The sequence below is a fragment of the Camelus bactrianus genome, chromosome 7 (genome assembly GCF_048773025.1).
Source record: "Camelus bactrianus isolate YW-2024 breed Bactrian camel chromosome 7, ASM4877302v1, whole genome shotgun sequence".
NCBI lineage: Eukaryota > Metazoa > Chordata > Mammalia > Artiodactyla > Camelidae > Camelus > Camelus bactrianus.
The window spans coordinates 20,322,447-20,603,266 of record NC_133545.1 but is presented as its reverse complement, the minus strand read 5'-3'; the positions used below and the strand labels follow the sequence as shown (position 1 = coordinate 20,603,266).

The following is a 280,820-nucleotide window of genomic DNA, read 5'->3' as shown; positions in this document are numbered from 1 at the left end:
AGACTTAGTGGGTTGAGGAGGGTCAAAAGAAAGGCTTTCTGGAGGAGGAGGTGATGACTAGATAAGAGTTTTTAAGGAAGAGGAAAAGTTAGCCAAAAGAAGAACAGCATTTACTCCAGTGAGAAAAAATAGCATATGCAAACACACCAAAACAAGACGGTACCTTGAGAACTGCAAGGAGTAACTAATCTCTGGGAGTTCCTATTTCCTTATCAGTAATATTGGATTAGTGAAAACAACCTGTTGGACAGATGTGATATATCTTGAAAGTGTCTAGTACAATGCCTGGAACAAAATGGCAGTTCAACAATCCCCTGATCAGTCCCACTCATTCCCCTTCTGCTGCTTGTTTGGGGCTTCTTTTATGATCCCAGAATGGCTACATCTTTACTGTAAGCTGCTTTTTAGGTAAATTGCAGAATGGACAGACCACACAGCCTTGTTTGCCCCAGGTAACACTGAGCCCTTAGGAAGGATCTTAGAATGAAAGAAAGGACTGGGGAGCAGGTGGGGGCTTACTCTCCAGTCAAGATGTACTTCCTAGCTCACTCCATGAGGAAGGTGCCCTGCTCCAGCAGAGAAAAGCAGATGGCCTGGAGCAGCCCGACAAGGCACCGGCACTTTCAGTGAAGTAAAAATGCCCCACCCCACCCCACCCCTCAACCCCCAATCTTCCAGTCACTCCGAGTTGAGAAATCTCAGCTTCCAGGGAGGGAGAGTCCCTCCTTTGCTGCAGTGTCCCTGGCCACCGGCCATGCCATCCCTCCCTTTTGACTGAAGCGGGATTTGGGACATATTCAGAGCCGGGATTTGGGGGCAGAGGTCTGTGGCCATGGGGAAACGGTGACTGCAGAGGAGCAAGAGGTGGAGACTAGAGCTCCCAGAAAAGGTCGCTATTTGGGAGGGGGTGAGTGCTGAGGGACACCAAGGGAGAAGCAGAAACCAGCCAGAGCTTAAGGCCCAGAATTTGGCAAGTGGAGCCGGGAGCCGACCCAGGAGTGTCAGGCTACCAGCAACACCGCAGAACTGGGGTAAAAAAAGGGGGCCAACCCCCCCCCCCAAAAAAACCTTGAATGAGCCCCCACCTCCTCCAAGTCCCGCTCGGAGAGGTCGAACAGCCAATCGCACTGCGGGGCGGGGCATGCTGAGAGTGGCCGCATCCAATAGCTGTGGAGGGGCCGGGGCTGGCTCGCGGCGCGCGGTGGCTGCGGGGTCGCCTCGGGCAGAGAGCCCTGAGCGACTGAGGGGAGCCGCTACCAAGAGCAAGAACCGCATGGAGGACCCCGCGGCGCCCGGGGCCGGGAGCCCGCCCTCCAATGGCAATGGCAACGGCAACGGCAATGGCAACGGCAAAGGGAAGGCGGCGGCGCCCAAGGGCCGGGAAGCGTTCAGAAGCCAGCGGCGGGAGTCGGAGGTGAGGAGCCGGGAGAGCTTCAGTTGGGGCCGGGACCCGACGCCTGGGGAGGGCAGCGGTGGCTGAGGTGCTGCGGCCCCGTCCCCCTCCCGCGCCCGGAGCCCCCGGCGCGCCCCGAGCCGCCCCTTGGGGCGGGCGCCTGCGGGGTCCGCCGCAGCCTGGACTCTGCTCTGCAGCTCCTGACCCCTCTCCGCCCGTCTCCTGCGGCGGGCCGAGGGCTTTCTAGTCCCCGGGCCTCTGGGGGCGCAGAGATGTCGCGCGATATCGAGCGTCCCAGATACTTTCAAATATGTATCTCACTAATCGCTGCAGCCCCAGAAGTGGGAATTGGCGTCGCCGAGTTCAGAGGAGGGAACGGGCGCGGAGAGGTTGAGTGACTGGCCTGAGGGGTGGGAGGCCGGAACTCCGCGGCGGTAACAAGGGGCCCGCGTGCGGGCCGCCGCCCTCCCACCCAAGGCTCCCGAGCCGATCGGAGGAGCCGCATGGCTTCGGCCCGTCCCCTTCCCCCCCACCCCCCGTGTTGGCAGGCCCTTGAGGGCGTGCTTTCCACGGACATCAGGACCCTTCTCTCCGTAAGGGTTAATGAGACAGGAGTCAGACGGGGCAGTACCGGAGCGAGTGAATGCATCGGTCCCAGGATGCAGACCCGCAGATGGGAGTATGAATATTCCCTCTTCTGAAAAGAAATCGTAACTAGGAGGATGAAATGAGTGAGTTAACATCACACACACACACACCCTCAGCCAGCCAGTTTCCATCAACTAGCCAAGAGTAGAATTGGATCTGAGCGAGGGATCAGGAGAAGAGAGCACAGCGTGTCAGATGTGGAAGGGTCTGTAGAGATCACCTGGTTTTAGCCCTTGCTTTTACAGAAGTGAGAGACAGAAGTAACTTGCCCAATATCATACAATGGCATAGTGGCTCGAGACCAGGCTTTGGGGGTCAGTCAGGTTTTGAGGCTTTGAATCCCAGCCCTACAATTTACTCTCTGTGTGACTTTTGGCAAGTTGCCCAACCTCTCTGAGCTCCAGTTTCTTCATCTGTGAAATGAGGTTAACACTACCTATCTCAGAAGAATTGTGATAAAGTCAAAATGAGATAGCCTAATGTGAAATGTTTAATTCAGTGCAGGCACAGTGCATGTAATTGGTTAGTATATCGTGGCTCTTAATACTGTATTATCAGCATCATCAAGGGCTGGTATTAGAAGCCATGTCTTAGGCATCCCAGTCCATGGTTTACCATTTGAATAGTAGTTTGAATTTCAGTTTCCAGTGGGATTTCACGTATGCATTACATTTTGATACAGACAAGTAGAACTCCATCCCCATTTTTTAAAAGAGAGAAGTGGAGGCAGCAAAAAGACTGGCCCAAAGTCACACCACCTTTTAGAAGCAGAGCTCAGCCCTCCTACCATGTGGATCAGGGTTCTATACACCAAATCATCTCCCTTCTTGCCTCAGTGTTAATCTGGCCTTTTAGGGTGTCCTGTGCCTCCTTTCCCCCATAGAGACATTGCTCCTGCTCAAATGGGTTTTTTTGAGCTCAGATGAGATGAGTCTTATTAATTATTTAGTCCTTTCTGTATGCCCAGCACTGTTTTAGGAACTAGGGATACAGCAGTAAACAAGATGAGGTCTTTGCTCCGTGGAGCTAACATTCTAGTGGTGATGGAGAGACAGACAATGTGGGAGTGAATAAAATAATTTCAGAATGGTATCTGTGGGGGAATTAAAACTCCTCTTGAACCAGGGCGTTCTTTTCCCTACCTATGAAGTCTTCCTCCAGGAAAAGGCTCTGATAGTACTTTACTCTTGCCAGTGAGTTCAGTATCCAGAGACTCAGGGCTTTCCACCTGCACTGCATTTAACCTCCTGATTGTCTGCAGCTGCACTTCCCATGCTTGAAAATGAACAACTGCAGTGATGTTCTCCATCTGAGCTCATTGCCTGGCCAAAGGCTGGCTGGAAACATTAGTTCTCCTCCACCTTCCACTGCAGCCAGAGAGCTGCTCTTACCTGTCAGTATATCCTCTATCACCACAACACCCAGGTGCCAGGCTCTCTGCTTAACTCTCATAGATGAGTATCTGCTTTTCCTCCCCTCCTTTCACATTCCTATGGAAGACTGTCCTTGGGGAGATGATTTTCTTTCCTCTCTAGGGCTTCTAAAAAGAATTACTGGAAGAGAATTACTGTTGGCACCAGTCATGAGAGCCTTCTTGTACATCACTGTTTATAGGGGCACTATTAACCTACCTTCTCCCAATGTGTATGGACATCCTAACATTAAAAGGAAGATAGAGAACAATTGTTTGCTTAATAAAAAGATTCTTAACCTAACCAAGGATTCACCTCAGGCCTCTTACAGCCAGATCCCCTGGTTTAATTGGGTCCCAAAGACCTTGACAAAGTTTAACTGGTTTGTGGCAAAATGAGGAAAATTCAGGGTGTTGAAGTGAGTTTTTCATAAAATGTAGTTCAATACATTAACTTTTATGTAATTTAAAACAATTATTTTCAAACTCCAGAGGGTGGCCAGTGAGTTCAGACCAACATTTTTTAAGAAACAGATTAATAGGAAATACTTATAATGGTAAATTTTATTTTGTTAAACTTTTGTTTCAGTTTTGTGGATGTGTGTTGGGATATGATACAAAATTTACTTATACTTTGACTTACAGTCAAAAAATTTTTAAAAAGCTGCTTTTAATGTCTCTTTTATTCTGATGTTTTGTCCTTTCTATTTTGGGGGTATTAAACTGTTTTTTAAAAAAATGTTTAAATATATTTTAAAATATATTTTTAATATATTTTAATTTATTTTTAATATATTTTAATATTCTTAAAGTCTCTGCTTAGCAGAATAAAACATCAACAACCTTATGTCATTCCCCACCCTCCATCTTTGTTTTCTTACTGGTCTCTGTAATCCAGAAGTTTGAAAATCTTTGCTTGGATTTAAACATGATTCACCTTGTTGGCAATGTAAATTGATAAAGTGGTTTTGGAAAACAGCTTGTCATGTACAAGGAGCTATACAAATATTCATAAGGTCTGTTGCATCGATTCCCTTTATAAGAATCTGTCCTTAGGAAAGATCCTAAATATCAAAAAATGTATGAGGGTATCACAGCATCATGTATATAGTAAAGGAAAACTAAAAACAAATGTTCAGCAATAGAGAATTGGTTAAGTAAACCAAGTAGATATCTATCCATTTAGCTGTTTAGAGTGACAGTTACAGTGATATTTTCCTCATATTAATATATGAGGAAACTGTCTTTATAATATAATATTAAAATTATAAGTAGAGTAAGTAAAATTCTAAGTAGAGTAACCACCTACATAGTTTTACAAAGTGCTGGGTGGTGTTAACTGATTTTCCTATATTAACGCATTTAGTCCTTACAATGATCCTATGAATTATCTTCATTTTACAGATGAGAAAACTGAGTTTGTCATTTTCCAACAGTACCCTGATATCAATTCAGTTCTGACACTACCTGTAGTTAGCACAGACCCCACAAATTAAAGGCTCAGTCCTCCAAGACTGCCCCCACTTCAGATGCCAGCCACAGTGGGGTCTGCAGACTACCTGCACTTCTGCCTGTCCAACTACAAATTCAGGGGTTACCATGACTGCCCCTCTCAGGTTCGATAATTTCCTAGAGCAACTTACAAAACTCAGAAAAGTGCTATACTTACAATTACAATTATATTATAAACGGTACAATTCAGAAACAACCAAACCAAGAGAGGCATAGGACAAGGTATAGAGGTGGGGTGGTGCAGAATTCCCACGCCCTCTCTGGGGCATTACCCTCCTAACACATTGGTGTGCGCAACCCACATTGTTTCAGGGTTTTTATATGGAGTTTTATTACTTAGTCATGGTTGGTTAAACCACTGGCCACTTGATTGAGCTTAGTCTCCAACCTCATCCCCTCCCTGGAGCCCTTCCTTTGAAATTCTTACTGTGAATCACCTTATTAGCATAAACTCAAGTATGGTTGACAGGGGCTCCTTATGAATAACAGACACTCCTATGGCTCAGGAAATTCCAAAGGTTTTGGAAGCTCTGTGCCAGGAAGAAGGGGAAGAGGGCAAAGACCAAATATATTTTTTATACCACGCTAAGGCATAAAGAGGTTAAGTAACATGTTCAAGATTACATAATATGTGACAGAGTGTGTGACAAGAGCTGAGATTTATAAATTTTTTAATTCATATATATTAATATATCCCAGTAGGAAATACCCCAAAAATGCTTAAAGAGGTTAGGTGGTAGGATTATATTAAAAATACTTTTAAAATAGGATTATAAATTTATACATAAAACATCATAGGAAATCTAGCCTCTAATACAATTTAAAGTAGAAATGCTATCTTATTTGACAATCCTAAAATTGTGGAATATTAGAGCTGAAGGACCTCTTTTTATGGATGAGGAATTGTGATCCACAGAATAGATCATACAAAATCATACAGTGAGTTAATAACAGAGCTTAGGTCACAATCTAGTTTGCCTCTTTTGTTTTTGTCCATCTTGTTTTTCTAGAAATCAGCTAGATGTTCTTCTAATCCATGTTTATGTAGATCTGATATGGGCACAGATTGCAGCTTTCATATCTGTTTATGATCCTGGCCCTTTACCCAGAGTTTCTGAGTCCGTGTAGGAATCTTCAGCCTGGTCCTGCACTGAGCCTCTAATTTTGGCTTGGAGGAGGGTACTTCTTGAATGAAAAGCCCAGGTGAGACTCTCCTAGTTGCCTCCTTGATCTAACCGTGGCTTCCAGGAGAGGAAGAGGATGAAATGAGAGTGTAATCTCCACCCTTTTCCCAAGTTACCACAAAGATTTCTCCATTACAGGGCTCTGTGGACTGCCCCACCCTGGAATTTGAGTATGGAGATGCAGATGGGCACGCGGCCGAGTTGTCAGGTATGCGATAGATGGGTCTGTGGAGAGCTGAAGGAGGGCCAAGAAGGGAGGGAAGGTGCCTGTGATCTCACCTGGCAGCCTCTGTTCTCAGCAAGTGGCTATAGAACAAAGACGGTTCTCCACATTCCCTCTTCTCTCCATCCTCCGGTGGTAAATATCTCTTTGTTTGCTTTCACATTTCTTTCTGTGAGTTCTCCCTTGGCTGTGGTACTCTCCACTCTTCCATTCTGTCGCTCTTTTTTGCTCACCCTTCTTTATTCCCTTTTTTTGTGTGTGCACTCTCAAATCTGTTTTCTCTCCACTTCTCCCCATTCCCCCTTTGTTTCTCTTCCCGTATTTACCCATATCTTTGTGTGCCCCCTTCTTTCTGCCACCCTTTCCATCTCTTTTGCATTCCATCTCTCCTTTTCTCTTCTACATCTATCTTGCCCCTTTCCCCTAATACTGGCTCCTTATTAAAATATCAGCAATGTCTGAAGAAAAACTCTTTAGACAACTGGCCAGCTGAGCAAGGCTGGACGTGTCACCTGTATCCATCGTAGTGGAGCTCTGCTTAGATATTTCTGAGCTAGTTAAGCAATCCCATTCTTTCAGTGCTGGGCTGCTTCTGTCTGGATTTTTAGCATAGGCTAAACGTGATCTCACATTAAAGGCCTCCATGTTACACGTGCTATGAATACCAGTTATTAATAAACAAGCTTTGGGTGGAAATAGTGTGAAAGTTAAATATTCTGTCACATGGAAGTGACACTTCAGACATGCTTTTTCAGAGAAAAGAGAAACACTTTTAAAGAAGTTCTTGTGAATAGCTTAGGGAATAAATTTTGTGATGAGTGACAGAAATAGAGAGCTAAGTTTAATAACCAACAAAGGATTAGAACCCAGAATAGGAACACAGAGAGAGAGAGAGAGAGGGATGAACAACCCAACAGAGACAATAGAGAAATGGTCAAAGAATATGAATTAAGAAGTCAGAAAACCATATGGTTAATAAATATATGAAAAGATACTCAATAATGTTAGTAAATGGGGAAAAATAAATTAAAATGATAAGACATTATTTAACAGTTACCGGATGTAAAATTTAAAAGCCTGAGGTTGATGAGGATATAGAAAAATGAGTACTTTTTATACATTGCTTGGCATAAGGGAACAGAGTATAAAATTGAAAAGCTGTTTGGTCATATCTAGCAAAGTTGAAGATGTACACATATTATGGCACAGTGACTCTAGCTGTCCACTTAAAGAAACTCTTGGGCACAAGAAAAACACATACAAAGATGTTTATTGCTGCCATTGTGAACAATTGGAAACAACTTAGTTGGGGAATGGATAAACTACAGTATATCAATATATTAGCCTACTGTATAGTCGTTAAAATAATTGATCTATATCAATATGCTTCAATTTCAATAAATATTAAAAACATAATGTTGTGGGGGGAAAGAAGCAGTGACAAAATAATTTATACATGCATCAAAAAAACCGCCTAAACACGAGTCTATAGGATGTTTCTAGGATGTCTAGTCGCACCCTTGATTGAGAACAGTGTCAGTTAAGTGAATGAATGTGTCCATCACACTATTTTTCATGAAAAAACTATTGAAAGACAAATGTTTGTAAGAAAAAGTAATTTATACAGTATGATATTGCTTGGATAAAAAATTTTAAAACAGAATGATATCATATGTTGTTTACTGTCACCTACATAAGTACTAAAAGTATAAAAATAGGCACGTGAAGCATACACACCAACTTCATCATGTAGTTACCTCTAGAGAGGGGAAGAAGATAGACTGGGGAGGAAGAAGGGACTTTAGATGTGTGAAGCAAATATGACAAGTGTCAACATTTGTTTAATCTGGATAGAAGATAAATGTGATGTCTTTATGTATTCTTTATTTACCTGTAGTGTATGAAAGTTCATGATCTAAAATTTGAAAATAAAAGAAAGACAAAAACAAAGTTCACTGCCTTAGAAACTTGCTCCCTTTTTTGACTGGATTTGTGCTCTACTTAAATATATATATATATATATCTCCACACAACCCACTAATGACAAGAAATTAAGACTCAGAGCTAGAATTTGCTTCTGGTAACTCCAGAATTCTTGAACTCAGGACTCAAAAGTCCTGACTTCCAGACAAGTTGTTTCTCAACCATTAGACAGCTGGCTGGAACATAAGTGAATTTCTCTTGCTTTGTGAATTGTCTGTGACCTAGTTAAGTTTCCAGCGAGAATCTTAGGGAACAGAGTTTTGAGGAAGTTTTTCTATCACGCATTGACTTAATGACATCACTTCTTTATCCTCTGAAAGCTGAGGGTACTGGTGTAGTGTTATAGAGTGTGTGTGTGTGTGTGTTTACAGGAAAGGGCATTTTTATTTCTCATAAGCTCTCTGCATTTTGTATGGAGAGGCTACTGTCAGGGAAGTTAGATTTTCCTAGGTACTGGCAGCCCTTTGGCAATTAAAGCTGTGTCTACGTAGTTTGATTCTGCCTGTGTCTGGGTGGCTGTGGGCAGGAACCTAAACTTCTGTACCCTTTGAGGAAATTCAGCAGGGAGAGAATGAACTGGCTCTAACCCCAAAGAGCCATCTAAAACATACTCTCCAGCCCTCACCCTGGCTCCTTGAATAGCACAAGGATCTTGCCTCTAAATTTCAGGAGTTGTGTTGCCCCCTTTTTCCCTAGAGACAGGATAGTCCCAGTCTGGGTTGGCAAGCAGAAAGGATTGCTACTCTAAGAAACAGGAGTGATGACTCTAAGCCCTCTCTGTTCCAGCCCTCCTCCTGGCCCTCATCAAATGTTGAAGGCTGCCTTCTCTGCTGTAGCAGCCAGCTGGCAAGAGGAGGACAGGTTTGATGGTTTAATCACCCAGAGACACAAGTGGCTATTTTTAACTGCTCTGAAAGGGAGGAAGCTGGCTCTGGATTGAGTTGGACACAGGAATGTGTTGGAAGCTTTAGCTCTTTCATGCCACGCTCTGTACCCCAGGCCCCTTCTATAAGGATCTGCTGAATGTTTGTGATTCTGTCCTATCTTTCCTGTCACAGAATTGTATAGCTACACTGAAAACCTGGAATTCACCACTAACAGACGATGCTTTGAAGAAGATTTCAAGACCCAAGGTGATCCAAGATCCTTATTCATAGAGATCTGCTTTCTCCCTCTGTAATATATTCAGCCTGATCTAGAAAGAGCCTAAAACAAAGTGTAATCCTTCTTCATCCTCTCTATAACCGTGTAACTTCTCTATCCCTTATTGTATATGGGACACAGAGTTTCTTATATCTCAAGTGGAGAGGTCATGCAGTGGAAGAGAAGCCTGAGCTGGGTCCCTTTCCCTGATGAAAAGGGTCAAGAAAGCAGAGAAATGGGGAGGTTGGGCTGGACTGGTGCCCTGCTGCCTGGTAACCCTGTGCCCAGCTTAGTCCTTGACCTTGCTGTTCAACCCCTGTCTCCAGCTCTACCTCACTCCTAATAGCATCTGGTAATGACTTTATGTGCCCGCACTGTGATCCACTCAGATCATTGCCACTGACCAAGTAAATCCACTTCCATTTCCTTATTTGGTCAGTGGCAATTCAATTTTCAGCTCAACAAATATGTGGTGAGTACTTGTTTTGTGTCAGAGATGCAGGAAGCAGAGGTGAAGGTGAATTTATAGTATCTTCAAAGAGATTATAGTCAGAAAGCAGAGGGGAGACATGTGCTTCACAAAACTAGCTGAGGCAAGAGAAAAACGGGAAGTGTCATGAGAGAAGTAAAAAGTATCTCAAGGGACAGAGCTTCTGGCTGGAGCATTATGGGGAAGGGGTGATTTTGTAATGAACCTGTAATGATGAATAGGAATTAGATATGTAGGGAAACAGGGAACTCCTTGAGGAAAGACGGAGAGAGAGGACAGTATATGCTGCATGTGGGGAATGGAGGGGCTATGGAGGAAGACGAGGCTACAGAGAGGGTTCAGGCCAGAATGTTTGGGTTTTTTACTTTTCCCATCCCTTATTTTTTGTCAGCTAAAAAAGGAAAGCTTTTGAAGAGAAGAATTTATTGGGGGCTGAGATCAGAGGTGGAAATGCTATCAGGAGCCTTTCCAGGAAGGGGAGGCAGTAGCTGACTCTAGATCTGTTGACCTTCTCTCCCCAGTGGAGGGTAAGGAGTGGCTGGAGTTGGAGGAGGATGCCCAGAAGGCCTATGTGATGGGACTCCTGGACCGGCTGGAGGTGGTCAGTAGGGAGCGTCGACTGAAGGTGGCCCGGGCTGTTCTCTACCTGGCCCAAGGTGAGTGGCCACCTTTGCCAACTTGAGAAGGGCGGAGACTAGGGAGAGAAATGGTGTTATCCAAACTAGGATGAGGCAAGCCAGTGTGGGAAAGCAAGTTCCCTGCCTCTCAAGGACAGATCTTGTCATGTGCTAGGAGTAACCTTGTGCTTAGGAGGAAGATGAGGAGATAGCGGTAGGTACTGTTCTGGATCCCTTGGAATCAGCCTTTATTTTTCCAGACATGCCAGGATTTCCTCTAGGGTTCTTTTCTTGCCTTTACCTGGGCTCTCAGTGTGACCAGAGCTGACAATGTCCCACCAGCTGAGCATGGAGGCTTCTTGCATCATCTGTGGCCTGACCCTAACACTCAGGTGAGGCAGGGAGTTGCTGTAGATTTACACATGGACCCTTGGCATTGTTTCTCACTGGCATTTGGAAGATTCAAGCCAACCTAGCAGCAGGAATGGATGCTGTGAGTAATTTGGAGATGATCAGAACTCAATGAGATTAATTGGGGGAAAGCTTCCCAGAAGAGACCTATTAGCCAGGTGTTGGAAAGAGAAATGAGATAACCTAGCTGGAGTAGTGAAAATAAGGACTATTGGCAGAACGAGCTAGTTGGGAGCTAAAAACCTATAAAAGAAAATCATAAATGGAGAGGGAAGAGTGGACATCTGGTGAAGGGAAGACCATAGCAAACAAGGAAGTGCCTGACCATATCTCTCGGGACTAGTGGTCTGGCCAGCTTCCACCTGCCAGTACCTTTTTGCCTGAGGACTTTCTGTGCAGCCCACATAGGGAAGCCAGGAAGTGCTAGGGAATTAATGTGCTCCCCTAGTCCATCCACACTCATCAGTGACTGCCAGGAGTTAGTGGATGAAGAGCCCGACTACCTCACCCCTCTTGGGTGGGATGATTCTGAGTTGTGTGTTTTGTATTGTTTTCCAGAGCTTCTCTCCACTGGGACTGAGCCCTTGGCTGCCTTCTCTTCCTTATGTCACTTCCCCACTTTTTACTAATGGTTGCTGGGATCAACTCCCAAATAAACTACTTGCACTTGAATCTTTATCTCTGGATGTGCTTCTCAGGGAACTCAAACTTAAGACAGGCCAGTGATGAGCACATTGGACCTAACTCTGGGGACTGCTTTTCCTCTCCCCTGCCTCATTCCAGGAAGTTCTTGGGGGGGCCCTCACCCTACCTTTGTCAGCCTAATTGTTGGGCATGGTGTTGGAAGATAGTCTTAAGATCATGGGGCAGGGTGGAAAGAACTGGGATAACCACCTCCCCCTCAACCCCTATGGCGCTGTCTTGTCCTTTAGGCACTTTTGCGGAATGTGATTCAGAGGTCGATGTGCTACACTGGTCCAGGTACAACTGCTTCCTGCTCTATCAGATGGGGACCTTCTCGGCCTTCCTGGAGCTACTCCACATGGAAATCGAGTGAGAAGCCTTAAGGGAGGGCTGCCAACCCCCTTCTTTGAAGAATGCTTCATGTCCTATGCTGGTTGCCTCACTAGAGAGACCTTTGTGGAAGAAGCTAGGTCTAGTCACACCTCAGTCCAAAGCTCGCTGACGGTTCCCCTCCATCCAGCTGTGCTCTCTGACATTCTATCCTCCTCCCTGAGGTTGGGCTCATCTGCAGCTTCTGCCCCACTTACAGTTTCAATCCCGGGTTTCAGGGGCCTATCCTGGGTGGATTGCTTTTTTATCCAAACACCTTCTCAGCTCAGCCTAACTCTGGAATCTGTGAAGGATGCTGTTCTGCCTGAGAACGTGACCCAAGAGGGATGGGACCAATTCCTGTTGCTGTGTCTGATTCTTTCCCTCGTGGGTTATAGCTCTAGAGGTGGCCTTGTCTGCTGCTACCACTATAGTGATCCTTTGTTTTATCTCATGCCTATCAGCCAGGAGTTTCAGATGGAGTGAATTCTGTTTATTATTCACCAAGTGTTGCTTAGCATCTTTTCTGCATTCAGCACACTACTAGACACGTGGGGATTACAAGAGGAGTGCATATCCCAGACCCTGCCCTTGCCTGTCTTCACCACAGATGCGGGTTTGCTGAGGTGGCAGAAGAATTCTGTGGGCTCCCTTCCCTTACACCAATTTCTTTATAGCCACATAGCCAGGGAGTGGCCGGTACTCATGTTTATGTGTATGATAAGTGGAGACGCAGGGAATAAAGGGGCCTATGAGTTCCCATTTTGTCTATTGTCCCCATGGCAGCAACAGCCAGGCCTGTAGCAGTGCTCTTCGGAAACCAGCCATCTCCATTGCTGATAGCACAGAGCTCCGGTGAGTGGGGCCGGCCATGGGATTGGAACAAGGGGTGATTAGCAATGGGCTACCTTTGCCCAAATTTCAGATGTACCCAGACCACTAGAAGTTGCTAATTCCACTGGGTTCGGCTCCCATTGAGACCATCTCTGAGGTCTCAGACTATAGGCTGGGAACTGCCTTGGGAACTTCTTGTGATCCTTCTATAACCCCAGGGTGCTGCTGAGTGTCCTGTACCTAATGGTGGAAAATATTCGCCTGGAGCGAGAGACCGACTCCTGCGGGTGGAGGACAGCCCGGGAGACCTTCCGCACCGAATTGAGTAAGGAGCGGCAGCTGAGGTGCCTACGGCAGCGGGGAAGCACAGCGTCTGCCTAGTTTGTTTTCTTCTTTTTCTTTTCTTTTTAGAATTAACATACCTTATTTTAGGACAGAGACACTTTGTGGCAGGCATGAGGGCCTGGCTTGATTGCCCCTGTGTCTATGAGCTAGGACCAGTCATATGTCTTCTCTATGCCTTGGTCTTCTTCGTTTTAAATGAGAATAGTCATCTGTCTCCCATTCTATCACAAATCCCACATGCAAAAATGAGTTGACTTACCTTGAAAATGTAAGTTGATGTTGTCATCAGCCAAGGATAAGATATAAAGGCCTGTGGGATGTTTGAAAATACATTCATTGATGTGGAAAAGTGAGTTGTGATCTACAAAGTGCATTGAGTCCTTCAGCCAGAAAGCAACATCTTTATTAGCATTACTTCTAGTTTGGCATCCACCTCTAAAGCTTCAGGAACTGTGCCATTATACCTCCATGATCTCCCTTCCTGGCCTTGAGGGGCTTCACCCTGGGGGCACTCTAAGCCTCCTTCTAAGGACCAACTACTCAAATTCTTTGGGAGAGGTGAGTGCCTTCCTCACTGTGTCCAGACAGGGTTACCGGGACCGAGTTTCGGCTACCTCATCCTCCCTTTCTCACTTGCCTCTCTCCACACCCCCAGGCTTCTCCACGCATAATGAGGAGCCTTTTGCCCTTCTGCTTTTCTCTATGGTTACCAAGTTCTGCAGTGGCCTGGCTCCCCACTTCCCCATAAAGAAGGTCCTGCTTCTGCTCTGGAAGGTAGTCATGGTGAGTGGCTGATTCTCCCCTCTCCCATCTCATCAGATCCGCAGTGCCCTCTGCCACCTCAGTTTCTTCTAGTCTGATTCCAGGAGGCTGGAGATAGGCAGAAGAACAGGGCAGCTGTCAGCCAGCGGAGGGCCAGTAAGGCTGTTCTAGAGGAATCAGTGTTCTGTGTCAGAGCAGGTTACCTCTTTCTATTGGACTGACGGGAGATGCCACTCTGGGTCGGAGTGTCATTGCACCTTCCCCTGATACAGCTGATGTTTTGTGGAAAGAAGACTGGCTGAGAGTTGGGAGATCTGGTCTCTGCTGATACTGAGGAACCTTGGGCAAGTCTCTGTGCCTCGGTTTCTCTAGCTGTAAAATGTGGAGATTAGTGCCTATTCTCCATCCAGATAAACAGATGATTTGCTTTTTAAAAAATGAAGTGTTCGTAAGTATATGGTTGCAGTTTTGTTACTAATTATTCAGCAGGATCCTTCATCTCTGGCTCCCACCCCACAAGACTAGTTGAACAACATACCCTCCAGGGCAGGCCTCAGGGGGCACTGCCTGTTGACTACAGAGGGAAATGAGTGACTCTGGGGGTTTATAACATCTGGATGTGCTCCTTAAAAGGGGGTACAGTTTCCTGCTTTTTCAGTGGAGGCCCCCAGTAGTCCCTTTCCTAATTTCTGGTGATATTTCTAGCCCTGGGTCAGTAAATAATGCTTTATCCTGACCCCTGAACTCTGAGGGATAGTAACCACCTCGGAGACTGGGAATAGTAACCACATTTTTTGCCTCTTCCTGTTTTATTACTTCCTAATTAAGGAGGGGGTTCTGAGGGGAGTGGAGGCTGTGGCTTTTCCTCTGCATCCATGTTTCCCTGACCTCGCTCTCTCTGACTTCCCTCCCTTCCTCTCTTCTCTGCCCCTTTCCTGTTTACCCCTCAGTTTACCCTCGGTGGCTTTGAGCATCTTCAGGCTCTCAAAGTACAGAAGCGGGCAGAATTGGGCCTGCCTCCACTGGCTGAGGACAGTATCCAAGTGGTGAAGAGCATGCGTGCTGCCTCCCCGCCCTCCTACACTCTCGACCTAGGGGAATCTCAACTGGCACCCCCACCTTCTAAACTGCGAGGTCGCCGTGGTTCTCGAAGGGTATGGGCTAAAGCAGACAGTAGTGTTGTGACGCTAGCTAGCCAAAAGTCAAGATTCTAAGCAGCTCTGGATGTGGTAGGAGAGAACAGTAAACGACCCAGCTGTCCTGACCCTGATTGGCCCTGTGACCAACCTGAAACCTTGAAGGCTATACTTTGGCCTCTATGTCCCAGCCTTGACTGGCTCCTGGGCTGACAAGATGTAACATTGTGATACCACATTATAGATCCATGTCTTGCTACAAGATCGTTGGCTTAGACCTCAGTGCCTCCCTAGCATCCAGAACAACAGTTAGACTAGAATCCTGGGCATAGGTACCTGGGTGAGGTACTTTATCATTTTCTTGTCAGCAAGATTTACCCTGAGCCAGCCATGCTCTTGTCTGGCCTTGGTACCAGAGGCTGACTGCTTAGGGTCCTAGATAATAGTCTGCATCCCTGGAAAGTTCAGGATGGCAGGTTGCCCTGAGACCTGATCCTGCTCCCGAGAACTCACCTGCCTGCTCTACCCGAGTTCACGAACTGCAGGTGACAGGGACAGACAGTCGCACTCAGTAGTCTAGTCTACATTATCTGCAATGTGATTTTTTTTAACCTTTATTTTTTGTTTTATGAAGTAATGCTTACTCACTGTAGAAAATTTAGAACAAATATAAAAATGTGAAGAAGGGAGGAAAAAAAAAGTCACCCACAGTCTTAACAAACAGAGGCAGTCACTGTTAACTTTTTGGCCTATTTCTGTCCGATCTTTTTTTCTTTCTGTGACAAGATTTAAAATTCCAAACTCATTTCCCTCTGCCTAGCAGCAAGCTTCTGTCCTCTTCTTCCTCAGTCAGCCAGCTGGTGTATGCTCACAGAAGGCAAACTAATTGAATGTTCACCTAAGTAGAGCATAATTAGGAAGGAAAGTGCTGGCAAAAAAAAAAAGGCATCAGTACTTTCTGAAAGCTAAGTAACTATGACTTGGGGATTATCTATGCTCTGTTTCCCAGCCACTGGGGTGGTTACGTGAGAGCTGCTTGTCCTGGAATTGGGCCTGGTGGGACAGTAATGTTCTCACTAAAGGGTGGTTCTTGCTCCATGTTCCCTGAGTCTAGCAGCCTGTGGGTAGAGGGTGGTCTCAGACAAGGATGCCTAGGGTGAGCTCTCTGCACACCTTCCCTGTCTCCTCCTATCCTCACCCCCCACCCCAGCAACTCCTTACTAAGCAGGACAGCTTGGACATCTACAATGAAAGAGATCTTTTTAAGACTGAGGAACCAGCCACAGAGGAAGAAGAGGAGTCTGCTGGTGATGGAGAACGAACCTTGGATGGAGAGTTAGACTTGCTAGAGCAGGACCCTCTGGTACCACCTCCACCCTCACAGGCATCCCTCTCTGCTGAGCGGGTGGCCTTTCCCAAGGGCCTACCCTGGGCCCCGAAGGTCAGGTAGGTTTGGTAACACTAGGGATCCTGAGCTTTGGGGTTTCAGTCACTGGAGGCCCAGGGTGGAGTGGTCCGTGCATTCAAGGCTCAATAAGCTGGGCTCGGAGTCAGAACTCCTGGGTTTCAAGTTCCCTCTGTTGGCTGCTGCCTTCTCCTGCCATTTCAGTTCTCCAAGCAGAGGGGTGGGAGCCCAGTAAGGTTCTCTCTCTTAAGGTTTGCTTTTCTTCCCTTCTCTGGGATTTGTTTCTCCACCGTCCTCAGACAGAAGGACATTGAGCACTTCTTGGAGATGAGCAGGAACAAGTTCATCGGATTCACTCTGGGGCAGTAAGTGGATGGTCAGAACTGGCTATAGAGAGATTCTTAGGGGGTCAGAGGAGTGGGTGGCTTGGAATGAGATGTTGCCTGGTCATGATGATACAACCCAGAGCCTGGGCAACTTCCAGTGACTGCTTTGCCATGGAATTTTTTCCTTTCAGTTTCCTAGAACTTCCGTGTTCTCAGCCAGGTGTAGGACCTTGAACAAGTCATTTCCCCCCTGAGCATTAGTTTTCTCATCAGAGTGTTACAACACGGTACCTACAAGCCTTTCTCTAATTGGCCAGAATTCTGTGAAGAATCGATGTGGTCAGAACAGATCCAGTCCTTCCCTGTTTCCCCACTCTTGTGACTCCTTCTCACTGACCATTATAAAACCTGAGAAGCCATTGTTACTGCTGTTTTACTGTCAAAAATGTTGCTGGGCGACATGCCCTTTTGAGTAGGGATCTACTTCCAGACAAAGTGAGTCCCCGTAAGATGATGCAGAAATCCTAATTTTCAGGAACACTTCTCTACTTCTCTTTTTGTGCCCTGAAGTAATGATGGGGAACCCAGAGGCTTGTGGAGAAGGAGCCAGGGTACCAGATGTTGACTGTATGGTCCCTGTGACTCCAGGGGGTTTTGGTAGTTCTGTATACTTTTGACCCTTATGATTTCGTGTGTCTTGCATTTCACAGGGACACAGATACCTTGGTTGGATTACCCAGGCCCATCCATGAGAGTGTGAAGACCCTCAAGCAGGTGACCAGGGTGGGCTCTCAGTCTTCAGGGATAGGGAGTCATCAAGGCAAGTTGGATTACTAGGGTCCTGGGTCCTGGGTGGAGCCCTTCCACCAGGCACATTCTGAGCGTGTTATTCTGTATTTCCCCTGCAGGCATTTTGGCCAAAAAGATTAAAAATCAGGTTTCTCCCTACTTATTCAGTGCCCTACATTCAGATGGATGAAAAGTTCTCCTTCCTTCCTCTCATTCCTTTTCCCTCCTCCCACTCTTCTCTCTCCCCACTTCTTGCTTTCTTTCCTCTCACTGCTCTCTTTTTAGAGGCTCACTAACTTCCCCAGGCCCAGGATTGAGTAGCGTCGGTTCAATATCCATGTGTGAGCACGAATAAGAGTAGTCATTCCTTGCACAGACCTTGAACCCTAGCCCACCTCATCTCATCACTCTGTACACACATGCATACACATACATACACATGTGGTGAAACTCTCAGGGCAGCAGTCCAGGGTCAAGGTCCTCTTCTTGCCTTCCCCTTGCACTTTGGTTGAAGGTAAATTCTAGGCTATTTGCTGCCCTTCAACAAATATGGAAACATGGAATAAACAAATACTATATATGAAGCACTTTGCTGGTATTCATGATTCAAAGATAAATAAGACTCCTGCCTTCAGAGAGTAATTGATCTATTTGGGATAAAAGACACATAAACAGGACGTTTCCTTATCACTGTGTAAGTTAAGAAATAGGCTGGTACACATGTGATTGAGGCCCTCAGCCTCTTGTTGGTGTCTTACCTTCCCCAGCACAAGTACATCTCCATCGCAGATGTTCAGATCAAGAATGAGGAGGAGCTGGAGAAGTGCCCCATGTCTTTGGTGAGTCAAGGGAATCCTGCACAGGAGGAGATTTATCTGCAGTGCTGTCATGGAATGTGTGTGCATGCTGTTGGACTCCTGCTGTATACTAGGCAAAGCAAGGCCTCTACTTTCATGATACATTGAAGTTGGAGAAAAACAGTAATAAATAATTAAGGAAACAAGACTTTCAGAGAATGGTGGATATGGTTAAGGAAATTTAAACAGGATGACACATCATGTAGTAGACTACTTTAGATTGTGCAGATAGGGTGTGTAGACCACCAAGAAGGTGACAGTTAACCCTCAGATGGAGTCAAAAGTGGTCTGGGGCCACTTTATGCAGGATATGTAAGCAAAGATAGGGAGCTTGAAGTTGATTCAGTGCAAAGGAAAGCCTTTGGAGATTTTTAAACAGAGGTGTGACATGATCTGATTTACCTGTTTAAAAACCACTGGCTGCTTTGTAAAGGGTAGATCAGGAAAAGAGTAGAAGCAGGAAGGTTAAGAACCTCTTAAAATAGTCAAGGTGAGAGATGATGGTATCCTGGACTGGGGTAGTGATTGCAGAGAAAGGGAAAAGTGGATGAATTTGGGTTATATTTTGGAGGTGTAGCTGACAAGAGTTGCAGTTCAATTGGATGTGGATAGAGAGACAAAAGGGCAATGAAGAATAAATACCATTTGTCAAGGTAGAGAGGTCTGTTTTATTAAGGGTTCTATTTTGGTCATATTTAGACACCATTTAGACACCACATCCATTAGACATCCATCAGAATAGTCAAGCCATTAGATATATGGGTCCAGAGTTCTAGAGAGAGGACTGGCTTAGAGAATTAAATTTGGGAGCTGTTGGCTCATTGACAATGTTAAAAGCCACAGAACTGGCTGAGATAACCTGAGGAGGGAGTAAAGTTAGAAAAGAGGATCAAACCCAGGTCAAAGCCCTGGGGCACACCAGTATGTTGAGGGTGTGAAGAGTCAGGAAAGGAGCCAGAAAAGAAGAATAAGAAAAATACTCAGTGAGGTGAGAGGAAATCCAGGAGGTTGTGATACTGTAAAAGCTAAGAAAAAGTCTTTCAAGAAGAAAAGGATGATCAGCTGTGTCACATGTTGCCGATAAATGGAGCATGATAAGACCATGGCTCTGGCAACATGGTGATAAGTGGGGACCTTGTTAAGAGTAACCTCAAGTGAAATGATGGGGGTGAAGCCTAGTTGGAGTGTATGGAAAAAGGAATGTAAAGAAAGTAGGGAGACTTAATCAACATAGACAAACCATGTAGAAGTTTTATTGTAAAGAGGAAGGTAGAAAAGGGATGGTAGCTAAAGGGGGATGTGGGGTCAAGGGAAAGTCTTATAGCTAGGGGATACTGGAGTGTGTTTATGTCCTAAAAGGGATGATCCAGAAAAAAAGGAGAAAATTACAGAACTGATACATTCAACGAAGTAAAAGGGTGTGAGATCTCGAGCACCAGTGGAGGGCTGGCCTTTAATAGGAGCACGGGCAGTTTACCCTTCATGTCCAGAAGGAAGGGAAAGGCTCTCCGGTAGATTTAGTGTTGAGATGAAGCTGTGCCTGTCTGATTGCTTCTGTTTTGTCCATGAAGTGAGAGTCAGGGTCAGCAACTGTTGAGGGGCCGTGGGCCAGGGGTTTAAAGAGGGGAGAAGGTATGAAATAGGCCTTCTAGAGAGCAAGAAGGCAAATATGCAGGATTGCCCGGGTTGTTAAGACTTGTGCCCATTTAAGCAGCAGCTCAGTTGTGTGGGATAGAAATGGCCTAGTTACTCCTTCCTGCCTCAGGGTCTCATGACAGTGACCCTTGCCCTATAATGGAGGAACCTGGGGGGAGGAAGGACTGCACTGGCCAAAGATGACAATGGCCTGAGTGGCCTCTTGAGCAGTGGAGACGCATGTCTCCCTACTGTCATAGAAGGCTTAGATGAGATCATCAAAAGGACAAAGAGTTGTGTGTGAGGGGGCTGGTCAGAAAAGAGGAAGGGATGTTGTAGAGGGTAACGGAGAAGGAAAGAAAATAGTTTCTACCTAAAATCTTCCCTGCTAATACTCCTTCCTGCCTTTCCAGGCCATAGGCTACACAGCTCCTTTATTAACCCCCTCTACTGAGTCATCTACCTCTCATTTCTGGCTTCAGAGCATCCCATAGCTCTCGGATGGCTTCAGATTGACACCATAGGAAGTGCTTCTGTGTGGGGTATCTGCTCTAGTCCCAGGCATACCTGTGACCTGAGTTAAGCCCATATATATCCAGCAAAACAGCGGTCTGAGCCAACTTCTCAGTGAGATTTCTGACTCCTGACCTTGCAAGTGACATAGAAAGAGTTCTGGATTGATTCCAGATAACGGGAAAACCAAAATCATAGATTCTCAGGGCTAGAAGAGCCCTTAAAGGTGATCCAGTCCAGCTCACTTATCCTATGAAGAGGAAACTAGGTCTCAGAGAGGGAAAGTAACTTATCCAAGGTCATACAATGACTCATTAACACAGCTAAGGTAGAAACCTATATCTGACTCCCAGCTCAGTGCTCTTCTCATGCCACCCTCCAGGTCTTGGTCAACTGGAAAATGGCCTGGGCAAACTGTGTGTTTCTTGCCATAGGGGGAAGAGGTGGTACCAGAGACACCGTGTGAAATCCTCTACCAGGGCATGCTGTATAGCCTCCCCCAGTACATGGTAAGGAGATGGCTGGGCCAGAGATGCCCTTCTGGCTACGCAGAACAGATAGCTGAGAGCCATTTTAAGCTGAACCACCTGTCTTTTGACCTTGTTTCCTGAGCCTTCACCCCTCAGGCAAGGCATTCTCCAACACATTAGAATGCCGAGCTTTCTTCAAGGTTCCTCCCCCAGGAAGGAGGACTTGGCTGTACTCCCAAGTCCTTCCTTGGGAGGAAGGGACAGGGAGGTGGGATCCGTGCAGGATGCACTGGGGGCCCTCCGCCTAAGTCGGTGCCTTCTTCTGAGGTCTGCTGTGGTCTCATGTCCTAGGTAGCCTCCGGCTGCTACGGTGAGGATGCTGATGCTCTGAAGTAAAGGAAGGAAAAGGGTCGGGGAGCAAGACCTTGCTTAAACTTCCCACCTCATTTCCAGGCATTACCCCTCTCACTCTGCTCCTTCCATCCTCTTTGGAAAGAGCAGTCTTGAAGCCAAACAGCCCATAAGCTCCCTTCTGGCTCCTAAGCCTCATGGGTGGGCCTGTCAGGACTGGGCACCTGTTTGCCTTTCTGGAGGCTGAGGAGATTTGGTCACTGAGGAAAGAACTTACAGGAAAGCTTTAAAACACTTCTCCTAGGGCTGCTGAGTTGTGGAAAAATAACCTTGCTGAATGGGATGGACAGGGATGGATTTCCTCATTTTCTACTTCCCAGATTGCGCTGCTTAAGATTCTGCTGGCTGCAGCCCCCACCTCCAAGGCTAAGACAGACTCTATCAATATCCTGGCAGATGTCCTGCCTGAGGAGATGCCGTGAGTGCTTCAATGGGGGCAGCTGCTAAACATTAGCTATCTTGTCTGCGGGGTCCTCTAGTCTCCACCCCACCTTATTAACACTTACAGGGGTGGTCTCCAAGAGATCTCCTCTCTGCCACCAACAGCCCCTTTCCACTGCAGTGCTCTCTGCTGTGCTCTTTTTAGCTCAGAAATGAGAGTCTGGAGGGTAACATCAGTGCCAGTGACTGGCTGCACAGGTATGTGGGTGGACATTGCCAAGGGACGAGCTTGCCAAAGGAGAGAGAGAAACAGAGATTAGAGGAGCTTTTCTCCAGACAAGCTTGTAAGTGGAACTCTGGAGGTTTCCCTAGCACAGTTCAGGTTTCTCACGTTCTGGCTCTGTTGTGTATATTGTGTCTGACCCAAATTCCCGGGTCCTTGTAGGCCTCTCTCTAAGGCCACCCTGTGCACTGACTCTTCCTCTCCCCATTGTAGCATCACTGTTCTCCAGAGCATGAAGTTGGGCATTGATGTGAACAGGCACAAGGAGATCATTGTGAAGTGTATCTCTGCCCTGCTCCTGCTACTCCTCAAACACTTCAAACTGAACCATATCTACCAGGTGAGCGGCTAGGAGGCTTCTCCACAGGCCTCAGGTGTCCTCCAGGTCCTGTCTCCCAAGGGAGGAACACAAGGGCCTTTGTAGTCCAGCTGAGCATCTTCCAGCCTTTCCTTTGCACAGGCTTTGGTGGGATGTGGGGAATTGTCCTAGGAAGCTGCAGTTGTCTGTGTTTTTTGAACATTATCCAAGGGTAGGAATCACTAGCTTCTTGGTAATATGCCCAGCCAGCTTTGAAGCAATGGAAGACAGGATTCAAGCATGTCACCTAAAAAAAGAGGAGTGGGTATGTTGAGCATGCTTTTCTGTATGTGAGGCAGTTTTCTAACATTTGAGATGTAATTCTGTATAAGAGTTCTGGCTCTTAAGGGCTTTGAAGTTTTGTAAAGGATACAGATATATAAATAGCCAGTTATGAGTGATAAGTACTGTGATACAGGTAAGCACTGGCTGCTATGGAGACAATTAATCCAACCTGAGGTGGAGAAGAGGTGACTTCCAACCTGAGTCTGAAAGAAACAGATGTTATCCAGGATATAGGAGTTGTCAGGAAGGACAGGAAGCATTTCAAGCAGAAAAGCTAATTTGTGAAAATCCGGAGGAGAGAGAGCAAAGTACCTTTGGAAACCGATTAAATGTAGCCCTAGTTCTGCCTGGGGTGGAGGGAGGTGGGGAGGTCTGGTGATACTTGAAGCTGGAGAGGCCAACAGGGAGCAGCAGATCATAATACATCTGATAGCACACAGTTACTGAGTACTTACAATGTGCCCGGCTCTCTGTTAAGCTCATGAAGGATCTCATTTAATTCTCTCAACTCTATGAAGTGAGCCTTCTTTTATCCACTGAGGCTAAGAAAGGATAAGAACCTGCTTCTCCATGAAGGCCTGTTTGCCATGCTAAGAGTATGGACTTGGCTACAGGTATTGCAAAGATACAGGAGAACATGGGGCAGTGAATGGATGTTCTCTGTGGTGAGACATGAAGAGGGGAGGGAGTCTTCTCATTCCTGCACAGAGGCTCTGCCCCATTTTCCTCCTAAGAAGTGAGAACCAAGCTTGTTGGTAGAAGAGCAGGTCCTCAGCAGGGAAGCCCCTGCAGGGTCTGTGTCCGTGGCAGGTTCGACAGTAAAACCAGGATATTTCTCCACTTGAGTACATTCAGACACATCTTAGGGTGTGTTAGGGTACTCTGAATGCTCACCCTTCTTCTGCCAATGTTTGCTGAGCAGCAGCAGGGCTGGGAAGAGTAAGGATGGGTGAGTGAGAGAGAGTGTGCCTAGTAGAAAGAACAGAGAACTGTGGATGTGTGTTCCTGTCTGCTTCTCTTAGTGGGCAGTATGTGGATCAACAGCCAGACAGGTGGGTGGCTTAATGGGCCTTGCCAGAATGTGTCAGTGAATCCTGACAAGGCTACAGACATGTCTCAAACTGAAAAATGTTTTCCATCACTTGATAGTAGGTATGTATTGGCTCCTTCATCTGAAGCCTTGGAAAATATCCAGGGTCAGCTGCCATGGAAAAAATACTTGAGCAGAAGAGAAAAATGGGCAACACAAGCTGACTCCTTACGTCCAACCACACACCTGGGGCCGAGGGCAGCTGACCTTGCTGCCAGGGCCACTTCTTGGTGATCAGGAAAGGCTAAGGGATTTAAAACACTACACTTCTCTGCTTTTTCAACCCAGTTTCTGCACTGTCCCAGCAGTCTAGGTTTTGGATCTGGAAACAAACTGTCAGATGCTCCTTAGTGTATATCATAGGCAAAATTCAGGTGACACAACTCCATGACACTGCCCCAATAGGTCTTCCTGGATGTAAACCCCAACCCAATTCAAGAGAGCAAAATGGAGTTCTGTGTTCTGGTGTTTAGCCCATCAAAGAGATCTTGAACTTACTCTCAGTGCAGTGTACGTTGACTGAAGGACTCTTGTTGATTCATTCATTAAAATGCTGATATTGTAAGTATGGAGGCTAATACAGTGAACCAGACTCACACTGGAGCCCACATTCCAGTGGTTCATTTGGTTACTGTGTGCCGTATCCATCCTGACTGAGTGATGCCAGCACTTGCTGGGACCAGGCTGCACCTGTTCCTGCTATATCAATCGCAGTTGAAATACTGTGAACCAGAGCTTTGGTATGGAAGACAAACCCCTCAGGGAGCCTTCCTTTCCTGTAGAGCTTAGGAACAAATCTCACAGCAATTCTTTCTATTTATCTGGAGTGGATTTTCTTTCTGACTTGTTTATGTTTTGTGCTTTTGGTCAGGTGCTTGCAGTGAACATACACTGCAGATTGTCCCTTTCTATGTAGGATGAGCTAGCTGAAGATGGCTCTCCCCACTTCCCAGACAGGAAGCCTGATAACACAAGTAGACAGTGGGTATTCTTAGGAATGGATATTAGACTTGTACTTGCTTCCCCCCTCCTTTTTTTTCATACAGACCTTCTATTCTCCCTCAAATAAGCTCCCTTTCTGCTTATCTTTTTAATTCAGTTTGAATATGTATCACAACACTTGGTATTTGCCAACTGTATTCCATTGATCCTGAAGTTCTTCAATCAAAATATCTTGTCCTACATCACTGCCAAAAACAGGTAGGGGCTGTGGACAGGTTTATTTCAAAGGGCTATTTTGGGCTGGTGAGAAATTGCATTGTCTGTGAGCTGCCTTTCAGTTCTCCTGGTGTCCCAGGTCCCTTATATCTTAGAACTGTCACTGTCAAATTTAATTCCCTTAAAGTGTTAGCTGATGGGGTGTATGATTTGACCTCTTCACAAGGATATTTGTGTTTTAATAGTTTAATAGTTTTGAAAACTGAAAATGCCATGACTCAAAGAAATGAAACTGCAACGATGAAATTTCAGCCCTGTGGCAGAAGGATCCAGAAAATGTTTTTTATGAAGCAGCCTACTTGTCTGGCCAGCCCTGATTTTAGTATGTCATAAGTTGGATCAGTTACACTACTTTGTAAACTGTAGTGTTACACAGAATCTGTAACTGAAGGTAAATAATAGACCTTTACTTAGATCAATTTGTAGTTTAAAAAAATACAGTATTTTCATGTCCATTATTTCATTTACTCTCCTCAACAGTGCTAAGAGATAAACACATCAAGTTCTTTTCCCATTTCACCAATTCAGAAACAAATTCAGAGAGGTTAACTGACTTGCTTAAGGATAACATACTAGCGAGACCCCCTTAAGTAAGCAGCAGAGGCAGGATCAAAACACAGATTGCTTTCTGATCACAGTTGCTGTGGATTGTTCCAGCCAAGTGGGGACTTGGGAGGTTAACAGAGAGGAGTAGGGAGGATCCTTGCTCCTCAGTTTGCTTCTTTCACAAAAACTAGAAGCATTTTAATCAGTGGAGTTTACCAGAAGTGCTTTACCAGAGGCAAAGCCTAAAGTAGAATAAGGCTGACCTGACACTTGAAGTGACTGGAGAGGAACAAGGAGATGTCTGTCAGTACTGCCTGAAACTCCACCCTGGAGAGACAGCCTACTTATATGTGGTTTAAGCCACACACTCAGGGACCCTGAAGTCACAAGGTGTGAATTCCTGACCTGGATCTGCCATGTGCTGGCTGTGTAATCTCAAGTGTAAGATACTTTGTTTCTCTGAGCCATAGTATTTTCATCTTTAAAATGAGACTGATACCTATTCTGACTATATCAGAGAGCTTTTGTAAGCATTAGTTAAGGTAAACTTATATGAGAGTGCTTTACCTTTCCTGTTTGGAAGAAGCATTGGAGAATTTTTTTTTTTCCTAATTACAGAGAAACTTGTGTACCAGCCCCCTTAAAAATGCCACTTAAGACATGCTAGTTGGGTTACCAGGGAAAATGAAAGTGAAAGCTGGGCTGGGTAAGGGCCACAGCTTCATGAAGGTACCTGTGTGTATCAGTCAACCCTCTTCGTATAAGTAACCAAAACCAGCTGGACCTGGCTCACACAGAATGTGAATTTACTAGGAGAAAATGGGCGGTATGTCGTCTTGAGGAACTTATGACAGAGATGTAGCTCTGGGCCTCAGGTGTGGTCTGTAGTGTAGCAAGCCCAGGAAGCCCTCCACTGAGCCACTTGGTGAAATACGCCCACGTGAGCTAAACACATTCCAGTGCCACTTCGGAGACTGAATTGGCTCTCAGTCCTTGTCCCACATTCCCAGGATTAGATGTCCACCCTTGGATCAATCAACTGTGGCTGGGGGGGATCAGGGTTTAGGACCTAAATGACCCCCTGCACCATGGGCCTAGAAGCAGGGCACAGACAACCCAGTAGGTGTACATCATGTTCAACTTGGAACTGGGAGCAGTGCCAGACTATACCACTAGCTGAGGTTGACCTGGGTACAGAGGTCCCCTTGTGCATCGCCCATAAGCTTTACTGTTGCATGATCCCAAGAACTCGAGGACCCACAGCTCATTTTTGCCCAGTTTCCTCACAGCTCTTACAATCTAGTCAGGCTAGAAACTTGTAACTTTATTTTATCTAGCCCCTCAGGCTAGAATTTCATACACTGAGATTGGAACAAATCCATCTTTAATTTCTCGCCCTCATTTCCTGGTTGCCACTACCTACTTTGCCATGGGCCTTTGTCAGTGGGAGGTGGGTAGATAAGTGGATAAGGCAGCCAAGGAGGTTTATCCTAATGGAACAGTACGCATCTGGCAACCCTGGGAGAGCCCAGTAGTGTGAAGCAGGATGATGAGCAACACTGTAGGTAGATCCACAGCCCTCTCCTCTCTTACCCTGGTCCACTTAGGTTATCTATGTGGATTCCTTGGACAAAAGTCAGCGTTTCTAGCCCAATAAATTGTTGCCTTTTGCTTGGATAGAAGGTTTGACTTTTGAAGTGTAGAGATAGGTCCAAGGAATCCTATACCTCTTTACAGCCTCTACTTTGCCAACAGCCTTTGTCCATTTCCAGCTGCTCTACATCAGATGGATTGGTGTTTAAACCCTCATGGAATGTTGGAACCAGAAGGAGCATTAAAAATTAGCGAGTCTAAAATTCTGCATTGTACCAATGAAGAAGGGAGAAGAGGAAAAAAAGAGAGCTGTTATTTTGAGTGACTGTGTCCCTGTCATCACGCAGTGCCTTATTTCCCCTACTGACTCGTGCCTGCTTCCCTGGGCTCACCACAGAGACTCCAGCTCCCTGGCAGTTCCCCACTGTCGGTTTTGGGAGCAAATGCTATTACCATTTTTGAGCTACTAGATTGGCCCTGCTGCAGGAAGCTGTCTCCTGTCTCAAGCTTCCTCTAGCAGTGGCTTCTGTGATCATTCCCCAGAGTTTCTGGCTTTCAGGACATCTGGTAAGAGACACAAGAGAGGTCTTCTTTTCATCCTCACATCCACATGTGGTTATTAAGTGGGATAAGTTTGAGCAGTATCTCTGGGAGCACAGTTTTATTAGTGCATAAACACTTAAATTCAAACACAAATACACACAAGCTTATGTATTCCTTTAAAAAAAAAAAAAAGGAGGAGAAAGGTGGCTATATAGGGGCTCTCTTTCTGCTTTCTCTTGCCTCTGCCAGGTGGGGGCCAGGGTGAAAGAACTCTGTTGGTTCCTCTCAAGGCTATAAGGAAAGGAAACTGGATGTGGAGTTGCCTCGCACCAGAACCCTCAGTTTCAGCTGAAGTCACTAAGCAATTTGGGACAAGAATGAGGCCTGCTGAAGAGAGAGAATGCCTGCCCTTTCAGATGTAGCTGTTTTCCTGCCATTGCCATTTACCTAAAGCCTGTCCTTATCTCTGCATCTTGCAGCATCTCGGTCCTGGATTACCCTTGCTGTACCATCCAGGATTTGCCGGAGCTTACTACGGAGAGTCTGGTAAGCAGATGGGGATTTGGTAGCCTTTGAAATTGCCAAGTGGCAGAGGTTGGTATTTGCTCTTCCTTTTCTTCTCCAGCCCGTTAATGCCCTGGTTTGGGAGTCTCAGGTCAATAAAGGCATATTGGCAAGAGCACAGGGGCAGTAGAGGTTCAGAGCTGCTGACCCAGTTGAGAAAGATTTGGAAAAGCTGAGCATAGCATTTGTAGAGAAAAGGGTCAGTGAAAAACACTAAGGAGGAGAGGAAATTTAGAAAGATAATGGGACTGAAATTGAACGTGAACATCTGTGCTCAATGGCAGGAGAATCTCTTCTGGTCTAGCCTAAAGCAGTCATCTGTCTTCTGTCTGCCATGCTACAGGCTGTTCTCATTTTCATACCGGTTATAAAACCCAAGAGTATGTGCTTCAGAAAATACCTTGCGTAGGTCTCTCTGAGGCGAAAGTTGGTATGACCACAGAAAGATGACCCAGAAAGTTCCTCGTGCTGGAAACAGCTCTAGGCAAATCAGAAAAAATCCCTCAGAGTTATTCTGAATCCTGTGAAACTGAGTGATCAACAGCATGTTGCAGATCGAGTGTTTACCTCATCATGTGTGGCTGCAGCTCCTTAGATATGCCTCAGCCCATACCCTTACCCTGCTGCACTGTAATTTTCATCTATATCTGTTTCTCCACTTGACTGAAAACTCCTTAAAGGAAGAGACAGTATCATCTTCATTTTTATATCCCCAGAGTCTAGCACCATGTTCAGTACATGGAAGAAGCTCAATAAATGATCTGATGATGGCACCCATGTGTGCCCCCACCCCTTGTCCCCCAACTTTAATACCTGCAAAATGTCACATCAGAAAAGTATATTGTGTGAAAGTAGAATGTTACCTTCTGTGCCAAAAGTTTCATAGAACCACAGGATTCTTGGCTGGAGGGGACCTAAAAGCCATTTGGCTCAACCACTTACTTCAAAGATAAGAAACCTGAGGGCCTATTGGATAAAGTGGCTTGTCAGGTCTACTTCTCATTAGATGACAGACCCTGAATTAGGGAAAGACTCTCGTCCTGAGACACCAAGTCTAGCACCTTGGAGGTAGAGAGTCCGTGTTTTATTTAGATGTGGTCTCATTAGTGAAGGAAGCTGGGAGCCTCTTACCCCTGCAGGGAGAGGTAATAAGTTGTCTAACCCTGTTTATGATGTTATTCAATCTTTAAAACAACTGTATGAGGTTGGCATTAGTGTTTTATAGATGCAGAAGTTAATTAACTACCAAAACCTCACAGTTGAAAGCAGCAGAGCCAGGGTGGAGACTTGCATCCCTGCCTTTCAGAGTTGGAATGAGGAATGCACTTTCTCACGGAAACGGTGCTACACAGATAGCATTAAAACTCTACCATTAGTAGGTTATTTCAAAACATAAAGTCAGCTTTTATGACCTCTTTTCTCAATCCCATAAGTAGGAATCGATAGGCACTACACTTTCATCTCTCTTCCAATTGACATTTTTGGATATGAGCATAAAATTATCGAAATACTTGTTATGCCTCTGAGAAGTCTTTATTATTATCTAAGAGTGGAAGCATGTGTCCATTCTTAATGAAAAACAGATTCATGCTAGGTATTTTTGTCCTTCTGTGAAGCAACAGTGGCACCTGGTGGTTTTATTTGGTAACCACAGATTTTTTTTTTTTTTTTTACTTGATCTTAGAAGTTCTTCCCTGAGCCCAATCATGGATTTAAGTAGCAAGTTAACTCCACATAGATCCTCAATATAGTGGTTTGCTTATCTAAACTGATGGCTTCTGCACTCAGAAAGGACTAGTGTTTATATGAGTAAAACTTATCTCTTTTTCAGGCTCAGTGAATTAATTGTAAACACAAAAAATATATAGCACTCTAAGTGTATAGGATTTTCTTAAACATTTTAAGTATTTTCCTGATTTTAAAATTGACATATACTATTGCAGAAAATTGGAGAAATACAGAAAATTATGAGGAAAAAATAAAAATACCCTAGTTATATTACCCAAATATAACCACTGTTAATATTTTGTGGCAGTTAACCATATATATATGTATATATTCACTTATATATGTATACACACATATTATTTAAGAAAATAAGGACTTTACATGTTTCAATTCATACAATAAAATTTAAATGTTCATAATATGATTTTATTAAGCATTCTTGAGAACATAATTTTTAATAGCTACACATAATATTCCACTACTTAATTTTTTTAAATGATCGATTTCTACTATTGCTGGGTATTTATTTCAGTGTTCTTCGTATAACTTCAAAATGAACATCCTTGCACATGAATCTTGGACCTCATCTCTCATTATTTCCTTAAGATAAATTCCAGAAGTGGAATTACTTGGCTAAGGTAGTCTTGATTTGTTTTCTGTTTTCTGGATTTGAACTGAGTTCGACTTCATTTGGAACTCCAACTACACATAAGATGGGCATGAAATAAAGGCAACGTTAATGGCACATTAATTTCTAAAGTCTTCTCATTTTGTCAAAATATTTAGCTCAGCAGTAGGCCATTTTTACCCATGTACTGAACAGTTTCCTCACCCACCTGGTGTAGGAAGGCTTACAATTTCTGGATCTCCAAAAGTCTATATTCAAATTCAATCCACTAAACTAGGAAAAAACCAAATTAAATTCCAAACATAAGAGACAGATGGGGAATGTATGATTGTGTGGAAGTTAGGTATGGTCCTTAGAAGGAGGTTCCCAAAGAAGGCAGTGGGTATGGCCTCAACAAATACTGTAGGAAGCTCAGCATCCGGGGGGAGGGGGGGTGGTTAGAGCAGTGGTAGGAAGAGTAGGATGTGCAACATGATGCTTTAGGGGTGGGCTATGTCAGATCTTTTAAATGTATTAATATCCTTTTTACTTTCTATATTTATGTGTACTTTATAACATACATCATGTTATTATAACAGTGCATTTATAATTTATAAATAAACATACATTCTATTTGGGAGTTATTGAGTATCAGAGCTAGAAGTTTCTAAGAATCTTCCCAATCCCACCCTCTACTGATAGGGAAACAGGTGGAGTAGTGAAGTGTTGTCTAAAGCAGTGGGTCACTAGCCATTTGCAAAGAAATGTTTGGCATTCCTCAAATTTGGGTTTGATTGATATTCAGAAAGACCTATGAAAATATATTCACGTAACTTAAATTTATATACCTGATCCTTTAATCTATCCTCATCAAATTTAGTTTTCCTGACTTCCTAATCTAGATATTTATAGATATCCCAGAAGACTTTTGTTGTTATTATTTTGATTTTTGTTTTCTTTCTGTTCAAGTGTTCAGTTCTCTAGCATTCCTAGCAGGCACTATTTAGCCAGTGATTTGTGACCTCTGTAAATACAAAGCTGAATGACCTCTGACATTCACCATCACTATTTAAAACCAATAATGCCATTAGCACTATTGTTTCTTCATCCTAGATAAAATGTGAACACATCATAAGGTATATGTCCATTTTCCATGAGGTATTTATACAGAGGAAGGACCATGGACAAATGGATTTTTAGCATTTTATCAATTTCCCTGTTGGTCAGCATTTCTGTAGTGGGTGTGAAAGGAGATTAGAATCTCTGGGGTGATTTTCAAATTCACATACCCCGGTGCCTCCCCAGGGCACAATCAGTTTGCTAAAACTCCCCAAATGACTTTGAAATTTTCTTTTCTCCTTCCTCTTTACCCCCTCACACTACTTTTGAGAATTGTTAACTCTCTTACGATACCTAGATCTAGGTCCTTAATCTAGCAGTAACTTAATTTTCAGAAATCCATATGATAAGGAAATTATTCTAAGACACTGTAGGAAAAGAAAATCTAAGCTAAAAATGACTTCACTTTCAGCTATGTGAACCATAATAAAGAAATTAAAAGAACCATTTACCAAGAAATGGCTATTATTGTGAGTTTTCAATCTCTAAGTATTATAACCTAGCAAATGTTTTTGCAAGTAGGTTTAAATAAATGCCAGGCTGACATGGCATGAAAAATCTGAAGCCCAAAGGAAAGAAATAGACTAGTTTGTAGTATAGACAAGACAGACAGACCTGGCTTTGCCACTACAGCTCGAAGTGATCTTGAGCAAGTTTCCTGCAAGCTGTAGGTGTTTCATGTATAAAAGGAGAGATTGGACCACTATATGAGCATCAACTTTCCTTGGACTCTAAAATTCTAGATTCATTGAAAAAGACTAAGTTAATATTAATAATTTCAATTTCTCGTTGAGCTGGTTTTCGATCTGAAAGTAGTAATCATCACTTCAAGACGTCAATAAGCTGTTGAGACGATTTGAAATGTACTAGATTTAACACTTAGCAGCACCTCTTTAATGGCTCAGTCGCTCCCCTTAAAAGCAGGAAACCTCACTATTTTGTTGTTGCTGCTCTTGTTTGTTTGAAGTAAGAATTATAATGGGACATAAGAAAGAACTTCTCTACTATTAAGTCTGCAAGAAGCTGAGAAATTAGAGAATCAAACCAAATTTTCTCTTAGGAATTTGTGTCTAGGACTCCAGAAGTGCAACCAGAAGATGAACAGTAAATAAAGACAAAGTTTTAGAATTCGGTGAGTACTGGAGATCTAGGTTCAAGCCCTGGTTGGGGCACTTACCATATGACCTTGGCCAAACCGCCTTCCTCTTTCTGGGCCTCAGGTTTTGCTTCTATGGATAACAGAATTGGACTAAAACAGCTAACTCCTTTATAGTGTTCAGCTCCTAACCAATCTGATTTCCTCTGTACAAAAGGAAGAAACATTCTGTTTTTTCTTTCCACAACCATCTGAGTTAAATAACCACTTAATTTGCTTAAGCCTGGGTTTTTATTTGGCTTAGTCACTAGGCTGAGCTATGGATGGATCTTTGAGAACAAACCCTTGTATTGCCTTAGAGATTCTCTGGAAGAGTAGAATGTGGTCCCTGAACTGAATCTTCAGACCCAAAGTGCATGCAAACAAATATTTATTTGTGAGAGTGGAACTAAGGGCAAACGTTTTCTTTTTAATTTTAGCTGACCAAACGTAAGTAAAGGTCTTGCTTTGGATAGTGCTAAGTACCAGGAACAAGAGAACATGGCCAAGTGCTGCTGTTAACAAAATATATCCCCCACAGAAGTTTGTATCTTACTTTATATGCAGAGTCCTGAAAAAAAAGAAAAAGAAAAGAAGAAGGTGACTTGCCTTAAATGAACTTTAAAGGAAAAAACCCTCAAGTATGGCAAATCTGGAAAGGGTCCCATGGAGCTAAAAGGACTTCCAGGAAAAAAGATTATTTGCTGGATTGGAAAAAGGAAGAAGTCTTGAGCAGGGTCCATGTAGAGCCTGCTGCTGCAGGCAAAGGAGACAACACGCCTGGGCTCAGCTATCCAGAGAGAGCACTGACCAGCATGTGTGCTTTCAGTGCCCGCTCCAGACAGCATCTGGTGGTGCAAGAAGTGGGGCTAGTTGTAGTCACCAAGGAGGCATTATTAGAAAGAAAGGAGAGCAAGGCCCTGGGCAGGTGAGACTAGCTTCAGGAGGGGACTGGAGCGGCTCCTGGGACTCTTGAGACTGAGCTCTGAAGAAAAGGCAGTCACAGTCAGCTTACTCTCACTCAAAACTTAAACTTTTAAGCCAACTGGAGAAAGTAAATCATAGAATTATTGAATGGTCGGAGCTAAAAGGACCTTAAAAGTTATCTTAGTTCAGCCTCTCACAGGAAACAGGGAAATTACTTGCCTAAGATGATACAGCTAGAGCTGAAGCCATAACCCAGGTGTCTGGTGCCTACTCCGTTGCTTCTTTTGCAAGGCCATGCCCCCACCCCTATTCTTTGAGGTGCTAAGGAATGCAGTGCTTTTAATGATGCTGCCATATTAGAAGTCAGAATAAAGGAAGCCCACAGAGGAAATAGACTTACCTCTCGCATATGTTTTTTATTGTCCTTGCTCCTTTTTAAAAAATAAACATTTATAAGTTTGTCTCTGTCAGCCACACAAGATATAACATCTATAAAATCTGATCTGTTTGGGGCAAGCCAGATTAGCTAATGCACTAGAGTGGAAACTCCCATGGAAGTTTCTCTTAGAATGAAACAGATGGTTCTCCTGGGACTAGTTCTAAATACAATATTGAACGTTTACTACAGGAAGGAGAACGTTATTTCTAAATAATATTTCTTAAAAGTCTCCCTGCAACTTTTTGATCCTCAGTCTTACTTATTTCTTAGGAGAAACTAATAGTCTCAAAAATCTTGGCTGTTCATTCTACAACTGATGTGTGTCTGCTTTGCTTGCTTCAAGCTAATTTGGAAGAGAAGGGTGTAATCTTCCATTCACCAGACAGCAGCTCACTTCTACACATCTCCCACTCCTACATTTCCTCTTACCTTGTAGGTGTGAGGAATTCCCAAGATGTTAGTTTGACCACCATGTGTGCTCATTGATTTATATAGCTTCTGACACCAAAATATATTTATAGGCCCCCAAATCCAAAAGGGCTCTTATTTTTGTTCCTGAGAGATGTTTCTATGAGTAGATACCTGTTTCTGATCTGACATCCATCTGTTATCTCTGGTTGAGTGCTCACAAGCTATCAAGAAACATTCAAGAGAAACACCTGGTTAGAATTAACCATCTGCCGTTTTTCCTTCCATGCTAGAGAATTAAGCAATTTACTGCAATATGGTTTGATAAAGGAGGGTGGGGGTTGATTTTAAAAAATTCAACTATAATGAATATCAGATCCATCTAACATAGTTTGAAATCTACCAGAATAACTCCTAACAGTTACAAACATAGCTTACTTAAGTGCAAAGTATATGGGGTAAAATTCTATCATCTCTTTTCTGATCCTCAAGCAGAAAGCTTGCTTCAGTGAAGTTCCTGTGTTCAGATATCATCTTTCTCACCAGTACTTGCTCTAGGTACAGTGTCTTCCAGGATTGGCAGCTGTGTGTTTTCAGGTGAAGAAAATTGCTTGCTTTGAGCTTCAGTATGTGAAGAGAAGGATGGAAAGGAGGTAGCATTTTCTGTGGAAGGCCTCACCTAAACTGACCAACAGTGACTTCCAGACTTTTGTGGGAAGAAAAGCCTTGGAGGTGTTGAGATAATGATGGGCATCTCTTATTACAGGAAGCTGGAGACAACAACCAGTTCTGCTGGAGGAACCTCTTTTCCTGCATTAACCTTCTGAGGCTGCTCAATAAACTGACCAAATGGAAGCATTCCAGGACCATGGTGAGTTGGGCTTCAGATCATGGTGTCCAGCTAACTGATTTTTTTTTTTTTAATCTTTGGTAAATATGGACTTTATGCATTGCGAGCTCAATAGATAGACACTAAATGCTCCATAAGATTTGGCACTTCCTAATTCTGGGCATTTATTCTATATGAAATAATTATTTACCGGTCCATTTCTTTTCAGGGAACTGAATATGTACCCTCCCTGAGGGCAGCTCTGGTAGGGAGGTTAGCATTGTTTTTTTATTACAGTCACACATCCCAAATGATACACGCCTCAAATTATTCATTGCAGCATTATTTGTAATCATGAATGATTGGAAACAGGCTAAATGCTCATTTATATGGGAGCAACTGGTTAAATAATTTATGGTATATCCTTACAATAGAGTATTAACACAACCATTAAAATGAATGAGGCAATATGAAAATGAATATATGTATGTTCATGTATGACTGAAGCATTATGCTGTACACCAGAAATTGACACATTGTAAACTGACTATGCTTCAATAAATAAATAAATAAATAAATAAATAAATAAATAAATAAATATATATATATATATATATATATATATATATATGAATGAGGCAGTTATATATTGCTGTGGAATAATTTTCAAGATATATTGTTAAATAAAAGTCAAGGTATGGAACAATGTGGAAGGATATGTAGTTGCTATCATCTTTGTTAATAAAAGTAATATATGCATATATAGAGTTATCTCCAAAAGATACACAGGAAACTGTTAATAGTGGAAATGGGATGTATGGCTGGCAAGATATTTTTGCACTTTGAATATTAGAAATTTTGAATTGTGAAATATAAATGGAGTGGTTCCTCTCTGCTCTTAAAGACTAAGTCTAAGTGGAGCCTGGGCCATAGATTTCCCAAAGCTCCCAGGGTAGTCTGAGGTTAGCCAGGTTTGTCTTAATTTGTGAGCTGGAAATTCTAAGAAACTTTCGATCCTTATCTGTCTTTCTTCACTCCCACCCCTCTTTAAATGGGCAGATGCTGGTAGTGTTTAAATCTGCTCCAATCTTAAAGCGGGCCCTCAAGGTCAAACAGGCCATGCTGCAACTTTATGTCCTAAAGCTGCTAAAAATACAGACCAAGTACCTGGGGCGCCAGTGGAGGAAAAGCAACATGAAAACGATGTCAGCCATTTACCAGAAAGTACGCCACCGCATGAATGATGACTGGGCTTATGGGAATGGTGAGTTTTCTCAGAGCTTTTGACCTTTAGAAGTTGCCCAGTGTTTAAACAAAACTAAATAAACATCTCTACTCTTTTGGTATGAACTGTTACATATTTTAGATGAGAAAATATGTGATTATAGTCAGGTGCTGATGAAACAAACCTTAAGGCACTGCCCCAAATTCCAGCATGTACTCTGTCCTATGTAAACTACGAAAATCCATTTTATAAAACAAGTAAATTGAGCGATAATTGCCCCTTTCCAAAACATTCCTTTAAGTGACATGTTTCTCTGAGAAATGTTTAAAATTAAGATAACCTTTTATTATTACAAAGCAGTTAGAAAATACAAGTAAGCAAACATTTTACTATATTACCATATATATTACCATAATTATGCCATATTTGTACCACCTCAAAATTGCCACTAAAATCTTGTGTATATTCTTCCAGATTTTTTCTTTACATATACATGTACATTTTATTTAAATGAAAATAAATTGTGTATGCTATTTTATAGTCTTCTCTTTTTGGTTAACATTATCTCCACCTTTCCATATCAGTACATTTTCATTTTACCTAATAAACAAGTCCATGTTCAGAATTCCCCAGTTGCCCCAAAATGTTCTTTAAAGCTATTTTTTCCAAGTCATGATCCAACCCAGGACTGCAAATTCCATTGGTTGTTATAACCTTTTATTTCGAATCTGCAGGGTTTTGTGTTTTTTGGTTTTGGGGTTTTTTGGGTTTTTTTTTTCCATAACACTGACTTAATTGAAGAACTGAGACAGTTGTTCTGCAGAATATCTACCTTCTGGATTTGTCTGCTTGCTTCTTTGTGGTTTAATTTACCTTATTTCTCTATTTCTGGTATTACCTGTAAACTAAGATAGATCTAAAGTTTTGATGAATTCAATAAAACAATTTTGGCTGTAGTACATTCTAGTAACGCACTATAACGAACTGCTTATTGCTTCACATCAGGAGACATTATACATCTGGTTGACCTACCAAGATATTGTAGGCTGACTGGAGTTGGAAGACTTTATTTTGGAGAGCTTGTTTCATTGTATTGACATTTGCTGTAGTGGGATTTGACCATTATTTGCATAATTGTGTTTGAGAGTTCATGGTTAGTTGACTAATGACTTGTCTTTGCTGGGGTTTGTCACCTCCCTGAACTGCTGTAAAGAGCTCAGAGAACTAAGGGAAGCATATGATTGGCAGATAACAAGCCAGGATGCAACTTCTACTATAAGACATAAAGCACAATTAACTATCTAAATTCTTGTCGATTTTAAAACGTGGAAATGTTTTATCCTGCAAATGGCACTTCTGTTGCTGCTGCCATCATGAGCCCAAACCCAAACTGTACTTGTTGAGTATGGGCCATAAAAGGTCTGGGAAATATGTATCTCTGGCCCTGAAATAAGAGTCTAAGAGGGATAAATAGAAGCAAAGCAGCTTGTTTTCTGCTTTCACTTCCTTGGAAGCCTTCACCTCATACTCTTAACATAAGCTGCCAAATAAAATAGATTTATCATGTGCTGAGGGAGGTCCCAGGGAATCAGGAGAGTCTTCAGTAATTGCTCCATTCTGATTCTCCTTCTTGTGCCCCTTCCTGCCTCTTACGATTCCTTGAAAACTGGTGATTTCATTCAAATGAGAAACACCCATCCCCAAGGAGACATCAATAAAGAGAACTGAGTTGCTGTTTTGGAAAATATAATATATATATCTTCTAAGAAAGTGAAATAATAAAAAGAAAATACAATAAAAAGAAGTCTTCCTCCTTCGGGGCCCTCATTTCTTTCTCAGTGGTAATCACTGTTAACCAGTTTCCAGACTCTTCCAAAGACAGTCTCTGCATATATAAGCATTTTTTAAACCTGAGTGGCAGCATGTTATATACTTACTTTGTACATTGCTCTTTACAAAAAAGGAAATTCTGAGCAGTTCCATTGTTGGTATCCCATAGACCATGCTCTCTGCTAAGAGGAGCGGTGTCCTGAGTTGTATACATCTTTTTCTTCCTGTCTTCCCAACACAGACATCGATGCCAGGCCGTGGGACTTCCAAGCAGAAGAATGCACCTTGAGGGCCAACATTGAGGCTTTTAACAGCCGCCGGTATGACAGACCCCAGGACTCTGAGTTTTCACCTGTAGATAACTGCTTGCAGAGTGTGCTGGGGCAGAGGTTGGATCTGCCTGAGGATTTCCACTATTCATATGAGCTCTGGCTGGAGAGAGAGGTATTTTCACAGCCCATCTGTTGGGAGGAGCTGCTCCAGAATCACTGAGCTCTTGTCAACAAGCATCTGATAGATAGGGGTTGGCTCCAATAAATGGTGCTCTGCCTACCCTGCCCATTCAGCCTTTGTTTCTAGCTCTAGGAGTGCTTGTCCAGGGGAGAGCTGGCCCAGCTCAAGGGCATCCAGTGTTGTTCAAGACTATTCTGGGGGCTATTAGGCCTGAAGATAGTACCCGGCTGGGCTCCTGAGTCATAAAAAATTGATCAACTTGCCCTGGGGTCAGCTGGGTGCCCAATTGCCCTTGAAAACTCCTGCTGGATCAGTCCTGGACAGGCTCTTTTGTGGGACCGCTCCCTGCATTAGCCTTTGCCAGCCCCAAGAGTGAGGATAAGTTTACTGTGGCATTTGACCTATGGCATTCATTATAGGTAATGGGAGGTGCAGGTCATAAAATAGGGAGAACATTTTCTTCTTGCTCACCTTGGATTACCAGAGGTTTGGCAAACCCAACTTTGAAATTAAGTGTGTATTTTAAATTTAAAATTTTGACACTCACCTCTTTCTAAAATCATTAGCTCTAAGGTGGTTTTTACAGCACCTGCACCTCCTTTGTAAAGGATGATGATCTACTGTTACCTAAATACTGCATGCTCTAGAAAGGTATATTGTGTAAAGTGTTTTTTCTTTATTCCTTAAGAGGTCTGAGTTCAATGTGAAAATTATTCCCCTGTGTACAGGGCATGGAGTGCTCTGCCACAACCAATATGAGGAGTCAGGCCTCCTCTAAGGATGTTTCATGTTTTCCTGAAACTACTTCAGCCTTAAAATGACTGAGTACATTGCAGAAAATTATCCTTTTCGGCCAATTCACTTTTTAAATGACAAGTGAACTACAGGAGGTTTTATTTGTTGAGGTGGCATGTCCATTTGTGCTCATGATCGATTTATTTTTTAATTGAATAGAACAGTGAGAGCATCACAGCTTACCATTTTTCTTTTTCTCCTCTGTTGATTAATGATTTTTTTCCCTTTTTATTGCTAGCGGTTTCAAAGTGTCATGTGGAGATTAAGCAATACTGCTTCTACCTAGAAGTATTACACGTTTCTTTGAAAAATAAGGGTTGATGTACCAACTTCTTTAAACCTCTCTCTTTTACATCACAGTCACATACTTCCCAACTGAAACAAGATTTTTAGAAAAGTTTCTGATTCAGTCAGGATTATTTTATTTCTCTTCTCTCTTGACAATTATATCATCTGTATTTTCAAGCTCTTATGTTTTAAGTGCTCCCACCCTACCACACTACTGAATCTTTTTTATGATAGGACCAGACCACTTTAATTGTGCCAGGGGTCTAGTCAAAATCAGCCTATTTACTCTGTCCTTTGTCAAACACAGCCTCTCTTGGAAGTCATGACAGAGTTACCAATGATTTCCAAAGGAACTATACCAAAACTCTGATTATAGCTTAGATTTCATCTCTTTGTGCTTTAGGGTAGCAGGATTTCTGTTTTTATGGAGTGGTCATGAAGAACGTAAGTATGTAATGGATGGAATTTAAAATAACCTGTAAATTCTGCCTGAGTAGGACAGCAGTCCCCATTGCAATTAAAATAATTTACTGAGTATATCATTATTGAACTCTATATTAATCTATGATTTTACTGTGACTTAAGTGAAAAGACAATTTCAAAGAAAGAACAATTGCCTTTATTTTGAATATTAGTATGTAGTATTTAATTTGTGTCAAGAACAGATAACCTACCCTTTTAAAAATATGCACAGGAATGCTTTCTGAGGCATAGAAGTATGCTAAGCTTTAACATTTCATACTTTTTAATAAATCTCTGCTAAGGGAAGATTAATTTTCAGTGCAGGTGGGAAAAAGTGAGGCACCAAGAATAAGTGATTTGTTTCGAATCACATCATTTTCCTACTGAGTTGCTGGGACTAGCATTCAGGTACTGACAGCCAGTCCCATATGTTAATAGTAACTGGTTTGAATCTCCCAATTTGAAAATATATGTGTGTGGTTAGGAATAAGTACAGAGTAACCAACTTCCAATGGTGATTACTGTTATGACATAGGATATTATTTGAGTGATTTATAAAGTAGAAGACTTTTATTTGTGAATATTTCAGTAAAGTTTGTGTTGATTGTTGATAACACTGTTTATCTACTGAAGCACTTTAATAAAAAGAAAATTGAACTGAAATTAAAAATTTAGTCCTTAACTTCTTTAACACAAGAGAATCTTAAAGACATATTAGATCTAGAAAGGAAAGATATAATTACAGGGGATGAATATATAAAATCTTGTATTAGTATTCCCTGGGGGTAGACAACTGCAAAATCTCAGTGACTTATGACAAACCTTTTTTTCTTGTTCTTGGGTCTGGGGATCATGCAGCACTGCCTGACTCAGGTTGACTTGCTAGATTAGCTCTGTTCCATATGTTGTCTTATTCTGGCATTAGGCTGATGGAATAGCCTCTATCTGGGACATACTGTTCCATAGTGAAAGGGTAGGAGCAAAAGACCAAACCATTACCATACAAACACACTTAAAGCTCCTGTTTGGATGTGGCACAAGTCAAATTGCTCATATTCTACTGGCAAAAAGCAATTCACATGAAGGAGACTAACAGTGGGCCAGAGAAGCATATACTTCTAGAGAGGCAGTTGCAACCAGACATATGGGTAGACAGTGAGTCACAGCAGCTTCCCAGTGAGCTCTTGAGATTGGTAGTGAGACTTAGAGATTCTTGAGAATGTCAACAGCTCTCCAGTGAACATTTGAAACAGTGCTTTACACTGATATTCTGTGTGACTTTTTTGTTTGTTTCTTTGTTTGTTTGTTTGTTTTTTGGTGGGGGAGGTAATTAGGTTTATTTCTTTATTTTTAGAGGAGGTACTGGGGATTGAACCCAGGACCTCATGCATGCTAAGCATGCGCTCTACCACTTGAGCTAAGCCCTCCCCCAAGTGTGGCTTTCTTGACCTTCCTTGTCCATAGATCCCTGGCTCTTCCACCTAACAATAATCAATGTTACATAAAGACAATCCTATTGACAAATGTTTAGATGGTTTCCATTTCTCCCTCAAGTAGTGGTGTGAGTTGGAATTATTTCCTCTAGTCCCTTTTTGAGATGACCCATATTTACATAAAACTAGCTCAGGTGAAGAATACACCAAAAATGGCACTGGTTCATACAACAATCAAACTCACAACTTTGGTTTCATTGGATGCTATAACTGATGAGCTAACTAACCACCTTAACATCCAGGCTAGGTCAAGTATGAACTCTGGGGAGCGAGGTGCTGAGTGTGTTTAGGGTAATTTGCAGAAGTTAAGAAAGTGCTGCCATTATCTCAGAAATACTGGGCACAGCCAATTAACATCTGCTCTGCTTATAATACAATTCCAGGTTAGACTTTTCTATAAGAGTGTAATAAGAGAATGTCCTCTTTAATAAAACAATGTTTTACAAAATATTATAAAATTTAGCTATAAATAACATTTGTGAAAAACCCAGTAGGTTCCACACCAGCTAGTACTATTCTTATGTGTTTAACACTAATACATATTCTATTACATACTTTATATCATGCTTTTCAACCTGAGGGACATCAAAAATACATTTTCAATATGGCTACAGCATGACTTTATTATCTATACATTAAATATAACCTTGATCTGCCTCTGGGTCTCTTCCTGCTTTCTCATTTTCTCTCAACCAAAAAAAGAATATAGTGATAATGAAGAGAATGACTTACCTCCCTTGTAATCTCACCACTCAACACTGAGCTATTTATATATAGTGGCAGTTTAACAATTTGAGGAAATGTGTAATCTCTAAAATGGGCTGAGAACATTGATAGAATATTGGCAAAGCATTGTAACAACATGCAAATCTTTCGGAAATGTTGGCACGGATAAGTCCTAAATGGTGATTTTTGGAAAATACGTGAGTTACTTATTTCACTTATTTTTCCACTAGTGAATTTTCAGTAGCCTCTGGTATTCCTTCAGAATTCCTGGTCTGGAAAGTATAGAAGGTAAGTCCTGAGGACTTTATACCTTCAAACACCTTTTCCAGGTGAATGAATTTCTAAGTGTTTGACTATTTTAAATATTATTAAAATGTTAAACTTCAATATTTGGAAGCAAATTGTTTTATGGAATTATATCCTTGAGTTGAAAGGGATCTAAGTTCCTCTAGGCTAATCTCCATCCAGTGCAAGAATTCCTCTAATAGCAACCCCCAGGTGCTTACCTAGCCTCTCGTATTTTCATTGACAAGAATATCACTACTTCATAGTTTCAATAGTAACTGAAATGTCTACAAGAGAAGTAAGAAAGTATAATCAATTTATGGTATTATTTGGTCCAGAAGAGCCATGAATACATTTATGGAATCCAAAAACCTACCATTAGCTATTTAGTTGCACCTTCTGTCCCACTGTATATGCGTTCCCTGCAGTAGAAAGTTACCAGAAACCAGGTGGCTTAAAACAAGAGAAATTTATTCTCTCACAGTTCTGGAGAATTCTGAAATAGTGTGTCAGCAGGACTGCAGCCCCTCCAAAGGCTCTCAGGGAGAACCAGTTCCTTGCCTTCTCTAGCTTCTGGGGGCTCTAGGCATTCCTTGGTTATTCTGCATCTGTGGTCACATTGCTTCCTCCTCTCTCAAAACTCTGCCTCTCTCTTATAAGGGTGCATCTGATTGAATTTAGGGCCCGTCGGGGTAATCCAGGATAAGCTCCTCAAGATCCTTAATTACATCTTTTGCTATATTCACAGGTTTTGAGGATGAGGACGTAGGCATACCTTTTGAGGGGGCCACCATCCAACCCACTAACACACATCAAACACCTAACAGATAGCAATATTGGTTTAATTATTCTATCATTATTAGAGAAGTAAGGCAAGACCTAGGGGAAGTTATTTTTTATTTAGGCAGTACTTGCAGCTATTGATATAGTCAAAGGAGATTCAACTAAAGAAAAAGTTTTAGGCTTGGATAAAGGATATGACATGAGGGAACATGTGTAAAACTGAAGAATACATTTATGTATTAGTATTTTTGTTAAGATATATGTAGAAAATTCAAATAATTTTCAGAGTACACAGTGAAAAATGTAATCTCCCAACCCAGATCCCTATCTCGTTCCCCGGAAATAATCACTATCAACATTTTTTTCTATTTTTTTATTCTTTCAGAAAATTCTCATGATAATACCCATGTCCTCCACACCGACTTTTTTTTACACAAATGGGAGCGCCATGTACTGCTGTATACCTGCTTTTATCATTTATCCCAGAGATCTATTTTTCTATATCAATATTCTCTTATATGACTATAAATTTGATTATCCAACAATTAAATCAAATAATTCTTCCCTAACACTGCTTTCAAACATTTTTCAGCTAGGAAGAAATGTTAGAAGAAAGGGTAAATATTGGAAGAATGTGGTGTGCGTGCATGTGCTTGTGTGTAGTTGTAGTAGGGATGAAGGTAAGGGAGATTCACTCAGTTATAGCAATAGGCCAAAGCAATCTGAAATACAATTTCCTACCAGCAGTTCTGGCCATTCAGACTCCCAGATCCTGTAGATAGAATGAGATTTTGCCTGAGTGGGCTTTGGGGAGATGCTCAGCCTGTTTGCTCCTTTAGTAATTAACTAGATTTAAGTTTCAAAAAGCAAGGATTTTAAATTTTTTACTTTTATTTGATAGAAAAAACAAAGTCTTTCTAAGGAACTACAAGAGTACAAAAGTGATCCCACCTCTGCTCAAACACCTCTGGTGACAGTGAGTTTAATAAGACAGCACCATCTGTCCCCTTGCCTCCAATGGAAACATTACTTTGAACATTCTGTAACTTTTTGTTCCAATGCTTAATGGAGCTGGCAGGACAAAGATCCTCCATGTGGATGCTTGTCTTTGTCGCAAGATGTGAGATTTTACCCAGAAAGGCCATACAGCATAATGGCTCAGACTGAAGGAGCCGGACCCAAGTTGGTGAGTTATTACATCCAGGCTCTGCCTCTGTTAGCTGTGTGATAAGTGACAAGTTATTTCAACTCTCTGTGCCTCAGATTTTCCATCTGCAAATGGATATGAATACTACCTACCTTCTAGAGTTGTAAGGATTAAATGTGTCAATATCATAGTGCTTAGAATAATGCTTTCTAAACATGAGGGTTCAATAATTGCTGGTTATTCCCACTTCAGTCCCCTCCCTATTAAAGAATCCCCCAGCAAGAACAATAAATAGCATTTAAATTCTCTAGCTCAGGGATCAGCTAACCATAGCGCATGGGCCAAATCTGGCTCACCAACGTTTTATACAGCCTGTGAGCTAAGAATGGTTTTTACATTCTTAAATGGTCGGGGGGTGGGGGGGGGGGGGTGGAAATCCATACAAGAAAAATACTTTATGACACATGAAAATTCTATGAAATTCAAATTTTAGTTTCCATGATAGTTTTATTGGAACATAGCCACACTCATTCATTTACATGTTGTCTATGAATGCTTTCATTCCACGTCAGCAGAGCTGAGTAGTTGCAAAAAGAAGACATAAAGCCTGCAAGCCTAAAATATGTGCTATCTGAGTTTGCTGACCCCTGCTCTAGATGATTTTCTTTCCTGAGTCTTCCCCACCTGGTATTACTGTGCCCCAAGGTTCTCACTGCTGGGACCCTAATTGCTGACCAGAGATTATCTACAAAGAACATTTAATTTTTTCTGTAACTTCCTCTTCAATATTAGGGCTATAGTGGGAGAAATGAATGCAGTGCTGTACTGTTGAACTTCATGAGATAAAAAGAAAAAGAGAAGAAAGGAAGGGAGGGAAGGAGAGGGGGAGGGAAGGAGAGACCACCAGAGTAGGAGGGAATAGGAATTTTTAAATGTAACTTCTAAGAAAGATAGTAACAGAACATTCTAATTTTGGATACTCTAAGAATGCGTGCTTCAATTCTGGTAATGTTATATTTTTTTAAAGAACAGCACAGTTAATGTCACTATTTATAAAAAAGACATAAGGCTGTGTATTCACAAATAGATAAAATTAACTAGTGCTATTCCCATGTGAGTTTGAATAGTTATCTAAATTGAACATCATCTTCCAGTTTATGCAGGAAGATTTTTTTGGTTCTTGTAGAATAAACAGATTTTAAATCCTAAATATTAAGTGATTCTTCAGTGGACTGGTATATGAGAAAAATGCTTATTTGTCAATGACATTATCCCTTGATTCTAACAGTAACCTTCGTTCTTTGTTGTAAGTCTGCCTTTCGGCCCCACACTTCAGCAGCCCTCCTCATCGAAGTTACACCAAATGTCCCTAAACCATTCATTTTACGTCCCACCTGCCCACTGACAAATCATGCTTTCTTGTGCTTTATATCTTTTTTTTTTCACCTTTATTGAGGTATGACTTTATTGAGGTATAACAAATAAAATTGTAATATATTTAAAGTATACCACGTGATAATTGATACATATATACATCCTGAAAGAATTCCCACAATTGAGTTAATTAACACATCCATCACCTCACATATTTACCTTCTTGTGTGTGAGAGAACACTTATGTTCCATTCTCTTATCATACTTCAACCATACATTATAGTGTTACCAAGTACAGTCACCATGTTCTACGTTAGAGCCTCAGGCCTTATTCAGCTTATTACTGAAAATTTGTACCCTTTTATCCATCTCTCCCCATTCTATTGCCCCTATCCCCAAACTTTATATCTTTTAAAGCCAGGCTTACTGGAAACACTTTGATTCACAAAGCACTTTCCCATGCATTCTATCTTATCACCTTCACAGCAAGCCAAGCGAAGAAAGTGAAGCTCAGAGAATTGCCCCCAAATTACATAACTAATAAGTATTGAGGCCAAGACCTGAACTCACATCTTCTGCCCTCAAGTCCAGGTACCTTCTTGAAGATTTTAGTGTTAACATGCCAAGCTGGACAGACAGAGCTGGCTTTGACTCTGCTTGTGTGAACTTGGGCAAGATATTTTCTCTGACCTCACATGCAAATCGGAATATAACAGAAATGCTGTGAGGTGTGCAGAATGCTCTGCAGGGTGCCTGAAGCCAGCACTCCTTCCGTGTTAACTATTATTTGCAGCACACAGTGATGAAGCTCTAGTCTGAAATGATGAGGGTGTCAAGGGAGAGATCGACACAAGAGAATTTCCAAAGGATGCCCAGGCCTTGGTGATGGACTTATTCAAAACGGAGAGAGACAAGTCAGAGATGACACAGAGCAGGAGACGGGGAAAGCAGTGTGGCACTGACAGTGGAAACTAAGAGAGGCCGACATGGAGGTGAGAGGCCCTAAGTCCAGGCAATAATGAGGCCTTAGGACTGGAGCTCGGATGGAGGCCCCAAGAAAGATTGTGTCATCCCGAGAGGGGCAGTCACTGACATTAGCTGAGACATCACATGAGGGGGAGACCTCATCAGAGGGAGAACCTCACAGCGCTGAGGACTGGACTTTAAGATCAGCCAACACTTGAGTGCAGCGGAAGGCAGACAGGCACGAGATGGCTGACTGGGGTCAGGATGAGCAAGGAGCATAATGCACAGCTCAGAAAAAAGTCAGGAGACTTAACGGGAAGGAGGGGAGGGGAGCAAATTAACTTAGGCTCAGAGGTCAATGAGAATGAAGAATTCCCTGAGCTTGGCAGAATGAAGAGGATAATATTGCTCACTAAATCACAAAAATTACTCCATGAATATCTGTGCCTACTGCTGTGGCATACAGAGATGAGTCTCAGAGGCTGCTCGCTGTGGAGCAGACAAGTCAACATATAACTACAGTTCAGATAAGTGCAATGCCAGAGGTTTTGGCTGGCTTTAATTGGCATAAGGTGTTGTGATTAATGAGCTCACAGAGATGGTACAATTTGTGCCAGGCCTTTAAGGTGGAATAAGCTTTTGATAGGTGAGGGGGAGAAGGCGTTCCAGGTAAAGGGGACCATATTAGCAAAGGCTGGGAGATGTGAGTGAGACAAATCCCAGAGACTAAGGAATGTGGCAAAAATGAGGTATATAGGGCCACTGAGAATAAAGATAGAAGAGCAGATTGAGGCAAAATTTTCAAAGGCCATAAGTACCATACTAAGGAGTTCTTAACTGTAGGAAGTAGTCATTGAAAGTTCTTGGAAATGGATGAAACATGATTAAATCTATGCTTTAGAAAGAATATTGGATGGAGTGCAAGAGGCCCGCGAGACAGGAGGGCCAGGATACACCTTAACACAGGTGGTGGTCTGGGGAGCAGGGGAGAAAGGGGGGAATGGGCAGTCCCCCAGAGAGATAGGGCTGGACAAGAAGTGACGGAGGGCACACTGAGGTTTGAGCCTGGGCGATTGAGCACAGGTGGCACCATCCATACACAGGAAGGTCAGGAGGCAGCTCAGGTAGGTGTATGTGAGAGTTCTGGATACAAGGAAGGAGGTATCAAAGGTGATGAGTTTACAGTAGTGCCTAAAGGGCTGCTAATGTCTTAGCCAAACAAAAAGAAATGCACATTTGCTATGATAAGTGTTTTATTTTAGATAGGGTAAGGCTGAGGTTCCTAAAAGCTGAAGTTTTAAAACCGATTTTATCCAGGTATAATTTACTTGTAATAAACTGCCCTCATTTGAAGTGTATAATAAATTCTGACAAATGTCTATACCTGCACAGGGCCAGCTTCATGGGCATGCGACCAGTGGTCACAAAGGGTGCTACTCTCAGAAGGGCTCTGTGCTTGGGATTTAATGCTCTGAGTTCAGTCTTGAAATTCTTAATTTATCTTTGAATTTGTTTTGTAAACAAAGCTTGAGACAAGGAACTGTGGTGGGGGAAGTTACTTGGAGCCTGAGCTCTGCCAAGTCTCTCCTGTCACCTTCACTTCCCGTAACCCTCTCACCCATTCCACCCCCACCCCACCTCAGGTCAGGATGGCACCCAGATGTCTCAGGGCAGGGTATGGCTGCACCCCAGTACATTCAGAGAGTAGCATGTGAGCATCTCACCCATCAGGGTCCAGGTACCAAGCACATCCCAGCACAGAGGCTGCTGCATTTCCTCGGAGGTCACCCTGTGAGGTGGCAGCCTGGGGAAGGGAAGATACCTGGGAAAGGTTGTGTCCCTGTTCCCCTGGGGGAACACAACATTCAATAGCAAACAAAAACAGCAGGATAGGTTGATAGAAAAAAGATTTCACAAGAAAAAAAAAAAGGAAAAAGTTTCATAATTTAGTACCTTTAGTGGCTTTTCCCCCTGCTTCCCTATATTTTCATTTTGCACTGAACCACGTAAATTATGTAGCCAGCCCCGCACTGGTGTTACTACCACCACATCAGGGTGCAGTATATTTCCATCACTTCCAAATTTTCCTCTTAACCCTTTGCAGAGTCAATGTTCCCCCTCTAAACACACTTCATGTCACCACACCCACACCCCAACCACAGGTCTACTTTTAAGACAGCTGAATTTTAAAACACGGCAGCAAGGCTCTGGACCTTCAATCTGGAACTCAGGAAAAGCAGGGCTGGAACAGATTTGGGAGTCAGCTTGATAGGGGTTAACCTGAGAGAATTATGGTGATTCAAAGACTGGAAGCAGAGACTGTGAGCCCCCTCCATCCAGAGATTAAGGGGGGGGGGCAGCAGAGGAGGAAGCAAGCGTAGGCAGAGAGGACAATTTGCCATGTCAAGGGCATATGGACTCAAAAACACTACCAGACAAATTAAAAGCAGTTGGAACTTGTGTTTGCTTTGTTTGATGAAGGATTAAAGAAAGTATATATATGAGAACCTGGTATACAAATACTCCTCTTTGGAATCCACCTCATCAATCAAAACAAGGCAAACAAAAACACACCTTACCCTTGGTTGCAGAGCCTTTCAGGACCCCACCCCTGCTTCTGGGTCCAGTCTCCTCCTGTCCTGGGCCTGCAATGTCCTTTTCCCTGACCTTGGCATAGCTGACTTCTCCTTATCATCCAAAACTCAGTTAAACCTCCTGAGAGAGACCTTCCCCACTCACCAATTTAATTTTTTTAACTTTATTTATTTATGTATTTATTTTTCAATATCATATTTTTAAATTGAAGTATAGTTGATGTACAATATTATATGTTACAGGCATACGATAGTGATTCACAATTTTTAAGTTATACTGCATTTATAGTTACTATAAAATGCTGGCTACATCCTCCATGTTGTACAATATATATCCTTGTAGCTTATTTTATACCTGATAGTTTGTACCTCTTAATCCTCCATCTCCATTTTGCCCCTCCCCCTTCCCTCTTCCCACTGGTAACTGGCTCCTTCTCTACATCTGTGAGTCTTTCTTCTGCTTTGTTCACTAGTTAGTTGTATTTTTTTAGATTCCACATGTAAGTGATATCTTACAGTATTTGTCTTTCTCTGTCTGACTTATTTCACTTAGCATAATGGCTTCAAAGTCCATCCCACTCACCAATATTAGCAGCCAGCCGTCACATCAATTTAATAACACTCAATGTAAAACATCCTGTTGCACCTACCATTTTTAATGTCTGCCATGTTCCCCATTTCATGCCCTCCCCCTCTAAAAAAGGGAAGAACTTTGTTGCATTCATGGCTGAATTCCCAGGCCCTAGAACTGAGTGTCAGGCACATGACAGATGCCTAATAACTTGAATAAAAAGGAATGAGTCATAAAAATGAGGGTCCTAACTCCCAAACTGTATTCTTCTGCAGGGAGGATGATGTCAGGATGAACTCAAGGTTGGGAGGCGAAACTGCAGCTACTGTATCCTTTCTTGCCTAATCCCACGTCGGGTGTAAGAACTTTTTTCAGGCCTTTTTACAAACATTTTATAATGTTTGTATTATTACAGGCTCTTTTACAAACTTTTCCCCGTGTTATTTTCACTTCAACACTCAAAGGCTTTATCTCATTTTCCGAAAAAGGTCATGGGGTCTTGGATAACTTCACCAAGGTCAGCCAGTGAGTGGCCGAGCTCGCACGCACAGCAGAGTCCGCCCACTCCAAGGTCAGTACCACACACGCGGCCCACCGCCCGCTGCCCGCCGCTCGCCCCAAGGGGTCTGGCCCGGAGCTCGCCTGCGCCCACCCCGTCGCCCGAAGCCAGTCGCCCCCCGCCGAGCCCGGGTTCCAGGCGCTCGCAGGTTTGGTCGCCGTCGCGCGATGTGAAATGACCCAGCCAGCGCGGCGCGGCCAGCGGGGACCGCGGCGGTCTCAGGAAGGCGGGCGCGGGCTCGGGCTCGGTGCGCGGGTTGGGCGGGCGGGACTCGGCTCAACGGCCGGGCGCCAGGCCCCGGTGTCCTGGCAACAGATAAACACTGCGCGGCCCCGCCCCCGCGGCGCGCGCCGCCGGGCATTTGTGCGCGCGGCCCTGCGGCGCCCGCGAGCCCGGTGCCCCAGCCCCCGAGGCGTGCAGCCCGCACTCTCGGTGCGGCGGGTGCTCCAGCCCAGGTCGGTGGTCGGCGGCCCCCCCTCACCGCGGCGGGCTCCCCGGAGTGCCTCGGCCTCCTCGCGCAGCGCCGCGGGAGCGGGCTCCTGAGAAGCGTGGCGAGGTCCCGGGCCTGCGGCGGTTCACTGGCGAGTGTGGAGGTGGCAGCCGGGTGAGCCGCAGGAATGGGCGCGGGGGCGTCGCCCCCAGGCGATGCGGAGAACTGGGGTCTCTCTCTTTATTTCAGGATTTGAAACATATGCCACACTCACCTGCTCAACTGAGAAAGCATTGCTATGGTAATACACGTCTTACTTTAGTATAAGAGGTTACGATGCTTTTGTTAAATTAATTAATACCGTTTGCCTCCTAGAGGCAAGCTTTACTAAGATTTATTGCCCGCGTCACGAGATTTCCGTTGTGGGTAGTGTCCAACCCAGTGATCTGTACACTTGGGGTAAAGATGAAAGGGGAGCGGGGTTTCCTAGGTGGGCTGTGCCGCCGAACGGGACAGCAACCGCAGAATCAGGCTAAGCCCTTATTTGCGAGTTGGTTGAAGTCCCTTGGTTCTGTTGAACAACTTTCACACCCAGAAAATGCCGTGGGCGCCAGTGCACACCAACAGAGACTGGCCATGCACTTAGCTTCTGCTGTCGCCGCCCAGGGGCCCATGTGGGATTCTTCTCTGTGGGTTAAGGAAATACAAAATGAGCCCTGGTGCAACTTGGAGTGCCCGCTCTAGAGAGTGATTCTACCTTCCAACCCCATTTTGAGGAAGGGCTTTGGTGGAGAACTTTTGTGCGGGGAGTTCTTGCATTTTATGCCTGGGAAAACTTGCAACATCCTTACTTACACCTAAATTCCAAGTCGTTGGCTTACAGAGCTCCAATGTAAACGAAACCTCGCTGAATCGCCAAACTGCCATTTCCAACTTCCCGCTGGGTCTCTCCACTAGAGAGCCTTTTCATACTGTGTTCAAAATCCAGCTCTTTTAACTACTACCATCTCAGCTCTTCCCAACGGCACATTCATTCTCGTGGCCTCAGACTTGCAAGCATTCCTGTTCCTAGCCCTCATCTAGTCTCTTGGGGCCTGCCTCCCACCTTCACTGCCGCTGTTAGGCCCTCCTTACTACCAGCTCCTGGATTCTGGCAGTAGCTGGCTATCACTGTCCACCGGCTGTCCATCTCCTTTGATCTCCTTCCCTGCCAGTCTGATCATCCCTGAAGGGCTGTGACATTGTAGCCCCCACCCCAGGTCCTCTGGGACTTGTACTGTCCGCTGAACTAGCCACTGCTCTGCTTGAGCTTGGTGCTCAGAGCCCTTGGTAAAGGGGCCTCAACCTCTTGAGCTTTAGCTACCATATTATCTTCTCTGCTTTAAAAACAAAAACAAAACCCCATTCCACCTAGACCCACATTCTTCTGGAAGCCTTCTGCACCTGCCCCATCTTGAACTATCGATCTACTTAAAGACCGACCATCTCTGAACTACCTCCTGCTCCCCCATTGCTCCCTAAGTGCCCATAGCTCTCTGCACCGCACTTATGGTGCCTTGCCTATTTGGCCTTGGAGAGCCTTACTGCTCACCTCCCATTAGACTGTAGTATAGAAATGTGTTTGTTAAACCTGTGTTGCTTCCAGTTCGTTGTGTGTAAAAGCACTAAATAAATATCTCTTGATTTTAAATTTAAGTCATTCCCCGGTTACTTCCTGTGGTCAACACTGCCATTTTCTTTCAGAGACCAGGGAACTGAAGCAGAATGGTTTAATAAGTAAAGCCATTTAAGCTGATGGCTTCTCACTGCTCCTTGGATAAAGGTCAAATATCTTAGCTTACAAGGCCCGCAGGCCAGAGCTGCAGCCTGCCTACCTTTCCAGCCTCAGCTCCTTTCACTGCCTCTGTGGTTGTTGCCTATGAGCTGACCACTTTGACATTTTTTTTTTTTTTTTGGTCCATTTAACTTGACAGGCTGTTTGCTATGCTTGGGAATTCCCTAGCCCTCAGCCCAAAGGCCATTCCTCAGGAACCCTTCTTCCTTATCTCAGACTAGGTCACTCCCCCACCCACCCAATGTCATCATAATGCCATGTACCCTGGGCTCTCCTTCACAGCAGAGTTGGTAAGTAAATATGTTTGTGATTTCCCCCGTCACTGGACTGTAAGTCTCTTGAGGGCGGAGGCCCAGATCTGCTTTGCTCTCCATCTAATATGGGGCCTCATGCACAGGAAATATTTGTTAAGTATTCGTTGAATGAAGGAGGCATCTTAAAATCCAGAAAAGGAGAAATACACATTTGCTTTCTAAATCATTTGTCTGCATTGCACCCGAGTTGCATTTTATTCACTAGGCATATTTTATTCATCCCGACAATGTGCCAGACATAGACAAAAGCTCTGGTTAGGAAAACATACAGTAAACACATAAACAAAAAAATACAATTAAATAGTGAAGAATGCTTAGGGTAAGGAGAGGAAGGTACTGCTGGGAGGGTTGTTGGGAGACCATCTGTACCTCCTCCCCCTTTGCCCCAAGACAGTCCCAGTTGATGTTTGTTAATGTTTGTTGACTTGTCTTGGTTTGACAGTAAGTTATATGGTCACCCTAGTTATAGATAGAATATAGGTGTGATGTCTGGGAGGTTTTTCTGAAGAGGTATTTGAGCAGAGGCCAGCACAAAGATAAGAGACAAATTATGCCCCCTATGAAGATCTGCAGGAAAAGGAGGGAGCAGGCAGGAGCTTAGCGAGTTTGGGAACTAGAAGGCAGGCCAGTGTGTCTCGAGCCAAATTGGTCTTCATTAAGGAGTTTGGAGACTTTTAAGTCGGGAGCTCTGTGTTCTGAGACCAGAACAGCCAAGACCCATGGGGTTGTATTCAGCCAACCCAACTAGCTCAGAAACTGAAAAATGTCATTCCCTTATAATAATTTCTTAACAGATTTATTGATGTATAATTGATATACAATAGATTGCACATATTTAAAATGTATAGTTTGTTAAGTTTGGCATATACACCCATTAAGCCATCACCATATTCAAGGATTATTTGCAAATATTTTCTCCCAATCTGTGGCTTTGCTTTTCATTTTCCTAATGTTATCTTTTGAAGAGCACACGTTTTAATTTTGGTGGTGAATTTAACAATTTTTTTTCTTTTACAGACATCAATTTGGATGTCATACCCACGAAATCTTTGCCTAACCCAAGGACACAAAGGTTTTTTCCTCTATTTGCATCTATAAGTTTTATAGTTTGGATTTTTCTAATTAGGTCTGTGAGCCATTTTGACTTAATTTTTGCATACGGTGCCAGTATGAATCAAAGTTCATTTTTTTTGAAATGGATATTCATTTTTCCAGCACCATGTATTGAAGAGATCATCCTTGCTCCACTGAATTGCTTTGGCACTTTTGTTGAAGATCAGTTGCATCAGTTGTTTGTGTATGTGTGGATCTATTTCTGGATTCTTTATTCTATTCATCTATCTACCTTAACACCAATATCATATTGTCTGGATCCTGTAGCTTTCTAGTAATTCTTGAAATAAGGTAGCATTATTCCTTCAGCTTTGTTCTTCTTTTTCCAAGTCCTTTGCATTTCCATATGAATTTTAGAATCTTCTACCAAAAGATGAGAACTTTCAATAAAAAAACTCAAACTTTTGTGAGAATCTTTGTTCTCAAACCATTTTAAAGATTGACAAGCACTTTTTAAAAAAAATTATTGAAATGTAGTTAATTTACAATATTTCAGGTGTACAGCAGAGTGATTCAGTTATACATATACATGCATATGTATTTTTTCTTTTCAGATTCTTTTCTGTTATATATTACTACAAGAAATTGAATATAGTTCCCTGTGCCATACAGTAGGTCCTTGTTTATTTATTTTAGATATAGTAATGTGAAGACATGCACTTTTTGCAATTATTCCAGGTAAGTGTGTTTGACACACAAAAAATGTATAAAATCAGAAAGGAAGCCAAGACTTAAAATCTTTAAGAGCTTTTGGCAGTGTCCATCCTGTAACCTAAGGGATGCTTTATCAGCGGGTGCAGTTATCATATGGGGCTCCGTGTTGTTTCTCTTCATTTGGGTTTCCTCTCAGAAGCTGGGCCACTATGTCAACAAGATACATCTCGTCTTCATTCCTGGGCTTGGTATCTAGGAGCGTCCTCCATTTCACTTAATAAAAATATACTTTTGGGTTTTTAATACACTGACTATGTTTCTCTTTGTTTAGCTTGGGACATTTTTAAAGTGAGATGCTATGAACAGGACATCTATTTCACACAAACATTTAGCCTTTGCAGGCATCCTTCATGGCTTACTACACTCCTCCTTTCCCTTGCCTAGAAGAGACACTTTCTAAATAACAAACTTCCACCTGTTGTCTTCTGTATGTGTGGGCCATAGGACATAGAGAAATCCACTCAGCTTTGTGCAGCTCCAGCAAAACTTCGGAGATAGTTTATTCCCCGCTGAGGGTAGTATCCATTCCTTTGCCCAGAGGGCGTTCACCCAGCAGCCTGGTGGCAGGGCTAGCACAGGCACTGAGCCTGGTGGGTGCCGGTTTGCACAGTGACTTCGCTGAGTCTCTTCTTTTCCATTTTTAAGACAGAAATAATACCTACCTCCCTTGAAACACAGCTCTGAGGATTAATGGTGATAAAGGTGATAGCAGCATGTACATGTACCGAGTGCGTACTTCATGGCAGCCCCCGGCTAAGTGCTGTATATTCCTGTCCCACTTAATCCCTGTGACTGCTTAATGAGGTAGAGTCACACAAGTGCCAAAACGTATATTTGATCCTGATTATCTAATATGTTTTCATTTGATTTTTATTAGGAAAATTTCCAAACAGGCACAAAAATAGACTAATGAAATGAATCCCCCATATCTCAGATTCAGAAATTATAAGCATTTTGCCACCTTTGCTTTGTCTGTCCCTCATTTGGGAGCTGGAGGAAGGAGAAGAAAGGTGTAGTATTTCAAAGCAAATCTCAGGCTTGCTTCCATCTCATCCTGCAGATTGTAGTGTGCCTCTCTGAAACGTGTGAACGTTTTCTTCCATGACTCAATGCCTTGTCAGACTTAGTAGAATGAGTAATTCCTTGATATTGTCAAATCCTCAATTGCCCCAAAAAAGTCTTTTTCACAGCTTGTTTGTCCTAATCAGAATGAAAACAAGGTCCAGACATTGGTTGCGTTAGGTTGGGCCTCTGTTAATCTGGGGGGCCTGCTAGGCATTAGGTTGTGTGTGACTTCTCCTCCCACTCCAGGCAAAAGGTTCTGTTGTGGTCGCAGTTTTTTCCTTTTAGGAATTCTTTTCCCCGTCAGTTTGGTGGGAAATGTGGAAAATTATGTCAAGGTTATAAAAACTAATTTTTGCCCCGTATACGTCCTTGTCTTTGAAAGCCAGGTAAAGGGAAAAGAAAAGGCCGGGGCAAGTCCCGCGAGAAGAAGCAGAAGAAACCAGAAGTGGACATATTCAGCCCCGCCGCAATGCTCAACCTCTACTATATCGCCCACAACGTGGCCGACTGCCTGCACCTGCGCGGCTTCCGCTGGCCAGGCGCTGCCAAGTCCAAGAAGGGGAAAAACAAGACCTAAGCCAGAGCGTCTCCCAGCTCCTCTCTATTGCAGAGAACAGCACTTGGGGAAGAGAAGGCAGAATAATACCAGTGTTGCAAGCAAAATAGACTCTCCTGAAGACAATTTGAGATGCAAGCTAAATGCGCTTTTCTGTGGTAGTTGATGATAAAGAAATGCATTTTACTTCCTTAGCTAAACCCAGGTCAGGTGAGCCACTCCCGTTCTTCAGAAGCTAAGGAGGGAAGAAAAGAAGTCTGAGTAATTTCCAAATAGCGTGGTTGCTTTGACAGAACTTTCAAAAGTTACTATAATTCTGGGTCAGAATTAAACCTTGCTCTCCAAAGGCAGTTCTAGCTTGCATGAGTTGTTTTCTTTTGCCAGTGGGGGCATGTTATTTAGAAAAGCACAGGATTTGCTTATGAACCTCCCTCTTTTGGGTAGTTTCCTTTCTTTGTCTTTTTTAGGAAAAATAATAAATATTTTGTTTCTATAATTTTCTTCTCAACAGCCTAACTCTTGTCTGATTTGAATTAGCCACTGGTGGAGACCACGGTTGTCATTCCTGCTCTGACCCTGCTAGGGTGTAGGGACAGTGGCTCACACAAGCCCACAGCATCAATGATTGGGGCGCAGGGAAAAGAGGGCAGGTCAGCCCTCGCCCTCCTCTTCTTTTTCTTACACTCGACTCCTCTCCCTCTTTTTCTCCACACTCACATCTTCTTCCCACCTGCAGCCTTTCTCTTAAACTTGGCTGACCCTGACTTACAGAGTTGCCTTGGATCTCCCCAGCCTGTACAGAGACACTTAAGAGAGAAAACCACAGTTCGTTCTCCTCGGCCCCAAAGGCCTAAAAGCCTCAAATGCGAAACTTGGAAGGAAAGGTATTTTTAAGTAAAAGCACCATCTCTGCATCACTTAGCATCCCACCCCTGCCTTCTGCTCTGTCTCCTGGCACATCTCACTACCTCCCCCGGCGCTGACACCTGCACTGTTGTCTCCATTCACAGTTCTGAGCTCGAAGCTAATTCCTCCAGGCAGCACCTGTCCAGAGACAGGTGTCTAGTTTGTTGGAATTACTTTTCACGATGTCACAGGCTGCCTTGTGGGATCTCAAAAGTTCACAAAGCTTGCTAAGGAAGGCTGCAACCCAGGACACAGGACTTCATAAATATCAGAGAAAAAAGGCAATCATGTGAATCTTTGTAGCAGAGAAGTGGGGTGCTTGGAACCCACGTGAGTTTGTTGGGGGTGACGTATGTCTGGCTGTATCGTTTGTGTAGACTCAGTGTGAGCCCTTAGCTGTTGCCAAAGGAGCCCTCAGTAGGGTGAGGTTGGTGCTCCCTGTATCCTGAAGGGGCCCTTTCTGTTCTGTTTCCAGGCCTGGCAAACAGGGCCACCTTCCCACTCAGCTGGAGACCACTGGGCTGGATCCGAGCGGTTTCTGTTTGTAGACACACCAACTCTAGTCCAGTCCTTCTGCAACTAAGCTCGCACCATGATCACCTGAGGACTTGTCAAAGCACAGAATGCTGGGCCCTACCCAGTAGGAAGGATGGGATGCGAGAATTTGCTTTTCCACTATTCTCCCAGGTTGTGCTGCTGCTGGACCAGACCCTTGGAGAAGCACTGCTCAAGTTAACTCTGCCTCACCAGATGCTAAAAGGCTTGTTGAGCCAATGAACTTGTAGGATGTCTAAGACCCTCCTCTGCCTCACTTGAATTCAAGAGCTTGTGTCTAAGCAGCTATGTTTATTGGCACATTGGGGAGGTGGCATCTGCAGCTCTGCCTTCTGATCTTGTCACAGCACAGACGACATGTTGAGGGGAGAGCAGAGATGTGCCAGTCAGCAGACTTTTACGGGCTTAGGAGATCATCTGGAAGTGGAAATGCTTTCTTCTTCTGAGGTGGTTAAATGATGAGCAGGAAGGATTTTCAGCATCGGAATAGAGGAAGTGCTGATCTGACTGGATGGGGCACGTCGGTGCTGCAGATTTCTCCCCAGGTTTTAGTAGAGTAGCTAAAGTCTAGTTTAGTCTTATGCTCATTGGAGCACAGGCGTTCTGAGACGCTGTTAGGAGCTTTAAATTATATAGCTACGATGGTGGTATCGTACATGAGAACTCTCACATGTGAGCCATAGAAAAGTTGTGGCACATTTTACTTTGAAATTCAGATTTTTTTGTGAAACACTCCATTTAAAATTTAAACAAAATTATCTCATTTTAATAATTTATTGATCATCTCCTATTCTTGGCACCAGGAAGATGCTACCCTGCAGGGGCCCCCAGCCTGGGGAGGGAGGCCGATGCCCGGGTTCCATCATGACAGAGAGCAGCTCTGTTTCTATTTCAGTTTCAATAAAGCGCATTCATCGTACAGTTTGTGAAGGTGATTAAGAGGAGGATAGGGCTGCATTTATAGGACATCTGGAGGAACTCTGATAAAAAAACAGATCCTCGAGCCTGGTTATTTTTTATTTCCCCTAAACCCAAATCAGCCAGGATCCTGATCCTTCCTGCGGGTGAGGATTCAAAGGGGAGCGTATGAAAGGAGCCGTGATGGGAAAGTCCACACACAGGCCACATGTGATCTGTGGGAGGCAGGATGCCTCACTATGAGGCTACTGCAGCTTTTGGTGATGAAGGCTCTATTTAGGAGTGAGGGTAGGGGCTGGACCCCATGGAACAGCAACCACAGGAACAAGCAAAATGTCCATGGACAGGGAAGGAAGATTTGGTACTTCATTTAGATAGAGAATATTTTTTAGAATGGACGTGCCCCTTGCAAAATTGGTGATGTAATTAAAAAGAGATAGTAACAAGTGTTGGCGAAGATGTGGAGAAAACATGACCCTTGTTTGTTGCTGGTGGAAATGTAAAATGGTGCAGCTGCTATAGAAAACTGTTTGGCCGTTCCTTAAAACGTTGTAAGTAGAGTTACTGTAAACCATATACCCAGCAATTCCACTCCTAGTTATATGACCAAGAGAATTGAAAATATACACACAAAAACTCCCATCTGAACATTCGTAGCAGCAATATTCATCATAGCCCCAAGTGAAAACAACCCAAATATCCCCCAACAATGGCTAGACAAAATGTCGTCTATCCATTCAGTGGAATATTACTTGGCCATAAAAAGAAATGACATTCTGATACCTGCTTCAACATGGATGAACCTTGAAATCATTGTGCTAAGTGAAATAAGCCAGACTCAGAAGGCCACATCTTACATAATTCCATCTATATGAACTGTCCTGAATAGGCAAATCCAGAGAGTCAAAAAGTAAATGAGTGGTTGTTGGGGGACAGGGAACTGGGAAGTGACTACTAATAGGTAGGGCTTCCTCTTTGGGGTGATGAAGTGTTCTGGAGTTGGTAGTGGTGACAGTCGCACAACCTTGTGAATATACTAAAAACCACTGAATTGTACACTTTAAAATGGTGAATCCTATGGTATGTGAGTTCTGTATCATTTTCACAAGCTGATGACAGCTAGCAAAGATCTAAAAAGCCTGGGAGATACAGGAAGTGAGGGCGAGTACCTGATGCCAGGGCCAGTGCCCTGGACTGTGGCCTTTTCTCCATCCTCTTATGCTTTGTTTCATCCTTCGACAACATGTTTTCAGCAGCCACATCTGGCAGGCACTGGGCTCGGGGCTGAAAGGGAGACCACAGTTCTAGTCCCAGCTGCTTACCTGGCTTCATCCTTCACGGGGAACCGGAGGCTCTCAGGCTAAATAGATCCCTTCAACCTTCTGCCCCCATCCACCCTCACCAAGTCTTCAGGGAAGACTGCATGTTTAGACTGACCTCCTGCCACTTGACTTCTGAATCCCTTCCTTCCATTTTTGGGCATAGAGCTTACTTAACTATCCCCTTAATAATGTACACAGAGAACACTGGAAAAACAAACGTCACGGAGAAGGTAATTAGAATCACCCCAATGAACACATCTGGAGATAAGCTCTGCCAACATTTGGGTATATTTGGTGTATTATTGGACTCTTTCCTACGTGGTGATAGGAATATATTTCCATGTGTGGGAGAGTGTATTTTTGTTTTTGGACAAGTCTTTATCCTGTACTTTCAAGCTCTCCCTCTGCCAGCTCCTTCCCCTCAGCCTAGAAAAGGAAGGGCTCCCCCACCTTTGAAAAGCAAAGGTTGGGGCTCACTGAAGTCTGGGGGCGGGTTTTGAAAGGAGATGCCTGTAACGTTGAGAACTGGCCAGGTCATTAGTCATTTAATGAATGTTTATGGAGGGGCTGCTGTATGCCAGGCTCTGGGGTGACAGTGATCAGGCCAACAGACGTGCAGTCTTTTATGGAGCTCAGTCTTCAGGTGGCTGGAGTGGGTAGTCAGTAGTCAGTGCTATGACAGGGGGTACAGCCCTGTCACTGAATTTTCTGTGACCATGGGAAGTTCTATATTCCTGCTAACACTGTAGCCACACCCACATGTGGCTGTCGAGCATGGGAAATGCGGCCAGTGCAGACTGAAGAACTGGATGTTTATTTGACTTACTTGTAATTAATTTCAATTTAGATAGCCTCATGTACCCACGTGGCATCCCTGGTCTCTACCAGATGCTGGTAACACCCCTTCAACTGAGACAACCGAACGTGCCTCTGGATATCACCAAATCTGGGAGGCAAAGTCATCCTCAGTTGAGAATCACTGACCTAGATTCAGGAACTAACATTTTGTCACATTTGCACATGTATGTGTGTACACACACACACACCTCTCTCCATATCTAATAAGTATATATATTATATACATAGAGAATATAAATCATATATATATATACATATACATATATGTGCACATATATTTCTTATATACAGATAATCTGAGCAAATGTGACAAAATGTTAAGTTGTGGATATCTATATACTACAGATGCATATTACACATATTTATAATATATATGCATCAATGTGTATTTTACATACATAACAAATGTGGAAAAATATTAAAATATGTGTGTATATATATATGTGTGTGTGTGTATATATATATATATATATATATATATATATATATATATATATACACTTTTCTTTCCTGAACCATTTTAAAGTAAGTTGTATACATCATTATCCTTCACCCCTAAATACTTTAGCTCCTGAGAACAATGACATTCTAGTTCATAACTACAATAGGATTTTCATGGTCAAGAAATTGACATCAATACAATATTATTTTATGGCCCATATTCATTTTTTCCTAATTATCCCAGTAGGCTGGATTATTTTTTGATCAATGATCTAATCAAGGATCACCTATTGTGTTCATGTCTCTGTAGTCTCCATTCACCTAAAACTGATTCCGCCTTTTTTTTTTTTTTTTGGTCTTTTATGACATTGACATTTTTGAAGTCTAGACCTAGTTATTTTGTGGAATGTCCTCTTTTCAACTCATTACACTCAGACTTCTGCCTCCACTGCTCCAGTGAAAGTTCTTGATTACCGTCATTGTTCCGTTAATTCCAAAATTCCACAGATTGCAAACCATACCATCATTTTATGTACCACTAAGAATGGTGGGATGGGGGGACGCACCACCAATGAACAATGAAGTGCCATGGGTTGTACAACACATTGTGTTCAAATGTGAAAAAAACGTGTCTTTGAATGGATGGAATTTGGTAATTGCCAAGCCAGTGTCCTGTTTGTGTGCACTCTCTTCTTCTCAAGGCTCTTTTCTCTGGGCTTCCTTGATTGACACCGTCCCTCCTGGCTCTCTTCTAGCTCTGCCTGTGCTTCTACAGCTGTTTTACTTCTCCTCTTCCTGTGGTCTCCCTTTACATGTTGCTTCCCCCCTTGCGCCCCACCTGGGCTTTGTGCTCTACCACTTCCCTCCTCCTCCTCACCCCAGCCTGCCCACCCTCCCCACCCTCTGTGATTGCACCAGGTTTGGGCACCTGGCTGTAAAACACAAGCTAGGCGAATCAGACCTTCTCCCTGGGGAACATGAGGTGGCCGTGGAAAATTCAGGGAGATGCCGTACAGTTGGGGATCAGGGCTCAGAAGAGAGCTGTAGGCCAGGCATGTAGGTTTATACGTATTCAACTTCAATGAAAGCTCTGGTCAGCATAGTGCGGAGATAAGGTGCTGAGTTAGGAACCTTGAGAACAACCTCCTTTAATTTATGGGCAGAAGGAAGAAGTGGAACTGTCAACAGAGAGGAGGGTAGCGAAAAGGGAAAGGAAATCTGAAAAAAAGGGGGTCTGTGGGGCTGCACGTGGCAGAGATGTCAGGGCGGATTCGGAATGGGAACAGGGACCGTGTTCTTCCGGACAAGGGTCCTCCTTGGTCTCAGGCTCCTCTATAAAATAGAAGATGAGAGTAAATGTAAAAGGGAAGAACGGAGGCTTCTTCCGCAGCGCACAAACCAAAACCTGGGGGTGTCGGGATCCGGGTCTGCGCCCGACGCGTCCTCATCGCCCCCTGCCGGCGGGAGGATGCAGCGTGTGTCCCTGAGCCTTGAGAGCCCGAGAGGCCGCCTGCTTGAAGCGGGGTCGCGGCCACGGCCAGCGGCGCATGGAGGCTGGGCCCAGGCCGGCAGAGCCACCGCTGCTGGGTTTGGGGTCTGCCTCGTCTTTTGTCTTACGGTGAGGACCTTCGTGGGATTGATTTTCCTCCCGACCTGACATTTCTTACCACATACAAATCTTGTGTTGGCCGCTGCTCTTTAAAAATAGTTGAAATCGCATTACTCTTCTACTTCCAACGTTCCCTTGGCGACCCCATCGCTCTTAGGATAAGACCAAACTTCCCAGCAAGGTCCAAGCGCTGCGTGGCCAAGCCCCTGCCTCCTCCCCGCGTCCGAGCCCGTCTCCGCCCGGTTCTCTGTATTCCTGCTGCTCGAGCTCCCTTCTGCCTTCAGGGACTTCCCTCCCGTTGTTCCCTCTGCAGGGAACACTCTTCTCCCTTTCACACGGGCTAACTTCTGATCCCAGCCTTACATCTTCCCTGACCCCGGGCCAAATTAGGTCATTTGCTGTGTAAGCTCTTCAGGGCCCTGTGCTTGTCAACACTTCTACAATGCAATGGTTAACTGTGTTATCTTCCTTGCTGGAAGTTAGCTCTCTTATAGGAAACTGGACTTCTTATTCATGGCTTTCTTGTTCCCAGCTATACTGACAGCACCTTGGCACATAAATTTTTGTTGAAGGATTTTTCTAACAAGCTAATATGCTACGGTGGCAAATAAACTCCAGATCTCGCTGGCTTCAAACAGCAAAGGTTTATTTCTTAAGACCGCAGTTCATGGAGGGCTGTCCCAAATGTGCCTTTCTTCTTCAGGCTCGGTGTCCATTGACGGTGGGCTGGGGGCCAATTTGTGTCATCCTCACTCAACGACCCAGGCTTAGGCCACAGCCACCACCCAGGATGTCACAGGTCACTCCACAGTGTGAAGGAAAGAAAGAAGCGTAAATTGCACACGGGGCCCTTAAAGTTCCCACCTGGAAGTGACTCACGTCGCTTCTCTCATTTTATTGGCCAAAGCCAGTCACATGGCCACACCTACTTTAAGGGAGTGGGGAAGCAATGCCCAGCATGCCGGAGGGGAGAAGCAGAAACATTTGCTGCACAGCACTAGTAACTATTACTAGTGATAATAAAAAGGACTCAGAAAACAATTAGAAAGGAAACGAGGCTGAGAAACAAGCCGTAGTGGGAGTCCAATTAAAGAAGAAATGCGTCCTCAAGAGGCTGCAGCTATGCGCTCAGGTGTTGTTCATGGAGCCACCCGGAGAGGCGTCCAAAGCCGTAAAGATACCTGAGTAAGCAGTTTTCAGCCTCAGAACTCTTTTTATCTCTGATCCCATTTTCTTCTGCACCTCCAGCTTCTAGATAAATCTTTCAGGTAAGAGGACTCTTCTTAAATCGTTTATTTTGATTAATGTTTAAATTTATCGAAGTGAAATTCATAATCCAGCCATTATACGACTATTTGTGTTGAGACTGTGTGCTCCTTGATTTCCTGTGTAAAAAGGAAAGAGATTTTTTTCACCTGCAAAAAACCCTCCAAGCTCCGCCTTCCCATTTGTTCAAAAGCAGAACAACAATAAAAGAATCCCAGAAAGTGTGAGCTACTGCTCTGGGCTGTCTTCTCCCTGGCTTCCCAGGGTCCTGGAGCCCCCCTACAATCTCTGCCACCGCCCAGGGTGGGGGCACTGCTGCCACAGCGGGCTCCAGCCCCCAGAGCAGTGTTCGGCCAAAGCTGGTCTCTGGGCAGGTTTCACCCAGCTTCCCTTCTACCTCCATGGCTGCAGAAAGGTCTGTCCACTCTGCCACGGAACAGTCTCTCACAGCCCTGGAGACAGGTCTTTGTGGAGAGGAAACACCTGATCTTCACCAGGCCAAACACCCAGTCCCTTCACCACTTTTACTTGACATGACCCCTTTCGGTCACTCTCTTCTGGATGCCACCAGTTCTCCATTGCCCCTGTCATTTAGGGAGCACTCCACCCTCCTGAAATATGGATGTTAGACCTTCTTTCCAGGCCAAGTTGACATGAGGCTTTTGGAATAGATTCATTTTTCACTTAAATAGCTCAAGGCATGGTGCAGTCACTGTGGAAAACAGTTTGGCAGTTCCTCAAAAAGTTAAACATAGAATTACCATGTGATCCAGCAATTCCACTTCTAGGTGTGTATCCAAAAGAATTGAAAGCAGGAAGCCGGACAGATACTTGTACACCTCTGTTCATTGCAGCATTATTCAACGTAACCAAAAGATGGAAGCAACCCAAGTGTCCATCAACAGAGGAATGATCAACAAAATGGAATCTACACATACAGTGGAATAGTAGCCTGAAAAAGGAATGAAGTTCTGACACATGCTACAATGTGGATGAACCTTGAAGACATTATACTAAGTGAAATAAGCCAGACCAAAAGGACACATATTGTGTGATTCACTTACATGAGTTATCTAGAAAACGTAAACCCACAGAGATAGATGTAGAATAGTGGTGACCAGGGGCAGAGGGGAGGGCAGAATGGGATGCTATTGTTTAACGGATAGGGGGTTTCTGTTTGGGATGATGAAAAAGTTCTAAATGGGTAGTCGAGGTGGTTGCACACTAAACTAAACACTTAGAAATGGTTAAAATGATAAATGTTACATATGTTTTACCACAAAAAAATCAATCAAGGCTTTTGCCTCTTTGTTCTAGACCTCTGGTAGAGGTGGGAGGAGAGGGCATATGCAGGGCAGACCTCCCACAAAAGGCGTTCTCTTTTCAGCGGGGCTTGGTGCGGGTGGATGAGATCCGCTCCAGGACTGCCCTTCACCCGGCTCCCTCCCTCTGTGCGCAGCCTCATTTCTCATCTTTTCCCTGTGATGTGGAGAAAACAGCGCTCTCTCTGTCCTCTGGCACAACCCACCCTCCAGGCCCTGAACCACACCACTTACCACCAGACCCTCTCCCCTTTATCCTGCACCCTCTTCCTCAGAAAACACTCCCCCACTGGCCTTCCCTGGTTTGCAGTCTGCACTTCCTACCTGCTCATTTGCACTTTGGATCTGTTACGCCTTGAACAGCCTTCCTAGTTATTTCAGCTTGGTGTTTTCTCTCCCTCCTTAGGCCGTAAACACAATACTGGTAAGTCAGGCAGAGAAGCTGTGAATGAGAGGTCAGGCCCGTGGCAGTCTCAGGGCAAGGAGAGTGCAGACTGAGGGCCACTGCCCCCATAAGGCAGGGGAGGGGGGGCAGGGGGTCCCTCAGAGTCTTCTTGGGCCTCTTGGTCCCTGGCTTCTGGGGCATCAGTCACCATCGTACTGACCATAGTCATACTTGCCACAAATAGTTCACCAGGAGAGCTGTAAACGACACTGTCCTCCCATCTGGGACCACCTGTTGGCTGTGGGAGTTGAGCTGCCCAGAGCCACTTGGCCTCTCCTCTGTCTCCCAGTGCCCTTCACCTTGACCTCTTCAGCAGTCTGTGGGCTTCTGTTCTGTAAGATTGCTGAACTCCACCCACACTGCTGAAGTCAGCTTCCAAGGACCCACCAAGGCGATGATGGCAGCCTTTTGCTGCAGTTCAGCCAGACCGTGTGTGTGTGTGTGTGTGTGTGTGTGTGTGTGTGTGTGTGTGTGTACACCGTCACCACACAGGCACAGATGGAAACCACTGTCCAATCAGGACAGACATGGAGTTAGAAGGTGTGGCCACTTGTTGACCTTGAGAGACAATGAAAGGAGGGGAAGGAGTTGCTATGGGAGCAGCAGTGGGGTGAAGAATCTCTTTGCCCAGCTTCACTTTGTTTAATGGCTCAGCTTAAGTTCCCCTTCTGGTTTCAGCCCCTGGTCAAAATGAAGTGGCTTATTGACTAGTCCTTCCTTAGATGCCTATTTTGGCTTACCACAGTGCCCAGTCAGAGCCACTGGGTGGGGTAGAAGTCTGCCTGTTCCTCCCACTGCCCCAGGTCTATGCCTCTTACCCAGATCCTTCCATTCACTGGGCCTGCGGGGAGTTCCCACTGTCGCCCTAGAGCCCATAAGTTGACCCCAACCCTTTGTGGGTTCCAGGGATGAACAGGGAATGTCAAAATGCCTATCCAGCCCCTCCACAGGACTTACCACCATCACTGCTGGGGTCAACCCAGCCCAGAATGGTCTCCAGTTGCTATCAGATACAGAAGGCTTTTGGGGGCAAGAACTGGCGGTTCTGGACTAGATGTTTGTGTTCCCCCCAGTTCATATGTTGAAGCCCTAACTCCCAATGTGATGGTATTTGGACATGAAATAGGATTAAGTGAGGTCCTGAAGGTGAGGTTCTGGTCCAATAAGATTGGTGTCATATAAGAGACACCAGAAAACAGTATGGAGATTCCTCAAAAAATTAAGAATAGAACTACCATATGATCCAGCAATCCTACTTCTAAGTATTTATCCAAAGAATAAAAATAAACTAATTTGAAAAGATATAAGCACCCTTGTGTTCATTGCAGCATTATTTACAATAGCAAAGATATGAAAGTTACAACCTTAGTGCTCATCAACAGATAAATGGATACAGAAGATGCTGTATACACACACACACACACACACACACACACACAATGGAATACTACTCAGCCATTAAAAATAGGAAAGCTAACCATTTGCAATAACATGAATGGGCTTTGAGGGTTTTGTGCTTAGTGAAATGTCAGACCAAGAAAGACAAATGCCAGATGATTTCACTCTTATGTGGAATATACAAAACAAATAAAATAAATGAACAAACCAAACCAAACACATAGACACAGAGAACAGAGTTGTTACCAGTGGGGAAGGGGATCAACTGTACAGTGATGGATGGAAACTAAATTTTTGGTGGTGAGCAAGCTATAGTGTATACAGAATTAGAAATATAATGTTGTACACATGAAACATATATTACAAATCAATGTTACCTCAATAAAAAAAATTAATGAAGAGACATCGTAGGACTCACTCTCTGCATACTAACAAAGAAGAGGTCAGAATGAAATGTACCTTGCTGGCACCTACGTCTTGGACCTTTCAGCTTCCAAAACTGGGAGAAATAAACTTTTGTTGTTTAAGCCATCCATTTTGTTATGGCCACCCAAGCAGACTAACACACTGCTCAACCCCCAAATCCAGAAGACACTTAAGAACCCCTGTCTTTTAAAAATTATATTAACATTCTTATAACAGCATTAAATTAATTATTAAGGAAGAAAAATTAATAACCTAGATTCTCCCATATTGATAAAGCAAATTTTTTTCATATTTTAGAATTTATCCAAAAATACTGATTGACTACCTCATACGTGTTAGTGACTGGCTAGACATTGGGGATACCAAGATGAATCAGGCTGGACCCCTATTATTATTTTTTTTTTTTTACTTTTTTTTATTAGGACCCCTATTATTTTTGCATATTTTTTCCTGTCTTTCCAGGCCGTTTGCAAATTTAATCAATTTGTTATTTATACATTTATTATTATAATAGCACAAACATATTTTATATTCTGCTTTTACTTACCATAAACATTTAAAAAAAACATTGTCATAATCTTAGGGTAATTTTCAGAAGCTGAACTGAATATGTTTGTAGAATTCTAAACATTTTAACTGGTGGATTCATCATCTTCATAGCTGTCTGTTAACGGCAAGTGGTATTCCATTTAGTTGATGTACTATAATTTACCGAAAGATCCATTATAGAGGGACATTTATATTGCTTCTAGTTTTTGACATGATGCATAATGCTGAATGAATGCCTTTTTTGTATATTGATTTGTTTTGAATAATTTTCTTAGAATAAATTCCCAGGAGTGGGAGTACTGGGTCAAAAATTGAAATCCTTTTACAGAGCCTCTTGTTTGTTTAGGGGCCACCTTGTATCCCAGAGGACCAGGAATTGTTTCACAGGACAATGACTGTCACACTCATAATTGAGCCTCATTTGCTTCTGCCAGAGAAGGAGAGGCAAAGCGGTAACACAGAAAGACGAACTCAGGGAATGATCAGTGTCAATGGGGTCCCCATGCTGCCTTCTGCTGCTGTGTTTGCACAGATCAGATGTACAAAACCCATCCAACTGGCCTTGGCTTAAGGATGTCTTTGTAGTGTGTAGGTTTACTTGGCTTGATGGCCAAGTGCATGGGTTGTGAAGCAAGACACTCATAATCAAATCCCAGCTCCACTGGATAGTTAGTTTATGGCTTGGGTCAAGTTGTCTAATATCTGTGGCTGTGCTTTCTCATTCATAAGAATGATTAAGAGGGGAGGGTATAGCTCAGTGGTAGAGTGCTTGCTAAACATGCACGAGGTCTTGGGTTCAATCCCCAGTACTTCTACTGAAAAATAAAGTAAGAAAAACCTAATTACCACCTCTGCCTGAAAAAAGAAGAAAAAAAAAAAGAAATTACCAAAACTCTTAAAAAAATAAACAAAACAGAATTATCAATGTGCACTTAGGATGCTTCCACATCTTGGCAATTATAAATAATGTTACTGTTAATAGCAGAGTGTATATATCTTTTTGAACTAATGTTTTTGTTTTTCTCAGGTATATGCCCAGGAGTGGAATTGCTGGGCCATATGGTGGTTCTATTTTTAGGTTTTTGAGAAACCTCCATATTGCTTTCCATAGTGACTGCACCAATTTACATTCCCACCAACAGTGTTTAAGGGTTCCCTTCTCTCCACATCCTTGCCAACATTTGTTATTTGCGTTCTTTTTGATGATGGCCATTCTGACAAGTGTGGGGTGATATCTCACTGTGATTTTGATTTGCATTTCCCTGATACTTGTGATGTTGAGCAACTTTTCATGTTCCTGTTGGCCATCTGCATTTCCTCTTTTGGAAAAATATCTGTTCAGTTCTTCTGCCCATATTTTAAATGGGTGGGTTGGTTGGTTGCTTGCTTTTTAATTGAAGTACAGTTGATTTAAAATGTTGTATTCGTTTCTGGTGTCCAGCATGGATGGACTTAGAGGGCATTATGCTAAGTGAAATAAGTCAGACAGAGAAAGACAAATACTGTAAGATATCACTTCCATGTGGAATCTAAAAAAATACAACAAACTAGTGCATACAACAGAAAAGAAACAGACTCACAGATGTAGGGAAGGAATTACTGGTTACCAGTGGGGAGAGGGGAAGGGGAGGGGCAAGATGGAGGTGGAGGATTAAGAAGTACAAATTATCAGGTATAAAATAAGCTACAAAGATGTGTATTGTACAGCATGGGGAATACAGCCAATGTTTTATAATAACTATAAGTGGAGTATAACCTTTAAAAATTGTGACTCACTATATTGTATACCTGTAACATATAATATTGTACATCAACTATACTTCAATTTAAAATATATGATATGGTAAAATAAATACATAAAAAAACCCAGAATGATTAAAATAATGAAAGATTAAAAACAGAACTTACCATAGGGTATCGTGAGGATTAAATGAGATAAGAACATGTCATGTGTGTAGCCATGTGCTTAGCATGGGGTAAGCACACGATCCATGTCAGCTCTATCAATAAGACTAGTTAAAGAATGTGTCACTGACACAGCCTGCTGTTCAGACTGTGAGGTTGGTTTCTTCCTACCTTCGAGTTTGTTCCCACACACAAATTCTCGGAAATTACTTAAAATTCTCAGCTGAAACTTAATTCTGTACATCAGAATGGAAAGCTTAAAGTCAAATCAATTAACAAATAGGACTATGCAGAAAGCCCTGAAGATTCATGTGTTATGTCCTTGAACTCACAGGGCTTACATTTTCCAAACATTCAGCTATGAGAGGAAGACAAAATGCACAAACCTTGGGTCTGAAATAGCAGGGAACGCCTAGTCAGTTAGTACTACCTGGTAGCTGGTTCGTCGTTGGGTTGGGCTGGGGGAGTAGATCAAATCATGGCTCAGGGAATGGTTACATCTGTGTGGTGGGAGTGACAAATTTGTCTTCAAGGCTGAGTGTGGCATAGGCATTTAAAACTAACCTACTCATTTAAGAATGATAATTAACAGGGCAACTGAATCTTAAAAAAAAAAACCCAAAAACAAAGTGGGGAGGGTATAGCTCAGTGGTAGAGCACATGCTTAACATGGATATTTAAAAAAAAATCTAATTACCACCCTCCCCCCCAAAAAAAACCCTTTTCTTCAAAATAAAATTCAGAAAACAGATAAAATGAACCTCTAGTGGTTTCTAGGTTCCACTGACAGAAGACTGCATCGTTCCATTGGTGAACTATCTAAGCTCTACTGAGGCTGTCCCTGTGGACGTAGGTTTTGTTTTTCACAAGACACACAGATAAGCACCACAAGATTTGCTCTGTTTGAAACCACTCCTGTTCTCATGGTAACTGACGGTCCATCAGCACCAGAGTATATAAAAGACACCAAGGGCAGCACGAAGATGTTACTACGACAACTGGAATTTAGAGTATACATTTTTAAAGGAGTGTGGGAGGGTATAATTTCACTTCACTTTCTTCCAGAAGGCCTGGGTAGGATGAGTCAGGCATTTCAGAAAGCAGGGATGCCCTGGGGTCTGAAGTCCAAGCTTACTCCTCCGCAGTAGCGCCTCCCCACCCCACCCCAGCCCCACTACCTGAACTGTCTCCTGGGCACAGCCCTTCTCCTGATCTGGCTTGTCTCTCTACCACGTACTGAGTGTTGCCCAGGCACTGGCCCCAAGGAAGTCTGGGTGGAGCCAGGAAATCTGCATTTTGTAGCTGGAGGGGTCTCTGAGGCAGGAGTCGCGTAACACTCAGAACAAGAAGCCGAAGTAGAGAAGCTTCTGTAAGTGGATTCTCTCAGGCTCAGAGGGGTGAAGTAACTTAACCATGGTCACACAGCAGTAACTGACAACGACAAGGTGAAATTCAAGCCAGGTCTGTGTGACCCCAAAGCTCTTGTTCACCCTGTACTGCATCCTGTAGAAAAGGGGAGAGTGCAAGTTTCCCCGACCTGCGGCCTGCGGGCTGAGTGGGGTGGTTAACAGAACCTGGGCGCATCCTACTTTCCGTCCCTAATCTGGCTCTTGTGCCCTACCTCACTGGGCAGGGAACTGGCAAGTTCACAGCCCTGCAAAGACTCACAGATGCTCTGGCACATTCTGACATTCTGCTTTTTCACATTCTGCATTTTATGATGTTTTGACATCTTGGGGCCCTGTAGGCCTTGGGCAGGGACTGCCACTCCCAAGGTTAGCTACTTTCTAGAAATAGCAAACAGCTTCCCCAGGAGCACATCTTTGATATGGAAACCACCCAGTCCCCACATTCCCCTCCCTTGATCAGGTTCCTGCAGTCAGGGACACTGCCCCTACCCAAGTCACCCCAGGGCCAGGGACCAGACATCTAGGGGCCACCCCTAGAGCTGGAGCCCACCAAAGTTATCCCAACCATCCCATTCTAAGCCTGCCCACTGGCCCACCCTGCCTTGCCTGTTTCTTCCCACAAAAACCACAATAAAAACTCTCTGGCCCAGGCTTGCCCCTCACTTTCCATTCCTGACGGCCCTGGTACCTCCCGGCGAGACCCTGCGTGGCGTGAGGTGCCCCTCCTCTTGGGAACTGTGGGGATCTGTTGGCCTCCTCATACCCGGATAAAAACAACCTCTTGGGTTTATTTTAAAACACAGGAAAGAGGAAAGAGGAAAGAGGAGGGGCCTGGGTGGGCACTGTCATCAAAGGCCTCCCTCTTCCACTCGCAGAAGTTCGTCCTCCTGGGCTGGGCCTCTCGCTCCCTGCTTTCCTCTGGCATTAGAGCTCCTCTTCTCCTTTCTGATTCTGGCCTCTCCTGCCTCCTCCCCTAAAGCCCAAAGGTCAGCTCTGGGTTCAGGGAGAGGCCAGGCCCAGGACCTGATCAGGGCACGACTTGGACCTCGTTTCCTCTATTTCCTTTTCTCTCACGTCAGCTCCTGCCCAATCTACCAAAGCTCTGGGTAGAACACATTTGCCTCTAGAATGTTTTCCAGCCACAGGGTGTGAAAACTCTTTTGTGCAAAGTTGCATCTCCTGCATCTTGTGTATTTGGCAGGCTTGGGGGCTGAGGAGATGGGTGCCTTGGCAGGGGAACTTGACCAGGAACGTGGGGGCTCCACTGCTCCCATTACCCACCAACATCCAAGCTCTCTGGGCCTTGGTGGGATGAGAAGGCAGCCTTTCCATCCAGGGACACTCAGGCACCAGCAGGTCCCCATCTTCCCTCTTTCTGTCTGCTGTACAATTAATTTATGAAGCTTGAATCATCAGCCCAGTTTTCAGCATTTCATTTATTTATTTTATTTTCCTTGGTTGACCATTTATAGTTTGGAATGTTAGTAAGAGAAGCGACATCAGGACACAGGGCAATGGCAACACTAACCAGATTGACAGAGCCTGTGACACAGGCTGGTTTTTCAATCACAGAGTCACCGCACAGACGAATTTGGCTGGAGCAGAAGAGGCTGTGGGGAGGGAAACACTGGATGGAAGAGGAGACTGGATAAGAGGCCAAAACCCAGTGAGTGCTTGTAGAGCTAGGCTGGGGGCCTCAGTCTGGATCCTGCAGGCTGAGGCTCCCTCTCAACCGTCTGAAAAGAGTATGGTCCAGGTGTGTGTGTGAGGAACTGCATGGTGGATGCCATGTGCACTAGGATGGGAGGAAAGGGAGGAGGGGCTGCCAGAGCCCAGGTGGAGCTGGGTACCTGAACTGGACCAGGGGAGTGGGAAGGAGGTGGGTCTTTGTCATATAAGGGGGTTGCTTTGCAGATTTACTGGAATCCCTGGTCTTAGGGGCATTGCCCCCTGGGCTGAGGGAGCTACAGGCTGTCTGTCTCACGTACTAAATGCTGTGTCCTGCTGGGGATTTGCAGCACCTTCTCGGGGACTACTGACAGCACCCCTACGTGGTGGTTGGTGATCCCATTTTGAATGACTGGAGGTCACAGACTTCAGAGTTGCTCCATTAACTATGTAATCTGTGAGTCACCAAAGGCTCCCTGCACCATCAGAGTTTAGGGATGGTTTGAGATGCAGACAGGAAGGTGGTGTCAATAATATGATTGTTGATTTTGAGCCCAGGTAACTAGGAGGGTGGAGACTTGACCTTGAGGACTCTGAAGACAATCCATGTGGTATTTAGATGAACTGTGTTGACAAGAAGGCTCTGGGCACAACAGCCTCTCTGCCCTTCTGTGCCAGGCTGATGGGCCATGTCCTCCCCTACATCGCGCTCTACATGAAGGAACATGGTGGAGTTGGCAAAATACCCATCAAATGAAATTAGAGTTACTTTCTGGGATGAAAATTAAGAATCAGAATGTGACAGAAGACATTGACCAATTAGAGTAAGCAAATAACATGAGGTATTTGTAGCAAGAATGACTGAAAAGTTGGGACCACCCACAGCTGAGGTGGCTGGACCAGAACCTCAGGGAGGTGTGGGAGGAGCCCTGCCCCAGAAGAGGAGAAATGTGAGTTTCTTCCCTTTTCTGGGCAGGTGCATCTGCTCCGTGTGTGCCTAGGACAGAGTCCAATCCTCCTGCAGAGGGGCCTGGGAGAGTGAGTGTCTGAACTTGCAGCTTCTGTATGGGAGGCAGGCTCTGAGGCCCATAGGACGAGGAATGCCCCCAAGCCAGAGGGAGGGTGTTCAGGAGCCAGGCAGCTGAGAGGAATGACAGATGCCCACCAGAGCCCACATCTCTGGCTGCTTGGCAGCAACATAAATAATTCTCCCCATTATACTTCAAAAGTGAAAAAGCTGTCACAGACATGGTGACACTATCCTTTGTATAATCAAGAGTGTGTGCAATGCCCTGCCCCCCCCCATCAGTGCCCACTTCCACTTCTGGGCTAGGATTTCCAGGTGGTGCCCTCCATCCTCTCCATCCTGTGTTAGATATTCTAACCCAGTGGTCTCCACCTCATTCCACCCCAAGGCCTGTTTGTAAAACAAATATTTTGCACCGTCTCCTTTACTACCCTGAAAGTGAAATTCGGAGGCAAATTATCCTAATTTATACTCATAATTTTAAAGAACATACTTATATATTCCTAACTGTATAATTAAAAGGGGAAATAAATATTTTATTAAAAATAAAATATATTTCAGTAAGTAAATGCTCAGGCACAACAACTCTAGATGTCCTAATGAAGGAGTCAGATGCTTGCAGCTACAGGAATGTAGTCAACCTGCCACCAGGTAGCTGGCTTCCACCTTCTGTCCCCCACTCAATAAATGTGTCAGAACAGTACATTCAAATGTGGAATTATGTTGCCTCTAAGAATCACAGACGTTCAGCAGGTGTTATGCCTCTTAGTGTTAGTGCTACAGAGGACACTGGTCACTGAGCTGTGAAAGGTTCTCCATGCTTCTGTGCCTTGCTGCTCAGTCAGGTCCGCGCCAGCGGTACTGGCGTCGCTTGGGAGCTTGTTAAAAATACAGATTCTCAGGCCCTACCTCACACCTACTGAATTCAGATCTACATTTTAATAAGATCCTGGGTTATATGTTTGTAAAGTGAAGGCTGAGAAGCCCTGGGCACCCCTGGGGACATGGTAAGGGAGAGGGTAAGCCAATGGCAAGGAGTAAGTCTTCTTTAATATTTCCAGCTTGGAATTCTCTTTACAGGGACAAACCTAGACCAAGAAAGTATTAGTTCCGGATCTAAGCAGGACTGCAGGAAAGCCACTTTCAAGTACTTTCAGAGAGAGTACTTTAACAGCGGGGGTTTGATTACACGTGTGACAGAAGAGTCGTGAAGCCAAACAAGGGATGTGAATTCAACCAAGCCAGAGGCGAGCAACAACAGGAAGTCGCCTCCGCCTCTCTGCTGAAGGGGACAGGGAGGACGTGGGGAACTGGCACCCAGGATTATCCAGTGGAAGCTGGTGTCATGGAGAAAACATGTGCTGCCAGAGACATCACTGGAGGCAGAGAGGGAGGAGGAGAAATACCTCAACTCTTCCTTGCTTCCTGTCTTGCAGTCTCATGACAGTGTCTCCCATCCGCTGAATGCAGCCAGAATTCAGCTGACACAGGAGTCCTGGAAACACAGCCTTCAGGGAGCAGCCCTTCTGATTTACAGAGCAGAGCAGGAGAAGAGCAAGAAAGACATCCGATGATACAGGCCTAGAATGGGCACATAAGCCAAGTGCTCTTTACCACAAGGAGAACGACTACTTGTAGAAAGAGATGTCCTCTTCCCCAGAATCCTAGGGGTAGCCATTATGATTGCTCTGAGCTCTGGGAGGTATCCCAGGCAGTCCCACAGCCGTAATTCAAGAAGTGTGGAATCCACTGAGCCATATGGGTCAAGGAACAGAGCTGCTTTCCCCACAGCCACCGCTACTGTGACCCTGCCCTCTGCACAGTGTCCTGGCTCTGGGAACCACACAAGCCCCTTCAGTTGGGTGCCTGCCTTCCCTGCGCCAGCCAGGCGCAGTGCCCAGTCCCTCAGATGTTGAATGCAGAAACCATTAAAGCCACAGCGCTCCCCCAGTTCCCCAGAGAGCCCATCATTGACCTCCGGGATCCAAAACCCACCCTTGGGGACCCAGTGCTTTCATCTTCTGAGCCCCATTCTGGCCCTATTTCAAAGTCTAACCCTCTCTGCTGGAGACTTACCTTCCTTCAGTATTTCCTTTTCCCTCTTGCAATTGAATCATGAAAGCAAAATGGAGAAAAACCCTCTTTTCTTCTCACCTGTCCCCTTGCAATTAGGAAGTTTTCAGGAATCTTGGGTTGTCATGCCACCCAGCGAGGGTAGCAGCTGCTTGTGTTTTACCGCCTGCCCTGCACCTTTGGCAGACCCGCTGAATTTTTATTCTAATTATAAAAATAATAAGGCACATTTAGAAAGTATAGAAAAGTAAAAGCAAAAAAAAAAAAAAAACAAAAAAAAAACCAAAAAACCCCACCTCACCTCTAAGCCTGCCACCCAGAGGCAGTCCCTGTTAACATTTTGATGTATTTCCTTCCTGGATTTTAAACGCATTTTTCTGTAGCTGAGATCATACGGTGTACATAATTTCATGCTCTAATTTTTTTCACTTGTTACAATATTTTCCCATATCATTAAAAATTGGTTGAGAACATTAAATTTTTTTCCATATTAGTTTTTTTAATTATAAAGGTAACACACTCAGGGTAGAGTTAAAACCATTCAGAAATATATAAAGGAAAAACTAGAATGTTCCTTTCTCCTCCTTGTCCCCCCATGCCTCAGAGGTAAACCACTTTTAACTGTTTAGTTTTTATCCTTGCAGACTTTTCTCTATACTCACACAAAACAGTTTCTTAAAAATGGTCCTACAACTAGCTTTTTCACATCGCATCATATCTTGGAGACATTTCCTTACCGGTACATAGAGATCCACTGCATTTTAAGAAAGCTGCCGCATAATTCATCTATAGATGTGCCAAAATTTACCTGGCCATTCCCCTGTTAATGAACATTTATGATGTTCCCAATCACTCATACAACTGTTTTTATGTATGTGCAGTTTCTCTTGGATGGTGTCATAGAGACGGAATTGTGTGACAAGTGGCATGTACATTTTAATATTGGGATAGATGCTGCAAAATTGCTTTCTTTTTAGAAGGTTCTAACCATCATAGCCTCACCAATAGTGTGTGCATGGCTATGAAAATTTATTATGGTTGTGTGAGAGTCGGTTGTCTGGTAACCAAGTGGTTAACAGTTGGTCGTAGGACCTAACAGTCTTAGGTTCAAATCCCACCTCTGCCACTAACCAAGTGCGTGGGTCTGTGGCCAGTGGCTCAATGTCTCTATGCCCCAGTTTTCTCATCTCTAAAATGAAAATGGTGATGACAGTAGTCCTCTTCTGTTGGCTTATTTTAAGCAATCTAAAAAAATGAAATAATGCATATAAAACACTTAGTCTAGTACCTAATACAGAGTAAAGTGTACAGTAAATGGTTACTCATTATTACTGTGATTTACTTAATTATTACAACAACCTCAATACAACACTTCTTATAACTAAGTACGCTCCCTCCACGCACATCCTTACATATACATAGTTTTTATGATAAGTACCACCTACACTTGTATCTCAATTGCTTTAGGCACAAGAATATAGATCTTTGGGGGCAAAGATGGAGAAAGTGTGACAGTTATATCACAGAGCGACCACAAGGCCTCACAGAATTTGAGAAAGCAATATTCATCTGAATGGACACCACATTCCTTCTCTGCATTTCTGGGAAGTGACCCTGAAGTCTGGGACCTAACACTAAGTTCCATCATCTTCCGAGCTCCCTGATGATTTTTGAAATGGACTGTCTCGTGGGCTTGTCCTCAGAAGAGCTTAGAAAATGCCAGCATCTCGACTTCCACAAGTGAGGACACGCAGGGGGCGTCCGCACTGCGGAGGCTGCTGATGGAGAGTGCAGGGATCCCCCCCGTGGGGCAAGGCAGGAAGCAGTCAGCCCTGGCATGTGGCTGGCCTGTAATGAGGACTAAACGGTTTGCCAAAGCCACACGTGCAAAAAATAACCAAGTTTACAATCACCCGGGTAGTCTGGCCTCTGACTTCTGGACACGCCTTGCCTCAGGCATGTGGATTATAGGAAACCCGCACACAGTTGCTTGGCAGCTGAGCCAGGACTTCTGGAGTTTACAGGAGGAGGGAGACAAAGCCTCGTGTCCTGGAAACGTGCAATACAGAGCCGGGCCAAGGGCTCTGCTTAAAGATAAAGCTCAATAAAGCAAAGGGCCTCATCTTTCCTTGTCACTCTGTTTAGACTGAGGCCTGTTGGGCCACTGTTCTGTGGCTGGTCCAGGTCTCACTAAGATCCCCACGGATTCTGCAGCCAGCAGAGTAGGTTACTGGGTAGCTCCTTGCAGGGTGTTCTTTCCTTAGAGGCAAAACAGAGATTTCCCTTGAATCATTGTGGCTGTGATACTATACAATATACCATATGTACAGCTCTGTGTATCCCCAGAATCCAGCACAGTTCCAGGCATGGCAAGATGCTAAAAAATGCCTTCTCCAAACCCTAAAGATGCTCAAAAATACCTTCTTTAAAATTATTTCATGTCATCACGCTCATAGGAAGCATCCACCTTTTTAGGACATGCTCGAGTAAACTGGAGGGGATTTGGGGACATCTGCATGGGGCTTGATGGAAAAAATAATGATGTTTTCTTTATATTAAAGAATTATAAAAATAAAATGTAAAGTAATCAGAGAACATATGAAATACTGAATTTGTGTAAAATTTTCCAAATAAAATATTTTCAAACTTTTAATGAGAAACTTGAGCTTGCTTCCATGAACATAAATTTAAAACAATTTCTATAACATATTTTAACGTAATAGAGCCGCCATATTATGATTTCAACATGTCATCAATATAAAAATTATTAATGAGACATTTTACATTCTTGTTTTCTTACTAGGTCTTCGAAATCTGGTGTATATTTTCACTTACTGCATCTCTCCGTTTGAACCGGCCACAGTTCAAGTGCACAGTGGCCCCATGTGGCCCATGGCTGCCTGATCGCAGCACTGCCCTGCCATGAGGATGGTAAATAAAGCGTGAGCACAACTCTTTTAAACATTCCTCTTTATATGTCTGCAGTGGTGTTAAATAATGGCCAGTGAAGATTTTTCAATAATGATCTATTTGAGTTCTTAGTCGTCACCATCAATGAGAAATTTTGCCCAAGTTAGAGATTAAAATTTTAAAAATGTTTTTACTACCCTTCAAAGTTTTACAGCAGTTAAAATTATCTTTAAAGAGTTTAACAGCTCTTATGGAAATTTCCTGTGATAAGGCAAAGGATTTCAAACCCATCAAACTTTTTCATAGCAACTATTTCAAGATAATGCTGCCCATCTGGTTAGCAGCACACGCACGTGTCCTTAGCGCGAGCCCCACACAGCTGGCTCAGATACTGCTGGGAGGGCACGTCGGCAGAATGATAGATTTCAGCATGGGGAAGACAGAGATTTGGGACCTAGCCTGGGGGTGCCCCTCCAGTGGCAGCCTCCTCCCCACACCCCCACTTTCTATTGCCTTAGCTGGATGTGGGGCTCCCAGGGCACCTGCAACAGAAGCCCTGCAGCTCCCTGGGCCCTTCATCTCATGCTTGGCTGATTTGCAGCAGCTGCTGATGTAGTGGTCCAGCCGGTGGAGCATTTTTGGCAGGGGGCTTCCTGTGATAGATGTCACTCATTTTCCTCACTCCATCTCCTAGCACCCCCTCCCCGCCCCCACACTGCTAGGGCCACTCTCTGAGGAGCCCAGACACTGCTGCTCACAGCTGGGAAGAATACCCAGAGCCCCCATCGTGCCCACAGACTCGGGCTGCTGGGGACACTGAGCACCCCAGTGTCTGCCGCAGGCTGTCAGGGGTTCTGGTGTAGCAGACACTGCACAGAATCCACTGCCTGCTTCTTTCTTGCTGACGACATCCTGCCACTTTGTACTTCGGAGATCTTGGGCAAGTTATCTGGCCTATTTGGACTTTAGTTCTCTCTTCTTAAACAGCTTTTTGAGATAGTATTCACATACCACAAATTCACCCCTTTACTGTGTGCGGTACAGTGGCTTTTAGTATATTCACCAAGTTGTGCAGGCTTCTGTTTCTTATCTGCAAAACAGGATAAGATTGCCGTGAGAAAGGAAAGAGACGATGAATATATAAAGTGCTTGGCACATGGTAAGCTCTCAATAAATGGTCATTGTTCTTTTGAAGATGATGATGATAAGGATGACAGATGAAGAGGGAGGGGCTAGGATTCCTGCCTCGAGGGACGCTGAGCTGCTGCAGCCTGGGAGGTTGTTGCATGGCAACAAATGTGTGGAATTTGGGCAACCCCAGCTCTTCCGGTTCCTCCTCCACGGGACAAGATGCCAGCAGCCTTCCCGTTAGGTTCTCGCAGCCACCTCTGTGTTGGAACAGGACGTGACAGCTGCTCAACAGCTGCTCAGGCTGCAGCACAATTTAAGGCAGGAAGTGCAGAGAAATGCCATTTTGTACAGCAAAGTGATGGAGAGAGAAATTCAAGTCAGCAGCAAGAAAAGAGACTTCCTTGGCTTAAATTTGATCAACAGCTATCTGGTTTCATTTTGCTAGGACTTTTTTTCCAGAAAAGTCTTATGCTCAAGATTATTATAATAAAAGATGTTTATTGTTAATTTTTTTAAGTATAACTGCCTCTCCAGAGGCAGCCTGTATTAAAACTTTGGACTAGATATTTTTAGATTATATATATTTAATATATATTTATTAAATATAAAAATGGAGTAATGAGTTAATACTATTTTGCAGCTTGTTTTTTTCACTTAAGACCATATCTTGACTACCACTCCATGTCAGTAAATAGACTGAGTTTTTAACAACTGCATAGTATTCTTTGGCATAGATGTACCATGACTGATTGATCAAATCCTCAATTTAGATGGTTTTATACTTTTAAAAACATTATTACTGCAGTGTCTGCCATCCACATGCTGCCTTTAGGATCCAGATGCCCCACCCCACAGCTGCTGGGAGTTTGCCTCCTCTGTCCCCATCTGGACCAGTCCTCGGCCCAGTAGGCTGTCCAAATGCAGTGACTGATGGCCAATATGCATGCGGCAAGGGGAGCACAAAGGCCTGGCCCCCTTGCCTCAATGGCATTAACTCCAAAGGGCCATATCAATTCCAGAACTTTCTGCGGGATTGGGCGAAGACTCTTACTGCAATTGCACCGAAGCTTAACTTCTTCCTCTGTTCAGTCCTGCTTACCTGACTCCTTTCAGGACTGTTCCCAGGATCATGTCCCCGTAAACCTCCTGCACGCAAATCTCTGTCTTACCCAGTCTGTTTTCTCGATAAACTGATCTCAGATGATCACAAATGTAAAAGGTTTTGTTTTTCACAAATCTTTTTTCCTGAAGAGTCATTATTAGAACTCCTCTTAGGAAAGGAGGTGTCTTTTGAGGAAAAGGACCTTGCTGGGTCTCCTGGAGATTCAGTGACCTGTGGGAATGAAGTTAGCAGGGAGCTGAGGGAAAGAGGCTCTGCGGGAGGACAGAGGGGATTGGCTGGCTTTGCTCCTGAAAAGGGAGGAGGCTAGTGCAGAGGAAGGGACAGTGAGAGGGGCAAGCAGGAGATGCTCAGAGGAGCCAGAGGGGTGGCGAGAAGCCAGCACTGGTGAGAAAATCAAAGAACTTTGGAGAAAGGTGATGACATCATGTGACTTGGATGTGATCCTCTCTGATCTGCGCTCTGAAGTTATCAGTAAACTCAGCCACACCAGCAGAAGCTCCAGGGGGAGCCTGTAGTCATGGTTGGCATTTTCCCATGGCCTCAGGTTTTATACGATTGTAATCATGGCAAGTAGCAGTTTGGGGCAATACTTTTTACCTTCTGATCTTCAGAGGTAGGATCCAATCATATGTAAGAGCATGGATCCTGAAGTTAGATGGGATTCGGTTTTACATCTATTCCAGGTAACCTTCCGAGGCTTCTGAGCCTCAGTCTCCATACCTGTAAAATGGGCTCCTACAAGGACCTCCCTTAAAGGGTTGTTTAAAGATTAGAGGAGGTAATATATGGAAAGCAGGCATGGAGATGGCAAGTACTTAGGAAATAATGGTTATTATTATTATTTGTCATTTTTATCAGCATAAATTCCTCAGCTTTAATATTCTCTGTTGTTGAACATTTAGGTAGTTTCTAGTTTTTGTCTATTATAAATAATACTCTCCCACTTCCTTAGATGGAAATTGGCATATAGGATAATTCAGTGCTTTATAAACTGCATACTCTTTAGCTAACTGATAATGACTGATAATAACCCTATAGAGTGCTTATGAGAATTAAATGAATTGACACATACAAAGTGCTTAGAACAGTGTCTGCCACATGGCATGCTTTATAAGTGTTTGATGGTATTATTATTGTAATTATTCTTCGCACCTTCACCTGTCCTCCCAAGACTTCCCTCCCCCAACCCTGTTCTCCCAACTGGATTTTAATGATATGCTGATAATCTCTTTGCCCTCTGTCAAGTACTTGTCGCTTCCTCCAACTCCTGCAGGGAAAGAATTGGATTTGCAACACCTAAAAATTCAGCTACTTCAGAACCTGAAATCAAGTGAAAGGACCCTCCCGCAGAGTATCTGAGAAGTCTTGGAGCTGCGTGTACTCCTGCTGCAGACAGTGCAGCCCCTCGTGGACGTGGCCATCACGGGTGAGAAACAAACTCTCTCAGAGCTGCTGAGTGCAGCGGGGTGGGTGGGGGGATGTTAATTAATAAGCCTCATTTCGGCATTTGCTCACTTCTCCAGGGAGGAATGCCAAGCTGGCAGCGGGCAAAATTGCGAGACTGTAAAGATCATGATCCCGTCCCAGAGCTGATCCCTTCCGTTTCATTTGGCCTTGACCTTATCGCCCGAGACCTCCCAGCAGGGCAGAAAGCCACTGGCTTCCAAGCCAGACGCACCTGATTCAGACAGCTATTTGCTGGGAAGTCTGAACAAGTTACTTAATTTCTTGTTTCTGTTCCCTCTTCTGAAAAATGGGGCAATACTTTCCATAGAAGGTGTTTTGTTTGTTTGTTTTTTAAATTGTGGTAAAATACACAACATAAAATTTATCATCTTAACCATTTTTTAATTTTAATTTAAAAAAAATTTCTGTTCAGTTTTGAAAGATTACTTTCCATTTACAGTTATTACAGAATATTGGCTATATTCCCTGTGTTCTACAATACATTCATCTTAATCATTTTCAAGTGTACAGTTCACTGGTATTAAACACACAGGGTTGAGTTTTTTTTTCCAATTTGTTTTTGTTTTGGGGGTTATTAGGTTTATTTATTTACTTACTTTTTTTTTAATGGCGGTATTGGGGATTGAACCCAGGACTTCATGCATAATAAGCATGCACTCTATCACTGAGCTCTACTCTACCCCCTTTTTAAAAAAAAATTTTTTTAGGGTTGTTTTTGAGGATTAAATTAAATAATGTATATAAAGCCTCTGGCACTTAAACTAGAGCAAAGCAAATACTCAGTGAGTGTAAATTCTCTTCCTTCATAACTTCTCCCACTAAACATGGCCCACAGCAGGGTGAAGCAGAGTAAGAATGCCTTAATCAGTTGGGTTTTAAGTTCAAACCCTGTCCCATCCCTTATCTTAGCCTCCAGGCTGCCCATCTGTGCTGCTGCTTATCTCCGTGTTGAGCTGGTTCTCTGAGGAAACCTTGTCTAGTGAGGAAAAGTCGAAGCAGCTGGGCAGTCTCAGAGTGACTCACGAGCGATCTGCTTCACATACCTGATGACCTGCATGGGGAGGAGGGAGCAGCCTTCTCCAGGTCTTTCCAAACAGCTGAACTAGGCCAATGGGTGACCATTACAGGGAGCCAGATTTCAGCTTAACAGGAGGTCACCGCTGTCACTGCTGGTGAAACTAGGACACGGGAGGTCACTCATTGGTTTTTCAGTGGTTTTTGTTTCCGGTTTTGTTTGTTTGGTTTTGTCAGAGCAATATGGCATACGGTTTTTAAAATTATGTTATACTAACAGCCTCATAATGATCAGCAATGGTCTCCTGCCCCACTGCCTTGCCGTCTAGCCCGGCTCCTCTCTGGAGGGAACCACTGTCAACTTTTAGCAGTTTCTTCTGGTACTTTTCTCCATATGTCCAAATAAAATGCTTATTGTTATATTGCTTAATTTATCAATTTTAGATGTTCTCTATGACTTTCTGTTATGGTAGATGAGGATTTGACATTTTTGCACAATCTCCATCCTCCTATCACAAGTTTTAGTTACATCAATATTCAGTGGTGTACTTAATCATGATTATGAATCATTCAAGTCTTTGCCACATCCTGCTGGGCCCCATAGGATCTGGCCCCTGGCTTCATCTCCCCCCTGCTGTTTCCCTCTCCATCACACCCCTCCAACACCAGTGGCCTCCCTGCTTCCTCAAACCTGTGACACACTGAGTGTACTCCTACCTCAGGGTCTTTGCACTTGCTCTTGCCTCTGTCAGAATACATTCCTCCCTGATGTTTGTCTGACCTGCTTCCTTATTTCAGTCATGAATCTGTTCAAATATCACCTGATTAGAAAAGTCTTTCCAGACTATCCTATCTAAAATAATACCCTCTCTCTCCATCTATTTTCCTGGTTTTAATTTTCTTCACAAAGTTATCACACATACACCCTGATATTATTTTATGTACTTATTGATTTAAATACTGATTGTATATTTATTGAGGAAAGGGACTTTGTTTACCACTGTGCCCTCTGGGCCTAGGAACATACCTGGCATGAAGAGGGCTGTCAATAGACATCTGGAGTGAATGAATGCTGAGCCTATTGATTGTGCCTTAATTTCATTTTTTGTACAATCCCCCTATCCACACACCCCCTCCCCAAGTTAATATTTACCTTGGTATTTCACTCAATTTGTTTTATATGGAGCACACCCTCCAACAGCCTTTCAATTGAATTTTTCATACAAACGTGTCAGATAATCTGCTGTGTTTAGAATTTCCTTCTGTCTTAGTCCTTTCCGGCTGCTGCAGCACAATACCATAGACTGAGTGATTTATAAGCAATAGGAATTTATCTCTTGCAGTTCTGGAGGCTGAGAAGTTCAAGATCAAGGTGCCAGAAGATTTAGTATCTGGTGAGAGCTTACTTCCTCCTTCAAAGACCGCTCCATTTTGAGGCGTTCTCACGTGGCAGAAGGGTGAGGGGGTTCTCTGAAGTCTCTTTTACAAGGGCACTAATCCTATTTAGGAGGCCCCCACATATCATTATTCATAATATCTTATCACCTCCCAAAGGCCCTGCCTCCTAATACCATCATATTGGAGGTTAGTTTTCAACATGTGAATTTGAAGCGGGGGACACACATACATTCAGTCTACAGCACCCTCTGAATGTAAAAGCAAGGCATAAATAGAGATAAAATATCAACATTATTAGATAAAGGGGCTTGGAGAACAGGACTTGGATCTACAGTCACACACTTTTTGCTGGGTCCCTTCCCTATGTTAGACTTACCACATAGAACTGCCGTCTGCAGGGGCAGAGCACACTCTGGAGCTGACCACATGGAGGTCAGGATTGTATCATCCAGAGGATAACCTCTCTAAAAGGTCCTTCTCCAGCATCACCAATCAATGAGTGTCACCTCCTTCCCTGGGGAAGAGGGAGGGAGAGGGTTCATGGGTGGAGATTTCTTAGTTAGTTTGGGCTGTTAGAGCACTGTAGACCAGGTGGCTTAAACAACAATTCATTCCCCGTGGTTCTGGAGGGCAGAAGCCTGAGATCAGGCCACAGCATGGTGGCGTCCTTAGTGAAGGCCCTCTTCTGGATTGTGTCCACACATCGTAGTCCTTGGTAGGAGGGAGAAAGATCTGGTGTCTCCTCCTCTTTTGAGAAGGGTGTTAATCCCATCATGAATACGCCACCCTCCTGACCTCACCTAATCCTAATTATCTCCCAGAGATACCACCTCCAAACACCAATCACACTGAGCGTTAGGACTCCGGCACAGGCATCTGGGGGAAGCACAGACATTCAGCCTGTTGCACCAGACTCACCAGCTGTCACGTTTTATCCCAATTGCTTTATCATCCTTTCTCTTTATGTGTTCATATAGATGCATTTTGGGGAACCATTTGTAAACTGGAGACGCTGTGCTCCTTTACCCCTAAACAGCCAGGAACTGGGCTCACCTGCTGGTCATCAGCAGCCTACTGTATTCACCAGGTGTACTGCATAGGTGTGTTTCCTAAGAACAAGGGGATTCTCTTAAAGTACGATTGTTCTGTTTTGTTTTGTTAAAGAACGTGAAAAAGCAATGGAAATAAAGAATAAAGGAGAGTGAGTAGTGCAATCTTTCCCTGTGAAAGATTCAGCAGAGGCCCCAGGAACACAGAAAGGTGTAAAGGTCCCAGATGCACCCAGTCTTTTGCACCTGAAAGGATAGAGGAGGGTGGGCCCAGAGCACGACCTGCCTCCAGCAACCAGCGAGCACAGCAGAAGTTCTGAAAACTCTCTACTGAGAAAGCCCACCAGAAGCTGCTCAGCAGGATGGGCTCTGGGTCAGCTCCAGTTCCTGAAGGACTAAGAGGAAGGAGTTCCTAAAGGGCATTGAAAGGAACCATTTTTTTTTTTGCAGAAACCAAGTTAACCAAGACAAGGCTTCGAGCTCCGGAGGTGTTTGAAGGTAGGGTCCTTGGCAGTCTCTGGGGAAAACAATCATGCTGGTAGGTCCTTCTGCCCAGTAAATAAGAGACATGTAAGGTCTTTGGCCTTCTAGAGAAGTGCTTGCTGGTGCCCATTTCAAAGGAGTAGAACAGCAGGATCTGTATTCTCAAAAAACCGAATGGTTAATGGAATATTATTTAACCTAAAAAGAAAGGAAATTCTGACACCTGCTATAACATGTGTGAACCTCGAGGACATGCTAAGTGAAACATGCCAGACACAAGGAAAAATAGTGTATGATTCCACTTGTGTGAGTTACTTAGAGCAGTCAAACTCATAGAGACAGGAAGCGGAAAGTTTGTTGTCAGGGCCTGGGGGAAGGATGAATGGAGAGTCATTATTTAAAGGGTGCAGTTTCAGTTTTGCAAGATGAGAAGCGTTCTGGGGCTGGATGGTGGCGATGGTGGCACATGTGAATGTACTTAGTGTCACTGATCTGTACACTTAACAATGATTAAGATGTAAATTTTACATTATATGTACCTTTTGAAGGTTGGACCAAGTCAATGTACTGTCTACTAAAATAAAACACAAAACCCCCAAACAGTCTTGTTTATCTTCTCTATGAATTCTTTTCTGTCCACTCTAGAGAAGGGTGAGGCCTTTTTCCTCTGGGCTCATGTTCACTGTTTGGCATTTGGTGATCTTGCTGGTGGTGCTGGTCACTTTTTCCTGTGTAAGTGTCTGGCTTCCTCCCCTGGCCAGAGCACCTTAAGGGGGAGCTGTATCTTTCATAGTATCTACAATAGGGCTTTGCAGGGGTTGTGTTCAGTGTTGGATGACTCTTCATTAAACAAGAATTAGGTGCCAGTAAAACCAGAATCGAAAGAGAATTGAATGAATTTGAAGGAAAAGGAAGAATTTTGAGCATTTTATTCAGCAAACTAAAATATTAAATTATTTAAAAAACTTGAGGGTGGGAAGCTGTGTTAGTGGAGTCTCTTTAGGTTTCAGGAAAAGAACCTAAAATGAGCATAAATGAAGAAGAAGAAGAAGAAGAAGGAGAAGGAGAAGGAGAGGAAGAAATAGGAGGAGAAGAAATAGGAGGAGAAGGAGGGAGGGAAAAGAAAAGGGGATAAAACCATGACGTTGTTCTTCACACAGGCAAACTGTTGGATTTAGGGAAAGCTGGATTCAAGGACTCCTTATCATTCTCCATCTCTCCACTCTGTTTTCCCCGGGCTGGCTGATTCCCAGGCAGCCCTCTCTCTTGGGAGCAGAGAAGGCCGCTCTGGCCGCTCTAAGCTTATTTGATTCTTACACCTTACCTTACATGCCCAGAGAAAAGAGAGTACAGTTGTCCCTCGGCATCCGCAGGGGATTTGTTCCAGGACCCCCAAGGATACCAAAATCGATGGATGCTCAAGTCCATTACAGTGGGCCCTCTGTATCCGCAGGTTTCGCATCCCCAGATACGGATTACAGACTGTACTTCCTTTCTACTGTCTTTAGCAAAAAGCTCATAGATGCTTTCCTTTGACCCAGCTTGGGATCTCTTCTTTGAATTAATCAGTGTGGTCTCTGATAGAGGATTCTGTGCCCTGCCTTGGAACTGAAAGTTTAGGGGTAGAATCTGCCTCCCTCCCCCACCATCCCACCCCCAACAAAAAGACCAAGAGTCGGGGAACAGTAGTACCTCCAAAGGAGGTATACAAGGCAGATCAAAAAAATGTATGTCCACTATGGGAATTAAAAGTGACATAGTTTAAGTTCTATAAAGTTTTAAAGGTTCTAGGTATCAATTCATGATAACATCTAAAAAAGATACACAATTAGATATTGTGTCCCAACTGATAGTAACACACACTGCCATCTATGAAATAATCTTGCCCCCAAAATGTTTTTATCATTTTAAATTTGTTAGTTATTTTTTCCAAAAATATTTCTGCACTAAAATCTAATCAAGCCTTCAGATCTAATTATCAATTTACAGGAAATGCAGAGGACTATACATGGAGATGCAATCAGCAAAATCTGGATTGTAGGAAACTTGAGAAGACCATTTACCCAGTTTCTTCAACCAAAATTGCAAGGAAAAATAAGATGGAAAAACTTATAGGTTAAGAGAAATTAAAGATTTAAAAAGAAATGTAACCCATCTTAATAGATAGACTTTGTTTGAATCAAGATTTAAGTAAACAATGAGAAAAAAATTTTTAAAGAGACATCAGGGGAAAATGAACACTGATGGGATATTTAATGATATTAAGAAATTATTGTTACTTTTTTAAGGTAGGATAATGCTAGTGTGGTTATGTCCCTATAGTTTATAGATGCATCTGTAAATATTTATAGAGAAATTACGTGCAGTTTGGAATTTGCTTTGAAGTAGTTCTGAGTAGGGAAGATGTAGATGAAATAAGATCAGCTATGAATTGAGAGTTGAAGCTGAGTAATGGGAGGGTCATTTTTACATAATAAAAATAATTTTTAAGGTTTATGATGCTATTAAAGTAAGAAATAATTTTAAAATAGATAAAATATTTGTCAAAAATGATTTGGGGCTACAGGGAAGTAAAAACTTGATCATTGTGAAAAGAAAGGAAAAATGGAGCACAAAGAGCTTAAGATTTGGGGTAGGTAGTATATTCCATTTACGGATAACTTTTTTTTTTTTTTTTGCAATAAGTGGCCATAAAAATTTTATTTAACAATGATAACATGTAATGTGATTACATATATTTGATTGTTTTAATACTCTCTATTATTCCAGATAAACAAGTATCCATGATATGTTAGCAAAGTTCTTGAGAAAGAGACACCTTCATCTGTTGCTGGTGAGAGTATAAGAAGGAACAATCTCTTAAGAGAATTTGTCAGTATCTGGTCAAGGAAACCCTTTGACTTAAAAATTCCACTTCTTGGAATGTGTCCTACAGTTATACTCCCTCCCAGGTAAAATGCCGTTCAGACAATTCTATGTAGCATTATTTATAATAGCAAAAGACTAAAAACAAACTAAATGTCCATCACCAGGGTAATTAAATTATGATACATGTATTTAATAGAACACTATGCACCTATATATAGAATGAATAGAATAGCTACATATAGAAGAATGAGGAGTCTCTTTTTGTATTATTATGAAAAAATCTTTACAGTATATTAGGTTAAAAAAAAAGCAAGGTACAGAAGAGTATATAGAGCATACTATCATTGTGAAAAATATATTTTTGTGTTAGCTTATATATGCATTAAAAATATCTGGAAGAAAAATAAGAAACTAATAGCAGTCGTTCTTTCTTGAGGTGAATGGAAACTAGCAATCGAAGTGGAGACTTTTCACTGTATGCCTTTATATACACTTTAATGTTTGAACCACAAGAAATATATTTAAAAACTTACATAAATTTTAAAAATTAAGTGACTGATACTTTCCTGCAAAGATACTAACCCAAGTTGAATTCCACATTTCATATCCAAGTGGGTTTAAACTATGAAATGTATGCTCCTACTGTTGCTGGAGTCTAAAAATTATTTGTATATAAAATGCTTTTAGATAAAAAGTCTCTAATAATGCATTTAATCTTTGTTGGAATAATTTTGAAAGATTATACTCAAAGTTTAGTGCTTTGAACAGTTGGCACAGAGTTCTCTAGTGGAGAATCATTCTGAGGTTTCTTCCATTTAACATCATCACTGCTTCATCTCTAACAGTCTATAGAACTAAAAAGAAGAAAATTAAGTGGTTGACAGTTTATGTTGTAGTTCTGAATGTTTGTTTTTAAAAAGTAGATAACTTTGAAATTAGAACAAATAAAGTAATAATAATGATTTTACTATTTCTGTAAGTTTATAATAAATGCCCCTAACCTTTCTTTTTTTCCCTCCTAAAGTGTTTTTTTTTTCCCCATGAATTAAAAGATCTGTGAAGTCTAAAGTCACAGAATAGAAAGCCCAAATCCAGAAAGACTCACATACATATGATCACTTGTTTAGTGTGGTGGCAGTGCAGGACACGGTATTAATAAATGATGCTGGGTCTAGTGGATATCCTTATGTTTAAAAAAAGCAGCAGCTTGACCTTTACTTCACATCATTACACAAACATATATTCCATGCAGGTGGTAGAGCTAAATGTGAAAATTAAAATAATATAGTTTCAAGAAGATAATATAGGAAACTCTCCGCATGACCTTAAGGCAGGCAAAGATCGCTTAAACAGGACACGCAAAGCACCAACCATTAAGAAAAAGATTAATTTTGTTTCCCAAAATTCACCACAAAGAGAGTGAAGCGACAATCACAAAGAGGGAGAAGATATTGGCACCACATAGAACCCACAAAGTACTCACAGCCGGAATGTACAAACTCCTGCAAGTCAATAAGAAAAAGGTACAACTCAATAGAAAAGTTGGCAAAGGCTTCAACAGATATTTCATAGAAGTTATACAAATGGTCAATAAGGATATGAAATGGTGCTTAACTTCTTTAGTAAACAAGGAAATGCAAATTGAAACCACCAAGAGATACCACACCCACCCACTAGAATGGTGACAGTTCGAGAGACTGAAAATACCAAGTGTTGACAAAGAATGTGGACCAACTGCAACTTTCACACACTGCTGGTGGGAGTGTAAATTGGTACAACCTCCTTAGAAAACTGGGGATACTAAAACCGAAACTAACACCTATCTGATGATCCAGCACTTCCACTCCTGGGAATCTGACCAACAGAACTGCATAAGTATATGTGCATCCAGACACATGCACTGCACAGGAAGCATTATGATAAATAACATCAAAGTGGAAACATCTCAAACGTCCAGAACTGTGGAACAGATAAACTGTGGTATATTTGTAAACTGCAGGAAGGACCTATAACTATGTATGATATGGTGACTCTCACAAACTATGTTGAACAAAAGAAGCAGAGAATTTCCAGGTATATAAACTTCAAAAACAGGCAAAATTAATCTATGGTGTTAGAAGTCAGGCTGATGGTTGCCTTTGAGGAGAAGTAGGTGGTAATGACTAGGAGGAGGCATGAGGAGAATGCTGAGGATGGTCTAGTTCTCTGTCAAGGTGGTGGTTACACAGCTAACATAGGTGAGTTGATGCTGCAATTTCATGGAGCCCCACACTTCTGATTTGTGCACTTTTATGTGTTAGGTATCATTTAAAACTTTACTAAAATTATATTTTTAAAAATCAGTGAGGAGACCCTGTTTAATAATCCAATGGCTGCCAAAATTACACGCAATAATTTCCTGAGTCTTTTCCTACTATAGAAATTTCAAATGTAAAAAGAGGAAAGCTAAATATTAGAGTAATTTTCCTTTAATTAAATCTGGTATTGTTTGTTTCCAAAATCTTTCTTCTCAAAGATTGTATTCAGTGTGAAAATACTGTATACAAGCAAAATTTTGGAAAACAGAAACAAAACCCCTTACTATCTCATCAATTTAAACACAAATTACTTTATAATTTTAATACATGTTAGCCTAGTCTTTCTTCCTTCACAAACATTTAGATGGTCTTAAATTTAGTGAGATAATCTTTTTTTCATTTAGAGTTTTAGTCACTTTTTCTATAATTTAAACATATATTTAAATGTAATATTTACCTGGCATTTAAGGTTCTCTCTAAAATACTTAGCACTGTGAATATATGTCAAGTAAAATATAAGTAAACTTCACTTAGCTGTTCAAAAAGTAGCATAATAATATATCTTGAATTCCAAATACCTGAAAAGGGTTTACACTCTTGATAGTCTTATTTACATAAAAGGGACAATGATTTATTTTCTCTACTCTTTAGGTAAGAAAAACATGGCACATGGTTGATTACTAATGGGGCTACAGCTAGATTGCAAGTTTTCCTATCCAGCTTCTGCATTCTGGTGAGGCTGGTCACCAAAATATAAAATACTCAACTTAAAGAATTCTATCTTATCTAACTAATACTTAATAATGCTTCTCTTTCATTCCCTGCTCTCCTGATGCATCAATGACTGATGGTTTAGATCATATAAATACACTGGAGTCTGGCTAAAATGTTTTCTTTAGGTTCATGCTTGCAAGCACCTTATAGGTGCAGTGATCACCCCACCCCCCATTTTCCTCTATTATAGAAGGTATATTTCTTAATAAACATACCTTGATGTTCTAGGCTGGGTACCCCTAGAAGCAATCCTGTGGGCCAGGATTTTGTACAAGTCTTTTATCTTCAAAGTGATCCTGGGAAGCCTTGTTGGAAATGGGGAAATGAGACAGGGAAGAGAAAGGGGGCAACAAAGGGTGTGTGATAGAGCCTGATCCTGTTGTGGGCACTGAGGATGGATCCCACTGAAGAACTCTGAGGGACAGTATAGAACATGCCTTGTGTGGTCCCAACTAAGGAATGAGGGATGTGGGGTGGTTACCCTCCAGTTTCCATCCATTAGTTGATGAGAGCTATTCCTGGGGTCTAACTCCCTAGAATTTCTAGGCTATCCGTAACTGGAGCAGGGCCAGGAGATCCAATGGATACATTATGATTAATCTTGGAGATTTCTCAGTCATTATTGCTTCAACGATTTCTTCTCTTCTCTCTCTTCTTCTGGTATTCCTATTATGTGTGTTTTACACCACAGTTCTTGGATATTCTGTTCTGGGTGATTTTCAGTCTTTTTTCTCTTTGCATTTCAGTTTTGGAAATTTCTATTGACATATCTTCAAGCTCACTGATTCTTTCTTCAGCTGTGTCCAGTCTACTAACTAGTCTATCAAAGGCATCCATTTTTGTTAGTGTTTTTCATTTCTAGCATTTCTTTTTGACTCTCAGAACTTCCATCTCTCTGCTTACATTGTTCCTACTTGCTCTTACATGTTATCTACTTTTCCTGTTAGAGTCCTTAGCATAATAATCATAGTTATTTTAAATTCCTGGTTTAGTAATTCCAGCATCCCAAGTATATCTGAGTCAGGTTCTGATGGTTGGATTGTGAGGGGAGGGAAGCATTCTAAAATCCTATGACTAGGTCTCAGTCATTTAAGGATCCTAGGCTCCTGGGCTGTGACCTTTACAAGTGCTTCTCAATCTCCTCCCAACCCCTCTAGGTGAGGCAGGAAGGCTAGAGGGGGCTGGACTTGGATACTTTCCTTCCCCCAGTCAATTAGGCTTTGATAAAATCCCATCAGGTTAGGCTCTGGTGAAATAGTTTCTCTTGAGGGCAGACATTGTTAGGAGAAGAGAATACTCTGGGCATATTTCAAAATGGCAGTTCCCCCTCAACCTTCCCAAAAAAAGCATGAGAGAATTTCTCTCCTATTTGTAATGTGAGAACCTGGTAGAGGTAAAATGCACAGAAATGTGGAAGCCCCGATAATACTCAATCTCCTGGAGGTTTAACTCTAAAACTTTTCCACACTGAGCCACCAGCAATTTGTCAATCACATTTGGGTTCTCCTACCTCATCTTCACCTCTATTTTCACCAGCAGTTGGTGTTGTTAGTTTTTTTGGACTTTAGCCATTCTAATAGATATGTAGTGGAATCTCATTGTTTTAATATACATTTCCCTAATGACAAATAATGTTGAGTATCTTTTCATATGCTTCCCTGTCATTTAAAAATTTATGATAAATATAATTTGCTTTTAAAGATAATAGGATAATGTGCTGTGATGTTTATAAATTTAAAACCAATTATATTGTTAATCACATTAAATGGAAATAGTCTAAATACCTCAATTAAAAGATAGAGATGACCAGACTGGATAAAAAAGCAAGTTCCAACTATTTGCTATTTATAATAAATACTTTAAAGACCGAGACAGGTTGAAAGTAAAAGGATGGAAAATGATATACTACTTAAAAATCAACTATAAAATGTTACCTTCTATTCAAGAAATGGGAGTGTGTGTGGAATCAAATGTTTGTGTGTATGTTTGTGCTTTTTTTTTGCAAGAAGAAATACCAGAAAGAGAAATAAGAACTAGTAAAATAGTTATCCATGTGTGAGGGCAAGTGGAAGGCACTAGGCTGGAAGTGAGACTTCTCTGAATATAATTCATTTTATATTTTCAGCTTCGGAATCATGTAAATATTTTGCATATTCAAAAATAAAAGTAAATAAAATCCCATGACAGCAGTTCACAGACACTCAGGTGGCCAATACACAGTTTTGAACACAACAAGAATGCATAAGCCCAAGAGTAGATCAAGTTGATGTCATAATAAAGAGAAAAAAATCTTTTCAAGTGACTTTAGATCATAGTATTTTGACTTTGTATCCTAAGTGAGTTTTTAAAACAAAAAACCCCACAAAAACTGGAAAAAAAATCTTAAACTTTATTCAGTAGACTTACTGTAAATAGTAATATAGGTATAATCACTTTGAAACTATTTTACATACATTTTATGTTAAAGCAAATAGGTAATTGACTTAATGTTATTAGAAACCAATATTTTCAGTGTAAGAGAGTAGTGACATGAGTATAAAACCAGTAAAGTTAAGCAAATAATTGTAAGGTTAAATTTGAATCAGAAAGATTAGGATAAACCATTTTTATTCTTTTCAAAAATTAGCAGATACAAACTACTGTATATAAAATAGGTAAACAACAAGGTCCTGCTCTATAGCACAGGGAACTTTATTCAATAGCTTGCAATAACCTATTATGAAAAGGAATATATATATGTATAACTGAATCACTGTGCTGTATACCAGAATTAACACAACATTGTAAATCAACTATACTTCAATTTAAAAAACTTATTTTATAGCCCTGTCCATATAAAGTGACAACCCAGTAGCAATGATTACTCTTAATGTCTACATTGTGGTCTATGAATACCATTACCCACTAAAAGGAACCTGGGCTTTTTATATGAATGGCTGATCACCAGCCTGTGGCAGGAATGAGCCTGAAACTTCTTATTTTGCCTGAGATATCTTCTTGTTATAGAAAGCAAGTGAGATGCATGAGCCATAATGAATATATAAAACAAAACACTGACCTATACATTGAAACATGTAAAGATTTTAAGTTTTACATTATATGTATGTTATGGGCTGAACTGTGCCCCCCACTATTCATATGTTGAAATTCTAAGTCCCAGTACCTCAGAATGTGACTGTACTTGGAGATAGGGCCTTTAAAAGAGGGATTTAAGTTAAAATGGAGTCATCAGAGTGGGACTTAAATCCAGTATAACTGGTGTCCTTATAGGAAGAGGAAGTTTGGAAGCATAGAGAGACAGAGAAAGACAGAGGCCAGGTGGATACACACACAGAGAGATGACCAGGTGAACACACATGGAGAAGGTGGCCTTCTACAAGCCAAAGAGAGAGACCTCAGAAGAAACCAAACCTGCTAACACCTTAATCTCAAACTTCAACCCAACAGAATTGTGAGAAAACAAGGTTCTGTTGTGCAAGCTATGCAGTTTGTGGTATTTTGTTAAGGCAGCCCTAGCAAACTAACACAGTGTGTTTTACCACAATTAAAAACAAACCTAAGTTCACACTCAAAAAGAAAAAGAGAGAGAAGGCCCAAAACGAGCAAACAAAACTATGTATTGTCCACCCGAGTGTCTGTGGGCTGCCATGGAAAGTCACAAAAAGTGCTTACTAGACATGTTGATTGGTGCCACTGTATTTGAATGGATCCTCAACACTGTGAGATTCTCAGCACTAGTGTCAGCCCTCTTGTCTGCCTTTGGTGCCTTGTCCCTAAGTAAGGCTTGTTCCACGAACTCCCTACTGACTGTTGGGTCCCCCTTCCAGCAGATGACTTAGTTGCCTGCTTCACAGAGAAACAGGGACTAATTGACTTGAATTCTCCCTCCCTCACAAACCCCCTACAAACCCACGCCCTCACTCATCCTTCCTCTTCCCCTCTAGCTTCTCTTAAATGTGGAGGTGCCCCACCTCTGTTCAGGCCCACCCCACTTGTGCTTTCTCCTTAGGGCCCTTGCTCCATCAATTCCCACCCTATCCCCTTCTACTGGCTCCTTTCCAGAAGCCTATAAATACATTCAAATCTTCCTCACCTCCAGTAAGTTCTACCTTGACCTTAGCTCTACTAGCCACCACAATCTCTCCATTACTCCTTGTTATTCATCATCCTCTAAGGATTAGTCTACTCTAGTTATTCCTGCTTTCCCACTTCCCCTTCATTCTGCTGCTCCTTGAATTCTGACCTCTGCTTGCACCATCCCACAGAGACTATTCTGGCAAAGGTCTTTCATGACCTCATACCAGTTAGTTCTCCCCGCCTCCAACTGCTAGCTCAACATCTCCAACTGGAGGAACATATATTTGGCAACTCATTCTCAGTATGTCACAGTCAAAACACATCATTCTTTTTATTTTATTTTTTGTTTAGAGACTTTTATTGAAGAATAGTTGATTTACAATGTTGTGTTAATTTCTGGTGTACAGCATAGTGATTCATTTATACATATGTAATTCATGTATACTTATGTGTGTGTATATGTATTTCTCTTCATATTCTTTTTCGTTATGGGCCATTACAAGGTATTGTGTATAGTTCCCTGTGCTATACAATAGGAACTCGTTGTTTATCTATATTATATATAGTAGTTATTATCTTCAAATCCTGAATTCTCAATTTATCCCTCCCCACTCCCCTTCCCCTCTGGTAACAATGAGTTTGTTTCCTATGTCTGTGAGTCTGTCTCTGTTTTGTAAATAAGTTCATTGTGTCCTTTTTTTAATTTTTAGATTTCACATATAAGTGATATCATATGGTATTTTTCTTTCTCTTTCTGACTAACTTCACTTACTATGACAATCTCCAGGTCGATCCATGTTGCTGTAAATGGCATTATTTTATTCTTTTTTATGGCTGAGTAGTATTTTATTGTATGTATATGCCACATCTTTCTCCAGTCATCTGTGAATGGATATTTAGGTTGCTTCCACGTCTCGGCTATTGTAAATAGTGCTGTTATGAACATCGGATTGGGGAGCATGTATCTTTTCAAATTAGAGTTTCCTCTGGATATACGCCCAGGAGTGGGATTGTTGGATCATAGGGTAAGTCATTTAGTTTTTAAGGAATCTCCATACTGTTTTCCATGATGGCTGCACCAAACTACATTCCCACCAACAGTGTAGGAGGGTTCCCTTTTCTCCACAGCTTTTCCAGCATTTATTGGAACAGAATATTCTTTTTCTTAAATGAACTCTTCCTGTCTCCTTTATTTTTGTTAGTGTAGCTACTGTCACCAGCTTCATACTTTAACATCATCTTTGGGCTTTGGGGTTGGTTTTGTTTAATAATTTTAAGTATTTCTTTTCATTAGGTAGCACATCCAAATAGTTTAAGATTCAAAAGATTTGATGATGAGCAGTGAAAAGACAATCTCCCACTTCTGACCCCAGCCATCCCCTTCCACTCTCAGTGGCCACTAATGCCATAAGTTTTGTGCATATTCCTTTAGGGATATATACATATATTATGTATATGTAAGCAAACATGATCATTTACATATTTTTCCTCTTTAAAAATACAAATGGTAAAATACCGTATACTTAATTCTACCCCTTGCATTTTTCATATATGCATCTTGGACACCATTTCATCAAATCTTTTTCATCCTTTGTTACAGCTGCATAGCTTAGCAGTATTTCTGATATTTCTATTCACTTGTCTCCAACATCCAATTAACTGCCAAGTTATATGAATTGTATATTATTTTTCTTACAGTCTCCCTATTCCCAGTGCCAAGTCATTTAGACTTTCACCTTTCTGCCTGGATTAACACAATAGGCTCCGCTGTTTGCCCTAAATTTAGCCCTTCCTTTAGTTCATGCTATTCTGTTCAATTAATATTGTTAAGTACCACTGTGATTATGTCATTTCTCAGCTTAACAGTCATCACTATTTTCTTAGTCCTGCGGAATCTGACTCTATGATCCCTCCTTTTTTCTTACTATCCTCTCTTCCTTCATGCTCTGGACATTTAAGTCATACTCAAGAGTCTGATAATTTACAGCAGCCCTTGTGAGCTCTCGTGGGATTATCTTCTATGATGTTACTTTACTTGAGCTATATGACCTTGACACCAAGTCTAAATCCTCCCTGCCCCTGGGTTCAGCTCAGATACTAACTTCCCTGTGAAGTTCTCCTGATCCTCAGTATGAGTGGGGTGAGCCTAGCAAGGCACCTAAAGTGCAAAATTTAAGGAGGCACTCACTCTTGGGGTCGTGCAAGTGCCAAACTCCTCTAAACCTCCAGAGAGCTTGCTTTGTACATCTCTCATGGGCTTTCTCTTCCTACCTGTGTTGTAGTTATTGATAACAGAGTTTATCTTGTCCCCACTGCTCTAAGTTCCTTGAGTGTAGAACCAAGCCTGATCCATATTGGATCCCTGGTGCCTAGCCCAGAGCCTTATACACAGCAGATGTAAATTCATTAGAACTCTGGGTTGGGAGGGTCTGCCCCTTAGAAACTCTACTCAAAGGGCTTTAAGCAAACAAGGCCATTTATTTGGAGTATACTCAGGAAATTATGAAATCCCAGGACAGGGATCCCATGGGTCCCAGGAAGAGAACCAGAGACTAGAGCGCTATGGGGACCTGGGAAAAGCCTATCTCATATTGGCTTCTCTGTGTGTCTGCCTCACTTTCCTCTCACTACTGTCTCTGTTTACCAGTTCATTTGGTGGAAAATCACCTCTGTCTCCAGCTCCCAAAGTTAAGTTGTAGGTCAGAGAGACAGAGACTGAGATCTCAATTTCAAATTCAGAATCTCCATGAAAGGCTCTGATTAGCCCAGCTTTAGTCAGGTACCTGCTTCTGGACTAATCCATGGCCAGAAGGCACAATAAGAATATTGTAGCCTTGGGGACCTCAGTGGTGTTCATGGACTTTTTCTCTGTAACTCTATCATTCATGTGACCCAGCTCCAGCATGTTTCCAGTCTCTGTGTCTCGTAGCCAAACATTTTAAATTCCTAAACTTGGCACAGCATGAGTCAGGTAATTATGTCTGCATCACTCCACAATAAGGGCAGTGGGGAGGGGGAGGTTCTGAAGTATAGATATGACTTCTGGGGGCCAGTCCTGTCAGTGGGGGCAGTTTTCAGAGAAAGGGGAATCTGTTGAGCAGTCTCACCCAAAGTCACACTTAAAGGTGACTGTTACAAGGTATTTGTTGAATAAATAAATGAAATGAGTGAATAATCTCACTAAAAAAGAGCAACACCCAAAGCTACTAGGTAAGTTTTTTAAAATTAATTTTTGGTGGGGAGAGGTAATCAGGTTTATTTACTTATTTTATTTTATGTATTTATTTTTAAAGGAGGTACTGGGGATTGAGCCCAGGACCTCGTGCCTGCTAAGCATACGCTCTACCACTTGAGCTGTACCCTCCCTCCTCAAAGCTACTAGGTAAGTTTTTTGGCTTGTTTTGTTTGTTTTATGAGGGGGAGGTATTAGGTTTATTCATTTATTTATGTTTGGAGGAGGGACTGGGGATTGATCCCAGGACTTCGTGTGTGCTAAACATGCACTCTACCACTCAAAGCTACTAGGTAAGTTTTAAAAAAAATTTTTTTTTACTTACCATATGACCCAGCAATCCCACTCCTGGGCATATATCTGAAGGAAAATACAATTTGAAAGAAAATATAATTTGAAAAGACACATGCACCCAAGTGTTCACAGTGGCACTATTTATAGTAGCCAAGACATGGAAAGAACCCAATGTCCATCGACAGCTGACTGGATAAAGCAGATGTGATATATACATAATGGAATACTACTCAGTCATAAAAAAAATACAATAATGCCATCTGCAGCAACATGAATGAACCTGGAGATTGTCATCCTAAGTGAAGTAAGTCAGAAAGAGAAAGAAAAATACCATAAGATATCGCTTACATGTGGAATCTAAAATAAAGGATGCAAATGAACTTACCTACAAAACAGAAACAGACTCACAGACCTAGAAAACAAACTTACAGTTCCCTGGGGGTAAAGGGGGTGGGAAGGGATAAACTGGGATTTCAAAATTTGCTTCTCTTGGGGAGTGATGGAAATGTTAGCTATCTTTTTTTTTTTTTTTTTTGGCACCTGAGAATGTTAGCTATCTTGACTGTGGTGGTGGTTTCATTGGTGTATACATCTATCAAAATTCATCAAATTGTATATCTGAAATATGTGTAGTTTACTGTACAGGAATCACACCACAATAAAGGTGTAAAAAGTTTTTAAACATTTTTTTCAAACTATACAACGTTTTATTTTGAATTTTAGTTTTTTTTTTTAACAGAGGTACTGGGGATTGAACCTGGGACCTCATGCATGCTAAACATGCACTCTACCACTGAGCTATGCCCCCACCCGACTAAGTAAGCCTTAGGGAGTTATTGGACAACTCACTCACTCATCACTCTCAAAATAATCCATCTCCAAGCCCTGATTAAGCTTTCTTCCCAATGTCTCTGAAGTCCTTCCCTTTCTTCTTTTCCATACCTCCACTCGTGCATTTGTGCTAATGCCTGATTGCTCCGCCTCTGCCCTCCCCACCTCCAGTCCATGCTGCTTACTGTGCCCAAAGTAATCTTCCCACAACACATGACTTCCCTGTTGCCACCCATCACTCAATCTGTCTGAAACCAAACACATCCTCTTTCCATCTAAATTAGCTGTCCCTTTAGATGACTGTCAACACCACCACCCTCTTTCTGGCATTTAATTCTTAAAACCTTGGAATTACCTCTGACTTTTGCCCTCCTAGTCCTTCAATATCTCATCAGTTACCAAGCAGTGTTGAATTTTCCTTGATTTCCCTCATCGGTCTTTTTCTTTGCATTTATTTTAGTCATCTCCAGCTTAATTCTGGTCTGTGGGAGTGTTCAGCATATCTTTCAAGGAATAATATTAAGACGGTAAGGAGATGATATTTGGTTGGGGTCTGGGAAAGCCTAAATCCTGCCTTGTCCAGCCATCTCCCCTTCCCACAAGGTCCCCAGGGGACATATATGTACAAGAAACAATGACACAACCAGGCAAAAGAGAACTTTATTAGTAGTCGCGTATTTGGCCTCAAACCACAATGCAGAAGTCAGGAAAGATAGGCTGGACTCTAGTTATCTCTGTCTATTCTCTTTCATCAACGCCGAAATATGAGTCTTTGAATCTTACTGCCTAGTGAGACAAAAAGCCACTTTTAACAGAGAAAATGAAGAGAAAGATAAATCTGCAGTCTCTTTACCCAAAGGCTGGAGCTGTCCCAAGCCTTCATAGGTGGGCAATAGTCCCAGGGCCTGGCAACCTTGTAGGGGAGGAAAAAAGAGGATCCTGGCTCTGAGTTGGGCAAGAAGGTAGCTCTTGTTACCACTCAGGATATGTTGAGGATGAGAGACAGACTTCACCCACTTGTGCCGAACCTTTTACCCTTTAATGGTTCTACCCCTGAAAATGTAACTTAATCCGCATTCTCCAATTCCAAGCTTTTCTTCCTTTGTGGGGGTAGGGATGGGGTGGGGTGAAAATTCTTGCTCATCACCCTGACTTTACTCTAAAGAGGGTGAAGAAGGGGAGAGTCTTGAGTGCCCTCTAGGGACCGGTGGCTCAACTCATATTTGGGTTCCTGGTGAATCTACACTATTCCAATCTTGATAGTGCCTTGCTCAAAATTGCCAAAAGCTATCTGTTGCTTACTGAGTTAAGAATCAGTTCCTAAGGAGGCTACTAGGACTGTCTACAGTCTGGCTTAACCGACCTTTTTTTGTCATTAGAATCCCTTTAGATGGGTGGGGGGTATAGCTCAGTGGTAGAGTGTGTGCTTGGTATGCATAAGGTCCTGGGTTCAATCCCTGGTGCCTCTGTTAAGGGGAAAACAAATAAATAAATTAAATTTATTAACATGAAGAAAACCCCAGAATCCCTTTAGGATTGTGGCAGACAGGGCAAGAACAGGAATAGAATGCAAACGTAATCATCCAATAAACAGGTCTCGGTGGGATCTAATCAAGAGGGGAAGAAACCTGGGTGGTTACCAGGTTTTTAGACCTCATAACCTAATCAACAGGTCTGGAAAGAACCAGGTAAGGCATCATGGGAATCTAATCTTTTGGGTAGGATTTGGGAGAACCCTGTTGACATAGCATCACGTAGAAGGGACTTGGTGTGTTCACAGTGGTGGCAGAATAATCTCTCTGACACATCTTGGCCAAAAAGCAACCCCAGCCTGCTGAGACAGGAATTCCCATTCTCCTGCAAAGGTAAGCCCAGTGGGCTTGAGGCAGTGACCTCAATTTACTCGGGATGGTAAAATGTCATTTAATTCTAAGAAGGTTCAGAATTAAATATGAGAATGATGAAGTAAACTAAATCCATAGTATTCACATTTTTGTGTTAACTTTAGTAGTATTCTGTGTAATTTGGGATTTTCAATGTTTGTAAGATTTAGGTAATGTATTATATTAGAGAATCTGACAAATTAGCCTTGTAATTCCAATGTACAATATATAACTGAATAATTAATTTTAGACTTGTAATAGAGATTTTTACTAATGTGCAAATAATATTGAAAGAGAATTGGGAGGAGGATATAGCTTAGTGGTAAAGTGCATGCTAAATGCAAGGTCAATCCTAGATTCAATCCCCAGTACCTCCGTTAAAAATAAATAAATAAACAAACCTAATTACCTCCACCCCCAAAAACCTTTAAACAAATTAAAAAATAAAATAAGCCCTAGGAAAAGAGAACCTGACATTCACTGTATTTATAAGTTTAATATGTTAGATTTATAAGAGTTATGAGTTTATAACAGTTATAAGTTATTTACAAGATTAATAGCTATTTGCTAGGTATCTAAAAGCAAGTCACAAACATTTTGTGCCTTGGTTTTCTCACCTGTAATATGAGTACAATAATAGTACCTGTTTCATAAGCTTGTTGTACAGGAATTAATGAATTTATATAAGAGCTTGTAATAAGTTAGTTATTATTATTATGTACGTGAAGAGGTCTTGTTTGTTAGATCAAGCATTTAAATACAGTATTTAAAGGCTAAGTGAATATATTATGTGTATAAATGCTGTTTAAATGTTTAGGGAAATTTATTAACGACGTTGTAAGTGAAGTAGTTATTTAAAGGCGTTTAGTGTATTCCAATTGAGTTGAAGTGACATTAATCAGCCTCCTGTCAAGAAGGACAAGGCCCCTGTTTCCCACTGTGGCCCCAGCACCAAGGCATTTGGTACATAGTAGATGCCCAATAACTCTGTGTTAAATTGAACTGAGAAGCCATGTTAAAAAAAAGATTCTAAGACCTTATAACTCACAGACACTGCAAATTGAGACAGGGCCCACAGGAGGAGGAGGAGGAGCTTGGAGGGAAGATAAAGAGGCCAGGCTTTTACCTACTGAACTGCAGCATCTGTAGGACATGAGCTCCTGATGACAGTTTGAAGTCTCCTGTGCAGGGCAGACACTAGGGAAACGTTTTGGAGCAGGAGATATATATTACAGGGAAGCATCAGCAGAGCTTGGGTTTAGGGAGAGGAGGGCTTTGAAATGACTGTTAAGATGACTGTTAAAATTCCCTAGATATATAAAGAGATGAGATTAGTGAATGAAGCTTAAAGGCATAAAGAAATATTGGTTTCAAAAGTTTTTAACCTTAATATATCAAATATTAATTTAAAAAAAACAAGTAATAATAAATAGTGTTTTCCATTCCCTTTCCCCTAAAGACAAAAAAACTCACTGTCACATTTCTAATCTTGTTACACATTGTTCCCTTACACAAATCCCTTGTCCTGGCATCTCTTGAATGCTCTCCCCCATTTTGGGGGGCTGTCTCCAGGGATATTTACATGTGGTCAGGACATATCATCATCATCATCATCATTATCACCATCATCACCATCACAACAGCCACAATCTATCATACCTGTATTTTGTACCAAGCAATTTACGTGATTAATGGTAATTGGGAAGAGCTAATAATACCCAGCATTTACTATGTGCTTCCTGGGAGCCATGCACTCTTTTGAGTCCTTTATGAGTATTCTTTCTTAACTTCCATGTCATGGGTGAAGAAAAGAAAGCTTAAAGTGTTAAGCCACTTGCCAAAGTCTCACCGGTAGGAAGTGGTATGGCCAGGCTCTGAACTAGGAATTTGACTCCAATTTCAGAGTTATGATGGGATGCGCCTCCCCAGTAGAGGCCTGTCAATGGGGCTGAAAGTGCGGGGCTGCGAGCTCTGGGGCCAGCAGACCCTGCCTGGGCCAGCCCTTGATGTTCCCAAAGAGGCAAAACTACCTTGAAGTTCTTCACACAGTGCCAGGTTCCCATTTGGCCCTATGAGTCTGTGCACATTCCTAGGTAGACATGGGGAGGCTGTTGCTCTTGGAACTCCACGGTTTATCACTGGGGCCTGAAGAGTCCTCTGTGAAAACAGTTGCCTCAGCTCATGTCTCTTCGTCAGTATCCTCCCCCTAGGCGCACAGGCAACACTGGAAGAGAAGAGTATTTTCCGTAGCTAAAACCCTCCTGCAGGTCAGCTCTGCATTTGTTGCTTCTAGGGTCTGACCCATCAGTGAGCAAAGTACCTCAGACAGGCCTGAACTCTGGCTTCTCAAACTGAGACCCACTAGGCTGCTTTACTTACTAAACACACTTGGGGGCCTCTGACCTTGTCCTGTTGCTCAGTCTCCTCCAGTGCTCATCCCAGTTAAGACTGTCTTCACCTTTGTGCTCTATGTTCATAAGAATCTTGCTCACCCTTCAAGGCTAAATCAAGGTTCATCTCTGTGAAGTTTCCCACATAACTTCAGTTCTGATTATGTGATTGCTTACTATCTGTATCACTATTCATTTGGTACTTAGCACACTGTAATTTTTTATAAGTAACCAACCAGTCAATCAAATGACCATAGGCTTATCAAAAGCAAAGCTAAGCTGGGAATCTCTTGGGAATCTCTTGCACTGCCCCGGCTGCTGGGCTCCAAGACATTTCTCAAGGGTCTAGTCTTCCTTTTTAACTTGCTCTGGGCCCCAAGATTATGTCATCTCAAGTCATCTCTTCTTTCTTAGTGCAGTTTCTTCCTCCCCCTTACCTTATGGAATTTTCTTCCCTCATTATACTGTTTACAGTTTCTAGCTCCCTTGGGCTAAAGACAATCAATGCAACTTTGTTGGAATCTGGTGCTTCTTTAATCTCTTCGGGTTGATTTTTCTGCATTTTGTTTTTTCTGAGACTGCTTTTAGAATCTCAGGTCATTTTAAGCCTTTTGGACAGAGCAACTGGGGTTTCCAGGCTCACTTGTCTTAAGACAGTTACAGTGGCCCTCTGTATTCACAGGTTGTGCATTGGTGGATTTAACCAATGGTAGATGGAAAATATTTGAAAAAAAATTGCAGAAAGTTCCAAAAAGCAAAACTTGAATTTGTCAGGCACTGGCAACTATCTGCATGGCACTTACATTGTGTTTACAACTATTTACATAGCACTTACATTGTATTAGGTATTATAAGTAATCTAGAGATGATTTAAAGTATATAGGAGAATGGGAGGATGTGTACAATTTGTATACAAACACTAATAAGGGACTTGAGCATCTCTGGATATTGGTATCTATGGGGGTCCTGGAAGCACTCCCCCGTGGATACTGAGAGCTACAGGCCTACTGTAATTTGTATTTCTGAGAAGGGCAGACACAGAGGTCTTTCATTATATGTTTATTGAAGGTCTACTATGAGGGTGGCATTGCACAAGATGCTGGTATACAGTCATGAACAAGACAAAATCCTTGCTCTCCTGCAGCTTCTGGATTGTGGAGGAAACATGGTTGGAAAAGTACTGTATAGAAAGAATGATGTAGTGCTTTCAAACTTTTTTTTGCAACTGTAATCCAAAGAAGAAATGCATTGTATAGCATGACCTAGCACAAACATTCACATCTACATACATACATGCATATGTCTGAAATAAGAGTTTCATAAAACAAGTCTTCCTACATTTGATGTTCTCTGATATTTTCTATTTGTTTTATGACATGTTGGTCATGACTCACTAAGTTAATTGTGTGCTTCATCAGTGGGTATCAACCTGCAATCTGGGTAAGAGTACAACTCTGAGGTCAGGCTGATGGCTTTCAGACCTGGCTCTATCTTTCACTGTCTGGGTTTGAGCAAGCAATCTTTACATACCCTTGTTTCTCCATCAGCAAAATGAGATTATAGTAATAGTAGTACCTACCTCATGGAGTCCACTTGAGAATTAAATAATAAAGGAGATACTGTGTGTAAAGAACTTAAAATAGGGCCTGACATATCCTGAGGGCTCAATAAACATAAGTGGTAAGTACTGGGTGTGATGATGGAAGGGGGAAATGAGGGGATGTTTCCTGGAGGAGGAGTAATAGGAATTATTCAGGGGCAGGTTTAAGAAGATGAATAGAAAGAGTCTAGAGAGAAGTTCTGTACAGAGAGAACAGCTGGTACAGTGGTTGTGAGGCGGGAGAACTTCCTGTCTTGTATGACCTGAGAGCTTCCCAGCTTGGTTAAAGCCTGAGGAAGTCTGTGACAGACGAGGTTAGAGATGGTAATAAGGGGGTAAGATTATAAAGGGCCCTGAAGGCACCTCAAAGAATTTTAGACCTTAACTTATGTGTAATGGGATCTTATTAAGCCTGTTAAGCAGAGAAATGACAAGATTTACTTTTTTTGAAAGACCATTCAAGGCAGAGGGTGGCGAATGCATTGGAGAGGGCAATTCCTGTGACATAGAGACCATGAAGAGTCTATTGCAGTATCTTGATGAGAGATGATCATCACCTGGACCAAGGTTAAAATGACAGGCAATAACTGTTTTAAATGATCTAACTGGATAAGGGCATTCAAGGGAGAAAGGAGTGATGTAGCAGTCCTACGTTTACTGGTTTGAGCACCTGGGTGGTAGGTGGTGACACTCACTCACTTTCTCAGAAATGCTGGATAAAAAGACATCCCGTTTTAAATTGTGTTGAATTTTTAGGTAGACAGAATCTTGTTGAAAATTAAAGTATCCTGATTTGGTTAGGCTGTTTTATGACACCCTTTGGGATATTTAGTAATTCCCTAAAGCAATGGTTCTTAAATTATGACATGCATGACAATCAATCACCAGGAAAATGTGTATGTATGGGGCGGGGGCTGGGATGAGGAGGGTGTTAAAAATGCGGGTTCCTGGGCTAAGAAGCCAAGATTGTGGAGACACCATTGGGACCCCAAGATTTAAATAATCAGCCAGAGTGACTCTGATGCAGGTAGTTTCCTGATCACAATTTAAAAAACAAAGAACAACAAAAACTGCCTCTCCTGTGTCTCTCACAGTTTTTCTACTCTCCATCCCTCCCTACTTTTCAGGCACTTTCTTGGGGGTCCCTAATGCTTCTGACTCCCTCCACTCATCGTTTAAGCTCCGAGAGCGAGCACTTGCTCTTTCTAACAGGTGCATCTCCAGCGTGCCCAGAACAATATCTGGCACACCAAGGGCCCTCTGGAAATGTTCGCCGAACGAATGTATGAGCGAAAAAATTAATATATATTGCGTTGTACAAAAACTTTTGCTTTTAAACGCGCGGGCAGGGTTTGAAACAAGGAAGCAAAGGTCATTCCAAAAAGAGGGTGAGGATGCGACTGGCAAAGCAGCGCGGAGGAAAAGGCTGGGAAGCCCCTCTCCGATTGTCTAGGCAACTCAGGAGGCCCTAATTCCCCGGTTGGGGGGCGAAAAATGTGATTATTTCCAGATTAGCAACCATCTTGGACCGCCTGCGTTACTTCTCCGGGGCGTCCATATTTGACTAATACAGTTGCTTCCGTGATTCTGGCCCCATCCAAACCTCTGAAGCGAAGTGTGAACGCGAGGGGGCCGCGTGGGGCGGAGGGGTTTCGAGCCCGAGCCCTCTCCGGGTTGCCCCGCCGAGGCAGAGCCGACCTCCCCATCATGGCGGCGGCCGGGCGGGGAAGCTGAGCCCGTGCGTCGCGTGCGTGCCTCCTCTCCCTCCCCTCCCCCTCCTCGGCGGCGGCGGCGGCGGCTTAGGCGGCAGCGCTCGCCATTGCCGCTGGTGGCAGGAGGCTGCGAGGAGCCGGCGCGGTCGCAGTCTCCACGGCGCAGGCCCACGGTAGCGCAGCCGCTCTGAGGTGAGTGCCCTACCGCGCAATCTCCAGCTATTTCAGCCCCGGCGCAGCCGCAACACGCCGCCCGCCCGCCGGCCGGCCGGCCCGCCCCGCAGCCGGCACTCTGCCGCCCCCGGCTCCGGGCCTGGGCCCCCGCCGGATTCGGCCAGCCTCGGGCGGGGGGCCCCAGCCCGGCCCAGTCAAACCGCCACCCCGAGGATGCGCAGGCCGCACTAGGCCCCAGGCGTCCTGGCGGGCTCGGGAGGGAGGCGCTGCCCTCCCGAGAGCCCCAGGGTTCCGGCCTCCCCCGCCGCCTGAGGCTCTCGGGGCCGCGGCCTCTTCTCCGCGGTGGAACCCGGGGCCCAGGCCTGGTCTTCCCGCGGGTTCGGGAGTTGGAGGCCTGGGAGAGCGCGCCGGCCTGGGAGCGGGAGGTGGGCGGGCTGCGCGGGACCGGAGCCGCGGCTCCCAGCTCGCCTCCTCGGCCCTTCCCGGGTCTGGTCCGCGGGCTGCGCGGCGCGGCGCGGCGGGCTGGGCCGGGGCGCGGGAGCCGCTGTCTCCTGCGGGAGAGGAGGCTGGCTCTTTGGGCGACCTCCGAAGCTTCCCTCCCGCCGGGGTGGCGTGGGCTTGTTACCCAGGTAGACTGGGGGACGCTGGAATATGGCGCGTTGCCCACCTTCTTGCAAGTTAGGAGGCGGCTCCGGCGGCAGCAGCGGCAGCTCGAGGAGGAGGGCGCAAAGTCCTTTTGTACGCAGAAATAAGGAGCGACATTGTGTTTTCTTCCCCAGCTGAGATGCTGCCGGCGGAGGGGCCTCGGTTCATCCTGTGCTTGGGGTGGTGGTCCCCTGGGTGAGGGACAGGGGGAGTAGCGCGACCCGGGGAAGGAACCGAACCTTTGCCACTGGAAAGGCAGGGGCTCTGGATGGCCTTGTGCGTGGGTATTAATTACCCCACATCCCTAGCCTTTTTGGAGAACTCAAGGGTTTGCTCTTGCATGTTTTCCACTTTACCCTGCAATGATGTACACCGCCTCTGTCACCTGTTGTGTTATTGCTGCTGGTACCAAAGTTTCGACAGTGCTTCTGTGTCCAGCAGAACTTGAAGTTGTTGAAAAATCCTAATATTTTTAGGATGTCAAATGATATCTGGTCCAGCCGGTTGGAGGAGCTGTTGCCTGGTCTCCATACCTTTTCAAACGTTAGATTAGAATATATTAATTGCTTACTTTAGAGCTGGTGTCAGTTGTGCTTAATTCTTTCTGTGGTTAGAGCAAAGTTCACGTTTTCTTAAGTGTGTAGAGACAATGTATTGGAAAAATCTTTAGGTGAAAATTCATGTGAGTGAGCCTGTCAGCTTGGACAGTGCTCTTCAGGAGAATGGGTATGCACATGTCACATGTTTTGTCCCAGGGCATCATCTGCGGTCACAGCTCACGGTGATCCTTTTCCCATCTCACCTCGACCCAGCCTTTAAAAAAAATTCCCTTTCCTTTGGCCTTGAACAGTAAGTTATTGGGTTCCTCACTAAAGGGAAGGCTGGGAGGACCTTGGAGTTCCTGGGGTTTTTTTCCTTCCCTTAATTCAGTAGTAGCCTGACTCCGTAGAATTGTGTTTGAAAGTTCTTGATGTGTTATCCCATAGGTGGTGAAAATATGACTGATTCTATCTGCATGTGAGTGTAATTTCCTTATTTTGTGAGCATGAAAGCAAATATACAATTATCATATGTAATGTAGTATACTTACTCTTAACTGGGGTCTGGAATTATGTGCATGATTTTTTGTGGGACTGTTTTTCTTCTAATAAGAGTTAGATTTGGCTTTCAACAGTGTCATTCAAACAGATAAGAATTATTGCTTACTATCTTTTGGTTCATCCTTATTTGAAGTCCTTTGATTTCATCTTGTGTGCCTTCCTCCTCCCCCCATCTCACACTCAACATATAAGAGGAAAATGACTTTTTGCTTAGGAGTTGGTGGTCATATTCTCACTTATGGGGGAAAAAAAGGTTTCTTATCTCCAAGCCAGGCTTTCTCATGGAAATAGTTTTCTTATCAAGTTTTAAGGAAATTCAGCTCCTGGATTTAGGGAAGTAACTATAGGAGTAAGAGATAATGAGAGCCCTTGTCCAGATATAGAGGGAATTAAAGGAGAAAGAATTTCAGGTTTCCCTCCCAATTCATGTATATTCCAGTGGAACCCAAAATTGTAGGGTTTTTAGGTTTTATTAAATCACAATTAGGTATCCATCTTTAATTTTCTTCAGGCGCTAAAGACCAACTTCCTATGATTTAAATATCTGCATTTTCATTGCCTGTACATTATAGGTTTAAGCAGACTGTCTTCAAGACATATATTATGGGAAATAATAAAAAGTGAATGCCTTTTAAGGGAAATTTAAGCTTCTTGCAATCTGGGATAAAATTTTTTATACCTCTTTCCTTATATGTAATATAAGGCATTCAGTGAATGTCTTTTGGGAAATAATGATATAATGATGATGAACAGTAATTATTGAAATTAAAATTTTTTTCAGAAGTGTTTGAAAAGGCATGCTGAATTTTTTTGGTTTCTGGAAGCACTGTAAACTGTCAGCTTTCAGAAGCACACTCTCCAGTCTCTGGAGAACAGGAAGTTACTGCATACGTTCAGTTTCTGTCAGTATCTTTAGGCAAGCCCAGTGCTTCATGCTGCAGTGGGCTTATTCATCTACTCAGTGCCACTCTGAAAAGTTGGAGGGTAGAGGGGGTATTCTGTGGGTTGTTGAGTCTCAGAAGTGTCTACTCTAAACCTCAAGAGTTTCCACGTATTCTCTCTGGGGCTGTAATTCAGGAAATTCGATATTTGAATTCAGATGTTTATGTGCGACGCTTATTAATACATATATTTGGTAAAGCAGTCTTACAGATAAATACCAATTTTGGTTTTATAAAAAACATTTTGGAAAATATACTAAAGGACATTTTCTCTTATTTCATGTTTTCCTTGAGAGCTAAAGCTAGTGTTTCCAGCCTGAACTTGATCTAAACGCAGTTTTCTATGGATGCTTAGTAAAAGAACAATGAAAAAGAAACCCACTTGTTAAATTTATTTTAGAAACATTTTATTTAGACCAAGTCCAATCAGTATTTTTTTAGGCTCTGGATACATGTTAATTTTTGAGCATTATGTATCATATAGTTCCTTACTTATTAACTCAGAAGTGGATTATCCGCTTTTTTGGCTTTTCAGTTAGTACTTTTATCCATCGGTATTTTAGTAAGGAGAACAGGCTGGCAGAGAAATAGTAAAGGAGGTGTAACAAATCAACTTCAGGTGTTTCCAGAAGATTACAACCACATTGAGCTATTGGAAACTTTTAATCCTAGAGCAACAAAAATGCTTTGTCTGAAGTTATTTCAACGTAGTATGGACAAAATTTGGAAAATGAAAAGAATATTTGACTGCGCAAGGAAAATAAATGGATTATGGAAACCTTGGAATATATATTTTTTTCTGCAGTGTGATTCATAGTTAGGCTAATATGTTTTCAACCTCACTCTGCAGTTTAGTTATGGAAGCTTCAAAAAGATTTCATCATGTGGTCTTTACTCCTAAAATGTCCTAAAATGCGAACGTTTATATGAACTGAAGAAAAATCAGAAATACAACTTAATAGAGATATCCTAGTATATTTTAAAAAGACCCAACCAACCAACAAGCCAAACAAACAACCCAAAACACTAGGGGCAGTTAAGGAAGGCCCACCACAGTTGTGATCCCTTGAGGCCAATCTATATTGTATCATTAGCAGCAGTCACTTAGAAAATAAACTGACCAAAAGCAATCTTCTTAAGAAACCCAGACCTGGTAGCCCTGGTAGCCTGCTTTGTCAAACTGCTACTGAGCCATGAGATAATTTCTTACTTGCCATGTCTATTAAGAGAGGCGTGTATGTGTGCTGGGGGAGAGTTGGTGGGGAGGAGAGGAGGAAAGAGTAAATGATGCTGGTGAAATAATCTAATTCTATAGATGGGGATGATCACAGGAATTTTGGAGGTGTAGTATTTTTAAAAGAAGCTGAAAGCTACTTTTGTATAGGTCATCAGTTTGGCGACATCCACTGTCTAGTATTTATAGTGTATTGTTTAGTATACAAGCATAGTATATGGATTAGTTCATGAATGCTGATTTCTTTTGTTACAAATGTGAAAAGTTTGGCTAACAGTTTAAGTGGACATTTTCTTAAGGACTCTTCATTGGTGCCTGTTGAATAAACTATGCCAAGCCTTTTTCAGAATCATCATGAAGAATGAACTTTGTATGCATAAATCTTAAGACCATTTTTTTAAAATAAGAGTTTGTATTTTGCTGTTGGTAATTGTAAAATCTTTGCTTTTTAGAACTTGGATAGTCTGTTTTGTTGCTGCTACTGAATGCTAATGTGGTTTTAGGCTGGCAGCTAAACCTACAAAGAACAAGAGGAAGTGAGGAAATGTCCCCATGAAACATTGCTTAAAACTAAGCAGTAAACTAGAAATGGGGAGCTAGGGACTAGGGGACTTAATTCTTGTTTTATGTTCAAAAGAGGATGAGACATACATCCACTGAGAAATAACCTTGTGTCCTCACTTTGGAGCTTTACCACTCATTCAGCATTGATTAAAGACATACTATGTTCCAGGCATGTGCTGGGTGCAAGAGTAATCATGGGCCTTGTCTATAGGGGAGAAAGGTAAAGGTGCAACTAAAATAATACAATTTGTTGAGAGCTAAAAGAAAGAATGGTGCGGCATTATAGAAGGAGGGAGGAATTTCTTCTGGGGCAGGGGTGAGTGATACAGGGAGAATAAATGAAGTTAGGACAGATTTTTCATGTAGTGGATGCTTAAGTAGGACTTTGGAAGGATGAGTAGCTGTTTTACTGATGGAAAAGAAGAGGCTAGATGAAGGGCATTGCTAGTCTGATTTGAGAAATAGCAAGTAGATTTTTCTGTACTTGGGGAGTAGTGGAAAATGAAGCTGATGAGATTGTGGCCTGATTGGGAAGAGCATCGGGGAGTTAAAAATTATAGTTGGTTGGTTAGTGGATGATGATGCCTTTAAGGTAGGGAATGTATAGGGAGAACAGAATTTGATGAGGAAGATAATAGGGTATGGTTCTGGGCATGGGAATTAAGGTATGTTGAGTGGATGATGATGCCTTTAAGGTAGGGAATGTATAGGGAGAACAGAATTTGATGAGGAAGATAATAGGGTATGGTTCTGGGCATGGGAATTAAGGTATGTTGAATAGGTAGGTACCTGAAGATTTGGACTGGAGCTATAGGGGAAGTGGGAATCTATTAGGAGATTTGTATTTATTAGCATAATGTCATATAGAATCTGCAAGAGTATAATGTCAAGAGTGAGGAAACAACTAAGGGCAACCTTGGGTAGTATCTATATCTGAGGGTCAAGTGGAAGAGAGGCCTGTGAAGGAAGTTGAAAAAGAATGGCTGAAGAGATAGATAAATGGTGTAGGGTTGAAGAAGCTGAGGGTAGAGATTAAAAGAATTTTAACAAGGAATTTAGCAGTGTGAATTAATACAGAGCTCATTGGGATAAAAACTGGAGTAGCCAATTAGGAGATCAGTTTTCTGAATGTGTGTGTGTATGCATGTATTGTTTTGCCAGGAATCATGATAATTAAACACAATAGATTTCTAGAGTATTATTGAATATAGGGGTAAGGCCTATAAAACCCAATTTAATCGATGGCCTGTGCTTAGAAATGGGTCCTGTGACTTTCTTTTACAAGAATTACAGCATAAAAACTGGGTGGTGACTTAAATTTTAACAATTGGAGTTTATGTATTTGAGTATATATAGTATAGTGTGTGTGTATATGTATATGTGTATGTATATATATATATAGAGAGAGAGCGTATATGTAGGTCTTTTGAAATGCGAATTCCTTTAGAAGGATTCTGAGGTTTTATGACATTTATATGTTAAGCGCAGGATTTTCTAACCTGGATTTTATAGTTCTGGGGTTCAGTGGATATATTTTGGCTGTGTGACCCGGAATCTCTTGAAATTGGTTGAGAAATATTGTGTGTGTGTCTATGTGATTTTTCTGAGGAGAGGGTCTGTAACTTTTATGAGATTCTCAAAGGGTTCTTGACAGGAAAGTCAAGGGCCTTTTTGGTAATGTTAATGATTAAAGTCAGTTGTTGGTTGTGTTAGTTGAATAAAATTAGTTATCCTGACTGGAATAGACTGAGCAAGGGAAAGAAAATGTGAGTAGATATCCTGAGTTGAGGAACTTTGGGAAGATATAAAGTACCTTTAGAAGATAGGGATAGGAGGAGCATCAGAAGGAAGGTGGGAGAAATGCCAAAGCAAAGCTTAACTAGTTTCAGAGTTTTGCCAAATCATCTGGATTCGTTGCTTTTTTCTACTCCAGGACTCACACTTGTACTGTATATGACTGTTCATGCACTATATACGATAGGCTTTGTTGGGGGATCAAATTACTATTGTTTTAAAGAGAAAGTGAGCTTTGAAAGAAAGCTGAACGGTTCATAGATTGCACTCAAATTCATTTTAAGTTTGTAGTTGCTTATGTACACTTTGAAAAACTTCTAAAATGCATGCATTTCAATCTAGTGATCTGAGACAAGACATTTACTCTCCTTGCTTAATTTTTCTGCCCATGAAATGAAAATACCATTGGCTTATTTTATAGGGTCTTCCTGAAATATGACAATTATGGAATGTTTTGAGATCTAAGATGTATAATGGTAACAAATAGCTAGTATTCACATTTCTTAAGCCATTGATAAAATCTGGAAATTTAAACAAATTATTTAATAATGTTTCATACTAGAACTTACTTGATTCTCAGAATATTTCATTCTGAAGTTTTAGATAATTGGTCAATTTTACTTCTTGTAATCTTCGGATCTTTGAAATTAAATTAAGATTCCAGTTTGGTCAGGTGGGCTCTGGGTTCTGGGAAATGACCTCCAACTTTTGTTGTCACTCTTACAAATAAAAGTTTGAGCACACATTCTGAATCCCATTTATTTCTAAATGATGTTCCTATTATTGTACTAATACATTTATGTGCATTACCAAATGTATAGAAGGTAGACATTTTAAAACGAGATTAAAATGAGTATTTTTTAATGTCTTGCTAATTGAGTTAATGATGTTTCAGTAACTTATGAGTTTGATTAGCTTGTTTTTATAAATACATTTGCTCATAACTCATGATTTTTTTCTGTAATTAATGCCACTTGGCAGTGTTTCATAGGATACCCTGTAAAAGTATTGGCAAATACAAGAATTACATGAATAAACATATTGGGTAATCTTAAGAAAATTTGTGTTATGTAACTTGCAGTTTGACTTGTGTTTGTGGATTATCTTTACATTTACTAAATCTGTGAAGAAGATCCCTGAGTAGAACTGGAGTACTTTTGTTTATTCACCTTTTTTTGGTCCTTTGTCTTTCATAAAACAATTATGAAGTAAAGTTTTCAATAATAGAGCTTTCATATAAAAATAGTCACAAATTAAAGAACTAACCAAGGTTTGCTACATAAAAACACCATCATAGAACTAGTCTGTTTGATCCAAAACTGGCCTCAGGAACTAAGTCAAAAGAAGAAACAATTCCAGTATCACCAATTATGTGACTGAGTATTAAAATTTTTGTCTTTCTTCCTTAATTTTTGTCTCTATATTTTTAAAGTTTTTCTACATTGAAAATGTATTATTTTAAATGTAGTGAAAATTTTTAGAAAGAAAACAAAAAGCCCCCAAAATCAGTGGTTATCTTTGGTTATAAGCATATAGGTGATTTTCATTTTATTTCTTAATAGCTTTCATTATTTTTCAGATTATTCTTAATGAAATACATTAACTTTCATAATCAGAAAAAATAAACATAAATATAAATAACATAATTATGGTTCTAAGGACTCACTATCAGATTTTGGGCAGGCAAGTCACTTATCCTCACTGGGACTTTTTCCCTATTTGAAAATGGAAAAGGACAAAAATGGTAACGTTTCTTCTAAATAAGAATTCCTTCCAAAATTAATTGGGAGTCTGTGTTATATGTTAAACAAATATATTTTCTTCTTAAAGCAAAGAGGTTATGTATATGTGTTCATTGTAGAAAAGCAAATAGAAGAAAATTAAAAATAACTAAATCTACCATACACAAATATTTAACAATATTTTAATTATATGGTTTTAGATACTTCCCTAAGCATATGTGTATGTACTTGCGTGCGCACACACACTGTACATATGTATACTGTATATGATAATGTGGAATAATACTCTGCATACTTTCTTGAACCAGAAACATCTATGGGTGCTTGATTTGCCTATTTTTTGCCCTGGAACATTCTTAATGAGACAGCTATAAATCCATTTTAATGAAATATAAAAGATATTTAAAAGTTTCTATCCAAATAAAAATTTGTCCAGGAAATGCTTACTGTCTGTTTCATGCTCTGTGTGGTTTTGCTGAGGTAAGGGTAACTTGGAGTAAGGATGGAAGGGCCTGCCTATGAAAGCTTACTTAGTAAAGAATGAAAGCTAAATCCTGGGTTAACCTCAATTTCATTCACATATTAACTTGCTTTTTCTCTACTCTGCCCTCACACTTCCTGAGCCAAGATTCTTATTTGTAGGATAGTTTCTGAGGTGAAAGTTTGTCTCAATATGTTATTGGTCTTTTATTTCTCCCTGGGACATTCTGAGCTATTATATTCCCATTGAGAGCAAATTGATATTAGTAGCAGCAATTGTACAATATAGAAGTGTTAAAAATACTTGTTCTTAAAAAGTATTATCTGTGGGGAGTTCAAAAGATCTTCTATGCATAAAGTATAAATATCTTTTAAATATAAAATACTCTAGTCTGATTCATGCTCTGCCTCAATTAAGTGTGTGATACATATAAAATTCTGATTTTATGTAAAGAATACTAGATCTTTCTCAAAGTTAACTTTCTTTAAGATTTTGTGCAGTGGGTTCTCTTTAGAGTTTGTAATGTAACCCAATTTTCCTGCTTACTTATTTAGTTCTATCTTTAATCTTTCTAGTAGCTTTTTTTTTTCTTTAATACAAAATGGAAAGCAAGTCTAGGGTAAATATTTCCTTAGTCATCACAATTAATATCTAAAGTAGTCTAGTCATTTTTCATCTAAGTGTAGTATAAAGCCTGTGGAGGTATGTGTTAGAAGAAAAAAAAATCTGATTTGTCTATTTTCTTCATTTCTACTTTGAAGATTAGGATCTTTTCCAGCTGAAAAACTTTATCATTTATACTTGACAATTAAGATGTTTAAGTTAGTATCTTTCAGAGATAGGGGGAGGTGGACAGCCTGGGAGTAAAAGATACAAACTTTTTGCCTCTTAAATTTTTGTTTTCAGTTTTTGTGTCTAAAAGATGTGAGAGCAGTAGCTAATTCTAACTTGGGAATCCACCAAGATGGATTGTTTTCATTCTGAAGAAATCCATTTTGTAGCTCAATGAGTGATATATATCCAATGTCCTTTAAATAGGTAATCTTTGGTTAGTGTTAATTTACGGCTTCTGGTAAGGTAGTGATTCTTGTCTTTTAGGCTAGCACTATTTTGAAATTATCTTTTTTTTTTATAATAATGACTTTTTTGTACTTTATTTTGGTGGGGATTAGTTTTATTTGTTTGTTCTAATGGAGGTCCTGGGGATTGAACCCAGGACCTCATGCATGCTAAGCATACGCTCTACCACTGAGCTATACCTCCCCCAGTAATAATGATTTTTAAAATAACAACTGGTTTCCCTTAAAGATAAAAAGAATATGCATCTGTTCCATGTAAGTAGGCATACTCAGATTTGGCCAACCAACAGAATTTAAGAACTCTATATCCAGTGGCCTGATTGACATTTCTTGGATGCCTCAGATTCACTTCATCCTAGAATGAGATTCCATTCTCAAACTTGTCCCTGTTCCATTCTTGCTTACCTTGGTGAAGGGTATCACCGATTGATCCATTTTCTCAGAACAGACACCTTGATCTTTCCATATCATCAAATCCTCTAACTTTCTAAATAAGCTGAAATTGTCCTCTTCATTTCCACCATTATCACTTTTCTCTGAGTTCCTGTTATTTCTTTTCTGGACTGTTGCAGTAACCTATAATTGATCCACCTGCTTCCACTCCGGCTTAGCACCCATTGAAGGCAGTATTAAGTGATCTTTTTCTAAATACATAGTGTGATCAGTTTCCCCATTTAGGATGAATACAAAGCTCCTTAATGTGGCTGTACCTACATTTTGGGCTCAGTTTGTATCAAACATGCTCCTAACCATAAAACCTTTTCTATTGCTGTTCCTTCTGCCTGGAAAGGTTTTTCGTCTCTTCTCTACCTGGTAAAATCTTAGAAATTTTATTCAAGTCTCTGCTCAAGCATCATTTCTTCAGAGAAGTTTTACCAGATCTCCCTTATTGCACTTATACTTCACCATATATGTCTATACATGCCATTTACACTTGTTTGTATATTACTTGATACATGTCTCTCTTTGCCACCAGTTTGTAAGCTTTATGAAAGTAGACACCATGTTTGTGTTCATCACCAAGCAGAGTGCTTGACATGTAACTAGTAGTATTTATTTGAATAAATGATTGTAGAAACCTTGTAAAATTCATTTGAAATATTTTACCTTATTACTAGGCTTTTGTGGTGTCATCTAATATTTTATAATTTTTAAGAACTTGGAGTAGAAAAAAATTCTAAGTCATCTAAGCCAGCTCACCTCCCCGAAGTGACTTGGTCATCAGTCTCTTCTTGAACATGTTCGATGATAGGAAATCATTTTGGTGGGTACTACATACCAAAAGTCTGTCTAGTCTTCAACACTTTAGGTGGTTAGAAACTTTAATTTCACCTGAAATTTCTCCTTGTAATTTTTACCTACTGGTCTCACACTTCTGCTCTCTAGGACTTCTAAAAATAAGTATAAGGTTTTGGTTGGGTTTTTTTTTTTTTTTTTTTTTAATTTCTTTGAGTCATCTCTATTTTAGTTTGAATATCCCTAGATCCTTAAGCCTTCTTGGAAAAGTAATGGGGTCTGTTGGAAAGGTAGCGTTTTAAAAGCTGTATTAGTTTCCTAGGGCTGCCATAACAAAGTACCATAAACTTGGTGCCTTAAAACAACAAATTTATTCTCATAATTCTAAAGGCCAAAAGTCCGGAATCTCGTGTTTGTAGGACCAGAATCCCTCTGGAGGCTCTAAGGAAGAATCTGTTCTTTCCTTCTTCCAGTTTTTGGTGGCTGCTGGCGTTCCTTAATTTGAAGCTACATTGTTCCAGTCTCTACCTCCGTGGGCACATTTTCTCCTGCTCTTCTGTCTTTAGTCTCTTTTGGTCTCACTCTTATAAGGACACTTGTTGGATTTAGTGCCAACCTGAATAATCCAGGATGATCTCCTCATCTCAAAATCCTTAATTTAGTTACATTATAAAGAGCCTTTTTTTCTGAATGATATAACATTTACAGTTTCCAGAAGTTGGGATGTGGACATTTCTTTTTTGCAGCCACCATTCAGCTCACTACAAGGGCTCCGGGTTTAAGTCCTGATACTGCTGCCTACAGGCTTTTTGCAACTTTGAGCATTACTTACTTAACCTTTTTGAGTCTGAATCTCCTTAATTTTAAGACAAGGATAATAATACCTATATCATTGATATGAGGAGATTTAAGGAAAATTCAGGTGAAGTACTTGACATATAGTAACTAACTCATTACATGTTGTCTTCCACAGAACCAAACTACCCTGACCCTACTGCACTTTGTCAGGGCCCCTGGATATCATGTGTGGCCTAGATAAGTACAAACTACAGTGGGTCCAACTTTTTCTGTTTTCTGGGCATTGTATAGCTACCATGATTAATACAGTTCAAGTCTGAATTAGGTTTATTGGTAGCCACATCCTAAGATTGGCTCATTAAATTTAGAATTGATTAAAAACCCCAGGGTCTTTTTCATTGGTTTAACTGTTAAACCTTGATTGTGTAGTTAGTTGTTTAGAACTACTGTGCACATTTTCAGATGTTACATTTTGTGTTACATGTGTTACATTATCAAGTCATAGTGCCTAGTGCATAATAGGAGCAAAATTGATGCTGAATTTAATGTTGCTGCATGGTTTAAAGAAATCTTTAAGCTTACCTACTTTGGGCTATTCAGAGAATATATCTTAAAACAAATGCTGGGGTCAATATAAAAAGAAAAAGTTACCATTGAAGTAGCAACTCTATCAGTTATATTGGGCAGATGGATGGCATCGCTAGGTACTCTTTCAGGTAATCAGTGGCTGATCACTTCCAGGTTGATGGACAGGTTGTTTTTTATGCTTTCATCAGGTATATGAAATGTATGTCTGTTGCTTACTTAGCAAGTGTTCATTTAATGATTTCCATATCTACTAGAACTATTTGGAATTTGCATTTGAGATAAAAGAGTGGAGAAATGGATGATATAGAAATGGTGTTTTAAAAATATTTATTTTTTGAGTATTACAAGTACACTGTTAAATGATGAACAATATAAAATGAAAAGTAGATTTCTTTCCCACTGCAGAAACAACTACCACTATCAGTTTCTTATGAATTCATCAAGGTAGGCTAAGCAAAAGTGTGTGTGTCCCTTTTAAAAAACACAAATGATTGTTTATATGCATATAGTCTTCTAGAATGTGGGGTTTTTTTTTAAATGACATGTTTTGTATCTTGATCCTCAGTACCAGTGTAGGATTTATAGTTTTTTGCCCTGTTGTTGCGAGGCAGAGGACCAAATTTCATAGCTTTCCGTTACTGATTTGATTGTGTGGGATGCATTTCCAAGAGAATTGTAGTCTTTTGTGAAAGAAGTCTCTTTATAGGCTAAGTTTATACCAGGGAAATAAAACCAATTTTAATTCAGGCCACTTATTTAGAATATGAATAAAGAAAAGCTCATCAATTCAAATTGGTTTAACACATTAGCTTGGTATTGCTTGAGCCCTTTTCATGCTTGCTAAATGAATTACTCATTTTGATTATATTGACAGCAGGGCTAAGTGAATTATTTCAAGAACCAGGTAGTAGCATAGATCTAGTTTAGAAAGAGCTAGAATATTCAATAGTAAAAGGGATATGGTAGCTGTAACATTCTCCCTTGGGTTCTTATTTGTGTGTGTTTTTTTCCCCCCGCTCTTCTGTTACAGTTTAAGCCAGTGGTTCTTAATCTTTTGCTTCAGGACCCTTTTATACTCTTAACATATTGAGTACTCAAGAGCTTTTGTTTATGTGGGTTATAACTCTTGATACTTACTGTATTAGAAGTTAAAACTGATGTTTTTTAAAAAGTTTATCAATTTGAAAATAATAATATACCCATTACATGTTAAAATAAGTGAAACATTTTAATAAAAAATAACTATATTTTCCAAAACAAAAAACAATTTAGTGAGAAGAGTAATACTGTTTTACAGTTTTTGCAAACCTCTTTAATGTCTGGCTTGATGGAAGTCAGCTAGTATACTCCTATCTGTTTTTGCACTACAAATGCTGTAGTGTGTTGCTTTGGTTAAAGTATGAGAAGATCTGATCTCATGCCAGATATGTAGTTGAAAAAAGGAAGAGTATTTTAAGAGCCTTTTCAAATTATTGTGGATGTTCTTCTTTGGTATAACACTAAAACTCAGTAGTGTTAATTTCTTAAAGGTGAGTTGCAGTGTGGAATCTGAAATCATAACTGTGCTTTCTTAATGTTGAAATCTATTGGTTTCTATCTTTGAATGGATCTTTTAACCCGTGCATGATTTTATAACATCATACATTGGTCATTTGGAAAATACTAATTTACTGAGTTATGTAGCTCTTCCAAATGTTGACACAGAAGTCACATTCATTAACACTAGCCCTGATCTCATCAGAAAAGACTTTTTTGTTTTTTAAATTATTTTTTTGGGGGGGGTCATTAGGTCGGTCGGTTTGTTTGTTTGTTTGTTTGTTTGTTTGTTTGTTTAATTTTAAATGGCAGTACTGGCGATTAAACCCAGGACCTCATGCATGCTAAGCATATGCTCTACCAATTGAGCTATACCCTCCCCCCAGAAAAGGCTTTTAAGTATGGAAAGTTATCAAGTTCACTGTGGTGGATACACGTTTTCCAAAATTTTAATTATCACTTGAAATACCAAATTTTATCACTGGCAACAAATACTCAGTTGTTTTCCTTGAAGTGACAATCTCACTGTGTTAATTTTTGAGAAAATGTCTAATAGTTATGCAGGTCTGAAAAACCATATAGTTTGTCAGCTACTCTTTCAAGTAAACATGGGATTCCTTGGGAAAAAGTGAGTAATTCAGGTTGCAACTTCAGAGCATGATACATGTGCTTTTCAAAACAACCATAACACCTCTGAATGCAGAAGTACCCTGTGTATACTTCCCGCTGGATTACACAATAGTAAAAAGACACGAATTCAAGGGTGAAGAGTTAATAAAATATGTTTTACTCTTTCATCAACAGATTCTTAAATAAAATTGACTCTACTTTTTTACTGTGAGTACATGAAAGTGAAGAATACAATGACTACTAGTACAGTTTAGTGCCATTGCTTTAAATTGTGCTAAGATGCCAGTAGTTTTACCGTACCATTGCTTTTGCATCGTAAGTGCAAATATAAGCACAGTGAAAAAAGGCAAAGAATGTCTTAGTTATTATGAAAATAGTTTTGACCTCATTGATCCCCTGAAAAAGTCTCATGGACCCCCAGGGTTCACTTTGAGAACTGCTTCTGTAATCATCCACGTGTTCCCCCGTCAGTTTCTGGTCCAGGATTTTACACAGGAAAGTGTTCAAAAAATATTTGTTTAACGAATGTGATATGATGACATTTAAACAGGACAAAACTCAGTAAAATTATGTAGCTTCCTACATCCATCCAGGCAGTCTTGATCTGGTAACTTTGCCACAGACATTTGTGAGAATAGGCTGAACAAATGGAATATGGATGATAGTATACTCGGTAAATGCAAATGATGAAATACAGAACTAAGTATAAGATGATGATAAAAGTAGAATTAACTGATTTCAGGAATGCACAGGAAAAGGATATACATGTACAAGTTCCTACAGAGCCAATAATTTCAGCCTTGTTAGGTTTCTATTAATGAGTCCTCTACTTTTTGGGTCCTTAAATTTGTAGTGGTCTAAGAGAGGGATTCTCAAATAAGATGCATCTGATCTGAAAAGCAAACATCTCATTTAAATTTCAATAGGTCACGGCTTGTGCTTGATCTGGGGAAGCCTTTTCAAAAAGGGTTTTAGAAGGTGAATGTTAAAAACATCACTTTTTATGGAAAACAGTGAATAAAAGTCCTGGGTCTATAGAAACTGCAGACCCAGGTAGATAGTTTTAATTGAATGATTTTCCCTTTTAAGAAAATCTGTCCTATGAATACCCTAATATGTATTTGTTGGGCAAGGAATTGGGTAATACAATGGTGTGATACACCCTCTTCTTTTAGTGTGGAAGCCTCAATCCATCTAGCTACATTTTGATAATCTCAAAGTTTGTTAAATAGTGCTCCTCCTTTTGTTTTCAGGTGATTTGTTTGTTACAGTCTATTTCTAGTTTAGGGCTAGGATGTAGGAATGACAGTAAAATTAGGGGCTGAAATGGGAAGGAACAGTATTAGTTCTAAACCATCCTGGGTCTCTCCACACACACCCCCAATCCCTACTTTTAAAAACTTCTTACTCTAATTTCGAGTAAAGATTGTAAGAGGTAAGTTAAGGCATTTCTAATAATCAAAACCACACACTCTTTTTTTGTTTCATGTCAAATGTTACTGAGTTTAAGAAGTTTCTTCAAACATCTTGTGAATTTACCTTTTGTCCTTGAGGGTCATTGCTTCAAATGACAATAGGTACTACTAAAAAGTTGGGTAGAATAGGCATTACCTAAACTTTGGTCATTATCATACTTATGTAATTATGTGAGAGAATGCAGCTAGTACAGGGTGTGTTACTATGTGAGCCTCTTATGTGTGCTTCTTGTCATAGGTGCCATGTCCTGGTTAGAAACCATTTAAAATCACCAAGCTGGAAAATACCACTCAAAAATTAATCTTATTTTTATGACAAACTTTAAAGACTAAATACTGTTTTAAAACTGACCAAAGTAAAAAGTCTGCTTTCAAACAGGAGTTGCAAGTGGAAATATAAAATAAGGCCAAATTAAAGATAATTTATGTATTGCTTTTTCTGAACAGATTTAATTTTGAGCTCTATGTGCAAGGCACAGAATGAAATGGTTGTTACAGATATTTTATCGAATATAGGTTTCAGATTGTTATTTGCTTGTAAATATACACGAGAACACATTTTCAGAACTCCTACTTTAAATTTTCCAAAAAAAATTTTCTCATTTATAGAAGATACACTTGTATCTATTATTCCTCTAGTACCATGTCCCAGTTAAGTAGTTTGGAGAGATTAGGGTTAAGCACTACTGCTTTGGTTGACTTCTGTAGCTGGTGCCTTTAAAATTTTTTGAAATACTTCAGGCATAAATAAGGATATAGAACAGTATAATGAATACTACAAATCTTCTACCCAGCTTAAGAAATAAAATATCACAGATAATATTGAAGCTTCCTGGGAACTCCTTCCTCATCCTAGTCTTCCCCAGCTGTGACCATTATTGTGAATTTGATGTTAACCATTCCCCTGCATTTAAAAAAACCTTTGTGTTGTATCCATAGAAAAGATACACTGTTTTGTATTTTGTAAGCTCTGTATGACATTAGTCTTTATTGATATGTATAGTTATACTCATTTTACATGCTGTATTTATTTGATTGAATGGAGTGTGAAAGTAATATATGATCTTTGTAGAGAACTTTGAAAATAAAGAAAAGTATGAAGATGAAAAAATTAGTAGTCCTGCTATCCAGAGATGCCATAGTAATTTTTTTTTCTTTGACTCACCCATTCCCACTTAGGTTTATATATTTTTGGGATACTTTTAATATATAAGGGCTACAGCTTTATGGATTACGTAAAATTGCAAAACAGCCACATAAGGGCTGTAATCCCATTTTAATTGATTCTTAGTTGAAAAAGGAAAGAAAATGAGCATTCCACATTAGACATATATCTGGTAAATTTACTATCTATATCAGATAGCGATGGCATATTTCTTAGTACGGAAACACCATATAAGTGGCAAGTGGGAAGAGTTAGGTAGAGTTGCTTAACATGTTTTTAAATTTACCTGAGAGATTTTTCTAGTAAACAAAATTACCAGATAAGTGATGCTTATCTCTTTAAACATTGAATACTTTTTTGGTTTAAACTATTTTTGATTAAAAAATCAAGATAAAATATTTAAGTATTCACTTGACAAAATATGTGTAAGATCTATGTGAGGAAAACTACAAAACTGATGAAAGAAGTCAAATAACTAAAATAGATATTCCATAGTCATGAATAGAAAGACCCAATAATGTCAAGATGTCAGTTCTTCCCAACTTAATCTGTAGATTCAATTCAATCCCAATCAAAATCCCAGCAAGTTACTTTTATGGATATTGACAAACTCATTCTACAGCTTATGTGAAGAGACAAAGGATAGAGAATAGCTACTAATACAATATTGAAGGAGAAGAACAAAGTTGGAAGGTTGACATTACTTGACTTAAAGACTTAAACTATAAAGCTACAATAATCAAGGCAGAGTGATACTGGTGAAAGCCCAGATAAATACATTAGTGACATAGAATATAGAGTCCAGAAATAGATCCCCATAAATATAGTCAACTGATCTTTGATGAAGTTAGTAAAGGCAATACAGTGGAGCAAAGATAGCCCTTCAACAAATGGTGCTGGAACCCCTGGATATCCACCTGCCAAAAAATGAATCTAGATATAGACTTCATACCCTTTATAAAAATTAAAGTGGAACTAAGTGGTATCTAAGTGTAAAACACTAAACTATAAAACTCTTAGAAGATAATACAGGAGAAAACTTCAATGACCTTGAGTATGATGATGACTTAAAAATTGAATTGAATTGAATGTTTAAATTAAAGTATAGTTGATTTACAATGTTTTAATTTCTGGTGTACAGCAAAGTGATGTGAGATATATATATATATATATATATGTGTGTGTGTGTGTGTGTGTGTGTGTGTGTGTGTGTGTGTGTGTGTGTGTATATGTATACCCACACACACACACTTTTTTTTCCCCATGTTCTTTTCCATTATGGTTTATTACAGGATATTGAATACAGTTCCCTGTGCTATACAGTGGGACCTTGTTGTTTATCTATTTTACATATAGTAGTTTGTATCTGCTAATCCCAAACTCCTAATTTATCCTTCCTACATCCCCTTACCCCTTTGGTAACCATAAGTTTGTTTTCTATGTCTGTGAATCTGTTTCTGTTTCATAAATAAGTTTATTTGTCATTTTATATTCCACATATAAGTGATATGGTATTTGCCTTTCTCTGTCTGACTTCATTTAGAATAATAACCTCTAGATCCATTCATGTTGCTGCAAATGGCATTATTTCATTCTTTTTTATGGCCGAGTAGTACTCCATTGTGTATATATACCACATCTTTATCCATTAATCTGTTGATGGATATTTAGGTTGCTTCCATGTCTTGGCTATTATAAATAGTGCTGCTGTGAACATTGGGGTGCATGTATCTTTTTGAGTTAAGAGTTTTCTTCAGATACATGCCCAGGAGTGGGATTGCTAGATCATATGGCAACTCTGTTTTTAGTTTTTTAAGGAGCCTCCATAATCTTTTCCATAGTGGCTGCATCAATTTACATTCCCACTGGTTGTGTAGGAGGGTTCCCTTTTCTCAGCACCCTCTCCAGCATTTATTATTTGTAGACTTTTTAATGATGTCCATTCTGACCAGTATGAAGTGGTACCTCATTGTAGTTTTGATTTCCATTTCTCTAATAGTTAGTGATGTTGAGCATCTTTTCATGTGCCTATTGCCAGGTGATGACTTTTTAGGTACAACACCAAAGGCATGATCTATGAAAGAAAGAATTGATAACTGGTACATCCATACAATGGAATAGTATTCAGCACTAAAAATAAATGAGCTATCAAGCCATGAAAAGACATGGAGGAATCTTAAATGCATTTTATTAAGTGAAAGAAGCCAACCTGAAAAGGCTAATTATTGTATGATTCCAGCTATCTGAAGTTCTGGGAAAGACAAAACTATGGAGATAGTGAAAGGATCAATGGTTGCTAGGGTTTAGGAGAAGGGAGAGAGGGAGCACAGGTGTTTTAGGACAGTGAAACCATTCTGTATGATACTGTAATGGAAGGTACATCATATTACACCTGTCAGAACCTGCGTACTACAACATAAAGAGTGAACTCTAATGTAAACTATGGCCTTTAAAATTGGTTCGTCAATTGTAGCACATTTAACCACACTAAGGAAGATGTTGATTGGAGAGGAAGAGGGTGGTGAAGGAGGTATATGAGAATTCACTGTACTTTGCTTAATTTTTCTATAAACTTAAAACTGCTCTAAAAATAAAATATATTTATTTTAAAAAATACATATGTCAAAAACCAATGTTCCTATAAGAAATCATGGTAAATGTTGGGAGGGGGCAGGGATTTTCAGGGGTAATCAGGAACTCCTCCAGACTAAATCATCATAGCCTACTGTAGTTAGATAATGCTGAATAGTTTCATAGTTATGTAATGCTATAATTTACATACAGCATATATATTTTATAGTTTAAATACATATATTTATTAAAACATAGTTTATGTACAATATGTACATAATGTATAGTTAGTAATATATAATGTTGAATACATTTGAATGTATAGGATGCATGGTGGTGGGGAAAGACTGAAGAAATCAGGTGGTGGGTCAGCTTCATCTAATGAAGAGACAGTGTTACTGATGGAGCTTTCTTAACACTGTCACTGGTGGGAAAATTGCCTATGACTTTTCCTTCTTCACTTTGAATAATGATATAGTGGAGCTCATGTTTGCCAGCAGTAGCCTGTGGTGGCACTTGTCTTTTTAGTATCATGCTGTTCCTGCTCCCTTCCCCAGTGGCGTGGTATGCTAATAAATGTCTAACTAACTAAAAAGTGCACAAGTTCAAAGGCACTTAGATCAAAAGAAATTCCAGTACTGTTCAGTAACCAGTGCTTTCCACCATGACATTTATTTGCCAAGAAAATATAAAATTATAAACAGTACATAGTATTCTGATTTAAACAGCACACAGATACTCATTGTAGGCTTCCTTTTCACTTTTTTTAAGACTTCATTTTTTAAAGAGCAGTTTTAGATTTACAACAAAATTGAGAGGTACAGAGATTTCCTGTATACTCCCTTTTCCCCACATATACGCAGTCTCACCCATTATCAGCACAACTGACCAGAATGGTGCATTTTTTACCAAGAAAAAAACCTACATTGACATATAATCACCAAAGCCCATAGTTTAATTTAGGGTTTACTCTTGGTGTTGTATATTTCTGTGGATTTGGACTAATGTGTAATCACACATCCATCACTATAATATCATGAAGAGTATTTGTACTGCCCTAAATGTCCTCTGTGCTCCACCTATTAATTTCTGCCACCTACACCCTCAATCCTGGCAACCACTGATCTTTTTCTTATCAGTACAGTTTTGCCTTTTCCAGAATGTTATATAGTTGGAATCAGACTAAGCAGCCTTTTCACATTGGCTTCTTTCATGCAGAAATATGCATTTAAGATTCTTCCTTGTCTTTTCATGGCTTGATTCTTTTTAGTGCTAAATAATATTCTACTGTATGGATATACCACAGTTTGTTTATCCATTCACCTATTTAAGGACATCTTGATTGCTTCCAAGTTTTGGCAATTATGAATAAAGAGTACAAATATTTGTGTGCAGATTTTTGTTGTGTACATAGGTTTTCAGCTCATATGGGTAAATACCAAGGAGTGTGTTGGATCATATAGTAAGAGTATGTTTAGTTTTATAAGAAACTGCCAAACTGTCTTCCAAAGTGACTGGCATATGCATTTTTACATTGTTCATGCTTTTTCAAAAATGCATTTGTCAGGTATGTAAAGAAATGCCTGTCTTATGATAGGATGATGCCCTTACAAGCATTGAGATCTTAGGGCTGGTTGTCCTACCATATATATCATCAGCTGCTTGTGCTATGCTCGTTCTTGTCTGCTTTTTCTTTAATTTATTTGTTTTATTTCTTTTCCCTTATTCTTGCTCTCTTTATCCTGCTTTACTGCTTCTCTTGCTTTTGCCTGGGGAATGAGAGAACTACACTTGTTAGACTAATGTACTGATTTAAAAGGCAAATAAGACATAACTAAAACTGTTTCCCAGGGTCTCCTGGCTATGGTGTGGATGGTTGAGACTGCAGCATTCAATAAAAGTGTTGTTACATGATTAGTTTCACTGTACAGTTCTTCCAAGATGGGATTAGAGGAGCAGTACATTAATAAAGCCTGCTTTCCTTTGCAATTTAAAAATAATGAAACTTTTAAAAATGTTTTAAGACTATGATAGCAGAAGAGGTTTGATACTTTTTCCTACATTTCTCTAGGAAAGCCTTTCAGTTTCTACTGTTACAGTTCTTCTCAAGGAGGACCAAACCTTAGTTAAAGCTTGCTTTATACCATCTGTGTAATTTTGTGTGTACATTTGTACATACCCCAAACTGCAGAAGAATTATATATCAGTAGATTATATTCTCTCAGTAGATGAAGGGTAAGGACTATATCAGATCTTATCCAGGGTTTGTATCCTGAGACACTTGAGACAGTCTTTCTAAATACACATTTGTAGACCCCGTGGTTCAGACACTCTTGGTACAGAATCTTAGAGCTTTTTTGTTTTTGTTTTCTGTGGGGTTTTTTTTCTCCCTTACTTTCTGCATGCTAGTTTGAGTCAGGATAGGTACAAGGCCCACTTCTCCAGTGCTCTCAACTGGTTGTCTTTGTTTTGCATGAAGATACCTCTTGATGGGACAGCTCACTGCTTCCTGACAACCCACTCCATCTTCACACTCCCGTTAGAAGAATGATCTGTTGGCCAGAATTCTGCCCTACCTCCCCTAACTTCTTGCCTATTTGTTCTTATTAGGGACACACAATATTTATAATTCCTCTTAATGATATTCTTTAATATTTAATCAGAGGTCATTTTCCAAGACCCTTTCTTTAGGTTTAGACATCTCTATTTTTTTCAACTGTTCCTTATAATATCGGCCGTTTCACAGTCCCAATGAAATATAATGGGGTTTTTCTACCTCTTTAAAAAGTAAAGTGCCCAGCACTAAATACAGATGTGGTCAGGCTGATGCAGAAAGCACCTTTCATTATCCACATTTTACAAATGTTGCTTGTCATGATGTTTATTTCCACACTAAGTTTAGTGTGAACCAGCACACCTGAGCCTTTTTTTCTGTGATGGTGACAAAAGTCATCATCCTGTGTCTTTCTGCAATGGCTTTTTTTTTTAAGCCAAAGTTCAGAATGTTATATTTATGCTTATTGAAATTTATCCTATTTGATTTTGCTTATTATTTTAGACTGTTTGAGTCTTTTTGGAATTTGATTTTACCCACCAAGGGCAGGCTTTACTATCCCTTATATCTGTAGTTATCCACCTATTTGATTAACATATCTTTTGTCTCTCTTCAGTTCCAAAAACTGTCCCTCCATTGCTGCCTTTTTTTCCATTTGTTTTTCTCAGTGGCTGATTCTAGCTTGTGTTGCTTTGATAGATATGTATGGCTAAACACAAACCTCAGACAGTAGAAAAATATACGTTTGCAAAGCCACTAGAGAGTTGTAGTGTGCTTGGATCATGTTGAACATCAGGAAGCTTTATGTTTTTTTTCTTCTTCCTCTTCTTCTCCTCCTCCTCCTTTTTTTTTTTTTTTTTTTTTTTTGACATTCATTATTCATTCTTTTGGTATGTTGGAGTCAGTTCTTTTGTGTTTTCACTTTTCTCTATAAACTTTTCTGTATGTATTTGAAAAGCTTGCAGGCCTCAGGGACTGTGTCTATAATGCCTAGGGTATAAAATGACCCTGGGGTGAGTCTGTAAGGCAGAGGTCTTAACAGGTGGCTAATTCTTGGACTTCAGTTTCCCAACTACGCAGTGGAAGACTTGCATTAACCGGGGCATTTCCTCTTCTGCTCTGTGGAGTCCTGAGGAACGAGCCTCAGAGGGTATTGCAGGAGGTGAGGGGGATGAGTGCATATAGCTCTCTACAGCCCCCAGCTCCTTCACTTAGAGAAGTTCCACTTTTATCTTGTATTTTGAGGTTCCACATGGGATTCTGTTTAAAGAAAGAGTTCCCTTTGAGCAGCTTTGATGGTCTATGTATGAGTCTCCCTGATCCATGAGCTTGGAGGTCACCCTCAGACTTTTCATTTGGTGAAGAGGGAGAGGGACTTATGCTATTTTACTTTTCTTTCCCAGACTTGGGAATAACCCCTCCTCCATCCCCTCATTATAAAAGTAACTACATGCTTATTACTTTAAAGGGAGAAAAAAACTATAAAACAGAATTCAGTTCTTCATAATTCATAATTCCATTCTGCACAGAAGAAAAGCATTCTTAACAGTTTCAGTATATCTTTCTAGATTCTTTTGTTTGCACATAACTGTATCTGTACCTTTTTTTTAAAAAATGAGATCATACTCATCCTAGCAAATTTTATAACCTGTTTTTTTTTCAATTTATAGCAGTATAATGTGGGCATTTTTCTGTGTCAGTACATACCAATTTACTTCCTCCTTTAATACTTCTGTAATATTTCTCTGGCTAATAATTTGTAACTATACTAAGTCAGAGTGAATATTCCTTGTTGCACAACACATGGAACCTGTTCTAAAGTATAACCCTACTTTTATTTACATGTTACTACTGGCATATTCATTTTTTTCCCCAGTAGTTTACTCTTTGTTCACTCTGTTTTTGGGTTTTGATATTTGTTGATTTTTCCAGTTGCTTCTCTTTCCTCTGGTTTAATTCCACATCAAGACCTCAGAAGTATTATCCCAGTCAAGCTACAGATGCAGATAGCCCTTTTCTTTTAGGCAACAGCTTTAATTTAATGTCTGCTTTAATAGTTGCAAGTCTGTTCTTAAGAACAAAATCTTGGCAGCCAGAATTATATTTGACACTTTTGTTCCAGTATATTACTGGTGAGAAAGACAGTTGACTTGTTTTGACCCAAGTGAGCTTAGTTCTAAGCGCTTAGGAAGGTGGGTGACAAGCAGCTTTTGGTGGTTTGACAGCCAGCTGCAGGACGTGTTTTGTGGCCAGGACCAAGCGGCTGTTGATAAGTGTATATGGTAAATTACATTTGATGGTCTCTTTCCCCTTTTGTGTTTTAGAATTTTATAAAAGATCACATTGAGAACTTAGCAGTGAGAAAAACATTTTTTATTACTGTAGGATGATTATTATCTCCTCTTCTTTGTACAGTGCTCTACAATGTTTCAAATAACTTATTCTAAATGGATATAACATTTCCATAGTTATGGAAAAATTTTGGTGATTTTTTTGAACAGGAAATATAGTGTAAATGTTATTTAGGCAGCTTTTATTTCTTTAGAAATTTAGGGTAGCATTTCTTCTTTCCCCTTTAAGTTTAGAGATAGCTTGTATAGGTTAAACAAATTCTAAATTGGAAATGTTATTCCTAGTTTTGAGTAAAGTCATTTTAGTTTTATATTTAACCATTTTGTAAATTTTATCCTAGAAATGTATGTGCTTTTTTACTTTTCTCTAACTTCCTTTCCTTATCTAGGAGTCTAAGATGATTTTCCTTCTTACTACTATGTCTGAAACTTTGATTATGCTATTCTAATTTTAATTTCGTAAGTAATTCAAGATAGGGTTTGTTTTAGTGGATTACTCACAAAGGAAATATGGAGATTTTAATTTTTGAATAGGTATTATTCAAATTTAGATGTCTGACACTTTTTGAAGTGTTTATGTTGGGGACCATTATGCTATTTAGAAAGTTTTGTTTAATTGCTATTGTTTACATTACAAAATGTCTGGGCACTCTATCTTTTATCTTAAAATGTATTTTGTATGTTTTTGTCCAATTTAGGAAGTTTTAATTTCTCATTCATTGAGTAAACAAATCTGAGTAATTATTGGGAGCCTGGAACAGTTCTTGGTGCTGAGGATAAAGCATTGAATAAAACAGAATGTCTTTGCCTCTACGAGCTTACTTTCTAATGAGTTGAGGAAAAAAAAGCTAAATAAATGTTACATCGGGTGGTAATGAGTGCCATGGGGAAAATGATGTCAGCTTGAGATTGTCTCCATATCATTCAGAAGATTAATTCTCAAAAATACCAAGACTGCAGATGGAAACCTGGGCTGGATATATAACAGACTTTTGATCTACTGTTGGTCATTGATGTGTAATTTGAATGGACTCCCATATTTACTGTCTGCTCTTTTTCATACTGCTTTCAGTTTCACAATTGTGATAATTCTTAGTGTGGCTCTATTTATTGTTGCTTAAAATAATACCTTCCATTGTGTTTTACAGTTAAAAAACATCTTCGCAATTCATTATTTTAAGTGGCTGTAGCATAATAGTTTTGGTTGAACCATATGAAATTGCTGACATTTGACTGTTTTGGATCTACAAAAAGCAATTTCACATTGTTCGATCTAATACTGTGCTGTACCTGCCTTTAAAAACAAAATATGAACATGTTTTATAAACTGTAAGGCACTATTATGTACATTGCCAAGATTTAAATTTTGTTTCTGTCACTCATTTCCTGTTCGCTTTGCAACAATTACTTAACCTCATTGTGCCTCATTTCATCATGACAGGATAATTATTAATAATACCTCATGGAGTTGTGAGGATTACATTATACATTATAATGAGATTATATACATAAAAATGCTTAGAAGAGTACCTAGCACATAGTAAAGGCTCAATAAATGTTAGCTATCATTACTGTTACTACCTTATGAGGCAAGGATCATCCTTGTCAGCTTTGCAGATGATCAAACAGAAGCTCTTAGAGATTTTATGATTTTATTCTAGGTTATGCAACAAGAAATCAAAACCAGGCATTTCTGACTCCCAAGTTCTGGCTTCTTTCTACTTACACTATAGCTATCTCTTGGGCAAAGAAAGAAAAGAAAAAAAAAAAAGAGTATTCATATAGTAATTTACAGAGCACATCCTTGAATCTCTCCAGCATAGTTAAACTTACATAGTTATCTTGTTTTCATAGACTGTTTTGACATCCATAAAGAAGAATGTTTGACATAAATCTGAGATATGATAGGTAATTATGACCTATTGTTATATTTGTGGATGAAGAATGTTGCCTGCCATATCATCAGACAAAGGATGTTGTGGCCATCAAGCTATCAGACACTGTAACCCCCGCCTCACTGCCCCCCCCCACCCCAATACTGGCCCTAGATAGTTAAGGTGCATATGAAAGAATGATTTCAGTGAACCCAGATTTTGCATCTTCTTATTAACTTGAGATGTCTGTTTTTCTTTAATTAACAATACTCTTTTAATGTTCTAACTACCTAGGTTTTGTTACAAAAACTCCTATATACCTGGCTCCTCCCTTACCTCTTTGGAGTAGTCCCTCAGAGCTATCTGAGAGGCTGTATTCTGGGCTTGAGTCCTCAGCAAGTCTGCAGAATAAAACATAATTCTCAACTTTTAGGCTGTGCATTTTTTTTTCACTCATCATATTTTTTACTTTAGAAAAGGTATTAGTGGCACTTTTATAGTTGATTTGTCCAGACAAGAATGAACCTAAGTAATAAATGTTGACCTCAACATTTCTAAGTATACAAATGTAGTTCTTAATTATATTCTTCAAAAAAGGAGCAGTTTAAAAGCATTTAAGAGCATCTAAAAACAGCCTAGCACACTTAAGGCTCCAATTCACAACATCCTACTCAACATTTCCATGTGGATGTATAATAGGCATCTTAGTTGTTCCTCTGACACTCATTCCCATCCCAGTAAATGGCTGTTATGTTCTTCTAGTTGCTCAAACCAAAACCTTGGAGTCATTTTTAGACACCTCTCTTTCACTCTACCCTGCATCCAAGTTGTCAGGAAATCCTGGCAGTTCTACCCTCAAAACATGCAAAATATAATTACTTCTTACCACCCTTGTTGCTGCTACTCTGGTCCAGGCCATGCTCATCTTTCAGTAGGTTTATAATTGGTCTTCCTACTTCCACCTTTTCTTCCCTTCAGTCTGCTTTCGCACAGCAGCCCAAGTGACCCTTTAAAAACGTAAATCAAAAAATCAGATTACATCTTTCCCCCGCTCAAAACCTTTCGAAGACTCCCCATCTCATTCAGTAAAATCCAAAGATCCTGTGTAGCCCTCAAGGTCCCACAAGTCTGTCTGTGGCTAACCTCTCTGACCTCACCTGCTTGTCCTCCTCTAGCTTAGGCTGCTTCAGGCACATGAGCTGTTTTGCTGTTCTTTGATCACACCAAGCAAGCTCCTGTCTCAGCATCTTTGCATTTGCTGTTCTTGCTGCCTTGGATACTCTTTCCCCAAGTATTTCATTTTATCTCCACTTCCTGCAGCTCTGAGCTCAGAGATCTTGTCAGAAAGACATTTCTTGACCAGTACACTCCTACCTCCCCTCTCCCTAAAATATTATGTATATATTTGTTTAGTTTATCTCCCTCTGGTAGGATGTAAAATCTAAGAAGGTGAGGACTTTTTCTTTTTTTGTTCACTGCTGTCTCCTCTGTGTCTGCATCAATTCTTGACCCACAGTAGGTGATTTTTATGGATGTGTTGAATGAATGAATGAACAAATGAGTGAATATATTGACTCTCTTGGCAAGTCATTGTCTGAACCCTTCTTTCACGGCATTTGATATTGTTGCCTGCTCTCTTCATTTGATTTCCATGACACTACTGTTTCCTGATTCTCATTTCTCCTTACAACTTCTCACTCACCTTCACACGTTGTTTTTTTTTTCCCAGACCAAGTATATGCATTTACTATGTTTTTTCGGGGGGGGGGGTTAGGTTTGTTTATTTATTTACTTTTTTAATGGAAGTGTTGTGGAAAAATGTGTTACAGCTCAGTTGTGACAGCAACCTGGATCTGGGTGAGAGACCAAGCAGCACTCGGAGAGTTGGAGAACTCAGGTTTATTACATCAGTGGGCCCAGAGGAGTTAACACTTCAAGCTCTGGACCCCATCTGTAGGTTTATGCAGGCCTTTTATAGGCTGCCAGTTTTACACTTTGCAACATTATATGCAAATAAAGTACAACAGAAGTTGGCCAACCAGGAACAAGCTTTGTAGAAATAGGCCAATCAGGAGTGAGCCCCTTGCAAATGAAGTACTACAAATGGACCAATCAGAAGTTAGGGAAGTGGGCCAATCAGAAGTGAGAGTAATAACCACTCAGGAGTGAGGGAAATAACCAATCAGAAGTGAGCTCAGGGAACCAATAGAATTCTAGATGTAAGTTAGCTGCTTAAGAGGCAAAAAGCGAGATAGAGCTTTTAGGGCCAGGGAACTGGATGGTGCTGGGAGGAGAGCAGCAGCCCTGCCTAGGGGTCCTGCTGGGTCTTTTTATGGGGCTTCCCGCCTCAGAAGGACTGGGGATTGAACCCAGGACCTGGTGCGTGCTAAGCATGCGCTCTACCGCTGAGCTACACCCTCCCCTACCTTCACACTTTTTTTATTTTGTTTCTCCTCCCTTCCTCTGTGTGCCCCTTTGAATATTCCCAAGTTTCCTTGCTTTTTTTTATGGTCCCACTTTATATGTTATTACTGGTCAATTTTATTCTTGCTCTGTGCTTTCATTACCATTTCCTTGTTGATGAGTCCCAAACTTGCATCACAGCCTCCCCTGCATCACAGCTCTAGATCTGGATATCTGTTTGGACAGTTCATGTAAATATTGTTTTGCCCTGTCTTCCTCTGCAGATCTTTTACTGTTCCTTGCCTTGGTTTAATGAGCCACTCATTAACACAAGCCCAGAATGTTTGCATCAGGCTGGACTTAACCTTTCCTTCACTGTTCACATTCAGTTGTTCACTAAAACATTTCCATTTTCATTGCTAAATATTTCATACTTGCTTTCTATCCACAGTATCTTAGTTCAGGACCCCACTGTTGCTCCCTCAGGGACCACTGAATTAATTACCTTACTGGTTTGACTACCTCTAGCCTCAGTCCTTCCCAGGCGATTCTTCACCAGCTGGGAGGAATGTTTGCAAGGATGCTACTCTTCACCTTTAGCAGTGCTTCCATCCTGTAGCCCAGAACCCTAAGGGTGGCCAGGAGTTACTGCAGTGAACTTTGGTGACCTGTGGTTATTTATACACTGAATAGATAATACTCTCATTTGCGTTTTCAAATAAATTAAGTAATTTATAGTATACTCTCTTTATTACCTGTTTTTCTGAATGAACAATTATCATGTAGTAGAGGTTCTGCTCTCTTCCCTCTTCCTTCCCTCCCTCCCCTCCTTCCTTCCTTCCTTACTCCTTCCCCACCCTCCTTCCCTTCCCCCCTCCCCTCCTTCCTTCCTTCCTTCCTTCCTTTTTTGGTTGTTATTAAAGAGATCTTCGTAATGTTCAGTACCACTGAGCTATAAGATGAAGTACAAATTACTTTGCACAGCATGTAAGGCCCCCACCATCTGGCTTCCCCCTAGCTGAACCTCTGGTGTACTCTATGCTTGGTCCTGTTCCATATGCCACAATGTTTCCTCTGCTCTGAATACCCCCACCCCCACCCCTGCCTCCAGCCCCCAGCGCTCAAATAGCTACTCCATAAAATGCTTCAATCAGAATAAAATCCAAACTCCTTTCCAAGTCCTACAGAGGCCTTACATGATTTTTTTTCGGTCTTGTCTTCCTTTATCCTTTCCCTTTTCTCCAAGCTCTTCCTGTAACTGCCTTCTCACTCATTCCAGGTCGCAGATCAAATGTGCCCCATCAGAGACTACCTCCCCCAGTCATTTTCTTATCATATTGCCTTAGTATATATCCTCTGCACAGCACATGTCACTTCCTGAAATTTCTTATTTATTCCTTTATGTCTTTATTGTTATGGCTCTCTCCTCTAGAATTGAAGTTTCTTGAGGTTAGGGACTCTGCCTTCTCGCTTAACACTGTGTCTCTTGCCTAGAACCTGGTCCTCAGTAAATATTTGTCGATTGATTGGATTACCTACCTACCCTCTCCTTTGGGCCCTGTTCTCCCTATGTCTTCCTTAGCATTTATACTTTGCATTGAAGAGTCTTTGCAATCTCTGGTGCTGGACTAATAGCAGGCATTGTAAATGATTAAGACAGCCCAGGAGTCCACTTGAAGAGACTTGTTGATAAGAGCATGTTCTTTTTTTTTTTTTTTTTTTTTTTTGCAGTTTTAATTTTTTTAAATTTTCTTAATGGGGGGAGGTAATTAGATTTACTTACTTATTTATTTTTTAATGGAGGTACTGGGAATTGAACCCAGGACCTCATGCATGATAGGCACACACTCTACCAGTGAACTAAACCCTTCCCCAATAAGAGCATGTTCTGCTACCTCTACCCAGTCATTTGTTGCCCATTTGAAATGATAACAACAATTAGCATTTATTGGTAGGAGGCCCATATCTTCCTGGTTTTTCAAGAGGAGTTAGAAATCTGGAACTTTTATGTTATTTCCCTATTTTAAAATGTTGGCAGTTCATTCACATTTAAAAACCAAACAAAAAACACTGCAGACCAAACAAAACAGGTAAGCGGGGCTGCTTTGGTTTATATGGTTTTTCTCTGACTAAACCTGGAGCTACTTACGGTCCTGCCCTTAAGACCCTGGTAATGAAATGCTGGATGGATGGTTGCATGAATGGATGCAACAGTCATTTCCTCTTCTGCTTCACCTTCTTGCTCCACAATAAAATAAAGTAATGCCTTATGTTTCTGTAGCATGTTGCAGTTATAAAGTGCTTTTATATACATTGTTTGACTTTTTTAAAAGCCTCAGTACTGCCACCATCAAACTGTATGAATGTGCTCCTTAGCCCTCGGTTTCACAGTGGATCAGAGGGAATAAAAACGCTGGAAATAAACCATGAAGTGATGAGTGTTAGGCTCAATTCTCAGCCTGCTTTTCAGTTTTAATCAGTATTACTGTTGCCACACTGATCTCCTTATGCACAGCTACATGTGTGAGAAAGCATGCTTTTAAACATTCAGTATTATTTATTTCAAATTAGTGAGACAATGCACTATCCATTAATTGTGCACAATTTATGGAAAATACAGTCGATGCTGGGGTTTTAGTTATTAGATCTTGACTCTTCTGCCTAAACTTGATTTCTAGTTATTGATCTGTCCCCCATCTTACATGTTTTCTAGTTGTTTCTAAATTTATATAAATAATAATATATATTTTATATTATATATTATATATTATATAAATAATAGGGACCTTGACACCATTTAAAATTCAGCTTAAAATATTTTTTATAAAATGGTATAATGATTATAAACATTAGAATGTCTGCACAGTTCTTTATTTTCCTCAATCCTTTATCCTCCTTTTTTTTTCTTTAAACAATTTTGTTCTGTTTCCATTTACTGGAAGTGGGAGGGGTAATTAGCTAAAGCATCTAATATGGGTGAAGAAAAATATGAAATCAGTTGATCATTCTGGTGCTCATAGACGATAGTAGCTTCTAAAGACATTGCTTTGGCAATTTCATGAATTGCATTTTTTTTCCTGTGGCTAGGAAGCATGCTGTCAGGCCTCTCAGTTTGTAGATAACATTCCTCAAAGTAGTTATATCCTCTAAGGCAGTGATGGTGGGGATTGAAGGGTAAGGGAAACAAGAGGCATGTTAGAGGGACTGGGATGGGTGACTGCAGGTGCAGTTTGAAAAATCAATTCAATATGCATATTATTTTATAATACAATTTCACTGGACCCTTAGTAAAACCCAAATCTTGGGCTGAAGATATACATAGATAGGGTGGGACAGAAGTTAATATGCTAAAGGGGAGGGTATAGCTCAGTGGTAGAGCACATGTTTAGCATGCAATCCCCCGTACCTCCACTAAAATAAAAAAATAAACCTAATTGCCTCCCTAAAAAGAATAGTTGAAGTTTTTTTTTTTAAGTGCTAAGAAGTTAATGTGCTCAAGCCAATACTGGTTAGAGACTGTGCACCAGGACAAAGGGTGGGTCTCTGATGGAGTGTGGATGGAGCACTTGATAAGAAGATGGGAGATGTGGGTTTGAGTTTTGGTTTTGCGGCCAGCTAGAGCTGTGACTCTGGGTAACTCACTTGGCCTTTCTGAGTCTCAACTTAATCTGTAAAATGAGAAAATCAGATAGATAGTCTCTGAGGTCTTAGGCATTTTAAGTTTGCCTCCGGTTAAAGAAAAGCTGTGAGCAGCTGGGTCTGACTGGTTATCAAGATAAGAGGGTATAGTTAGGGGAGCCAAAGTGAAAAGTTACAGGGGGAAAGTATACCTCAGTAGTGGAATGCATACTTAGCATGTACAAGTTCCTGGGTTCAATTCCTAGTACCTCCATTAAAAAAATAAATAAAATAAAATAAATACCTATGGATATCAGTGTCATGAAAGATAATAAAAAGATGGGTGTTGCTGTACACCAGAGATTGACACAACATTGTAAACTGGCTATACTTCAGTAAAAAATAAGTAAATAAATACTTGAAAAAAAAGACAAGTGTCAAGGTGAAGAGTTACAGGTTTTTCAGTCAACCTTTATCAGGGTATTATTTGTTCTTCCTAACAAATCAAATAGCAGAGAAGAGCTTACAATGAAAAAAACATGTCTCCTGCCATTTCTCTTTCTTTTCCATCCGCAGCCTTACTGTCCAGAGATAACCTTTAAAACCTATTTCACTATTTCTGTGTTTAGCTTCTCTTGGAATTACTTCCATAAGGCTTAATAATGTGTGTAAACTTCTGTTTCTTGATTTCTCAACTTTAGACAATATCTGTGGACTTTTTTGACATAAAAAATAAGAATTTAACTCACTTTTTCTACCCCTTCCTCTCTCCATTTCCCATTATTGATATTTATATTATTTTTGAAAGTCTTTTATTAATTATCTTTATCATTTTAAATGATAAACTTTTATCTTTTGAACCACCAACTTTCAATAGGGTCTCAACTTGCTGTTTTGTAAAGTTGCGTTTTAAATGCCGCACACCACCCTCTTTCTATATTCCAGCTTCTGGGAGCCTTATTTTACTTTTACACCATCAAGGTTAATATTTTCATTTTGTCCTCTGTCCACCAGCAAGTATTATGTACTTATCTTTATGTTTAGATTGTTGTTTTTACATTACCTTTCTATGGCTGCTATAATAGCATGTCCAAAATCACAACTGTATGATTACTCAGAGTTATTTGTTTCTTAAAATCTAAGGATATAATTGGGTATGTACTTAAAGACTTAGCTTAATAAAACCATCCATTTACTCATTTATTCAATAGAATATCAGAATTGTCATCACAGTGCTATTTGTAATAGTGAAAAATTGGAAACAACCTAAATGATTAACTTAAGGAAATTAGTAAAATAACTACTGTACATTTTTATAGTGGATGCTCTGTAAACATTAAAAAATGATGTAAGATGTTAATAACATGAACTTTTTTTCTATATTAAATTTTAAAAATATTTCTAAAACCATATGTACACTATAGCCTCACTTGAAAAACAAAACTGTATAAGGAACTCAGGGATGCTAGAAGCATATACACTAAATTGTTAACTTGGTAATGTGGCTATGTCAGGTGGTGATGATTTCTGGTTTTTTTCTGACTTGTGTTTTCTCAATTACTCAGAAAGAACATGTGTCACTTTTATGATAATACATTTTTTTAAAACAAAGATGAAACATAAGAATTGCCAGTCATAGTTTTTCTTGGAATAGTAATGTTAAAATTAGGAGTACCTGATAAGAATTCAGTTAATATTTGTGGAATGAATGAGAGAATGATTGAATTGCAGAGATTCGTAGATCCATGGTATTGACACTTACACATTCATAATTTTATCCAGAAACAAGTCCTAGTAGAGTTATCTTGAAAGAAAAGTCATGTTTTGAGGTGTCCACCAGTATCTAAGAAACAGCTTTAACTGCATGTTGGCTGTGTAATGGCAGATCCAGCAGGACTGAGGCCCACCACAGAAGCAGCCAGGCAACAATGCTGTATTTCACAGTAAGCAGGATCTGAATGAAAGTGTCCTTTGTGCTTGTGAGACTGAGGGGTGGGACTTGTGGCAATTTATGTTATTTCTCCTTAATGGAAATTGAGGCAGTCGCTAATCCTGCTATCACATGACAACTCCTTATTTGATTTTTTGCAATTTGGGGAGCAGCTGTGGACAAATGATTTTTCTGCAAAAAGAGCCAGCTGCATTCTGACCCATTTGCAAATGCATGGGTGTACTGAACTTCCTGTCCACCATGTTTCTGATCCAAGGAGAGCTTCAGCCACTCAAGTACTTTTTATTGATATTTGTAGCTGTTAATAAGCATCTGAATATTTGAGAATGCATTTTCTAATCCTCTTTATCATTGTCATCAACATTCATTAGGTACCTTCCCGCTCAGGGCACTGTGGCATTGTAAGCTGTAATGTGGAGACGACTTTCCTCTCTGACAGGTGGGTCAGCATTAGTGCCCTTAGAATCACTTTATTTTCAGCAGATTAAATTACATTGTAAAGAAAGAATCTGATGTGAAGGCAGCCAAGAGCTGTGTTCCTTTGATCCCCAGACTTCTCCTGAGTCCACCATCTGGGTGTTCACTGATCCCCCCTTACCACACCATGTGTTTTCACAAGCTGTTGCCTCAGCCTACAGTGTCCTTTTATCCTGGCACCTGCCAACTCCTGGCTGAAGACTCTGTCTTCTCCTTCATGGAACCTGCTCAATGTCCTTATAGTCCTTTCTTCTCAGTGCTCCCTTAGCCCTTGGTGATGATTATCACTTAGAGTATGATTTTTTTTCTTTTTTAAGGAAACAGCTTTTTTAAAGGCAAAAAGCCTTATAACTTAACTTTATTTGTGCTTATTTTTTTTTAAAGCTCTCTTAACCCAGGATCTTAAAGAAACAGAGGGAATTGGGTAGGCAGGATTTCTATAATGAGTAAAAGAAAGCTTTACTTTTGATTGTGCACACCTGTAGGGCTAGGGAGAGACACTGTCTTTTTTCCTATCTTTGCAGTGTTGAATTATCACCAGGGATGGATTTGCCTGAATTATTGTATGAACCCCTTCTGTTAGAGATTTCTTCAACAATGATTAGAAGCAAGTCATTTCAAAACATAAGAATAGAATATAGATGAATTGCACTGTTAGGGTGGTAGTCACAGCCAGATATGGCTATTTATATTAAAATTATTTAAAACTAAACAAAATTAAAAATTAATTATTTGGTCACAGTTGTCACATTTCATGTGGTCAATAGCCACATGTGGTTAGTGGCTGCTATTTTAGACAGTGCACATTTGGAACATTTCCATCACTGCATAAATGACTTTTGGACAGTGCTGATCTAGAACCTATGGAAAAGTTGAAGTATTTGGTGAAGAAGATTCACCTCACTGTTTCCTGTGGAAGGGTGTTTATTCCAGTTGAAGAATTTTAAAGCAGCCTGAAAGTCCCTGTAATTGCTTTATATTTTTCTTTGGTTGTGGCACCCTCTAGCGTTTCAGCTTTGGAATAGCTATATCATCATGAAATAATCTATTTGTGATTTGAGTCCAAGAACATTGAAATATTTCGGAAATTTTTATGTACATATGCATTTTTATAGGGAGGAAGTCTATAGCTTTTACACATCCTCAAAAGGATCTCTACTTCAAAAAAGAGCTATGCTCTAATAGAGGTCCTTGTATGGTCAAAACTCCAAGTTAATGATTTATACGCATTTTTTCTTCCAATATAAAAATAAGTAATGTAACTTTCCCTTTGGCATTTCTATGCTTTATCTGTCTTTATATGGAGTAATAATAATAGGTTACACTTATCTAGCATTTGTTATATACCATGTCCCATTTTAAGACCTTTTATAAAAATTAATTCACTTGGTCCTCACAGTAATTCTATTAATGTCCCCAATCAAGAGATGATAAAACGAAGACATAGAAGTCAAGTGAATCTAGTCTAAGGTACTAGAAGTGGCAGAGCAAGGATTTGAATCCAGTACTCTGGCTCCAGAGTCTGTACTCTTAACCAGCTTGCTATAGATGTGAGGGTAAGCCTAATTTAAGCAGGTATGAAGTGGAATGGAGAGGAGACTTTGTATACTCTTGGCACGCTCTTGTACTAGACTATCTGGGCCTAGCTGTATAGTAAGAGAAAAAAAAATCCCCTCTAAATTTCTGCAAGCCACACTGGAAATTATAGTTGGTACCTACTATTGATTTTCAGTAGATATGCATAGATCTACATAGTCTGACAAGAACTTAGAGTGGTAGATGAAGGTCAAAGCTGTCATTGCGACCACATTTTCTTTGGTTTGTCCAAATACCTAACCTAGTATATTCACTGAATAATATGACAAATCTTCTTGTGATTATTTGTCACTTTTGGGCTATTTAAAAGGGACTATTCCTAGGAAGGTCAAATGGATTCCTCTTGTCTTAAGCTCCATTTATTACTCAGAATTAAACCACATTTTACCTTGCTTCTGTTGTCACTTTGACTTTCTCGTGCAGTTGTTTTTAAGTTTTTCTTGCTGTGGTAAAATTTTGATCCATTATTCTATGTCCTCCAAGAATCAAATAATGTTGTTAGCTTTAGGCTCTTTTGAGAAGGGCTATTCTGTTGAGTAAAATTTCTATCCTAGTTATGAAATTTAGATTCTGGACATGTCTAGGAATTAAGTTGAGCCTCTGGTTTGTGAAATTAAGTTTTCCTGTCCCTGGTTTGGACTGTAGATACAATCTTGCTCTGAGACTGTCCCTTAGGCAGTTCTTGCAGCTTTTCTTTTGATATGATAATGCTATTGATGAGACTAATGCTTTCTTTTATATTTGGTTATACCTTGATTAAATTTTCCAATTTAGATTTTTAAAATGCTCTACACCTAATCTCATTATATGTGGATTAGACTAAATTTAACCCCCTTGGACAGTTTATCCAAATTCCAGTAGCTCCTTAGATGTTGTTGACTGCAGCTTGTAATTGGGTGCTCCTGATCAGAAAATCAGTTTTTTTGTGTGTGTTCTCTTCCATTATCGTTAGTCTCATGCTTGCTGGCCCACAGTGGCAAAAGTAGGAACTCCTCTGTACCGAACTGCCCCTCCTCCAATCTCTTATAGATTGTATATTAAAAAAGAACCTTTAGGTTAAGTACATGTTGCACCCCAGGTGATGATCCAGGCTAAGAGTCAGGTTTTAGCAAAATTGCTACTATGTTATATTATTGTTTGGAGAATGATTTTTTAAAAAATGGTGTGTTGACTAATCTACTGAACATCACTGATTCCAGGTAATAAACAGAAAGGCCTTTTTATTTGGATGTGGTGTTTAGAATCACAGGTCATTATTACCTGTTGCCCATGCTTTCATCTTACTTTTCATATCTGTTCAGAGGAATCACTGTTGGGTCCATCTGCTGATTCTCCATTTTGCACACTCTTGTGAAATTGTTAGGAGCATTGGTTCCCTATAGTTTGCTTATTTTAATGTCTAGGAGAGCAGTATTGGAGTCGTTGGAGTTAATAGAATAAAGAAGGGCTTTTTAGATGCCTAACTCAAACTCTTACACACAATAAGAAAACCGTATCTTCAGAGATGGATGTCTAATTTAAAGATGAGGAAATTAAGACATAGTCCTTGTGAGAAGACTAGTCCAGAGTCAAGAAAGATAGAATCATAAAGACATAAAAATTCTGGCATCATTATAATAAGTAGTGTTGATAATTTTATCTGGATTATCTCATTTAATCCCCACATCCTTTTGAGAAGTACTACTTTTTTTTTCTTTTAAAAGTTGAAATTGAGGTTTAGAGGTTAAGTTACTTGTCCTGGAGTTCCATATATCTGGTCTGTGCTGCTTTTTAAAAAATTCATATTATCTAATATGTTTTCATCTATTAGCAGCTTCTGTCAATTTTGTTGTCCAGAGAATCTGACTTGTTTTGGATGAAAGCTAGACATGCCTCACAAAAAATGACTTAGGTGGAGGTGGAGTATGATGATCTCCAGCAGTACATGTATGCCAATCATATTTGGCTTTAGATAACCTGTTTTATTTATTGTTTTATGAAAACATGGAAAGCATCATTTATAAGTATTCCACTCTGTTCAAAGAAGTCTGAAATGGCTTTGCTTTTGCTTTTGTGGAGTGTCAGCACACTGGTTAGAGAGGCTGAAGGATGGGGTGGGGAGAGAGGTAGAAGGAGATGAGGCACTGGGCAGAAGTGACAAGTCTGTAAAGCAGGCAGTCTTATTGATTTATGCTGTGAACTGCATTCTGGAGAAAAGAATTGAAATCCATTACGCCAAGTGCATAGCGTACAAATCCCTTTGAAAAGCAGTTAGATGCCGGCTAATCCCAAATCATTTAAAAACAATTTTGGAGTACCCAGAATTCTAAAATGCCTTGAGCAGTTTGTCTCTTAGACTAGAAGAACAGTGAAATAGATGGAAAATAGTATTTTAATGGTGTTATCCTCTCATACAATTGTATTTTAATTGTGTGACTTAAATAGCATGTTAAATTGCATTTTAGATATATACAAATCTGGGAGTAGGATATATTCCCTTGAATATTCTAAAACACACCAAAAACATAGGCTATGGAAGAAACCTTATCAGGTACCTCTCCTTAAAAAAATTTTTTTTTTTACTTTGACATAATTTCAGATTTCTAGAAAAGTTGCAAAAATAGTAGAAAGAATTCTCATTATCCAGATTTCCCAAATGGTAGCGTTCTACCATATTTTCTTTTTCCTCTTCTCTATTAAATACATAGTATTTTTCCAGGTAACTCTTTAAAATCTCTATTTAAAGAAACGAGGATGTGAGTTCATGAAGGTATTATGCCACATAGAGATATGAGGCTGGGGAGATGACTTCAAGCAGAAAAGATAGTGTGGAAAAGGAGTTCAGATGATAGCTGAGTGATTCCTAGTCTTTTTGCTTGTGGATTTTCAGATTGGCTTCTTTCACTTAGAAATATGCATTTAAGTTTCCTCCATGTCTTTTTATGGCTTGATAGCTCATCTCTTTGTGTGGATGTTCCACAGTTTGTTTATTCATTCAACTATGGAAGGACATCCTGGTGGCTTCTAAGTTTTAGTGATTGTTAGTAAAGCTGCTGTAAACATCTGTGTGCTGGTTTTTTTGTGGACATGTGTTTTCAACTCTTTGGGGTAAATACCAAGGAGCCCAATTACTGGATTGTATGGTAAGAGTTTATTTAGTTTTATAGTAAACTGCCCAACTGTCTTCCAAAGTGGCTGTAGTATTTTGCATTCCTACCAGCAGTAAGTGAGAATTCCTGTTGCTTCACACCGTCACCAGCAACCCTCACCAGCATTTGCTGGTGTTGGTGTTTTGGATTTTAGTCATTCTTAAGAGGTGTGTCGTGTTATCTCATTGTTTTTATTTGCAATTCTCTAATGACATATGATGCTGAACATCTTTTCACATACTTATCATCATAGGTATATCTTTGGTGAGGTCTGTTAAGGTCTTTTGCCATTCTTTAATCAGGTTGTTCATTTTCATGTTGTTCAGTTTTAAGAGTTGAGACACAGTCCTTTGTGAGATGTGTCTTTTGCAAATATTTTCTCCCAGTCTGTGGTTTGTCTTCTCATTCTCTTTATAGTGTCTTTCATAGAACAGAAGTTTTTAATTTTAATGAAGTCTACTTTTTCAATTCTTTCTTTCATGGATCATGCCTTTGGTGTTGTATCTAAAAAACAAAAGTCATCCTCATAGCAAGTCATTAAGTTTTATCCTATGTTATCTTCTGGGAATTTTATAGTTTTGCGTTTCACACTTAGATCTTGTGATTCATTTTGAGTTAATTTTTGTGAAGGATGTAAAGTTAGTATCTAGATTCATTTTTTGTCAGGTGGATGTCCAGTATTCCAGCACCATTTGTTGAAGAGACTGTCTTTGCTCCATTACATTGACTTTGTTCCTTTGTCAAAGATCAGTTGACTATATTTATGGAAATCTATTTCTGTGCTCTCTATTCTGTTCCATTGATCTGTTTGTCTATTCTTTCACTAACTACACTGCCTTCATTACTGTAGCTTTATAGTGAGTCCTGAAGTTGAACATGAAAAGTTGCTCAGCATCACTTCAGGTCAGTCTTCCAGCTTTATTCTTCTCCGTCAATACTGTACTAGCTATTCTGGGCCTTTTGCCTTTCCATATAAACTTTAGAATCAGTTTGTCGATACCCATAAAATATCTTTTGCTGAGATTTTTATTGGGATTGAATTGAATCTATAGATCAAGTTAGGAAGATCTGACATCTTAACACTATTGAATCTTCCTATCTGTGAATATGGAATATCTCTCTATTTTAGGTCTTCTTTGGTTCTTCTATGTTTTATAGTTTTCTTCATGATCTTGTACATGTTACGTTAGGTTTATATCTATGTATTTCATTTCTTTAGTTGCTAATGTAAATGGTAATTGTGTTTTTAATTTCAAATTCTATTGTTAATTGCTGGTATATAGGAAAGCAGTTGACTTTTTAAAAAACTTTATTTATTTATGTATTTATTTTACAATATTATATTTTTTAAATTGAAGTATAGTTGTACAATATTATATGTTTTAGGTATACAATATAGTGATTCACAATTTTTAAAGGTTATACTCCATTTATAGTTATTGTAAAATATTGACTATATTCCCCATGTTGTACAATACATCCTTGTAGCTTATTTTATACCTGATAGTTTGTACCTCTTAATCCTCCACTTCCATCTTGCCCCTCCCCTTCCTCTCTCCCCACTGGTAACCATTAATTCCTTCCCTACATCTGTGAGTCTGTTTCTTTTCTGTTGTATTCAATAGTCTGCTGTTTTCTTTTAGATTCCACATGTAAGTGACCTCCCACAGCATTTGTCCCTTTCTGTCTGACTTATTTCACCAAGTCCATCCATGCTGTACACCAGAAACTAATACATTTTAAATTAACTGTACCCCAATTAATTTGTTTGCAAACAAACAAATAACCCATATGAAGTATGAGCAGAAGAAATGAATAGACAGTATTCCAAAAGAGGGAATACAGATGGCCAACAGGAACATGAAAAGTTGCTCAGCATCACTAGTATCAGAGAAATGCAAATCAAAATCACAATGAGATACCATCTTATACCTGTCAGAATGGCCATTAACAAAAAGAACACAAGTAACAATTGTTGGTAAGGATGTGGAGAAAAGGGAACCCTTGTGCATTGTTGGTGGGAATGTAAATTGGTACAGCCCCTATGGAAAACAATATGGAGGTTTCTCAAAAAACTAAAAATAGAATCACCATACGGCCTAGCAGTTCCACTCCTGGGCATATACCCAAGAAAAACTAAAACAAACACAAACAAAAAACAAAACAAAAACAAAAACAGTAATTCAAAAAGATACATACACCTTGCTATTAACAACAGTACTATTTACTGTTGCCAAGACATGGAAGCATCCCATGTGTACATCAATAGATGAATGGATAAAGAAGATGTAGTATATATAGAAAGCAGTTGACTTTTGTATATAATCTTTATATCCTGCAACATTGCTATAATTACTTATTATTAGTTCCAGAAAGTTTTTTTATTGTTGTTGATTCTTTTATATTTCCTATATAAACAATCATGTCATCTATGAACAAAGACAGTTCTATTTCTTTTTCTTGTCTTAGTGCATTAGCCAGTACAGTGTTGAAAGGAGTGGTAAGAAGGGGACATCCTTGTCTTGTTTCTGATCATAGTGGAAAAGCTGCTAGTTTTTCATTATTAAGTATGATGTTAGCTGTAGATTTTTTGTAGGTTTTTTTTTCAAAGTTGAGGAAGTTCCTTTCTGTTCCTAGTTTGCATTTCTTCCTTTTTAAGGCTGAGTAATATCCCATTGTATGTGTGTCCACATTTTGTTTACCCGTTCATCTGTCAGTGAATATTTGGGTTGCTTCCACCTTTGGCTATTGTGAATAATGCTGCTAGTTCATGGGTGTGCATATAGCCCTTTGAGACTGTACTTTCAATTCTCCCAATATAATAGCCAGAAGTGGCATTGGCCAGATCATATGGTAATTCTTCTCAAAGTTTTTTGAGGAACCAGTATGCAGAGTTTTATGTAAAAGGATGTTCATTGCACTGATGTTTACAATAGCAGAAATTTGGAAGCAGCCTTGCTATATTTGAGTAAGTGGTTACATAATTATGGCACACTGATACAATGAAGTATTCTTCAGCTATTTAGAAAGTTCTGGTAGATGTGTATGTTTCGACAATGTCAAAATGTCCGGGTATATTGTTATATGAAGGAAGCTAATTATAGATTAATATATGTATTGTGAATCTGTTTTTATTTTAAATCATATACATACAGGCTTCAAAAATTGTAAGGATAATATACTTCTCTGTAGCTTAGGACAGGGAGAAGAGAGGACAGATGCAGTAGGAGAGCAAACCTTTATCTTATTATTACTTTATAAATTACTGCATCATTTCAGGGTTTTTAAAAAATACAGTTTATAAGCAGAAAAACTAATTTGAATAATTGCATTTTTGGAAAAAATGTTTAACTCCCATTTGTGTTTGAAGTACAAAGAAAAGATTATTTTACTTACTTGTCTACAATGTCAAATGCTAATCACTGGGATCTCTTAAATTTTTTTTGTCATATATAATATCAAGGATATTTATTGTTTTGTGACTTGAGGTATAAAATTAGCACAATGAATTTCCATCAGGATAGCTTCGCACAAGGAAAATATTCTACCATTTTTATGTCATATTGGAAAGGTGCTTCCCATTTCGTATAACTTGGTATGGTGAACTATGTAGTAAAATCAAAGGCTTGTTAAAGTTTCTCTGCTCTTGAGGAAAATATATCTCTTAGTTTAAGCATTGCATTACATTACACATTGAATCTCGCTCTTTGCTTCTTTTTCTGGCAGTAGATCTTCATGGAGGAACACGGAGTGACCCAAACCGAACACATGGCTACCATAGAAGCTCATGCAGTGGCCCAACAAGTACAGCAGGTCCATGTGGCCACCTACACTGAACACAGTATGCTGAGTGCTGATGAAGACTCACCTTCTTCTCCTGAGGACACCTCTTATGATGATTCAGATATACTCAACTCTACAGCGGCGGATGAGGTAACAGCCCATCTGGCTGCTGCAGGTAACGTTTGGATTAGAAGCTTTTCATTTGTTACTTAACTCTGGTACTGTGCTTACCTGATAGAGCTTAGGATGCAGGCACTCACTTTTATCTTCATATCACATTGTCACATTTTTTTTCTTGAAACTTTGCATTTATAACCTGTTCCTATATTACACTGAGACTTAAGTTCCAAACTCATGTACTGTCAGTGATATGGACTTTGGTTTTGTTTTTTTATCCATTCCAACACTCTTTACTTTTAACTGAAGCATATATTCCATTTACATTAAAAGTAATCACTGATATATTTAGGTTTAAATTTATCATGTTTATTATATGCTTTCTTTTCATACCCCTTATTCTGTTTACTTTTCCCTAGGTTTTCTTTTGGAATGATTGAAAAATGTTGATTTCTTCATTTTTTTTCTTGTTAGTTTGTAATTTATATAAACTTCTGTTATTAGTGGTACACCTAGAAATATATATCCTTCACTTATTTCAAAGTCTTATGCAATTGATAATTTTGTCCTCTTTAGGAATAATACAAGTTTCTTAGAACACTTGAATTTCATTCCCCTGCTTCTGACTTATATGCTGTTGTTGTCCTGTATATTAATTCTTTGTGTATTTTAAGCACCACAAGACGTTATTTCTGTTCTGTACATAGTTAATGTTAACTTTTCCTCTTATATTCAACTTGCCGTCTGAGAATTTTTCTTCTGCCTAAAGATACCATTTATTATTTCCTTCAGCATGGATCTGCTAATAGTAAAGTCTCCATTTTTGTTTATCTGAGGATGTTTTTATTTAACCTTCAGTCTTGAAGGATGTTCTCACTGGGTGTGGAATTCTAGATTGGCAGTTATTTTCTCTTCTCATATTGAAGATACTGTTTCACTGTCTTTTGTTTTCCATTCTTGCTTTTGAGCATTCAGCTCTTTCATTCTAATATGTGTCCCTTTATCTCCCACACAGGCCCCTCCAACTGCTTTAAGATTTTCTGTCTTTAGTTTTTGTGATATATCTGGATCCAGGAGTTCTTCTCATTTATTCTGTTTAGGATTCTTTTAACATCTTGAACCTGTGGATTGATGTCTTTCATCAATTCTGGAAAATCTTAGCCACTACATTTTGCTTCAGTTTTGCTCCCCTTCCATTCCATCTCTTTTCCTCTTATGATGCCAGATAAATGTTAGTCTTCCTCACTGAGTCCTTTATATCTTCATTCTATGTAGTTTCTTCAGACTGTCCTCTAGTTTATTAATTGTTCTCTTCAGTTGTGTCTAAGGTGCTTTTAAGCCTGTCCGCTGAGTTATTAATTTTGGTAATAGTTTTGTTTCATTTTCTAGTTTTAGAATTTTTTTCTCCCAAATTTTGCAGTGTCACAATTTTTAGTTATTATAGGAAAAAAATTGTAATATCCATGGGTAAAGTAAGCATTATGATTTTATAGTTCATTTGGTAATTCTACTCTGAAGTGCCTATGAGTCTGTTTCTGTTATATGTTGTTAATGTTTTTCTTGTTCCATGTTGTTTTTTCTTGTCATGTATTAGTTATATATGAATGAATGCTGGATGGGTATGTTTGGAAAATTATTTTTAGAAATAATTTGGGATCTAGAATAATATTACAGTCCTCTAGAGAGGATTTTTATTTGCTTCTGCCAGATGCCTGAGGGCACTAGCAGTCCTAGACCATCTTAATCCAATGTAAGGTTTTGAGATTTTCTGGGCCTCTAAATGACTTAAAGCTGGGCTATATTTTGTACCATTTTCTTTGCTATTTGCATTGTATATTTAGCACAGTGTGGAAGACTCCATGTAAACTATGCCTGGATGGGTCTAAAATTGTATGAGGAACATTGATCTTAGAAGATATTTAAGAAAAGCTGGACAGTTAATCAATGATCAAGAATGGCCAGATACTACATTTTTTTAGTATATGCTATATTTAAGGGGAGGAGGACATCTACAGTGAAAATAAACTTATTGCTGTCAGTTATTATCCACTGTGTATTTCTGGAATGGTGAATTTAAAAATAAGGCTTAATACATAAAACACATACAATGTTGTTAAAATTTTTTTTTGAAATTTTAATACTTCCCAGAAGAGGGCATCCTAACATAAAGAATCCAGGAAAACTTCTTTCCTAGGAAGGAAGATGCTTTTGAGACATAGTTTTGCTGTGTTACTGTACTGCATTGCCATAGTGTTAAGATTAGCAAAGGGCTTTAATCTAACACTTTCATATGGCATATGTGGAAACTGAGGTCCAGCTGATAGAAATGATTTACCATTTAACCATTCAACAATATTTGAGGAATTACTATATACTCTATATATTACTATATATAGATACTATGAACAAAACAGGTAAGAACTTGCTCCTAAGAGAGCTTACAGATCGGTGGTGGGGAGAAAGGTGCAAATAATAAAGCAAAATAATTTCAGAAAGCACTGAGTGCTCTGAAGAAAATAATGAAGTAAGGTAAATGGAGAGAGAAAGTTAGTTGCTTACTGCTTTTTCTAAACCTGTTTCCTTCCCTCCATCTACTGAAGTAACCACTGTTCTGAATTTGGTCTTTAATATTCTATTACATTTCTTTCATATTTTTATATGTGTGTGTATCAATAAACAATATTTAGCATTGTTTTTGCATGTTTCAAATTTTATACAAATAGTATCATTCTGTTACCGTTTCTCTAACAGTGTTTATTTCATTCAGTATTATTTTTCTGAGATTAATTTTTGTTGATAATGTGGCTGTATGTTTTCATTTTAACTGTTATTTGGTATTTCATTCGTTTTCTGAGTATCTCATATGGGGAGAACACTTAGATTATTTATAAATTTTTTTATTGAGTTATAAGATTATTTATAAGTTTTTGCTGTTACAATTACTGCAAATGAAAATAATTTTATATGTTTTCTTGTACACATTGTGAAATCTCTTGACTTTGATTTTCATACTTCTTTTGGCAGTGTCCCACAATATGTTGTGATCTAGAATAAACTGATGTACATGTAACAGAAGTAATTTCTCATGAAGTAATACCCCAACTGCAAGTGACACACTCTCTGATACGTTCTGATCTCTTTCACTTTATTCCATTTTATTTTTAAAAACAAAAACTACTCATGAGTGACCAACTGGTGGAACCCTGCTGTTTAAAAAAAACTGCTTGAGCATATACCCAGGAGGGGAATTGGAGGGCAAAGATAGGCACATTTTCAACTTTACTAGGTATTCCAAATGTCTTTCCAAATCATTTCATTAATTTACATTCCTACAGGCATTGTACTAGCATGCCTGTTGCTTTTCAGCCTCACCACATTTGCTATTTTCAGTCATTTTTCATTTTTGCCAGTCTGATGGGTATGAAATAATACCTCAGTGTTGGTTTAATTTGCTTGTCTAAGCAAGAGATTCCAGCCAGAGTGGGAAGACAAGATAGAGCATCATCTCAGAACTTTATTGACTATTCATTTTTCTTCTTTTACATATTTCCTGTTTATACCTTTGTCCATTTTCCAAATGGGTTGTCTTTTCTTATTTGGAAGAGTTATTGATTTTTTTTTAATATTAACCTTTTCTCTGTAGTATGTATTACAGTTATTTTCTTCTAGTTTGTTGCTCACTCCCTCCCCAATTTTTTGTTATTTCTTTCCATCCATACAGGTTTTGATTTATATTATTGTGAAATTTGTCAGTGTTTTACCTCATGGTTTATCCTTTTGGAGCCTTGTTTAAGCAATTCTTCTTAACCCTGAGTTTATAAATTCTCTCCAGTAGTTTATTTGAGAAGTTACAAAGTTTGTTGTTGTTGTTGTTTTATTGATGTTTTTGTTTTACATTTAGGCCTTTAATCCACCTGGAATTTATTTTCACTTATAGTTTAATATATGGATCTACTTTCATTATTTGCCTGTACAGACAGTCAGTTGTCCCAGCACCATATTTTTAATTGTCCGTCCTTTCCCCATGACTGTCTTCGGACACAGGAGGGTGTTTGTGAGCTCTCCAGTCAGTTGCATTGGTTTATTTATCTATCTTATCCAGTTCCACACTGTCTTAAAGACTATAGCTTTGTAGTAACTACTGATACTTGGAAGGATGAATGCCCCTGCCTTATTTTTAAAATCTTCAAAAATTGTTCTGGTTCTTCTTGGCCTTTTGTATTTCCGTTTAAATTTTAAGATCAGTTTATCAAGTTCCACAAAAAAAAAAAAAAAAAACCACCACACTGGGATTTTTATTTGAATTGCATTATTTGGTAAATTAATTAATTAATCTAATTAAGCAGCTTTATTCATAGTAGCCTGAAACTGGAAATAGCCAGTGTCCACCAGTAGGATAATGGATAAACTGTGGTTTACTGATATTCTGAAATATTATTCAGCAATAAAAAAGAACAATCTACTGATACATATAATGACATGGATGAATCTCAAAAACATTCTAAGTGGAAGAGTATATAACTGTATGAGTTCATTTATTTGAAGTTCTAGAATAGGCAAAACTAACATAGAGTGAAAAAATTGAGAATTATGATCTTATGATAAGAGATACAGTGGGAACTGACTGGGAAGGGACATGAGAGAACTTTTTATAGTGATAATATTACCTATCTTGGTACAGGTTAGGGTTTCATAATTCCATGCATTTTTCAAAATTTATCAAATGACTTGTACATTTCATTATATGTAAATGTTACTTCAAAAGAAAAAATTATAAGCAAATATTGAACTCTAGCCAAGGATGTTCCTACTGAAATATTTAGGGGGATCAGTTTACTTTGAAATGCATTTTTGGAAAAAAAACCCCAATGTGAGTTGATGGATGGATAGAAAGATGAAAAGATGCATATAGTACAATGTTAATGGTGGAGTCCAGGTGGTAGATCTGTGAATAGTCACTGTAAAATTCTTTCAACTTTACTATATATATTTGAAAGTCTAAATAATAAAATGTTGGACTCCCATAACTCAATAGCATAATAACAAATAACCTGATTAAGAAATGGATAGAGGACTTGAGTAGACCCCTCCCTAAAGAAGACATACAAATGGCCAACAAGTAAGTGTGTTAAATGATGCTCAACATCACTAATCATCAGGGAAATACAAATCAAAATCACAATGAGACACCACCTCACACCTGTTAGAATGGCTATTATAAAAAAAACAAAAATTAAGTATTGGCAACGATGTAGAGAAATTGGAATCCTTGTATGCTGTTGGTGGGAACATAAAACAGTGCAGCCCCTATAGAAAACAGTGTGATAGTTCCTCAAACAGTTAAAAACACAACTACCATATGATCCAGGAGTTTCATTTATGGATGGATATTTATTAAAAAGAATTGAAATCAGGATCTCTTAGAGATATTTGCACTCCTGTGTTCATTGCAGCACTATTCATAATAGTCAGGATGTGGAAACAGTGTAAGTGCTCATTGACAGATGAATGGATAAAGAAAATGTGTGTATGTGTTTATACACACACTGAAATGTTATTCTGCCTTTAAAAAGAAGGAAATCCTACCATATATGGCAACATGGATGAACCTTGAGGGTGTTATGCTAAGTAAAATACACAAGGTCAGCAGGACAGGTACTGCATGGTTCCACTTATTTGAGGTATCGTATTCAAACTCTTAGAAGCCAAGAGTAGATTTTTGGTTGCCAGGGGCTGGGGTGCGGAAATGGGAAGTTGCTGTTCAACAGAATAAAGTTTCAGTCATGCAAGGTGACTGAGTTCTAGAGATCTGTTGCACAACATTGTGCCTACAGTTAACAGTACTGTATTGTAAACTTAAATTTTTATTAAGACAGTAGATCTCATGTTAAATGTTCTTACCATAATAAAAAAAATTAAATGGTGGATAATGTGTTAATAAGATTTTTTTCCTCTACTAGCTGTTTATGTTGGAAAGGAAGGTAAAAGGCATTAATTTATTTTTTTACTTGCTTTGGGGCTCCTTAGATAAGTTTGTTTAAGTCAGATTGAGTATACTACTAAATAACATGTAGAGGGGCACGTCTAGGTGTTTAGGGAGGCTTATTTTAATTGAGTCACTTATAGAACATATATGCCAGTATAAATGTGAGCAATTAAAGCTAATTTTTATTTAGGCCTTTTACAGGGTTCACAAATAAGGATAAATATGGATTTGAAAAAAAAAAGGATACCCTTGAAATGTTGAGATTCCATCAGTCAAAGACTAATCATTCCTGAGGGCCTACCCTCTATTTTAATCATTAGTTTCAGGGCAAACTAGACCAACTTTTATTAACATTTTTTCCTTAGAGTGAGACAGCTTTCTTTTCTTTCCTCACAGAATGCTTTTATCAACTTGACTTTGTAGTCAACACTCCATTTTAGGCACAATTCTCAGATATATAAGAAAATTTTTTCCAATTAAAATAGTAGTCTTCCAGGTATTCCTCTTACAGGGGATGGTGCTGTCATTGGAGTTCCAAGTATGAGTGATTATCTCTGACTTTCTTAACTTGGCAGTGTCTTGGAGTAATGGAAAGAGGGGCACAGGGATGGTAATGAAATTTGAAATCTGTTAGCATTTTTGTTTTGGAAAGCTCTTCCTTTCAATGCTACAGTTTCATCTAGCACTTCTGAGAATACTTCCTTAACAGTATGGGTATGCTGGCAAAACAAAACAAAACAAAACAAAAATCAACATTATATAAAATTCAAGCTGGTATGTGGTGGGGAGGTGTAAGTCATTTACTTTTTAAAAAGATTCATTGTAAGTTTTAATGGTAAATTAAAATATGATCCATGTTGAACAGTAGTGAAATATATTGATGCTATCAGGAACATTCTGTATTTATTGGTAACATATTAGGAAATAAATGCTGCTTTTTTGTACCTTTAATTGTTTTCTGCCTTATACAGTTAACCGGCTCTGCCTAATCTCAGCGAATACGTTATTATTTCAGGTCCTGTGGGAATGGCTGCTGCTGCTGCTGTGGCAACAGGAAAGAAACGGAAACGGCCTCATGTGTTTGAGTCTAATCCATCTATCCGGAAGAGACAGCAAACACGTTTGCTTAGGTGAGGGCTTCCTTATCCATATTGTTGCTATTCCTCAAATGCTTTAGGGTTTGGATGACAGAGTTAGAATATACCTTATCAAGGATATCAAGTTAAATTTCTTGACTACAGAATTAGACTTTAAAGTACTCTTACACAATCAAATAAATGAAACTAGAAATATGATTAACAGATGTATGATATTACATTAATTCGTTCAGAGAAAATTTGTATGCCTGCTGTGTGCCAAGCATTGTTCTAGGCCTTGGGAATATAACAGCTAACAAAATTCCCTAGAGAGCTTATTTCTAATGGAGGGAAAAAGAAAATAAGCAAGTATGTCATATGTCACATGATGAAAAGTGCTATGGAAAAAAACAAAGCAGACTAAGGAAAATAGAAAGGTTAGGGGCTTAGGGAGGATATAGTAGTTTCTCTTTTCATAGAGTCTGCAAAATCTCCTCTGATAAGGTGACCTTTGAACAGAGACCCGAAGTAAGTGAAAGGACAGCCACGTTGGTGTCTAGGTAAAGAGCTTTTGGGGCAGAGGCAATAGTAAGAGCAAAGGCTCTGAAGTGTGGAGGAATGTGTTAGTCATGCCTGAGGAAAAGCTAGGGAAAGAATGAGAGGAGATGTGGTCAGAGTAGTAGTGGAGAGCCACATCACGGGGTCTTTTGGTCCAGCATTAGGTCTTTGCCTCATACTCTTAGTGAGGTAGGAAGTAAAGACTTGTGATCAAAGCAATGATATAATCTGGTATATGTTTTGAAGGTGTCACTCAATAGAATAGATTCCAGAGCACAAGAATGGAAGCAAGGAGATCAGTTAGGAGGTTATTGTTGTAATCCAGGCCAGAAATGACTGTCTTCAAACCAGTGTGGCAGTGGCAAAGGTAGTAAGAGGTGGTCAGGTTCTGGATGTATTTCAAAAGTAAATCCAGCATGATTCCTTGATGGATTGGATGTGGTATGTGAGAAAAAAAAAAGTGAAAGGTGACCTCAGGGTTTCTGGTCTGCTTACTGGAAAGATTGAAATGACACTTACATGAAGAGAAGCAGGTATGAGAGTGAGAGTAGGGCAGAATCAGGAATTTGGTTTGGACACGTTTAGTTTGTCATACCTTTTAACCACTAAGTGGAGATACAGAATAAGCAGGTGGCAACAGGAAAGAAACAGAAATGGCCTATATGAGTCCATCATTCAAAGGAGAGATCTCGGCTGAAGATAAAAGTATATAAGTAGTATATGAAACTATGAGACTGGAAGAGATCACATAGGGAGTATGGACTGAGGCCTGATGCACTTTATCCCTTAGAAGTTAGAGAAATGAAAGGAGTTAGCAAAGAAGTCTAAGAAGCGACCAGTAAGTCAGGAGGAAAACCAAGAGGGTAGTATCCTGGAAACCAAGTGCAAAAAGTGATTCAAGAAGGAGGGCATGTGATCAGTGCTGTCAAATGCTGCTGACAGGTTGAATAAGATGCAAATTGACCATTAGATTTAGCAACATGGAGGTCATGATTAAAATTGACAAGAGTGTTTTCAAAGGAGCCATAAGGGTGAAAGGATTGAATGTCTTCAAGAGAGAATAGGAAGAGGAAGTGGAGACTGAATATAGATCATTCCTTTAAGGAATGCCAGTGCATTTCTTGTTTGGTGTGTGGTCCTTTGCTCATTTTTATTTCTTCTGAAGAGTTTGTAGGTTGCAAAGAAAGATTATTACACAGGTGTGGTACACGGAGGACTTAATATTTTGACAGGTTGCAAAACATGCATTCATATATGATGAGAAATTTAGTCTATAAAATGTTTCAGAGGTTTCTTCTTGTGTTTCAAATACTACCTCCAAATTTTTAAGATGTTTATTGGAATGTTGAATCCAAATGGAGTGCCAGCCTATGTAAATGATATGTGACAAAAGCTATAGAAAATTACAGTCTATATTAAGAACATAAGAAGATTATAAGAAACTGAAGGGAAAACCCAAAACGTATTCAACAGTAGCTTTCAGCAAAGAGGTTATGTACCACTTGATGGGAAAAAAAATTTCCTTTCCTTTAATGATAAATCTCATTTCTGTTAATGATAGTGCAGGCAGGAGGAATTAGAATGTATTATTTGTAGAAGTATTTTTGCTGTAGGGGACATAGGCACAACAGTACAGGCTTTGGAGAAAGTTGGAAAATTTTATTGTGATAGGTTGGCTTTGCTTCGTTTTAATTGGCATGACTCACCAGTCCCTTGAAAGGGTAGACCATGTTCCCAAAAGAATTATGGGATGTAGAACTTTAAAATAATCTCCCATGATTTTAGAGGAAAAGGATGACATCTCTATTTCATCTGGTGTGGATATATTTGAAAAAGCTCTTACTGCATCCTCATTTGTAAAATACTACAGGACTAAGAATTATTGTCTATATCACAATGAAAATCTGGAAATGGCAACACTTCTTTTAATTGAAATATAGTCAGTTTACAATGTGGTGTCAATTTCTAATGTAGAGCAAAATAATTCAGTCATATATATACATACGTATTTGTTTCCATATTCTTTTTCATTATAGGTTACTATATAAGATACTGAATATTGTTCCCTGTGCTATATAATATAAACTTGTTTATTTTATATTAGTAGTTAGTATCAGCAACATTTTTGAAGTGGTATTTTTGGATAAAATATGTCAGTGAGACATGAATGATGATTGTATCAGTCAAAGAAATTAGAAGCAGGTCATGTAAGCCCTCTTCATTAAACATGGAGATGATATAATAAAGTCTATAAGAAGACATCTCGGCATTTATCTTTATCATTATAAGCAGCATAAGATAAAACCCCTTTCTTTGGTATTGCTAAGATCAGGAAGGATGTTACCTTGTTCACCGTCATGTCATGACTATGTCCTGAGGTAAACCTGAGGTAGGCCCTTATATCAGCAGATCTTTAGGACAAAAGTATGTACATATTTCTGCGGAACAGGGTGTTAAGCCGCACACTCTCTTTTTTCACAATTCAAGTAAAAGAAAACATATCTAATAAGAATAAATTGTCTCAAGCCACAGTAAATCTTGTAATTTCTATCTTCTTTGACTGTTTTTGTTTTCATTCTCTGATTCAGGAAACTTCGAGCCACATTAGATGAATATACTACTCGAGTGGGACAGCAAGCTATTGTCCTTTGTATCTCACCCTCCAAGCCAAATCCTGTGTTTAAAGTGTTTGGTGCAGCACCTTTGGAGAATGTGGTAAGAAAACTGAATCGTGTTCTCGGATACCCTTTGCTTTCTGTGGGTTATTGTTCACATTCTTTTGATTCTTTGTCTAGCACAATAGTTAGCCTGTCTTCCCTTCATCCAGAAATGAGGGTCAGGACTGATGTTCAAACTCCTTTATGTAGATCAAAATAAAAATGACCATTTCTGTTTCTACTTTCCATAACAAGGTTATTTTGCCTTATCAGAGCAATGGAAAAAAAAAATGGCATTGTGTTCATTAAGAAACCAATGCAAGATTTTGTGAGAAAGTTACAGATTTATATTAGAAACAAAATCGTAGCTAACTCAAGATGTGCAATTTGTGAGGCAAACCTGAGAGCATTTCATTAATCACTGACATTTGAGTTGCATGTTTTAAATGTCTTATATTCTAAGAATTTAACACTCTGCTTCAATATAGTTAAATATTTTGATTATATACCTATATAGAACTGACTTTATAAAAATAGTATTTTACTGTTGCATACTTATACTATGTGAACTACTCTTTGTCTGACTGAAATAACTTTGAGTACTTTGTAGAATAATGATCTGTCCAGATTTAAATTGCATTTTGTTTTTACAAGGATAAAATTCATTAAGTTAAAATGGCATTTATTAGATTTCTCTCATATTGAATGTAGATATTTCAAGAGTTCAGAATTAGTAATCAGTTGAGATTTTGTTTGTTGTATTTTTTACACGTACACAAATGTTGTAGTTCTTAACATTTTTGAGTTTTCTTTTGAGTTTTCCCCAAATTCCTGAGACTCTAGAATAGGGTGCATATTTGGACCTTTCCTTAGAGGAATAAGGTAGAAGTCTTCTAGTTCAAAATGGTGCCTAACAAGCAGCCCTTAGTGTCATGCTGTTGACAAACATGAAATCTAAGTGTGTCTTCTTCGGTATTAAGTTTTAAATGATATTACTACTACTAATAATAATGTGGTCTATGAAAAAGACTCATCTGGAAGACTCAGAAAAATACCTCTGAAAATTACTCACTAAAAAATTCAAAAGAAAAGTATTGGAAAACTGTTGGAATCTTCTATAGAATGTAAAAAGTTGCAAACTCTATGAAACAGGAATAAATGGTCATATGATAGCCTAGACCAAGAGAAAAAGCAATAGGTATTTTTCCATTGACTGGCATTTGATAAATACAGGCTAAAGAATAAATACAGGAGAATACAAGCAAAGTATGTCTTCCAGACCAATGAAGGGGGGGAAAGTCTTATACAAAAGATAGAAAACAAGGGAAGGAATTAAAAAACAAAATAGAACACAAGGCATAGAACAAAGTAACATAAATGAGACCAGCTAATTCTGTTATAAACTATAAATATAAATGTGTTGAACTCTCTTATTAAAAATAAAGATTTTCTTTCAGTTTGGAACAACAACAATCCAAATCAAAACCCAATTCTATTCAATTTATGTGACATACTTATAGTGACTCACAGATGTTCAAATGATACCATCAAGAAAGTGAAAAGACAGTCCATCGAATGGGAGAAAATATTTGCAAATTATATATCTGACAGAATTTGTATCCAAAGTATATAAAGAACTCATATAACTCAACAATAAAAGACAAATAACCCGATCTAAAATGGCAAAGAATCTGAATAGCTATTTCTCCAAAGAAGATATAGAAATGGCCAGCAAGCACATAAGCACTTGATAAATAACTATTAATTAGGGAAATGAAAATCAAAACCACAGTGAGATACCACTTCATACCCACTAGGATGACTATAATAAAAAAGATGTACAATAATAGTAAGTGTTGGTGGGGAATATGGAGAAACTGGAACCCTCATACATTGCTGTTGGGAATGTAAAATGAAGCAACTGCTTTGCAAAATAGTTTGGCAATTTTTCAAAATGTTAAAAGTAGAGTTACCATATAACCTAGCAAATCTACTCCTAAGCTTACTGAGGAGAACTGAAAACCAATCTTATACACACAGTGTTCATAATAGCAAAATTTATATACAAAAACTTATACACGGTGTTCATAGTAGTATTAATCATAATGACCACAAAATGAAAACAACCCAAATGTCCATCAACTGATGAATGGATAAAAAAATGTTCTATTATCCATTCAGTGAAATATGCAGCAATAAAAAGGAATGAAGTAGTGATAAATATAGCATAGAAGAGCCTTGAAAACATTGTGCTAAGTCAAAGAATCCACTCACAAAAGGCATATATTGTATGATTCCATTTATATGCAATGTCCAGAACAGTCAAATCTATAGAGACAGAAAGAAGATTAGTGTTTGCCAGGTTGAGAGGGGGCAGGGAGGAACAGAGAGTGACAGCTAGCAGGTAGAGGGTTCTTTTAGAGAGAATAAAACCAGATTACGATGATGCTTGCATGACTCTACAAATATTATTTAGGATTGAATTGTGCATTTTAAACGGTGAATTTTGTGGTGTGTGTGGCAGGCTGAATAATGAATGTCCCCCAAAGATATCCAGATCCAAATCCCTGAAACTACAGAGTATTACTTAACTGGCAAAAAGAACTGCAGGTTTGATTGTTAAAGATTCTGAGATGGGGAGATTATCCTGGATTATCCAGGTACACCCTAAATCTAATCACAGTCTCTTTATAAGAGGGAGACAAAGGGAGATTGATACAGAAGTAGGAGATGTGTTGGTGGAAGCAGGGAAGGAAAGGGTCAGGAGTGAAGGAATACATGTTAGATGATATGAGAAAAGAGATTCTCTTCCAGAGCCTCCAGAAGGAGCAGCCCTGCCAACACTTTCAGCCCAGTGAAGCAAGAGAATGAATTTCTATTGTTTTAAGCTTCCAAGTTTGTGATACTTTGTGGCAACCATAGGAAAACCTAATATGTATGGTATATGAATTATATCTCAATAAAGCTGTTACAATTTTAAAAATAAAGTAATAGGCAAAGGTATATCAAACACCTACAAAAATAAATCATGGATTGCAACATTAATATCAGAGAAAGCTAAATTCTCAAGACAGAGGAGTATTAACTGAGACCCAGAGGTCTTTAGTATTGATAAACAGTATAAATTTATAATGAACCTCTTATGTCTCAAGTAACATTAAAGCAAAGCCTGTAGATCAAAAAGTTAGAAATGGGAGGGAAAAAAGAAACCACAATGGTAGTAGGAGGCTTTAATATCTTTGTCAGATCAAGGAAGAAAAATATAAATAAGAAATAGAGATCTGAGTAACAGAATTAAAGTTTAATACAAAGAATAGATAATTAACATTGATATCTTACAATGGGAGACTATACCTTTTTTGAAAAATTATATGAATAGATTATAAGAATTAACTATATGTTATTATTAGGCCCCAAAGAAAATCTTAATAAACTGTAAAATGCAGAGAATTACACAGGCCATATTTTTAACCTTAGTATAGAAAGTTTAGACTTAATATACAAAAGATTAACAGGAAGAAATTTTTAGCCACATGGAAATTTTTAAATACTTCTTAAAAGAAAAACTTAATTTGCATACTATTTTAAAACAATTTTTAAAAATTGTAAAAGTTATTATCTAAATTGGTGCTCAAAGAAATATTCATTGCCTTGATTTTTTTTCTTATATATAAAGAAAGAAGGAAAAGAAACTTCATGTAAAACAAGAAGCTGGAAAGAGAACAATAAGTCTAAGAAAGAAATATTTTAAGTAAACATGTAGAAGAAATGAATGATTTTGTAAACAGAAATAGAATTGTAACATTCAAGAAATGGTACTATGAAAAATCCAGTGAAATAGAAGAATGTCTAGCATGCTGATTCAGAAAAAGGATGAAGAAAACAAATATATAGGCTTAGAAATGAGATGAGAGTTACAACTGCAGATAAGAGTTGTAATTGCAGATAAGAATAGATTAAAAATTATAAGGAAATGTTGTGTATTAATTCTGTTCTTATCAATTAAAAACCTCAACTAAGGGGATAATTTAATAAGAAAATAAAATAACCAAAACATGTCCAAACCTCAGGAGGACGATAAACCTGTACAAAACTGAAAAAGTAATTAAACCATATCCCTCAAAGGGCCACTACGTCCACCCCTGATTATTTTGGATGACTTCTGTGAAACCTTAAAGGTACAGAATATTCCTTAATTTTTTATATACTGGTATACAGGGTGGTATTAAAGAGTCAGAGCTTATGTTTACTGTAATCAGTTATGTAGTATATTGCACATACTCTCATATTAATAACATTTAAAGAAATTATTTAGATTTTATAATTATGTTTAACATTTGTTGAATACTTATTATGTTCTAGGTTATAAGTTATAAGCACTTTATATGTATTGTCTTATTAAATAATATTAAAACTTTGGTATTTACATTTTGCCTTCCTGCCTGAAACCATCATTAATCTTCCTTTTTGCTCTTCTTTCTGGAGGTTTCTGAGAACTCTGGAAAATAAAAATTAAATAGGGCTGTTCATCTTGGAATATGGATTACAGATTCAGGATTGTCAGTTATTTCTTGAGTTCTGCCCATATTATCTCCTTGCCACCAATTGGGTTGTATGGCAAGGCACTGTAAACAAAAACAAGAACAGCAAACTGGAAAAACAATCTTTTAAAAATAGTAACAGCAATTACAATTTGTTGAGTGTTTATAATGTGCCTGTTTCCGCTAAGCACTTTGATTTTTACTTAATCATCACAATAACTCTGTGATGTATGTATTTGTTATTACCTGTGCTTTACAGATGTAGAAATTGAGAGTTTAAGAGCTTAAATATTTTGCCCAAGATCGCATAGTAAGTAGTGAACTGATTCATATTCTTCATATATAAAGAACTCTCAAAAACCAATAAAATATGAACAGATGAATAACAAAGATCTAAAGATATGTTTGAATATGGATTAGATATTAGATGATATTAAGGAATTATGTTATTTTTGTAGGTTATGATAATTGTATTGTAGTTATATATGAGAATGCCCTTATTCTTCCAAGATGCATGCAGAAATATTAAGAAGTCTTGCAATGTCTAGATATACTTTAAGTGGTTAGCCAAAAAAAAGTGTGTCTAGATGGCAGATAAAGTAATTATGCCAAAATGTGCACAATTATTGAATCTAAGTGGTGGGTATAGAGGTATTTATTTTACTGTTCTCTTCACCTTTCTGTATATTTAAATTTTTTCATTTAAAAATTTATTTTTAAGAACACCCAAAGACAAAAGAGAAAAGGACATAAATGAAAGGAGGAAATACAAATGTTTAACAAACACACAAAATTTCAAAGAAATGGGAGTTAAAACAAAAAGGCATTTCGTATGGCTCATGTTGGCAGACATGAAAAAGATATATAACTTGTAGTGCTGCTATATCAAACAGGCAGTTTAAACTAGCGTAATTTTCTGGAGGGCATTTTGGCAACTCATATAAGAAGTGCACCAAGTGTACACTTCTTATTTTTTTACTTTTAACATTTTTTTCATTGAGTTATAGTCCTTTTACAATGTTGTGTCAAATTCCAGTGTAGAGCACAATTTTTCAGTTATACATGAACATACATCAAATGTACACTTTTTAACCCAGCTTCCTTTTGAAATTTTCTTCTAAGGAAGTAATTGATTAAACAAAGATATGGGTCACGGTAGTATTAATAGTATTTTTTAAAAATTGAGAATAACCTAAAAGCTCAAAGATAAGGGATTGGATAGATAATGGATGGCTCATCCCTAGATAGGACTGCTACACTGCCATTACACATGATGACACAGATCTTTCTGTTGACATTTTCAGATGGTTAAGTTAAAAAAGTAGATGATAGAACCATACAGAGTTTGATCCTACTTTAGAAGTAAATCTGCATTTTCTACATGTTTATGAAATTGCTGAGTGCATATGTAGCTAAAAACTTCACTTTTGCAAAACTTGTGTTTAAGCTTTGGTTTCTTGAGTGGTCCTCCACATTGATTGTTGCTATATGTGGCTCAGTGTCCTCATGTGTAAAATAAGGATAATACCAACCTCACTGGAGAGCAGTAGAAATTAATTAGTTTGTTATTATCCTCCTGTATATAATGTTTATGGAGAACTGGCAATGTTTACTGAAAAGCATTGGCAAGTGGTAGATTTTAAAGTTGCCGTACCCTAAGGGTATTCTCTTGGTGTCTTACTGCCATATCACATACTTTTATGAGCTTTGTAGGAATAGGTCTAGAAATATTTTATTGAGGGACAAAGAGAATTTTTCAGAAGAACCATGGGAGTTTCTGCAGGCAGAGCCCTTTCCTTAGAATCAATAATCCATAGCATTTCAATGGGGATACACTGGGTATGACTAACCAGTTCTACGTATACAGAAATTAGTCATGATTACAGAAACAAGAGGTTGCTCTGCGGTTATCACCAGCTTCTTTGAAATAATCCTCTTCTTTTGTTTAATTCCACCTTCCCAGTAGATAAGTGGACTCTGGAGTTGGTCATGATTTCTTATTCTAAGTCATTCATTTATTTAGATAGGTTTTTTAAATGGTTTCAAGTTACAGGAAATATGGAAGCATATTTAAAAGGTAGTAATGTAAAACAAACAAACAAACAAACAATAAATTGCTAGCTAGCAAATATCACATTAAAAAAAGTAGTAATGTAAAAGCCCTATTGGTTATTTGTTAACTTATTCAACAGGTAACTAACACAGTTAGCTACAAAGTATGAGATAAGGATTCCATCTAAGTCCTTTGAGGTTTCAAGGTTCAAAAGTAGAGATCCAGGGGACAAGGGGGAAACTAGAGATCTGGACTGAGGCAGGAGAGGAAAGAGGCTGCCATTGAGCCTGGAGAGAGAACAAGATGAAGCTCACAGAATTCCTGGGGCCACAGCCTGTGGCGTGGCTCTGTGGCGTGTGCTCTTCAGGATCACAGGTCTGCAGTTAGTGCTGCACTTGGGCATCTCTCTGTTATATACCTCAGATGACAATATGTTTTTAATTTCAGAGGAGCTTATAGGTAAAAAAATAATTTAAAAAATCATTTTTGAGACCTTCCTAAAGACTCGTCTTTTATCCAGAAAAGCTTCAAGTACATGAAAGAATATGGTATCTTCTCTGGGATGTTTTTGGCAACCTGACTAAAGGCCCATTGACCTTATGGTTGTAGCAGCCAGTTCGTAAATTCGCAATAAGCACATTCTGTGCCCAGAACTCTAATGATTCCTGTAAACACACTAAACACTCTTCATCTCTGGTAATTATGAGAATATTTGTTTATGTATTTATCTGTACATGTCTGAATATGTGAAAATGTTTCATAATAGATATTAAAAAAATAAAAGACTTGCTCCCTATACTTGGCAATGTCGTGGACTAGTTGTGTGCAGTGTAGCCTGGAAATAACAACAAAGTGACACAAGATTGAGTCTGTAGGAATTTAAAGGAGTAAGAGGATTATGACAAGAATCCATGGGGAGTTTTCTCTGAGGAAGTGGAAATTGAGTTGGGCCTTGAAAGATAGATAATATTTGGATAAAAAGCAGAATTAAAGACCCAGAGACAGAACAGAATTTGCTAGATGCAGAAGTTAGTAAGGAGGCTGGCCAGCTAAAGAGGGAGTATGGTGAGCTAAGTTGCCCAGTAGGACTCTGTGGGTTGTATACTGGGAACTCAAGAGGGTGCCGTTCATGTAGTCTGCAGAACTGGGCAGACAACTACAGCTGGTGGCCCTGTTAAAGGAGTGTTGGGAAAATAGGGAATGATCAGAATAGTTGTAATGTGAGACTGAGAAGTTTGGACTTCATCCTGTAAGAAGTGGGTAACTGTAGGAGGATTTTTGAGAAAACAGATAAATAATAGTGAAGTGGCTGAACATGTAGGCTTTGGAACTTAGTTAGATTTCCTGCTATATTCCTGTATACTAACTATGTAATTTGGGCTAGTTACTTAAGCCTGAGTTTTCTTATCTCCAAAATGGGTGTAAGAATAGTTTCCTTATAGAATTATATGAGAATTAATTGAGATAGTGCATGCAGTGCTTGACACATAGCAGGTGCTCAATAAGTGGTATTTGATTATAATATTAGTGTTACAGAAATTTTAAATGGCAGTGGTATGCAGGATGAATTGGTGGAAGAGAGATTGGTATGCAGCCCTGCTGATACTGTTTTTAAGTGGTTTTTTAACTCTGTGAAACCGGTTAGTTGACAGTGATGTACAAGTTATGAAGTGACAGGCTTTAGCTGGGGTTTTTAGAATAGAAGGTAGAAGTTGGAAAACAAACAGACTTGTATTTCATCATGTCTTTGACACCATCAGTTATAAGATGCACCATTATTTATGCACCACAAAGAAAGAAAAAACATTGACAAACTGACACAACGCTTATCACTAAGAATTTTTACTTTATACTTATTGAAAGAGCTCTTTCAGGCTTACTTAGATACAGATTTTAATCATACTGCTTTTGTATATACACAAAAAGGAACATGTAAGTGAAATAAATTGCTATTCCGAAACTTTTCCACATTCAGAGTCCAATTCTGAATTATTCTTGTTTCAGAGTCATCATTGTGTGGTTTCATGGAATATTGTCCTCAGTGTCATCAGGAACGTGGGTGGCATTTTAAAAAGTGCTCTGCTATCCTCTCTGAGACCTTTTCCTAGCTGCCACAAGTTTGATGCTGGTTCTTTTTGATCACTGGGGGAGTTACCAGACAACAACCAAGACATGTTCATTTCTGAAATAGTGCTAAATGGCTTGATGATTGAAAAGGCTAGGGGTTGCAATCATGCCTCCAGGGATAACAGCCATGTTCATATATGTGCAGGCAGTGACTTCTGTGCCCCATGACACCTGGTCTACTGCAATTTTAAGATGTATCCCAATTTCAGAGGAATGATAAATGTGGAAAAATTTCATCTCTGAATTGATAGATCAGGTAGAATTGAAGCACCAGCTTTATAATTCTGGGAAACTTAGTTAACTTTAGTAAGTAAACTTAGAGATACTGTGGTCACAACTAAAGATGTTTTATTGTAAATTACTCTGGGGATGCTCTACCAGCATTTTTTTTTAAATCAAGATATTTTTACAGAGTTGCATAGCACTGGTAAATTTAGCAAAATGCCTGGATATGAATTCCTAGAATTCTGCTGACCCATAAAAATGGCTGAAAGTGTTTGAAACTAGCTAATAATGTAATAATAGTAATAATCTAATGATTTTTTTGTCTTTGAATGCTAGGTGTTTCCAGCATAGTGAAATTTATCTTTATACTAGTCATTCACTCTTACTGTGGGCCTACATACTAATATAATACTTTAACCTGATACATTAAAGTTCAAACCATAACCTAGGTTTATTCAGTTTTTCTGTGGGTTGGTAGTGTAAAAACTCTACATAGGGTATAGAAATCTAGAAATCAGAAAGTATATATCCTTAAAGATGCCATGGCAACACCAGCTGTTACAATAAATATATTGGCAATAATTTTTTAAACTTTCTTTTTTGTTAGAAACCAGGATAAAACTGAATCTCTAGAGTAGCTGTCATTCTACATGTTTGCACTGTTTTTCTTTCATCATTTTATTGTTGATCTATTTGGAAAATTCTGTAAAAGTTGTACATTGTAGTCAACAATTTTTGCTTTTTCAGATGCTTGAGGCAGAGTATGAGAATCTTTCTTTTTTAATGTTCGTAATAAGATATTTATAAGGAAGTGTGTCATGATTGAGCGTTCAGTCCACTTAGTAGAAAACCCAGTTCTTAAACATTGTCATAACTTCTGGGCAAACCTCACTTTCTCTTTCCCTTTTTCCCTAAGATAATGGCCTGAGCCCTGAAAGCAAGTTAATTTTCTTTCCTGTCTTGTCACATTTCTGTAATTCCATGGCTTCTTTGTTATCCCCAAAGGTATCCTCATCCCCCTTGTGTATTCTTGTAAGTGAATGAAGCCACTATTGGCGGTTGTAGGATCCAATGTCTGTCTACTGTTGCTGCTCATGATAGAAGAATGTGTATGTGTACAATGTGCTGCTGCGAAGTTCTGTTTTTTGAGAGACCTTTCACTGGCAGTGGGAGGAATGGAATCAGAGCAACAAGTAGCTGGTTCAGACCTGGGCTTGTCAAAGCTACAGAGGTATCATGGGTGTGAAGTTCACCTCTGTCACCCGGGAGGACCAGAGAGAAGGAGAACTTGACCTGTGGTGCTCTCTCTGGCCCTGGGCCTTACTGATGGTGGCACCTATGACACCCAGCTACAATATATACTTCTTGATTTTTTTTTCTTTGATGCCTTTCAGTCTATCCTCTTGTACACTTGAGTCTCCTATTTGTTTTGTAGTCTAGCTTTGCAGGAAAGTAGCAACAGAGGAATGTTTTGAATAGGTTATAGAATTTTAGAGACATAAGTCCTTGGTGATCTTGAAAATGATTTTGGTAATTAACTGCCACAGCTAGGTTTCATCAAATGGCCTGGGAAATGCAGAATAATGGATGCCATTCCTGTTAGATCTGGAATAGGTAATGAGGCCAGCATTCACTGAGAAAATGTGATTTTAACTGAGGAGCAGTGTTTCTGTAAATACTGGCCTCTTTCTGCTGTTGTTACCTGTAATTTCATCATCTTTTCATTTAATTCTGTACAATGTGGTGTCTTTGGGGCCAGCGGGTATTTTTATCTGCTAGTTGTAGTGTTTGTTCTTAGGGCTCTGTGATGGCTAAGGAAGGCCAGCTCCACCCACTTTCTGGTTGCTTGGCACCAACCCTCCCTGGTTGTTGGTCATCTTGTTTACTTCTGCCCTTAATTCCCTGCAGGTGCGTAAGTACAAGAGCATGATCCTGGAAGACCTGGAGTCTGCCCTGGCAGAACACGCCCCTGCACCACAGGAGGTTAACTCAGAGCTGCCACCTCTCACCATCGATGGAATTCCAGTCTCTGTGGACAAAATGACTCAGGTAAGGGGCGGGAAGTGAGGAGGAGACACAAAGACAAGCGGCACGGGTGTGGGCAGGCCTCAGATCACTCTTCTTAATTTTGTCCTCACCAGAGTGAGACACAGGCTGGAGTCTGATAGCGAAATAGTAGCAGCCTCAGAATAGAAAATGCCAGAAGAATGCTCCCAGCCAAGGGCATGGATATGGTCTTCTGTTGGCAGTTTTTTCCTTTCACTTGGGCCCTTGGGTTAGATAAAGAAACTTTTAGCTTGGAGTTGGTTTGGACAGGAGACTGTTAGGACTTCGATGAGTCACAATCAAGTGGGGCGAGTAAACTTTCAGTCACTCCTGGGCTGAGCTGCTCCTCCCATGTAAATTCTGAATGCCAACACACTGCTGTCAGGGAAGGCTCCTCTTTTTAGGGAGTAAGAATGGAAAACTTGGTGAGCCACCCTCCTGAGTCATTGCTTCCCACCTCTTCCTTTGAGAGAGGAAGTCAAAATTACTTAGCTTGATAAATCAGCATACCTTAGGAATTATGCTGAGCTTGTCTCTTTTAAGTGTTTTTTAGCTTTAAAAGTGATAACTTGATCAAGATCAAATTCCTTTTTTGTAACATATTTTCCTACCTTATTTCTTTATTAATACGTCTAGCTTTAAGTCCACTTGTGAGTTTTCTTTCCTTACCTTAGACTTCCAGCAGCATTTAACATAGTTGACTACTCCTTCCTTCTTAAAACACTTTCTCCTCTTGGTTTCTGTACCTACACTCTCCTAATAGCCTCTTACTTTACCAAGTGCTCCCTGTCAGCAATTCTACTGGCTCCTCGTCCTCTTCTCACTTGATCAGTATTGGCATGTCCCAGGGCTCTGTTTATAATTTCTCTCCACATGATCTCATCCTGTTCTGTGGGCTTTATATCCCATCTATATGCTGTTTACACCCCAGCTTATAAGACTATTAGATCTCCAGTACCTGACATGCCCAAAATGGAACCTTTGATTGTCCCTACTCTCCACTTCAGATCTGTTCCTTCCCTAGTATTCCTCTTATCAGCTAACAGCACCATGGTCCATCTGGCGGCTCAAGTCTAAGTAATCCTTGGTTTCCCTGTTTTGCCCTCACTTCGCCATCAAGCACATCTAATTCATTAGCAAGTCATTTCAGTTCACCTCTGAAATGTACCCTGAATCTGATCATTCTTCTCAGTTCTCATCACCACCCCTGCCCATGCCTTCAGCATCTCTCACTTGGACTGTTTACATCGATCAGTTCTATTGATTTCCTTCTTGCCACAGTCCATACTCTACAGAGCCATCAGATTTTTAAAGAAACTTAAATCAGGTAATATCACTCTCTTGTTTAAGCCTTTTAATGGCTTTCCACTATTCCTAGAATCAAATTCAGACTCTGCCACGGCCTCTGAGGCCCTGTGTATATAGCCTGCCTTTTCCAACCTCATTTCTCATTCTCCCCCTCAGTCACTGTGTTCTGGCCACACTCACCCTTTCTTTCTGTCAAATGCTTCCAGCTCTTTCACTTTTGCTGTTTCCTCCACCTGAAACATTGTTCTAGATCATTGCATGATTCACTTTATCTTATTCAAAGTCTAGCTCAGATTTCACCCCCTGTATCTTATTCAAAGTCTAGCTCAGATTTCACCCCCTGAGACGAGCCTCTCTTGATTATCCCATCTGATGAAACTTTCTCCTCATCACCAAGTCACAGCCTAATGCATCCCATATTTTATTGTCTTTGTAACACTTACCACTACCTGAAGTTATTTATTAACATTTATACTTGTGTGTGGTCTGTCTCTTCGGCTAGGATTGAGAGCAGGGGTTTAGTTCTATTCTTCACTGCAGTCCAGTACAGCTGCCTGGCACCAGATAATATCTGTACTAAACACAGTCAGCCTTCCATATCTGTGGGTTCTGCATCTGTCGATTTAACCAATCTCAGATTGAAAATATTGGGGGGGGGGGGAATCCCAGAAAGTTCCAAAAAGCAAAACTTGAATTTGCAGCACTGGCACCTATTTACATAGCATGTACATTATATTAGGTATTATAAGTAATCTAGAGACAGTTTAAAGTATACTGGGGGATGTGTGTAGGTTATGTGCAAATACGGTGCCATTTTACATAAGGGAATTGAGCATCTGCAGATTTTTGTTATCCATGGTGGCTCTGAAACCAATCCCCCGTGAAGACTGAAGGATGACTGTAGTAGTCAATATCGGTTCAGTAAATGACCTAAGAGTGAAAGCAAAAGTGAGTTCAGTGTAGTGGGTAACTGGATTGCAAGCCTCCTGAGTGGGTGCACTCAGTGTAGACATTGATGCTGCAGCTCCGGAGATGGCACTTTTCTTTTTATTAAGCCTGATCCAGCAACTTGGTCTGAAGTAATACAGTATTTTATAAATATGAAGCTAAGTTGTGATCTTTTGATTGTTGGATTCGTAGATCTTTCTGTGGACACTTGAAAGATCTCTGGATAATGGTTTGAAAAGGAAAATATTATCTAAACTTTTTTCTTGTTGTTTTATACCTGTTATTACTCTATCCCTGTGGCCATTCTGACTGGTTAAAGAAAACATGAGGTGAATTTTACCTGATTAATGTAAAGAATCTACTTTGTATCTCAGATATAAAGTACATCTAAAGTTGACTTAGTTTCTGATTAAGCTTACTTAATCAGAAATAAGGAGTAATCACTGAGAAGGTGTGTACTATGTTTAGGTACTCTCCTGAGATGGGCACATTTTCCTTCTTTGTCACATTTGGTGTGTTAGATTGAAATAATCTGAGATTTTTATATATTAAATCATCATGGCTAGTGATAATTGGGAGAATTTGCTGATGGTCACAGAAGTCAGAGCAAACAATTAATTTAATTATCGTGCTGGAGGTAAAACATTTGAAACCATTGTTTCCATTTTTGTGACATATGCAACTCAGTAGGTTGGTACAGTGGTACAGTGGTGCATCCAAGGGAAGCTGGAGTAAGTCATGGGTCAGTCTGAGAGGCACTGTGGAGTGTGCATCTTCTTACCGTTGTACATCCCCCCCTTGTCCTTCTCACCACAGATGATTACTAAAAAGTAACACATAACACATAAAACAAAGGAATGGGGAGAAGGAGTAAGCAGGGTATTGAAGAACCCAACTCCCAGTTGAATGGGAATTTCTGAGAATTTGGATCCTTGGGATTTTCCCCCAAGTCTTTTTTTTTTTTTTAATTATGTTTTATTTGGTTTTCCTCAGATACTTTCTTTTTTTTAATTCTTACTTTTTATTGAAGTGTAATCGATTTACAATGTTAGCTTCAGGGTTACAGCAAAGGAATTCAGTCTTATACATATATATATGTGTATATACACACACATACACACACATATATACTTTTTTTAGATTCTTTTCTGTTACAACTCATTACAAGAAATTGAATATAGTTCCCTGTGCTTTACCGTAGGTCCTGTTGTTAAATACTTTCTTCTTAATGTGAACTAAATTCCTTTCTTCCTTTCTTCCTCTCTTCCTCTCTTCCTCCCTCCCTCCCTTCCTTCCTCTCTCTCTCTCCCCCTCACTCTTTTAATTTATACTAAAGCCTTTCACTATTAATGGTAGTAAAAGCAGGGTTTTATTTCAAACCAAACCTAGATAGGCAAGGTGATGGAAATATAAGCACCATCAATGGAAAGTACTTTGGATGATTTTTCCAGAGAGCAGGTTGGCAGTGCATATCAAAATTTAAAATGTGCATGTCATGCCCCCCAAGTAAGCAAACATGTATGTTCACGGCATTGTTTCCGATGAAAACCTGAGATCAATGTGGTTAAATGAATTATAGTAGTGGTATTTAGAATTTACATGGAAAGAAGAGCAGCTTAGCCTGTAAGAGACTAGAAGTGAATATTCACTGAAATATAGACACTACAAATGATGATTTGCTCTCTGTTGCAATAGAATACTACTGTGATATATTAAATTAAAAACTGGTTATAAAATAGCATTTCTTATATACTGTATTTTGAGGGGTTTAGGCCCTTTGCTTTTGTTTCTATTAGGGGACTAGATTTCACACACACACACACACACACACACACACCCCCAGGGAATACAGAATTGAGTTAATTGATTTCATTTGTTTAAAACATGCACACAAAGCACACAAAACTTGCCTGTGTCTGTGTGAGGATATATGAAACTTTAGAAGGATATACACCGATATATTAGCAGTGATTATGTGTGATGGCATTATGGGTGATTTTCATTGTCTTTGTCTAATAAGAATGACTTATAACCATAGAAACCAAAACGTGTATTTTCATATTTTATATGTAAACTTGAATTTTTTTAAGTGCAACTTTGATGGTGTTTCTGCCTTGTTTTGTCCAAAGATTATTTTTCATAACATTTACTGATGAAGACGTCAGCAACTCTTTTTTTTTTCCCCCTCTCATTTTTCTCTTCTGTAGCTACTGTGTGTTGAAAGGCATAATACTAAATTCTTTCAGGGTTAAATCTCATTTAACCCTTGCCTTCCAGTGCACACGCTTGTGTATGTGTGTGTGTGTGTGTGTGTGTGTGTGTGTGTTTGTGTGTGTGGGAGAGAGAGAGAGAGAGAGAGAGATTTCTATTTTATAGTCAAGGAAGCAGAACTCAGATATGGCTGTACCCGTAAAAGACAAAGTAAGTTTATGTGGACACCAGTTCTAGAGTTCAGACCATATGAGTAGTTCATGACTTCCTTAAAGTAATAAAATTCCAGAATTGTAAAAGTGCACTGGTCTGGAGATGGACTTGTGTTAACTAGGCAGCTCTATTAATTATCTTATCTGCCCTGAATGTCATGGAGAAGATAACTGATGTTTATATTGATGACCCTAATTTACAAATATAATTCCTTATATGATCCTTAGATGAGTTCTGAATCATCCAAAGAGAGTAAATCATATTCAATATTGTTCTAATGTTATGTGTTCCATTACTTTAATTCTTTACAAGTTAGAAAGTTAACATGGTTTGTTAGTCAGAAGATCTCGTCTTTAAGTCCCACTTCTACATATAGTAGCCCTGGTTCTCAGTTCCATCTTATGAAAGTGAGCATAATACATGCCCTCCTACCTCATAGAGTCAGAGGAAGAAAAAATGAGACGTATTGGAAAGTGCTTTGAAAACTAAGGAATCACACACAGGTATTATTACTATTAATACTAGTTTTATATGTTACCTATATTAACTTTGAAATAACCTGATTATTACCATTTCTTATCCACTTTTCACTCAGAGGAAGTGAACCTAAAATTTTTATTTTTCTCAGCAGTGAACTAGGACAGTATAGGTGACAATGTATTCAAAAGTTGAGACATAAAGGAATCAACTTATGAAGCAAGTTAGTAACAAACAAATAGAATTTATGGTGGAGTCCATATTGCCAGTGCTTTCTTCTCTCTCTCTTTCTTTTTGTATGAAACCATGTTGTAATCATCACTCAGATTGAGTATTTCAGCTAATCTACACTGAAAAGTTACTGTTTTAAAAGAATTTCTTGACTTGCTCTAACAACCATTGAAATTGTCTTCTACAACAGATTGAAGTTAAGCATAACAGAGTATCTTATGTATAACAAAGTAACTCTATTACATATAACAGAGTATTTTAAATACAATGTGAACTGAATTCCTTGGTGCTTTTAGGAAGCAGCTCTGTAGTTTTGGCTTTTGTTGTGTTTTACTTTGTTTTTCTTTGTGGTAAAAGTGTAATTCTATATGGGTAAGTAGAATGTTTACCTGAAAAGCTTGTTTTTACTATTATAAATATACCTTGATCCTAATAAAGTCTTTGTGTGTGTGTGTGTTAAAAAAAAAAACAAAAAACAAAAAAACAGCTCTATAGTATTGTTAGTGAAAAAATGAAAAGTTGAATTTCTAGGCACCTTTAAGAATACTGGTTAGAACTTAACCCATTTCTGTCTATCTCCTTGAGTAAGAATTGAAGGAGACTGAGAAACGTCTTAGAAGAAATCTAATTTGATACAGATTCTGCAACCCCATTTACAGTGAAATAATGAAGTTATCTTTTTCAGAGATTTTGAAAACCAGGTTAGCAAAATTTTCTAGGATACTTGAGAGACCAGAGGATGGGCTAAATTGTGTTTCTCAAACTTCAGTGTCCATAGGAATCACCTGAGAGTCTTATTTGTTTAAATGCAGATTGTGAATCAGTACGTCCGAAGTGGTAGCTGAGACTCTGCCTTCTAGCTTCTAGGTGATGCCAGTGCTGCTGACTCCCAGACTACACTTTGAGTTTAAGAAATTAGATCATTTCTTAAAGAGTCTTTAAGCAGTTATTACAGTTTTGCTAGTGGAAAGTCAGTTATGTTCTTTACCACATTTGAGTCCTATAGGATTCTCTTGTTCTTGGGAGGTTGTTAATCTTTTTGGAATTTGTGTTAGAAGAGATCCAGGCCAAGATTATAGTTACAGAAGAAGTATGATGAATCTGGTATTATTGGTTAAAATCCGCTCCTTTTTCTCTTCTCCCTTTCTTCTCCTTTGAACTTACTGTCCTCCTCTCACTCTCACTGGGACAGTCTTTGTTGCTTTAATATTCCCTTGGAGTAATGATGCAACAGGATAGTAATTCTTCACTAGTTTTCAGGGAAACCTTCAGAAACATACAGCACAGTGATTGCTTCTTTGGAAGAAGTTATTCACAGGGATTGACAAGTTTTACTTTAAAAATATTGATCAGTTGTCAATTTAGGTTTTTTGAATATTGTTTTATTTTGTTTTGAAAAAGCATAGATCTGGCCTCTTCTACCTAAAAAATAGAAGCATTATGCTAAGTAAAATATGCCAAAGGACAAATATTGTGTGATTCCACTTATATGAGGTATCTAGAATGGGTAAATTCGTAAAGGCAGAAAGTAGAATAGCGCTTACCAGGGGCTGGAGGAAGTAAAAATGGGGAACTATTGTTTAATGGGTACAGAGTTTCTGCTTGGTGATGAATAAATTCTGGAAATAGTGGTGATGGTCATACAATAGTGGGAATGTATTTAATGCCACTGAATTGTACATTTTAAATTGGCTAATTTCATGTTATGTATATTTTACCACAATTTAAAAAAATGTTTAAAGAGTTGGATAAAAGGTATTTTAATTAATTCAGTGGTCCTCAAACTTGACTGCACAATAGAACCACCTGGGGATCTTAAAATCCTAGTGCCCAGGCCACACTCCAGACCAATTAAATCAGACTCTTTGGGGATGAGATCTAGGCGTCTGCAGTGTTTAAACTCCCCAGGCAGTTTCAGTGTGCAGCCAACTTTGAGAACCACTGTTGTAGGTAACAGTTCCTAACTTCTTCTCCTACTATAGTGTCATAATCTGTGTGTAGAATATGTTTTCTTACTGTCTAAAATAATCAAAAAGTGTTTCTGTGTATGATACCATCCCAAATTTTGTCAATATTAGGTAAGCAGGATAAGATTAAGAAAATATAAAGGTAACAAAAACATTGGCTGTGTTCTTAAATAGAACACAGCATATTTTGAGTAGAGTAAAAGAATTAAGAGTATATTCAGGAAAACTAAGAGAAGGGAACATGCATATAAATTCCATATTCAGGACAGAACTAGAGTAGGGAAAAGCAGTTGCATAATATATGACAAGGAATGTCTAGAACACATGAATATTTCTTTCAAATTAATAAGAAAAAGATCATTAGAGAAATAAGCCAAGCATTATGAACAGTTCATAAAAAGGAAAAACAATCAGTAAACATATAAAAAGATTCTCAACCTCACTAGTAATGAAAATTAAAATAAATCTTTTCCCCCACATTTGATGAGCCAAAATAAGAAAGCAGGGTAATTAATGTGAAGGGAGATTTTGAAATAATGGGTATTGTTCTGCACTGTTGGTGGGAATAGGATTGACAGTCTTTCAGGAGGACGATTAGGCAGTGTCTATTAAAATGTTAAATGTGTATACCTTTTAACCAACAATTCCACTTTTCTGCTGGAGAAATACATGTGTGCTCAAAGAAGCAGGTAGGTACAAGCACTGTAAACAACATAAATGTTTATCAGAAGGAGAATGGTTAAATAAAATGGAAAAAACTATACTATGGATACTAAGCAACTGTTTTTTGGTTTTTTTTTTTTTTTAATGAGGTTATTCTAGTTGTACTAGCATGAGAAGATCTCTGTGACAAAATGTTGAGTGGGAAAAGTGAGTTGTACTAAAATATGTATATGTGTGTTTTCTTTCATCACATAAAACTGTGCCTTTCCAGCATATATTTATGTAAATATGTAGAATTTGGCCTTTAAGAAAGGGTGTTCATCAAATTAATGCCTCTGGACAGGGGACTAGATTGCAGGAGGGTGGATCTTAAAGAGCACTTTGATTTTATCTGTGTTATTTAAATTTTTATACTAAAGAGTATAACTAGGATAAGCTAGCAGAAACTGACCAATCTGAGACTCCTTCAAAGAGAAGGTAGAATTTTTAAGAGCATTTTGATTAATGGGAGGGAGACAATTTAATAGGTTGATGGGGTGTGGAGATGGAGAAGCAGAAGTATTGGCTGAAGAGACGAGTGTCTTCATTGGCTGTCCCTTGAATTCTCTAAACTTACCTTTCCTTACAAACTTATTCTTCCCATGTTTCTAGGGGAATGTGTTTATGGGAAAATGAGATTAAGAGAAGCCAGTGTTTCTGCTGTGGGGATATAGAATTGGTGTTTCTAATAAGGAAAGCCACTTTCATTATCTCTATGAACAGAGGTCTGTGGTACAAATAATTCCCAATAGTGGGCAAAAAAAAGCATTTGCTTTTACTTTCTAATTGCCTTTTAAATATCCACTTGAGTATGATTGGGACTGTCAACCTGGAGGTTCATAATTTTAAATTAAAATAATAAAGCCACAGTCTGAAAATTCTTGTTTTCTTTCCCTGCTACATTCCTGTTTTCCTATAGGGTATAGAAAACATCACCTTTCAACGTGGTTTGATTTCAGCTGCCTTCTCTTTAAATTTCTTAGACCTCTTCAGTAGATGTGGAATTGGCAGGCATTTTAATTTGAAAGACCTTTTCTTGGTAACTGAACCTAAATGGACATCAAAGAGACTCAAAATCCCTGGTCTCGGGTACATGCAGAGCAAAGAGAGAAGGAGTGAGAGAATATTTGGAATATTTGGGACTATATAAAGATAATACATTATTGGATAGCAAACAACTGAATTTAAAAGTGAAAAATTTCTAGCGTAGTTAAGAAATAGTTTTATTTTGGCTAGATTAAAATGTTTAGAGTTTTAGAAAAGTCTCTTTTTTTAAACCATCAGTGGTTTCCACATACTCTTTACTTTTGACTGCCACCGGCATGAATATAGTATCTTTTTCCTTTGCTGAATGTGCCCTGGAAGGAGTGGTATTTTCTACTCTCTGTTGGTTTAAGGTGGGCTTATTGACCGAGCTGGGCACTTGAAGCCCATCTAGAGCCCTAAATCAGAATGAGAGGCTGGGAAAGCTCCTTGCGGCCCAATTAGAGGACAGCTGGAGAGGACAGCCTTTACCTTTGCTGATCTTGTTGATTGTCTCCCCGTGGATTAAAGACAAACCTTCCTTAACAAGCACATTGAGTAGCTTGAGTTTTCAAAACTCTCCAGGACCAGTAATTAATCCAACTGGTAATGAGAGCACCGTGCTGAATTCTGGAAAGAAATCATTTAACTCTTTCTATACTGGATAGTTCATTTTCCCTTATTACTATCCCTTTAGCCTTAGCACTATTTATTTGGGACAGTATAAAAATAGTCTGGTGGAAAGTCTTTTTCAGTAAAAAAGTAGTTATCTCTATGTATTTAAAAGCAGAGTTTGTCCTTCATTCCCAAACTGTACAGAATTGAAAAGTGAACTTTTATTGTTGAGAATACATTAAGCCTCTTATTTTGATATAGGGGCAAATTTTGTACAACTGATAGTGCTTTTAAAAGCTAGGATCTGTCTCTGAATTAGAACTTATTAATTTCACTCTGAGTCTATTTTTTAACTTAATGGGGATTTTGCCTGTGGAAGTAACCTTTTCTTTGTGCTGCTTCCATTTCTCCTGCCTCTTATATTTAGCCTCTACTGTCTTCTTCCTATGGGTTTGAAACATTTTCCATCCAGAGACTCTAGCACATAAAACACCTTTGAGAGGTTTCCTGGTTCTCTCTTTCCTCTAACTGTGGTTGCACTTGGGTCCCCTTTTCTAATGATTTCCGCTAATAATCTGCTGTATACTTTTTTTAATGCTCAAAGATCCAGCAGAATAGCCTAAACTACCTATACATTGGGGCAGAGTGGGTTGGTAAAAGCTAGCTTCCTCGAGGCACAGAATTGGCCTCAATGGTCATTTTGGTTCATTTTTGATTCTAGCTTCCTTTGTTTCTGATCCTCAATTATATTTACACAAATACATATGAATTCGTTCTGCCTTCTACTTTTTCCCACTATACCCATCTTGAAAAGTGAAGGATAAATGTCTTTGTATACATTACAGTGTGTTTAATACTAGAAAACCATTTCACGTTGGCTAATTCTTTGCATTGGAAAAGATGACTGATAACTAAAGTAGTAACAATAAAACCGCCATTGATTCAAATTAACTATGTATATACCTGCTCTCTCTGATCCTCTCAATTGACCGTATTTACTTGTCATTATCATTAATACTTTGCAGTTGAGAAAATTAAGATTCAGAGAGAGTTGGGGTTCAGAACCAACTCTCAGAATCTAGAGCTTGTGTTTTGTTTGGGGCTTTTCTTGATTGACATATAATTGACATACAACATTATATTAGTTTCAGTTGTACAGCATAATGATTTGACATTTGTATATCTCGTGAACTGAAATGATTATTACAATAATTCTAGTACCATCTGTCACTATACAAAGTTACAAAAAAATTTTTTTCTTGTGATGAGAACCTTTAAGATTCACTTTCTTAGCAACTTTCAGACTTGCAGTACAATATTAGTGACTGTAGTCAGTATACTGTACCTTACATCTCTATAACCTATTTATTTTATATCTGGAAGTTTGTACTAGAGTTTGTGTTCTTATTAATGTGTACAAAAAGCTGACTCAAGAATATGAAAATTAATATATGTATATTCATGTATGACTGAAGCATTGTGCTGTACACCAGAAATTGACACAACTTTGTAAACTGTACTTCAATTAAAAAAAAAGTGAAAACAGAAAAAAAGACTGACTCAAGTATTCAAGATATATTTCACAAAGAGTATAGGACTTGCTGGGCATTAAGGAATGAGCAGTGGCTCTGGAATAGCAGCTTAAGAACATAGTCCAGTAGGGGAAACAAATCAGAAGGCATAGAAGCAAGAATGAGCTCAGCAGTTCAAAGGACTGTGCAGAGACTTGCCTTCTGAGGGCCAAGGCTGCCTGGTGGGAATTAGTGGGGACTGAATGTAGTGGGAAGCCAAATTGTGGCAGGCCAGAAAAGCTGGACAGAGGAATCTAATTTAATTGCTTATAGTGAAAAGTTTGAAGGGTTTGATTATTGAAGCTATGTAGCATTTAGGGAAGCCTGTCTGTCCAAGGATATGTGAGATGAGGAAGAGAGGGGAGAATTTGGAGTTCCACAGGAAAGCCAACTAGAAGGATACACTGGCCTTGAGCTAGAAAGTGGGCATGCAGGTGGGACTGGAGAAGAAGGGATGAATACCACAGACATTTCAGAGAAGAAAGAACAGAACTTGCAACGAGTGGCTAGATGGGGGTTGAAGGAAAGAGGTGACTCTAACTGAGGTTTTGAACTTGGGGAGAGGAGGTGGGGTTCTACTGGAAAAGACAAAGATGCTGAGAAATTAAGTCATTGGGAAGAGTGGAGGAGGGTTTTAAGTGAGTAGGCTGGTACTGTGCCCACACTTTAAATAACCAATGAATTCTTAAAACCTAGTGGAAAGCCTGGTGTGAAAGACAAAGCAAGCCTGAGGAGAAAAGCTGTCCACAGCCAGGTGCCAGGGTGACCCAGAACTGAGGAATGTGGGTAACTATTGGTGGAGATGGGACGGGGATCAGAAGCTGAAAAAATCTTCAGAATTAAAGAATATATGGTGTTCCAGGTGGGATTTGAGCAGAGTCTGTCAACCAAGTGTTATAGACAGCAAGTTTTTTCTGGACAGTTTAGTTTTGTGTTAATTTAGAGATATTTGACCTTCTTATTTCATTGTCTCCCCACTCTGCTAGGTATGGATATAAAGAACTCTCCTTTTGGAAACTGTTATGGTATTAAAGGAAAGGGGAGACTTATAAAAGTCTGTGGTATCAGTTTATTTGGTTTATGCATCTGAGAAAGCCATTGTTTCTTTGTATGATGAAATGTAAATATTGTGTGTAAGAATTAAGCTTCTTCCTTCTCTGTATATCTGAAGCTAGAAAAACACACTCTCAGGAAGCCAGGATAAAAGGAAAAATGACTTTGAGATGCACTTTCTTAAAATAACTGAAGGAGTGACCTCATGAGCCAGCTGATTGCGTGGGTTTGCAAATGGATATGTTTCTATTAGCCTGCTGCTTGATGCCGCAGAGCCAAATATATAATGGAGGGTATTATATCATATCCTGCAGACAGGAGACTGTCTGGGAGATGAGGGACTTAGAAAGAACCATGAAATGGCAGGCTCGGCACAAGGGTTAACAACATAAATGCTGTCAACCAGAACTTTCTTTATTGGGTGAACATTACTGATTTGGCTTCAAATTATGTAATAATTTGTGTCATCTTCTGATAAAATAATATTTAAATGAGAACACCTGATATTTAAATAAGCTCTTCAATACAAGTGTTGTTGTATTCATTCTCTCATTAATACTTAAGTATTCCCATTTCTATTTTTTTCTTTCCCTTTTTTACAGCTACAACAAGCCCATGTCCTTGGGTCTGACTTCTTGCTAAAATTGTCCTTGCCTTTTGGTCTTAAGCTGTAGAGGTTGATGAATGCGTCCTTCAATGGAGGATGCTGCTTATTTCTGGAATGCTGTAGAACACCAGGTTCAAAGGAAAGCTGTAGGTCTAGGGAGGAAGATTATAGCTTGATAAACTGCTCCTCTTGCCAAAAATCATTGTAAGCAATGAAGAGAATTCACAAAGTTGGCTCCCCTTCTCCCCCTACGTACACACACAACATGGTTACAGTGCCAGATGATAAAGAATGGCAGTTGTCTCTGTGGTTTTAACATCTGTTTGGTCTGGATTTGATCTGTAAAATAAATTTGAATGAAGTTCATAATGTGTTTAAATCAACACTTGCTTCACTGCATGTATCTGTATGTCTGACTCATAGCCATTGGATTGTCTTATTAGAAACTTGTTATTTATTTTTTGTTTTTGGTTGTTTCAACTTTTTTTTATTGAGTTATAGTCATTTTACAATGTTGTGTCAAATTCCAGTGTAGAGCACAATTTTTCAGTTATATATAAATATACGTATATTCATTGTCACATTTTTTTTCACTGTGAGCTACCCCAAGATCTTGTATATATTTCCCTATGCTATACAGTATAATCTTGTTTATCCATATTAGAAACTTTTTAGAAGAGTTTTAGGGTTATTTTCCCTTTCTATTAAGTAAAGCCCATTTATTTTTATATATTTGAAACCCACCACCTTACTGAATTCTCTTATTGTTTATAGTTGTTTTTCATTTGATTCTATGGGAATTTTCTGATACACAGTCATATCATCTACAAATAATGATGGTTTTTATCTGCTCCTCACCTCTTATTTCACTCATCTAATTGTTCTAACTACTACCTCCAGAACAACATTGAAAACATGTTGACTTTGTTTGACACCTTAAATGCATGGAAGTTCTAGAAGGGAAATAAAGTATGGCATCAGTAGTATTTTAGGGGTCAGAAATCAAACACGGAGATAGATATTCTTGATCTTATAGGAACAAGTGTATGAAATTCGACTTAAGGTGCACTTTACCAACATACGTGTAATTCTCCATCACCTGTGGAGCTATAGTAACCAGTGGGAAACAGTAGGTTTTCATAGTCACATTTTGGAACTCTCCAAGACCCTCCAGGAAGGCTCTCTGTTTTATAATCTTAGAATTTGTTGGCAGACCAAACACACCCCATATGTCTTTCATCACTACTGATGACCACACTCTTGTTTTCCAGGCCCAGCTTCGGGCATTTATTCCAGAGATGTTGAAGTACTCCACAGGTCGGGGAAAACCAGGCTGGGGCAAAGAAAGCTGCAAGCCCATCTGGTGGCCTGAAGATATCCCATGGGCAAATGTCCGGAGTGATGTCCGCACAGAAGAGCAAAAGCAGAGGGTGAGTGTTCCTCTGGCCTGAGTTGCCTGTTACTTTTCCATTCTGAATTAACCACTTCATTTTTGTTGTTTTACTTCTTATGCTATAAAAGGTCTAAAAACATTTGTGTAATAGTCAAAAAAGAAGTCTGTCCCCAAAAAGAAGTTTGATATCTCTGATTTATATAGCCTTTCGCATTCGTCACTTCATCACTTTGAAGACTTGGGATGGGTCTGTGAATTTACACTTTTCTGTGCATAGTTGTCTTTTGGAGCAGTTTTAGTTTTATGAGATGCTTGGAAAAACTGAAGAAACTTAAAGTAAAAATATTACTTCACTTCACAAAATATCACTTTGAAGATTTAGAAATGTCCTTATTTCTGGTTAGCAAGAATCACTGTTGAAAATATGAATATGAGAGATATAAAGTTGGTCAATTCTGCTGATAATGAAACTTCTTTTAAGAAAGAGGAAAGACTAAACCAGGCATCCTCTTGTACCTGCTCTACATGTTTTTCAGTTAGCTTAAATTTACTGAGAATCTTAATGTCATAAAATTCTTGACAAAATTATAAACCTTTTATGAGAAGTTTGAGTTGGCCTCAGGTTAGAATAGGGTATAAAACCCAAAAGCTAAACCAGACTTTGATCAGGAAGGAAACAAGTGTGAAATCTTTGGTACTGAATTTCTTTGCGTCTGAATCTATGGGAAATAATCCCAAGAAGGTTTACTCTATACAAGTTTAGTTTGGTTTGATAAATAAGCAGCTGCTTATTCCAATTGTGGGACTGAATAACCAACATTCTTTGTGACTTAATGTGCTTTACTGGTCTTTTGGTGACAGGTTTCATGGACCCAGGCATTACGGACCATAGTTAAAAACTGTTACAAACAGCATGGGCGGGAGGACCTTTTGTATGCTTTTGAAGATCAGCAAACACAAACACAAGCCACAACGACACACAGTATAGCCCATCTTGTACCATCACAGACTGTAGTCCAGACCTTTAGTAACCCTGATGGCACTGTCTCACTCATCCAGGTGAGTAAACCTTATGGTTACTGGATTATGGTTTGACGCAGATCAGTGGGCACCTCACCTCAGGCTGGAGAAAGTTTTCTTTATGCAAGTTCTTATATGAACTTTATATAGATCCCCAAGATCTCCCTAACTGAACTTGATTTTTTGAATAATATTTTTAATTGTTTATATTTTGCTAAATATAGAACTATGGGTAGCATTTCTGACATTTCCAGATCAAAGCACTGTAAAAATGGCCTCTTTTTTTTTACCATTTCACTCTGTCAGTGGCCAGGAAATACTCCTTCTGAATCACCTCTTATGAGGTTAAAAAAAATTGTTAGTAGATAAGGAGCCTCTAAAATTCAGATTGGAGTAAGAGTAGAAAGTTGGTTGACTGACACTGGACACCAATGGTGAAACATGTTGACTGCTAATACTGATTTATTTGGTTGAAGTAAAACTCTGAAACACCTGTTAGTGTCTGATATATGGTTTTAGTAATTCATTTCACATGACAAGGCATAGGAATCGTTATCTGTGTTGAATTTGGGATTAAATGAATCTTAACTTCTGAGTAAAGAAGAGCTGGAAGGATCTGTCCACTGACTCATATCGCTTTCCGTGTTTTTCTTTAGGTTGGTACAGGGGCAACAGTAGCCACATTGGCTGATGCTTCAGAATTGCCAACTACAGTCACTGTTGCCCAAGTGAATTATTCTGCTGTGGCTGATGGAGAGGTGAGAAAGAAGATTCTGTCTGCATCCACTTAAATACTTGAATGTATAGGTGAGGGAGAAGGGGAGGGTCCAGAAGATGAGAATACTGTAAGTAGCCTACACATCTGTAGCATTATTTAATTTAAACCTTTTTAAAACATCAGACCATGCCAGTTCTGCGAAGTAGCTTACTCTGTGTATATTAATTATAACAATTGAAATTTATGGATCTTTATGATTCAGACCTAACAGTCATGAACTTACAGTTTTACATTTGCAGCATAGGACTTTGTATAATACACAATAAAAAGGGGTTATCCATTTAGTAGTTGTATGCTATGAATCCCAAAGAATTTAAACTTTGGGCCTTATAAATCAGTAGACATGATTTATTAAATTTTAAACATGCCTTTGAAAGAACTTCACAAGAAAATCCTTCCCTACCCAAACTGAAGTAATTATGGCATGTTAACTTAAAGGCAGCTAACATTTATTGAGCACTCGGTAAATTAAGTAATCACCCCTAGAAAGTACAGATTCTGTTACCATCTTCACTTTGTACATGATAAAACTGAAACATACAGTTGTTAGGTGACTTGCCTAGAGGCACAGAGTAAGTGTTGAAGCTGAGTAATAGATTTAGAAAAATGTTGTCTAGGCTCTGAGCCATCAGTGAAGTTCAGAGAAGAGTTCATTAAGTCACTATGGGCTTTTCCCCTAAAGGATGTACTCCTGAAGTTTGAAAAATAGCCAGCAAATATCAAAAAGCAGTATCAGAAATAAAGCTGAACGTATTATCTCACCCTTGTTCTAAACTATGGAATATTTCCCCTCAGAACACCACAAAGTCACTTTCATTTGTGCATCTCAGGAAAGGGAGGGAGCTGATACAGGTTCACGGCTAGTGAGATGAAGAGAAATACAGCAGGTTTCTATCAGCCAGCATGTGTTGAGCACCTGCCATGCTGCAGTTGAGGTGTTAGGTGTGTGGAGTTGATTTACACAGGAACCTGCTCTCAGGGAGCTCCTGTCTAATGAGGGAGAGAAATGTCTACATAAATGAACTATGGTTCATTGCATAGTAGTGTATGCCTTCAGGAGAGAATGTTTCCAGCTAGGGAGACTGGGAGGACTTGGGGCAGAAGCTAGCATTTGGTTTTCCAGTATGGAAAGGTAGAGCCAGCAGGATATTTACTTTTTTATGTATATAAACATCATGAATGAGAATGGATTAGCGGAGGGAAAAATTCATCAGTCCCCAAACACTAAAACCTGGAGGACACTCCTTGAAGTGTGAAAGAGGTGGCAAAGACAGTGGTGGTACATTTATGGGATTTGTTACTTTTTGACTTAGTCAAATTTATTAAGCATATCTCCCTACTGAACGTTTCCTGGGTACTGTTTAAAGAAAGTAACTTTGAGTTTCTTAAACACTTCTCTGGAGACTAATTCTGTGCAATCCGTTTTACAAAATAACTTCACATAAACAAAGATAATCTATATATTCAAAAGTTCATGGAAAATATGAAGGATAAGCACACTAAAATTATTTTTAAGTATCTTTGTGGAAGTGGGTGAATGACATATACAAATAACTTATTGGTAAATACCCAAATTTGGTCAGATTAAAAAAAATTCTAACCCTTCCCATACTTCCAGTGAAACAAAAGTGATATGAAGAGAAGCCTAGGTTATCTCAGAAAGTGGCAAAATGTTGTAGATTTTATAGTATGCTTCTATTTGCCTTCTGATTTCTCTCAGATGTTACCATGGTTGTTAGCATCTTAGTTTTGAACCTCGAGGTTTGTAATTAGTCAAAATATCTCACTGACTTGGAACAGATAAGAACACATCAAGCCAATAAAGATGACTCAGTAGAAACATCCTACTGGTTGTGTTTAGCATCGTTTCTCCCAAGGAACAGAAGGCACTTTAAAAAATAAACAATACCTATACTTTGAGAAGTTGTAGGGTCATTTTATTATCCAACCCTCACCAGTGAGAGCTCTTACATTTAGACCACACTGCATTCAATATCCAGTTAGTTGCATTTGGTTACATTTATAAGACAAAAGTCTGTTGGCCTGTCTCTTCTGGTAATAAATGGTCTCCCAAATCTGTTTGAGTACTCTGTGCTGAGAATGCAGAATAAGTAGTTACAAACAAACAAACAAACAAACAAACAAACAAACAAAACTAACCTTATACAGCTTAAAACTAGAGACACATAACTTTCGTAAACATTTAGAAATGAATCAAGGAATTTCAAAATAATGTGAAATAACTATATATGTTGATTTCAAAATATTTATACAATTTCAATTTTGATGGCGTATTTACAAATACAAATGGATTTGAGAATTTATTTTATTGTGTGATAAGATCACCAGTTGGTATTGGTGATAGTAATTGCATTATGTGTCAGAAAAATTGAAACTTCAAATAGAATGATATCTGATAATAGTGGTGTATGTGACTCTGTTAGAAGAAACAGGAGAAGAAGAAACTAAAGTATAGAGATATAGAGACATGAATTTTAAACTGAACCATCAACACAAGTAACAGTTTTGAAGCAGCATAACTTACATTAGGTGGACTTTTTATGAATATTAATTTACTTGAGGTATGGGTAGGCTGAAGAACAAGTAGAGAAATACAGATAAAAATAAAAATATCCTTTCAGTAAACGCTTTCTGAGCCCTGTGCCAGGCACTGCATATACGCAGATAGAGGAAAATAAAACTGTGTTGCTCTTAAGGAGCATTCAGGTAGGTGGTAGAGGAAAACACATCAGAGAAAATGGCAATGAAGTACGGATCTGGTAGCAGCAAGCCCAGGGAGCTATGGAACACAAGAGAGGTCCTGAGCCGTGGACTGAGGGGAGAGGAGGTGTCTCGCTCCAGTCTCAGCTCCGACTAGAGGGGTGAACAGGAAGAAAAGGCCAGAAGGAAGGGAGCAGCACATGCAGTGCATCTCAGTGTGAAGGTATGGCAGAGCCACAGTGGTTCATGGTAGCTATGGGGTGGGAGTAGCCACAGTTTCAAGAGCCTCGTTGGAGAGAGTCTTTCTCAGAAAAGCACAGAAGCTAACTATACATCCTCTGTCTGAACAGCTTTCCTTTCTAGGGTTCATGGCCCTTTGTCTGGGATATGGTGACATCCAGGCATAGATAACTACACAGTGGCTCCCAGAAGATGGAAAGGGAGAGCAATAAGAGCTCAAGCAAACACAACTGAAGTTCTGAGACTCAAGAATACGAAATTCCAAAGAAACATTAACACCTAAGCTCATTTGTTACCTGTCATTACTCAGTAGAAATTTCTTCATCTGCTTCTTCTTCCCACTTCTTCACAGTTTACCACCATCCATTAATCTTTCATAATTTAACTTCCTTAAAGAATTCTGTGAGTGGCAACATTCTAATACCATTTTCACTACAAATAAAGCTGTAGCTAAATATAAATATATATATTAAATTGCTGCCATTTGAGTATGAGTACTTGGGAGTACAACTCCACCCCCTACAGTCCAAGACTCAGGACCTCTCCTCTGTGTTCTGAAGCACTGGGCCACACTCAGCCGTGGGATGGGCAGAAATATAAAGGGGCAGATCTGGAAAGAATAAGGCTGTTTCATGGCAGAATGTGACAGGGCTGGCCAGCTTCAGCTGATGTTCTGAGTGGAATCATTGACCATCTATGGATTGGCGGTGTAATTTGCCATCTAAGATGGCACTGTTTGCAGTGATGCTCACTGGAGTAATGAGATCAAAGAGATAATACCTTAAGAAGCAAGAGTTTTATGAGTTCCTGAGTGGGCAACTGTGCAGCTCTAAGGGAAGGAAATGGGATATCTCTGGCTCTTAGTGATGGGCTCTGAAGGCTGCTAGCACAGCCCACTGCCTATAAGAACTCAGGGCAAACACTAAGGTAGCTCAAAGGAATGTCCCATTCTCGGGGAGGCTTTTGACAAACATTTGGAGAAGCACTATGATAATCTAAGTATGGTAATAGAACCAAAGCAGGAGGCATTTAAAACATCTACGTCACCTACAGCTTGCGGCACTTTCTTTGGGACACAGTAGCATGTAGGCACAGGTTTACCACTCACTGGGCCCCAGCGAGAGCTCCAGTAAGCACAGCTAACATACTGAGACCTGAGCCTGTGGAAATATTGTGCCTGAGCTGACTAATTTGTCACATACCATGTTTCAGAATAGAAATTGCTTTCACTGCCCTTGCTGCTTTTTGTTTGGGGGGAGGAATAATTAACCAGTGTTTACTGAGCAAAATGGACCGAAGTAGCTAGGTTCAGGTATCCAGAACTGAAAAATCTCTAAATCCAAAGCAATGTCCTAAAATCAGTGGTTCTCAAACCAGGGACACTCCCTACACCCCTCAGAGAGAACATTTGGCAATGTCTGGAGATAGTTTTGATTATCATGACAGGGGAGGTTCCTATTAACATCTCCTGGGTAGAAGCCAAGGATGCTGCTGAACATTCTACAGTGCACAGGACGGACCCTACAACAAAGAATTGTTTAACCCAAAATGTTACTAGTGCCAAGGTTGAGAAACCCTTTCCTAGATCTAGAAAAGCTGAATTCTAATCTACCCTATATAACCAGATAGTATATTTTTGTTGTTTTTGTTTTATTTCTTCATAATTCCTCCCTACTAACAGAAAAGCAGTTTTTGCTACCTTAAAAAATTATTTACTGAATTTGGCAGTTTCCATCAAAAATAAAAATACAAAATAGTTTTGATACATAATTCCATCTCTAGGAATTTACTCAGTAAATAGACTCACATAAAATATACAAAATAGTGTATAAGGATATTCATCACAGTACTGTTTGTAACAGCAAACACTGGAAACTACCTAAATACCCATTAAAAGATGGCTGGTTAAATAAATCATGGTGTATCTTTGTATTATCATGCTCTGAAGCCATTATTATGAATCATGAATGAATGAAGCTGTTTGATTCATTCCAAAATAGGATCATTTCAGAGCTGTATTGTTTGTGGAAAAAGCAAGGTACAAAAAGATATGTAGAATATGCTGCCATTTTTCTTTTTTGAAAGGAGAGAGTAGAAGGGGGTTGTAGGACTGTGTGTGTGTGTGTGTGTGTGTTTGTGAATATGCTTGCATAGTGAGAGAATATCTTTGCAAAGATACATAAGAAATAAGTAACAGCAGTGAGAGTTTGGGCACAAGGTCTGGAGTACTGGCATTATACTCCCTTTGGTACAGTTAGACTTTTGTTAGAATTATACTTATTATGATCTATTCAAAAACTTTAATTTTAGAATAGGTACTATATTGATACGACTTAGATATTTCAAAAATTATTTAAAAGTGTGCAGTGGGAAATCTTGCTTTCTGTCTTCTGTCCAGCATATTCCCACAATTCCTCCCCATGCACGCACTGAAGAAAATATTTTCAATAGTTTCTTATGTGTCCTTCCAGAATTTCTTTATGCAAATATAAGCAAGTTGAAATGTGTATTCTAAAACCGTCCTTTTTAACACAAAAGGTATCATGCTAAAAACCCTTTTCTATACATTGTAAGTCATGTTAATTTAAACGTGTGTATGTATTTGGCAGAGCACATAGCAATTTTTTAGAAAAATGACTTTTAAAAATCATAATCTTTTTGTGACTTTAATTTTTTAACTATCATGTCCTTTCTGCCTCAGGTGGAACAAAATTGGGCCACGTTACAGGGAGGTGAGATGACCATCCAGACAACGCAAGCATCAGAGGCCACCCAGGCGGTGGCTTCATTGGCAGAGGCCGCAGTGGCAGCTTCTCAGGAGATGCAACAGGGAGCTACAGTCACCATGGCACTCAACAGGTGGAGGCAGGGGTGGGGCATAAAAGAGGAAGGCGAATCTGTCCCCATTTACAGATGTAAAGAGAAACATTGTACCCCAGTTTGTCACAGTTGGCATTTGGAACTTAATACTCTTAGCCCATAGGACACTGTAAATTGTCTTATAATTAGCCCTCACCCACCCCACCCCTGCAACCCGACCAGCCTTTCTGACTTCCAGCTCAAGCCTGCTGGTCAAGGGACATGGGTCCCTTTTGCTTTATCCTATTCTGTGCTCCTTAACAGACCAAAAGCAGCGTAGTGTGAGTACTTTGTGTTTTTAAAGGGACCAATGGATATAATAAAAAAATCAAAAAGCTTCAGGATTGATTTTCCTTTTACCTTATAAAAGAAACTGCTTTTTGTTATGGCTATTAATCCATGTTAGCTGGTCAAGAACTGATTTTACTGACTTTTCAGGAAATTTGTTTTCCTTGCTCTTATCAGTGACTTTGAAATAAAATAAGTTTGGGATTATTGGGGAAGATGGTAATTTTTTTCTTCAGGAATGTTTAGGAAGGCTACTGCAGAATGGTATACTCCAGTAAGAGGTAGTTTTCAAAACTAAATTGTATCGTTCCCTGATTGGTTCCTTCTTTTGGTTGTTGACAGAAAAAATCATCCCCTTTTATTCTTCTTATTGTTCATTGCTGGCACAATTTTATTTTTGATGGACCCAGGCATTTTAACTAATGGTTAAGAGTTTGTGCCTTGAAGCCAGACTACCTGAGTTTGAATTCTAGCTCTGTCACTTACTAGCTGTTTGACCTTGGGTGATTTACTTGATCTCAGTGCCCAAACTTTCCTCTATGTAAAATGAGGGTAAAACTAGTACCTACCTTGCAGGTGCACAGTGAGAACTGGGAAAGTCAATGCACGTGAGATCCTTAGATCAGTGCCATCATAGAGTAAGGCTGCTATTATCACGGGCAGCTGCTGTTGGTCTCAGTCATTGAACTCCTGTGACATGCCAACTCTCTACTAGGTAAGGTTGTAAAGGAAGACTGCTCTAAGATATAATGTCTGCCTTACAGAAACCGTACTGTTATTGGGAGATTGATTGAAATAAAACACTTAGCAAACATATTACTCAGAGTATAATTCACTGTGTGATTGTACAGTGTAGACTATGAGCATAGTAGAAATTCAGAAGAAGGGGATCACCTCCTCCAAAATATAAAAACCAGCTGAGGTTTAGATTGGCTGTGATATACTCGAAAGCCTTGATAGGCTTGTGTACAGATGATTTCCATGAGGCTGTCTAGTTATGGTGACTGAGAAGATGGTTCTGAGGTCATGTAGATTCAGGTTTAAATCCTACTTCTGCCATTTAGTAGTCTTTTGATCTTGAGAAATTTAACTGCTGAACCTTGGTCTCATCATCATTATAATAAGGATAATCTTCATCACATAGAACCAGAAAGATTCAATGGAATGATATATGTATAAAACTTCATCCAAGTGTCTGGCCTACAGTTAGCACTTCAGAAATTACACTTATTATCATCTAACTTATTAAGATTTGTTTATCTAGAATTGCTTATCGTGAGAAGAGATTCGAAATAGGCCAGTTTGGAAGAGTCAGTTCAGGTGTGACTTGTCGAAGGCTTGGAAACTAGAAGTAAGGGTAGAGATAAAGTGACTGATTTTCAAGAAAGTTTGGCCAGGACTTGGTGGTTGATTAGGTATGAAAAACTGAAACACACTCACCCTTGTCCTCCCAGTGTTACCAGTGAGTCTTGAGTGACCTGAGATAGAAACTTTTTCTTAGCCCATTGAGCCATGTCACTTTTCAGTAGCATGAAAGTCTTATTTCATTCCTTTTGCTTTGACCCAATCCCTCTCTTACCTTTGAGAGAGGACACACAGATTAACTTCCTGAAAGCTATGGCCAGAGCGAGAACCTTCCTCCTTTTGGTCCAGTAACCCCTCACTGTAGCTTGGGACCTGAGAGGCCGCCATGAAAGACAAGAAAAACTTAAATTTCATTGAACTAGCACCTTGGATATTCCAGTGAAGTGTGAGTGCCCTGGGAACCCTGTACATAGTGGAAAATATGAGGTACATTCTGGCTCCCTTCAGTGTAAGGGCCAGGACTTATTTCTAAAGACAAGGAGGGTAATGGTTTCCCCTGAGGGCTTGTTAACAAACTCAGATGCAGCTGAGGTGGCTACAGTGTTTACTGCAAAGGAAGGAGAATATGGTTCACTGTGGCATGTAGGAGGAGTAAAGAGATGTTGAAATCTGTTTGCAAACGGGTAGTTCAGTGCCCTGATGAGTGTTGGGGGGATGGTATGTTGCTACCTCTGCTGGGGGCGAAGAAACCAAGCCTGGCAGTGAAAGCCTAGACTATAGCAGGCTATTAGGGAACATCATGGGCTTTCTAATTCCAGGAGAGGTAACTCAGTGTCTAATGTCAGGAGGATTGAATTTGAGGCACAAAGCCTTGGTGTTTGCTTCTCTATGGGATGCAGTCCATTCTCAACTTCTACACAGAATTTGTTACTGGAAGTCATCTTAGTGAAAAATACACTGAGAATCTGGTCTTAGTTCCTATGGTAACAAAGCAGATTCATAGAGCTGCTCTCTTATAGCCTCTGTTTCAGGTACAATTGGAACAAGCATGGTTCTCTAATAATCACCTGCACGTCTGCTGCACTGTAAACAGCAGATGTGAGTGCAGAGTGGAGAGAGAGAGGCAGGCTACATGGAATGGCAGGTGGGGAACAAGAAGGCAAAGTGGCTCCTTTGACTATTGAGGGGAAAGGGATCAGAGCAGGTGCAGAACAAGCCTGTTTTTCAACCACGCTGTTAAAAGAGTTTTGTATAGCAAGTTAGGACGAGGGCCCTGGGTTCAGACTACCCACCCCGGCATTATAATAACCCAGAAAGGGTATAGAGAAACTGTCATTTAAAAATCTGGAAACTAGTTAATTTTAATTATTTTCAAAATATATAATAAATAAACGCTTTTAGGAAGGAGATGGCAAGAGAATCAAAGTGAACAAATGAAAACCAGAGTATCACGGCTCAAAAAAGAGCTGTTCACCCTGAACGACCAGACAGGAAAGGAAGTGAAGTCATCATTTGCTTGTTGCAATACAGTGATGAATTTGAAGTTTCAGTTTGTTGGTTAAGCTGTCCTAGACTTTTATTCCCTCTTAAACAAGTCCTGCAAAGTTAGTACGGTCCTTGCACATAGAGGTACATGATAAATATTTGTAGGCTGAATCTGCATTTGCCCTGGTAGAAATTTACAGTGTTGTTGACAGTGAGACAGGTTTTACTGAGTGTCTACTGTGTCTAGTGCTGTGACTCAGTGCTGTGGGGGAACAAATGCCTAAGTTGACTCCTCTCTTCAAGGAAGTTAAGAGTTGCTATTCTTCTGCTGTGAAGAACTTTGCTTAAAAAAGAAGTGAATCATATTTTTAAAGAAAAATTTACTCTTACTGTTTTTTAAATGAAAATTTGACTTAAAATTAGAGTTATAATTAAAATAAAATTTGACTTTAATATGTGGACTTGTATTTATTTGTCCAGTAACATGGGATGGACAACCTAGGTCAGAAATCCTCTCTGGAAATGGAGGACAGGGACTGCGCAACTGCCTCTTTTCCCATAAATAAAGGTTGGACACTTGCAGATAAAAAGTTGATGGAAACTTCCGATTTACAACTCCGATTTGGAAATGACTTTTGTCAAAAATTGTGAAGTGGTTGCTTAGAGACATTTTGATCCCTATTCACCTTTTTAAGTAAAGGTAATCTTTTTCTAGCAGTATAGTTTGAACATTTCCCATGAAGTCTAGCGTAAGTGGTTAGGACAGATTTGGAAATGAGAGTCAGCTGACAGCAGGCGTCACCGTCGTCTTCATGTGCTGGGTGAAAGGTCCATCCGTCACTGCTTTACCCCTGGCCCTGACAGGTACCTGTGGGCCTGTCAGTGCCCCACATCCCTGGCATCCCAGATTGCTTTACGTTGTTGCTGGTTCACAGCTCTTCTTCTAGCATAACATATTTTAGAGAGGTAGCAAAGGAAATGACTTCGAATATTTAGAGCTTCAGACATCATAAAATGGGTATAGCTGGAAACAGGTAAACTTTCACGTCAGGGCTTGGGTAACTGCTCTCCCCCTTGTAGCCCGTGAAATTCCACACTGCAGGCATGTGTCCAGGAGTGGCCGGACATCACCTTTGATGGTCATAGAAATAAGTGATTAAAAACTGTGGGGAATGAGCAGTCACTGAGATAACCTATAAACAGAGCTCCTATTTCTATATAAACAATTCTCATATACCAGCTTTTTTCTTCAAAATACCACACAGCTGAAGCATTTTCCTAAGAATATACTTTTCAACTTTCCATAAAGTCTCAGGTCAGAGTATTAAATAATTTTATTGTTAATCAGTGATAACTGAACACTGTAGAATTGACTGGTAGTATTATTTGACACGTTTCTCAGAAAAATGTTAAAAATTAAGGATCTGGGCACTAAATAATCATTCATTTTACTATCTGTAATAAATACTTACGAAGCACTCTAAAATTAAAATCTGCCTTGTAAAATGTAAAGAATAGTCTTAGTAATTCCAGATCAAGGGTCTGCTTTGGCTCTGAATTCATATTGTAGATACTGTGGGATGACTGGCTGTGGGTATCAGATCTGAAGTATGTTTTAGCATAGAGAATAATCTTACCTTTTAAGTGGGCTGCATCAACCTCAATTCTATCCCAAACTTTTTAAAAAAAAATTTTTGTTGAAATGTAGTTGATTTACAATGTTAGTTTCAGGTGTACAGCAAAGTGATTCAGTTATACATATACATACATATATATTTTTCCTTTTCAGATTCTTTTCCATTATATGTTATAAGAAATTGAATATAGTTCCCCGTGCTATACAGTAGGTCCCAAATTTTTATATAAAGGATGTAAATATGTAATTATGATCTTGAATTAAGTCAAAGGAAGTCTGGAAATGAAAATTTACCACAGGTAAACAACTAGAAAAGGAGAGGGTGGAATCATCAATTTTGCATTTACCTTATTATTTTTAATAAATGTCGAATATTTATGTGGAGAAATACGAAGTTAGGTAAGAAAAGCAGGCTATAAAACTCGTACAGTATGATCCTGATTATCTGTTTAAAGTTGTGTTTAAGATTAGAAAGACAGTAATTCTTACCTCTGCATATTTAAAATTTTTCTCTTAAAGAAATTTTTGCAAGTTTCTACATGCATTTTACTGTCAGAGACAAATAACTTTTTAAACACACTCAACAATTTAAAAAGCAAGGCAAGTTAACAAGAGGGAAATTTTCTATTTAATAAGACTTTTCTGTCCACTGGATTTCTTATACTGCTTCCTAAAATCCTTATAGTGACTAAGAAGTCTTCCCCAGAGGAATGATTATGTCAGTTGCTTTACTTGTCTGCTGACTTCCTCAGATGAAAGCATCACTTAAGTTTGGTCCACATTGCTTCACCCACAGTCATGGCACATTTACCCTAGCCGGTCCACAGGCCCTTTCCATCCTCACCTACAGCTTGTGATTGTGAGATGACTGATAGTTATGGCAAAGTCTGCAGCTTCAGAACAAAGCTGAATCAGCTGGCTTTTTCGGTGTCAAACCCAAGACTTTGTCCATCTCTGCTAAACAAAATGACACCACCCCCTCTCCTCCATGCTCACTTTTGATACTCCCTCAGTAACTGTGCAAAGTGATACCTTTCCCAGGAGAGGTGCTGAATGTATCTTTTTTTTCCTTCACATTTTGAAATCTCTGAAATTTGGATGATGAACTATATAATCTTATAATTGTCAGGAACTTTTTTATTGGCACATAAAACAGTAATGAATTTTATAGTTTGTATCATAGAATCAACAAAAATGGGTATTATGCATATAATAAAAGCATATCATAAGGAAAAGAAAATGGGACACAAGCTGCTAGAAAAGTGTTCACTGTAAACAGATGGTTAATATCGTTCTGTTCTGCAGGGTGTTTACTTTGCAGGGAAGGGAGGTTTATTATTTCATTGTGTTTTTACAGTCAAGGAATTTGGGCTTATAGTGATAATTTAAACTTTAAAGTCTTAATTCAGCACTGCCCACATGTACAGTGAGGCAAAGGGAAGGGTTGAACTTTGCAAGATATTAGTCAACCATTACTTTGTATTTGGAATCATGGATGTAAACCAAATTGTTATTTTTTAATATTAATTGAATAGCAAGTCCAAATTGATGACTCCTCATATTATCATCTGTCTTCGGCTATAAAAGGGCAGTATCAGATGGTCTGCCTTGTGTTACTGTAAAGAGACAAGAGAAAAAAGAAACCTCATGATTGACAACCAAAATGACTTTTGCATTGTGAATATGGATCAGAGCTTTGACTATGGGTTGCAAGTACTTGATTGATATTGATAAAGAAAAGACTGGAAATGAGTGTCTTCTGTCCTCAAACACCCATTTCCTAGGTTTAAAGTAAATTTCACATTAACTATATAAATATGAAAGACAGGTTTCCATAGCTGTTCATTATTATTTAAAAATTGCTCTGGTTCTACCAATAGCACTGGAATCCCTTGTTTTGCTGGTTGGCTCACAAATGTAGTATCCATGGAAAGGTTGAAAGGTTGTTTTGTCTTGCTGCAGTGCTATACCTTTATTCAACTCACACACCCCCTTCTCCCATTCCTGTATCCACAGCGAAGCTGCCGCCCATGCTGTCGCCACCCTGGCCGAGGCCACCTTGCAAGGGGGGGGACAGATCGTCCTGTCTGGGGAAACCGCAGCAGCCGTTGGAGCACTTACTGGAGTCCAAGATGCTAATGGTAAGAGAGCATAAATATTTTATTGAATTTCTTCCCTGTTTCCACTTAAACCTCCATGACATGACTGACAGCAAACCCTTCAGAATGAAGCTGAGTTTGATTTGAGTTTTTTAAATATTGGTAGGCAATTGATACTTAGGAAAATTCTAGGAGCCTTTGATTCCTTTCACTAGTAGGAGACTTGGGGTTTCTTGAGTGGGGAAAGGCATAATGATGGCTACCTAACTGACTTGCTTATTTGGAAAGTGTTTGCTGTGACAGGACTTGCTGAGAAGGATATGAAAATTTGCTGTGGGGCACATTTTGTCCTTTTTCTCCCATGGGTAGATCCATGTCCTTTGCTGTAGCAGAGATTCTCCTGTGGGCGAGTGCATTGTGGTAGGAGGAATGTTCTGAATCCCTCGAGAAAGACTCTACCATCTCACCACAAGGTCAGCCAGCAGGCTGTGATGAAGGCGTTTTTTCTGGCTGATCCTATGGGTTCTGCTTCCTATTAAGTGTGGCCCTATTGAGGACCCCTGGATTTAGCCAATAACATGCCACCACCCTGCCGTTCTTTCCCAGCTCTTTGACTTCCTGGATATTGGTGATATCCTGAATAAACAAAAGGGATACAGTTCATAGGAATATGGTGACACAAGTTTACGACTCCAGCTCAGCTCTTTGGATCCACTTCAGCAGGCTATGGGAGTCCATTACTAAGACTTGGGCTACTTGGAGAAGTGCCTCAGAAGTCTGGGTCAAAGAGAAGGACCAGCCCTGTTCTGTGAGACTCTATGTGATTGTTTATTAAGCTTTTAAAACACACATATGATTAGGTTAAGTGGGACAAATTAAGTTCTCCATGGCTTTTGGAAATTTGTGGTTTAAAGTCCTGGAAAGAAGATAGATAATAGCATACTTTTATTTAGGGAAGAAGTTCCTTAATGGCATTAGTGGCAGGAAGAAAAGTCCCTGGCACTTTTTTTAGGGTAGGTCCCTAGAAACTGAATAGCGTGTTAGTTGGAAAAGTCTTTGAAGAAAGACACAATGTTGTGTCCGCCTTCAAAAGTGGGAAGAAGAAGAATAACATGGGAAATATAAAGAGCCATGTGGCTTCCGAGAATCATTCTCATAAGCAAACAAAAAATCAAATACTGCAACTGCAGCCTGCTTTTTCTGTAGGGCTCAGGGCTTCCATGAACTAACCCAAATAGAGAAAGTGTTGATCTTGGCCAGAACACTGCAAGATAAAGGGCACCTTATAGCCATGTATGTTCAGGATGAAATGACCATAGATGGAATTAAGGAAAACCTCCCTTTTTAGCTAGAATCCTACCCTTATTTCCTTTCTTATTTCTATTCCTCCTTCAAGTCCCGGTCTAGCTTGAACAAAAGGTAGGATATCTGACTATGTCACACTCTTTTGAAATGCGATTGCTGTTCTTCACTGTGGAACTGCTAAGAATACTTCCCTGTGTGGGTTTGATAGGAGACTTTGTTGGCCCTTCTAATGGCCTTGACCTGTCTAGGAGAGGAGAACAAACTGCTTTATAGTTCTGGCCTCCCCAGCCTCACCTTTTCAGATAGATGAGTTTATAGAAAAGTGTAAGGACTCTCTGGGTCTCCCATCAAGTAGACTTATTCAGCCATGAGATAAAGGTGAACCTCATCTACTACTGTTGATACCTGGAAACTGCTTCTTTTTAGCAGGTTAGGTTGTATGAATCAGTTATGTTGACTTCATGTTGTTGGCTGCATTTGTGATAAGAGAAAATTATGATCTGCATCTTAAAAGCCAGTGATTCTCCAAAGCAGACCTTTCCCTAGTTTGTGACCTGCTAACACATGTGAATTTGGACTTGAGGTAGTGCTTTCTCAGCACTACAGCAAATCAGACCGTTGAGTTGTGCCTTATCCCAGTAATTTTAGGTGAAGGCCAATCATGTCATCTATCCCTTGGGAATCAGAGGAGGAATCTAATATTGGATATGATCCAGATGATTCTGATGCTCCTTCTGTCTTCTAACATTTTTCCCAGACTGCTGTAGGATTTACTCTGAGACCTGTAACTACATTTTTCCCATTTAACCAGCTAATTTGTTATCTGTTTGGACTTGTAGGAGTTCTTTTTTCATCATTCCTTCAGATTGTGTCCTGTTGGCAATGCTTGTCACTTCCGTAATGACAAGCTTATGGTATCTGCCAGTAGACCAAACTTATTATCAGGAAACGTTTATTATGGGGAAGAACCAGATGATAGCAGAATAAGGTGCTATTTGGTAACAGACACTACTGGGAAAAAAATATATCCCAGATTCCAGGGTATGGCTTAAATAAAAATCCTACAAGCAGATGACTGTTCTAAGGACCGTGTGGACAGTGTGAATGTTGGTTTGTTCAGGCCTGAAGCTGGAGTTTCAGCATCTTCTGGGATGGAACTAGAGGCTTGATAGAGTATAGTAACCAATGAGAGATGGCTGGGGCAGTGTGTAGAACAGTGGTTTTCAAGTTAAGGATAATGACATCTGCATGGCAGAAGTTTAAATTCCAAGTTACCAAGGCAGACCTGACAGAGACCTTGTAACCCTGAAGACTTCTCCTTTTTCCTGGACCCTATCCCACCCGAACACTAAAAGGTCTACTCAAGCACTAGCATTACTCTACTCCATTTATGGTCTCCCTTTTTAAATAGCAGTAAATAAGTCTTTGGTTTTTTGATGGTATTGCAAGGTTTGGTTCAATATAAAGATTTTCATAGGTGCCTTTCTCTTTGAAATGCCTAAGGCTGGGAAAGGTCTCTGGTTGAGTTTCTTCCTTTACCTATTCTTTTCTTTTTTTTTTTTTTTTTTTTTTTTTTTTTGACACAGTTATCCCTTGCTTTCCCCTCTAACATACTTTAATATAAGAGGTTGTAAATTTTAAATTGCCCATTGGTTTCCCTTCACTTTTCCATCCTTTATACCGTTTACTAATGGACGCCAGGACCAATAAAGTCAGGCTTACATGTGTTGAAGAACTCTGAGTGATATTCACCTCTCACCCAACCTCACCACCTGCTGTTAGCAATCCTCAGGGAGCCATATCTACAGATCTTTTATCTTCCTTCCTATTTCAACAAAAATAGTGAAAAAAGCTAGATGGGGGAAAACAAAATAAACAGTTAAAGTTCATAGTTAATCAATAAAAGGAATGGAAATTATCTTCTACTGTTGTCCATCAGTTTCTTACCGGAGCTGCTAAGAAAGGATGAACATTTTCTAAAATCGCTGACATTTTTTCTAATAGCACCAAAGTTAAAAGGAGAGCATAGCATTTTCTGGAGTTTTTTGTTTTAGTTTGAGTTTTTTTGGTCCTGATTATAAAAATCATCTATGATCCCACTACATAGAATGTTAATATTTTGAGTTTTTAAAATATGGCCCTTTTTTCCCCCATTCATAAAATTTTTTAACCTAATTAGGATCATGTCTGTACTATTTCATAACTTGCTTTGAAATATCTTAACCGTTTTCATGTGGTTAAATATTTTTTGAAAAGATCACTTTAATGCTTGCTAATATATCATCATGTTCTCCATCATAATAATCAGTCCCCTACTGGTAGTAATTTAGGTCATTAATAAATTTTTTACAACAAAATAACCTTGGTACAAAGCCTTGCCCACACTTTGATTCTTTGCTATGTGGCTCTTACTTCTTTATACTTCGAACAGTACTGTTTAGAACCCGCTTTGTTACCCCTCACCAACACTGAATATTAGCTTAATTTACTTTTTGTGTGTGTGCCTATTTGACAGGCAAGAAGTTGTGTTCCATTTTAATTTGCATTTTTAACATTAGTGATAGATATTTTTACTTTTTTTCTTCAAGTTTGTAGTGTTTTAGTATTTTAGTATTTGTCTATTTGTTTTCTTCACCCATTTTTCTTTTGGAGTCTTTAATATATGAAGAATTTTTCCAAATCAATAAGAGATAAAAGTATAATCCCTTTATTGTGTATGTTGTAAATAGTTTCTCCCAGTTTATTTTTATTTCACTTCTGTTATTTTCATTTCTATTTCCTTAATTATTTCTCTTTTGCCTTTATGTTTATATAGGGCCAAAGTCAGATAAATATCTAACAATAGGCTAGTTCTCCTATGGACTTAATTTTTATTTTAAATACTATAAAGTATCTGGAATTTATTTTGGTATATGGCATTAGGTAAGAATCTGAATTGATTTTTTTCCCCTACATAATTAATTATTCTAGCACCATTCATTCTATAAAAAGGTTGAAATCCATCCTTTCTAAACTGATTTGAAATGTCATCTTTATTATGCAGAATTCTTAGACTGTGTAGGGTCTTGTGTGGGACTCTTCTATCTCTATTCATCTGTTCTTTATACTGTAATATTTTACTATTGGGATGTTATATTTAGCAGTTAATGAAAGGCCTATCTCCAAATTTGAAAAAAGTTCAGACAAAATCCTGAAGAGTTTTTTTGGGAATTGAACTTTATAATAATTTTAAAGTTCATCTGGAAGAATTAAGCCTTGTTTTAGCCTTAAAAAAAAAAAAAATCTTACCAAGCCTTTTAGAAGAACTGCTAAGAAGTTTTAAAATTGACTAATTTAAGTTTTCTCATCTCCATCTGCCCTGTTTCCCCTGGGGCAGAGGACATGGGGAATGTTCATAATCACAGTGATCGACCAGGAGTGGGAAGCAAGTGGTCTGAATACTGCCCCAGTGAACTGAATCACGGGACACTAATTGTTGCTGGAGGAGACATTGTCCCTACTGCAATGGTGCTCATTTCTTAAGACCAAACCAGGTGTGTCTTCCTAGACTAAGAAATTGTGGCCATTCATTCTATTTATGCATAATTCTATGGAGGTTCAGTTATTGTTCTCTGAAATTTTAGTTTCACTTTTTTCCCCCAACTTCAGTTTCATTTTTTTGTACTAAAGATGATGGGGTGGGGCACTCCTCATTTATGGTGTACACCATGATGGGACACCAGCATTCTTTTCCACTATTGACCTTGCATTCTGTCTCTCAATCCCATTGTCCCATTAATTTTACTTACTTAACAAACTTTCATACAATACTTGCTTGTGCTAGCACTCTGCTAAGTGTTTTACATGCATTAACTTATTTAAAACTGAGAACGAAGCTGTCAGGTAAACACTGTTGTCCTCATTTAACATTTGGAGAAACTGAGATGTAAAAAGTTTCAGTAACTTGACCAGGTTCACACAGAGACTGGTAGAAATGGAATTTGAATTCAAGCAGTTTGTTTCCAAACCTCTGCTCTGCTGCCTCCCTTTAATGTGAGCTGGTTTCTGTCTGGACTCCACAAATACAGAGTGATGATTGTCTTCCAATGTTGAACAAATAAGTTTAGGAATGTCAGGCCTTTCTCCCCATCTCTGCTAAATGCCACTTGCCTTTTGTCTAGTTTAGCCACAGTGCCCGTCTGCTCCAGCTGTTCCTGAAGGCTGTAGGGATGCTCTGGGGGTTTCTGGTACCAAGTGCTCCCCAACCCAGCAGCCCTACTCACTGCTGGCCTGGGAAAGCCCATAGGTCTGTGTGTTTCTCCATTTGCAGAATTCACAGAGCCAGTCAGCGGCTGGCTGTCAGACTTAAGTATTTTCAGTGAGCAGATCACTTTGCAGTTAGTGAATATGATGGGGCAGGGTGCTGTTTAGAACAAAAGGATATTGTTTGGGAAGAAGTAGATGACGATCAGAAAGAAGTAAATGCAGCTGAAGAGGTGTTTCTTCACCAGAGAAGCCTCTGCCTGAGCCCTCCTGCTGCCCTTCAGTTTATGCCAGGGCTCCTTCAACCTTCCACCTGCCTCCAGGGAAATGGAGACCGAGGTGGTAGGGTTGCGGGGTATAGGAAAGGGCTCAAGGGAGTGTCCATTTCTGCCTGAACCAAGTTGGCTGACTAATTTGCTTCCCCCGCTGCTCACTGCACCTTCCCCTTGGCTCTGCCTCCAGCCCTTGATTTCGTTCCCCCAGAGCGTTCTTAAAGTACATCTTTCTCTATTGTCCGACACCCAGAGACCACCTGCCTGAGCTGTCCTGGTTGAGACTGGGGGCCAGCTACCTTCCTCATGCATTAAATGAATAGAAGCGGACTAGAGGGCTGGATCTGTTTAAAAATTAAAGTTGATTGCACGGCATTGACGTTATCCTCACAGGACGAGCAGCCCTTCTCATTTCTCTTCAGTGCCATACATCCCTCTTTGTTGTGGCCTGGCCTTGCCAATTGTCCTGCTGCTGAGATTCCCCCTAAAGATCTGTCGACAGAAAATTTCCTACAACCCAAAGACCCCCCCCTCAGTCTTGCTGTACTGTGAAACGGCTGTACATTTCACTACCCATTCCAACTGCCAAATCAGACTAAATCAGTTTTCACATTCCTTCTGAAAAACACACTCTGTCTTCTTTTCATACTTCATGAACGTGTCATCCCCTTTTCACTGTCATGTTTTTCTTTGACCTTTTCAACAACTTTAAAAAATACATGTTTTCCCCAGTTGAATTTAATCTCAACTGGGTTCATTGGAATACCTTTTTTTTAATTGGCCTAGAATTTTTAGCAAGAAGGATAAAAGAGTAGGTAGATGAAGACAGAAACATGGAGTTCAGATATGGGAGCAGGACTTTGGGTGGGATCCTTCCATGAGAGAGTGGAACATGCTTTCCTATTCTGCAAGGCCTCCCACGTGAGACAGGATGGCTAGAAGGTCTGTCCTGTACTGGTGTAAAGAGGTAAGCCCAGGTGGACCCGAAGGGGGTGACGTGTGTGTTTTAATTTTCTGTGGAAACCTACTTTATGTGTATTATTCAAACATTAGAGCATCCTTAATCTGGATCTGTGGATCCTGAGAAATTCTATACAACAGCTTTCTATTTTTCTGGGATCCACAGCTTTGATCAGATGTGCAAATAGATCAGAGAGATCTCCCATTCCCCCAGCCACCTCAAAATGAAGAACCTTTGCCATAGAAAGTGTGGCTAGGGTCATTTAACTTTGTGGGTATCTTGTATGGCACTGGGAGTAAAAGGAGGGGCAAGGGAGATGCGAGGACCTGCAGGCCTAGCTGGATACTCTAAAAGCTGCACCACTGCCTAGCTCTGTGATCTTGGGCAAACACATTAACCTCTCTAGGGCTTAGCTATAAAATTAGGATTGTGATAGTTCCATGCTCATAAGGTAACTGTGAGCATTAAACAAATTGATTCCTGTGAAGTACTTAGCATAGTGCCTGGCACATAGATATATCATAAACATAAAATTATCATTAGCTGTCAGCATCAATTTCTTCTTCCAGCATTCCTCCAAACACGTTGCACTGTACAGAGCACACAGTACTGTTATAGACCCTGCTTTCATGTCTTTAGGACAGATCCAAATGCTTACCTTATGCAATTTAAGGATTTATACTCCAGAGATGAATACTGTAAAAATGGGAATAGATCAGAGCCTTTTCTATAAACTTGAGTGAAAGAAATTGAAGGAACTTTGACTGAGGGTGACATTGTTTAACGGCTCCTGCATCTGGTTACATCACTCTTCTTGGGCCAGGGCTGCTGCTCTCTTCCAGCACTGTGTGCAGTAGTTAGTATGGCCTTTGTGACTTCTAATGGCGTAACCTCTCTTCACATCTCAACAACTGCATTGTATTTCAACTTCCATCATGAAGGGTGACTTTTTTTTTCACTTTTGTCTTCTTATCACCACTACCATCATCCATTATTACTTATAATATGTCCTTTTACTTAAAATTACTTATAATATGTCCAGCTCTAATTTAAAAATAAGAGATAAATGCTAGTCCTCATCTTCATAAACTATAAAATACATCTCTCATTATCCCTTTTTCTGTGCTCCTCATTCTCTGGACACATTAGTACACAGACTTGTTCCCAAAAGAGTTAGTGGAGATGTAAATACTATATTAATTTAGGAAATATGTGAATGTTGCTCCCCAAAAAACCTGCTGATATGCTATTCTAGTATGCACTAAATCACTTTTTGCCTCAGTATTTTAATTAAAGTTTAAATAAGTAAATGTATTAAATAAAGTTTTATTGTAATGGTACGTATTCAGTCACCATAATGAATGATAATAGCTTTAAAGGAATTGTTGTGTTCTTTGATACTGTGATTCTATTTGTACCTTTAATGCAAAGATAGTGAGTTCAGGGCCCCCAGGACTGGAAGCAGGCAGCTCCTGAGCAGCAGTGTTTTGTGTGAGCTGAGAGTCCTAGGCTGCGAGCCCCCTATCCTAACAGTCCCCAGAGAACAGCGCCTATGGTATGGAGCCATGGGGTTTCAGGCCACCCTCCTGCAAAGTCAGTGGCCCTCTTTTCCACTGATAGGGAGACCTGAAGGGAAGCTAAGATACTAAGATGGTGTCAGTGAGACCAAACTGAGGCATTACCTGTTCTGTAAGAAAAAGCACATAAAGTTTCATCTGTTATACACCCGCTTCCCCTTCAGAATCATAAGTCTTTTTCTAAATGGAGGGGGAGGGGGACACAGAGACCTGAAAAGATTACTTCTTAGAACAAATAAAATAAGGAGAGCTCAGAGGTGTGGCTCAGAAAGAAGGGTAAGGGCTGAGTACGTGAACAGGGTCTGCATCTCGGGTGGACTGGGAAGCTGGCGCCTCGGGACAGGGTGCCTCGCAGTGTGCTTCACGGGCCACTCTGGGAAACACACTTTCTTTGCAGACAGGGTATTCCTCATTTAAATCAGCTGATTTTTCTCTGAATGAATAGTTTTCATCCTGGGAAACAAGTTGGTAGATATCATACCAGGAAAATAACTGTTTCAGTTTTGTTCTATATTTGCCTTTCAGCTGTGTGTTGAGCATAATTATTTAGTCCTTCATCTTTCCCCTTTCTTTCTTCATTCTGTCCTTTTCTTTTTCACTGTTGCTGCTGCTGCTGCTACTACTACCACCACCACTACCACTACCACTGCTACCACCGCTGCCACCACCATAACCCCTTTGCAGTTAACTAAGCAAGCACTGTGTTATTCTGCCTGCACTCAGTAAGGTGGGTATAACAGAGCTTACGAGCCCTGTTTTGCAGAGGCAGCTAAAGCTGGGCTTTGCCTAGGGTCTCTCAGCTACTAAATGATAAAACTGGAAACCAAACCCAGATCTCCAGGACTCTTTCTACTGCTGACATGGGCTCCCTTTTCCCCCTTCACTCCATCTGGCCAATTCACCCAACCTAGAAAGTGGAGGAGGTATAAAACAAATGAAAATCATCATCTTTACTATTTATCTGTTACTTGGTGTGGCTCATGATTTTGCAGGATCGTTTTAAGGAATGGGTCATGGCCACATTTTGCTCCCTTCAGAAGGTAGTGTCATGATAAATCTTAATAGAAGCAAATGAGTAAATGGCACCAAAACCCAAAATCTAAAGCTGTGTCCAGTTTGGTAGCTGCTAGCTACGTGTGGCTATTTGAATTTAAATGCAAGTTAATTAAAATTAAATTGAATTAAAAATTCAGTTATTCAGTCACACTAGCCACAGTTCAAGTGTTCAGTAGCCCTGTGTCGCCTGGGGTACGGAATTTTTTATCTAATTTTAATTTATTCACATTTAAATTTAAATAGCCACACGTAGCTAGTGGCTTCTAAAGGACCACACAGATATAGAACATTTCCATCATTGCAAAAAGCTCTGTTGGATTGCACTGATCTCAGCCATAGCGAAAATACTGTGTCTTCTGGCAAGTTGTGCCCCCTCTGCACAGGGGAGGACAACAGAAATATCTCACAAGCCTTCATTCCCAGTGACCTTCTCAGCTCATAGACAGCATGGCTTTGCTAAAAAAAAACCTACCATGTGACTACAGTAATCCACAGCCAGTAAACAGCTGGGCGGGAGGTTTGCAGGAAGAACTGGCCTATTTTTGTGCACTGCAGAGTCCAGGGGAGGAAAACCTGAGACAGGAGGCAGTGGCGACACCTAGACCCACTTCCCTGTCTCTTTATTCATGACCTAGGCCACCTGCCATTACTTAGATGCCCCACAAGTGCTGATTTCTCTTCTCAGCTACAGCCGTCTTCAGGTCAGGCATGCTAATGGATTTATCGTGACCCCCAAAAGGATTAAATATCCAGAGCCTGGTGGGTTACAGACTGAAAGAAGCCATTACCATTGGATAAATTCCAGATTTCACAGTGAAACATGGCTGCTTCTGAGAAATGGGAACATGGAGCTCTTGATTCAAGAATACCCAAGAGGGTACAGTTCTCCACCCCGTCTGTGTTACTCACCCAGCCCTTTCATAGCATAGAAGCTTGTCCTCCTTTCCTACTCCCTTCTTTATGACCTCCTGAAGTCCAAAATGCCTTCCATAGCTCTCAGTGGAAGTGGCAGTTTTTCTGACTCCCCAGTCTCCCCCATCCAGGGAGACAGATTGATGGCACTGATTTTAGGGGCAGCAGAAAATATTTAGTCCTGCTCTCTTTAGCACTGGGACACTGTGAGCATACAATAACTGAACTACTGCTACTACTACCACTGCTATTATCATTATCATTATTATTGGGCACTCACACTGAAGGGAATTCATCTTCAGAGGGTTCGCTCATAGCACTTCTTTCCGGGACACATTCTTAGGATCTGGTATAGTAAGCCTTTTTTTGAAGAGAGCAGGTGTGAATCTCACACAGAGAATCCCTGCTTCAGAAAGCCTCTGTTACTGATGGATGCATACTGTGTCCCTGAGGCATGCTGGGGCAGACGAAGCTGAGATTCTGTTCTCTAGAATTGTCAGACCTTTTCTGTCACTCACCACACATAGCCTCCACAGCTGTAGGGGTTTCTAGTTATTGGAGTCCTTTGATGCCTTTGTCTCCTGCAAGGATGCTAACCTCTGGGTACCTTCAGAGGGAGCAGGACTGCCTTTTAAAAGTGTCATTGTGATGCTTAGATTCATCTTTCTCCTTTTAGCGCCTGCAAGTCCAGAGAGGGTGTGCCTTCTCCTCTTCACCATCATAAACTGGGGTGGCCTCAGGCATTCATTGCACACAGGAATTGTTAATCTAGGCTCTGCAGAGAAAAAAGGAGACTTTACAATGAAATGACCAATATACATTGGTCTCTATTCTTAGTATTTATCTGAGCCATGGCCGTGTCCTTCAGATGCTTTCTGTGTTGAAAGCTGAATGCTTCCAGAGTTGGCTCCTCGGGGCCCAGAGAGAATTAGCACACGTATGAAGCGAGGTCGGACTGACTGTGTTGGGTATTGTCAGCTTGGGGAAACTTGATGAGCTAGGGCCACTCTGGACAGAGGACTCAGGGCAGAGATTCCCAAAAAGGTGCCTGCAATCAGGCAGATAGATACCACTGACCATGGTCTCCTCTGCATCCCCAGTGTCCTTATGGCCAAGTTACATGTTTCGTTATCTCATTCTCCTTCCCTTTAGGTCCCCAGATCTTTCTAAGTCTTTGTATTCGAAAGACAGATTCTGGTCTTAGATGATTCCAGCTCCTTGTAACCAAGACAGAATCTTGGTGCCTGTGATTGCAGGTAATATTCTGTAAAGGGATTTTTTTTTTTGGCATACCAAATCCAGAGCCACAATTGGACAAATTTAATTGGAGTCATTTCTACTCAATATGTGGATGAAAATGTGGTTTTAATTGAGCATGTAAAAGAGGGATAAATTATTGTCCACATAAGAATCAGAATATCATAACAGGAAAAATTCTTACAGAATAAAATTTTAAGGTTTTGGGTAAAGGGGACTTTCCTCTTTTTATTTATGCTTCCATTAGGATTTTGAAGGAATGTCAGCACACTGTTATTAACTCTAATAGCTTGCACATCGCAGCCAGTATGGTTTGGGGCCCTCTGGCTCTCAGATTACCTGTGTAAATACAGGGATTCACTTCCCAGCTCTTACCATTTGCTTAATAAAGAGCAAATGTGCAGAACCCAGCAGCAGCAGCCTAGCAGAGCAGTAATCTGAACAGGATAAACATTCTTCCTTTTTGTGTGATGCTCTTTCCCCATCCTCCTGCCGAGACCAGGATATCAAATGAAAGGGAGGTTGTGGTTGGAGTCAGTAAAGTGAATGTCTAAGTGGCACCTGCTTCATTCAGCAGATCTGCTTTCCTGGGGCCTCCCACTGCACATCTGCTCCTGACAAAGCTTCTTTTCTCCTCCTGTTGGTCAGACTGAGAGCAAAGGCCCAGCAAGGAGACATATTGGTTTTGCTTTGTCAGCGCAATTGCCTGTGACATTATAATTACACCAAATCTTCATTATTAAAAAGGCCCCAATTTAGAGATTTTCAGAGCCTAAATGGGGTTTTCGAAGTAAAAATGATTTTTAACAAAAAAATCTTTTCCCTTGTAAAGCTGGCAAATGGATCTGAGAATCATTGAAGGGGTCTAAATATGGAAACTGAGACACTCTCTGAGCGAGAGTACAAAAACCCTGGTATCAGATTGGCTCACCAGAGAGGCGTCCAGCCATTCTCTGACTCTGTCCAGCTCAGCCTCTCCGTATGCTTGTACTGCTAAAATGTATAGCTATAATGAAGTGTTCTCAAATGATGATAAAGTTTCTCACCTAGGGGCCAGGGGGGTAGGGTGTGTAAAAATCAATTGATGGAGTAGAGCAGCAAAGGAAAAAAACCTGTGACATAAATAAGGGAAATGCCAGGAAAATATTTTTTAGGTGAATGCAGAGCATCCAGTTTCAGATTGAGTTTCCATCTAAACAAAGGCAACTCTTATCATGTGCTACAATATGTGTGTTACTGAAGCATGCTTATGATTTGGAGCTGGAAGCTCTGGGAATGCTTTAGAGCTGTGCTCTGGCTATTTAAACTGAAATTAAAATCAGATAAAATTAAAGACGCAGTTCCTCAGTTACACTATCCACATTTCAAGTGACTCTGTAGCCACTTCACTGGCCAGGGCACAATACAATACGTCCATTCACAGCGAGTTCTAGTGGACAGGACGGTTTTAGAGATTGGCCTGAACCTCCTGAAATGTCTTGGCTGCTTCAGTGAGCCTTGGACTTTCTGTTTCAGCCTTGTTGGAAGGGAGAAGGAAATTTGCCTGAATGTTTTGGGAACAATGTCTTCTAGCCATGTTACTTGACTATGATCTTTATCTTTTCACCTTTAAATTTTTTTTGCTCCAAGAATCTCATGCCTTTTCCCCACCCACTGCCCACTGCTCACAAAACAATAATAATGATGAATTGTAACCATGAAAAAGGACTTTAGTTGTAGGAATATCCACTTACAGCTGACCTGCTGCCGGGCCTTCCCTTCCTTAAGCTTTCATAGCCCTACTGTTTGACTGAAGAGTTCTTTTCTCAGTAAACAGAGCTTCTCATTGATAAGAGGACATGTGAACACACAGAGGCTAAGAGCATGTAAATGAATTGTTTATTTTGTGTAACATGGGGCATGGACAACAGCACTCCTGGGGGTGGAACACTGATCTGGTGGCATCTTCCATTTTTCCGCAGCTCTGGGGTGCAAAGGCAGGACCTTTAAGCTTGCTTCCTCCATTTGTCTGCCTCTGGGAGCTACTACATGGTTACTTTGACTCCTGGGGGAAAACCTATGTGAAATAACTATACTACCTCAAATTTAGACAGTTCTTTTTCCTCAAGAACTTAGATCATGTAAATATAATGTTACTTATCCTAAAGTAGTCTACTCTTAGTTGCCACACATGAATTATCTGTCATGCAGATTACTCATGACACATTTTATATTCTTGGACAGTTTCTCTAAGCAAGCCAGTGTAAGTAAGCCTGGACCATCTCTTCCTTCTACCCTGCACCCAGCTCCTGGGTACTTAAGGAACTTAAATTAGTTTTCATAGTAGCTTAAAGAAGACATAATTAGTAAGTCTGCTACAAGGAAAGCACATCATAAATTCCAGTTTAGAAGAGCAATGTGGGGGAAGGACCTATCCTCCCTTTGGCTCAACTAAGAGCCGACTGTAAGATGTACCTCGATACACATGTGCACCGTTAGCACTCAGTGGACTGGCACACTTGCCAAAGGATTTGTAAAACCCCCACGGGTAGGTGTCAGAGACGCCTGTGTACCCCGGGCACCAGGCTGTGCATGGGAGGCAGTCTGCCTGCAGCTTCCCCTCCGCAGCACTTTCTGGTGGCCCTTGTGCCTTGTGAAAGTTCTGTATTATTGTCAGGCCTCTGTATGGCAGATTGCCCATTGCGAGTGGATGCTGACAGAATGCCACAGGGGGTTCATCTTTGCAGAAAGGAGGAGGTGGCTGGAGGATAGAACAGCTAAGAGGCTGTCCTTCCAGGCGCTGCATCCTGAGTGGATGGTGGGATTCCTCTGTTCTGTGGTCCTCATCGCCTGGTCACCTGATGGTTTTAGTAACCACTGATGATTTTATGTAGATCCATTATTTCACTAAGAGTTACAAAATGGTGATTTCTCTAGTGTTATCATTCCTTCTGCCTTAATTAGCTGAAAATTCTTTATAAAGAACTTGTCCCCATTAACAATTTGGTTATGCTGAAGTCTAGACCAGATAGAAAAGGCAGGATAAATACTTGATCAAAATGAAGTTTATTAAGATAGATTTCTTTCTTTGTGACCAACAAGCCCCATAACTGTTTATTTCTACTTTTCAATCTGCTGTTTTCAGGTGTGTCACTGCTGAAAGCAAATTTAATTCTGCCCTTTATGTGCTCTTAGAAAGTTTCAGTGTTCATTTGTTTGTTTTCTAAATGGTGCCCTAAGATTGGGCTAAGTGAGGGATTGAAAAGTGAGAACATCTTTGGAAGCGTTTTGCCTCAGTCTGTCCCTGTTCAGATAGAAGAGGCAAGGACTGATGGCGAGCACGTGGAGGTGGGGGTCCTTTGACCAGTCTCTCTCTATTTGTGTCTATTAGAAATTTTCCATAATAAAAAAATTTGAAAATAGTAACAGAAAGATTAATAAATCTCCATTCCAACTCTGGGTAGCTCCTGATTGGCCCTCATATTTCTTTCTACACCTGGCTATTACAGACTCTTAAATTAGCTTGGTAACTTTCTCCTGAGGTTTCTGTCATGTTGGCTCCATTTCCTGTTTTAAAATAACCAACAATGTACGTATTGCCCACACCCTGTCCACTAAACAGACTTCGGAGACTTTGGGTGGTGTCCCCACCCTCCTTCCCAGTGATCTCTGGAAATTTACCATACACCTTCTGCCCTTCTCTGTACATCTCTGATCAGATGTCCTCCTGAGTGCATACATGTCCTGCAAGCTTTAATGGAACACTTTTTTTCTCCTGCCATTTTTGGTTTAAAGCTCTCTTGGTCAAATCAGCAGGCCTTGGAGTCAGCTTGTTCAATCTCACATTGGGAGCTCAATCCCCAGGATAGTAAACCATGGTGATTCTGAACACTGAAGCCCAAAACCCTGATTTTGTTAATGTTCCTGGGCGATCTAATAATTTCAAGAGGAAATGGTGAAATTATATCTCCAAAATGTGTTTTGAAATACATTTACTAATAAAGTAAAAATTAATTCACTTTTAACATTTGGCTTATGGGATGCAGGCAAGAGGATTTTCTAGGTGGCCTGCAAAATCAAGGCAAAAGATACAGTGATACTATCTCACCCAGACAAAGTCACTGCTACGAGAGTTATTCTAGAAAGTGGGTTTTCCAAGAGAAGCTTGAGATTGTCTAGCAAGAGGGAAGAAAACCTTGGATGCTGAGAAGTGCCTGTTACACCAAAGTACCTGAGAGGCTGCTATTGGCTTCATGAGAATATTCAGTACTTGCCAGATGTAATACATATTTTAATCCATAAATCCCTCAAATGCACCCAAAAGCCATGGACTTAAAAAACACGGAAAAGGAAGATTAAATGTCCCAGAAGCAGCTAATAGAAAAATAATCACTGGGAGAGAAATGGTTTTTTTGTTTCCTCCTTGTCTTGCTATCATGAGGATAACCTGGGTCTTCTTTCCATCTGGTCCTTGGTTGTTATTCTCAGCCTCTTTATCGGTTGCCTGCAGACTACCTTCTTTACCTGATTTCCTTTCATGTTCTCTCATTTCTACATCAGTACACACCATATTTTTCTTCATATAATAGTGAATTTCCTTATATGTTAGTCACTGATGTAGTCAGTGACTGCAGATAAGATTTTTAAAAGGGCTTCCCTCCTACCTGTCACCCCTAATAATGCTTGTAGATACCCTCGATGGTTCTTTAAAAACTACAGAAGTGACTTAGATAATAACAATACATGGCGGGGAGGGTATAGCTTAAGTGGTAGAGCATATGCATAGCATGCACAAGGTCCTGGGTTCAATCCCCAGTCCCTCGTCTAAAAATAAACCTAATCTCCACCGCCCTCCCCCCCCCCCCGCCGCCAAAATAAAATAAATAACACAATAGTAAGTAAATAAATAAATAAATAAATTTTTAATACATGATTTCATTTCTTATTTATTCCTATCCTTTTCAGTCACAGTCTTCTGGTTCCCCATTTAAGCCAGCATTTTCCTAATATGTATAGTTAGCTTTCATGTCCATCAACCACAGAAGGCATTACATTGTGAATTTTTCCTTTGGGTTTTAAGAATTGTTGCTCTTCCACCAACTGTTGTGTCTGTTTGATAATTTATTTCTTTAGCTGTTTTTCTCTCACAACCATCAATATTTTTCTCCCAACGAAAGATATTTCCATGACCAACTTGGAAGGCCTTTGGGCTGAAAGATTCAATTACAGAAACAACAATTCCCAAAGGTTTCCCAGATTGTGAGGGCAAATGAAAGGCCCATTCTTCCTCAGGCCGTCTGTCCTGCTCTATCTTGTCGTGGGGTGAGGTGCGGGGGGCAGACTGTCATTCTCAGTTGACCCTGACCAGGCCTGCAACTCTGCTCTGCTGGGCTTGAGCCCATGTTATTAGTCTCGGGGTTTAGAGATTTATCAGCATGGTGACATCATATCATACTGTCCCTGATCGTGTATTTAACATTCCTAATATTGATCAGTGGCGTAGCCTAGGTTATTTTTATTCACCGATACCCTGAATGGGCAGCTATTTCATACCTGTCCTGATGGAGTTCCAGGGCCAGTTCCGACCATTGCTGCATTTCAGAAAGGAAGCTGCCCGCCAGTCCATCTGCCCTGATTTCATGGCTTTTATCTCTAATCTTTACATCTTTGAAGGTCTTTGGCAAATGATGTGCTTCCTGGCAGGGGCAAATTGCTGCTGAAAGGAGATCTGTGATGTCTCTGCTTTCCTTTCTGCTTCCTGAGAGCTTTAGTCTAACATCTGTGACCCCAACCAGACTTCATCAAAGCTCATATTCAAAGTCATCTTTGAAAGCAGCATTTACTGTACACCTACTGTGTGCCGGGCACTGTGCCAAACTTTATGTCAGCTCATCTGGTTCTCAGCCCTGTGGAATGAGTAATTACCATTTTACATGTGAGGAAAGTGAGGCTCCCCACCCAGTTAAGTGGCAGAGCCAGGATTCACATGTAGGTCTTTCTGACTGGGCAGATGTTAATGAAAATAGAACAGCCTATTTTGCCCTCACAAAAACTGTACCTGAACGACCATCAGCATTTGGCTGTGCAACCTTAAGAATGTTGTGGAGAAAATCCTACTCATTCTGAAGCAGAGTAAAAGGCCCTAAGGCCCCTCAGGCTGCAGAGGCCAAGGCTAATGGGAATGTAATCAAGTTTCTGAAAATCATGAAGAACATGATCAATTGTGATATTCAATTATTAAACATCTACTATGTTCAGGTTGCTCGGTATTCAGACATAGTCCTGCCAACAATCTTAAGTAAGCAGATTTATACAGAGAAAAACTATTTGGAAACAGGTTAGCACAGATCTGGTGCCAAATGAATAGTGAGGCAGTAAAATCCTGTGAAGGAGAGAACCTAATGGGCTGTTCTGTTTGGGGTGACCCTATGAAAGTCAAGGAAATCGTTGAAAAACAGGACTTAGGTTGGCAAGGGTAATGGTAGCAGAGGGATCTGCCTGAGTAATTACATGGGGTGGTTAGGGTGTACTGAGGGGACAGAGATGGTTGTGACGAAGGGATAATGTAGAATATTTGTGGGAAAGTCTTATATAATCCCTCATCTATTAGCTGTTTGGACTGTATTTTTCCCTTCGTAGAGAGCCACCAAAAGTGTGACAGTGAGGCAGGGGGGAGCACGGTGAGGGTGGCCATTGCCAAACAATATTTCAAGAAGATTTAGCTAACCATTATAAATACTTACTTATCAAATCTCAGAATACTAAAAGAAGTTAGTCTTGGGATGAATAAATGAATTCCCCTAAGTAAATAAATTCCATTTATACACGTGTGTGTGTTTGTATGTGTGTTCCATTACATAGTAGTAGGTAAGTGATGAAACTCATTACCTCAGGAGAGGTCAGGAATAGAGTCGATCAGCTCATGAATGATAAATCCAGACTGTACAGGCTGTGACCCTAACCTTTAAAGTTTCTCTCATTGGCGCCCATGGTCTACCACAAAGCCTCCCCTGGTGACACCATCAGAGACAGACCAGTGTAGAACCTCATGATCTCCTGTTTTGCAGAAAACAAGGCCAAGCCCTTTAACATGAGCAAATGTCTGAATTTTCAGTCCCCGTGTCCATCACTTTGCATGGAAGTTTTAGGAGATCCCTCTAGCTTCTGTGTTGGGGAGAATAGAGTTCAGTGGAGCCAGGCTGAAGCAAGGCGATCATAAGGGAAGCTAAAACACAGGCCAGGCAGGAGAGGATAGGAGTTTGTCCAGGGTGGCAGCAGCCATGGTTGAATTCTGGGTTTTTATTTGAAGGGAGAGCTGACAGGATTTGCTGATGCATTGCACCAGAAGTCAGAGATGGCTTGACTTCAAAGTTTTTGGCCTAAGCAACTGGAAAGACGTAAATGCTACTTGTTGAGGTGGGAGAAGTGTGTTTGACTGGGCTCAAGAATGATACCCAACTGGTAGAAAACTAGAGCAGGGCCAGGTCCAAAAATGTGGTGAAATCCTCCAGGATTTTGATCTGACTGCTCTTTGACACACAAATCCTTGTGCTGGGATCTGAAGTTCCTGAGTCTCTTTTGGTCTCTTTTTCCATTTTGGCCAATTCTGTAAACCTGACCAAGAAAACCAGAGAAGAGAGGCAGCAGTGAGCCCAAAGAGAATGGGTTCCCCCTCTTCTGGATCCCTGCTGGCCATTGTGTTCTATGGTAAGGGCATTCTGGTCATGCAGAGACTCCCAGATCAGGAGCCCAGATGCCTCGCTTTACCACAAACACAGTCGTCCTGAGGGGGGTACATCAGTCTCTCTAGGTCTGTTTTGTTTAAATAAACTTTTTATCTGTTTATTAGGAATTTAAAGAAAGGGGGGATTAGATTTACTAAACTGAATGAACTCTAAGATTTCTTATACCTTTGAAAGATTGGGGTACTAAAATCTTCAGGATTTCATGAATATGTGTCTTTATTTATGATAAATCTATGATGCTGCCAAAGGAACTTTGTGCATCGTTTGTGAAAGGGAAGAATACCACCTTTCCTACTGCTCCAGTCTTAGCAGAAATCTAGTGATTCGCAGTGAGGGTGAGAGGGCTTTGAAAAGTGCTATGCAGACGCCAAGAGAGTCTTGTCACTAGGGTTGTGCAAGGGGCTCTCTTAAAAACAAAAAGGAGGACTTGAAGCCCTTAAAGTAGAATGGGAAGGGCGTCCTGTTTCCTAATCAATCAAAATGACCCAGAATACAAGCTTAGATTAACATACACCCTCTAGATTAGGGCTAATCAGGGGCAGGCTGAGCAGATGCAGGGACAATCCTGGCCTGATTACTGTACCTCAGCATTTAATCATCTCTCTTCCAAGGGCAGCCGGCCGGACTTAGTGTGCGCTGGGTTTCCAAGCCTCCAGCCCCCTCCCCCTTTCCCTTGCCGCAGACATAAAGGCTGCTAGGTCAGAGACACTGAGACGATTTAATCTAATCCCATGTCAGAATGGCATGTGTGTGAGAGAGAGATTCTAAAATCCCCACAATGGGATGGTAATGCATTTATTTAAGGTAGAGGTAGGCTGAACTGCATGTAGAAAATAATGGACTTGGGATTTCAAGGCATTTGAGGTCATGAAATGACCCTGTATATGGAAGGTCTCCCTCCAAAAGGCTTTTTATATACGTAGTCACTGTCACCAGGTATTCACTCTCGAGACACCTTTGTGTGGGAATCATTTCATCACCCAGTTGTAGAGGCTAAATTGACTCCTTCCCTGTGAGGTGATGTACAGAAGACGAAATCTTTAAAAATTGTTTTATTTTGGTGAGTTCTGAATGTAGTAGTGTTTTGTTTTGTTTTGTTAATTGAAATACTATCAGTTTGTAGTAGTTTTTATAATACTGTTTTGTAGACTGAGCGCTCCCATTCTGAAACAGCCTAATCACCCTTAAGACTCACCCACTTCAACCACTTAGTCCCTAGGAGGGGATCCTTGTGAAATCTCAGAAGGCAGCTTTCATTCATGAGTGTAGAAATCATTTATTGAGCACCTGCTGATTGCTAGGGACTCAAATATGGGGACTCCATCTCTCCCTTAAGGAATTCACAGTCTCCTTGGAGATAAGTGGTAATGAATATGACCATTGCCTCCATGGAGGCCAGCGCAAAGTGCTGTGGAACCTTGGGACAAGAGGAGCTAAGATAGAGAAGGAGAGACTGGGGCTGACCGTTGAAGGAAGAAGAGGAGTCCATTCAAGGAACAAGCTGAGGACAGTCATTCCAGGCGGAAGTAACAGTTCATGCACATTATGGAGGCGTGTGTGTAGAGAACCTCAGTCAAATAGTTCACCTGGCTAGAGTGTAAAGCGGGCGGGGATTATGGATCACTGAGCTGAACAACAGGGGCTGACAAGAAGGGTTTAAATACCTGCAAAGGGATTTGGACTTTATATCCCATGAGCCATTGGAAACCACTAAAGAATTGTTGAAGAGGGCAACAAGATCAGTTTGTGTTCAAAAGATCATTCTGGTTATAGCAGTGTCAGACAATTTATATTTTTACATTTGAACCTTTCTCCAATTTATTTTGAAGCACATCTTCCATGATACTAAAAAGTGTTTTAACAACAGTGTTGGGCATGGACCCACATCATAGAAAACTCAAATGCACCATAAACCAGGGTGAAAGAGATTTAACTCTTGACAATTCTTTAAGTTTCTCTCCACCCCAAATGCTAACCCAGGATGGTTGCTCACAGTCAGGAAGAATCTCCCTGCTCATAGTAGTCACTGTATTTGTACAGCATGTAACTTACTCCCCAAGCTTGGAGCTTTTGGAACTGAATCAAGCCCAGAAGCAAGAACAGTAAAATGAGACTGAACTTTGCTCCTGGTTTTGGTTGCTGTTTGCTAATGTGTAGGTTCCTTGGAGGTGTTTTGGTTTTGCCAGAGGGCATTTGGGGTTACTTCATTAATTTTGCCTGTTTTGACTAGAAAAGAGGTTGAAAGTGCTGATGGTCAAGAAACACTAGGGTGATGGAAGGGGGTCGTATAGTCATCACAGGTACTCACGCCCGTGCCTGGTGTCTAGAGGCTGGGGAGTAGAGCTCCACTGCACATTGGTTGAGGCCAGCTGTAGAATCCCTTGGCCTGTTGCCCCTGAGGCTATGCTGATGCCAACTTATGGCACACCTCGTACGTCATACTGTGGGCAATAGAACATGAACTAGAGCCAGGGCCCTCAGTCCAGTGGGAAGGCCTAGCTACACACATTAACTGGGCCAAGCCAGATTATACCCTGCTGTCTAGTCCTTACTGAGAATCCCAAGGAGGCTGTCTATTCTGTCTATACTTGTCAGTATAGACAAGGCCTGGGATAATCTTTCAAGAGGAGGGAGAACTGAACTGGGTTTTAAAGGGGAAGGAGTGGGCAGTAAGAGAATTCCAGGTAGTGAACAACTTGAGCAAGGGCCCAAAGAAAGGAATGTGACCAATATGTTGGGGGAACTGAGAAAAATCCAGGTTGATACCCAGAGCACAGGGAGTGAGGGGAGTGAGGGAATGAGACTGGACAAATCATAAGAGGACCTGAATACCATGCCCAACATTCGAACTTTATTATAGACTTTAGGAACCTTTTTAACATCAGGAAATCTGAAAAGTTTGTGATTGGGTAACTTGGGTGGCAGGGAGAGGTGAACAGAAAGAGAAATTAATAAGACATGTAGGCACCATTTGCAAAGGTCTAGATGAAAGAAATTAAATCCTACAGCCTTCTGAAGCCAGTGCCAGGCCCCCCAGCCTGCTTCCTCCCAGCATAGTGGTGTGGGTAGGGCCCTCCTTCCTCCTCTCAGGCCCCACCCAGCTCCTCAAGTATGAGGGATGTTGGCATGCCTTCCATTCACGTTAATGCACACCTGGGTAAGCAGGGAGTCCCAAAAATGACTGTCATCAAAACAAAATAGCAAGCCCCATTTCATGTTGCATCATCAAATACTTCATTCCTAAACTGGCAACACTTAACTCTAGAAAACAATTAGATTCAATTTAATGTTGTAAAGTAACATTTCATTTTATGTGGGATTTTTTTTTTTTGCATTAGAAAATATCCTGGTAAAACATCCCTTTTAAAATTAATTTTTATTTTCATCAAAGTGATATATGGCTTTAAATGTCAAAAAGAAGTAAAAGGCCTTTTTAAAAAAGATAATTTGTACCCCAGGAGCAACACTTCATGCCCTTTTTTCTCGTATGTACCTTTACTGCTCTAAATAATAGACTGAATCATTATTTCTTGAGTTGAGACATTTATCACAAGTTTTTGATAACTCAGTTTCTATGTTTATGTTATTATAAACATAAAAGTTGTCCATTGCCAAGATGAGAGTATTATAATTATTATGGTTAATCCTTTCTTTTTTTCTTCTGCTTTTGAAGAGGTGATCACCGGTTCAACCCAATTCCATACAACCCCTCTTGGTACTCTTTCCCACGAGCTCATGCCATTTCCCCTTCTCCTGCCCCAGAGCTCTCTGCAGTGGATTCTCTGTCTCCTAGATCCCATGGCCACTTCTTTTGTAGGTTTTCTCTCTCATTTCTGTGAGCCACACCCTTCAGAGCTTCCACACAAAGTGCACGGGTGCCCAGTTTTTAGAGCCCTTACAAGTCTGAAAATGTTTATTCGCCCCACACTTAACTGACATTGGTATCATTTCATGGGCTGGAGAGAGAATTCTAAGCTGAAAGCTTTTTCTCTGAGAATTTGAAGGCTTTGCTTCATTATGTTCTAGCCTCCAGACTTGCTTTTGAAAAGTCCAACAGTATTATGATTTCCAGTTCTTTGGATATGACTTTCTTTGTCCCTTTTCGAATCTTTTGGGATCTTTGCTTTATCCTTGGTGTTCTGAAATTTTGCAAAGATGTGTCTTAGTGTCTGGATCTTTTTTCACCTGTTGTGCAGGACATCTAGTGGACATCACAATCTGAAACTTGATGTTTTTCACTTCTAGAAATTTATTTACAATGTGTCCAATAATTTCCTACGTTCTATTTTTTCTAGTCTCTCTGGAATTCTCTTTTGTCAGAGATTGGACCTCTGAAGGTCTCCTACTTTCCATCTTTTAATCTTTTCTACTCTCTGGAAGAGTCCCTTGACTTTACCTTCTGATCTTTCTTTGGAATGTAGTTCATCTATTGGGGGTTTTTTCCTCATATTCCTTTTTAATTTATGTTACAGATCTTTTCTCTCTCTCTGAAAATATAGAGTTTTGGGGCATTAGGGTTTTTTTTGTTTTCTTCTGCTCCCCATGTTTTCTCTGCTACCTCTGTGTTCTGTGTAAGAGTGAGACACTGAAACACCAGTTCTCGGGGTGTGCAGGGCAGAGCTGGGGACCTGTAGGTCTTGGGCAGGATGGTAAGCTTTAGGGCACCAGCCAAGATTTTTCATTGTCTCCCCACCCCGTGCCCACCCTCCCCCTCATCCCATCTCCACACTTGCCAAATATAACCATAGGTCGTTTCTGGGACCTTTCCTGGTCAGTTTCTCAGTACAGTGGATGAACTTCGAACGTCCTGTCAACATCTCAGTGTTGGGGTTGGTGGTACCTACTAGTCCAATTATTTGAATACAAACTTTCAGCTAACTCCTGTCTTTAGTCTCTTCCCCTCATTCTGCAAAAGCTTGGCCTCCATGTCCTGAGCCCTCCATGGACACAGAAGTTGCAGCTTCCCCTTTCCTGATAAGTTAGAACCACTTTACATTTGCTTTGCATCTTCCAAAAATATGTTGACATCACTCACATCTTTTTTTCCCCTTCTGATATAATTTTAATTTTAGGAGGCAGATGAGTTCTATATGTGCATTTATTCTGTCTTATTTAACTGGAAATCTTTTTTTAATATGTCATACAAAATTATCTACTTTCCTTTCTTAGGAAGGACTGCCGTTTTCTGAAATTACTTGCTTCCTCATTTTGTTAAACCATCCTTTCTACTGTGAAATAATGATATTAGAAAGTAGTTGCTGCATTTATTTTAAGTTGACCCCAAAATGTATTTTAAAATTTTACTAGCCTGTGAAATCTAAAATCAGAAAATCAATGTAATGACCTAGGCCTTTTTTTGTTTGTTTCAATAAGCTGACTCTGAGGAGAGGGACAGTACCCAGAAGACAGGATAGGATTGAGGGAGAAGTTTTTTCAAGCTGAGAGAAACTTGAGAATAGACAGAAAGAGGGTTGAAGAAGTCAGTGTAGCAAAATATCAAAGAAAATTAATGGTAGCCTTTCCTGGAGAAGAAGGCAGTCAGAAGGGGTGGACTTGTTGGGAGGAGAACACATACATGGTGGGCCTGTGCGTCCTAAGCTGGAGGCAGGCAGGCAGGGCAGTCCCTTAGCAAGTTGGGGAGCATGCCCTGTTCTGAGGCATGCTTCCACAATTTCTCCAAATTTTTCTTTCCTGATAGTCTGTTTTAAAGAATCAAAATGAGGTGAAAAAAGGAATGTATTTGTACCTAGACAGCAGGTATGCAATTACCTGAGGCTGCAGACAGTGATACCCTGAAGCGTCTGGGGAGCTGCAGCCAGTCCCCACCAACAATCTCCTCTTGTCTCCCCAGGACTGGTCCAGATCCCTGTGAGCATGTACCAGACTGTGGTAACCAGCCTTGCGCAGGGCAATGGCCCCGTGCAGGTGGCCATGGCCCCTGTGACCACCAGGATATCGGACAGCGCAGTCACCATGGACGGCCAGGCTGTGGAGGTGGTGACGTTGGAACAGTGACATGCAGCCATATCATGGCCTTGTTTTCTAGTCTACTTCAAAATTTTTTACACGTTTGCAGAGGTGCAATCAAGTGGAATTAAGTCTCTCGACTTTGGAAGAAAAGTTTTGTTAACCTTTTTTTTAAAAGGAAGAAAGGCAGCAGATTTTGGAATTGCATTTTTTAAAGCACCACTCTTGATTTTCTGGGATCAGTGGAGTAAGATACTGTGTTGTCAATTTCACTGTCCCGAAAAAGCCAAATTGTGGCAGGACTTCTTTCTGCAGAAATATGTGTGTATACTTATGTGTGTGTATGTGTGAGTGTGAATATATGTATATGTGTACATATGGATATACACATTTACATATATATAAAGCATATATATATGTGTGTGTGTATATATATATATATATATATATATATATATATATATGAAACCCGCATGGAATTATCTGTATGAAATCAAGGTGAGCTGTGGAAAAAATAATTCACCCAGTTTAGTGGGTGTAGGGTACGTGGCCAGACACAGCCACCCAGTTTTTGTTCATACCAGGGTCATGCGTTGAGCTACTGACAAACTCAGGCGGAGGTGACCATGCCCTTCACCAAAGCTGCCCCCCAGTGGCCACCCAGAACTCTCTCTGCTGGACTCACCTGAGGCAGGAGGTTCCAGAATAGGGTGAGGTCCAGAAGTTGTGCTTGCAAGGTCCAGGGGTCTCGTGGTCTGGCAGTTGAGACGCTCTTCAGGCTGGCCCAGGTGCTGACCTTGCCACAGGCAAATGAATGTCCTTAAAGCTCCCAAGCAGGGACAGAGGGTTTTCTTCAACCTCCCATCTCCTCCCCTTCCCAGGAAACCTTCTTGATCTCATGACTATAACACGTTACTTTGGTTTTAAGGTCAGTCCTGAATTGGTCATGTATATGAACTGAAGGTAACAGAAGTATTAAGGGTTTGAGGAGTGCGTGCGCATTAGGTGTGCTTGTGGGTGTGTGCGTGGTGGGGAGAGAATGGGAGGGGGGTGGGAGGGGTTGGAAGGGGAAAGGAAGGACGGAGAGAAAAATCTTCAAAGACCAGGGTACAATGGGAGCAATCTTTCTTGTAACCTTCTGTGGCTTAACAGCGGAGATTGGCACTGAAGGGGCACCCAGCTGGAGGAAGGTTGGCCATCACACTGGGGGTCTTTAGAAGAGAAGAGGGCTGAGGGTGTTTCCTGTGCTCCTGGATCAGGCCCTGTTTCAGAAGGGACTCTGCAGTTTTCTCGGGTGCATCCTGCTGGGCCCGGCCCCAGGCAGCTTCCTTCTCCCAGGTGTTTATTGGTCTGGGTATGCTTTGTAACTAAATTCTGTGATTTCTTAGCTGCAAGCCCTGAGTCTCCAGTGGTTAAATTCACCTGACTTTTTGACAGGCCAAATCTCTGCTCCTTGAGTACAGGGACAACTCTTCCTCCCTCCTCCCAGGCCCCCCATGTGTGATAGTGTATTTAATGTGTTTTTTTTTTAATGCGACATTAAAAGAGTCTTCACGTCTTGCTCAGCCTTTGAAAAAAGTTTCAGATTCTTGTATTTGCTTGTTTTATATAAAACTATCCAATGTTCTTTGTATGTTTTTTTCTGTACGTAATGCGGGGAGGGAAGGGAAATTTACATAAAACAGTCCTAGTTCTACAATTTGTTATTTTTTTAATTATTATTTTTTATCGTCATTGTGAAGCTGTCCAGGGGCTTTAAAGTCCGTGTTCCCTTGTGGTGAAATAACCTCCTAATAGTTTGAGAAATTGCCAAGAAGAAGGAAAGCAAAACCCTAGTAGCAGAGCATGGATTCTGTGTCGTTCTCCATTCTGTCTATTACTGCCTCATTCAATAAATAGTTAACAATGTGGCAACAGAAAGTGGAACTGTTCATCTCTATAGGAGCACTTAGCCTCTTAGCAGCTCTCTTCTAGGGTGGCTTGTTCTGCTTTGTAAAAGGAAAAGGTGCTTGGGCTCCAGCTCAGTGGTCTTTGAACTGTGCTCCTTGGCGCTGTGGGCCTGTAAGGGGAGTGCTAGGCTGGGGCCGGGGCCTCCTCCCCACCCCCCATCACCAGAGCAGGTCCATCTGTCCTGCGCAGGGTAGGGGGATCTAGTTTGAAAAATCCTAAAGATGGTTTGAAAACCTCTACTCTGGCGGGTTTTTAGGGGTTAATTGCTTTTCACAGGGTGGTTGGTGGTGCCTGTCCACCCACGTCCTCCCTACATGAGTGTTGTTCAGTGTTGTGGTGGATTATCCTTGAAGCAGGGACCCCAAGCCATTGCTTCCTTAAGCCCTCAGTCCTTGGGCTCTCTCACAGCTCACTGCTTTAACGTGGCAGCTGCCAGCTTCCCATCTCCACCTCCTGCCACACCCCCAGCTTCAGGCCCTTCCTAAACCCCCAGTGGTTTTGCACCTCAGTACTTGTGCCCACTGCGTGCCTCAGCCTGAAGTGCTGGACTCCTTGCCACCTCCACCACCCCTTTCTTTCTTTTTGTTGTTGGGTGTTTGGGTCGGTTTCCTGGTGATAATGATTAGAATAGTTGAATGTGGAAGGCCAGAGATGTTTTCCTTGCTGACTGACAGTGGCTCAGTAAAGCCAGTGCCATCTCTCCCCATTCTTCTGGCACAAATGGGCACAAATGGCACATCGTTGCCTATTGTCACCAGAGAGGATGGACCAGAGAAAGGACTGATTGCAGCCAGATAAGCCAAACATCACCACTGTTGGCCACCCGTGGAACAGCTGGGTGATCTACAGTGCCTCTGTGGGAATGGCATCTCTCCAGAGGCAAAGTGCATTCTGTTTGCCTGGCAAGACTCAGATGCGTGTATTGAAACTTTCTTTGATGGGGCTGATGGAAATCCTTGCTTCCATTACTGCCTAAATCAACAACAGGAGCTGCTAACTCAGCTGCCTACAGGGACCAGGTGGTTGGAATCAGTGTGTGAAGTGGAAGCGATTCAGTTGTGAGAGAAGAGGGAGTAATGGAGACAGGCAGAGTGGAGAGCGTCTGTCTAAAGGGAGCTGACTCCTAAGTGCTGGCAGAGTGTCATGAGGCAGGAGGCACATGGGCCCTGAGCCCCATCTTTAAGATTTTCCAGAGAAACTGGCAAGTCCAGATTTCTGTATGAATCTCCTGATTTCAACAACAAATCAAAAATCCTTTACATACTCTGCAGGCAAAATAAAACCCACATGTAGACCAGCTCTGGCCTCTGGGTCAGTTTTGTTTAACTTTGTGAATGCCCACCATGTGCTGGGTGAATAAAGGGTGGCAATTGCCCGGGAAACAGGAGGAGATGAGGAGACGTTCATGTGAACAGACCACAGCAGCCTGTGTTACCAGGTGCCATCTGGACAGAGTGCTGTAGCAGAATGAGTTATCATGTCTCTTTAAGGGTCCTCTGCATTAAGTAGTTTATCATCCTGCAGACAAGGATCTGGTGCTCACCAAAACCAAGAGGCTGGGCTAGGATTCTTGGCTTTAAGTCCTACCTCTGAGAAGATCTGTTGGCAGTACTGGTGACCACTGAAGTCATCCAAACTCAGATGAACAAGCCGAGGGGAACCAGAAGGGCAGGCAAGAGAAGGACTCCTCCCCGGAAGAAGAGCCCAGGCTGCCAGTGCACCCTGGGCCTCACGCGGACCCAGTCGAGGCTCATTTCTGGCCGCTTCTCAAGTGGAAGAGAACCTGCACCTGCATTCGCCTTCCTCCCTATCCGCCGCCATTCTCCTTCCCTCCTCTATCAGGTCTCCGAGGGCATGGCGGAGTTGGAGTAGGCCCATGGTGGATCCCTTTGGTGTCAGCACCAAAACCCAACAGGGAGGACACTGAAGCTTGATTACCTGGACCACAGGCTACGTGAGGTGAGGAAGAAAAGCCCACATTTTCCCTCTCATCTCCATCTCGGTGGGCTGTGGGCTGCCCAGGACACCAGCCCAAGCCAGCCTACGGCCTCAGCACAGCTCATGCTCAGTTGCCGAGTCAGAAGCTCCTGTCGGCGCATTCCCACCTGGCCTCTGCCGTTTGCTCCAGGTTGGCAGCTCTTGGAGAAGATCCACTCAGGATGCTGGACGTGGCACAGAGGAAGGAGGTACCCAGAGTGGGGAGATACAGCTTAAGGACTGGACTCTGAAATAGCTGGAGAACGTAGGTTTTCTCCACCTGCCATTCCACTCCCAGTGCTGCTGGGCCCCTGAGTGAGTCCCCAACCCACTCTGAATTTGAGTTTCTCCCTCCTGAAAATGGCTGGGCTGTTAGCAAATATTTGCTGATTACTGGAGTGTATTTCTGCAGAGAATTGGGGGAAAGGGTGGAGGAGCAGGGATAATTTTCATCTGCAGAGGGGGAGCCAGGGTCCCCTGAGAACCTGGTTCTTAGCCGGAGCCACCTTGTAAGGCAAGGCCTGGCCTGCCCCCCAGCCCTGTTCAGAGGCTTTCCTAGCTCTTGTTTATGAGAACTATCTTACCTGCAATTAAAAGTGTTTATATGGTAGCAATAATAGTTAACACTTACAGCCCTTACAATGTGCCTTGTTCTGTTCTAAGAGATTTACCTATATATTAACTTACTTATTAGTCTTTACAGAGTTATTATCCCTACTTTACAAATGAGCAAACTGAGCCACAAAGAGGTTAAGAGGTAGCTTATTTAATATTTGGGGGAAAAAAGCTAGAAACTGTCCCCCCAAATTTAATGTGCTTGTAAATAAAATTGTTGGTGTAACTTAAATTAACTGAGTCTCAACTCAAATTTCTTCCGAATTTACCCTTTAAGAAACTAATAGTTATAAACTACCAATTACTAAATGACTACTCTGCACAGGACACTATGCAAAATGCTTTACACCTTTATTTCTAATCCTCTCCACAGCTCCACACGGAGGTTAGATTCCATTTATAGGTGTGGGAACTGAGATGCAGCAATTTTGCCAGGTAAGTGGAGGGCTGGGCTCAGACTCTGATAGGTGTGTCCTAGAAGCTCTGCCAACCACTCAGGGGTGCGTGACAGAAAACAGGCTGCACATGTGGATTCTCATTTTTAAAGTAACCTCCAGCTGAGTCTTGAGCTCAGCCCACGTGTAGCCTCTCCCAGTGGTCAGTGTTTTCATAAGGACTGTGCCGTGGCCCTTGCCCAGGGCTTGCCACACCTGGAGTAGCCTCCCAGTGGCTGGGACTTTTCATCACACGCACTTGCGTGTACACACACACACACACACACACACACACACACACACACTGGGACTTTTCATCACACGCACGTGCGTGTACACACACACACACACACACACACACACACACACACACACACACACACACTGGGACTTTTCATCACACGCACGTGCGTGTACACAAACACACACACATACGAACTTTTATACAGCATGTGTCCAGTACATCTCATCGGACTTTTCATCACATGCACGTGCGTACACACACAGACGAACTTTTATACAGCATGTGCCCAGTACATCTCATCGGATGAGAGACTTAGGTTTTCCAGCGGTTCCTTACTCAATCAGAAAATCCAAGGAACCCAAAACATCCATTCCCACACATCCTCATGACTCAAAATTTTTCTGCAAAAATCCAATGTTAACATTGTTAAACAGTTTCATGTGAAAATAATGTCAATTTTATTCCTAAAAAAAAATTGGCTCTGTGAGATCGTACCAAGGGTGAAGGATAGTGCAGATGGTGCTTGAACATATTCTTGGGCATGAGCAGTTGAATTATGCTTTCTTTAAAAGCCCCAGGGCCCAAACACAGAGAGAGATCAGTTGATGTTAAAATCTAAGAAGCTCTAGGCAAGGGGGCCAGGCCAAATCTTGGCAGAGTAGTTGGATAGTGATGTCTTCAGTTGAGCCTAAGTCCCAGTCTTTGGGCTCTCTGGTGCCCTTGTGTGCAAGAGAATTTAAAACTGGAAGGGACGTTAGCCACCACCCCTCACTTGGGCCATGAAGGTTAAAGCCTAGAGGCAGAGAGGCCCAGGGCCCCATGATTGGTGACACTGCACCCAGACTTGTGGCTTGGTGGAGGCTACCCATCCCTCAACTGCACTCTGCTCTCTGAGCACCTCCTCTTCTGGCTTTATCTTTTGGATTCTCAAAACCTGAAAGTTTTAATTTATGCCTTATGTATTTCCCTTACCAGAACTATTTTTATAGAGAGCAATTTTTTTAATTCACAAGAGAAAAGGAAGACTAATCACATAATAGGATTCTTTATCCTGGCCCGCAGTTCTCAGCTGTACAGAATTCCGTGGATGACGAACATTTCTGGGGACACTATCACCAACAAAGCCCGGTGTTCCTTGCTTCTCCCAATAAAGTAGCTGAGTCGAGTGTCATTCTTGTTCCGCAGATGAGCCACGCGAGCTGGGCTGGTCCAGGCCAGGTATTCTGGCCGAGTCCTGGCCTCAGTGTCCACGCCCCTGCACTGCCCTGCCCGCTGCTGCCGAAAGCTCCTGGTGCCCACTAGGCGTCAAAACTTTTCCGGTTTGAAACAGCAGAATCCCCGAAGTGCCTGAGCAAAGACGGTCTACGTGCAGCGCCCCTGGGACCTCCTAGGATCTGCTTTCTCACCCCTGACCGGGAGCTGCCGGCTCCGGAGGGCACAGGTGACTGGCCGGCTGAGGTCACTTGTCTGCCTCCAGGCTAATCAGCGATGACCGGCAAGGGGCGGGGGGAGGGACCAAACTCTGAGGCGGGGTCTGTTCCACAGGTAGAGAAGCCCCCATAGGGGCTGGGATATGGGTCCAGCAAGTGGTCCTTGACACCATTTCCACCAAAGCTGCGGCAACCAGGGAACAAGGGAGCTGGAATCCTAACAGCTTCCCTCTGGATCTGTGAATATCTTGAGTCAGGAAATTAGAGGGCCTTGGGGAATTAACAGTGTGCCCCATCTCCCCGCTTCCACCATCCCCAATAACCTCAAGGTTTTGCAAAACAGCTTTAATGATGTAATTTACATTCCATTAAGTTCATCCACTTTAAAGTACACAAGTCAATGGTCTTTAGTGTATTTACAATGTTGTGCGCCCATCACTACAAATTTCAGAATGTTTTCATCATCCCCAAAGGAAAGAGGTTGTTTCTAACACTTCTCTCCAAAAATAACGAAGCAGGCCACATAAAGGATATACAATGAAATGAGAAAAAAGGAACAAGAAATCAAGACCAAATAGAAGGAGGCCATATATCTGCCAGCTGTGAGGTCAACATCTGTGATATGATGAAGGCTCCCGTTTTGTTCCTAGCAAAACGGTTCATGTTACTAGAAGGAATGATGTCAGTTACTCAAAAGAAACAAAGCACTAAATACTTTTTTAAACAGCTAGGAGGTGGAGGGGAGGCGGATGGCTCAAAAACTAGAGTGACCCTCTCAGCATGCATGAGGTCCTGGGTTCGATCCCAAGTACCTCCCTTCAGTCACTCTTTTCTAAAGGAAAAACCATTAAGGGAATATTTAAGAAAACTACAGTCAGTACCTCCCTACTCTTTCTCCTTGCTTTCCTAAGTGGAGGTGCTGGGGATCGAACCCAGGACCTCCTGCCTGCTAGGCAGGTGCTTTACCACTGAGCTACAGCTTCCTCCCTACAACCCTCCTAGCCAAAGCAATAGCTTTATTTCCTTAGGCGTTTAAACCTTGAGCATTACTTTAAACCTTCAATTTTGGAAGCATTCTCGGAGGGGCTAAAATGTCGTGGCATGTAGGTATTTCTTTGCAGATCACTAACCAAGCACTAAGGGAGGAGGAGCGACAAGCACGATGAGCAAGTCACAATAGGTGATGAGCAAGTCACAGTAGCCGAGCCATCTGAAATGGCTGCAGCAGGGGGCTGCGGGCCTTTCCCATTCCCTGGAATTGGCCATTGAGAAACACAACTGAGGACATTCAAGCCCCCACATTCTCTAGAGAGCCTCCAACCACAGAAGCCGCTGTCCTCCACAGGGCTAAGAGGCAAAACCAGCGGCAGCCCCCAGCCAGCACCCCAGCTGGTCCCTCCCCCGTCTGCAGGGAACTGGAGACAGCTGTCAGGGTCCTTGGTCTTGAGGAAAGTGCTTATAGCTAATAGGATTGCTGCCTTCCCTTTCCCATCATCCCCGCCTGCCCACCACCGTCCAACCGGGAGGATCTGGACTACACCCCTACCCCAAATATCGTGCGCATGGAAAAGGGTGAAGTTGAACTCAACTTTGAGACTGAAGCTTCAAAGTGGCCTAGTCTTAATGATGGACCGTGCTTACAAAGTCATGGAATTCACTCAAAACCTCAATGAACTAAAAGGGAGAGTCAACAGAACATGGTAAAGGCAATGACTGCAGAAAATAAAACCACTTTGTGTTCAAACCCACTAAGGCCTTTGTTTTCATAGAGAAAGACCTCAGACTCGGTTCATCAGTGGCAATGAAAGGTTCTATTTCCACACGAGGGGCGCCTCTGCCTTCACCTCTCCTCCCATGATAACTGTCCTTGCTCGCCTGGTCCTACAGGCTTCCAGCCTCCCCTCTGCTCCCCATGGACAGCTGAGGAGGCAGAAGGTTGGCTCCCAGAAGTTAGGGACCTCCACGACAGGGTAGGGAAGATAGCATTGTGGGGGCAGGGGATCACACACGTAAGACACTCCAGAAGCATCTCCATTGATGGAGCTGTGCAGGGGGCCTGGACTGGGAAGAGGGAGCCTTCATTTCCACCTCCATCATACTCCCCAAGACCTGCTGCCTCCTTTCCCAGCTGGCCTCTCGCCTTGAGAAACTCCAATGGAGCCAGTGCAGGGGGAAGATTCAGGTCAGGCTTCAGCCAACTTTTATGGCAGAGCTTTGAGAACCCTTATGTGGGACTGATCCAACAAAACCCACAGGCCACCAGCCCTACCAAACAGCAATTGGCTTCCCAGTATCTGGTATTTGAGAAAAGACATATCCACCATGAATGCAAAACTCTTCAGTTAATTTGTAGTTTGTTGAGTGTGAGCTGACTAATACCTAGATTGTGGCTGGGGAATTTACGGAGATGCAAGAGTCCCCACTCACTCTTGGGGAAGGACCTATCTAAGCCTAAACTGACACTGGACACAGTGACATGTGACCCAGCCCCCAACCACAACAGCACCCTACAGCTTTGCTGGAGCATCTCCAGAGATGGAGAGTTAACCCATCTTAAGTCACAGCCCAACCTACCTGTTGGGAAGTTCTGTGAGACAAACAGAATCTGCCTCTCTGTAAAGTCTGCCCATTGCTTCTGGGGTCACAGAGAACTGTGAAGGTCTCCATTCCTTCACATACTTGAGAACAGCCTTCACATCCCCACCCAAACCTTTTCACAGCTAAAATATCCAGCACCAACATTTCCTAGAAATTGGTGAGCTGTTTCCAATGATAAAGTGGGCTAGATTTCTTGAATGACCCTCTCAGGGAAAACCAAAAAAAGCTGCATTTAAAAATATTTGAAAATTACCCCCCCAAAAAATTAAAATTAAGTTAAATAAAGTTGTAAATACCTCTTTAAATGTATCCAGGAGCTAGCAATAAAGCAATCTGCAGAAGGGAACCTGGGTCCCCACACTGTCACTGGTGTGGTCTAGCCCTCTGATGCAGACCCTCTGAAGACAGCGCCAGGCCCTGACTGGCGCACAGATTCAGTCTACTCACCTCCGTGACATGCTGCTGTCCCCCCTTCACTGCCATCCCAGGTGACTATGTAGTTAAGCTGTCGCCAGATCTTTCTTCCACCTTCATCTCAGTACAGCCTGGTCTCCTCCATTCTTGCCCTTGTACAATTGATTCTTCTTCTAACCTGAACATGGGGTTTCACACTTTTTCTTCTTGGATGTCAGCTTGGTGCTTCTCACCTGTCACTCTGTACTGGGGTTTCTCAACCCCATCTCTTTTGACACTTTGGGCCAATCGTTCTGTTGTGAGGGGGTGTGCTGTGCATTGTGGGATGTTGAGCAGCACCCCTGGCCTCCTTCCAGATGCTGGCAGCAACCCCCACTCTAGTTGTGACAATCAAGTGTCTCCAGATATCGCCAAATGTCCCCCAGAGGGTCAAAAAATTGCCCCCACCAAGACCACTGTCCTGTTGTGTCCACCATGAGCTCTGACTGTAGCCTGGTAGTAGATGATTGTGGTGGGAACAGGATCTTGTCCTCCAGACCGAACACAGACTGAGGCGGATCCAGGGCTTCTCAGTCTTAGTTCCTACTACTCCACCCCCACTCTTCTTCCGTCACTTGGCCACGGCTTGGTCCACCTAGGAGCCTCCTGCTGCCCACTTCTTTCTCCAAGTGCTCCCTTCCTCTAAGGCTCAATGTAGGGGCTACCTTCACTCAAAGACCCTGGAGTCATCCCTGTATTGGGGGCCATCCCTTTCCCTGGGCCCAGTGCCTCTATCACCTCCACCACACAGACCTGCCCTCCATCCGCCCTGTCCTGCCACCCCAGTTGAGTTGTGCCAGGAGAGGCCCCATCTACACTCGCTGACATACCTCCAGCAGCGAGCCTGGCCCTTGGCCGTTAGGGTCCAACAGGAATATCACTTGGCTGAAGGGAGCTTCTCCCTTTGACCTAAGGAGGCCGGTGGGCTACTTGCGCCATCAGTGTCACTTCTAATCTTGAGGAAGATCCTGGAGGCACCCAAGGCCATGCACACTGTGGAAGCTGGAACTCAATGCTGTCAGGTTCCAGGGCCTCCCCGTGACGTGACCAGTTACATACCTCACCAGCTCTAGGCATGAAAGTATGACTGACTCCCAAACAGCTTTCAGCTGATGGAGAAGCAGACCCACTAGCAGGCGCTTTCAGTGGGACGGCCAGGGCTGGGGGAGAGGTGTGTCCTGGGCATTTATGAGTGGCTGCAAGATCGCAGATTTAAGGGCACAAGGGTAAGAAAGACCCCCTACATGGACTCTCCTGCTGGCAGAGCACGAAGGGAAGCCAGGAGCAGTGACAAGGGGGCAGCCTGCATGGCAGGCCAGGTCACACGGGGCCTCATAAACCAGGTAAGGCGCTTGGGTTTATCCTGGGGCTGGGGAAGGGCGGGTGCAACGATCAGATTAGCTCTGAGGACGCTCTGTGGAGCAGGCGGAGAGACAGCAGTGGTGATGATTCCCAGGCCCTCCCCATCAGCCCTGGTTCTGGTTCCACCACCCCGACAACCATGGCCCCCAGGGGAGGGCAGGACCCCTGCAGCAGCTGAAGGGGCCACAGCCCACAGCCAGTTCCTTCCCAGCATGTAGAGCAGCATCCACAGCCTCAAGAGGCAGATGGCTGGGGCTCAGCTTCCCTGCTCCTCACCGAGGTCAAGGCGCTTTCATCATCCATCCTGATCCCGGCTGGAAAGCTGGGTGCAGGCTCTGCCACCAGAATCTGAGGTTATCAGCAGCCCATCCACACAGCAGAGAGCTACAGCTGGGAGCAAGGGTCCAGTCCATGGGCCACCAAGTCCCCAGGGAGCCAGTGCTGTATTTATGCAAGTGGCTTAAACATCACATCTCTGGGGCCTTTGTCCCATCTGTCCCTCCACTGCCTCAGGAAGATTACTGGATGCCTGTGGGTGGACGGCCAGTCACCTCTCTATCCTCATCCTCCCAGCCAGTGGCCCAAAGGGAAGACCTGCTCTCAGTGTGGAAGGGAAGGAGACCCCCACCCCGGCCCTTAGAGCCCACCCTGGACAGAGCCTTCTGAGTAGAGGGTGAGGGCACCTGAACTCCAATGTTCCCTCCTTACCAACTCCAGCACACCCACCAGCTCCCTCACCTCAGGCAGGACCTCAGGTCCTCCCAGTAGCACCCTCAAGGGCCGGAGGACAGCTCCCCAGCTGATTCGGAGACTTGTGACCTCAGGGGGATGCAGGGAAACACTTGAGTGTCACTTCCAGCTGCACCCGCCCTCTGCCACTGCCCGGTGGTCTGGGGACCAGAGTCCTCCCCTCCTTCCCAGTGGGGGAGCAGGTCCTGGCAGAGCATGGACCCTCCCTTGGCACCTGGCTACGGAGTCACTTGCTGAGCCCTCGCACCATAGTTGGCAAGTCTAGAACCACCGGATCCCATTACCTCACCAGTGTGAGTTCTACCATTGCCAAAAACGGTGGGAGGCAAGTGGCAGCAGACCTGGGACCCCAGGAGCTGGGGAGGCCGAGGCCTGTGAAAAGACAGGGACAGTTAGTGTGGTCCAGGAAAGGCACCCTCCCCACAGCTAGGACAAGGTCCCTATGGCATCCTTCCTATTCGCTGCCCTGGTGTGGAAGTCCAGCCCTCCCCAGTCTTTATGAAGTCCCACTGTGTGGGGACAGAGGGGACACCCAGGGGGCAGCACTCAGAACCCAGCCCAGGCGTGGCGGCCACGCCTGCCCGCTCTTGGGGGGACCCTACAGATAGGGCATCTCCAGTCCAGGCCACCAGCTGGAGGTTCAGCAGGGGATAAGCGTGCCCAGGGGAACAGTAGTGGGTTCTGGGGGCAACTCTCTAAACCAGGGAGTCCTCTACCTGGGCTCTGGAGAAGAGACAGCTCAAGTGGCAGTGCTTTGCTATTTACCAGGCACTCCATGTCACTGTCCCATTGATCCATGTCAGTCCCTGGAGCCTAAAACTCAGCTGCCCCACCCCACAGGGAGGAAATGAGTTTCTATACTTAATGCTTTTCTCTATCAAGCCCATAAGAGGCAAAGCATTCCACTTGCTGTGTTCTCTTCCCTGAAGATGGTGGGTGAACATGCAGGCTAGGGCCTTCCGCCCACGATTGTTGACATGACTCAGTCTGGCCAGTCAATGGCAGGAATGGGCCAAGCCAAATATGCTGTCAACACAGCATTCTCCAACCAAGGAAGCAACCGCACACACACCAGCCCCACCACTCCATACGCCCTTGAAGGCCTGGCTGCAATCTGGTTCCCCAAAGCCTCCAGGTAACTTACCCCAGAATAGCACATATCTGTGTCCCACATCCCCCAGATGTGGTCAGGTCCTTTTCTAAGGGGTGTTGAAGCCCCCATGGTCACCTGAAGTCTTCATTCAGCATGGTGGCCCAGCCCTCCAAGGCCTGGAAGGATCTCTTTGCCCTAAAGGCCCCCTGGGCAGTGAGACCAAATCACAGGTGGACCCATTTCCAAACCAGAAGCCCAGGCTGGAGAAGCAGCTGCCTGGGAGGCTGGTCTCATCCCATAGGGCTGCGGCCCTCAGCAGGGGACGGGAGACAGCTGCCACTGCTCCTTCCTCCTTGCCATTTGAGGTGAAGCAGGGCTGCCAGGAGAACAGAGATGCAAATAGATCCGGGCCATCCCCAGATTCTGACTCGCCCAGGAGAGATACCCACTGGGGTGGGATAGCTGTGCTCCCAGGGGGTCCAGCGGGCCTGGGCCTGGGAGTTGGGAGAGGCTCCTCTGCGGAGAGAAATCTTCATGGTGGTGAAGGTCACAGAACTGAGCAAAGGCAAGGCTTGCAGGGGTGGACAGGCCTGTTGGGGACACCAACACAAACTGGGATCTTGGTCCCTGACTATTCCTGGGGGGCCAGCAACTCAGCCAGGAAGCTACCCTGGCCCCCAGCAGTGTTTGTGTGTGGGGATGTTGGAGCCCCTTCCCCCTACCCGTGGGGGCTACACCGGCGGGGCAGCCAGGGCCCTGGGCGCCGCTGGGAAGGGGGCCTTCTCAGCCACTGGTGAACCAGCCAGGCTTTGGCTTCCGCAGCAGCACCGCAGCCCCCACCGGCAATCAATGGAGCCAGATCGCATTTCGCAGAGCCAGGGCAGGGTCTGGGATAATGGCCGGGATTGAATAAGCAAATGGAGTGGTGGGGGAGGGGCGGGATGTCTGGAAAATCCACTTCACAGAGCCCCTCCAGGGAGCGGCCATCTCGTGCAGGGCCAAGCCCCCCAGACAAGGGGCCCTGCAAGGGGAGTCAGACACCCGGGAGCGGCTGCTCTTGAAAAAACACCAAAAATCAGAGCAAAGTGCTTCCCATGCTGACAAGAAAATGCTTTCAGCTGCAGCGGGAGAGACTCAAGTCAGACTGGAGGAATTCCTGTGGGGCACAGGGCATTGGATAGATTAACTATCTCCAAAACTGAGAGGTGCCTGTTGAGTGGGTAGAACCTTTTGCCCATTTCCCCAGGGAAACACGCAAAGGATTCAGCCCCACTGTACAGGGTGGTGACGAACAAAGGCCAGAGGGATGGGGAGACGAAAGACGGCCTCTCCCCCTCAACTGCCCATCCTGAGGTCATCACTACTGGGGATGAACTCATCACTCGAGCTGGGGCCTGAACTGGAACCGACCAAATATGAGGAGGTGAAACCAGTTGGGGCCTGAGGTCTTCCCCAGGGAGCGCTAAGCTGGGTCCTCAGGCAGTGGAGGCTGGCTGGAGGCACAGAACTGGCCCCTCTACACCCCCAACAAGCACAGGCTATGCAGGGCTCAGCAAAGGTGCCCACCTGGGCAGGTGTGTGGAGCAGAAGCAAAGCCACAGGAAGTGGAGCCCAGCTGCCGACCACCCAAGGTCTGAGGGGCAGCTGCTCTGTTCTGCCACTGGAAGGGCCATCCTTCAGAAGTTCCAGGGATGCCCTATCACACCCAGTGACCTTCTAACACCGCTGCTGGGTCTCTCTGCCCGTGCCCACCCCCAAGGGTCACTCCATTTTTCCCTGCCCCTCAGACCTGGAGCCCTGAAGGAAAGCTTGCAGGCAGATCAGCCATTTTAGGCCTGGAGCAGAGACAAGACAGCACAGGCCGGCCAGTGGGGAGACCCAGCTGCAGAGGCAGCTAACCAGGGCAGAATCCCCCTTCCCCTCTTATCCTGAAAGAAGACAACAGCTCCTTTTTCTGCAGGGCTTGGAAGAGCTTCTGCATTGGGACACCATCACCCAGGAGAGACTCAGGGGCTCCTCCCCGTTTAGGAACAGGCAGAGAAACAGCCTGATCCATCTAAGGTGGTCCCTAGAGCCCTGGGCAGGAGGGGTTGGGAACAGCCCACTGGATTCTGCCATCCTCCACTGCACAGCCTCCACCACGCACTCTCCCCCGCCACCATCACTCCCTGGCTCAGAAACCAAAAATGGCTCTTAGTGCCTGAGACTCGCCCTCCCCAGGGAGAAATAGCTCCACCAAGAACAAGACCAGTGACTTCAGGTCTGATGGCTTCGGGCTGGTCAGTCTCCCAGGTCAGCTGGCAGGCCTTTTGCTGACTGCTGTCACCAGGGCTCCATGCAGGGACAGCCCGGCTGGCCAGGCTCTCCCCGGCTGGGTCCAGGCCTCTCAGCCTCCATCTCTGCTGTCTGGGGCATCCTTGGGAGCCCAGGCCTGTAGGTTCAGAGCTGAGATGCCTCCAAGCCCTGGGGACAGGGGGCACCCACAGCACAAAATCTGTCAGTGAGGCTGACCCATACTAGTTGTGGCTGGTGGCTGAAGGGTCACTCGGGCCAGCCCTACCACTCACAGACTGGCCTCTTCAGCCAGGTCTTTCCTCTCGGAGCCTGTTTCCTTGTCTATATAACATGAATTTTAAAACTTCCACACCCCACACGGTTGTGGTAGAGATCAACGAGATGACCTATGTAATGTCGCCTGGTACACCCACGGACGGCAAATATTCAATAATCAGCCAACATCCAAGGAGCCCAGGGTCCATGTTCTAGTGAGTGGTGTACGAAGGGGACCGCTGGCCTCTGCCCCAGAACCTTCCAGGCAGGGCAGGGCCTGAACCACACTCGAACTCCAAGCTCGCCAAGTACCCTGCTCCTAGTGCTATCTAGGTGACCTACTCCATGTCAGGCTCTGCCCCAGGGGCGACACCCCCCACAAACACCCAGCCTGACCTCAAGGACTCCCCAGTGCCAGGAGCTGCCTCCCTCAGCTCCTGCAGCAGAAGGCCAGGCCCTGTGCTGCCAGCTAAGGTCTCACCCTAAGGGTGTGCTGGGAGCCAAGCTTTCTGACCCGTGGCACCACTCAGGCTGGCCCTACAGATGGTGACCCCCCCCCCCACGGCCGCGGGCAGCCCCATCTGCTGGCCCAGCTCCGATTGCGGGGCTTCCAGCTCTGCTGTGGCCCCAGGCAGTGTAAGGCGATCTGGCTGCCCACGGGCCGAGGCCCTCCCAGCAGCTGAGCCAGATGGACCAGAGAGACAGCAAGGAGACGCTGAGGCCTGGACACAGGCTGCAAGGGGAAGGGGAACATGGCTGCAGCGTCCTGCTTTTCCCATATTGGCACTGCACATGATTGCTCAGAGCGGAGAGACACAAGCAAAAATGTGCTAGTGCCAAAATCGGCCAAGCAGATGGCAGTGATGTGGGCCCTCCGGGGCCCCCTTGCCAGGGGTAGGGTTGGGGGTGGTCTTAAGCATCCCTGAACCTCCTGGAAGCAGCCCATTTCCAACGTCCAGTCCCACTATGAAGGGGCAGAGTGGGGGTGACGTGCTCCCGAGACACTCGCGGATCTGTCTCTGCTCTGTTTATGGCCCTTCGGTAATTCACTGACCGAGACTGTTCACAGTGAATTCTACCAGTGCCATACACAGAACAGGAGTCACACTCTCCGGCCTGAGGACCCTGCGGAGAGACCCCCGCTCCCAGCCCCCAGCTCCAGGCAGTGCCCGGCCTCCCACCCACCACTTAGCAGCCCTCCACACCCCACACCTTCACAAGCTAGACATGCCTTGTCTCAGCCCAAGATGACCTTAGGGGAGACAATGACACTGGGGAAGAAGGGTCGAACTCCTGGCTCCGAAGTGAGGTGTCGGGGAGATGTCCATGTCAAGGTGTTTCCTGTCTCAATCAGAAGGCCCCCCACAGTCCCTCCACCTCTCTCAGCCTATCCTTGTTGAGGCTGAGGATGGAGTAAATGTAGCTCAGAGCAACAAGCAACTGGCCAGAGCCTCCTCTCTGCCTATCATGCCAGGCCCCAAAGGGACAGGAGCAGCAGGACATCCAGGGTGCCTCTCCTGGCCTCTGAGCACAGACACTTGCAATCCTGTTCCAAGATGCCTTGGTCTCCCTCCACCTTCCTTCCTCCTCCATCCCCTAGCTTGCCCTGTGGTAGAAACAGAGCCCCAGGGGACAGCCCAAACCTGCTGCTCCCTGGACTCCCATCCCAAACCAGACCAGACCGTGAATTGCCCAGGCTGGGCATCTCTGCTGCTGGCCTGTGGCCAAGACCAAGGCGGGAGAAGGCAAGACAGGAGGGCAGGTGGGCAGGAAGACCCACGGCCAAGGAGGCAGCGTGGAGGTAGCTGGAGGCACGGCTGCCCTCCAGCAAGGGGAGCGGCTTCTGGCTGGCTCTTGGGGGAACTGCAGAGGAAAGCAGAGGCAAGGGAGGGGCCAGGAAAGGTTGCATCAGTGGTTGCCAGAGTGGCTGCCTGGAGAAAAGTCGCTGTGGCGGCTCCTGCCTCTGGTGCCTGGCGCCCTAGGGAAGGGAAAGAGGGTCGGTCCCAGAGGAGCTGGTGCCTAGGGCTGCAGACTCTGCAGAACCGAAGTCCAGGCCAGCCTGGTACCCAGAGGGCAGGGTGACTAGAGAGGCCCCCTGGAAGGGTCAGAGTGAGTCCTCTGGTCCAGGACCTAAGAAAACCCCTTTGCGATGCTTCTTCCAGTGACCTCAAGGCTGCTAGGAGCATCGCTTGCACCTACACCAAATCCTCGCCCAAGTCTGCCCTTGTCACTTGTGGCCGGGGGGCCCAAATCACTGCTCTATTTCTATGCTCCACCCTCACCACCCTTAGGGATTCCCAGTCCTACCTCAACACACCCCACTGGTGGAGCCCAGTTTTGGAAGGTCTTTGGAAGTCACTCCTCGGCATTCTGCCTCAGTTTCCCCCACTACAACTCTGAACTCCACTAAAGGAAGAGACAGGGTATCTCCCAGCCTGGGGGGCGGGGGGAACCACATTAGCAAAGACGGTGGGCCTAGAGGAGGTAGTTTGCAACAGAGCTCAGAGTGTAACCAGCAGATTCACCCAAGGGGCAGTTGAAATGCAGATTAGTGGGCCCACTCAAAATCTGCATCTTAATAGGTATCTGGGAATGCAGATCCTCTGGGGGAAATGCAGGAGCTCTTTCCCAAGGCCTCCATTCTAAGCAATGAGAAGCTGTACACCAGGTACTTAAAACAGAACCCTAAATTCCTTTTTCTTTCTTTTCTCTGGGGGGCAACACTTGGCACGCCAGGTACCAGGCAACCGAGGAGCAGGCAGAGGCCTGAGGAAAGGGCTGTAGTTATGGATCCTGCTCTCCCAGCCCAGGAAATAAAAGGGACCACAGGTAAGAGAGCGCGGTAACAGGTGGCTGGGGTCTTGGGTGATCTCCTGACTAACTGTGGCATCTCTGTGGAGACTCTGTCTGTTTTCCTCATCTTTGCAACTGACTTGGGAGGGAGTGCAGAGAACAGCTTAGAAGGCCAAATCCCCTTCCGGCCTCCAGTTCTCAGTGAAGGGCTTGGCAAGGCTCCTCCCCTGCGCCTGCCTCACTCCTGCTAACGAGAATGCGGCAGGACCCAGTGCCGCAGTGCCTCAATTGCCATCCCCGCTGGGGTCAAGTCCCAGCGCCCTGCAGTACTTATCCAATCTCAGCTGGTGTGGGCCTAGGCATGGGCCCCAGGAAAGCAGGGATTTCCCCATCTGCTGAAATGCGGGACCAGGGGAGCTGGGAGGGTAGTAAGCAACAAAAGCTTCATTTGAAAGGTCAAAGGGGAAAACTGGCCTGATTCTAGCGGAGTCCTCAGAGCAACCACCTCTGCCCTCCCTGGGGAGGGGGGACAGCCCTAACCTGGAGATCCAAAACCACAGAAATCCACTTCTGGGAGTGGGAAGATGAAGATAAGGTCCCCCAGCAAGCTGTTCCCTGTGTCCCACCCTGGCCAGGAGCAAGTTCCTGGCAAAGAAAAGAACACCGGGTGCTTGTCTAATAAAGGCGATAGGACCTGTGGGCCAGGTAGGGAGGCAGGCTGACACCAGTGCCACCAAAATACTTGACCATCTCATGTATCCTACACACTCTACAAGGTTTCTGCTGGCACCCTCCCTCCCGCGGGTGGTCTCAGCCTCACCATCCTGCACTGTGCTAGGGCCATCTTTAGACACTCAGACTCACTTGAGGATTCCCTCCCGTCAGAGCAGGCGCTCAGTAGCACAGGGCAGGTCCCAAGCTCCCTTCCAGTGCTAGCACATCCCGGGAGGTCAAGCACTTTGAGATCCAGGGTCTTTCTGCATCCCGAAGCCCCAAGGCTCTCCATTTACCATTTACACAATGATTCCGGAGTCCCGGATCTGAGTTGCGCTGCCCACGCCCGGCTCGGACCTGGTCTCCATCGAATGTCCCTGAGGCCCAAGGAGCTGGAGGCTGGGGGCGATTGGGGCCCTCGGACATGCCCAGGGAATAGTGCCTGCGGCTGTGTCTCCCCATGAGGTACTAGAGGAGGGGCCCAAAGCAGTTTTCGTCGCGGCCCTGGACGCCAGCGCACCCACCATTTCCTCGACGGGGCAAGAGCTATGGGCTCAAGCCAGGAGCCACTGGGACCCGTTAACCCACCTCGCAGGGGAAAAGGCATAAACGAAATTCTCACAAGTGAGACTGGTACCCCGGGATTTTTTTTTTTTTTTCCTTTGCATAAGGCCGACTCCAGAGGCTTTAGTTCCCTCCCAGTGGTAGGGCCAGGGCCTCCCTCAGGCAGGAAGGGGCGGCGACCAGCAGTAAAGAGACAAGCAGCGGAGGCTAAGGCTCGACGGCCAGGATCTGAACCAAGAACCTCGTGGGGAATGCGCTGGCCGATTGAGGCTGAGAGCTGGGCTTGGGGCCACGTTCCTTTGGGCGCGGTCGGTCCACAGTCAGGATAGATTTCTTTCTCGGCCCAGAGACCTGCCGACTCGGAGCCCCTCGGGCCCACTGAGGGCCGGACAGAGGGTGGTGCACACCCGGTGGAGCCGAGTGACCTGACCAGAGAACCAGGGACATAACGCAGATATCCGCCACCTGGCCCCCAGGAGGAAAATCGGGTTTTAATCCTCAAGAGCTTTGCGAAGCCGGGCAGAATGCAGAGAGGCTGGGTCCTCACCTAAGGGGTGAGGGTGGGGGTGGGGAAGTTGATTAGGTCACCGCTGGCTCCTAATCGCTCTGAGCCATTATTAGTACCCCCAACCCCCCGCGGGTACGTCTATATACAGTGTAGGGATGCTAGGGCTGAGGGGAGGGAAAGCGAATGGCTCAGTCTGGAGGGGCCCAGGGAATGGAGTGTTCCGACTCCGGGTCGGCACCCTCCCAACTCAGTTCCTAGGATGTGCGCAACAGTGAGGCGCCCGAGGCGCGAGGTCCAGCCATCCACCCCAGAGCATTGTTCAGGGGCCTCGGGTGTTCGCTAGCAACAGGGATGTAGGAGCAAAGCGGGAGGGTGTCTCAGCCTTGTGCTCCGAGGTTCCCAGGATGGGTGGCCGCGAAGCAGAAGCCAGCTGGAGATTCGAGAAATGCTTTCCCCCAGAGACTGGGCGGGGCCGCGCCGGGGCCACAGAAGCGTTACCGAACTACCTGCCGCAATGCTCGGAGAAGAGGCTGAAGGAACTACCTCTCAGAGCAGGAAGTCTCCCCCAGCCCTAAATTGCAGCCCTCCCCCTAGCCTTGCGCTTCCACCTGAGCCCAACAGGGCGGCGAAACGCAGGCGCGACCCCCGCTCCATTGCCCGGGGAGGTGCTGGGCCCAAGCAGATACGCACCTTGCCAAACACCAGCCATACTCTAAGCTGCGCAGCTGCCCGGAGTGCGGGGCACATGCGCTGGGCGCACGGCAGGCTCCACTGGGGGACCCAGGACCATGGGACCGCGTGGACGACGCCGCCGGAAGACGCGGGAGAGCCAAGAGGCCGCACGGACGCGTCATCCTCGAAGGCCGGCGGCGCAGAGCAGCCCCCGCCTCCCGGCCGCCCGGCCGCCCGCAACTCTGTTTCTAGCACTGCTCGCCCCGGGGCGCCCGCCTCCACCCTCTCTTCCACGCCCGGCACTGGCTCCGCCCGGCCCCGCCCCGGACACTCACCTGCGCCGGCTCCAGGCTGGGCGCACCGCCGCCTCCCAGCTCCGCACGGAGTCCACACCGGAGAAACAAGGCAAAAAGGACCCTGTTTCGGAGTGGGCCGATGGATGGAACCCGAGGCTTGCCCGGGCCGCACCGAAGGCGGCGCCCCGAACCTCCACAGCGCGACGCTGGAGGAGGCGGCGCCCGAGCGCGAAGCCCGGCGGGGGAACAAAGAGGAGCCGGGATGGGGCCGCGCGCTTCCTGGGTGTCGGGTGACAGGTCTGGTAGGGGAGGCCCCGGCCCAGACACCTGAGGAGGAGCCGCCTCCGCGGGGCAGGCCGGGTAGGGCAGGAGAGGCAAGGGGGCCGCGGAGCCCAAGGAAAAGTGTACGCAGGATGCTCCGGACGGCGCGGCCGGACGGAGGCCCGCGGGCTCCGGCGCTGAGGTGCAGGGGCTAGACAGTGCAGAGATAATGACTCTGGGAGGGTTTACCGCCCCATGAGCCCCGCCCGCCCCCTGCGCCGCGCCATTGGCTCAGGTGCCGTAAGGCGGAGGAGGGGCAGGGGGCGGGCCGGGGATGATTCACCTTGAATGTGGCTCCCGTTGGTGCGCTGCGCAGGGCACGCCCGACCCGGACTGCCGAGACACTGGGAGCCCCGCCTGCTCGCCCAACCCGGCCGAGTCTGGACCCATGGGGTCTCGCCGCCCGCCCTCTATCCCTGCCTCCTGCCTTCAGGCCAGGGTGCAGCTGGCCGAGGTGCGCCCCGACGCCCTGCCACCCCACAGCCCTCTGAGCCGGGAGCTAGCCGAGGTGTGTGTAGCGTAGCGAGATTGGAAATCCGATCCTGGGCTGGGGGAGGGGAAGTGCATTTGGATTTGGGACACACTATGGGGCCACTGGACGGATCTCCGCAGTCTCCCCCGCAGAAAGGTGCGCAAGGCTGAGTTGTCTCAGTGGGCCAGTGCGGACCTGGGGGCGCAGAGCTGGAGTGGGTACGAGGGGCTTCCGCCACGTCTTCACCCACCTACGCTCGCGCAGTTCTGCGGCCCCACAGGTGTCTGGCCACTGCCGCCGCTGTGAACAAAGGCTGCCTGTCCCGGGAGGGGGAGGGGTGGGGAGCCGCCCCCAGACTCGTTCCCATCCCCCTTTCCCCCTACTGCGGCAGTGGCTCCCCCGGGAGGAGGCGGGGCGGGCAAAGGCTGGGGCGCGGACACGGATTAGATCCTTTTCCTTTTCAACCGTCCTTCGCTCGGCTACGACCCGGAGCATTCCGAGGGGCGGGGCAGAGGCTAGGAGACTCTGTGGCTGTCAGGGTTGGGGTGGCCTTTTCCTCTTTCCCCAGCATCCTGAGCCCCGGAGCGCCCCCACCCACTGCTGTTTTGGTTGCCCTTTCCTGTCTCAGCCCCGCCTGGCTGCCCAGACGGCAATCACAGTTCAAAACCCGATTAAAATAAAACGTTAATCCGTCCTCCTGCCTTTTAGCTCTTAGTTCTCCCGATCGACCCCAGTATGTCTGGAGGTTGAAAAGCCTCTAAAAAGGAAGGTGCCTAGCCGATACTCCCATCAAATCTAAAGGTCTCTTGTATTAAGATTGAAGACCATTAGCACTGTGTCCTGGACTCGAGAGAAGGGAGTAGATGGTGGCAGTGAGGGTGTACACTCCCGCCCCTGCCTAGCTGGGAGGGGCCGAGAGTGATGGTTCGGATACGAACCTTTCAATAGGTCTGACTTCTAGGCGGGGCCTGCTCCGGCCCTGGTTGTCGCAGCCAGAGGAGGCAAGACCCCCATCCCAAGCGGACTGACCCGGCGAGTCGCGGGGCCTTGATGTCCCTCTCAGCGCCGCCAGAGATGGGGCGTGGTGCGCCGAGGCCGGGACTGGGAAGATCAGGAGAAAGGCACAGGGCCCAACAGGCCGAAGAGGGGGAAGAGAGAGGCTCCACATTAACCCCTCCCGGGCCTGCACGCATTCCCTCACCCAGCCAGGTCTTCCAGAACTTCCTGAGTCCCTATCCGCTCCCTACCTGATCCCCGAGGGCTGTAGGATGCTGGGTGATAGGGGCGCAGTGTACCTGGGACCGCAATGCGGTAGCGCGGGCCACGCCTGCTTCGAGTGTCCCCCGCGGCCTGTCGCTCCCTCTTTATAGCGCGCGCCCCGCCCCCCGTACCCAGTGCGCCCCGCCCGGACCCATTCACCTGCTGTCGAGAACCAGACACCGCACAGAGCAAAGCGAGCCACGGGGCCGCGAGGTCCGGCCGTCGGGGCTGGCGGGGCGGGGGCGCGGTCGAGACAGATCTAGTTTCCACCTTTTCTTAAAGGCGCGGCTGAAAATTGAGACCTCCCGGGTCTCAGGAGCCAGCGTTGCTTTCTCCCCTGCTTGGCTCCCCGAGCACCCCGACGCCCCCAACCCCACTCCGGGAGGGGCCGCGAAACTGCACCCACAAGGACTCATACATATTTTAGGGAGAGGGCCTGGCCGGTAACCAGAGCTGGACCCCGACGGTGAGGGGGCGGCCCCTGGGGACCCGATACCGCGGATCCCTTTCAGCTCCGGGCGCTAGCAGGGGAGGAGATGGCTCAGGACGACCTCAGGTCCTCACTTTGCTGCCCTGTCCCGCTCACCCTACGCCCACCTGCATCCTGCCTTCACTCCTCTGGTCGGACGTCTCTCTGGCCGAGGTTATATCCTCCCGATACAAAGAGCCTTTCTGCTTCCCAATCAACATCCATCTCCGCCCCAAGCTGTGTATCCTCGATGCCAAGTTTTGGGTTATTCGACCCTCGGGTCAGGCTTAGGAAAGACCCCTAAATCTTTAGGAAGGATAACCTTGCCTACTCCAATCTGGAAGACTCGGCACCCCTCGCTCTGACCACGGACACGGCCCTTCTTTTTCTTGATGTTGCGACTTGCCTCTCTGGTCGTCTTAGTTCTTTCCTGACCCTTGTCCCCTTTCTGCTTCCCTAACCCCTAACCTCGCCCTCTCCATGGCAGTCCTGTTGTCCTGAAGATGTTGGGCGAAGAGGTCATCCATCAAGCCTCGGTCTCCCGCTACCTTCCACTCGACAAGGCAGGGCTGGGGGGAGGGGTGTCTGGAAGGTAGGTTCCCCACCCTAACCTAGAGCTGTCTGGGCGGCGACTGTTCTGCCACTGGCCTCGCTCAGACTGGTCGGGTCCCGGCGGTGATCCTGGCTCTCGGCCCCAAGACACACAGACCTCGGTGAGACGGAGCCCCGCCTAGGGGTCCTCCCAATCCAGTTACCAGCTGCGCTTTCTTTAGCGATTCACCTATCAGAGCCTCAGTTTGTCCATTTGCAAAATGGGTAGAGTGACTCCCACCTCTCAGGAGGATAGAGTACTTCGTGACCCGTAGATCTCTGCAAACTACGCACCCCTCATTGTCATTGACGCGACCCTGCATCCCCTCCTGCGGGATGCCTTCCTGATGCGCGCCCGCCCCCTACCCCATTACGGGCCGCTGCATCCCAGACTCCTGGTGCTGCCCCTCGAGATCTCGCCGCCACCACCACCCGCCTCCCGCAGGGCCACGTGCCGGGGGCTGCGGTCCGCTGTCGGGAGCCACAGCTAGCGACGTCTTTGGATCTTGGCCCAGGCTCAGCCCTCGGGGCTTTATTCTAGAATCTTAGATGTGTGTTGGTCAACACTCGTAGGGATGTTCGAAACCCAACTAATCCCCTGACATTTTCAGAAAAACGGTGTGTTTGTACGTCTGTGCATTTTTATTTCGAGCGGCGCACGGTCTCTGTACCGATTCAAAAAGCCAGGAGCCCCGGAGATTTAGCTCGCGCTCCTGGGTGTGGGGGAGCAGGGAGTGAAAGAGACGATAGAGAAAGAACGAGAAAAACAAAAATGAAAGGCGATCCAGTCATAGGAATCTATTTAGCTTTTTTGAAAAGTGAGGGGGAAATATATAGCCGTTATATATCATGGAAAATATCCTGGGTGTTAAGTGAAAAACGACATAGGCTTCTGTTTGTGTAAAAATATAAACGAGAGGGTGTCTGGGTGTCAGGTTTTTTTATGCACAAAAAGTCTCCGTCAGGAGACCCAAGACACAGCAAATAGGGGTGGCTTCCCTGTAGGAGAACTGGGGGCCAGAGGGCAGGGGACTTTCTTCTGTATGTCTTTCCGGACTGTTTGAAGTGTATGTGTATGTGTACACATGCTTGTATTAAATTTTCAATTAAAAAAGAAACTACAGGAGTTGGTTTTTTAAAAAATCTGATTCGGGATGCTGCAGCCTGGAGGAGTCAATCAGAGAGGGAGGGAGCTGAGCTGGAGGAACGAAAAGCTGGGGCCGGGGGCGCCTGGGTGTTCTCAGCTTCCCGCTGACGCAGGTCCAGAACGGGAGCTCAGAGGGAAGGCGACCAGGGAAGGGAAACTAGCGGGAACGGCCTGGGCAGTTTTGCAGCATTCCCTCTCCTACTTTCCCACTAGCTGAGTTTGACCCTGGCGGCAGCTGAGGCTTGAGCGCCCACCCCAGCAATGTCCTTGACCGGAGTCAGCGGAGAAGGCGGCTGGCGGGGCACAGGGGTCTGAGCACTGGGTGGGGGTTCATCGCGCGCGTGGAACTGAGTATAGACTCGGTTTCCTTTTTTGCGGGATAAACTGGGAACACTCGCCCGCATCTCATTCTGGAGGATAGAGAGAGAAAACGGATGCATGGCCCCTGGAGAGGAGTCCTGTGGGCCAGAGTTCGACCAGGGTCCTTCCAGGGCTAGAAACCTAGCTTCCCCCACCTCCAAGGCCCGGGGATAGCTTCAGAGCTCCAGGGCTCGGAAACCCCGAGGTTCTATGCCGAGATTGTAGCTGTTGTTGGTGGGGGAGGGGTCCTGCAGCCTTCGGCAGATTATCCAAAGGTCGGTGACCCAGATACGGTTTTGGCCACCGGCGTGTTTCATTTCCTATGTGTATAGCAGAATTTAGCTGAATATTTCAGCCCCAAACCAGTCAAACGCTTTAATTTCTGTTTTGGGATGCTTCAGATGATGAGGATTTAATTGTGTCAAATTAGAATAATATGCATTTTTAACCACTTAACACACATGTATTCGTTAGATGCCTGCATGACCTTTCTGAGCCGCAGTTTCTTCATCTGTAAATTGGGAGCTTACCCAAATCAGAAGACGTTGGGGGAAATCGAATAACAAAATGTTTTTGCAATCGCTTTGGAAGCAGCAAAGTATATGTTCAGGGGACAGTTCTTTTTAGTCCTCCCAAATTCGATTTGCAGCCACCACCCAAATTCTAAGGTGTGAAGCTGTCCGCCTTTCTTGGGTGAGGACCTTAGCTACCGCACGGGCATAGACTGGTCTTTTGCCAGCTCGCAGGCAGCTGTGGAGTGGGCGATTCGTTCCATTCAGGGGCATCCTGTCCCTTCCTACTTCGCTCCTAGCTGGAAGTGTTTCCCGGCACGCAGCCCTCTGTGCCTTGCTCCTGCCTTGCGAGCTTCCGCGCCGACTCTACCTGGATGCCCTGCACCCTGCCCGCCCCCGCTGGGGTTCCTCTCAGCCTCCACTGAGTATCCCCTTTCCCTGTGCGCCATTGGGTCCGTCTGGTTTGCCGCGCATCCCCTCTGACTCTTCCAGGGCTACGGACGCTGTGTGACCCAACCCCTCCTATGTTCAAGGGAGGGATCAGAGGCCCAGATAGGGCCCGAATTCGGGTCAGATCCGGGACCAGAGCCCAGTTCTCCAGATGACGGCCTGGGGCTTTTTCCCCTAGACTGTTGGGCGTGTCCAGAGAGAACTCCTGGAGTCATGATTAAGAAAGAAATGCTGAGGGACTCCCTAGGGTGGGGCCCCAGTAGCTCCCTGCCCCAGAAACACCCATCATTCGTGTCCCTTAGGTGGACTCAGGCATCTAGTCAAGGTGGTAGGGGACCGCTGAGGGGACCTAGGAAAGATTTTCCTGGGGATAAACTTGACAAGTGAGTGCAAAGCAAGTGCTGGGATGCCTAGAAAGAGGGTTATCAGTCGTGCGGTGGGGGGGGGGGGTCCCCTGACTACAAGGGCTGCAAGCTGAGATCCCCTCCTGCCAGAGATGATGTAGAGGGTAGGGGGTGGAGACTGGGCAGATCAGGAATTCCTGAATATCTCTGATTCTCCTGGAGTCTGTTCTTCACAAAGCTCTACCAAGAACCAGAGTCCAGCATTGGCTCATGCCTTGTGGGAACCAGTTCAGACCAGCCCTCCTGAGACTAATGGCAGCTGAGGGAGGGGCTGGTCAAACTGGTGGCGATGCGGCTTATACTGCAACTGGGAGCCCTGCCCTGAAGGCTGTGGGGTCCCTATTGTAGGAAGTGGCCTTTGGCTGTGTCAAGGATATAGAGCTGCTATGAACACCCTGTAGGGCTGGATCAGGGTCCAGTTTAGCCTCCTTGGGGGGATTGGATTGGGGGAATTACCAGCCCAGGCCTTTAGCACTAGTCACAGGTAACATAAAATGCAAGCTCCAGGAAGGCAAGAGTCATGTCTGTCTTGTTCACTGCTGTGAACATGCCTGACTCTTGGAAGGCACTCCATAAATATGTGTCTGAGTGAATAAACAGGCAGGGTACAGAGTGCAGTCACAACCAGGGTCCCACAGGAATCCCCCTATCACAGTGAGAACCATCTTGCAGAGGAGCCAGGCAGCAGAATGGGGACCAGAACCTATCCCAGGTCCCTTTCTCCATAACAGCCACCTGCTCTATATCACCCATTTTAGCTAGTAATGACCAAAGTCATTTCAAGGGAGGTGGAAACTGCTCAGTGTGACTTCTGGGGGCCTTTTCTCTTCCCATTTTACCATCTCATGGGCTTTGGAAAATTGAATGCCCCCTCTAGGCTTCAGTTTCCTCATCTGTAAAGGAAACCCTGGAGCTATACCTGCTTTTCCAAAACTGAACTGAAAATGCTGTTCTTTTTCTCCTTAATCCCTTCATTTTCCTTATTTAAGACACATGGAGGAAGTGTGCTGTAGCCATAGACACAGAGGTAGATGAGCTGGGGAAGACTTGGACTGGAAGAACCCTACTGTGCTAGATATGAAGCTCCCACTGTGTGCTGTGTGGTGTGGGGCAGCAGAAGTCCCAGTCTGCTTCTCAATGTCACATAAGTTAACACACAGTACCCCCAGGAGTTGAATCATCAGGTCCTAAAATTCTAGATCGTAAAACAGACTGGGCATTCAAGGAGCTCACATTCTCTTTGAGACAAGAGGATGAATGCTGAGTAACCCTCCAAATTCCACCTCAGAGAAACCAAAGCTGGCTTAGAACTCCCCTTACAGCAGAGACTGGGTGGACTGTTGGTCCAAGATCAAAGAGCCAAGAGGCTCAGCAAACACATCCCAGCAACGTTCCTTATTCTGTCTTATTGACATGCAGAGCCCCCATGGGTAAGGGGTGAAGCCCCACGGGGTGACAGGGTGAGTGTGTGCACCAGAGCTGGAGATCTGGGAGCCCCCTCCCCAGGGTGCTGGGAATCTACCTTCACTCTGGACATACCCTGTGCCCCAAGCCTTGGGCTCCCATCGTCTGTTTTAGAATAAGGAAGTCACCCCACCCCCCAGTTCCTACTTCATTGGGTCCCCATTACTTGCCCCAGCTTCAGACTTAGGCCACCTGCTAGCTGATGGGGTCTCTTTAAAGAATTGATTTCCACAAGTCCCTAAAGTGTTTCCTTGGCAGTAAATCTCCTGCCCCCCCCCCCCCCCGCCTCTCTACCCCATGAATGATTTAGCACCTCAGAGGGCCTGGAGCAGTCTTCCTGTGCACTTGGATGCCTGCAGCTGTGACATCACCATCCCCGCTGGTGATAGATGGTCTTTTCTGCCCTAATGGGGAAGAGAGTGCACACGGCCGTCTGGGAGGGGGTCAAACCATGGAAGTAAGTACCCATCTGGCTCCACAGACTTCTGTTTTGGGGGTCTTACTGATGGACCAGCCAGCTAATTGCCCTCCAAGGTACCTAAAGAAAGGGCCTGAGTCCATCTCTCTGTCCCCAGCCCAGAGGGACCCAGGCTCATTTCAGAATGAGGTTTGTCTAATTCCTAAAGTGCTCCAGAGCAGGAATGATGTATATCCAGTGCCCTGTTCCCCTGCTCTGGTTTTACAACACACGTGCACTCTCACACACACATTCACCTATGTAGGTAAGCACACACATGTCCGCTTTCTCAAGAACTCTCTCAGGAAGTTCATCACTGTGTCCCACCTAAATCTTTCCTGCTACTCTTGAAGACCATTTTTCTCTGAATCCATCTGGAACCAGAGAACAGCTGGTCATTATCTGCCATATGCTAACCCTCTAAGCACACATGGTCCTGGTCCCTCTCTGCCCTCACCCTCCTCCCATTATCTTTCCTCTAAGCTTCAATGTCCCCAGTTCTGTCCGTCCCACCAGGCTTTGGGGAAAAAGACACAAGATTTACCCTTCAGCAACCACAGGTTAGCAACTTCTCCAGGCAGAGGGCAGAAGGGGAGAGGATGGCCACTGAACAGGGGAGGAGCTTCTGCCCAGTCTTGCCATCCTTGACTCCAGCAGACCCTGGCCTACCTTGGAGGAGGGATAATTTGAGGTATGTCTCCTGCTTCAAAATCGCTTCCCCATTGGCCTATCCCATAGACAGTCATCAGGTGAGGAGTTTCCCTAAGATTAGTACTGAGACCTGCACCCACAGTATCACGTCTGTGTCAGCAGACAGTAGGATCTAAAGCCATGGGACATAGAATGGATAAGTTTTTAGATTTGGGGGGTTTGGGGACAACTTTGTTGAGATATAATTTTCATACAATAAAATTAATCAATTTTAAGCCTACAATTACATGAGCTTTGACAGGTATATGCACCCATGTAACCACCACCACAATTAGGACATAGAATATTTCCATCACCCCTATAATTTGCCTCATGCCCCTTCCAGGTCAATTTCCTATCTCCCCTACCTCCCCACCCATCACCCCATCAGCCCCTGGAAACTACTGATCTGCTTTCTATTGCTGTTTTGCCTTTTCTAGAATTTAATATAAATGCAATTATATAGTGTGTAATCTTTCGCATCTGGCCGCTTTCACTTATTATAATGCCTTTGAGATTCATCCAGGTTACATGTATTACTAGTTCGCTCCTTTTTATTACTGAGTCGTATTCCATCGTCTGAAGGTACCACAGTTTGTTCATCCATTCACCAGTTGGTGGACACTGGGGTTATTTCCAATTTGGGGCTATCATGAATACTATGTTACTAAGAACATTCATGTACAAATCTCTTTGTGGGCGTGTCTTCATCAGAGACTGTGGCTGCTAAATATTTAACAACCAGCTCTCTGGGATGGGGGGAAGCCCTGATCTGGAGCCTTTGCTGGTTTCTGAGGTATAAATTCTCCCCTCGTGGCAATCTGAAGCTATCAACAAGCTACCACTGATTTTCATTTCCCTTGACTAATGAGAGAAATGCGAGTTCCAGTTGTTCCACATCCTTGCTAGCACTTGACCTGCCAGTCGTTTCAGTTTTAGCATCCGAGGCTACATCTTGTGGTTTCAGTTTGCATTTCCCTGATACCTAGCAATGCTGAGCATATTTCATGTGCGTGGGTGCCTGGATGGGTATGTTTTGAGGGGGCTAGGAACAAGGGCCTGGCTCTGGAGTGTCATGAGGAAATGTCATGGAGTGAAGTGCCACGGTGAAGGACCCCAGGCACCTTGGAGCCACCAGGGACACCTAGGGACCCTGGGCCAGGGGCGGGCCTAGGAAGCCAGCGGCCTTGACAGAGACCAGATAGATCATGGTTTACAAAATTTTTCCCTTCAAACCCTAGTTGTTTGGGAAGATCTGAGATTTGATGAGAGTGTGCATTTTCCAAGTTCCCGCTGAGGGCACTTGGCAGACGCAGGCTCAGACCCGGGTTTCCTCACTCCCAGGCCCGACAATGCCACCTGGCTGTTTACAGAGAGCTTTCACACCTTCATCTCCTCGGATTCTCAGGACAATCCCACTCCACCGGTGAGGAAACTGAGGCTCCAGGAGACTGAGTGACTCATTCAAGTCCCAAGCTAGAGAGGGGCGGAGCTGAGGCTTGAACCCTAGATCTTTGGCTGTCGAATTCAAGGAGTCCACTCTGCCCACTTACGTCTCCTGGGGGCCAGAGTAGGCCTCAGCCAGCTGCTGGCTAGTTCTAGCTAAGACACGTTTAGAGAACTGTTCTCCTAACACAGTGGCTTTGATCTTGGCTCCCAGACCCCTGGACTGTTGCTTCTGTTGCCCTCAGTCAAGAGGTTAAAAAACCAAGAAATTCCTCCTGAAGACTCTAATCACATTTGCTGTACCTTCTATTTTCCTCACAAGAATTCAGACACGAAATGCCTCAGGACCACACAGGCTGCGTGTTGCTGTGTGTGCTCCCTACCTGTGAGCTCAGGCCCCTACCTCGGATTATCTGAGAGCACAGGTGTTGACAATACCTGTCTGGCATATGGTAGGCATTCGTTAAATGTTTGTCAAATAAATAAATGGCATTTGTTAATGAACACGGTTTCTTTTTCTGGACTGTAATTCATTAAAAAAAAAAAACAAAACCACCCAGGAGGGTGCTGTACAGTCCTCCCCACAGCTGTGTGAGGTTAGCATTATTGGGCCCATTTTATGGATGAGGAAAGTGTGGTTTTAAAGTTTCAGTCATTTGGTCACTCAGCTAAGATGGGATGGGGCTAGGACTCAACCGTTCTGTCTTAATGCCCTGCCAACCCTCTGTCTATTGTATATGAGGAGAAGGAGTGTGGATATTCTGGAAGGGCCCTGAGGCTCCCAGCAGAGGGGGAAGTAGCCCCACATCCTGAGCTCTAGACGGACCTTGACCCCATCTGGCCAACTTTGCCAGTGACAAAACTATGCTGGTCACAAAACTATGAATTTCAAACTTTCTTCTACAGCCCCCAAATCCAGCATCAGCCATAACCATGGAGAATGTCACCCTGCTGCAAAGTTTAGAATCTGGTAGACTTTCTATCCATTTGAAGTCAAACAAGCCAGCCCAGATGTCCCAGCCCACACAAGCCTTGGGCCACACACAGCAGCCATTTGCAGCCTGTGGCTTCAACTGGCTGGGGCCACCTGAAACCCGAGTATTGGCATTATGCTTCCCTGTCACCTGGGAGGGGAAGCTGGTGTTCGTTGTGAGAATGCTACTCCATTAAAGTCCAACTTCCTGAAAACCACCAGGACACATGTCACTTATGCACTTGTTTATTTGAGGCCTCTTTCAGAAGGAGCAGACGATAGAAGACCGTCTACAAAAGAGCTGTGCACAGAAAAAGAGCAGCCAAGCCCCCATAAAGGAGGGGACAGAAACACAATGAACCACCAGCTAACATAAAGGTGGTGACTGAACACTAATCCATGCACTGACCTCAGGGGTCCCAGTGAGTCCTTACTCCTTGTATGGCAAGGACTGACTAATGGTGGCCTTGCAACAGGGTGGCAGCTTCCCTTGGGGCAGCTCACACTTTTCCTCTACCTGGATGTCCAGGGGACAGGAGTGGACTAGGTCTTGACCAGAGGCCAGATCTGAGCTTGTGTTCCATGGTCGGGCATCTGAACACCTCCATGCGTTCTGCAGGAACCCTGCCCTCTGGTCTGAGCCCACTGTCTGGCCATCATGGCCCTTTTAGGGAGAGCCCAGCCCCCAGCTTGGGAGGAACGAGGGCTGAACAGGGGCCTGCCTGTCCTAGGCGCCCAGGCCTGCTGGGTCTTCCTGGGAGCCCTCTGCAGGAATGACCTGCCAACAGTGATACCTCAGGGCGCCAGGAGGAGCCTATCATCTTTCTCTCTTTCCTTCTCAGCCCATTCCATGAGGGCTTGAAGGGAGGGGTAGGGAGCCTGGTGAAAGGCCACCTGAGGCCGCTTTTCAACGAAACTATCCATGTACAGCGATCGAGTTACTTGTATCAAGTACACAAGACTTTTAATCCACTTTGTAATCAAACAGGGCATCACTTTAGGCCACTAGGAGCCTGAGATGACAGCTATTTCCACCCACTACACTGGTGGGGAAACTGAGGTGCAGGGAGAATCAGAAGTAATCCATTCAAGCCAAGCAGGCAGTGGGGAATTCAGAGCCCTGGGCTCCAAGGCCAGCTGGAACCTTTGCAGAGGGCAGGGCGGGGGCTCAGCTTGCCAGGGGGAGGGGGAGGGGTTGCTGGAGGCCCCTCTGTTATCTTGAGTTTACAGAGTCCCTTCTAGCACAAATTGGAATCTACCAAGACTGGAGCGGGGGTGGTGGTGGGGATGCTGTGTGCAAATACACAAAATATTTCAGCATCCAAAGTGTGCCCATGAACTTGAGTTTCTGTTTGTAGAAGCTAGGTAATTTCTCTGGGTCCCTAACAGGACTGGCTGAAGAATTAGCAACAAGTGGCCCTGGGGTTCCTCATTTTGCCTCCAGCCAAGATGGCTCCGGTTCTGGCTGGAGATCTACCACCACCTCTCTGGAGTACTTTGGGCTGGTTTCTTGTAAGCACCTTAGTGCCTGCATTTGTAAAAACAAGGCCAATGCTGGTGGTTCCTTCTGCATCTGGACTGGCTGTGCATCTCAAATGAGACAAAGGAGGGGAGAGAACTTTGTTTTGCTAAATAGAAAATGCTAGATCCCCATGAGGTTCAGTAATATGTCATGGCCACCGATCACAGTGCTGTGGTGACACTCCACACCACAGTGGCGAGCACAGCCCTGGGGGGCCAAAGGGCCTGGGCTCTCACCCAGAACTGCCCTTCTGGGCCTCCAGACACTCATTCAGAAAGCAGAGTTGGAAATCCCTTCCAGCCAAGGGGTTCCATGTTGTTCCAACAGACTGCCTGGGGTGGGCTGGGGTATTTCCCTGGTCTGGCCCCTCGTGCCTGTATACCCTTCGCAGAGGCTGTGCATCCTCTGAGCACTTGTACCAGATGATCCACTGCCATTCACCCCTTGAGGAACCTCCAGGCTCAGCCCCTCAGCCCACCTGTGCTCCTTGGGTGGTTTATGGGCGCACAGGCTGGTATGTCACAGGTCTGGGTAGAGCGGCTTCTAAAACTCTGAGCTGGCATTTGAGGGAAGAGCCCTGTTGTGGGTCAGCGTTTCCCTGTGCTGGGGCAAGGCCTGGCCCCCACAAAAGTGAGTGTGTCACAGGACAAGGAGGACCCCTTCCTGGCTGTGTGAAGATGGGTGTCAGTGGCCAGAGGGCGCAATTAGATGCCTTCCCAGTGGCCTCTTCAGCTGAGAAAAACGTAGGTCCTGGGTTTAGGGTTGCCATATAAAACACACAATGCCAGTCAGTTAGGAATTTCTGAGAACAGTGAATCCTTTTTCTTGTAAACATGTCCCAAATACACGAACAACGTAGGGATTAGGGCCACCAACCCTGCACCCAATCAAAACTTACAGTCGGCCCTCTACGTATGCGCTTCCTCCATATCCAAGGTTCTCTGAGGATCCAACCAAACGCGAATCGCATGGTACGGTAGTATTTACTACTGACAAAAATCCACATGTAAGTGGGGCCGTGCAGTTCAAAGTCATATTATTCAAGGGTCAATGGATTGCATAGGACATACTTAAACTACAAAAAAGTATTCATTGTTTCTTTGAAATTGAACTTGGACTGAGAATCTTTTTGTTGTTGTTGTTGTTGTTGTTGTTTTAATGGAGGAACTGGAGATTGAAGCCAGGACCTCGTGCGTGCCAAGCATATATGCTCTACCACCAAGCTATACCACCCTCCCTGGAATCTTACATTTTTATTTGCTATATCTGGCAACTCTCCCTGGGCTCCACCCCTCACCCTGCCCCAGCCCCACAGCTGCTGCACCCACTGGGCGTCCTCCTGTGTTCTCCATGAGTCTCTCTGAATTTTCTGTTGCCTGCTCTTGCTGGCTCTGTTTCCAGCTCTCATTCTTGTCTGTCTGCTCAGTTCTTGCCCTCTTGTGCTCCACTGTCTGTCCCAGACGTTCCCTCCTTGGCCCCCCTCCCCTCCTCCATACCCAGCTGCCTTACAAAGTGATGCTGGTCAGCCCAACTCAGAACACCTGCTACTCAGGACTCAGACCCACCTCAAGGGGCAGCCTCCACAGCCGGGAAAGTGAGACCCTGGTGGGTGAAGGGAGCATGGCGGGATCAGGCTTGGCTCCCCGTGATGCAAGGAACATAAGCCCAGGCCTCCAGGCCACACCCCCATCCACCCCTGGCCTTTTGGGAGATCCTTCTTCACCCAGGAACAGGCTGGGGCCCATCCAAAGGGCAGCTGGCCACGTGCCCTAAAGGGGTAAAACTGTCAATTCTGTATGCGGTGAGGGGTGGGCAGCAGGAACAGCCTGTCCATGCCCAGGCTCCCAGGCTCCGCCCACCTGTGGCAGGGCTGGCTGGGCCTGGGAGCAGAGGGCCTGGTCGGACCTGTCCCAACCAGGGGTCCAGCTGAGCAGCCGTAGAAGGGACCTCCCACTGCCTTCCTGATCCAGGAAAGGGATAAGACCTGGCCCCACTGGAACAAATCTAGGAGACTGGGGCTGAGCCCTGCCAGCGGCTAGGAGTGGCTGCTGGCTTTCCTGTCCTGACTGGTGTTACCTCGCCTCTGTGAGCCTCAGTTTCCTCATCTACAACATTGGAAAAAAAACATATCTACCTCATAGGAACGTTAGGCTTAACTTCAATAATCTACATAGACCTTTGAGCACAGGGCGTGGAAATGCGAGACCCTTGACGTATGTTTCTGCTGTCTCTCTGCAGACCAAGGGCCATCTGCAGTGTCTTAATACAGGATAACTAACTGAAGAGGCAGAAACCCTTGGCAGACAGGACCACCCAATCTCAGAGGGTCCTGCGGACCCACTCCAACTCCTGGACTCACTGAGTGTTGGACAGATGATTTTCCTCTCAGCCACAGCCTAAGGCCTGAGACAGCCTAAGGCCTGAGGCAGCCTCTCCCTCTTCAAGTCTGAGCCCTGAGCCCACGAAATGCAGTTGGCCTTAGAAAGAGGAGCCCAGGGGATGGAGACTCTCCTCACCAGGGGGGTCACATTACCTGAGTGATAGAGAAGCCAAGGATAAAGGGGAGGAGAGGGCAGCCGTGAGGTGCCAGGCCCTCACATCCCTGTGTGCCATGGGTGGGCCACTCAGCAGAATTTGTGTGGGTGCTTTGGATTTTTGTTTTCCCTTTTCCTCTAATTTTCTTTTAAAACTGGTTGGTGCCCCATCATCATAGAAGTGACCCCTAGACTGCAGACAGAGAAGACCACACAGACAAACCCCAGAAACTCATCATCACCTCCTTTTTCTGACATGCATTTTGTTTTAACCAAAAAAAAAAAAAAGAGAGACGGTTTTGCATACACAGTTTTGTATGTTTTCTCACCTGTGCCTCTTGGAAAGATTGAATTCTCTGACGATTGCTGCATTATTTCATCCTATGGTTATCCCTTAATTTATCAAGCTTATCTTAAGGACATTTAAGCAGTTTCCAATTTTCTGTTATTACCCAAATTTGTATTTTTTTTAGAAAGGTGTATACTTTGATAAATAGTATCTCTAGGTCAAATGGTGTGCACATTTAAAACATTATTGGTTCATATCGCAGAAGCCACACACTGGTACAGACACACTTGCTGTCATAAATGCCCACAAGCAGGTCGTGTATGCAGTAGGTGCTCTGGATGGGCGACCCGACTGCTGGACCTGGTTCCCAAGGCCCTGTGGTACTGCGCACGCGCAAGTTCTTGGTCCCTGGAGGCTGTCCCCTCCCCCACTCCGGGACATAGGCGCACAGAAATGCAGATAATCCAGTACTGATTCTCGGGAGACTTGAGTTCCTCCTTCTTTTCCCTGGCTGGGACTTAAGGCCCCTTCTAAGGCCAGCGACAGCCCCGGAGGGACTAGCGTGAAGGCGGGGCCCCAGCCTTGAGCTGGGGATGGGCAGTGGCAGTCAGGGGACCATCACGGTGTGGGTGAGGGGGTGTCAGAACCGCGGAATCCCTGTCATGACAGATACCAAACTCAGAGGTTGTCAAACATCCTCACAGAGCAGACACAAGAGGGGAAGCTGATCAGCCCCTGGGCCCCTCCCTCCCGCATCAGTTCACACAGCTCCATTTTTATCCATTGTTCTTAAGACTCCCAAAAGGACCTTCTTTAAGAAGAGCTTCCAGGCCCTAATGCTAAACAACAACAAATCTGGAAAAATGACTGCTGGCTTAATTTGCCCCAACCCATTCCCCGATTTTACAGATGAGAATCCTGAGACTAAGTGAGAGGAGTGACGTGGTCAAGGCAACAGCAGGTTAGTAACACCTGGTGATAGAACTGGACTCCGGCCCTCAGCCACCCGCAGGCACTTTGAAACCTCCACCTGAGGGAAAGTTGTCAGTACTGCAGCCCTCAGTTCACCCCACTGCCCACGTGCCCTTCCAGGCCCCTCCTGAAGGTTTTAGGGAGGGCAGCACCTGCTCCCGTGTTCTGAGGGGCTGCTCTGAATGACTCCCCTTCCTGGCCAGAGGCCGCAGGCCCAGCCAACCTGCCTCAGCTTCCCTACACTGCTGATTCTGCCTCAGTGCTGCCGCCCTACTCCCAGCCCGCCTCTCCTTCAGGACCTACCTTAAGAGCTGTTCCCTCCTGGAAGCTTCCCCTGTTCCCTAGCCAGAAGTGCTTTCTCCTTCCTGGGGTCTGGGCCTGAGGCCTGGTTTGGTGGGAGCCTTGCTTGTGGGGACAAGAGGCCTGGGAAAGAAAGCTGTGGTGGGTCTTGGAGGCTGAGGAATTTCCATGTGATTCTGCCTGTAGTGGGGGACCCTGCCGTAAAGGGGACGGCAGTGGCAGAAGGTGGGGGGTGACCTGGAACCAAGTCAGCAGAAGGAGGGGAGCTGATAAGGACGGTCCCCGAGGATGCTAGCTGTGGGCATGGCTAGAGGGAGCCCCCAGGGTTTTATGGAAAGAAGGCGGCCAGAACTGAGAAAGGAGTCAGAGGTTCCCTGTCCAAGTGCCCCAAGCCAGACATATTGGGTTGAAATCTGGCTCCTTCAGCGACTGGCTGTGAGTCTGTGGGCCTCATGGCACCATGGTGACCAGGGCCAGGGAAGGCTCAGGATTCAGGCCACCGGAGTTCAAACGAGCCCATGTCCTGGTTGACTGACCTCAGGCAAAGTACCCCATTTCCTGAACTACACATGGGGGACAACAAGGGTACCCACCTCCAGGGTCTGTGCGCTGTCAAATGAGGCAAAGGGGAGGAAGCGCAGGGACCACTCAGTGCCTGTGAACCACCTCTGAGTTTCAGTTTCCTCACCTGAAGTAAATGGGGATCGTGGTGCCCACCTCACAGGGCTGTTGTTGGGAGAGTGAAGTGGGCCCAGGTACATGAGGCATTCAGCACATGCATAGTTAGTGTTCAAAAGTGGGTAACTGGTATTCTTACCTCCAGGCGTCAGTGGGGCCTGCTCTGGGACCCGCGTGTGGTCAGCCTCGGATGCCGCAGGGTGTCCTTGAGGGGCTCTGCGCTGTCAGCCCCCGGAAGGGCCTGCTGAGATATGGCGGCGTCCTGGCCGCACAGCCATGGGGTCTGGGAGCGGGGAGTTGGAGTGGTAAGCAGCCTGAGGTCCCCCCACCTAGAAAAGTGGGTGGGGAGGACCACGTGGGCAGCTTGGACCTGGCTGTTTAGAGTTCAGGTTATCTTTGTTTACCGCTGAGAGAATATAAAGCCGTCTGCAGGTATTAACTGTGCCCACCTGCTTCCAACATTAATTTGGAAGCAGAGTTCCAGCCAATGGTGCCGGCAATAAAGGAAATTGCTTCTGAAGTTGACAGAGACTGAGGATGGAGGTCTAAGACCGGGCCTGTCTCCTGCAGGTCCCCACCCCTCTGCCTGCCCCCCACAAAGCCAAGAGTGTTTAGTTGCCACCATGGAGCTGGGCAGGGTCCTCCGATCCTGGCGTGCGTGCGTGCGTGCGTGCGTGTGTGTGTGTGTGTGTGTGTGTGTTTTCCCGAAAGACCCTCTGCCTATGTCTCCCAGCCTAACACAGGGCACCTGCCAGATCTGCAGCATGAAGGCATTAGGAGAGATACCAAGCAGAACTTCCTGATGACAGGAAACTGGAACGCAAGGAAGGCCGAAGTATCTTCTCTCTAAGTTCTTCTGGAAAGCACTGTCGGGCCTGGGGAATCAGAATGGAACAAGGGGGCTTTCCCCTGGGTACCTACTAATCAGCATGATGCCCCCTGTCACCTGAATTGTGAGATTCACTAAAGTATTCCTCCTTCAAGGGGCTTCTCTGCTTTCAGGACATGAAATCCCACTTTTTCCTAGGTGAGGGGGAACTTCAGAGAGATGGATTATCACTGCAGTGCCTCTCAGCGCCATCCCCCAAATCCTTGTTCCTGTCACCCCTGTCCCTGCAGAGGTGCTGGACTTTCCCTGCTGGCCTCGCCAGTCTACTTCCTCCCCCTAGGTGTTTACAGTTGTAACATTTAGTTATAACCATTAGTGACCACTCAGTATGCGTGTGTTTAAAACGTCAAGCAATAACCCATTTTACTCCCCAAACAGTCGCCCTCAAGATAGGCACTATTAGTGCATTTTTTGTTAGAGGTCTGAGATTCTGGGGTCTGATCTGGAAGGTGGGCTGCCTGGCTCTGTCCAGGTTCTCAAGTGTCAGCTCCTTCCCCACCTCCAGCCTCCAGCTAAGAGAGAACCATGGCAGGCCTGGCCCTGGGCACCTTCCCTCCCTCACCACCACCCCGGACGGCTCACACGCGGCACAGGTGCACGTTTGCCAGCACCCTGTGCGGCTGAGCCCCCAGGGATGCTGAGGGTGAGGAAGGGGCTGCTCCCAGCCTTCTTGGGACTCACAGTCTACAAGAGCTTTTCCCTGGGCAAGGGGGCACCCAGAACTTACAGGGTTTGGTCCGTCTCCCCCCTCCTCTTCCCCTCCCCACCCCACCCACCTCAGCCTCTTGTCTGCCTTTATTTCTGTATCAGCACCACCAGTGTCCACAGGCTGTCCTGTTCCCAGGCTGGAAGCTTTGTGTAAATGACACCACCTTCCAACGCTGACCCAGGAGGGCAGGACCGTCTGCCTCAAGGAGTGTACTGTGCCCTCATTTCCTGTCCCCCAAGTTGGTCTCTCACTTTGATGCTGCTGACACCTCCTCAGCCCTGATGAGCTGAGCCCTTTCTGTCACTTTGGGCCAAGAACCAGGGTCCTTGCAACACAGCAAACACTGACTAGAACTTTCAAAAGAGACTTGTTAAACTCTAGGGGAAATAACCCTGAAGAATAGAAGTAGCATCAAAGCAAACAAAGTAGAAATATCCGCTCCCACCTTCCCTTGTCCCCGAGTGGGTCCCTCTGCGGTCCTGTGGCATTTGGGGTCCAGCCCTGCAGGGAGGCTCCTGCTCTCGGGGCTCTTGCCTGTTTCTTCTTTTTAAAGGATGGTGTGGTGGGGTGACTGGTAGCCCCTCAGAAAGATGTCCATCCAAACCCTAATCCCTAGAACCTGTGAATGTTACCTTATTTGGAAAAAGGGTCTTTGCAGATGTAATCAAGTTAAGGATTTTGAGACCAGGAGATCATCCTGGATTATCCTGGGGGGCCCTAAATCCAGTGACAAGTGTCCTTACAAGAGACACACAGAGGAGACAGACACAGCAGAGGAGGCAGCAGTGAGAATGACAGAGGCAGAGATTGGGGTGACGTGTGTACTAGGAAGGCCGCGGGCTGCTGGCCGCCACCCCAAACTGGGAGAGAGGCATGGAGCTGATTTTCTCCCAGTCTCAGGAGGGAGGGTCCTGCCGACTTGATTTTGGCCTTCTGGCCCCAGAACCGAGAGTATGTTTCTGTTGTTTTTAGCTATCCAGTTTTGGTCATTTTCACAGCAGCCTCATGACACGAATACAGCTGGTGTTCTAAAAGGTCTCCTAGAGCCCCATCCTCCACCACTGCCCACTGCAGGCTGTCGGCAGCCAAGTCTGTTTCTCTCGGCAGATCTCCATCCTGAGGTTCAGACATCTACTCCCAGTGGTCTTGTGGACACCTGCCGTTCCCACAGGAACCTCAAAAACCCATAACTTGGGGACTTGCACATGGTTCATGCTGTTTGCAGACCCCAAATTGCAATTCCCTGCTGATCCCAAATAAACCCATTTTAAAAACAAACAAGAAACCCATAACCTGCTCTTTCTCCCAGGCTTCACTTCCCATGAATGGCGCGGCTCCCTCTAACCCAGAGGCCCTCCTTGCCCCACATGCAGGCAGCCCAAAGAGCTCCCACCTCCAGGACTGCACCCTCATGTGGGTCACCCGCAGTTCTCTCCGGGAGTGACCGCCTAGCTGACCTCTCTGTTTATACTCTACCACTTGGAATTAGCCCCACAATACTAAGTATCGGTGAAGATGACACTCAGACACTTCTTTCTCATGCAACTTAACTGTGTCCAGCAGGAAGGATATATGTTCTGCAAAAGAGTCCAGGATATCTGCTGGCGAGATGGGCCTCCTCCAGGCTCCTTCCTTGGCTCCTAGGGGACATGTTCCAGTTGGTGGCTATGGGACTTATCCTGACCCAAATGAGGTTCTATAGGAAATGCCAAATGAGGGCTTTTCAAGCCTCTATCCCTCTAGTATGTCACCTTGAAACCCCAGCATTATTGTTTTATAGTGTTCCCCAAACTGCCATAACCACACTGTGTCACCCACCTTGAAGGTTAGGATTCTCTAGTATGCCACCAGTGCTTCCTGCCACACCCTTTGAAGGTTCTATAACAATGGCCAGATGTCCCATAGGCACAGTCCACTGTTACCAGCGGTGGACCTGGCTGTCACCGTCCCCTTTGTGGCCAGGAGTCAAGGGGATGGAGCATGGTGGGCTTAGCAGGGTCCACCCAGGCCCTCTGATCCACTTCCCACACTGCCGTCAGAGCGAGCTTCCTGAAGCAGAGCTGCGCACGTCTCCCCACGGCTGGTGCACACACACGGCATGATCTGGCCCTGCCTACCCCGCCCTCTCACCTCCCACTCCCTAATGCTTCCTGACCTTCGGCTTCACTGCTGCGGTTCCCTGAATGAGGCTGGTTGGTACTTCTTCTGGAACACCTGCTCCCAATTCTTTGCCTGGATAATTCCTCCTGATCTTTCAAAGCTCAGAGCTAGCATTGTCTCAGCTAGCAAGCTTTTCCTGCTTTCCCCAGTCTCAAGGCCCCTTGTCTCAGCTCGGGCCACTTTAACAAAGTACTATAAACTGGGCGGCTTAAACAGCAGTTCTGGAGGCTGGGAGCCCACAGTCAAGGTGCTGGCAGATTTGGTGTCAAGTGAGGGCTCTCTTTGCAGACGGCGACTTTCTCTCTGTGCTTACACGGCAGGGAGAGAGAACTCTGGGCCCTCCCTCTTCTTTTTAGGACACAACCCATCCTCATTCCCTCATCTGCACCTAATCACCTCCCAAAGGCCCACCTCCAAATACATCACTTTGGGCTTCAGCATATGAATTTTGGGGGACACAAACATTCAGTCCATAACACCCCCTCTGTTGGGATCCAAGTGTGGTCCATTCATAACTGTTGATTGACATGTCTCTTAAGTCTCTTTAAATCAATTCCAAGACAAGTGCTCCTCCATTTCCTTTCTAAAAAATATTTTATTTTATATCTTATTCTTTTGTTGTGATAAGAACACTTAACATAGGAGCTCTACCCTCTTGCCCTCCATTTCTTTTTGCTGTAGATGCTTTCCAGTTTCTAGTTGAAGAAATCTGGTCACTTACCTTGTAGAGTTTCTCACAGTCAAGAGTTGTCAATTGCAACCCCATGGTGTCATTTAACATGTTCTTTTATTCTCTTTTGTTGTTTATTTCCTATAAATTGGTATTTTGATCATATCCAGGTTTTATTTATTTAAGCAAGATACTTTATAGGTGGTATCAAAGACTTTCATCAGATGTTACCAACCATTGATGACGTTTGCTAGATCAGTGGCTCTCAAAATCTTTGGTCTTAGAATCCTTCTATTAAAAATTTTTTAGGGTCCCAGGAGTTTTTATTTATATGAGTTCTATCTATTTGTATTTACCTTAATAGAAATTAAAACTTAGAAATTTAAAAACTATTGATTCTTTTAAAATAACAATACTAAGTCTATTATATATTAACAAAAATAACATATTTTATGAAAATAACCATTTTCAAAAACAAAAAATGTACTTAATAATAATAATAATGGCGTCTTACATTTTTGCAAGTGTCTTTAATATCTGGACTCTCCTATCAGCTTCTGCATTAATCAGTCTGTTGTGAGCGGTGTTTATGTTAAAATAAACGAAGGCAATCCCAGAACCTCGTGGCCCCTGTGTTGTGGGTCACACTTTGAGAACTGCTGTCCTGGATCTGCTGCTTCATTAAGGGTTTCAAAACGGTGACTGGCTGATTGTATCACTCCTTCTCCCTTTATTCACAGCGCTACTTCTGTAAAGAAGGGTCTCCCCTCCCCTAATATTTAATTAGCTGCTTGGTACAGTTCACATGGGAAAGGCAGGACACACGCTTGATTCTTTCTCTTCATTTGCCAGTTTCCAGAATAAAGTGGTCCCCTAACATCCTCCCTAGATGATCAGCGAGGCTTTTTTTGTTGGGGGAAGGATGGGATGGCCCTGATGAGATTTCACCCACTGCAGCTATCAGGTTGTCTCCTGAGGCCTTTTGATTCAGTCTTGTTCCTCCAGAGCAGTTTGGCTTTCTGGTTAAGTTCTAGATTCATCTTGGACATTTTCTGCCCCAAATCTGGAATCAAGAATTCCTCCAAGGACACCTGTTTCTCTTTCACTGGGAGATAATATTCTGAGTCTAGAATCTGGATGTCAGGGTTGCTTGTTGCTACTGGTTTGGTCATTGTTTCTAGTCCTTTTCAGTCAGCAGAGCTAGAAAATATTGTTTGTTTTAAAAAAAAATTAAAAATTCTTTTAAAAAAGAAAATTTCTATTCAAATTTAAGACCAAAGTGTTTTTAATTCACTTTATTGATTTTCTGTGTTTCCTTTCAACCATGCCAAAACCATGTCGGTTCTCAATGACACCAACATAACTGTGCAGAATACACACAAAACAGGCTCAGGGTAACAAAGCCAAACCCACCACCACCAACACGATTGCTAAATTTAAGTGTTTTCCGTTCTTTTGTCTGTTGAGGATGTTCCACGAGGCAGATATAAGTCCACTTACGTACAGCGTTTAAAGTTACTTGCTATAGTCTCTCTTTGTGGATATGCCCTTAACTAGATAGAAGGGTTCCTTTGTTTTATTCCACTTTTGATTTTTAGGAATGTCTTTCTTTCTACACTTTATTTTTAAATGGTGTTTTAATCAATTTTCATTTTTGAAGACATAATACATTCACAGACTTGATTCAATTGCTCTCTTGTGGTGGTCATTTGAATAGTTTCTAATGTTTTGCTATTATAAACAGTTGTCAGCTAAATTTCTAAAGCATCTGGAAACGATCAAGTCTGGTATTTTAGAGGTTCTGTACCCACAGCCCTGTTCTGTGTCTTCCACCAGGTGCTCCTGTTGGAACATGCCCTGGACTTCAGAGAAATCCCCCTCACCAGCCTGACCAGACACTGAACCACAGACCAGATGTCAGGGAGGCCAAGAGCATTTGAGGAGATATGGAGACAGACTGCCTATTGGGGCTCTCCAGGTTGGAAGATGACCAGGGATCCGACCAGAGCCTCTGTTTCAAGAAGCATGAATTCCTTTAGCATATACAGAGGAAGGTCACAAGTCCTCTGGCTGTACCCAAATGGCCCTGAGGTTTGTTCCATAAGAGGAGTCTCAGGACCCAGGGTTCAGCTGAGGAGACAACCTCCCATCAGCAGGTCGCTCTGCCGCAAACTCCAAAGGCAGCACTTTTTTTTGCAGATAGGGTGCAAAGGTATATTTCCTCTTTCTTGTGTTATCACAAATGTCAAATTATGAATTAAAGATGTTTTATGGTAGGTGCTTTTGCAAAATGAATGTGTGTGTGTGTGTGTGTGTGTGTGTGTGTGAATGTCTCACATTTGCATGTGGGCCAGACCTGGATGAATGATTTTATGAATGAGACTCTAATCATGATGACGCAAGGCAGCTTCAGGAGATGAGATGCCCGCCCTAGGAGGAGGGAGACATTATTTGGCTGTCTTCTTCCAGGAGGGGAAGGAATTGGCTAAGAACTTTGAACACACAGGTCCTCCAGCTCACAGGCGTGGGCAGGGAGCTGCCAGAGGGAGAGCAGTGAGACTGGTGTTGATGTTCCAGAAAAGTGAGAAGAGGGATGTGTTCGATGACTGCCCTGCCAGCCATGCAAATTATTCATGGGGAGGTACAGAGTCCAGTGGAAAGAAGCCTGGACTGGTGATAAGGAGGCTGGTGTGTGACCTTGGATGAGTTTTGTCTGGCCTTGAGCAAGCCGCTCAAACTCTGTGCCAAAGTACCTGTGACTGCATCACGTCCCACAGGGCAGGAACACGCCCTCCGAATCTCACAGGCCCGAGTGCGTTACTAGGTATAAAGCATCAATGCCTAAAATCCTTTCTGCAACAAGGCAGGGTATAAACAGACAGACAGACATACCAGTCAGTGAGGCCCAGCCCAGGAAAGCCATGTGCCCAAGGATCCTGGGAGCATCTTGACCCTGGCTCAATGGGGAGCAAGCTGCCTATTGCAGGGCTGTGTGGAACAGAGTGGACTGTCGGGTTCTGGGCACCTTAGGAAGAGCCAGGATTGTCCAGGATAGAAGCCCTGGCAGGAATGCAAATCATTTCCCTTGCAAAACTGAAATTCAGATCTGCAGTGGTATCAAAGTAGGAAAGACAGCTGAACACAGATGTGCCTGGGGAGGCTGTGGGGGCAGGTGGTCACATCACATGACAGCGCTGGACAGAGATTCCGCCTGACCCCTCCTTTTGGCTGGTCTGAGCTCTCAGAACGTAGGGGCTGGTTGTCTCTGCAGATGGGTCTGGCATTTCCCCAGGACTGTTTCTGGGGCCAGGGCTGGGGTGAACATGGGCTCCAGAACCCTCACTCCCTGGGCCCAGCTGGGGAGGCTGAGACGGCCGCTTGGCCACCGCCAGCACATGCATTAATAATGGCCACCGACCCTGCTGGCCCTGCGCCCTGTTTCCAGAGTGGGGCAGTAACCTGAGCCCAGGTGCCCACTGCTTTCCAGACTCCACCCTATGGTGGGGCCACTGGATACCTCCTCTTTCCCTGGTCCTCAGTCCGCACATCAAAATTAAAAGCAAATAATTTATTTCTCCTTTGACATCCTGAGTATTCCTTATTCACATTGTCACTTTTTCCGAGGTTTCCCCAAGATAGAGGTGTTAGGAAGTGACCTGGGAGGCCTCTTATGGAACCTTGGCCGGCGGGCAAGGCCTTCCTGCGCTGGGCCTCAGTTTTCTCACTGGCAGTGTTCATGTCTGTTCTGAGGCTGATGTTCCGGGGCCCTGGGACTTGGTCCCTGCCCTAATGAGGGTCTCCAAGTGGGGTGAGGGTGGGGCATAGCAGGGACACAGTCAGACCATGGCGGGCTAACTACATGTGCCAAAAAATGGTAGTGCCCCAGCTGCAGGGCCTCCTAAGGGGCATCCTAGACCAACTAGGCCTGGAAGTTGGTAAGATTCAAGGAGAGTGGTGGGGGTGGGGGCAGCTCAGGGGGCAGGCGGGGTGCAGGAGGCACTGCTCACACCCCCGCCATCCTCAGCCCAAGCAAAGGGAGGAAGGAGGCCTTGGGAAACTCGTCCCACCCTGGGACTGCAGGAAGCTCGTCTTCCGTTTCCAGGGGCTGAGGTTCTGGCCCTGCCTCTCCCCCTGCACTACCGGGTGGTTCTTTCACTCCCTCAGCTGCTCTGGGATGTCCCTGAGAAGCTCCGGCCCTGTTCTGGGGCCTGGGACCCATCTCAAGCAGCTGTCCTTGGGTGGGAAGGTCCTGGCCACCCCAAAATGCCTCTCCTCGGAGCCCTGTATTCTCCCCGTGAGAGATAAGGCATTGTTACCTGCACACATATCACACTGGTGAAAAATACCACCTCCAGGAATTAGGCCATCTGTGAGGGGATGGGTAGGCCTGGGCAGGAAGGGACACTTTGTGGGGAGGGGACATATTCTAGGTGGAGCGAGTAGGGGCTGGGGGCAGCCCAAAGACACTGAGAAAGTGCAGACAAGAGGGAAGGGGAAGGGTAGGGCCAGCCCAGGCTCCTTGGGTGACCAGCTGTGTGACCTCAGGGAAACCATGACCCTCGAGAAGGACAGTCAGCCCACTTCCTGCCCACCCGCCCACAGCCCTGAGTGTACCTTGGGACGGCTCTGAACAGAGTGACTTTCAGCTGGGGAGGCTGACATCTGGGTCCACATTGTGTGTAGGCCACAGACAGAGTCACGGGTCTTGGGGCAGGATGACCAGAGGTGTCTTCTCGGGCTGAAGCTTTCACAAGAGCCCAGAGTTTCAACTGACTGCCCAACATCAGGCCCCAGGAGTCAGGACCAGAGGCTGCCTCACCTGGCTGGCCTCGCCCCAGCTGCTACCTTGCCTGGCGCCCCAGGTGATAGACCTGGGTTCCAGAGTGATAAGCAGATGGATGGTGGGAGCTGAGACAACCTGCCCTTGGAGCTTGGCTCTCGTTGGCCCATCCATGGCTCCAGGCCCCTGGGCAGTAGGGAGGGGGTCAGGGAGAGCGTGCCCCAGCCCAGCAGGCTCAGAGGCCTGGCAGCAAGCGAGGGGTGGGTTCTCTCCCTGGAGGCTCCGGCTACGGGCACCCCTGTCCCCTCCTTCCCAGGCATCAGCAGAGCAGCCCGAGTTTCAAGCACCCACCATGGCCCTGTAGTGCAGTCACGGCTGAGAGGCAGCCCCTGAATAATTCAGCAGACCTGGGTATCTTCATTCTCTGTGGGAGGCCTATCTTCCTTCCCTGTGGGAGGCCAACTGCGGCTGGCCCCGCAGCCCTCCACCTGGGCAGCGAAGCAGAGCCCCGGCCTCCCCTGAGCTTCTCCACACCCCAGAGGGTCTCACCAGCTCTCTCACCAGGTCCAAATCTGCTCCCTGACCCCTGCCTTCCCTACAGCTGTGATCCTCCAGACCCATCTTTGTTGTCTCCCCCTCCTCGTCCCACGGCACCAGGTGTTTCCAATTCCATCTCAGAAAGCCCTTTTTATGAGATCCATCTGCCTGGCCTCTACCCTGGTCCAAGCCAACACCATCCTGGACACGCGACGGCCCCTGGCTAGGCCCTGCCTGCAAATGGCACCCACTCATTCTGCACACAATTACTTAGAACCCAGGCCCGCCATATCCTCCCCTGCTTGGGGCATTCAGGGTTCCCCTGTCTTAGGATCAAGTCCCACTTCCTACCCTGGTTCTGCAACCCCGCCTGCCTCCCTGACCCCACCTGCATCTCCATCCCTGAGCCTTTCACCCCCTCACACTACAGGATCCCAGAACAACACCCTCTGTGGTTCCCCTCAGGCTGCTCCAGCTTCTCTGCATTTACTTAGGCGTCTTCCTCAGCCTGGGATATTGCCCCCACCCTTCCCAGCCACCACTCAGCTCTGAGGACTCAGCTCAGGTCTCCCTCCTCCAGGGAGCCTTGCTTGAACATCAGGGCCCCATGCTGCCCTGCCTGTGTTTCCATCACAGCCCTTTCTGCAAAGTTTATAACTGACCAGTCTCGTGTCTGTCTTCTCCACCAGCGTGTGGATCATGTATGTATTTACTTTTCCTCATGTGTTTATCAGGTGTTCTACCTTTTCTCTCTTTTTTAAAATTTTTTACTTCTTTTTTTGGTTGAGATGCACGTAACATAAAATTTACCATTTTTACTATGTTTAAATGTACTGTTCAATGGTATTAAGGACATTCACAATGTTATAAAGCCATCACCACTACCCATTTCGTTTTTTATCATCCCAGACATATACTCTATACCTCTTACACAATCACTCCCCATTCTCTCCTTGGCCTCAGCCCTTGATAACTTCTATCCTACTTTCTGTCTCTATGAATTTGTCTATTCTAGGTACCTCATAAAAGAGGAATCATGCAGTATTTGTCCCTTTCTGTCTGGCTTTTTTCACTTAGTATGATGTTTTCAAGGCTCATCCGTGTTGTAGCTTGTATCAGACTCTTTTTCCTTTAAAGGCCAGGTCGTATTCCATTGTATGTATACAGCACATTTTGTTTATCTATTTATCTACCAATGAACGCTTGGGTTGCTTCCATCTTTTGGCTATTGTAAACAATACTGTTATGAACCTGGGTGTACAGATATCTGTTGGAGTCCCTGCTTTCAATTCTCTTGAGTCTATACCTAAGAGTGGAATTGCTGGTTTATATGCTAATTCTATGTTTAACATTTTGAGGAACCACCAAACTTTTCCACAGCTGCTGCACCATTTTACATTCTTACCAGTAAAGTACCAGGGTTCCAAATTCTCCACATCCTCACCAACACTTGTGGCCACAGGATGGGGGCAGGGAGACTGGTGGCCTCTCTCCCCTCTGCTTTCTATTTGTCCACATACTCCAGGGTTTTTTTCCTTTCCTTTTTTTCTTTCTTTTGTATATTTTTCTTCTTCCATTTTATTTCCTTTATTAACTTGGAAATTATACTTTATTTCTATTTGCTTAGTGGTTCCCCTAGAAATCATAACATATATACATACCTTATCAAATCTTGAGTTCATCAATACTTTACCCTCTTCTTGGACAATTTAAAGATCTTAGAACCCTGTACCTCTAACTCCTCCTCCTCTTGATCTATATACTATTACAGTCATGTATTTTGTGTGTGTGTGTGATAAAATATGCATAATATAAAGTTTATCTTTTTAACCATTTTTTAAATGTACAATCCAGTGTGCAAGTCATATATTTTAATTCTCTGTGGTTTTTTTTTTTTTTTTTTTGGTTGTTTTGTGGAGGGGGAGATAATTAGGTTTATCTGTTCATTTAAAAAAAAAATTTTAATGGAAGTACTGGGGATTGAACCCAGACTTCACGCATGCTAAGCACATGCTCTACCACTGAACTATACCGTCCCCACCTCAATTCTACATTTTTAAAATGCACCACAATTATTATTGTTGTTTTGCATGTCAGTGCTCACTTGGATTTGCCTTCGTGTTAGCAAAGTTTTGTGCTCACCGTTCCTTCTTTTACCTCAGACCTTCTTCCACCAGAGATGATGCATCAAGGGAATAAGAAAAACATGTAGAAGACACTCAGCAAAAATTACAGAAACAGGAACAGTTGCACAAAGACTTCAGATACTGGGATTATGAGACCCAATCTATAAAAAACAAGCACACTCTGTTTAAGGAAATTAAAGGCAAACTTAAAAAGATCTGCAAGGAACAGGAAATGATTTTTTAAGTGACATAGTAGATATGAAAAGAACCAACTAGAGCTTCTAAAACTTTAATACATTAAAGGATTGGTTAAGTGTATCTTACAATTTATTATACACTATTAAAAAGATTGAGGCAGCTCTGTATGTGCTGATATGAAATGATTACTTTGTAAAGCAAAGCAAGGTGACAAGCAGTGTGTGTAACTTGCTTCCATTTGTATATGAAGAGTCGTCAACTTTATGCTTCCAGACACAGGACCCGGCTCCAGGAGGGCGCCATGAAACTGCCAATTGTCATTGCCTCTGTGAAAGGAAACTGAGTACAGAGTAGTAGAGAGACAAAGAGGCTTACTTTTTAAAAAAATTTAAATTTAAATTTAAAAATCAAGACTAATTTTTAAGAGCAGTTTTAGGTTCACAGCAAAATTGAGGGGATGGTACAGAAATTTCCCTGCCCTGACTCATGAATGCATAGCTTGCCGCATTACCAACCTCCCCCACCAGAGGCGTGCATTAATTACAGTTGATGAACCCACACTGACACGTCATTATCACCCAAAGTCCATAGTTTACATTCGGGTTCACTCTTGGTGTTGCACACTGTCTGGGTTTGGACAGATGTATGATGACGTGTATCCACCATTATGGTCTCATACAGAGTAGTTTCACTGCCCTAAAAATCCTCTGTGCTCCACCTATTCATCCCTCCTCTTCCCTCCCAAGCCCAACCCCTGACAACAACTGATCATTTTACTGCCTCCATAGTTTTGCTTTGCCTGGAATATCATATAGTTGAAATCATACAGCATATAGATTTTCACAGGGCTTTTTCCACTTAGTAATATGCATTTAAGATTCCTGCATGTCTTTTCATGGCTTGATAGCTCACTTCTTTTCAGTACTGAATAATATTCCATTGTCTGGATATACCAATTTATTTATCCATTCAATTACTGAAGGACATCTTGTTCACTCCTAAGATTCAGCAGTTATGAATAAAGCTGCTATAAACATTTATGTGCAGGTTTTTTTGTGGACATAAAATTTCAGCATCTTTGGGTAACTACAAAGGAGCTCGACTGCTGGACTGTATGGTAAGATTTGTTTACTTTTGTGAGAAAGAGCCAAGAGATTTACGTTCCACCATATAATTGTAACTTTTTGAAATTTTGTACTGTGTTTATGTACTGTGTTACCAATTCAAAAGTATTTTAAAAAACTAAACATGGTTCCTGAATGAAAAGACTAAACTAAATAGAATGTGAAGATAGCTACTGCCTTAAACAAATTTAAATATTTTATAATTTTAATGAAAATCTCAACAAGTATCTGAGTCTTGACGAAATACTTCTACAATTTATTTGGAAATGTGAGTAGGCAATAATTTCTGATTTTTTTTTTAAATTAAAAACTGGTGGTCCAGTCCTAAAGCATGTGTTAATACCATCAGAATGTATGATAAAGAAACAGTATTTTAAATAATATGGTGCTGAGCAAAAACAGGAGCATCAGGGAGGGTGGATATAGCTCAGTGGTAGAGCACATGCATGAGGTCCTGGGTTCAATCCTCAGTACTTCTATTAAAATAAACAAATAAAAAATAAACACTAACTTTGGGTTTTGTTTGTTCTTCTTTCTCTAATTGCTTTAGGTGTAAGGTTACATTGTTTATTTAAAATTTTTCTTGTTTTCTGAGGTAAGCTTGT

General features: G+C 42.3%; 3 protein-coding genes and 1 non-coding gene across 10 annotated transcripts; all 4 read left to right on the top strand.

Annotated features, from left to right (window-relative positions):
* Positions 1 to 1,151: 1,151 nt before the first annotated feature.
* STRIP2 (striatin interacting protein 2) lies at positions 1,152 to 39,216 on the top strand. The gene is made up of 21 exons (XM_074367077.1): positions 1,152 to 1,414; positions 6,287 to 6,356; positions 9,413 to 9,487; positions 10,509 to 10,643; positions 11,948 to 12,068; positions 12,855 to 12,923; positions 13,121 to 13,227; positions 13,903 to 14,030; positions 14,960 to 15,163; positions 16,356 to 16,591; positions 16,850 to 16,915; positions 17,587 to 17,650; positions 18,433 to 18,504; positions 21,105 to 21,179; positions 21,872 to 21,969; positions 22,429 to 22,555; positions 25,048 to 25,148; positions 28,328 to 28,394; positions 35,542 to 35,646; positions 36,664 to 36,868; positions 38,901 to 39,216. The coding sequence occupies exons 1-21, from the start codon at positions 1,274 to 1,276 to the stop codon at positions 39,149 to 39,151; spliced, it is 2,517 nt and encodes an 838-aa protein (XP_074223178.1). The 5' UTR covers positions 1,152 to 1,273; the 3' UTR covers positions 39,152 to 39,216.
* An 11,970-nt stretch (positions 39,217 to 51,186) lies between these two features.
* SMKR1 (small lysine rich protein 1) lies at positions 51,187 to 57,689 on the top strand. Of its 3 annotated transcripts, none has more exons than XM_074367075.1 (3): positions 51,187 to 51,303; positions 51,835 to 51,886; positions 57,008 to 57,689. In XM_074367075.1, exons 2-3 carry the CDS (start codon positions 51,884 to 51,886, stop codon positions 57,200 to 57,202), a joined length of 198 nt encoding a protein of 65 aa, XP_074223176.1. In that variant the 5' UTR covers positions 51,187 to 51,303; positions 51,835 to 51,883; the 3' UTR covers positions 57,203 to 57,689. The 3 variants fall into 3 exon arrangements, with proteins under 3 accessions (XP_074223176.1, XP_074223177.1, XP_045367018.1); XM_074367076.1 differs by lacking the exon at positions 51,187 to 51,303 and adding an exon at positions 51,450 to 51,759; XM_045511062.2 differs by lacking the exon at positions 51,187 to 51,303 and having other exon boundaries at positions 51,458 to 51,886.
* Positions 57,690 to 103,623: 45,934 nt separating this feature from the next.
* Positions 103,624 to 103,695, top strand: TRNAT-GGU (transfer RNA threonine (anticodon GGU)). Its single transcript has one exon. It is a non-coding gene; the product is annotated as a tRNA-Thr (tRNA).
* Positions 103,696 to 109,849: 6,154 nt separating this feature from the next.
* NRF1 (nuclear respiratory factor 1) lies at positions 109,850 to 237,100 on the top strand. 5 transcript variants are annotated; one of them, XM_074367073.1, is made up of 12 exons: positions 109,866 to 110,003; positions 144,687 to 144,754; positions 153,246 to 153,474; positions 160,418 to 160,532; positions 163,625 to 163,751; positions 174,548 to 174,688; positions 188,883 to 189,041; positions 189,866 to 190,063; positions 190,681 to 190,782; positions 196,465 to 196,622; positions 203,353 to 203,477; positions 228,593 to 233,482. In XM_074367073.1, the coding sequence occupies exons 3-12, from the start codon at positions 153,252 to 153,254 to the stop codon at positions 228,754 to 228,756; spliced, it is 1,512 nt and encodes a 503-aa protein (XP_074223174.1). In that variant the 5' UTR covers positions 109,866 to 110,003; positions 144,687 to 144,754; positions 153,246 to 153,251; the 3' UTR covers positions 228,757 to 233,482. The 5 variants fall into 5 exon arrangements, with proteins under 5 accessions (XP_074223175.1, XP_074223171.1, XP_074223173.1 ...); XM_074367071.1 differs by having other exon boundaries at positions 153,243 to 153,474; XM_074367074.1 differs by lacking the exons at positions 144,687 to 144,754; positions 228,593 to 233,482 and adding an exon at positions 235,114 to 237,100 and having other exon boundaries at positions 109,850 to 110,003; positions 153,243 to 153,474.
* Positions 237,101 to 280,820: the final 43,720 nt, after the last annotated feature.

Coding starts and splice junctions, on each gene's coding strand:
- STRIP2 (XM_074367077.1), top strand. CDS start 1,274: ATGGAGGACCCCGCGGCGCCCGGGGCCGGGAGCCCGCCCTCCAATGGC. Junction 13,228..13,902: donor GACCTTCCGCACCGAATTGA/GTAAGGAGCGGC, acceptor CCACACCCCCAG/GCTTCTCCACGCATAATGAG. Junction 16,592..16,849: donor CCCTGGGCCCCGAAGGTCAG/GTAGGTTTGGTA, acceptor CACCGTCCTCAG/ACAGAAGGACATTGAGCACT.
- NRF1 (XM_074367070.1), top strand. CDS start 153,252: ATGGAGGAACACGGAGTGACCCAAACCGAACACATGGCTACCATAGAA. Junction 163,752..174,547: donor CAGCACCTTTGGAGAATGTG/GTAAGAAAACTG, acceptor AATTCCCTGCAG/GTGCGTAAGTACAAGAGCAT. Junction 174,689..188,882: donor CTGTGGACAAAATGACTCAG/GTAAGGGGCGGG, acceptor CTTGTTTTCCAG/GCCCAGCTTCGGGCATTTAT.